The following is a 288,358-nucleotide window of genomic DNA, read 5'->3' as shown; positions in this document are numbered from 1 at the left end:
TAAGTGATATTTCTTTTTTTAGTCTCTCGGATTTCCTCAGAACCTGTGAGTGACCTTTAAAAATGCAATGTCAGGGCAAAGTGGGCCACTGAGATGCCAGACCTGCTTCCGGTGGACATGAGTGTGCTTGGCAGAGGGTCAGTCATATGCTCCGTTCTGGCCCATCATAAGTCTACACACAGCTTAGGGTACAGGTGCCTATACTCTTTTAGCCTATGGGTACAGGAATAGAGGGTTGTGAGGATGGTTAGGGAGGAGAGCAGGTGGCAGTGGGAAGGACAAATTGGGCAGTTTTAACCCTGTTGCCAGCTGGGCAGGTCCATGATTCCAGTTAAAGTAGGCTCTTTTAGGCATTTTCAGAGGTAAATTTATGTTAGGATTCTTTAGAGTTCATAAGGGTCAATTCAAGTAGTGAGTGGTTGTTGGGGTGAGAAACTCCACAGGTCTGACAGGGACTGTGTGCCTTGTACAGGGCCTAATTTATTCAGGAAAGTATGTAGTGGGGGCATGGTTTTGAATTCCAGAGAGTAACAGGAAGGTCTCTGCTGGCTGATCTGAGCCCTCCTGTCCAGGGAAGAGCAGACATCGCTCACCCTTCAGAAGGCCTCCGCCAGCCTACCTGGATCTTCCAACCAGGGACTCTCAGAGCCCCCCTGTGTCCCTAGGCCACCATTCTCAAGTAGAGCCAACCCCCAGCATAGGAGCCCGATTGAGTGGGTTCTAAAGTTTTCATACTGTCCAAGTCTCCCCAGCCTGAAATGGCATGGCATCTTCAACACCAATGGAACCCCTCGCACTTCCCCAGGCCTCCAGGAGAGGTCCAGGGGCAGGGAAAGGAAGGAGGGAGGGGACAGTTATTACCCCTCCATTCTATGCCTTGAGCTATACTAGGAGCACACTTAGTATTCAAGACTTCCCTATTGGTAGGTTCTGGTATGGCCATTCTACAAAAGGGAACTCAAGGATCAGAGAGGTTAAATAACTCACCTGGAGTCCTAGAGCCTGTTAGTGTCTCTGTGGACCTCTGTGCTTTTGGCCTGCCCTGCACGCCTTCCTCCTTCTTAAGTACAGCACCATCTTTCCCCAGTTCAAATGGGACCAACCATCCCCCAACCCTTCCACCTAGGAGTGTACATGTGCTCAGAACCGGCAGATCAGCAACCTCACCAAGACATTTGTTGTAACTCCTCAGAGTGAGGCCAGCAGATAAATGATCAGAGTGGAAACAGGGTAGGAAACAGATTTCCAGTGACATCTTTTGAGTGCCTGGATGTGGCTGTGCCTGAAAGGAAACAATTCTTGGGATTTTTCAGTTACATGAGCCAATGAAGCCCTTGCTTATACTATTTTCATTAACAATAGTAAAAAACCTGGAATTTGAACCCAGCATTTTCTGACCTCAAAGTCGCTGCTCTTTCCATGATGCAGAACAGCTTACCAAAAAAGCAGGGCTCACTGAGCCTGCGTCTCCCAAGGCCACACCCACAGTCCCAGTTGCACACTTCAGGGTGGAAAACAAGTCCAACGCAGCCACGAGGCTGAGGACACTTCTAGTACTGGGCCATTGCAAAAGTCACCCCTCTCAACAGACACACGCTCACACCCACATATTCCTCTGGGGAGTGGCGGCTGGAGAAAGCCTCCCTTGGTGTTTGGTTTCCAATTCTACTCTGGGATCTTGGGCTGTGTTGCAACCTACCTAAGCTGTGGTGGGCCAGGCCCCTTAGAGGTGCCCGCCGAGATCTGCCCAGTCATACACACATGCTGGGACCCTGAGGAGGGGTTGAGGGACACCAGCAATTGTCACAGTGTTCCTAGGAAAGCATTGCTAGGAGATTGTCTGGGTCTGCTTGGGCTGCCATAACAAGATGCCATTGACAGGATGGCTGAAGAGCAGAGATTTACTTTTTCACAGTTCTGGAGGCTGTAAAGTCCAAGATCAAGGTGCCAGCAAAGTAGGTTTCACTCTAAGGCCTCGTTTCTTGGCCTACAGGTGGCCGCCATCTCGCTGTGTGCTCGTGCGATCTCTTCTTGTGTGTGCACAGTCAGAGAGCGAGAGAAAAAGAAAGCATAAGAGAGGGAGAGAGCTCTCTGATGGTGCCTTTTTTATAAGAATACTAATCCTATTGGATCAGAGCCCCACCCTTATGAGTTCATTTAACCCTAATTATTTCCATAAAAGCCCTACCTCCAAATACAGTCACGTCGAGGTTAGGGCTTCAACATAGACATTTTGGGGGACACAAACATTTGGTCCATTAAGAGATGCAGTAGAGATGCTGTCGAAGGAGATACGGAGAAATACAGAACGGAATATTCAGGAGAACTTGCAGGGAGCTGCCTGCTCCCCTGGGCCCAGGCCCTGCCACCTTGAAATGATCAGGATGGATACCTTCTGGACCCGCGCTTCTTTGCTGTCTCATTACAGGACAAAACGTTGCATTTTCTCCTTTGTTTTGGCAGCAGTGTATGTCAGGCTTCCTGGTTTCAAGATAAATCCATATGTTTAGGTTGTGGTATTCCAACTGGGAAAACTAAATTAGTTAACTGAAAATGAAAAATAGGAAAATTAAACCAGCAAGTTCTCCAAACATATTGGGCCAATTTAAAACCCAGGTTAACACTGATTTATTGTTTTAATAAGATACCTGTGTAAGGAAAAATGACTGGTCTGCAACATAAATAAGTATGAGAATGTGTTTATTTGGTTGCAATACACAGGAGCAACAGGGCAAATGACTCCTTAAATTTTCTGCATTTTTTTCTTACTTTTAAAATCATTGGGCCTTAAAGTATTATTTTTACCTAAGACCAATGCCTACAGAATAATATAAAATATAATTAATATTTCTGAGTTCCCTCTTCACCAAAAATGACCTATGAAGCCAGAACTCAGACGAGGATCTGGGAAGGCACTGGCCCATAGCTCTCCAGCCAGGACAGTCCCATGGCGGAAAAAGAAGCCCTGCTCAGAAGAGACCAAGTGGAGCGACAGCTGGACCCGCCCCAAACCCTGGCACCAACCAAAGCCGGGGCCATCCTGCAGCACAAAGTTGTCACTCTAGGGCTGAGACTCCAGGAGGCAGTGACACCTCTTCCTCCACAATGAGGCGAGTCCGCCTCAAGTTCAGAGAGTTTGCCAGCTCCTCTGGCCTCTCTGGCTGCCCCAAATGCAGAATTATGGTTAAGTGCTTTGGGCTCTCTCACTGAACACTCTGGAAGAGGTGGTCCTGGGAAGCTGTGTGTACTTTCATCTGATGACAAGGCCAGAGGAAAAGGACCCAAAAGTCATAGCCAAGGTGCAGACATTGCATGTCCGACACACACCTTGAAAATCTCACGGTCATCCCTGACTCTGACAACACAGAGGCCAGAGACATAAGGGGCATTTGCAGGGCCTTGAAAGATGGACAGAGCCAAGCATCCAGGTCCCTGACCTCTCAGGGAATAACCTCTTCGGAAGTAACAGCTCTGTCAAGAAGCCCTGGGACATAATAACTGTCTTCCCAACATTCTGTTTTTGAGCTGAGTAATGGATACAAGGGTATCTCTTGTATATTTCCTAATCCTTTTTTTGGAATGTCTTAAATATTGTATAATATATTTTAAATGTAAAATTACATTAAGAAAAGCAGGCATTGAGGCAGAAAGTAGGACTACCTTTTGAAACTCACTGTGCTTGATGAATTTGAGGAGGAACTGGAGCGTTCCATGTTCATAAGAAGTCCAGATAGGATAATTGCCATCCAGGGCCTACAGTGTTTTCAATCTTTGCCCAGGGTAAAAGCACTAGAATCCATCAGCTATGGAGTCAAACCCTAAATTATTAGCAGTAGACTATTCTGTTCTTTGTTTAGACCCAATGGAATATAAAAGTGATAATTTTTGTCTTTTTGCATGCAAAGTGCATTTAATCCTTACAAAGCTCATTTTCATTCACATAGTTCTTGCACACAGCCCCAGAAAGGAGATGATGGCCTTTTGCCTTTTCACTATGCAGGATGAAATTTGGACACGTTACATGAGGAGGTTGGGAAGGAGCAAGAGGGCTGGAGTCAGAAACAAAGGCATTTTGCTCCAAAAAGCCTCACTCCCCACCAGAAAGGCTCTGTTCATTGCCCCACCATTTAGCAACCTGGTGTGTAATAGATGTTAGATAAAATTAATTGAGACAGACATTTATCATTATTGCTTTGTGTTTGATGGGTATTTATAACACTATACTATCAACAACACAGCGGAAGAAAAAAAGACTGCGGAGTAATGAGGGTTGGAAAGGTTTCATGAAAGGACATAATCGTGAGGAGCTTGCTCACATTAAGAAGTCCACGAAATTGATTTCCATGGAAAATGCGTTAGATGAAAACTCAAGGAAATCTTTCAGAATTACTGCAACTGTTATCTTCCGGGGGAATGTCTCTGCATATGTGCATATGTATGCATTTTTAATTGAACTACTTCTTACTTTTGATAATAAGGAAGCCTAAATGAAAAATTCAAAGCCAAAAGGCGTTGCTATATACAGTAAGCCTGTATTTCAAACAGGAAGTTAAATGTGGCTTCATTCATTGCTCCATTAAAAGTGATAACTTCAATGTGATTAGGTTGATTAATGAGTTACTAGTTAATTTAATAAATGGAGATAAAATGATTATTATATAAGAAGAGCTCAGGTGGGGGGTTAAAAAGAATACAATGGACCTGTTTGACGAAATACACAGTGTTAATGTCCACCTCGAGAACTGTATCCCCAACAGGTTTACAAGAAAACGTTCAAAATTGCACTGTGGTGGGAAGGAAGGGCACCAGCTCAGGAGTCAGGTAGACTTGGGTGGAATTTGGATCCACTCTTTACTAGATGTGTGACCTTGGGCACCACGCTCCTCAGCTGTAAGAGGAGAATAATAAGTGTCCACAGGTAGGGGTTGTGAGGAAAGTAAAACTGTGATCCAGGGGCTGGCACAGTGATTTCCCCTTCTACCTCGGGAGAAGATGCTTTTATCCAGAAATCTCCTTCTCCCAGGAGAAGGGAGTATAGGTTTGAATCTGCTATAGCAGCAGTGAGAGAAAACAAAGGAATGGAATTCTATCAAGAGTTTCTCTCCATGGCTCCAAAACCCTTTATGAGCCACTTTAGAGTTCTTGATCACAGACTTCAGCAGCCAGTATGCAGGGGCGTAGCTTTTCCAGTTGCTAACTGTTGAAATGTGTTCTTACTGGATGCTAAGTTGCCTCCGCATGGAGTCCCTGCACGACCACCCCAACCACCTTGGAACCCCTCGCCTTCCCTTGATCCAGCAACCAAAGGGTTAATGATGACTCATTAGGACAGAGGGTAAAAGGGGTGGGCTCCAGGACTTCCTTAAGTGCTCTGGCTAGTGGTCCATTCTGAAACTTTGGAATGCATCACCGCCCCGTGCCCTACTTGTTTCCAGATATCTTATCACTGGTTCTACCCAGTTGTCTCTTCACACCCCTCTTCTTTGGTCTCCAACTCATTTGCAGGAGAGCAGAGAACTTGGAAGCACTCCCCTGGGGAGGCTCCTCTTGTGGACTAGAGCTGGATGCCTGGCTGGAGTCTCGCCTGTGTGGACCGCTTCCCCTCCCAGTTCCAGCTGCTGTGGGATCACTTTTCCTCGTAAGATTTGTAATATAAACCAAAAGGGAGTAAGTGAAGCCCCAGCCGACAGGGTGGTTTTGTTTGTTTTGAAGAATTCTGAACCATGAAAGGAGGGGGTGTCAGCCATGTGGCTTCCTGTGGGTGGGCCTGCTCTGAACAGTGATCTTTGTCCCGAGGGCACATGCATTCTTGGAGCAAGTTGACAGAGCTGCTCCCAGACTCAGCCCACGCACACACAAAACTGGGCAAGTCTGGTCCCTGTTTCCTCCAGTGGTGCCCCCTCCTGGGAGCCACCCCCCCTCTAGGGTGTCGAGTCGTTGTCAAGAGGCCTGTGAATCCATATTCACAACAAGGCCTGTGTTTATTCACTCCATTAATATGAAAGAGCACGTGCTTGGCCACAGTCTGTCCTCACTGGCTGTTAAATGTTATTAGATACTGTTGTGATTAACAAAACACAAATTTATCCAAAAGCTTACTGAACTCAGACGCTTTGGGTCATATTCTTTAAAAATCAACTGATGCAAAAAGTGCAACTACTACCCTGTGGGAAGGCTGTAAAATCTGACATTTACAAAAGGTCCTCATCCTAGAAAAGTTGGACGGGACTGCGGTAGGTCATTACGGGGATGAGAAAAGGTACGTAATTTAATGACTAGCACATCAGTAAACAGAATAAGAACAGCAGCTCACCACTCCTCTGCATGGGAGGCACCATTCCAGCCAGTGGGGTGTTCCCAGATCTCCATAACTGCAAAATCCAGAGGAAAATTAGGGTAATTCCAGAGACTCAAACCTCAGGAAAGCATGCCCATGTCGAAATAGGACTTTTACAAGCAAGATCAGTGACGGCTGCTGAATACAAGTGTATCACCACCTCTGGGAGCATGGAGCCCTAGTGAGGCTGAAGGCCAATGCAATTAGATTTGGATCTTCTCTTCCCTCTCTCCTTAGCCCCTGCCCTCCTGTTCTTCCTTGCTCTGGCTGGTCTTCAGAAAAGTGTTGGCAGGTAACACCCGGCTGGGATGGCTGCCAGGTTTCTAGATGGGAGGGCTGAGCTGCAGCTGTGTTGGCAGAGAGAGGCCTGGAGGAGCAGGGTAAATGAATGAAGTCCTGATTCTCTGTGGTGAGCTCCAGGGCATTCCTAACACATGGGGCAGCTGCTGGCTGCGTCGCATCAGCTGGTACTCGTATAGTGCTGCAAATAGAAACACTGCAACAGGGACCGAAATGAAGAGAATCACCATGCTAGAGTAACGCAGGAAGGGGTAAACTGGTTTCAGACAAAACCCCGACACAAACGCTTTTTAAAACATCTCCTTTTCCTTATTATTTGCTAATGATGTTGTAATACATCTTCAGTCAAGCAGCACTATTTCGAGCAACCATCTCATAATCTTTCTCATCTAATCCCAAATTGGCAGTATTCTAGGGAGTGGCCAGTTTCCAAGGGCAATATGCCAAGTCTCCAAAGAATTAAATAAAATGGAGAATTGGCAAAGTGACGGCGACAAATGTATGCAGTCATTTCTGTGTCTCAGATCCAAAGAACGTTACTCTCCCCTCAAGAAATTGGATGAGTCGTAACTAAGCAATAGAGTAGTGGGGAATCCTCTGGAATAACCTCAGCCACTCTCTAAAACTTCCTCAGGAGTCACTTTCTGACTTATAAAATGAATGAAAATATTCAACAAAGAATATGCAAAATTGTTTATGCTTTAATACCATCTTGGTCGGTAGAATAATGCCCCCACCACCAAAATGCTCGTGTCCTACTCCCCAGACCCTGTGCACATGTTACCTTACACGGCAAAAGGGACTTTGCAGACATGATTAGACATGATTAAGGGTCTTGAGATGGGGAGATGATCCTGGATTATCAGGGTGGGCCCAATGTCATCACAAGGATGCTCATAAGTGAAAGAGGGAGAAAGGACAGTCAGCGTCAGTGACAAGATGTGAAAAAGATTTGACTAGCCGTTGCTGACTTGAAGATGGAAGGGGGTCACGAGCCAAGTAATGCAGGCAACCTCTAGAAGCTGGAAAAAGCAAGATGATAGATTGTTTCCTGGAGTCTCCAGAAGGTATGCAGCCCCACCGAGACTTCGACTTTACCCAGTGAGACTGAAAGATAATAAACGTGTATTGTTTTAACCCATTAAGCTTGTGGTCATTTGTTATAGCAGCAATAGAAAAACGAATATAATCACAATCAAATAATGTCAGACGGTGGCTAAAAAGTTCTGTATTTCATTTAGGATCAAAAAACTGTGAATTCCATTTAGAATAAACGGATGTGAAACGTTTCGACTTTCATAAGACGTTATTTTCTTAGTTCCTCTTCTCAACAGGGAGGTGAGTATCAAACCCTAATTACATTCTGTAGTTGGGTAAATAGGGAACAAGGGGTTTTCACAAAACCTAAGGCACAAAAAGTAGATGGCAGACAGAAATGGACCCTTAGCTCTCACCCGGGTCACTGCCATGAGAGCCTAACTCCTGGGCCTCACTGATTTGGGAAATAAACAAATATCTAGATAAAACTCTCTTATTTTTCTGTTCCTAGATGTGAAATGCATTAGAGAATTAACCTTCAGAAGTGGTTGGTACATCAGTCAAATGAATATCCCTAAGAACTTTAAGATCCAGAATTTTACCGGCAGAAAATAAAGGCATGAAACTTCTCTGAGGTGATAGCTTTCACAAGAGGAAAAGTGATAAAGACAACTTTTACCTGAATTGTTCAGGGTAAGCTACTATTTCCCAAGGTGCATTTCAATGGCCTTTTTGGGGCCAAGTGTGCATTTCATGTGATGTGATCTCTGATTTCAAAAGGTTCTGGGTGAGAAAAACATCCATAAGAATCACTGGACTCATGCATAAATAATCCAATCTGGTGGCTACTATTAAAGACAAGCCTGGGAAAGGTTGCATGGGAGCATGTGTTCCAAGTTCTATTCCTACTGAAATTTCTTTGCAAGTCAATTTTGGATCAATTGCAAGTAATCCCAGTTCCCATTGGTGCATTTTTGGGGAAATGAAAATAAGCTGGAACTGATGGGGTCAGGACCAGAGGGATGATGCAGCTATAGCACTGGCCTCTCAGGGAGAGGACCAGCCCCCAAAGGTAATGAGTTGGGAACATGGGAAGCTTGGGTCCCCCCCCAGGATGGTATTACTGTCCAAATAGTCTAACTCGCGGATGGTGTCTCTGGATGGAGAGAATATTTCTCCACACATGGACAATAGCAGTGCCTTCTAAGAAAGGATGGCATCCACGTGGACTGAAGCAGAACAGCCTCAAGCTGGGGTAGATGGGAGGTGGGTGTGTGTAAACACAGTACGCAGCTCTGCAGGGAGACAGGACGAAGCAGATGGTCATAGTGTTGAACTGGGGGACTGGGGTTCATGGCAGCTCCGAGCCAAGGAGAAAAAAAAATTTACAAAGCAGTACAAAAGCTCCTTGCTATGGAAAGTACACAGAAAAAGTTACTCAAGAAAACTGCAGCTCCTTGAGCAGCAACCACCAAGCTTAAGAACAGAATTCTAAGTCTCATGCATGATGGGTATGGGAGCCTAGATGATGTTCTCAGCTTGTTCAATGGGCTTAGGGACTGGCTCTGGTTGGACCTTCAGACCTGTCAGTCCCTGCAGCTGGTAGAGCTGGGGGCAGGGCGGGAGAGGAATTTCCAACAATGCTGGCTTCATCCGAGTGGATCATTACGGTTTTTTAGTAATAAGCAGCAAGAATTTGAATTTCACATCCCTTCTCCAATCTTAAAGCCGCTGAGTTTCTGTCACATGGACGTTTCACTTTGCAATTCAATTATGTGAGCCTGAAATTTAAAAATGGAAAAAGTTAAAACAAGTCCTCGCACATTTGATCCCCAGGTTTGGCTCTGTATTTGCTTAGCCCCAAAGAGGAGTCGGGCAGCTAAAGAGAGATGAATCTGAGGAGATGGGAGCAAGGAGGAGAGGAAACGAAGTGAAATCTTCTAACTGAATGAGAGTAAATGAGTCAAAGCACAGGAGTAAGAAAGGTCCAGCAGAGGGGGATGAACTATGGCTGTTCGGGGCTCTCTGAAGATGCCTAAGGAAAGCCCAGCACCGCAGAGGAGGCCAGTAGAGACGCAGACACGAGGCAATTAAATATCTCCGCTCTTCTGAGGCATCAGGCAGCCAAGCTCCCCACAAACAGCATGTGCTTCCACAGATGGGGAGGCAGGAGAGCACGCTGTGAGCAAAGCAATCAACTCTCGGTGTTATTAGGGTGGAGAGACGAGGTTTTGGTTCACATGAAAGGTCTTTTAGGTTTGAGACCTGATATATTCCTAAACACAGGGGTGACTAATTATACACTTTAATTTATGGAGGTGGAATGCACGGGAGCAGAAGGCTGCATGAGGATTTCCTCAGGAGTCCCATTACATGTGGGTTCGTGGAAGGAGGCCGGACGAACATTAACGCAGAGCCTGGACTTCATAGCCTATATGGCCAGTTAGCAATCTTCTTATTGACCTCTGGTTTCTTAAATTCTCTCTTCTGTTCCTTCTTACCACCCCTCAATACAGCCCTGACATGCCAGGGGTGGGGGGTAGGACAGGAGAACGGGGAGGGGGGTGCAGAGGAGGCTCGACGACGCCTTTGTCAGACTGCGAGGGGCCCTTGGGCCCACCCGGGCAAGTGCTGATCTTCAACTTCGAGGACTGACAGGGCCCGTGGCTCATGTAAAACTTGACCACCAAATTAGGTGACAGGCCAAATAATCACTCCTTTCTTTTTTGCAGGTTCCCTACTGGTTTACACTGGTCTGCCTGTCAGACCAAAAGTGGTCTGGGGCTTTGTAAATAAAAATGCCAGTGATGAAAACACATGTGGCAATTGTCTCAGGGGGGTCTGCAGGGAACGGAATGTGAGATGGAGTGCAAGTGATTTACTGGGGACTGCTGTCTGTGGAGGACTGAAGGAGGCAGGAGTGGGCAGTGGAATAAGTTCGGCTGTGATAGTCACCAAAAAAGCCTCAGCTCATCCCACCGGGAGCTTTGGGGCAGGATGGCCCTGCGGGGTTCCTGAATTGGGGTGAGCAGGACAGACCTTTAGACTTCTGCATTGCCATTGAATGGTTGTTGATTTAGAGTAAACCCCACATTCTGGAGCATGGAACCCCATCCTCCCTGGGTATTCTCTCCCCTAGCCAGCCCCTCTTCCTCAGACCTCCTTGTCCTCAACGTTCTCATCTTTCTCCTGCCAGGCCCTTGAATCAGCCAAGCATTGACCACTGTCCATGAGTCCATATCTATTCTAACTCAGAGCACTTCTCCTTCTGCCCAAAGTAGACAGGCAGGTGAATCATGCAAAGCTTTGCCCAGTGTGAGGATTTCCAGCTTGCACCTACATACTGAGCTGATCCATCCATGAGCCAAGCTTGACCTTTACTCTCCATTGTCAGGTGCTCGCGGAGCTGAGGGAGAGGCCCCAGTGTATCCGTGGGTGGCATGGGGTTCTGGGCCACCCGCTCATGTAGCTGACTTTTGCCCTTTGGCCCTGTTTGTGCCCATTTCCAGATGCACCACTTTCACCCTATTTATGACAGAAAGTGCAAGAGTTAACATAGTCCTGGGAAAAGACCATAAATGCATTTTCTGGTCTCTCCAAAGTGACTTTGAACTTGTTTCTGATCTTCCCTTCTGACTGTAATGAAAAAACCACATATCCATATTATTGGTCACCAACCATGAACCAAGGTCATGTTAATTCGTTGTAGCAAAGATGCCACATGTGGCACGACATCTGAAATTGGGGATACCATTTGGTTGAGTTTGCAGCAATTCACTATCTCATTCTTCAAGATCTATCTGGATTTTGTAGGGGCCAGACTGGTTAATTAGTGAGGATATGATGGGGACCGCCCCCTACCCGCTCCTTCCTTTAGGTCTTTAAGGGTAGTGCTAATCTTTGCCATTCCCTCTTGGTTGTGAAGTTGTTTCTTATTTACTATCTTGGTCAGTGGGGAAAAGGGGTCATTTCTGTTTGGGCTTCCTCACAATGATAGCTCTTACCCCACAGCTAAGGAGCTAACATGTGTGTTCTGCCAACTACCAATTATTTCTGTTCCAATTATACATTCCAGGTCTGGGGAAGAGACACATGGTGCATCTGCGCACCTAGTGGACACACTGAGATTTGAACCTGACCAGGACCTCATTTATTCCCCAGCCTCCCTGTCCCACCCTCTAACAGGAGACCTAGAAGACACCTCAGCTCCTTAGGTATAAGATCAGCTCAGACTGTGTGTCCGACAGGGTCTAAATGTTTGGGTATTCCCTCTTTCCCAGCGTATGAGTACCCAAGTTCTGGAGGCAGCATATTCCAAGGACTTTCTGGCCTTACACAGTGTATCCACTCCAGCAGGCCTGCTTCTCTGAGTCTTTTGGTCTCACCTTCTGCCATCTTCCATGGTAGTTCTGGCATTTCCACTTCATATTGTGAGAGCCATCAATCTCTCCAAGCTCTAAGAGCCATCCTAACAGTATGTTAGACTGTTTCCCTGGGCTCCTTGTCAGGGAGCTACCCTCCCTATCACTGGCAAGTGTTCTCATATCCATAGCCTCTCCCTTGTCCAACTTTATTTTCTGCCCCGTTGATTAAGCACACTCAAGATCCAGTCCTATGAGTAGTGTCCTGGTTCCTGTCAGTCCATGTTAGCCAGGTCCTGTAGCTCCTTCAGGGTATAGCCCTTTTCTCTTTTAGCAGACGTGGGACTTCCCCAGCCAAATTATAATGTGACTCAACCTTCATCATTTGTTTGTGGTCAGGAAGGGAGCTGTGAGTGGACTCTGAAAAGAAGGAGTGCGTTGTCTTGCAAAACACCATCTCTGCACCATCTCAGGTGGGCAAGAGCACTGGCCTTTAACAGGAAGGGCTGAGCCACATCTTTGGGCCCTGAGGGTTCAGAGAATCTGAGAATTCATGTTTTTCTAGTGCATCAACCCAGATATCCCTATCCCGTGTCTCAAGGGCCCACTCCTGGCTTCGGACAGTAGCCCGGTCAGGGCTGAGAACCCATCCTTCACTGGAGCTCAGCTACTTTCACAACTAAGCCCTTGGCCTGCTCCTCGGTTTTTCTGCCCTCCAACTGCAGATGAGTCTCTGCATGGAGGCCCCCTGGCTCTCCTGTTTAGCCTTTAATTTGTGATTTATCACTCTTAGTACCAACTGTCGCAGGTCTGGCTCCCAGGGAAGCAAAGTCTGAGACAGAGATATGCCCACGGAAAGCTTATTAGGAAATGGAAGTGCTCTCAGGATCAACTCTTGTAGGGGCAGTAAAGGAAGCAAATTGGGCAGAGGGAGAAAATGAACTGTGATGTGCTCACAACAAAGGCCTCCGCTGATCCCATGGGGAGATCCGGACCTGGGAAGGCCCTGCAGGGTGGTCCCAAATTGGGGTGAGGGGGCCAGGCCTTTATGCCCTGCCTCACACAGTCACCTAGTAAGGTCTGCCTCTGGGAAGGATGCATGACCCTGAGCAAGGTGGCTGACTCTCTTCAGCCCAGAGCAAGTTCCAGGAAAGAAGTTAGCTGAGAGCTGTCGCAGAGGCATGGGGTGTCTCGGGGAAGGTGAGGGAAGGAATGAGTCCCCCAGGGAGATTCGGACTGAGAAGCCTGACATCCACTACACCAACTTACCTACTAACATACACGGAGTTTCAGAAACCTTCACTACACAACAAGAAATTACTTTCAGATCCTTGGGTGAAATTTAATGGTGAAGTATGCCCTTGTAAGCCTCAATTTACACAGCATCTTAGGTTTTCTAGGGGTCTCAAGTTTCAAAACAAACCAAGATCATTTTTTCTTTATTCTTTTTGACATAGACAACAGAAGGGGATCATTTGGCATTTGATGGTTCTGGAACTGGTCCTACAACTTCAACCTCTTTGTCTACCCTCCCGTCTTTGCTGCTTGGAGCTAAAAGCCGCACCAACTCTCTAAGCAACTGAAAATGTTAACAGCCTCGTGGCATACATACACATGTTCTCTGGGCTATGCTGAGCCATGCTTTGTGGTCCTGAGCCGCCCAGAGCCATCACCATTTGCATTGGTTCTGCAGACAGCACACTGACTGCCCACGGTGAAAAGAAGCAGTGTAACAAGCGTGGCCCATTCCTTTGCAAGGAGAAGCAGTTGAATTCTGTGTGCCGAAGACAAATTGGCCATAAACTCTGCAAGCCACGGAGGTTATTTCAGTTACTAAATGATTAAAGTCTCTAATCCCCGGAGTGGTGATAAAGAACACTAGAAAAGGGGGTTGGGTTTTTGATGTCGGGGGAAGGTACAGAACATTCCTCTTGAGACCATGCCAGAGGAAGGCCACCCCATAAAAGAACCACAGATAAGTAAGACATCATTAATAAATCAATGACAGGAAAATGAAAACGTAAGCAGATGAATCAGCTAGTGGATCAGGTCATAGTTGAAAAACAGCACATCTGTTGCTACCGTCGGTGCATTAACAAATAAGTCTGCTGGATCCAACAGTCTTTCATCCTAATACTTGGAATAATGAAGCTTCGAGAGCGATTAAAGCATAAATCAATTTTCAAATGTATCTTGTACCTCCCCCAAACAACAGGAGGCATATTTTTCCTCGCTTTGAATTCTTTTTGGCAGGCAACGGGAAGTGCAGGGATGAAAAATGCTGCTTCCTTCTGGCTCCGCTGTGAGGTACAGGAACACGGCTGATTCGGTGTTCAGCCTCACGCTTTGACTCTCACCAGCTGAAGGCACTGAGCTGTGCTTAACCGACATGTTAAATCCACGAGAATGCATTTCGGCTCAAGCAACACCCACCAGTCTCCTCGTCCAGGACAGCTCGCTTCTAGCTCACTTTCCTCTTTTTGTAAATATTGATTTACATTTTATTTTGTTTTTGTTGAAGACTACAGCAAAATTAACAATTACGATGGTGAAGCATTTTTGTCTTTTGAAACACAATTTGTCCTTTATCTTTTGAAGCACAATTTGTCCTTTATAAACAATGAAAAAAGTTCTTTCTTCCTAACGGCAAAGTGGCCAAGTTTTGGACATTAAGTATGGACAAGAGAAATTAATTTGGCGAATTGTACATCCATGTCCAAAGGGGGAGAGATGTACTCTCAATATAGTAATCTTTGATTCAGAGATGTTAGGACAGTAAGGTGAGGTGGAGGGGATGGCTCACGCTGGGAAAGGGGGGGAAGGACCAGAAAAGACATAGGGCAACACAGTCAGGAAAGGAAATTAAATTTACACCCAAGATTTCTCTGAAAAGCAGAAAATCCTGCAAACTAGCTAATAAATGAGTTCTTACTGAATAAGACAAAGGAGGAGGGCATAGGAAGAAAGAATGACAAAGAAACGAAAGGTAAGAAATACGATGAATAGAAACGGGGGCCGGGTAGGGGGGAGAACACAAAAGGAAGGAGAGGAAAACTAGACCATGTTTCCCTTCAGTGCCTGACCCTCACTCCACATTACACGTCCACATCAGCCAGAGGACAACAGGATCCTGAAAAAGTAAACTCTCTTCTCATCTTATTCTCGCCCTGGAAACACAACAGCTCCTTTAGGTACTGTTTTGTTCATCTTGTCACAGAAAACAGACTGCTCTCAGGTCAGCAGATATGGTATTTTGAGTTCATTTAGAAGAGCCAGCAATACCCACATTGTCTAAGAAGCCTCCAAAATATTGCAGCAAAAGTTTAAACTTTTATACTGATTAATGGCTGACAAGGAAACACAAACATCACAGCTCACACAAACATTTCCAAATGTAAGCACTAAGTTACATAGAGACTGTATGGGTTTTTGATCATCATACGATCTGGCAGTTCAAACTTTTCGTATTAGGTATTATGTACATATGAGTAGCATTAAACCAGCTGGAAAATTCCACAACCATCTGGTAACTTCAAATGAGGATATTTGGAATGTTTAGGGACAAACGACATCCTATAAACAGAGTTTATTAAACTTTTGTGTGCCTACAAATACCTGGGGATCTTGTGAAAATGCAGGTTTTAGAAAACATTTCTGGAATGGTAAAGTAAGGACCTCCAAAAATAGACTCTTCCATAAAAGCAATGAAAATGCTGGTAAAAAGTGTCAAAGTCAACTCTTTCAGAGCTTGGAAATTAACCAAAGGCATGTGAAAATCTGAGGGGCATTCATTCAAGAAAAACAGCTGAATCTTGGTAAGAACAGGGAGCTTTGCAGTCTTTTAGCTTGCCTTTCCCCGTTCTCCTCTCTCCAATTCCCGGTGGCCTTGAGAATGAATAGCCTTACAACCACAGTAGCTGTGAAACCCAGCAGCCTAGCAGCTACTGGAGGAGGAGGAATGGATTTGGAGCTTCCTCTAAAGCCTCACCCTCAGAGAACTTTCGCTATTTGATCTTCCCGGCAGCTCCCTGGAAAACCACCATTCTCGGGGCTTGTCTTTATTTGACCTGACTCAGAGCTTGCTCAATGCAGATAACCCTATCCCCAGGGTATTTGTTGGAAAAAATCAGCAGCAATTGTTTAAAATCACAGCTGCCTTAGGCAGCAATACCGGTTGGGGCAAACAAGAAGCTGACCAAAAAATTCAAAAGAAGAAACTGGGGGATGGGATGTCCATAATGGGCTTGGAAAAGCTTCAACATATTCCTAGAGACCTAGAAGCCTATATATATATATATATATGTGCAGGGGTGTGTGCACACCTAAGAAAGACACAGAAAGGTCCTAATATCACCTCTGGCTGACCTTGAGGCTCTACATAAGCAGGAAGTAAAGGCTAAGGCAGAGCTGGAAACTGCCAAGCAGCAATGGTGTGCCCCAGGACACACGCTCAGCAAAGTTGACAGATGCATTGGTTCAGGACATTTCAGAAAATCTCTGTCCAATCATTTTTTGATCATTAAGCTAACTAGGCAGAGACATCATTAGCTGCACACAACAAAACATACAGACTTTACAGAATTAGTCCAGGAAAGGCACTAAACAAAAAACAGTAACAGCAAAAAGCAATAAATTGTGGAGTGGGTGGGGGGACAGGAATCTGATTTCCAGAGCTGCCACTTTACATTAATTAAGATGCCCAGTTTTTGACAAAAACTTACAAGGTGTGCAAAGAAGCAGGAAAAGATGGACCATACATAGAAAAATAGCAGTCATTGTGACTGTCCTTGTCCCTATGCATCACCGGGCTGGCCCCTAGATGAATTAAGTTCGCACATTCTGTCTTGGCAGCTGGGGGTTCACCAGTTCAGATCCCGGGTGCAGACATGGCACTGCTTGGCCAGCCATGCTGTGGCAGGTGTCCCACATATAAAACAGAGGAAGATGGGCCCAGATGTTAACTCAGGGCCAGTCTTCCTCAGGAAAAAGAGGAGGATTGGCAGCAGATGTTAGCTCAGGGCTAATCTTCCTCAAAAAAAAATTCATCTATAAACTTTTGCATGAACCTATGTTTTCATTTCTCTCAGGTATATACACATACCTAGGAATAGAGTTGCAGGGTCATAAAATAACTCTAGATTTAATCTTTTTAGGAACTGCCAAGATGTTTTCCAAAGTGTCTGCAACCATTTTATTTCATAGCAATGTTATTCATAACAGCCCCAAGCTAAAACAACTCAAGTGTCCATCAACTGATGAATGGATAAATTTTAAATGTGGTATATCCATACAATGGAATATTATTCATCCAAAAAAGGAATGAAGTACTCACTTATGCTGTAACATGGATAGACCTTGAAAATATTAAGCTAAATGAAAGAATCCAGTCACAAAAGACGACATATTGTAAGATTCCATTTATGTGAAATAGCCAAAATAGCCAAATCTATAGAGACAGAAGGTAAATTAGTGGTTGCCAGGGGCTGGGGTGGGGCTGGTTTGGAAGGAACTGGTGGTGACTGCTAATGGGTACAGCAATTCCTTTTCAGGTGATGAAAATATTCTAAAAGCGATTATTTTATTGGTTATACAACTTTGTGAATATACTAAATGCCTTTGAATTGTACGCTATAAATTGATAATTTGTACGGTATGTGAATTACATTTCAATACAACCGTTACTTTAAAAAAGAGAAAACTCCCTTAAAGGATGAAGGGAGAAATAGTGAGGATAGGAAATGTCTCCAACTTGGCTGTCATATTCGTGGTTCTGTTACTAAAAGGAAGGATATTTGTGAACACTCAGACTCTGCCCCGTATTCCATCACTACCACGTGGTGCTCTCTGACAGCCTTCGTGTGTGCAGAACAGGGCAGAAGCCCTCCAGGTCGTCCTTTGCAGGGCCCGGGGACTACGCTACTCTGTTAGCAGACGTGGCCTTGTCTCAGCAGGCCCTTCTCCCGATCTACTGCAACTCGCCCCCCACTGAGTTTGCCCGCTCTTCTGAGATAGAATTCTTTTTCTTCAAAATGGGAAGGACGTAGCCAAATCTAGTGTGACATCTCCTTTAACCTACATCCAACTGGCCCACGCCTACACCTACATGTCCTGGCCTACACAAGGTAGAGTCTGAATGGCTCTCTGGGCTTAATATTTGTTTGATAGAAAAATTACTCCAAGTTTCTGAGGGCTTCAGCCAGATGCCCGATGGATCACTCCATGGTGTCAAACTGTCCATTTCTTGCCATTCCTCACCCCACACCTTTAATGACCTGAAGGTGAGTTCTTTAGTATCCCATAGGTTTTGCGATGACCTCCAGCTTAATCAATATGTCAGGGGCCTTCACCCTCACATCATCCCTAGGGCCTGAGGGTTCTGCTTTCAGGAAGGCCTGAAATCACTTCTTTCCAATGATGAGTCCCTCTGTAATCCTTGTTACAGTTGTGAAAGGAAATTCAGTAGGTATCAAATAAACACGTGTTGATCTGTTGTTTCATCTTCACCACAGAACTGATAAAAATATAGTCTCAAAAAAAGCAAAATAGTGCTCACAGCCTGCAATACAGGATAGCTGAGTGGGTATCACCAGGATGCCTCAGCTTTCCCATTTTTTAAATGAAGATGGTATTTTTAAAGTGTCTGAGTATCTTCAGATAAATGCTAACACACTGGGAAAATGGATTCAGCATCTGAGAATCTGAAAGTGGCAGGAGTTGACAGAAAACCATCTCCTCCTTGGTAGCCCTCTCTACAACCCAGGGGAGAGGCTCTTCTTCAGCAAGCTCAAGGAAGAACAGAGAAGGGAAACTGAGAGAGGGACCAGTTCATGACTCAATGGACATCCTGTTCCTACTTACTTATTCTCTCTTCTTACTTGAGCAAAGTTGAAATTAACTTTCTTTGCTCATCAGGTTTTTACAAAGTATTAGCTAATGTGGTCAGTAATTGGGATACATTTGTTCATGTTAAAACTCACAATTTCAAGAAGCAGCTGAGTTCAAACTAAAATAAGTGTGATACATAAAGGTCTTTAGTGACTGTTAATCCATTCCACGATTAGACTCCCTGGAATATGGAAAAACCAGAATAATTCAATAAAATCACATTGTGGTATAAAGTCCATTGGCATTCCATATTCCAGCAGCTCATGCCTGGGTGAGCTTTTCTTTTCTCTGCTTCTTGAATTCTTTATTTTACTAATGACCTCGGTACTCAATAGAAGCTGTGAGCACATCGCAATGGCATTTATGAAGTATCAAGGGGGTCCACATTGGTCTCATATTTTCGCTTTCACTCCTGAGGCTAATGCTCAGGTTCGCCTTCAGGCTGGTTCTCTTCCCAGCACACTCTGGTGTTTTGGAAACAACACAGTCAGCGCCAGCGTCACAGGAGGACAACTTGTGCAGTCACACAGGGCCCTGTGCTTAGAAGGGCCCCACACTTGGCTTAATGTTCTGCTGTCATCATCTTGAAATTCCTAGTAATTTTTGCAAAAGGGACCACCTTTTCATTTTACACTTGGCCCTGCAAATTGTGTAGCTAGGACCCAACACAAGACTTGGGGTTTCAGATCTCGCCTTTGAACCTCAGCAGTTTTGTGACCTTGGACAAGTTTCTTAACGTCTCTCAATTTCATTTCCCTCAATTGTTAAATATAGAAAAAACAATATCTGTCTCACAGAATAGTTGGAAGAATTAAATGAGATAGAAAACAAGCCAGTGCCTGGGACAGTGCTCTAGGAAGCAACCCTTATTAATTGCTCACTCTGTGCCAGGCACTGTGCCAAGCGGTTTGCAAGGATGAGCTCACTTGTTCCTTACACCATGGCTGATAACCAGTCAGCACCCCCTGCCTGGTTCGCACTTACAGGTTTTTATAGCCCGTGTCTATCCCATTGGTGCAGCACCCATTCTGCCTGGTCAGCATCTGTGATCATAGCAGTTCTCATCAAGACTGCTCTCAATGCTCTGTGTGGTCAGTAGTGTTTTACAAATGAGGGAATTGAGGCGCAGACACATTGAGTAACTTGCCCAAGGCCACACATCTTTTAAGTGGACACTCCTTAACTATTAATGTCATAAACTCAGTAAAGGACAGAGACTCTAACAGAAATGAAGTCTTTTTAACTTGAAGTTTAATGTTCTTTCCTTCTGGCCCCAAGTTCCTCTAGCCTCAAGGAGTTAATAATCCAGTGAGGGTGATAAGGCACACATAAACCTGGCTATTGCACAAGGCCAAGCTCCTACTTGCCCAACCTCACCTACCAAACACATGCACTGGAAGCTGCTTGGAGCTGCCCCTCAGGTCTCCAGGCCTTTGAATAAGTTTTTCCTCATCCAAAGGCCCCTCCCTACTTCCCAGTTCTCGTCACTTCCTACTTAATTCCTCATTTTCCTTCTTTTCTTTCTTTCAACTGAAGCGCCTCATCCCTCAGGAAGCCCCCTCCTCTGAGCACTTTTAGCATCATGTGCATGGCTCCATCATAGCACTTCTCACATAAATTCTAATTGCTGGTTTTCTTGTCTGCCTTACTTTAGGCCTGAAAAATCTTTGATGAACAAAAATGACATATTATTCAACGGGGTGTCCCTAGCACCTGGGAAAATGTGTCTGACACGAACTGCTCTCTATGAAGTGATTGATGCAAAAATGATGCTCTTCTCCAAAGAACACTAAATGCTCTAGCTACTCAAAGGAGAGAGATGAACTCAACTGATGGGCAGAGCCTTCATGGAGGAGGCGGTCTGCAGGGTAGGTCTCGAAGGATGAGGAAGACTGAAACAAGTAGGATTGAGAATAAAGACAGAAAATCAGTTCAGACAAGGAAGCGCTTGAGCAAAAGTGAGAATATGGTAAGGTTTAGGACAAAGCCCATTTAGAGAACAGCAGGTAGACCATTTGGCTTGGAACTTAGGATTTTTATTGAGCAATAATCCCAAGTTCAAATGCTTCTTGAAACCAGGCATATAGCAAAATAAATAAAGCAAGCATGGCCCCGTGTAGCACAATAGGGCGGGGAATGGACTGTGGCAAACTGGAGAACTTGCCTTACTTAAAGTGAGGTAGCTGCTGCTCCATGAAAAATGGTCATATGTAGACTTTTCTATTTTCCCAGATAACATGGAAATCCAGATTGTGTCTATTTACATATGAAACACCTTAGGTTTTCTTTTCTTTTTTTTTTTTTTTTAAGATTTTATTTTTTCCTTCTTCTCCCCAAAGCCCCCTGGTACATAGTTGTATATTCTTCGTTGTGGGTCCTTCTAGTTGTGGCATGTGGGACACTGCCTCAGCGCGGTTTGATGAGCAGTGCCATGTCCGCGCCCAGGATTCGAACCCACCAAACACTGTGCCGCCTGCAGCGGAGCGCATGAACTTAACCACTCAGCCATGGGGCCAGCCCTGCTTAGGTTTTCTTTTTACTTTTTATTTAAAAATAATTTGACTTACAAAAAAGCTGAAGAAATAGTACAGAGTTCATGTGTACCCTACACTCAGCTTTCCCTAATATTAATGACTTATATACCCATAGTATAATAATAAAAGCTGTAAGAGTATTACTTAAACTGTAGTGCTTATTTAAATTTCACTGGTTTTTCTCTTAATGCCCTTTTTCTGTTCTAGGATCCAGTCCAGGATCCCACGTTGCTTTTAGAGGTTGTGTTTCTTTGGTCTGCTCTAATCTGTGAGAGTTCTTCAGTATCTCCTTGTCTTTTATGATCTGAACAGTTTGGATGCCCACTGGTCAGTTATTTTGTAGAGTATCTCTCAATTTGTGTTTGATGTTTTCTCATGGTTAAGTTGAGATTAAGCACTTTGGGCCAAAATACCACAGAAGTGATGCTGTGCCCTTCTCAGTGCATCATATCAGGGGTCCATGATGTCACTGTGTCTTATTACTGATGAGGTCCACTTTGATGGCTTGGTGAAAGTGTCTGCCATGTTCGTCCTCTGTAAAGTTACCATTTTTCCCTCTATAAATGATAAATATCTGAGGCAGATACTTTGAACCCACACAAATGTCCTGTTTCTTCTCAAACTTTTGTCCACTAATTTTAATATCCATCAGTGGATCTTGCCAACAACAATTACTACTGTGATGTTTGCCTAATGGTGATTTTGTATTTCCCTCATTCATTCTACTTTTATCAGTTAGAATTCTTGTGTAAGTAAAACTGTCCCTTTTCTTCAATTTACTTATTTACTGAATCATTATATTTCTTTTATTATGGACTAATGGATTTTTTATTTGGTTATAATGTGATACTATCATTACTATTTTATTGCTCAACTTGTCCCAGCTTTGGTCAGTGGGAGCTCCTTTGGGTTGGCTCCTATGTCCTTTCGACTTGCCCGATCCCTTTTTGAGCATTTCCTTATTTTCTGGTACCATAAGATGTTCCAGGCTCGTCTTGTATATTCCTTGTCCCAGCCCTGGAATCGATCACTTCTCCAAGGAGCCTTGGCTCTTTTTATTGGAGAATACACATCTTGGCTTTAAAAGTAGAAAATGAATTCAAACATCTAAAGAATATTGTGGAGGCATATTTGGTCCATAGTCCTTCATCTTGTGACATCTGATTCAGGAGATCAGTTAGTGACAAAGCAGCAGAGGTAGTTGGGGTCAGGGTAAGAAAGGTCTTGAAGAGCTTGGAATTCATGCAACCAGCAATGGGACCTGAAGCTCTACGGGCAGGTTTTGAGCAGAAGTGTAATACGCTTAAAGACATGTTTTGGGGAGATAAGCAGGAAGACTTAAAGAGGGAAGTTTCTAGAAGCAGGAAGTTGATTCAATGGAACATTTAGAAGTAAAGTACTAAAAGTCTAAATTAGGGACTGCTCTCTGCTGTTCCCTCATGCTGGAGGGCCTTTCTCCTGTTCTCCTCCAACCCAAATCCTCCTTACCTCTCAAGGCCTCCTTCTCCAGACAGTCTTTCCTGACTCCCTCCCAGAATCTGCCCCTCTTCCTCCCTGTGTCCCTGGCCCAGGGTGGCTGGTACCCCCGTCTACATGTATTTCGTTCTGCCCTGTATGCTGGTGCTCTGTTTGAATGCTTGTTTCACCCATTGATTACTATGTGCAGACAGGGGTGGCCTTCGTCACCTTTATCTATCTTTTATCATCTTTATCACCAGTGCCTAACACAGTTCCTCTCACACAGGAGAGATGCTCAGCTCAGAACTGAATTGATTATTGGAACCATTTCTACTTCACTTCCGGAGTCTGGATACATAAAAACAAAATTCAAGTATATGTAAATTTCTTTGAAGTCACACAACTTTTCAGTTGAAATTGTACTGCGTGACAAATTACACCAGCCTAATGTGTGAGGCAGCACAAGTGTTTGAGTGCACAACAGTAAGAGCATTAAACACACACATGGAATTCCTGAGCCCACAGAGTAAGTCTGTTCTTAAGATGAATACTAGTCAGTTCTACACTTAACGTTGAGGGAGTTTAATAACAAAAGGATTTTCCTTATGGTGAAGACAAGAGCTGTCTTGAAAAGACCATTTGGAAGGTCCTTCTTAGGACCACACCAAGCCTTTGAAAGCATAGTAGGCATCCTTCCTTTGTTGAGGGCAAGCATTCCTAAAGGCCTTGATAGAAATGAACTCTGTGGTAATCGTGTTTCCTCTTCAGGGTTATGTTGTTATAGAAATCGCTTTCCCCTCAAAGCATGATTAAAAGTTATCCTTCTAGTGCAGAAAACATTTAAAAATCAAATTTCACCCCAAGAAATTTAAAGAAGAGAATTGATAATAGTCAATAAAGCAATGACTCTACAGAAAATATGGCTCTGTGGTGTTTGTCACAGAGATGGCATGACGGCCTACAGCCTCTGCCAGCCTCCTTCCCAGGCTCTGCTGCATTTGCCAGCCTCACTTCTGGTAGCAGCTAGCTCTGTGACAGATGACGCCTTGAGTAGGAGGGAAAGAAGAGAAGGATAAAAAGAGGGAGAAATAGGGGAGGAGAGAAGGCCCCCAAGAGAGCAACTACTGGCTGTTTCCTCTTCCACCAGATGGCACCTGCTGGCCAGTACAGCATCAGGAAAGGAGGGACTCTGAAGGAAGGGCAGGTCTAAGAAATGCAGAGCAAGGAAAATGCCAAAAGAAGAAGAGTACAGAAGGAAAGCCTGTGAAGAAAGAAGACCTCAGCAATTGGGGACAAGGGGGAGAAGAGATGATGATTCAAGTGTGCATAACGAAGGATCTCACCCAACAGACTGGGGTGGGGATAACATTTTGTCACACTAACCAAAATTCCCTCATCCCGCTCCTTGTTGCAATGCCTTCCCCCTCTCCCCTGCCTCCTAAGTCAGCTGCATTCATTTGGATCAGGAGCCCCATTATTTTGGAGGAGTTCCATTCTTTGGCCCCAGAGAAGGGAAAGAACAAGAAAGTTGACTTCCTGCCTTCGAACTTTTAAGTATGTGTTCCAGCTTGTAGCAGAGACCACAGCTTTGAGAGAAGAGGCGTTTTCATTAACCAGAGCCAAGGTCCTGACACAGACAACAGGTTTTAAGAATATGACACTCAAAGACAGCGCAGGCAGCATGGTGCAGGAAGAAGACAGGGGGAAAGATGGTTCAAACTTTCACGGCCCTCGGACTCTCCTGCACATGCACGGGAGGAAGTTTGCCTTGCTCCTGGGGGTGTCAAACGGGTGACAGACTGGGGGTCACTGGATCTGAAGGGGCTTTCAGTTGGGATGAGGCGTACACAGCGTCTGTGAGCAGGATAATCTGAAGCCAGAGAGGGACGGAAGACACTGGGTTATGACCAGAGGCCACGTGGTACGATGTCTGAAGACCAGACGGTACAAGCTACATCTCAGGGAACAGCAAGCTGTACGGGAGGGCAGCCCCTCCTTCCCACTGCCAGAAGTCCCAGCCTCCCCCCAACTTAGAGTGTCAGTGGAGAAAGGTGGGCAGGGGACCCACGTACACTGTTTGTACAGTTATAGAAAAATAAAGTGAGTTATGTCTCAGCACACTTGATAACTTGGAATTTAAAAATCTTCTCTGCTATATAATTATGAAGCTAAATTAATGCTAACATGCCAAGCTTACACTGAAAGAGCTTAATTGTACGTCTAAGTTCATGCTTCTAAGAGCGTAAAAGGCAGTAGAGTCTATCGAGGGGCAGGAGAGCCTTCTCTTTTTACTCCTTTTGTTTTGTTTTTTGGCATATTCCAGAGGTGCTAACCAAGAAAGATGTAGGTCCCCCACCCCTCACTCCTGGCAATCTTATTTAAAGCAATTTGCTCCGATGTGTTGGGTCATGACTCAGTAGATAAGAACATTTTCTCTAGCCTCATGTAGATATTAGAAGTCCACAACATCTAAGGTCAAGTCTCAAATGGAAGGAACACAGAGGTGATGCAGTTATACTGACTTCAGAGCAGAAGGCTGTTTTCTGGAGGGAAATGATGCATAAAGCACAGAAACAATGAAAGACTTGACAGAAACTTTCCATGGCAATCGTGGCAATAAAGTCAACACAAAGCAACTAATTCACAGAGTTGGTGCAATGTTGAAAAGTATTAGGAAAAACAAGGGGTGTCTGCTGTCCTGACGAGGCGCCTGCCCGGACTCGGTGGACAAGGGGCATGGGTGGGGTGCCGGTGCACCCATCTCTGTATGTAGTACATACAAATCTTAGTTCACAAACCCAGTTGTGGACAAGGTCAATTTATTTTTCTATGAATGAAGTTTTTTAATACTTATAATGTACCCCCTTTCTTCCAAGCAGCAGAAACTTAATTTCCCGTTATTTCAGGGTCTGTGATTGCCTCTAAGTTTGAGGCTTACATAATGCCCATGAATGAAGGTTAGGGGTGTGGGGAACATCCCACCTGAGCTGGCATCACTCTTCACTAGCACAACTGCTTAGATTGCGTGCAGACACTTGCTGGTCACTGCCAAGTCATCCTCATACTAAACCAAATACCGTACCTTCGGGTCTGGCTCTGGGTCAGCTAACTCTCAGGACCCTCTTGGACACAGAGGATAATCCTGATGCTTCCATGCCATTCTGGGGCTACAGAAAACTTGGTGGGGTCATCCATAGCCATTGGCACTTCCATGGCGCCCTTGGGCACAAAAGAATCATTCCACTTCCCCCGCATCCCCCCACCCCCACCCCTTCCATTCACAGGTCTACTCTGAGGCTTTTCTAAACTCTTCCGCCAGGACAGAGCAGACAGCCAAACTTCCTTGGGGTCTTGCTTCCTTCCTAGAGTCAACCTGGGAAAGTAAACAGAGGTTTCCTCTGTGCTGCCATTCCCAAATCTGTCCGGAATGTCTGTTGTAGAACCTTCTCCTTGCTTCATCCCAGGAAGGGATCAGGGTGCACACATTTTTCATCAAGGACTCCTCACCATCGAAGCTCTCCTCTTTTCTCCTAGCTTCCTGTTTTCTTGGTTGATGGAAGGGGTTATGGGGCACGTTAACCTAGAGGACGGGTAGCAGTGAGGATTGGAGAAGTTCTTTGTTACTGCTCGTCACTTTTTCCCCCACATCTATGGTACACACTCCAGTTCTTTCTGTTCTCTTGAGGCCAAGATGTTAAAAACTAAAAAGCTAAGAACTGACTCCTTTTGTGTTATTTGCTTTCTGTGGAGTCATCCCTTCTTGGAGGCAGTGATGCTGACTAACTAACTCTTTGGGAGAAGGACAACAAGGTTAAAGGAGAGGCGGAAAACTATCAAGTTACATATTCCAGCCACATATGTACTACCCTGTTTCCCCAGCCCAGTCCTTGTTAAGATTAGTCACACCCATAATGCACCCTGGGAAGAAATGGAACGCGATGATGTGAGGGCTTAGCAGCTGGATAAACTGTGGGGTCGGCTCAGGTGATCTTCCCTGTGATCCTTGGGCTCATTCTCCAGTCTTACTCCAGTCAGCGTATTTCAGAGCCTGTGACTTTATCAATCAGAGGTCAGACCAAAATGAGTTCTGTCCTCTCTGTCTCTTCCCATTTTGCCTCCTCCTTTCCCTCTTGTTCTCCCTGCCTGTCCACTCTGCTCTGACTGTCCTCACTCCCCATGGTGAGTTCAAAGGACGTGATTCCAGGACCCTGGCAGGAGACCATTGTTTGCATCCTTGGTAAAATAGCTGTATGGCCCCCAGCGTCCTGTCCAGCTAGCGCCTCCTCTCACTTTCAATAGTGCTCAGATTTGAACGATGGATTACATGGTTGATCTAGTTATTAGGGACCAGCTTATTCTCAAAAATACTTGACCTCAGCTGAGAAGAATTGCTTAAATATGATGAGGGTTTAAACGCATATAAATATACTATTCAGGGTATGCCAAAAGAGTGAGGCTTCACCATAGAACTAATAATACACAGAGGGAGGCGGTCAAGGAGAAGTTGGGTTAAGTCTTGCTGGTGTCTACAGGGTTAAGTCGGAGCTGGGAAACCTCGGTTCTAGCACTTGCTGGGAGGGTCAGCTGTCAGCAGGCTTGGCCCTGGAGCCCTGCTCTGAGGCCCAGGGATCTAGCTGGATGCTTTGGGGAGTGCACTTGGGGAAGTGGCAAGAGAAGACAGAATGTTGGAGTGTCTCCCAAGTCTGGAGTCTTGACAAATGTCAGGTCATCCAGGGATGAAGCTGGAGCAGAAACAAAGAACTCAAGGGAGATGCTGGCTGGCCAGAAGGTGTGTCTTCCCAGTTGATAATGTGGAGAGATTTAAATCAGACTTTGCCTGAGCGTAAAGGGCCCTCTCCTCTGTGCTAGGTAAGCTTTGAGAAGTGGTCTTCCACAAAAGCAAGACCCTTTATATAGCCGAAATAATCCCTGGATTAAGAACCACTTTCTAATCATCATAAGTTGTCTTCATGAAAGAGGGAGAATAATAACAAAAACACATGCTCACTTCACCGGCGCATATGCTACAATCAGAACAAAACAGAAATATGAATAAAAACTGGATCTTTCATCCAACACTTGTGAACAATGATTGCAATCAACAGCCCTTAACAGAAAACCACGGATTTGAACCAAAATTACAGCAAACTGTGGAATCCTTACTATTGTAGCGGATGTCCCTTTCCAGGCATGTGTATCTTATCATAATCGGGAGATGGCAGTTGGGTAGGGTTCTGAGCCCTGGAGACTCTGAGCTTGGAATAACAAATGTAGAAAACCCACAAAGTGAATAATCAAGAATTTTCTATATATTAAGTTCATTATTTTCAGGTTAAGGGCTATACACAGAATATACAAAGGAAATAATATTAAAGCCACTGAAGAAATTTTCCTCATTATATTAAATATGAGACTCAATTAGCATATGGGGATATTTTGTCTTGTGACACCATTTCCTCTCTTGGCCCAGTGAAATGTCTTTTGAGAACAGATAAAAAGGACATGGTACACGTAGCCCGCTACCAACCGTCACTGTGGAAGTGACTGGTGTGGCTCTCTCAGGGGAGTCCAATTTGGATTAGCCAAGACCCAAACTGAGTCACAGTCAGATGGCCAACTAGAGCCCACATGTCACCAAAATAATCAGTGCTTCTAGAACCTGGTCAAAATACTCTTCTTCTTATAAGAATTAAAAAAAAAAAAACATAAACATAGTCCCACCTAGAAATGGAAAATGAAAGAAACTCTTGAGTTAGTAGTTCTTAAACTTTGAGCATAAAAATGTAGGTGAGCATAGGAATTACCAAGGTTCTTGTCAAAAATGTGCGTTCCTGGGCCCTGCTTGCCCAGGAACTCTGAGACTCTGAGTGAGTGGGTCTGCAGTGGGTCCCAGGAATCCGGGCCTGCTACAGGTGCTATACTGGCTGTGCAGATGGCAGCCAAATGCAAATTCCGATGGTTTGAGGCTGGAGGGGAGAGAGGGGCCTTTGAAACCTCTGGCCTTATGAGCCAACGCCGCCACGGCTCTGCCCTACCTGACACAGCTGGCATTGGTCAGGGCCCAGGCAACACTGTCTATCTGAGAGAATTCACTGATTCTGTAGCTGAATGGGCAGCAGCAGGCATATTGTCTACCCAGAGCTTTATCGGGGAAGAAAAAGAAAAGCTCATGACTTCAAGTGTGGGGTCTGCCCTCCAGAGTGGCACCATTCACCCCAGAAGTAAGAACTTACCCTCCCCTGACAAACATCAACAAACCCAGCGGAATCTGAGCCCTGCATCAGAGTTAGTCTTGCCTCCTTCCCTATTTCCTTCCCACAGGAGCCTAATTCATCGTCTAGTTTAAACCGGTGGCTTTTATAATTCAGAGCTGAGTGGAAGATCTCTCTGGATGAGCACAGAAAGTACTATTTTTGGATTCTGTTTATTTTATAAATTTGCACATAAAGAGAAACACAAATGATCTATTTTTTTCCTATTCTCTTCCTTCCAACAGAATTCACATTGAAGGTAGAGCAATATTATTTTTAAATTCACCAAGTAGTGGACACAACCAACAGGCAATGTGAAGTGGCGAAAATGCCCCACGAACACGTACGCAGGTCACATGGCACACGCACATCACACCACAGCCCTCAAACTACCCTGTTTCTTTAAAAATACACGGCTTTCCTCTCCCGTACGCGCTCTCATGCGCCTCCCTCCCAGCTTTGGCGTGGAGTCCGCTTTGTGCTTTGGTTGGGATTTTGAGGCTCTTACCGCAGTTGATGAGACCTCATCCTCCGAGATGCCGCTAACGCAGGCGCCCAGGTGATCAAAGTCCCTGCGAACAAGCTCGGGGCTGTGGGTTAGCGAGCCCCGCTCTGCACCTGGTCTTCGTGGGCTTCAGGAGAGGAGGTTCAGGCTTAGTTAGGACCATGGGACGTAGGAATCGGCTAAACAAAAATCAACTTGTCTGCCAAAGTGCCTCCGAATCACAAACGAGCGAGATCGAGTTGTCTTGGGATCTGAGTTATTCGGCTTTAAACTCGGCTAGCAGTACCATTAACTATTGATCTGTTCATTTATGATGGTTTAGAACGAGACTTTGATGGGTGCTACTACAGCCTTGAGCAGAAAGCCACTAAGTCTTTTATAAAACAACCTTATCCATGTATTATACATGTAATCTTTGGCAAGACTTCATTTGGGACATTTCTTAGTCGGGCCTGAATTCACCAACTATTCATAATGTTGAAAACCTTCCATTAAACCCAGACTATTTAAATGTCTAATTGTCTAGTCATTAGACATTGCCTTAATGCTGATGACTCAGTACTCTGCAACTCTCTAATGTTCTAATAAAAAGAGAGTGTGAATCATTTTCGTATGTTACATTTTCTGGGAGATGAATCAGAGACTCTTGCTCCAATGCTTATTTTCAAAGTTTATTTCAAAACCAGAGTAATTGAAAACATTTCTCTATATGGAAAATCTAATGAAAATGTTCTTACACTAGAGCAGAAACACGGGTGAGCCATGTGGAGCAGGGGACGGGGGAGGAGGGCAACCGTAGTGGCTTCAAACTGGGAAGTGAGGACCAAGCAGAGAGATGCTACACGTGCTCCTGTACAGCAGCTCCTTAGTGAGAGTTTGTTCTCTGTCAACCTTTCCTTCACTTTCATGAGTCTTATTTTTCTTTACCCACCAGACTTCCTGTCTGCTTGTTGAGAGACAGTCCTCCCCGAGGTCTAGTTTTCTGTAAACAAACAGCCCTGAAAGACTGACTTCCATCGTTACCATATTTTGGATAGAAGCCCATCTCATTGGGTTGAAGACAGTCCGCAAGTTGAAGGCGTATTTGTCTGGAAATGAGCAACAGGCCTCCTCGGACATCTGTAGGCTCAGTACCAACATGACCATAACTGTTCCCTTGATGCCACATGCTGCTCAGACAATGCAAATTATTAATAAACATATGAATAATAAACATGATCTCATCAGTAATTAAATAACAGCAAATTTAAACAAAATTAAGATGCTTCCTGTGTGTGTATGAATTAATTTGGGAAAGGTTTTTAATAATCATAATGCTGGTGTTCCAGTTAGAGTACTTTTAGGCTGTGGTAATGGAACAACCACATCGAACTTCCTAAATAGCATGTATAATATACTATTTCAGGTGAAAAGAAGTCCCAAGGAAGGGTGGCCCCCGGGTTGACTAGTTCAGGATTTCAACAGCATTGTCAAGCTCCCATTCCTCAGGGTTTCGTCCCTAGGCTGGAACGGCTTAAGACTCTACATGAACACATAACAAAGCCCAGTGAAAGAAGGGAGACACTTTTTCTTGTCTCTTTTTAAGAATGAAAAAAATATACCCAGTAAACCTCACATCTCATCTCATTAGTCAGGACTGGGTCATATGCCCACCTCTAAACCAATCTCTGATAAGAGAAATGAGATTACCAAGATTGCTCTAGACTAATACAGGTTTATTCCCAGAGGAAGCAGGGACATCTGAACAAACTAAGGCTCTATCAACAGAGAAAAAGGAAAATGATTGCTCTTGGGTAAACAACCCATGGTGTCTGCTCTGGCTGCCAAGGGTATAGAGAGATAGGCCACACACACGCTGGTAGGAGTTCTGGAAAGCAATTTGGCACTATATATCAAGGCACTTAAAAGTGTCCATACCCTTTGACAGAGTAATTCCACTTCTAGGAACAAAGCCCATGGAAAGTGTACTAAATGCAGATAAAGCTTTATGGTTAAAGATGTTCACTGTAGCACCCTTTATAATAATAAGAAAGAACCAACTTAAGGGTCCAAAAATAAACAGTTACATAATTACAGTACATCCTTTTGATGGACTACTCTGTAGCATTTTAAAATAATTTTACAAAGAATTTTGAAGAACATGGGAAGATGCCCATCTTGTAGTGTTAAATGAGAAAAGCAGGACGTCAAATTGTATATGTAATAGAACTCTGTCTACATAAAATATTAATGGCAACTATCTCCTCAACACCTACTGTGAGCTGGGAACCCATGCACTGTTTCTAAGCCCTACAACAACCCTGAAATGTAGATGTTCTTATGCTCGTTTTGGGAACGGGACACCAAGGCTCAGAGGCATTCGGTAGGTTTCTCAGAATCACTCAACTAGTAAAAGGCACAACAGGGATCTGAGTCTCAGTCTCTTTGGCTGTTTGCACCACAGCCTCCCAATTTAGGAGCAGTCCTCTTTCTTTCCCCTTTCTTCTGTTCCCCATACTCCGTTGTGGTTGGATAAGATACGCACGAGTTGGGGCCAGCCCCATGGCTGAGTGGTTAAAGTTCCGTGCACTCTGCTTTGCCGGCACAGGTTCATGGGTTCAGATCTCCCGTGTGTAACTGCTCCACTCGTCAACTATGCGGTGGAGGCATCCCACATGCAAAGTAGTGGAAGACTATTGCAGATGTTAGCTCAGGGCCAATCTTCCTCACACACACACACAAAAAGATAATCACGAGTTTAGATGCACGAATGAGCCATGCTTCAGAGGTGTAGATAAGCACACGAATATTAAGTGAAGTGGAACAAATAAGGACAATGGGAAATTGTGGGGAGCAGACAGACAGGAAAGTAGAAGAAAGAGGAAAGAGAGGTAGTTGGAGTGACTGTACCAAGAACCAGGAAGAGACTTCTCACCAGACCACCGAGAACTTCCTGATTTCCTCTTTAGCTGAAATGGTTCTCCAAGTGCCTTGTTCAGGACACAGGCCTTGCTGTCATGGATGGTCCGCACCAACTCACCAAGAGCTCTTTCAGGCACCAGGTGCCTCTCTAGATGAGAATCCCAATCTAACTCGTATGCTGATCACAAACCTCTCCCACTGACGCCGGCCAGATCAGGAGGGGACGGTGCACACTTGACCACGGGGGTAAAGGCAGCAACTGATGAAATTTGTGAAAGACAGTGGTGGGGAGCCGATACTCACCCCCACGCTGAGGGTATTCTCACAACTAATAAATGGAAATTATTGAGTTAAGGAGAAAAACAAGGAAAGACAATCCTCTGGACATCTGGTTCTGTTGTTTCTCACATCCGTGCTGTCTCTGCTAACCCATATCTGCCCTGGAACACTGTTAGACACATTGGCCAAAGACACAATCTGGCACGGCAGAATTGATCTAAATATAGACAAGCTTCATTTTTGTATTTATCTGATGACCCAGAGGACCCTCAATCAGGCCTCGGTGCTGTACTTTTGCTACCGTTTCCACACTGGTGTTGGAAGCCTTGCTGTCACAGTGCTGGGGCTATGTAATGATTAGCATCTCCAGGTCCCCTGGCTCCCTTGTTTGTTTGAGAAATGCAAGAATAAAACAACCATGCAAGAATAACGAGCGTCACATCTGATTTCAGAAAGCCCATTAAAATACCAAATCAGAAATATCTTCAATAAAAATCACTGGAGATAAGAATCATGCAGACTGGTTCTTTTGGAGGGAACAATGTATACTGTTGGGCTTTTTTTTTATGCTGAGGTTTTTAAAAGCCAATTTTCTCTTTCATTTAATATTCTCAGGTTGATTTACTATGTATGATATTTCACACCCAGCAAGGCATATAAAATGGGAAGAGAAGATATTCTTGTGTGGCTAACCATCCTTTTGGACATCTTTACATGACACGTCTGTGCAGATCCCCAGTCGGTCCTGGGCAGGTGGCAGGCCACCCTGATAACCCAAGGGCTTGGCTTGAGAGCACTTTGTCTCCAAAGTCCTCACAATTGTTCAACCCAGTCATCAGGAGGAGCAGCACAAACAGCCGGAGGGCTCCCTCACACAAGTACAAAGGGAAATCCTTTGGAGTTGAGGAAAGATTATTTCTGGGCTCCACTTTCTAGAGTTGTCCCTTATTCCTGCCCATGAGAGGAACTATATTAGGGCCAGTGAGGGTACTGGAGGACAGAGGCCTGGACTGGGGGCGTATTGAGCAAGGTGGTGACCAGAATACCTGGAAGCAGAGAGAGCACGAGAACCAGGGCAAATCACACTTGAGGAACTTGACAAAGGAGAGAAGGGGAGGCCAGCTCTGCCTTCAGATCCAAGGGGTGTGCTTAGGGCCAGGAACAGGAGGCAAGGCTAAAAGGTCAAGAATCAATGGATAATTGCGGTGGTGGAGCTGGAGACAGGGGAAAGGCAAGAATGAATCCAGGGGATTCAAGGCTGAGTCCTCCAAGCTCTGTCTTATCATATGCCACCTACAAGGAGTGTGAGGCAGTCTCACTGATTTAAGAGACCTGCATTCTGGGAGGAGACCTTTAAACCCACACACAAAGGGTCAAGTGTCAGGTACACAGCACAGATAATGTTCCAGAGAAGACAGAAATCGGGCACCCTCACCCAGAAGTTGTCATATTTATCCTTATACATTTAGTCTCCCTGATATAGCTCTGAAATAAAAATGTGTGGGTAAACGAGCTGTGGTAACAGAGACAGCAGTGAGGGGCACATTTAGGGCCTGAGTAGAATAAGTATTCTGTCAACGGTTGCCTAGGTAAACTGTCACCACCATTGACATTTTTGACATCTCTGCCTCAGACAGATGTGCTACTGTAAATGACTGCCGTCCCTGATGGGTGGTTGGCTGTGAGGTGAGTGGAATTACCGGCTGTGGAACTGAAAGCCAGGGCCGTTCCTCAGAAGTAGGGGCCAGAGGGAGCCCTCAATATTTCTATCCCTGTGGGAGCTGGTAAAAGTGAGCAGTGAGGGCTGCCTTGACAACAGGCAGGGTTAAGAGGCACGAACAGAGACAGGGAGCAAGGGGGAAAGGCTAGGAGGCAGGAGCAAGGCTTTATTACCAGGAAAATGGTCCTTGATGTCCCACCTCGCAGTCTGCCTGAAAGAAGCTTGCCATTGCTGTTCCAGCTTCACTCTCTCCACTCTTGCCCCTGACGAGAGTTCGTCTTTGCCAGACAAGTTCTTCTGGCATTTTTGATGCTGGATCAGAAATAGGAAAAGCCCAGAGAGGCAGAAGGAGGATTATGAAGATTTCTAGAAAGAGGTGTAGTAACTACACACAATAAAGAGATGGAAAAGAGGGGAAGAGGAGAGACAGTGGGAGTTTCATGGGTTCAGGGAAAGGAGGTGTTTCTGATCTTATTTCATCAGTGAGGTCTTGGGTAACTGAAAAGCTCCTGAGAGCCTGGTGTACTGCAGAATCAGGAAAATGAGCAAAGGGGGCCACTTAGGTCCTCTGTGTTTTCCTTGAAGAGATTCAAGTAACAATAAAATTCCCTCTTGGGTAGAGCTTCTTTAATTGTGCTTTGGCTCTGAGACTGGACCACATGGGTTGTAGCTTCAGTAGGGTGATGAAACCATCATGGTGGGACCTGGTCATGTTCCATCTGTTGGCAGATTGATTTTAGCCAAGCCACTTGAATCCCTGAGCCTTATCAGTTCTAGTTGTAAGCATCAGGGATGTGTATGTCTTCCTGGGACGGTGGTCGTCAAGGACAGGAGGACTGGATCTTACAGGCTCAGGAGTTCTGCCATCAAGGCCTTCACCCTCAGAATAGCACAAGGTGAACAATGAGTAAGACATCATTTAAGATGCTGCAAAAAACAGCACACAGGGTTAAAGTTCTCAAAATCAGAGGGATGAATCCCCACACCTCTCTCTGGAGGCAGCTGTGGGCACTTTCCTCATGCTTTGAAAATCCACGGCAGAAATATGAGACCCAAGAACACTGAAATTTCTAGAGTCCAGAATCAAACCTTCACAGGATGACCGATGTATATGGACTGTAGTGACATTTTTCCTGTGGGACACCACAGCTTCTTCCTGGTGTTCTGGAGTTATACAAGAAAACAAGAACAAATCGGGGGCAGTTGGCTTGTGCTGCTGTATGCACTTCCTACTGGAGATTCTTTCCCTCTCTGGGGGCTGGTTAGAGCCCACTCCACCAGGAAAGATAAGCCAGGCCCTGGATGGCTGTCACGGAGGAGTTTTCACTTACTGAAATACTTCTTATCAAAAGTAATTTTTTTTAAAAAAGCATGTACTACGTAGTTTCTCAGTTGTAAAATCTGGCCAGATAATCAGACACAATTACTGTCTTCATTTGCTCTGTGGAAAGACCTTGTTTCTAGCATGCAGAGAGCTTCACTGAGCTAACGGCACATCAGATACTGTGCCACCCTTGTCTGCCTCGCCTTGCAAACACGTCCCCTGAAAAAGGACAGCAATTCTATAACCACAATAAAACAGCAACTGGGGAGCAAAGCTCCGTGGCCAAGACTCCCCCAGCCAGATTGCATCGCTATTTTTATCCCAGATTGCATTGCTATTTTCATCCCGTGAGTTGAGCGTATTGATGGAATACAGAATTACTTTTGTGATTAAATGTGGCCAAAAACCTTGCAAGTGTTAATCTCTGGAAATCTGTTACAAATTGGGTGGCAAGCACCAGCTAACTGCTATTTTTTAAGTCTAAAAATAATTCTCGGTGCTCTTGTGTGTAAGTAATGCAGCAGGAAAAAAAAATAATAATTTAATCGGTCCGAGTCGTTTGGTTTATAGCAGTCAATTCCTCAATACTAAATATAATAGTGGGTACTGTTCTCTGAAAATTCCCAACAGGAGACAAGGTGAGGGGCTGAGGGCGGGCAGGGGCCCTGGCAATTCTCTGCATCTACAGCCTTAGTCATTCTGGCCCAGAGAGCAGGGCTCTAGAACCTAAAATGCTCCCACTCCACTTTTTTGAGAATTTATGTGATTGCAATGGGAGTAGAGTCAGACACGGGGAAAAATGTGATGGAGGACTCAGTGAGCAGGCAGCACTGTTGAACTAGTGGTGAATGTGTTGGCCATATAAAGTCAGTATTGGCCCCATTTCCTCTGCCTATATCCTTTTGGAAATCAGGTCCTTCTTGTTCTGTCATAGAAGGGAGTAGAGTTTCCAATTAGGGTCTATACACAGTGGCTAGTGCCAAACCAGCTGAGATATAGTTATCTTGGGCCCCAAGTGGGACAGCACAATCCTTGAACCATCCAAACGCAAGCCCTTCTGACACCTTTCGGAACACTCACCGCACGGCTCAGTCCCACAGTTACTTGTCATTCCCTGTCCCCTTCAAGGAGCCCAGCCACACTTTGGCAATTTCCTTTTTGCTTGGGTTAAGACCCCAAACCCTCTCATGCCCATCAATCTTCTTCTTCCTCCCTCTTTCAACCACATCCAGTGTGCCTGGTCCATATTCCTGGGTCTATTTCCCTTTCATACTCCAGTTCTGTGCCTGAGCTAGCCTCTGGGTTGCTCCTGAAAACCTGCCTAAACGTTCCCAACCTTCTCTTCCTAGAGCTGCACCCTATCTTCTCACTCCATCTTTCAACAAGGATCCTGCTTCAATCTGGATAGACTCTCTTGGGACCTATGGATGAGAACCCCCACTGCCTACAGCCTTCTGACGCCAGGTCGGATGTATGAGATCACACCTGCAGGAAAGCAGCATCTTTCCAGGACAGGACCGTGGTCAAAGCACAGGCTTTATAGCTATCCTGCCTTTCCTGTATTAAATGTACTGTGGGGCTTCCAGATAGCTGACAAGGGAGAGTTTTTCTTTGTAGAGTTCCAGCTAATAAATGCATAAGGAATAGTAGAATTAGAAAATGACGATTTTGGAACACCCATTGAAACAATGGGCAATTCTAGGCAATGATCAATGACTGCTCAAAGCCATAGGTAAAATTTTGATGGGGAATTTTATAAGGGATGGATCAAGTTGACAACACCTGATTTGACTGATCAATCTTAAAAGCATTAAAAAGCCAGGCAGACATTCTGAGCCTTCTGATGTTATTCAATGGGAAGTTTATAGCCACACCTATGAGATACCCTTAAAAAAGTGCATCTGAATTTAAGCTTTTAGATGTAAATAGTAGTTTACAAAATTATGGAGAGTAGAGGAATATGTTAAATGACATCATGTGGACTCAATCCTCAAAATCTATACTGTGAGATTCTACCGCACAGGGAATGACCCAGTTTCTTCTAAGAAAGGAGGGTTAACTGTTATAAATTTGAAAAGCCTTAGACTATATCAACCAAATGGAACATATGAGTGCAAGTGCTTTGCAAACGGCCAAGTTGGTAAATATTAGGCATTATTACTATGACTCTTGCCCTACATCTCAGCTCCAGATTCGTAAGTCTGGAAAATCCATTGTTAAAATAAACTTCAAAAACTATACACTTTATTTTCCAAAGCTTGTGTCTAGAAAATTTGAAGAACCTTAGGCATACGAGGAAAACACAGTTTCCTATTGGGCAAGGTGAAGCCATGATAAACAGACCTAGCCTGAATTACTAAGCAACGGCAAAACTGAAAGTCTAACCAGACTAAGATCTAAGCCTTCATACACTTTTCAAAAATGTTCTAGTCACAGAAAGATTTGGCATGACCATATATACACCCCCATATGTACTCACTTTAAACAGTACAACACCCTTACATGCTTATACATATATACACATATGTTGACAAAATTTATTAACACATGCTCATATATACACACACTTTATAGCCATGAATAGATAATAAACCATTTTATTTTTCTCTCTCCCAAGTAAAATCTTACATACTTCATTTGGATACACAAAGAGTCTCAAATAAATCAAGATTTTCTCTCTTCAATTGCCAATTTTGGTTTTTGTTTTTCTCAATGGTGAACTTTCTAAAATGTGTTTCAGTCTTCCCTGCACCTTAAAAAGAGAATTCCAAAGACTTCCTTAGTATCCTGGGGGCCGTCATTATGAACACGATTATACTAGGATGTAATATATGCCCTTGGAGTTTATTTCAGGAATTTGAGGTGCTGGCTGTTCTCCAATACATGAAATGACCTCAGCCCTCTGTGCTTTTTGAATTCTTATGTCTACATGTGATAGCATTTATTTCTACTCCTGTGTTCCAGCTCGCATCTGTGGTAGCTACCTGGCCATCCCTTCTAACTGCTGCTTCCAATCTGTTCTACAACCAGACAATCAAGCTCATTAATTTGTGGGCAAAGTAAGAGTAAAGAGACCCTGCTGAGCACCTGAGAGACTCTTTTGTAGGTAAAGTGTATGACCTAGAGTAACTGGACTTCATGAACACGTTGCCAAGGTCCTTTTTGTTGCCTATCAAGTTCTTAGCTATGTTTGACATAAGTGAAAAAGAAAAGGCTGCCAAAAACATGATAGTTCAGAAACACAAGATAAAAATGTATCCTTGGAATGTACTTGAGTCAGAGGCTTCCATTAACTCCTTTTACGGAAAAGCTGACTTATTCCCATGGAAAAGTGAATACTGCTTTTCTTAAATTCATGATGAACCTCTATAACACCACTACGCTGAGACCCCCAAACTCAGATTAAAAATTACACTTTTAAAGTAAAAATTGATTCAATATCTTCCTTAGATCTTATGTGAGTAAGTTCACTGTACATACCAGACCCCTGACAAATGAAAGTTTATAATGACTATATGGTCTCCTTCGCATACAAACACCTGGCAGTAATGTGAGCATTTAATACCTTGAATGATTTTCTGATTAAAGAGAATTTTCTCCCAATTGTAGGATGCTTATATATAGGTAGGGTAGGCCTGTGAAATTGATTTTTTTATGAAGTACCTGGTTGAAGAGTATTATTCTAGCCCACTCAGCTCTATGAATTGCACCCTCTCACTCTCTCTCGTCCACTGCATGAATCAACACAGTTTCCCAATATGATACCACATAAGCCCCCAATCCCACCTGCTTTCAATTAGATCTTGGGTGCCCTCTGTTCGTCCAGACTAATTGATAGTTTAAGTGCTTGGAAATAACAACCAGAATTCTTCAGGTCCTCTCTGTATATCTACTAGTGATTTTCTGACATCAAACTTTGATGCTTGTCCCAATTACGATGGCCTTCCCTGCTCCTTGTAATCTGAAGTGGAGCATCTGTGATTTTAGTGTGTGCACAGAGTGATGGATGTACAGCTTAAGAGCACCAGCTAGGTAATCCCCAGGCTTTTCTGAGCTCAGCAGCTCAAATGCACACAGAATCATGAGCGCAGTACTGTGGGAACAAAGCATTTCCATCTAAAATGAGATGTCAATGAGCACATCCTTACAGCACTCTCTCCTCTCTATAAGACTGGAGAAACCACAGGAAGAAGCTGAGCTGATTGGATGAGACCAAAATTCCTTTTAATTATGGTGAACAACCAGTTACTATTGATATTTGACTCAAACAAGTGTATAATAGCCACCATTCACAAGTTCTTTCTCTTAAAATGACACATATCTTTATAGCAACAAAGTGTTCCTGAACTGGGAAAATAAAAATTCTTAAAACACATCTTCTGCATCATTGGCTTGCCTCTGGGATATTCTGCTTTTACTCTCATTTTAATAAAGTATCAGTGGGGGTGGGTTATGGGAATACGAAAATTGCAAAAGTTTCCCGTTTTCAGGATCAGTAGTATTCTCATTATTTTAATTTCACAAAGACTGAAGGCTTGCACTTACCCGTCTGCATGTATCATACAGAGTTAACCGAATTGACTGTCTAAGTTCTGTGGAAAACTCCGAGCTGGCAGAGGGGTGTGAGGGAGTTGAGTTACCTCATTCAGAACAACTTAGTTAATGAGATCAAGGCAAACGTTTGACCTCAGAGGAACCCATGGCCATAGTCCTGACCCACTCATCCTGAAAGTTTATATTCTGTTGCTGAAAGTTTACATTGGTGGACTAGTCTTAGGACTACGCTTGAATATTAAGGACCGATAGTCTACATTAGTATGAGCCAATGTCAGATGGAGAATAAGAGACAATGAAGTGTAGTGGTCAAGTGCATACAGCTTAGGTCTGATACACCTAGGTTCAAATCCAGCTTCACCACTTAATGTTGGGTAAGCTTTGATGTGATATTTAACCTCTTTGAGACTCATTTCCTTTATCTATAAAGTGGAAGTGATAATAGTGTACATGAGTTTAAAGCAGAAAAAACATTCCCGGTATTCTAAGCAGAAATGGGTCTAATACAGGGAAATAATGCTTACAAAATTGTGGAATGAACTGGAGTAGTGGAAGTCTGAGGGGCCACCAATGGACCACAGACTTTAAGGGCATGCCACCATTGCTGAGTTCCAGAGCCCACGCAGCTGCTGTTGCTGCGGCCACCACTGCTTCTCGCCCCTACAAAGCTGGTGATCAGGCAGTTAAATGTGGAATTCTCTGTGGCAAGCACTCATATGCATCCAACCTTGCTTGCTAGCACCAACAATAGCAACCAAATAGTCACCATTTCACTTCTACTTCCAAATCTTGGGCCATTGCCTCTCACAGGGCAAACTTTCTTGCATACAGAACCCTGGCTTCAAAGAAATCTGGGAAATGTAGTTTTTAGATTTCCAAAACCAGCAATATAATAAGGTACATAGAAAGGGATGTGAATGATGCTAAATGGCAATAGACCATATCCAGCTCACGACACTTACCTCCTTCGGTTGTTGTAAGTATTATATGAGACAATATGGATTAAGTACTTAGCACAGGGCCTGGAACATAGAAAGCACTCAATATTCATATGATTGTTTATATTTATATGGTTGTTATGTTATTGAAATTGGGGAATCTGCTGAGCATTAAATGCCCCTACTACACAGACCTTCCCTAACAGCAGGATCTCTCGCTTCTTGGACAAATTTTCCAAGTCAATCCCTAGAGGTCCAAGGCCCTGTCTCAACACCATCTCATTCTCCCCTGGCCCCAACCCGCCCCTGGTTTTTCTCAGTCCCCAGTTTTACCCTGTCTTTACCCTCAACACACCATCACCTGGCAAATGTGTTCTTGTTCTTTACCGTAGGGTCCAAATTATTAGCAACCAACCCACCCAGTAAACAAACAAAAAGCGATCCTTGTTTCCCCAAGGCAGAGAGAGTTTAACCTTCAGACATTCCCAGGGTAAGGGAAATATTTGTCTAATGCAGGAAAGAAAAGAGAAAAAGAAAATGCTTACTTATCCACATTGCAGCCGGCTGAAAGGTCACCTCCTGCCAAGTAGTTATAGTCAAATCTCAACCGAGTAAATATTTCCAAGGGTTCTAAGTCAGAATTTTAACCATGTTTTCCATTCCTAAGATGGTAAAGCCCTGAGATCATCAAGAGTTCAGGTGATATCCCCCAATTCAAGATGGTAAATTGAGTATATACGATTTCCTTCTCTCGAGATTTGATTGAAATGGCAGCAAAATTTAACGGGGAAAAAAAAACCCAACTATGGTAGTAGTGAAAACAGTAAGAGTGTCATAAGCAGATCGGAGATTTTTTATGACTTTCCCAAAGAGAAAGTAAATGGATATTGTATCGATGGATAAACTGGAGGAGCAGAAAAGAAATCTGGAATATGTATGGAAGAAGGCTCCGCAGGGAGGAAAGCTGTCCTTTTGGCAGAGAAGGGAGCTGCTTTCTTTGGAGCAGGCTCCAAGTGGGGGCAACTGAGGCAGGGGATGTTCTTCCTACTTCTTGGCGTCTGCCCTCTGCCTTCTCCCCGCCTAGCTGAAGCAGACACATGCAGGAAGTAATAGTAAACAGAACAGGAGGTCTTCTTGGAAAGAGACCATGGCAAAAGGCAGAGTGGATCCTGAGGGAACTCCAGATCTCCAGAACAGAGGAAGAAAGAGTTGGCAGCTTTATCTAGAGGGAAATATACCAAAGAACTTCCCACACCTCCAACACTCGTGGCAATGGTGGAGGTGTTCTCTACCTGTGCTCCCCAAATGGAAACCATCTGTTGACATGACCTTTCTACTTTCATGAAACCTGTACTTCTCACTTGGGTGAGAAGCCAGAGAGCAAAGAGAGGATCCTGCCCAGGATCTGAACTGGTGAACCCCGGGCCGCCAAGGTGGAGCACGCGAACTTAACCACTACACCACCAGGCTGGCCCCGGGAATAATTATCTTTAAAAATAATACAAGAAAATTTCCTAGAGTGAAAGCTTTTTCAGAATTTTACACCATCAGAAACACTGCCAGCTTGGACTGACAGAGACAGAGAAGATGAAATGAAAGACGGTTGTCAGGCTCCCACATCGAAACATTTGGTGACTGGTGAATTTATTTTATAACACTATTATTTCTATAACCAGCTACATACGTTTTATATTTTTACTTTTAAACTTAAATTTAGATAAGACAATTTAGATGAACCTGATGGTATGACCTTTATTCCTGGGACCCTGAATGGCACCCACCTTCTCAGGGACCCTCAGACTCCTCCCCACTCTGAGCGCTGATAATGTCATGCAGTATACACACTGGGTACACACAGTGTGCACACTGGATAACTCCGGTGTGCACACCAATCACCAGTGCCTGCTCCACAGCTCATTTGTTTCCCATGTGGGAAGAAGGGCCCCCTTCACGTGCTTACCCATCCACCTCCATCCAGGTGAAACCAGTTCTTGCCTTCAACCTTGGATGGCCTGACTTGTAAATGATCTATTTTAAATCAAAACATAAAGGGTTACATTGGGAGATACTGAGATCCAGAATTGCAGTACTGACAAGCCCAAAGGACTCCGTGGTCAATATCACTTTACTCAGCATGGCACACTGGCTGAGGACATATATTCTGGGCGCATAGCCCTGATTTTAAATTCTTGCCTGCCATTTTCAAGCTATGAGATTTTGGGCAAGTCACATAGCCTCCCTGAGCCTCATTTTCCCCATCTGTAAAGTGGAGACTATTATTAGCATCTATTTCGTGAGCTTGTGAGGAGGTTTAAACGGAATGGTGTTGATATACGCATATAAAGTGTCTGGCATAGGTTCACTGAATGTTTGCTTTTAATATCAACCAAGTTATTTCTGTTGTTATTACAGTTGACGTACTGACTAATCAGATTTACTAATTGCCCAGGAGAGAGAACTGAATGCATAAGCTACTATGAGAAATAGTAGCTTAAGTCCAAAAATTGATCCCTTCAGTGGGGAAAGCACCTCAGGGCAGATGGTTTGGAAAGAGCACCTTGTCATTTGGATCACACCCAGCTCTCCTTTCCATAATCACAGTGACTTTGCATAGATCACAAGAAGGACATCCCAAATGAAAAGCAAGAAGGACCACCTCCAGCAAAGGCCAGAGGAGGTGGCTCCCTGCGCTGAAAGGCCCTCTGAGGGTTAGCCATCCTGGGGGCACAGCACGGCCCGGTGGCAGCTTCCCAGGCAGCTACTTTTGTCTTGTGTTTTGAGCATCTGACTCAAACTGGGTGAAAGAGCTCATTTTGTCACTTGGAAAGTTTTCAAAACACGGAAAGGATTTGGTCAAGAGGGAATTGTACCCACTCCAGCCAAATCTTTTTCAGTGGTCAAAAAAAAAAAAAGCCAGCAAAAACTTAATCACAAATCTGCTTCAGGCAATACATGGACCCATTCAGAGAAGCTGTCATTTGTTTCTCAGTTGCAGACAGCAGCTTCCTGGAACCAATAACAGCTGTCACCCTACAAAAGGACACCTTTACATTTTCAGGAAGAGTAGTGAAAATTTTAAGGCAAAGCAAATGACAAAATATTTGATTGCATTTAGCTGCCTTTTGGCTGTTTTAACCCCTGTACCATGCAAATGCCTTCCAGCCTTCCCTGACATCTTAGGGTTTACCCAAGTCATGCTTAGCAGCCAAGGCATAGGTCTTGTCATTCACATTTTACACATGGAGAGGCTGAGCCCCTGAAGCTGAAGTAAAATGCGCACAGTAAGGCTGGGCAGAGCTGGAAACTGTGTCACGATTGGCTTAAAACTATCCCAAGTCCCACAGGAGGGACAATGGCCATCAGGGCAATGGGAAAGAACACCAATTCTGTGTATGCCAACTTGGAGCAGGGCAAAGTGGTAAATGTGGCGACCTAGAAAAATGTGGAGCCTGATTGATGATTTCTTCCTCAGTGAAGAACTTGATCTGTGCCACTCACAGCATCATCTGTTTCCAATGTACGGATTTCGTTTTCTCAGCTGAGAATAAAGTATAAGAACCTGTGTTTATTGGTGGAGTTTACTCTCCATAACTCCTTTTCACATATTCATCATCTGAGTAATTTTTTCTACATGTTTTTGCCATACTATCTACTTCCTTCCTCATCCAAAGTTATCCTAACTGTTTTGCCACAGTACCTGAACCCATTCACTTACTCACTGATCTTATCCTGCGTCCCTGCTGTGGGGCACAGGGTTGGGCACCTGGGACACAACGCTGATGAGTCTCCGTTCCTGTCGTCAGAGGTTCAGGGTGTACGGGGCAACCAACACAGAAACAAGTGGGTAGATCTGTCAGGAACTACGCTGGGAGCCGTGGAGGTAGTCATCTCTGCTGGGTGAGGAAAGGCATCCCTCCCTCCAGGGCACCCTGAGTTGTCCCATTTTGACCTCTCCTCTCTGCCCTGCTCTCCCTGCCCAAGCCCCTTTTGGTGTTGATATTTCCCCTCATGTCTCCCTCACTGCCTTCAGATCAGACCTCCAACACCCCTTAAAGTTATTATCCCAGGCCACAGAGGACAGGTTTGTGCAGACAGCACAGACTTTTTCCAGATGTCTTGCTCATGAGCAGTTCTTTCGTAGAGTAAATCTAAGCTAATTCTTTAAAGCAAAGCGACGTTGAAGTCTTTTTTTCCCTGGAGCACATTCCAAAGATTATGATCTACGAAGAATACTAAAGTGAGACAGGATCCCTGGGCATCGCTTGTTACTAATTTTTATTTGATTTATAGAGTTGATAGGCAAGGCAACGTCCCCCTCATCTCTGGATTGAGGACATGCTGACAGCTCCATCCATCCACCCAGCGAGCTGTCAGAGCACCACACTTCTCAGAAGCTGTTAAACGGGGGGCCAGCTGGTTAACACCTCTAGGCGATGAGAAAGAAAGTTAACTTTACTGCCCACAGAAATGTATTTCAGCCACCCAGCAGAGAAATGGACATAGCGGTAAAGTCTTTAGTCAGTGGTATTAGAATTTAAAGACTAATTCCAAACATATGTCTGAATTTCTGCTTCCCGTATGATCCTGGAATCAATGCCTGCTTGATACACATTGATCAATAACCAGCCAGCAATGGTGAGCTCACTGAAACTGGGCTCCACCTTCATTAGCAAATTTAAGGACCATTTCCGTGTATAAACACAGGGCAGAGCAAACAGAGGAGAAATGGCTGTAGGCCGCAGTTAGACGGGTCTACTGAGGACATGGACTGCAGGGGACGCCTTCAACAATTAGGGCACAAAGCAAGGACAGCGGCCTTTACACAGTCACATGAATAGTGCGGTTCATGATCATTTTATGGTAGCTTGAAGAATTTTAAGCATATACGAAACATCAAAGGGACATATTTTCGATTTTAGGTTTAACATGATTTCTTTCTTTTCTTTCAACATGTTCAACACCTTTGAATAGTTTTAGATCCTTCTGCATCTCAGATCATCTCAGTTCCTCAAGGACAGAGAGAGTTTCCATAAGGACATGAGAGAGACTCAGAATGACCTCTTCTGGAGTCCAGTTCAAGGAGACAGCCTCCCTGAACAGCATCCCATGTTCACTCTCCAGTGGTCTTAGAGATCCTAGCCATGTTTGGGGCCCAGAGAGTAACTTCTAGAATGGGGCCAATGCAAGAGTAACACAAAAGGCCCCCAGCTGGCAGGCGGCACTATAGTCCTTGGCAATTTGAGCTTTGTAGGCACTCTCTTAATAATGGCCTTTTCCCACTGTTCTAACCAAAATGTCGTAATTCTCTTTGATTGTCTTCTCTGCCCTCATTTGCCTTTGCCGAGCATTCCATGCTGTGTCGTGGAACTCTGTGCTGCAGCGGGACACTCAAAAGAAGCTCTAAACCTTTGTGGCTGGCTGCCAGGTTAACGCATCCACCAGAGGGAGGCTGTCACGCCCAAGAACCACAGTGGGAGTGGCAGAGGAGAAAGTCGTTGTCTCCTTGAGGGTAGTCCAAACCAAAGGGTGATGCAGCTGAGGGTGGACTCTGAAGTACATGCCCTGCCCCCTCCCACGCAGGAAAGCTCCAGGCGTCCATACTGCATCTCCAAGTTCATCCCCTCCCCCACCTCCTCAAAAGGCTCCAGGTGGCCATGTTGCACCACAGTGGCAGTGGTGACGACAACAAAGTCCATCTGTGGTCAACCTGGTGGAGCTCAGAAAGAGAAGAAGGCAACTTTCCATCTCCCGCCTGTGCCTGGGCTAGCTTTGCATGGAGACGGAAGGAGCTCACAGAGGATGAGCACATTCTCCCTGAAGGCTGACATCCTCTCCTAAAGGGAATCTGTCCTGGAGTTGTGGTGGGGGCAGCAGGGGGAGGGGAGGGTTAGATTTTTACAATTCTCTCCTGGTTTCTCAAGAGGAAGGGTCCCAAAGAGGACCCCTTAACTGCTGAGAGGAGACTGGGCTGTTGGATTGATTCAGGTGGGAGGATGCAAATTGTTGGGGAGACGACACTTAAATTATTCTACACAATAAGAGGAAGGAAGAGACTAAGGAAAAACTGCTGGGGTTGGGGCTGGCCTGGTGGCGTAGTGGTTAAGTTTGCATGCTCTGCTTTGGCGGTCTGGCTTTTGCGGGTTCAGATCCGGGGTGTGGACCTATGCACCGCGCATCAAGCCAGACTGTGGTGGCATGCCACATACAAAATAGAGGAAGACTGGCACAGATACTAGCTCTGGGTCAATCTTCCTCACCAAAAAAAAAATAAAACTGGTGGGGAGCAGGGAGGACAGAGGAGAGAAGTAGACAACTAAGGTGGAGATGTTGATGAAGTTTTGCTGTACGGTGTGCAATGTAATCTCTTCTCCACCTTCCATGAAACAGTCTGTAAGTTCAGCATTATCAAATAACGCCTTTGCAGGTCTGTTAACGGGAGAGGAATGGAATATGAGAAGGAGCACAGTCCTTGAAGAAGTGCCTATGAGCAAGCAAGGACAGCCTGAAGGGCTAACCTGAGCTGGACAACATAATATAATTAGCAGAGGGTGAGGGACAGCACTCCACTTGGGTCTATTATTGCTACGACCAAGGTAATTTTAAGCGGACGGGGCCACTCTCCAGATGAGCTACAGAGAGAGACCACAAAGAAGCTGGAGACGTGGCATCTCCCAACCGCCGCTGTTCTCTGTGATTTGAGAACACAGGTCCCCCCCAGGCTGGAAGCAGGAATTTCATGGGTTTCAGTGGCAGTTTTTGTCTCGATAACAAGCTGTTTCAAGGCAACCGGCTATTTGCTATGATGGTGCCACAGTGGCTCTAGGTGTGACTTGGGACCAGATGTTTGCTTAGTTAGTTTTCTAAGTGTGGGCCCTGGACCATAGGCATCAAAATCACCTGGAACTTGATACAAATCCCAGTTTTCAGGCCCCACCCAGATCTACCGAGCCAGATACTTGGGCGGTAGGGTCCAGCGGTTTGGTTAAGTGAGGCCCCTAGGAGATCCCCACATCCCTGACATCTGAGGATAACTGGCTTATGTAACAGTTCTCAATGTTCAGTGGCACCTGAATCCCCTGTGGAGCTTGTCAAATACAGAGTCACAGAGCCCCTGGCACAGACACCAGTAATTTTACCTGTGTGGGCCTGGGGGGAGTTTGCCATCCTATGTTTAACAAGCCCTGAAGATGATTTGGGTGCCCATCCAAGTTTGAAGATGACTAGAACAACAGGTTAAGAAGAAACCGGGTCCCATAGCCTGAAATTACAAGCCAATGTCACTGGCAAATGAAACAACACACTGAAACAATTGAGGCCCTCCAGGATAGGTGAAGGAGCTTAACTAATGCTCTTTATTAACACAGGGTGTTCTGCAGCCCATAGCGGGAAGCTTCGGAGATGACACGCATGGAAGAATTCTTCATCCACAAGCCCAAAGCTCCAACAAGAGAACCCGAGTAGCTATGGAATGAATGGGGCCCCAGGGAGTAACCCAGAGACTCAGTCGTGGTTTTCAGGGCAGCAGCTGTGGTCCCAGTGTCCAACCCAGACAGGCCAGGGCACTGTCCTTCTCCAGGCTGGATCTGGAGTTGAGTTGCTCAAAGAGCTGTCCTCAGTGTCACCTCAGAGCTCATTACAAATGCAGGTTCTGATTCAGGCCCATCAGGCTGCTGAGTAAATTTGTAGTGTTGGGGACTAACAATCTAAATTTTTAATGAGTATTTTAGGTGTCTCTCATGCACATTCAAGTGTGAGAACCACTGATCACCAAGTCTACAAAAAGTGGTATAAAAAGGCTGGTTAGGGTTATTTACATCTTAGCGAACGGCAGGGAGAAGCAGTGAAGTTCCAGGACCACAAGCTGTGTGGCCTGGATGGAGAAGCAAAGAGAATCTTCATTTCACATTCCCACCTCGGGAGAGCAGAGGGTCCCTGGTTGTGGTGAGGTCATTCACGAATTGTTCGTTTCCATGTGTAGGCACACAACTAAGGTTTGCGATATGTGCTATATAGCATTCTAAGTATATTAAACTTAGTAAGTCTCTGTGGTCAGAGTGCTTGTCTGGCATTTAAAATATTCCCAAGAGTGCTGAAAGTAAGAGAATGACTAGCTAGCAGTATGCCATAAAATTTCCTGGGGAAATTGGTCTGATACAGCTATAAATATAAGATTTTACATAATATTTAATTTCTTCATTTCCTGTTCTTTTTGTTAATCCCATTTTCCTTGTGGCGCCCAGTTGAAAAATTCCTTAAGTAATTAAAAAGATGTGAGCAAGCGCATGTTTTGGAGACAGCAAGGAAGGGGCGCAGCAAGGGAAGCTGGAAAATCTGTGTTCCATTCTGCAGGGAGGAGAGTGGGAGAGAGAGCAAGCATGAGGAGTCAGGAGGGAGCACAGGGAGAGGATGGTGAGCCCAGAACCCTGGGCCCCCAGAAGCGGCTAATGGGGCAAACTCTCTGGGCATCCCATGTTTCCCCGATGGGGTCCTTCATACAGGTTGTGCTGGCCAATCCGCCATTTAAATTTCTGTCACCAGATCCACTAATCTAGCAGTAGTGTTGGATACACACACTTGTCAGTTCCCCAGGTTTTAGAAGTAACCAGTTACCTTACATATCCTTTCCCTAAATATTTGCACGTCTGCTTCCATAGTATAGACGTGTAATGTCTTTTTAAAAATGTACTCCCCCAAGAGCAGCTTCATTAGAAGTCAGCCGGCCTTCTGACTACCATTCCAGACTCTGATTATTACACCAAAATCCATTAAACACATAAAATCTCTTATTGGAGACTCCAATTAAACCTCAAGTCTCATAAAAGAGAATGGAGTGATTATAGGAAAGTGATCTAATACTGTGCAAAGTGTTAGGAATAATAATGCTGGGGATTTATGCAACGCCTTTGCCCAAGGAGCCAAAAGCATTTCCTAACCTTTGGCTACTGGAGTAGGTTTTGATGCCTATTTTGTTAATTATGTGACCTTGCGTATGTCCAAGTTTCTCTACTTGTAAAGTGAGAATAAGAATAACTGCCTCACGTAACCACTGGAGATAATGGCTGTAAACATTTTGTACAATGTCAGGGAACAGTCGTTGTTGCAGTAGGAGAAATGCAGGTATGGCTGTTCCTTCACCTTTAGCTTCTAGATTTTGTGGAGTATTCAGGGGAACCATTCAAGCCTAATAGAGTATTGGTCAGCATCCAAGGGTTCTCACACGTGGCTGTGCCTAAGAACGACCTGGGGGTCCTGTTAAAATGTAGACTCTTGGGACCTGCCTCCAGAGATTTTAATTCAATGATTTTGGATTGGGCTCAAGAAATTAATCCATCCAGCAATTATGTGTGCTGGACACTTTAACAAAAGACACTAGGGGAATGCAAGTGAGCAAACAGACAGAGATCCACTCATGGTACCATCTGCATTTGTAACTGGCCTCCAGGTGATGCCAAGATGGATAGCCACCCTCTCCCCAAGGCCAGACCTTGAGGACAGAGCAGCAGCACGTGTCAGCTAGCAACAAGCCTAGCCTCTGCCATGGCCATACTGATGGAAACTTCAACACATTTCCAAACTCTGATGATTCTTCTTCTCCACTGGGACCTACTCCTTGGCCATAACAGTCTAGATTCTTTTTATTCAGGAACAATGGGTTCATTTGGGGCCTTCCCAGCAAGTTAATTTGCTCCAAGTTCATTGCTTTTTCATTCCAGTATCACACATCATTTGAATTGATTTCTCAAGGGATCTCCACAGGATCAAGGCCTTTAAGGAGAAGCAGGAAACACAGCACTTGTTCCAGGGACTTTGGCAACAGGAGTAATCAAGAATATGTCTGGATTTGACCTCCAAGGATCGGAAGACAATTAATTTGTCTGGTTCTAATCTAACCTAAAGGTTTACATTGAATGGAAATTGGTCTTGAACTGGACTTACTCCAAGTCATTTCATTTTCCTTTTCCTTTCTACGTTCTAACATTCTGAAATGAGGAAAATGAGTTTTTGTTAATTACCCACACTTCCTATAGAATGAAGTCTCCGTTCTGGAATGCAGCTGATTAATTTCTTTAAGTCCTTTGATGCATCAATACTTAAGGTGTATTGAAATCTTAGTTGACTCAGACCAACAGAGCAAATGAAGTACAGATACACAATGGCATTGACCTTTTTCAAAAAAAAATATATCTTTTTTGTGCAATGTCTATATTTAAAAAGATGTGTTAATAAGCAGAGTCAAATTATAAAAAAATTCATTTCACTCCAGCAAATCTCAAGTGCCCAAAGCTGACGACAAATGATTCAGTTAGTAAACTAAAGGTAGAACAAAGCAACAAGGGCAAATAAGACTCTAAGTTACTGAAGAAAATGAAGAACTGAAAAAGACCTAAGAGATTTCGGGTTCACTGAAAAATGTATCTAGGGAAATTGCTTAAGTAACTCTTCATTTTGTCCATGTTTTACTTGTTATTTATGTCCTGCTTCCTTCCTCAAAGGATTTGAGGCTGCCCATTTATTCTCTGTATCTAGTGTGAGACAACATTTTAAAGGAAAAGCTCATCTCTTTATCCTCATCGCCTCCCTCCTAAGTTCTCCAACCACTTAGGAATTTCAAACAGGATAAGGAAAGCATATTATTTGTCTTATAATAAGTTTTTCAAGATCCAGTATAATCTCTGTCATTTTAATAGCTACTTTTATCAATCTCAGAGGTCTTCTCAGCTCCAAAGTCTCTCTATATCTGTCTATATGTTTGTAATTGATGGCACAGGTAAACACGTTGCTTTATTTCCATTTTTTAAAAGTAAGTACGAAATTTTAAAAAAGAGGTCTGCAACTTTGGAAACAATTTTCCTTTTCCAAGTCCTACATGCCCTCGTCCTCGTGCACACATATTTTACACACATGTCCATCTAGTGTGCAATTGTTTCACTCAATATCATACCGTAAACATTCTTCCACATTGTTACACGTTTTCACTTTAAAAGTTTAGAAGTTACCATTTTTAATGGCTACATAATAGTCCATAGAGTTAATGAGCCATTGTAACATAGGAAAAGGAAGGGCGATATTTGAGCAGATGGCCACGACACAGTGTGTGAAATGAGTGGCACCGCTGTCATTTCTCGTGTGCTGAGCACTTCGTAGTCCAGGGAGAGAGGTCTGCTACCTCAGAGCTTCTTACTGTGAGGGCTTATTTATAAGATGTGCATAAGACAAAGGCTGCCTTGGTCTCAATTTTGTTTTGAAATCCCTCTTTATTCATTTCATGTATTAATATCCTTCAGAGGACAACCAATTCTGCAAAAAGCAGAGAGAACAGCTGAAATGAAACAACTCAGCCCTGCCTCCTGCACAGTGGCTGGAGGGCCAGGGCTGGTGCCCCCTGACACCCCAACACACAGGCACATGCACCCACTTCGGTAGAGTCACGGTGTGCAATGAACACAGCAGATGAGGCGGTAGAGTGTAGTGACCATGAGCAAGTACTCTGGAAGCAGACTTTGCCCCTTGTTCTTGTATCTGAACCGTTCTCATCTGTAAAAGTGGGGCTGTAAGAGTAGCGCTCGCTCCATAGGGTTGTTCTAGGGATTATATAAAGGACAGGCCTCAGCACACGGGAAACACTATACAAGTGTTTATTATTATCTTTACTTTTCCCCTCAACTTGAAGGAGAGCAGAGCAGGTCAAAGTGCCAGGACACTAACTGGGCAGCTGCCCCGTCAATAATGGCAAAGGGCAAACCATCCAGTGTGATCCTGGCCCCTTTATTTGGAGGCGCTTGTTTTACAAGACTTTTAACCCATAGACAATACTCGAGACTCTGTGTGCATTTTAAGCCCAAAATTAAAGAACATCGCCTGAAGTTTAAGCCTTGTTTCAACTTCACGCACATAGCCTGACTGAACGCTGCTGCCATTTGGTTAGTACACGACTCTCTCATCATCGGTGCTAGTGACCATTTCTTCATCACCTAGCACATGCCAGGACTCTTGTTAGGCACTTCACGTAACTACATCTAGCCTTCACGTCAATCTTATGCAATAGAAATTATTATTCTTATTTTTATTATTGTTATTCCCACAATAAAGACATTGGAACTTGGGGCCAGAAAGATAAAGTGATTTGCCTAAAGCCAAGGGGACACGCAATTTGGAATTGAAATCCAGGACTGCATAACTCCCCTCTATTTTCTCACTGCACTCACTCCTGCCCATTGTGATATTTGTAAAAAGATGGCTTGAGTCTCGGAGGCTTGCACTGCTGATTAAGGAAGCTGGCCAATGCCCACAGCTGCTGTGTTGAACTGGTTAGTGCTTCCCACACATCCAAGGCTCAGTACCAGCCCTACCCTTTCCCCCCGCCCCCCACCCGCATTTCAGACTCAGCATCTGTGCTCCTGCCCCAGGCCTGCAACGGCTCTTCTACCCTGCTAATGAAAGACTTACGTGTAGTTGAGAGAGAGACAATCAGATAAACCCTGCTGGCTCTGGTCCCACCTGTCTGCCACCTCCCCATCTGTTCTCATGTCTGGTGACCTCCTGCCTCACCTTATCCCCATGGCCCACTCTTTACCTTCTTCCTGCTGAAAAGCAGGCTTTGGGGGCGCTAGGGAACATGATGGAGACCCTCATCTCTTTCTCCCTTCATCCCCAGCTGGCATTGGGCACAAGAATCCCTGATTACACTCGTGGAAGTGAGAGTGTGCACGCCAACCTTATGATAGAAGTTGGGAGAAGGTAAAATGAGAGCTGCGCAATGACTCACGCTGAGCTGCCTTCTGGAACTTCAGGCATTAGGGGCTCTCACTCAAGGCCCATCGTAAGATCGCAGGGCCAGTGTGAACTGCTGTTTTAGACTGAACTGTCTCTTCAAAATCCATCTGTTGAAGCCCTAACTCCCGGGACCTCAGAACGTGACCTTATTTGGAGACAGGGTTGTTGCAGATGTAACTAGTTAAGGTGAGGTCATACTGAGTGGCCCCTAATTCAATGGCTGGTATCCTGATAAAAAGGGGAAATATGGACACAGACATGCTCACAGACAGAATGCCCCGTAAAGATGAAGGCAGAGATCAGGGTGATGCTTCTACAAGTCAAGGACCACCAGAGATTGCCAGCAAACCCCTGGAAGCTAGGAGAGAGGCCAGGAACAGATTCCTCCTCACAGCCCTGAGAAGAAGCCAACCCTGCTGACACCATGACGGAGACCTGTCGCCTCCGGAACCGGGAGAGAGCAGACTCCAGTCGTGCAGGCCCCTGGCTGGTGGCGCTTGTTATGACAGCCCTAGGAAACTCCTAAGCTGGAGAGATGCCCAAAAAAGGCACCTGAAAGCTGTCTCGAGTCCGACCACGGGTCAGGCGGTGCAAACAGAGTAAGGTCATGGGAGCGCTTCCTGGATGGACCAAGGGGCCCGGTTCATAGAAGCCAGTCCCTCCCTGAGGTTCTTTGGAGACAGCTCTAGAGCAGAGACAGCTCGCCTCACCAAGAGCCCAATGCCACGGCTATCTCTGGGTCTGCCTGGAGAGACAGAAGCAATAGGATCTTAAGCCTAGTGTCACCTGCTCCGTAGGGACAGATTGTGACTTCCACAGGCCTCAGGCATTTTGGTCTTTGTGAGCTCCTTCCTGCATCAAAAAAAATTAAAAATATTTGACAACCTCATTGGTGTAAGACAAGTATAATCTCTGCTGGATCTATCATTATGTATTCATTACTATTATACTCAATTTTTCTTCATATTTTAAAAGAAATTAAAATTAAAACATTTTTGTGCACCCCGAAAAGTGCTGTGTGCCAGTTCCTGCCGCTCCTGTTCCCGTTGTGTAAACCCGCCCTGCCCCCTGGACACAAGGAAGTCAAAACACCCACCTCGCTGTGTAATATTGCCACCAAGAAACTGACGCTTGGAAAGACCTGTGAACATGCGTGTTGTATCTAAGCAATTTCTTATCCTGTAAAGTTATGCAAACATGGCACAGCTTGCCTTTCTTGTATCAAAAAGTCCACGGTTTGCCTTACACTTTTCCTTTACCTCAGGATGAACCAAAAAATAAATACTCCCGGATATAGACCAAGAGCCGCACTACATATTAGCTGCCACCATCTGCAAGAGCGGGACCATAAATCCACACTCCTGCATCGAGGCAGCCGTTGCGCGCTGTCAGAACCATACATAAAACATGCCTGATGCACTGTATTATCGGCCTTCCTGATTTACTGTATATACAGTCTCCAAGTTAAATACCAACTGAAGCACCTGAAAATATATTCTCCTGCAGCCCCTGTCTGAAAACCGCATTGCCCAAATAATGTCTGCTCGTTCATCATTTACTTCCCAATACCTGAGTGTCATTCTCGGAAACACATCCCTGCAGCAGTGCCCTGCGGACTCGTGAGCACAGAGGAGGGGAAGCAGAATCTCCAGATTTAAGGCCCCAGGCATTTAAAAAGGGAGCATGTTGCAAAAATGAGACTAAGCCATCCAAACAGTTGGTATCTGGCTCCCCTTTACTGGAGTTTTTACTGGCTTCCCTTAATGTAATATTTGAATCTATCTTCCTTTTATGCACGCCTCCTAGCAATAGGAGCAGTGATAACAAATTGAATAAATAAATCCACACTAAATGGTTCTCCCTAGAAATCATTAAGAAGTGTCTGTATTTATGCAGAATTCCAATTACTTTCCATGGAGGATCCAGGAGCATAGATTTCTAGTCAGTGAAAATCCACTGGAACACAAATATCAGAAAGCAATGCCCAGTTACAAGTTATGAATACAAGCCAAGGAGTGACATAGTGGAAGTATACTGGTTTTGCAGGCTGGTCTGGGTTTGAACATCAGTTTTTTAAGTAGACAGGTGACATCTTGGAGCACCCAATTCCTTACCTACAAAATGAAGATAATGCCAGCGGTGGACAATGTTGGCTGGGAATTCAATCTCCACCCCCTCCTTCCTAACAGGACCCTGACCTTGTTTTGGTAACTACCCACCCAGGACCAGCTTCATGGACGTGTGACCTGTGCAGTCACCCAGGGCCTCACACTCAGCAGGGCTCAGTGCTTGGTTAAATGCTCTGCCATCATCACCTTGAAACTCTTAATAATTTTATCTTTGAACTTGTGATCTGTAGGTAAAGTCTGATGGGGCAGTGGAGAGTGGAGCATGAATGTGGCAGAGGAGATGCAACATTATATGCCACCCATTCACAACTTCTGTGACCAAGTGTAAGTCCATCTTTCTTGCTAGTGATTAGTTCAAGATTAGCCATGCCGCTCAAATCTGACCTATGCGAAGCTTTCTAGGGGCTTCTGGAGAAGTTCTGTCTCCTGCTTCCGGAATTGACTCTCTCTATTCTATCTTTCTGCAAGAATAAAGATGAAGCCAACATACAGAGGAGGGCAGAGACAAGAGATTCATAGAAAAACAGGGCTAAAGTTTCTGGACTAAGCAACCCAATGTTGGCCTCCCAGTGGACTTCCAGAATGTGAACCAACCATTTCATTGTTGCTAAATCCAGCTTAAGATGGATTTTCTGTAATTTGATGCTGAAAACATACCAGTAAATATCTGTTGACTGAGTGGACAGATGTGAACAGCGTTGAAAAACCAGAAGTCATCCACGCCATTGAATTGGCCAAGGAAAACTTCATGCGTCTTAAAGGAGGGGAAGTGAAGAGCAAGGAAGAAGGCAGTCCTGGAAGGAAGGGGTACTATGATGTGTGCAAAGGCATGATGCAGACAAAACAAGGGGGCAGAGAGGGACACAGTCTGGAGATGCAATGGTTCCTGCAGGGAGAGTGGGTATCATGCAGTGGCTACTCTGGATTTCTGAGGGTCTGGGGTTTTCTCCAGATGGTGCAGTCAGTTGCAGGTAGCCCCTGTGCTAGGGCGTGGCTCAGAAACACCTGGGGTGATGAAGAGATCTGTGGCCCCACAGTCATGGTGAGATCTTAGGAGCTACTTTCTTATCATCTCATTCATGCAAATGCACTCTACCCAAGTATTAATAGCTCAGTTTCGGGGTCCAATCATCTGGGATTGAAACCTCACTAATGGTAGATCCTGGGCAAGTTACTTTATCATTCTGTGTAAAATGAAGGTAGAATGAAGATCTTAGCAGTATCTACCTATAAGGATCATGAGGTCATCCAGTGTTTGGCGTTTGGCAAGAGTTTCATGGACATTGGCTATTATTAATAGTCCCTTAATTGCCTTATGCGGTTCCTTGCAGGGGAGATTTCTTTCGGGGCTTCCAGTCCACCAGGGTCCTACCCCCTCCCTTCATCTTTAAATGTTTTGGGACTGCCATCTGCAATCTCAAACCCCTCTGTCACCTCCCTGGTGCCTTCTGCAGTGGCCTCCAAGCTGCTGCAGGATGAGCGGCTTTCTGGTCCCCAGACAAAGTATGCCCATTTCTGCCTCCCTGACATTTAGGCTGGAGGAGGATGCTGAAGAGGATCTTTGGATCAAACTCAACAACAACCAGCCAACCTCTCTGACTATACCCGAGAGTCAGGGGGATGCCCTGAGTGACTTGACTCCTGGCCTACTTAGAGTTTACAGAAGAAAAGAAAACTCACACAAGAAATACTTACGTGGCTAATTTCAGATGATTTATAAGAATTTCTCAGGCACATAAAGCATACTTTCACTGTATTGTGGAGCGATGTCCATTTTGGTGATCAGCTTGCTCAGGCCACATCTGGTGCTATCTTCACAGACCCCTGCACAGCTTGGCCATAGAAATCACATATGACCCCGTTAGGCACGGCATATTTTCTTTAGTTTATTCATTCAGCATACATTTATTCAATGCCTATTACATGCCAGGTACAATTTGGTGAACTGTCTTATCCAGTTATCTGCATTCTATATATTACGTATGCTATAACTGATGATGTTACACACATATTCTTTTGTATTTTTGAAAGGTTAGAATCAAACTTCCGAGGGAACATGCTGTTTAAATCACAAGCTACCCTTAAAAACTTTCCTTTGAAACTCCAACCAAGGTTTGGATACTTAGAAAGGCAATGGCTTTCTGGCCTCTGGATTAGTGTAATTTTTCTGAGGTGGATGTAGGAACGTAGTTCCACTCAGCACATCATTACCGCTAATATTTATGGCTTGCCTTCTAAAAGTAAACAAATCAGGAGAAACCAAAAAAATTCTAAGCCACCAAGCCCAAAGCTTTCCATGAATCTTTCTTATCATGACATGATAAAGACAAATAAAAATTCTTGGATATAGTTCAATACCAGAAGATGATTCTGCATCTGCAGAACATCTGACATATACAAAGCTTTAAAATTCTTTTTTAATGAATATGCAGAATAAACCACGCTCTGTGCCTAAGGACAAAATCATATATGTTATCAATTATGTTAAACACACAGCACATAGCCAACAAACACACGTAGAACCCAGCAGTGTTGTTGGTAAGACTATGGGGATGGGAGAGATTGCTTGCAGCTGTTATGCTAATTAAGGGAAAAAATGGCTCCAGTCACCATACTGTCTCTCAGTTGGGCTACCAGCCCTTTTGCTTTGCTCTAAATTGATATAGAGCTAGAGAGCTGATGCCTAGTCTCTGCCCCCAGTTGGTTCCCACATGGAGTAGATCTTGGAAAGGAATGTCTGGCAGGCTGAGTCACAGATTCTCATCTGGCAAATTCTCCATCACACTTAGGCTTGGGATGAAGCTGGCATAGGATTGCCTTCCCCAACAGAGATGTGGCTGAGGTTGGGGGTAAGGATCTGTGGACCTGGCTGGGCTGGAACCTGTAGAAGCAATCCATCAACAAGAGTGGATGGGGCTGAACAGAGAGGCAGAGCTGGGGCAGCATTTTGAGCTCCCTTTGCAGTTGTCTTGCTTTATCCATCAACATAATTTACATGCAGCACTAGCTCCATATAGGACACGACACAGCCACCAACATACTCAGCTTTGCTTGCAAGAACCTAGAATAGGGGACGTGGGGGTAAGTTTCTATTCGGTACCTTTCTGAGGGTCAAAATCAGAGACACGATAAATAAACACCCTCTGGTAACTGCTCAGACATATATCATACCACAGATTGAATATATTTGATTAAAAAATGGGCGTTTCTCACACATTCAGTCCTCACTTATGAGCAAGTGACATTTTGTCACTTTCTCTAAGGGCTATGTTCCCTAATGGTGGTGAAAATCATTCTGTTAACTGACAAGTCAAAGGCAAAGATGAACATAAGAACAGGAAAATTTAAAAAGGCATTATGTTTACTTCCATGATTAAACCATTATTCCACATGAAAAGTCTTTGATAAACAGTACATTGTTTTTAAAAGTCAGTGAAAATCCTATTACCCTCCTTGTTTTTCCGATGGCCTTTTCTGGAGGTACTAAGGAGCAATGAGATGCCAAGAAGGTAGTCAGACTTCAGGAGGAAAGATGCATGTTGCACCTGTTGTGAGATGGGCATAATTCTTTACCCACAGAGCGCCCCATTGTCCACAAACCTCCCTCCCCCCCCAGCACCAGAAGCCAAAAGGGCTACTTTTCCTTCCAGCCCTTGAGATGGGATGAATTGGCAGTCACCTTCTTGCATCCCTCCAGTCCCTGCCTCCACCACGGCCACCCCTAGGGATACAACAGTTTACTCTCAAGTGGTACAGTAGAGTGAGCTCCACCCCCCAGGAACAAAGAGGAGAACGACCACCGACAGCTAAGTGGTTTCTCTAAGAGGCAGCAGAGCTCAGGGGCAGAAAAGGGTCCAGTGGTGGGCCTGTCATATCAAGAGGAAGACCAAAGGCATGGCAATGGAAGAAACATTCTCTCTGAGATGAAATTAGGCTGCAGACTCTAAGAAAAGAAATCAATGCTTACCTGTTTACCCTAGCTACAGCTCCCTTAGGTAGGGGACTGGTCTGGGATTGGAGGTCCCCAATTCTTCAACATCTTGGGACCATCGCTATCTTCCTCCAGACTTAAAACACCCAAGAAGAGGAAAACACCAGCAAAGACTGGTTGAAATGCCAGGCATTATTCAAGTTGCAAGTCAGAGGAAGGGGTTGAACATCCTGCTCCTCTTTTGTGGAGGGGTAGAGCTTTCTGGGGGAAGGGGATAGGCTGCCTGGGGGGTGTCAGAGATGGAGGAGGTGCTAGAAGCCAGAGAGCAGAGAGGAATGGGGAACTCTACCCCAGCAAAACACAGATCATGGACATTGGTCCTGAGGTGGTTCTTCCCATTTGTGCCACAAAGGACAGCTCCATGAGTTGTCGTTGGTTGTTTCAACCTTTATTCCTCTAGACTCTAAGGCCCCTCTCAGAGCTGCCTGACCTTTCAGCAAACAGCTCCTTCCACTGTGGCATCCCCATCTCCAGTTATGTGCATTATCACTCCAAATCATTTTGGGATGGAGGCAGCGGCACACACAGATGCAGCAGCTCTGGAAGGCACTAGAAAAAAACTCCAGAAGCTAAAGACACGATGCAACTTCTTTACTGCTTCTTCAGTTTAGTGAAGCTTCTCCCAGCGGGGACTTGCACAACCCAAGCTCTATTCGCCTTAACCACCGAGTAACATTGCAGCCTAAGATGTTGTGAAATTCGTCCTCTTCCTAAATTTCTTTGAAACAAAAATCTTTTTAAAATTGTCCAAACTTAAAGGTGAAAGGGCATGTGGAACACGGGAATCATCAGCTCACAAGAGAGAAAATCAAGAGTAAGATGTAAAACTGTGGTGACAACACACGAGCACAGTATGGTGAGGAGGCCAAGATACTCAAGCCTTTTATACCAGAATCACCAGAACAATGCAAATGATGAGGATGAGAACTCACTGAATGCTTATCAAGTGCCAGGCACTGTTCTAAGTGTCTTTCACATAATATCTCATTTAACAAGCAAATGTGCAAACAGAATAGAAGAAGTTTATGCATTGTCCCTAATGTTTCCCTCAAAAGGGATATTAAAATGTAAATGATCTTCTTCTGTAGTATAGCTCATTATTTACCAATCATTGATAGCATCCGGAGACAACCAGCAAGCACAGGTGGCAAAGCCAACTCTACTAGATTTCCCTAATTATGAGCTTCCCATCACAGGTTCTCAGTACTGCACCCCGTTAGAGAAGTGGGTACCAGTCTTTCAGCAGTAAAGATTTGGGTTGAAATAATACTCAGTTGTTTGAGCAACATAAATTGAAGCAGCATATCTAAGTATAAAAGATAGTGAATGATCTTTTAATCAAAACTAATTTAACTACTTTTTTCTGTTTGTAATTCATTAATTTAAAAAATGTGTTATACAAAACATAGAAGTCATTAATTAAAACCTCTATAATCAAATTAGGCTCTATGGGGCTAGAACCTTTAAAAGACAATGTATAGGGGTTGCCATGGTAACTCATCAAGTTGTAATTCTTTACCTTCCTTGGCAAGAGCCTAGAAAGGAGAAGACAAGCAATTTGGGGAGATCCCAGCACTGGAAATCGAGTTCATCTGTGACTTAAGCCCTCTGTAATCTTGTGTGCCAGCTATTCACCATGTGAAGGAAAAACAGAGAGGAAAAAGGCACAAAAGATTTCATTTCCAAGCTCCCTAAAATTGCCATTTCCACTCTAGACTTGATTCTCAGCAGAGTAGGAAATGGGAAGAGAATGCAGGGAGATGACGCTGTCACGAAACGATAAGCTCGCAGGAGAAAGTGGAATCATTGCTTATGAATGGCAGGAAGCAGGTGCTTCCCCCAAGGGAAGGATTCTGTGTCATCCTTAGATTAGAACCCACCCTCAACTCAGCATTACAGGCCAGTTACCAACCTGGAACAATGCGGAAGCAACTGGAACCAAACTTGCAACCTGCAGACACGCTCTCCCTTGGCAGTACCTGTGCAGGACCAGGATCAGGATTTATCAAACGCCTGGAACTCACACCCTTCCAGGGCTGCTGACCTCGTATAACTGACCGTCAACTCTCATTTCCCCCCTCTCGTGAAGCCAGGCACAATTGATGGAAACTTTTTCATCTTTTTGTGTAATTCTTCACTTTCTCCCTCACATTATTCAAACTTCATCAAATCAGGGTTCTTTAAGACAGTGTTTCTCACTCTCACATCAGTCTCGATTCCTCTGTTTAAAATACTTGTATGAGAGGCCAGCCCAGTGGTGCAGCGGTTAAGTTCACATGTTCCACCTTGGTGGCCCGGGGTTCACCAGTTTGGATCCTGGGTGCAAACCTACACACTACTTTTCAAGCCATGCTGTGGCAGGCATCCCACATATAAAGTAGAGGAAGATGGGCATGGATGTTAGCTCACGGCCAGGCTTCCTCAGCAAAAAGAGGAGGATTGGCAGCAGATGTTAGCTCAGGACTAATCTTCCTCAAAAATAAAATAAAATAAAATAAAATACTTGTATGAAAAGTGATGGATTATAAAATCCATCTACTGAGCAGATAACTTGCCTAATGTGGTCAGGAAATGTGAACAACAACCATCATAATCTTGAGGATGTTATCAATGGCAGGGATCTAAATTACTTCGTTTTTAAAATTCCAAAATGTTAGCGACAATAGAATCAATTGCATGGCTGTTGTCAACAGTGCCACTCCCTTGTTGTATTATTTGCAGTAGAGGCAACTTCCCCCTTGCCTAGGAACACTGGCGGATGGGACTTCTATGCAGTCAATGACAGTGAGGTTAGAATTGTGACAAGAGTGGGGGCCAGAGAAGGATTCTTTTCTTAGAAGATGTTAAGTGTGGTGAATGTGTCTAGAATGCAGTTACAGGTAACATATTGGCAAATAAAGTAATTTCTTAATTCCCAAGACAATTCCAGTTTTTATTCATTTATTAGGAGCTGATTCATGAGAGGAATGCATTCAACTTCCTAACTTTGCACGGGGAGTTATTTATGAAACAACTAGTGGGGGCTGAGTAGAGACCTCAGTGCTAAGTTAACTGGCCACACTTGAACCAAGGGATTCAGACAGTCTACTTTTCAACACAAACCAACAGCTATGTGCTAACAAGCCACAATGGTAACAAAAGCTGTGCTATTGTATGAATGGCATTTGTCAGCTGCTACAACGAAGCAGCCAAGCATCTTTGCTTGTAATGGACCACTTTCCATCTTGGTTTCCAGAGTTACCTCCAGTCCCCTCTGACCGCTGAGTTTAATACAGATAGTGGTGATAGTTACACGACCTGTGAACGGACTAATGCCACAGAATTGCACACTTAAATACAGCTAAAATGGTAAACATCATGTCATATATATATTTTAACTCGATTAAAAAAGGTGATGATCAGGCTTTTTTTAAAAAAAAGAGTGATATATATATGATATATATGAGTGATGTATGAACATTTTAACTATATATATAAACTATGAATATATATATAACGTGTTGCACAGTGTGGTGGGAATCTCCTCAGCAGACAGGAATATGCTAAGTCACGGCAGACGCCTGTGGTGTTTGGCATCTGAACAGCCTTTCTAGTGTGGAGGAATCTACGATGGAAGCGGAAGGGTGGCAGGTGTTCCCTCACCTGCTCTCCGGCAGCCAGGAGTAGACTTAACTCGAACACATCCAGTTGAATGTTCGTACCCAGGACTCCAAATTTTGGGGGAGGGACCCAGAGATGCAGGTTCAGCCAGAGACGCCCTTCCATGGAGTTGAGTGACAGGGCAGCGCTGCCAGGGCTGCACCCAAAACCAAATGGGGACAGCTCTGTCGTGTCTTGTCTCCTCTAGTTCCCACCCATTTTCCTGGTTTCTCCAGCCTTCCTGATACTTCTGCAATAACATCCTTCTAGTAACCTCTTCTTCCACTTAAGTTACCCTGTGTTAACTTCTGTAGTTTCCAACACTAATAATAATACAAAAAGAAAAGTTTCCATTCTCCCGTATTGTCAAATAATACTGAAGACAAAGTCAAAATGAGAATTCAATTGTTTTTTAACCAAATGAGAATCTTTTTTTTTTAATTTAATTTTACTTCAGCTTTATTGAGGCATAATTGTCATATATTTAAAGTATACCTCATGGCAATTTAATATATATACATTGTGAAAGGATTCCCCATCTAGTTAATTAACACATCCATCACCTCACATATTTATCTTTTGCTGGTGAGAATATTTAAGTTCTATCCTCTTAGCAAATTCCAATTATACAATAGAGCATTATCAGCTATAGTCACCATGTTTAACATTAGATCCTCAGATCTTATTCATCTTATAGTTGACGGCTTGTACCCTTCTACCAGCCTCTCCCTATTTCCCTCACCCCCCAGCCCCTGACAACCACTTTTCTACTCTCTATTTCTACGAGTTTGACTTTTTCTTAGATTCCACACACAAGTGATACCATGCAGTATTTGCCTTTCTTTGTCTGGCTTATTTCATTTAGCATAATGTTCTCTGGGTCTATCCATGCTGCCACAAGTGGCAGAATTTCCTTCTTTCTCATGGCTGAATAATAGTCCGTTGTGTATACATATACACACACACACACACACTGCATCTTCTTTCTCTATGCCCCCCGTCGATGGACACAAGTGGTTTCCATATCTTGGCTTTTGTGAAGAATACTGCGATCAAAATGAGAGTCAGATCTCTCTTAGAAATCCTGTTTTCATTTTCAATTGGATAAATATCCAGAAATGAGATTGCTGGATCATATGGTAGTTTCATCCTTAATTTTTTGAGGCACTTCCATACTCTTTTTCATAGTGGCTCCACCAGTTTACATTCCCACCAACAGTGCACAATGGTTCCCTTTTCTCCACATCCTCGCCAACACTTGTTATTCCTTGTCTTTTTGAGGATGGATGTTCTAAAGGTGAGATGATAGCTCACTGTGGTTCTGATTTGCTTTTCCCTAATGATTAGTGATGTCGAACATCTTTTCATGTGCCTGTTGGCCATTTGGATGTCTTCTTTGCAAACATGTCTATTCAGTTCCTCTGTCCCCCTTTTAACTGGATTGTTAATTTTTTTTTGCTATTGAGTTGTATGAGTTCTTTATATATTTTGGATATTAACCCCCTTATCAGACATATGATTTGCAAATATTTTCTCCCATCCCATAGGTTGCCTTTTCATTTTGTTGATGGTTTCAAGTGAGAATTCTAACTGAATTTGTAGCTACAAATCTTCTTCTGTTATAAAACTACTCAGCGTTGCCAATAGTCAGTCAAGCAGGACTCAGATAATTAAGAAATAGTTTCCTTTTCTGTCACAAAACACAAGTTCCCTGGAAGATCAGAAGGACTTATTTAACGTGCTCTGGTTTTTGTTATGTCTTCTTCAAAGATTGCAATACGAACTCCCAAAGAAGAGGCTGTGTTTTTTTTCCTAAACACCTTAATAATGAGGGTGTGAGCAGAGGGACGTTCCTTCAGCCGAGCCGGGGCTTGTTCTTCGAGTGAGACAAATGAGCCTCTGAACGACCAGGACCTGGGCCCCAAAAGCCAAACCACAGATCCGAGTGCTAAGACATGGTCTCACTCACAACCCGAGCGCTCTGGGGTACTTCCTCTTCTATCACAGGATCTTTAATTCTCCCTTTAAGTTTATCAACCTTGACACACAAAAGAGTTCTGAGGAATCTGTGGAGACCAGAAGTGCAAAATCGCACGGCCTATGGAGCAGCGCGTCAGGCTACTGGTTGCCCAACGTGCTGTTTCTGCTGACTTGTCATTCTTCATCTCCTCTTCTTTGACCCTTGGTGATTTGCCCATATATTGGTCAGGTAAGGACTGTACATCAAAGCTTGTCCACGCCCTAATCCTTGAACAAAGTATACTTTAACAAAGCTACATAGTCTATGAGGAAGATTTCAACTGGCCTCCCAGAAGGCTGTATCAGAATTACTTAGGGTGTTTTTTTCTCCTAAACTATGGCCGCTCACTGGCCCCCTCCTCCCAACATGCACAGTCTCCCCTGTGGATAAGTACCCACTCCTTTTCGAGATGACCAGGGCAACGTGGGACAGAATTTCTTTGGGATAACCACTTCCCAGAACTGGGATTTGCATCCAGCATGCCTGCCTGCACGTCCACGTGGTTTCCAGTGTTCCACACAAGGTGGAAACCAGGAGGCGGGGCATCCTGGTTCTGCCACCTCAGGGCCAGGTGACCTCGCCACACCCCAGTTGGTGCCTGCGTTTGGGGTGTGGCAAGGATCGAGGAGCTAACAGGCTGGGGGCTTCCTGAGCAATGTGAAGCACTGTCCAAATGTGATTTGTTATGAGGAATAGTCTTATCTGACATGAGTGCTAAAGCTGGAATGGGACAGGCCCTGCAGGAGGAAGGAGTCCGAATGTTACCCAGCGACAAGAGAAGCATGCCTTGTTTCATTTCTTAAAAGTTTCTATTTCTTGCTTCTATTTTCTTTATGGAACAGAGAAAACAAATGGAAATTAAGAACATGAGTGACTTAGAGATAAGCTAGTTACTCTCTGAGAAGTTTGAAAACCTGTACAAGGTAGAAATCATCATAAGTTTGTGTAACGGAGGCGGCCATTTTCTCTCTAGAAGGGTTATGAGCACCAGGGTTTTATATTTGATTTCCTTGCTTTGTCTTCCCTCTGCCTGATTATTCTGCTGGAGAAACTATGTGGGTTATTAGAGAAAAAGAGGAAAAAAGACAACACCACTACAGAACAGGTGGGTACTAAGTCAAGCTCGTGATAATGGAGGGAAGATATACAGTGACGTCTGCCCAAGTGAAAAAGATTCTACTGACAAGCCAGGTATATTGGTAAGGACATGGCACTGTCTTTTGTTGAGATGTTACACTCTATTTTCAACAACAATTTTATGGGCTTTCCAGAAATTAAAATAGCAATACAAGTAATTACATTAATGCCTACACAGACGTATTGGTGTTGTTTGATATTCTTGTAATATTTTAGGTCCTTTGCATAATCGGATTAAGCAACATGAACACGTAACTCTAGAGCTAAAGGCCACTGTCATCCGGGAAAGACACCAGCATTAGCAAACAAATTAATCCCCGCGTAAACCAGGAGGAAAGGAGTTAAGGCTTTGATCCAAGACTTATTATTTTCAAAGCATCTCCCGGTTAAATTAAAGAGATATCTCCTGAAGCGAATCTCTGGAAACCAGGGTAGACATTGCACCCTCTTCACTGTCACAAAGTGTCCCACAGAAGGACACATGCTCTTGAAGTTGCTGACCTGCCAAGTGAGAAAAAGCACACTGTGCAAGCATGGGGAGAATTGGCACTCCATTTTGAAAGAGTTTGCCATTTTCCCCCTTCATGACCTTGGGTAAATGACTTCAGCACCTTTGAGCAGGGTGCTGCCTTTCCTACACTATAAAAATGGCTATTACGTCTATCGATCATACAGAGGTGCCACAAGAATTAATTTATTAGTTACTGTTTGTGTTACACTCTGCAGCTCTTAGATGGAAGGTGTTATAGAAATGCAAAGGAGCAATATATTATCTAAACATCTGCCTCCTCAAACAGCTCGCTAGGAAGTGTTCATTGCTTCAGCACAAATGATTTTTCCAAAAACGGATAATTTTTTTCCAGGTCTTTCTCGGCCTATACATCATTTTCCCCTCCTTTCAGTGCACAGAATCTCTGTGCAGAATACACGTGCATAGCTGTACTTTCCGTCTTGTCCCTGTGACGGTCACTGACGATGCTGCTCCCTCGTGTGCATGCACGGCAACAACTCACAGGTCTGCCCTTCCGTCGCCATGTCTGCCCTCTTCGTTCTTGACTCCAAAAAGCCATTAGAATTTGACTCTTCTCTTGATGCTTAATTTCATACACAAGTATGTTACATCTAACCCGAGGGCTTGGTGTTTGAAAATTTGGCTGTAAAACAAGAGAAATCACTCTAAATGTTCTTGAAAATAAAAGAAGAAAATGCCAAAAAAGGACTGGTGCAAGTTTGAACATGTTTTGATGAGATTAAAGTAACTGAAGAATTGTGAAAGATTATATTGGACATTATTCCTCCTAATATTAATACTGTCCACAATTTGTTAAAACACTGGCAAGTACCCTACAGCGAATGGGTATTTATTCCTACGGGAATTCCATAGTTCCAATATGTAGATGCTTGGATTTAGGTAACTTCTTTTCCAAACACGACTAGAGAAAAAAAATGAATAAAGAATTATAGCAACACGTCATTTTCAAAGGTTTTCCTCTTCCCATATTTTTACTTCCACTCCAATTTTGAGAGTATTTTTTTCTTTGCATATTATTCTTCAACCCTATTGTTTGTGGTTATGGCAGAGTCTTAAATGTATCTAGGATTTGTTTTAATCAGGTATGGTAAAATGACAGACACGGAGACACCTGCCTTTGAGAGAAGAGTTTATTACTTGTAATTCCCAAGGGGAAGGGACATGCAACACCATGCAGGGCCACAGGGGGAAGCACATGGGCCAGTCAGGAGGCAGGAGGGACAGGGAAAGCATGGCCCCAAGCCTCTACTGTAATTTCTGCAGAAAGAGTAGGAGGGGCAGCATAGGCAGGTTTGAGCAAGCTTAGGATTGGATGGTCCGAATGACGCTGGCAGGCTCTGGGCAGTCAGGGTGGTCTCTAAGGGTTGGCACCTGGCCCTGGGGTGATCTAAGGCAGAGGACATTGGCTTGGTGTGTGAGAGTGTGATAAAGGGGCAATTGAGGACGTAGGCTTGGGATTGGTTGGTTCACATACGAAAGGGGTACTCACAGGCAAGTTGTTTGCCATCTCTAAGAATCAACTGACTCTGGGAGGGCAGTCCTTCCCAGGTCCACAAGGTCCCCAAGATATCAGAACACCATAAAATGTAGAAAAATTTTAAAACATGATTAATACACGGAGATCTTCTCTTGATATCTTCCACGAAAATCTTTAAAATAAGCATTGGCTACACAATTCTCTCACTTTTTACTTAGTAATAAAATATATGCTTTATAAGGAAGACAAATTGTGAAAATAATCATGAAAATAGCTACCATAATAAGCACTTACTGTGCATAGCAAGTGGTGAAACACCACGTAGACCGTCTCATTTGAAGTGTTAAACTCAAAGAAGGACAAGAAGTTAACTTAAACTTTTTAGTGTTCGCTTTCTTAATTTGTTGTTTTCTAGTAAAGTATCTCGAGGTAAGGTTTGTGAGAGGCTGCTCCAGAGGGCTTTTAAAGAGGTAAATAAGCATTTCCTTCCTTCTTAACGGAGATGAGTCGGTCTCTCAACACTCATCTGTGGTGTCGTAAAGCTGCTTGCTTAAGTGCGTAACCTGCCATGTTTCGCCTTAATTGGCCATTTGAATTAATTCTAGCATTGTTTGGAAGCTCAGTGCTGACACACGGCTCTACTTGAAAGTCTCTCCATATCTAATGTCCTCAGTTTGTGGGTAGGGTTCTTAAACTGACACGACATGCAGTTCTCACCTGGCACCTGTCCCACGACTCCCCAGACCATACTCATGGCAGGTATTGTTTGAGCAAGGATGCAACCTCAGACCCTCCCTCAACACAATGCTTTAGGAATTCACACCCAACTCTTCTAGGTGGGCATGAAATATGAAGCATATTTAATATATCTGCCATCTCTATAAAAAAGAATGAAGATCCTGTCTCTATCCACAGTTACAACTAATTTTTAGAGTGTTGTAGATTGAAAGATAGTCAATACATTATTAGTTATTGATTAAAGAAAATTGGATATGTAATTTGAAGTTTATATGTTTATAATGGATCTTTGCCTTATGAAATGTGCAGTGTAGGCTTCTGCTAATTAACCCAGCCCATTTCCCAGGTAGCTTCAGATGGGCATCTATTCCTTCAGACTGCACATCAGCCCCCGAGGGCCGCTTTCCTCTGACATCAGGGCAACTCTTTGCCGTGGGGAATTGATTCCATGGGCGTGGTTCTGTTTGGCGTGGTTCTGTTTGGTGTGGTGAGGTTGGGTTGGAGCTGCTGCTTTACCCTCCTTGCCCAACTCAGCCTTCCCTACTCCTCACCCCAAGTTTTACAAGGAAGACTCTTGATCCTGGCTGGATAACACCATCCCTCCATCCGTAATGATTAGTTCTAGGCTGAGCCAATCACAGTTCTTCCTGGGACTCCTGTGCTTGAGCATCAGGGGAGAGAGTTTCTGCTGGACATGCTGGATGAGGAGGGAATAAATAAAGGGTTGGAGGTGGCCACATTCCCAGTGTGTGGAAGACAGCATGTGAGCACAGCCAAGAGATGGAGAGAGAAAGACAGAGACTTTGGATCCAACTAAAGCCAAATGTACCACTGAACTAGCTTCCTAGGTACAAGAGTCCATAAATTCATTTTTTGTCCCCTTCAGCTAGTTTAAATTGAACTTGCAACCAAAAGAGTTCTAGCTAACACAGAAGCATTTTCAAAATATCAAAGGGATAATTTTAATCTATAGTGCTACTTGGAAAGGTGCTTAATATTGAAGACAAACATGATTTATATAAAGAGAGAGCCTTTACTAGGCTTACTATGTGCTAGGCATTGTTCTAAGCACTTTCCATGTAGGGAATCACTTACTTCTCATAAGATCATTTGCGGTGGGTATTACCAGTATTATTAGATGCAGAAACTGGGTCCCCGAACAGTTAAGATACTTGTCCAAAGTCACAGAACCTCTAAGCGGTAGAGCTGGGATTTGAAGCAGGCAGACCGGCTCGAGGCTGTACTCTTAGCCATGAGGCTGACGCTGAGAACCTGGCTCTGTCCCCTGAGTGTGAATGTCTTTCCTAACTATGTCTAATAACAAAAGAGAACAAGGCATAGTATCCCTTTTCCTTTCTAGGCCTCATATACCTCCCTGACCCATAGGTGCCATTCTAACCTTCCCAAAGGTGAGCAAGGAAATTCCCCTTTATGTGAGCATCTAAGAATTACTGCCCTTTAGGCAGAAGAAACGTTACCCATAGCCTCAGTCCAAATTGGCACAGTGCTCCTCCCTGAAAATGCCCATCTTTCCATAAGTCTATTGAAAGATGTTCTTAAGCCAGTGATGAATTTCACCCCAAATACATAGGTGAACAGTGGGATATAATCTAGGATATATAGTCTAAGAAAGCCAAATGTTATGACCCAAGAAAGGGTATTTCTACTGCTCAGGGATTGGAATCACAAGCAGGAAAATCCGCTGTGCTTAACTGGGTGAAGTCCAGGGGGTGTCTTTCTTTTGCTAGCTAGGGAAGATGCTCCCGGAAGCTCAAGCTCTCGCTGTTCTCTGTCGCAGTCCCGGGAGAATTGTTGAAGCCCGCTTCTGCCACTTAGCTACTCAATTACCTGCTGAAATCCTGCAAGTGCCACAGCTGTTGCTATTTTAGCTCCTTGACTTTATGAGCACAAGTGCGTCTCCCTTGCATCTGCTTTGGCTCTTGCTTTTGAAATGAGCACTAGCACGGGGTGGGGGGCAGGGACGGGGATACACCCAAACAGCTCTGTGGGGCTGAGGGCAGCTAAGACAAGGAGCGAGTCTTTGCTTTGTGATTAGAATAGTGGCAACATTAAATGTGTATGTATCTCTTCTGAAGAATGTCAAGTATTTTTCAAAAGAAAATCCTGACTCATCAGGCAGAGGCACAAGGACACACACTGGAAACAGTGGCATGGTTTATAACATCTAGATGCTCCCCCGAGCCGGTGACAAGAGCTTTGCTTTTCAAATAGAGGGGTAATCTGTGGAGAGAATACAATGATCTTCTCTCTTAAAAGACCCTTTTAGCTCAGGGGATCTTCCCTTCAGATGATTGAGAGGTAACAGTGGAGACAGAGGGAAGCGGGGGAGAGGGATGTGGATATGGAGGGAGGTGGTACTGTTTCCATGAGCATTTATCCTCCATGGAAATCGACACGCACTTTGGTTTCCTCAAGGTCCTAGATCAAACTGAGTTTAGCCAAGGAGCAGGGCCGTCAGACGCCTTACACGTCCCCACTTGTACTTGGGCTCCGATTTGGTGAAAGCTATTCTCCACGTTCACCTAGGCTTTGCCTAGCCTGCTGTTGCCATGGCCTCAGAGGAAGGCCAGCTGCTGGCAAAGTTCACCCAGGATGTGAATACCTTCAGCTGAGTCAGATTTTGGGATCTTGATATTCCCCCACTGTTGGGTCCACTGGCTCTTCATGCACAAGTGCCCAGAGTTACCGACTAAAGCACCTCAGAGCAAAATTGAGCATCTCTCCCCGCCAGCACCACAAAGCCTGGACCATCTCTGTCTCCAGGCACTAGGGCTCCTTCAGAAGACAGGGGGAGAGGATGTATCTCCCCATCCAAATAAATTCTGGTCGACTCCCAATGAGTCTACAAGCCCCATTAACATGAAGTCGACTCAACAAAATCATTGCTGAGTGGCACGTTTAAAGTAGAACCATTAAATGCTATGACTTAATCTTTTTGTATGGAAATATCACTCAAAAGTAAAAGGAGAGAAAAGGTTAATTTTGGTAAGTGTTTGTCAAATCTTGAGGAGCATTGACTTTCTGATCAGAGAAGAAGTTTTTAGATTCCTGAAGTAGAAACTGGATAAACAAAAACTGCACGGTTGCACACAGTCCCTGCCCTGTGGTGTCACATACGGGCTTCAGACTTCTGCCCCTGTGTAGGGTGTCATGTAGCAGACTAATGCACCCACCGAGAATAACCAGCAAGGCCACATAAATTTTAAATTCTGTTAAAAGGTGTAAGAGCGCTGCTGATGCCCATGCATCACAATTAGACAGTCTATATTTCGAAGAGGGTACAATCACAGAGAAGTAAGCTGTTGACCTGCAGCTTCTTTTGCCCTGGGACATTTGCAGATTCTGGATGTTGAGTGAGAGTCTGAGAATCTGGTCTTTGGACAGAGGACAGTTCTTGACAGTCTTGTGGTGTTTGAAAGACAAAGTCCCAGTAGAGGGTAGCAGATCGCTGGCTGTGAGCATGAGCCCTCTGTGGGCATCCATTTGTCTGTTTCGTAGAAGGAATGGAGAATAGTGGTTAATCCTGTCAGAAGGGAAGTAGAGGTTGGATCAGAGAGTTTCTACAGAAAGGGTTACTGAGAATAAGGAACACTCACTAGCAAAGGGTAAGTATTCCAGAGTATTTAAATAGGTGACATTTTAACTACCAAACAAGTTAAACTCCCTTAGAAGTATTGATTACAACGTTATTGTAAAGAATGGAGAATATTGTAAAACATATCACCCATACATGTACAGATATAGTAATATATACATAGTCACATATTTAATTCCTTTTTAATTAATATATTTAATGTAAATGATATTTTTACCATGCTAAAAACAGTCTTTTTGAAGTTTAAAGTTTTCCTCTGCTGTCTTCATTCGCCAGTTTAGGAGGACAAGGAACAGTTTGATGGGCAGAATCTGATCCTGTTTGGATGATCAGAAGTGCACATGAGTAGATTGCAAATTGCATGTGCAGTATGCCGCAAGTTAGGCCACCACAGGCTGTTGGAGAATAGAGCTGATACTGTGAGTATGATGTAAACGGAACGCCATCAACGTTAGTTCTCCATAAACACAGTTTGTTTCTTTTTGTCTTTTAAATTCAGGCCTGTAACAAGAATGCAGCTCAGGTCTGTCCACTCAGTGCTGCCTACACGTAGCTGCTGTGCAAGATAGGAGACTGTAGATGTTTTTGCACATACTCAGTTACGTGATTTTTGTCAAACACGAAAATTTATAAGAATGGATGTCATTGTTAGATATTGTTAGTGATTTAACTTTGAAGACATTTTCTATTATTTCTCTTTCAAGCTTCTGGTTTGGATTAAAGAGTATCAAGATAGAAGGTGAGCTAAGTATCAGCTGTTTTTCTCCAACCAAACACAAAACAATTGATGATAAGGCTGATATAAAGTTATTTCCCCTAATCCTTGATTTTATATTTTTTCTCATTTGAGTAATTTTACCCACTTAAACTTACAAAATTTATATCACTAAAATATTGCTTCCATCTACTTACATACTGGGAATATGCATTTTATTTGACTTTTTGAAAAGTGTTGTACACATACATCCACAATTCGAAAACCATTTAGTCCAATTTCTTTTTTAAAAAAATTTTATTGTGATAAAAACAATTGACATGAGATCTCTCCTCTTAACAAATTTAAGTGCAGAATACATTTTCATTAACTGCAGATACGCTGCTGTGCAGTTCTCTGGAGCTATTCATCTTACTTAAGTGAAATGTCATGCCTGTTGATTAATAATTCTCCAACTCTCCCTCCCTCCCAGGCTCCTAGTAACTACCATTCCAGTCCTTGATGTTATGAATTTGACTATTTTACATACTTCATATAAGTGGAATCATGTAGTGCTTGTGATCTGTGTTGGACTTATTTCACTTAGCATAATGTCCTCAAAGTTCATCCATGTTGTCATATATTGCAGAATCGCCTTCTGTTTGAAGTTTGCATAATATACCATTGCATGTGTATACCATATTTTCCTTATCCATTCATCCATCAATGGACATTTGGGTTGTTGCCACATCTTAGCTCTTGTGACTAGTGCTACAATGAACATGGGGGTTCTAATATCTCTTCGAGATCCTGATTTCAATCCTTTTGGCTATAGATCCAGAAGTGGAATTGCTGGATCATATAGAAGTTCTATTTTGAATTTTTTGAGGAACTTTCATATGGTTTTCCACAGAGGCTACATCATTTTGCATTCCCATCAACAGTATGCAAGAGTTTAAAGTTCTCCACATCCTTCTCAACACTTGTCTTTGTTCTTTTGATAATAGCCATCCTGACAGGTGTGAGATGATATCTCATTATGGTTTTGATTTGCATTTCCCTGATGATTAGTGATGAAGAACATTTTTTCACATACCTGTTGGCCATTTGTATATCATCTTGCAGAAATTTCTATTCAAGTTCTCAGCCCATTTTTTTCCTTTTTAAAAATAATTTTACTGGGGACACATTGGTTTATAACACTGTGTAAATTTCAGGTGTGAATCATTATATCTCGGCTTCTGTATGGACTGCCTTGTATTCACCACCAAAAGTATAGTTTCCATCCGTCACTATATATATACCCCTTCACTCCTTTTGCCCTCTCCCTACCCACTTCCCCTCTGATAACCACCAATCTATTTTCCTTATGTGTTTCTCCTATCTTTGTTTGTTTATCTTCCACATATCAGTGAAATCATACAGTATTTGTCTTTCTCTGTCTGACTGATTTTGCTTAGCATCATACCCTCAAGGTCCATCCACATTGTCACAAATGGCATAATTTTGTCTTTTTTTTAATGGCTGAATGGTATTCCATTGTATATATATACCCACAACTTCTTTATCCTTTCATCTGTTGATGGGCACTTGGGTTACTTCCAAGTCTTGGCTATTGTGAATAATGCTGCAGTGAACATCGGGGTGCATATATCTTTTCAAATTAGTGTTTTCATGTCCTTTGGATAAATATCCAGAAGTGGAATAGCTGGATCATATGGTATTTTTAGTTTTAATTTTTTGAGAAATTTCCATAATGTTTTCCAGTGTGGGTGCACCAGTTTGCATTCCCACCAACAGTGTATGAGGATTTCCTTTTCACCACATCCTCTCCAACACTTGTTATTTCTTGTCTTTTTAATAATAGCCATTCTGAGGGGTGTGAAATGATATCTCATTATAGTTTTGACTTGCATTTCTCTAATAATTAGTGATGTTGAACATCTTTTCATGCGCCTGTTGCAGAATTGAATGTTCTCTATATTCTATTAAGCCCATCTGGTCTAGTGTTTCACTTAAGGCCACTGTTTCCTTGTGGACTTTCTGTCTGGATGATCTATCCCTTGCTGTAAGTGGGGTGTTAAAGTCTCTTACTATTATTGTGTTGCTGTCAATTTCTCCCTTTAGGTCTGTTAATAGTTGCTTTATATACTTTGGTGCTCCTGTGTTAGGTGCATATATATTAATAAGTATAATGTTTTCATGGTAGAATGTCCCTTTTATCATTATATAACATCCATCTTTGTCTCTTGATATCTTTTTTGGCTTGAAGTCTATTTTTTCTGATATAAGTATGACTATACCCACTTTCTTGTGCTTGCCATTTTCCTGGAGTATCATCTTCTACCCCTTCACTTTGAACCTATATTTGTCTTTAGAGATGAGATGGGTCTCCTGGAGGTTGCATATTGTTGGGTATTTTTTTAAATCCATTCAGCCACACTGCAGGGGTTTCTTTTTTTAGTTATCCCTTCCCAAAGTGGCATATTTATTTTAGTTAAAAATTGTAACTTTCTACAACCTATTAGTTGTGACTTTTAAAATTTGTTTTGTTTTGTTTTTTCATGTGTACATTGTAATATATTTCAAATTCTGTGTAGACTACATCATGTTCACCATCCAAAGACTAATTAAAATCCATCACCACACACATATGCCTAATCACCACTTTTGCCCTCCTCCCTCCCCACTTCCCTTCTGGTAACCACCAATCCAATCTCTGTTGCTATGTGTTTGTTTGTCATTGTTTTTATCTTCTATTTATGAGCAAGAGCCTGTGGCATTTGACTTTATCGCTCTGACTTATTTCCCTGAGCATAATACCCTCAAGGTCCATCCATGTTGTCACAGATGGCAAGATCTCATCCTTTTTTATGGCTGGGTAATACTCCATTGTGTATATACACCACATCTTTATCCATTCATCCCTTGATGGGCACCTAGGTTGCTTCCAAGTCTTGACTATTGTGAATAATGCTGTGATGAATGTAGGGGTGCATGTATCTTTATGGATTTGTGTTTTCAAGTTCTTTGGATAAATTCCCAGCAGTGGAAAAGCGAGATCATATGGTAGATCTATTCTTAATTTTCTGAGGAAATTCCAGACTGTTTTCCATAATGGCTGCACCAGTTTGCACTTCCACTAGCAGTGTATGAGGGTTCCCTTCTCTCCACATCCTCTCAACACTTGTTGTTTCCTCTCTTCTTAATTAGAGCCATTCTGACCAGACTGAGGTGATATCTCATTGTAGTTTTGATTTGCATTTCCCTAATAGTTAATGATGTTGAACATCTTTCTTTTTCTTAATTCTTCTCCCGAAAGACCCCCAGCACATAATTGTGAGTGCCTCTGGTTGTGCTATGCAGGACACTGCCCCAGCATGGCCTGATGAGGCCAGGATCTGAAGTGGTGAAACCCTGGGCTGCCAAAGCGGAGCATGCGAACTTAATCACTCAGCCATGGGGCCAGCCCCTGAACGTCTTTTCATATGCCTATTGGCCATCCATATATTTTCCTTGGAGAAATGTCTGTTCAGATCTTTTGCCCACTCTTTAATTGGGTTGTTGGTTTTTTTGCTGTCGAGATGTCTGAGTTCTTTGTATATTTTGGATATTAACCCCTTATCTGATACATGGTTTGCAAATATCTTCTCCCAATTGTTAGGTTGTCTTTTCATTTTGTTGATGGTTTCCTTTGCTGTGCAGAAGCTCTTTAGCTTGATGTAGTCCCATTTGTTTATTTTTTCTATTGTTTCCCTTGCCTGGTCAGACATGGCTTTTGAAAAAATGCTGCTAAGACTGATGTCAAAGAGCGTACTGTCTATATTTTCTTCTAGAAGTTTCATGGTTTCAGGTCTTACGTTCAAGTCTTTAATCCATTTTGAGTTGATTTTTGTACGTGGTGTAAGATAACGGTCTACTTTCATTCTTTGCACCTGGCTGTCCAGTTTTCCCAGCACCATTTATTGAAGAGACTCTCCATTCTCCATTGTATGTTCTTGGGTCCCTTGTCGAAAATTAGCTGTCCATATATGTGTGGGTTTATTTCTGAGCTCTTGATTCCGTTCCATTGATCTCTGTGTGTGTTTTTGTGCCAGTACCATGCTGTTTTGGTTACTATAGCTTTGTAGTATATTTTGAAATCAGGGAGTGTGATAGCTCCAGCTTTGTTATTTTTCCTCAAGATTCTTTTGGCTATTCGAGGCCTTTTGTTGTTCTATATAAATTTTAAGATTCTTTGTTCTATTACTATGAAAAATGTTGTTGGAACTTTGATAGGGGTTGCATTGAATCTATAGATTGCTTTAGGCAGTATGGACTTTTTAACAATGTTAATTCTTCCAACCCAAGAGCACAGAATATCTTTCCATTTCTTTATGTCTTCTTCAATTTCTTTCAACAATGTTTTATGGTTTTCAATATACAGATCTTTCACCTCTTTGGTTAAGTTTATTCCTAGGTATTTTATTCTTTTTGTTGCAATTGTAAATGGGATTGCATTCTTAATTTCTCTTTCTGCTATGTCATTGTTAGTGTATAGAATCACAACTGATTTTTGTATGTTGATTTTGCATCCTGAAACTTGATTGTATTCATTTATTATTTCTAAAAGTTTTTTAGTGGCTTCATTAGGGGTTTCTATATATAAAATCATGTTGTCTGCAAATAGTGTCAGTTTCACATCTTCTTTTCCAATTTGGATCCTTTTACTTCTTTTTCTTGCCTTATTGCTCTAGCTAGGACTTCCAATATTATGTTAAATAAGAATGGTGAAAGAAGGCATCCTCGGGCTGGCCCCGTGGCCGAGTGGTTAAGTTCGCGCACTCCGCTGCAGGCAGCCCAGTGTTTCGTTGGTTTGAATCCTGGGTGCGGACATGGCACTGCTCATCAGACCACGCTGAGGCAGCGTCCCACATGCCACAACTAGAAGAACCCACAACGAAGAATATACAACTATGTACCAGGGGGCTTTGGGGAGAAAAAGGAAATAATAAAATCTTTAAAAAAAAAAAAAAAAGAAGGCATCCTCGTCTGGTTTCTGTTCTTAGAGAGATTGAGAATGATATTAGCTGCGGGTTTGTCATATGCAGCCTTTATTATATTGAGGTGTTTTCCTTCTATACCCGTTTTATTTAGAATTTTTATCATAAATGGATACTGTATCTTGTCAAATGCTTTCTCTGCATCTATTGAGATGATCATGTGATTTTTTTCCTTTTTTATATTTATTTTTTCATTGCAGTAACATTGGGTTACAACATTATATAGCTTTCAGATGTACATTGTAATATATTTTGAATTCTGTGTACATTACATCATGTTCACCACCCAAAAACTTATTATAGTCCATCACCATACACGTGAGCCTACTCACAGAATTTGCCCTCCCCCCGCCCCCCCCACTTCCCCTATGGTAACCACCAATCCAATCTCTGTCTCTATGTGTTTGTTTGTTGTTGTTTTTATCTTCTACTTATGAGTGAGGTCATATGGTATTTGACTTTCACCCTCTGACTTATTTCACTTAGCATAATACTCTCAAGGTCCATCCATGTTGTCACAAATGGCCGGATTTCATCATTTCTTATGGCTGAGTAGTATTCCACTGTGTATATATACCACATCTTCTTTATCCATTCGTCCCTTAATGGGCACCTAGGTTGCTTCCAAGTCTTGGCTATTGTGAATAATGCTGCAATGAACATAGGGGTGCATGTATCTTTATGCATTTGTATTTTCAAGTTCTTTGGATAAATACCCAGCAGTAGAATAGCTGGATCATATGGTAGATCTATTCTTACTTTTCTGAGGCTACTCCATACTGTTTTCCATAGTGGCTGCACCAGTTTGCACTCCCACCAGCAGTGTGCCAGGGTTCCCTTCTCTCCACATCCTCTCCAACATTTGTTTCCTGTCTTGTCAATTATAGCCATTCTGACCAGAGTGAGGTGATATCTCATTGTAGTTTTGATTTTCATTTCCCTGATAGCTAATGATGTTGAACATCTTTTCATATGCCTGTTTGCCATCTGTATATCTTCTTTGGAGAAATGTCTGTTCAGATCTTTTGCCCATTTTTTAATTGGATTGATCATGTGATTTTTACTCTTCATTTTGTTAATGTGGTGTATCACGTTGATGGATTTGCAGATGTTGAACCATCCCTGCATCCCTGGAATAAATCCCACTTAATCATGCTGTATGATCTTTTTAACGTATTTTCGTATTTGATTTGCTAGTATTCTGTTGAGGATTTGTGCATTGATGTTCATCAGTGATATTGGCCTGTAATTTCTCTTTTTTGTGTTGCCCTGTCTGGTTTTGATATCAGGATAATTTTGGCTTCATAGACTTAGTTAGGAAGCTTCCCCTCCTCTTCAATTTTTTGGAAGAGTTTGAGAAGGCTAGGTATTAAGTCTTCTTTGAACGTTTGGTAGAATTCACCAAGGAAGCCATCTGGTCCTGGTATTTTATTTTTTGGGAGGTTTTTAATTACTGTTTTGATCTCGTTACTGGTGATTGGTTTATTCGAATTCTCTACTTCTTCTTGATTCAATTTTGGAAGGTTGTATGATTCTAAGAATTTATCCATTTCTTCTAGATTATCCAATTTAATGGCATATAGCTTTTCATAGTATTCTGTTATAATCTTTTGTATTTTTGAGGTGCCTGTTGTAATTTCTCCTCTTTCATTTCTGATTTTATTTATTTGAGACTTCTCTCTTTTTTTCTTGGTGAGTCTAGCTAAAGGTTTGTCAACTTTGTTCATCTTTTCAAAGAATCAGCTCTTGATTTCATTGATGTTTTTCTATTTTTTTTTTTTTTTTTTAGTCTCTATTTCAGTTATTTCTGCCCTGATTTTTTTTTATCATTTTTTTTCCCAGGAAGACTAGCGCTGAGCTAACTACTGCCAATCTTCCTCTTTTTGCTAAGGAATACTGGCCCTGTGCTAACATCCATGCCCATCTTCCTCTACTTTGTACGTGGGATGCCTACCACAGCATGGCTTTTGCCAAGCAGTGCCATCTCCGCACCAGGGATCCGAACCAGTGAACCCTGGGCCACTGAGAAGCAGAACATGCAAACTTAACCACTGCACCACTGGGTTGGCCCCTGCTCTGATTTTTTATTGTTTCCTTCCTTCTACTGATTTTGGGCTTTGTTTGTTCGTATTTTTCCAGTTCCTTTAGATGCACTGTTAGATTGTTTATTTGGGATTTTTCTTGTTTCTAGTCTGAACTGCTATAAACTTCCCTCTTAGAACTGCTTTTGCTGTATCCCAGAGATTTTGTCATGTTGTATTTTCATTTCCATTTGTCTCCAGGAATTTTTTGATTTCTCCTTTGATTTCTTCATTGACCCAATCGTTGTTCAGTAGCATTTTGTTTAATCTCCACATTTTTGTGGCTTTTCTGATTTTCCTCCTGTAGTTTATTTCTCATTTCATACCTTTGTGGTCAGAAAAGATGCTTGGTATTATTTCAATCTTCTTAAATTTATTGTGACTTATATTGTGGCCTAATATGTGATCAATCCTAGAGAATGTTCCATGTACGTTTGAAAAGAATGTGTATTCTGTGGGTTTTGGACAGAATGTTCTGTATATATCTACTAGGTTCATCTGGTCTAATGGGTCATTTAAGGTCAATGTGACCTCATTGATCTTCTACTTGGATGATCTATCCATTGGTGTAAGTGGAGTGTTAAAGTCCCCTACTATTATTGTGTTATTATTTTTCCTTTTATGTCTGTTAATAATTGCTTTATATATTTAGGTGCTCCTATATTAGGTGCATAGATGTTTACAAGTGTTATATCCTCTTGTTGGATTGTTCTCATGATCATTATGTAGTGTCCTTCTTTGTCTCATTTTTGTTTTAAAGTCTATTTTGTCTCATACAAGTATTACTACTCCAGCTTTCTTTTCTTTGCCATTTGCATGGAGTATAGTTTTCCATCCTTTCACTTTCAGTTTGTAAGTGTCTTTAGGTCTGAAGTGTGTCTCTTGTATGCAACATATATATGGGTCTTGTTTTTTAAATCTAATCAGTCACCCTATGCCTTATAATTGAAGCATTTAGTCCATTGGCATTTAAAGCAGGTATTGATAAATATGTATTTATTGACATTTTGTTACTTTATTTCTGAGTGTTTTAGTAGTTCTTCTCTGTTCCTTTCTTCTTCTTTTGCTCTCTTCCCTTGTGGTTTGATGGCTTTCTTTAGTAATATGTTTGATTTCTTTCCTCTTACTTATTTTTTAATTTATTATAGGTTTCTGGTTTGTGATTACCATGACGTTCATATGTAATATTCTACATAGTGAGTTGAATAGTCTCTTTAGCTTGACCTCTTTCTAAAAGCTCTACTCTTTTACCACCCTCCTCCCAAATTTTATGTTTTTGAACTCTCATTTTGTGTGTGTCTATCCATTAGCCTCTTATCATTGAAATAGGTAATTTTAGTACTTTTGTCTTTTAACCTTCATATTATCTTCATAAGTGGTTGAACTGCCACTTTTACTGTATTTTTGCCATTACCAGTGATTTTATTGCCTTCTTTTAATATATAATTTTCTTATCCCTATTTTTGGTCTTCTCTTTCCCACTTAAATAAGTCCCTTTAGCATTTCTTGTAGAACTGGTTTCTTGGGGATAAACTTCTTTAATTTTTGCTTGTCTGGGAAACTCTTTATCTCTGCTTCCAATCTGAATGATAACTTTGTTGGATAGAGTATTCTTGGCTGTAGGTTTTTTCTTTCAGCACTTTAAATAAGTCATACCACCCTCTTCTAGACTGTAAGGTGTCAGCTGAGAAGTCTGCTGATAGCCTTATGGGCTTTCCTTTGTGTGTCACTTTCCTTTTGTGTTGCCTTTTTCTTACAGCTTTTAGGATTCTCTCTTTATCTTTAAATTTGGACATTTTAATTATAATGTGTCTTGGTAATGGCCTCTTTGTGTTTATCTTGTTTGGTGCTCTCTGTGCTTCCTGTACTTGGATGTCTTGTTTCCTTCCTTAGGAAAGTTTTCAGCTTTTATTTCTTCAAATAGATTCTGTGCCCCTTTGTCTCTCTTATCCTTCTGGGACACCTATAATATGCATGTTAGTGTGCTTGATATTCTCCCAGAGTTCCCTTAGACTGTTCTCATTCTGTCTAGTTCTTTTTTCTATTATCTGTTCAGCTTGGGTGATTTCCTCTAGTCTTTCATTCAGTTCACTGATCTGTTATTCTGTATCTTCTACTCTGCTATTGAGTCCCTCTAGTGAAATTTTCATTTCCAGTATTGTATTCTTCACTTCTGATTGGTTCTTTTTTATATTTTCCAATTCTTTGTTGACGTCCTCACTGTGTTCATCCAATCTTCTCCCAATATCAGTGACCATCCTCATGAGTTTTTGTTTCAACTCTTTGTCAGGTAGATTGCTTATTTCTGGTTCATTTAGTTTTTTGCCTGGGGTTTTGTCCTGTCTCCTCGCTTGGAATGTATTCCTTTGCCTCCTTATTATGCCTCTTTCTCTGTGGTTATATCTATGTATTAGGTGAGTCAGCTGTGTCTCCTGATCTTGGAGAAGTGGCCTTATGTAAGAGGTGCCTTTTGAGGCCCAGCAGTGTGCTTCCCTCTTGCCACCAGTCCAAATGATCCAGGAGTGAACCCTGTGTGGGCTACTTGTGTCCTTCTGCTGTGGGAGGGTTGCTCTTACTGCAGGTACTCAGGGAGTCTAGGCTTTCCCTCCCTGGCTGCCTGTTTGTAAGTTGGGTTTGGGGAGCCTTAGCACCATTGGCTACAAGGTCTAACAGTGCACTCCTGTTGCAGTTTTCCTCTTAATTTGGTTGGTACCCAGTGTAGCTGGTTGCTAGGCTCAGGGGCTTACAGTTGCTGTAGGCCTTAGACCTGCAAGGCTGTTGTCAGCTCTCTTAGGATTGCAGCTGAGTGGGACTGGCCCCAGGCATGGGAGCACCCCATTGTTTCAGATTTTGGAAGGTGGGGCCAATCCGTTTGTGAAGCACAGTTCTTCTGCCACTGATAAACCCCACCCCCCACAGGCCCATACACACCATCAACACAGTTGGGGTCCATGCACACTTCCCAAACCCTGGAGCGTACCCAGTAGCCCCATTGCAGAGGTCCCTACCTGTCCACCAACACCCCCCACAATTTACCTGGTCCTCACACAGTCCTGCCCCACAGAGGTGGACACACTCATCTACTTGTAGAGGATCAAGGCACCCAGTCTATGCAGGCTGACAAGTAACCTGAGGGCTTGCTGTTGTGTAGGGCCAGTCCCTTACATGGGCTGCCTGCCCCGGCTGAGCTGGATTAAATAGTGCTCTAGTGGGTGTGACAGACCCCTGTGCTAACAGGCCAGGGGAAGAACTTCAATGGTATCTGCCAGTGTCTGTGTCAGCATGCCTGTACTAGGTCACAACAATGGCTGCCACCAATGTCTCAGTTTCTGGAGATGTGCCACCTCTCATCAAGATGAACCTAGAACCTACCAGGTGAATCTCTTTTCACCAAAGGACTGCATACCTTTCTTTCTGGTGAGTTTAGATTGCTCTCTGAGATGGGTGAATTTGTGTGTTGGCTCTTTAAGAGCTGCCTTTATTCTGCTTATGTCAATAGCACTTCTGGGGGGTATTCCCATTGCAGTTAATAGCCAGAGAAGCCAGATAGTATGAGATTCATCTCAGTTGTGCTGAGTCTGAAGGATGCTTATAGCAGTAACACGTCCCCAGTCAGGTCCCCACTTCTCCAGGGAGGGCTGTGTACCTTAGGACAGCTCCCGCCCAGCTGGCTGTGAAGCTCCCTGGCTTGGAAACATGGCTTTTTTTTTCTCTCCAGAAGGAATTTCTGCCTCTTTTGCCTCAGTCAGGACTGACTCTTGTTGTGGGGGTTCTTTTTATCCAGTTTTCAGTTCTCTCTCTGAGGTAATTTTTCCAAGGATAGTTCTAACCTGGTTGTGTTTGTGGGAGGAGATGAGGTCAGAGGCTGCCTGTGCCACCACCTTGCCCCACACCATGTCTTTTGATTGGTGAATTCAATCCCTTTTACAATTAGAGTGAATATTGATAAATAAGGGCTCAATACTGAGTTTTTATCTTGTGTTTTCTGGTTGTTCTATATTTTCATTGTTTCTTTTTCCTTGTATTTCTGTCTGCCATTTCAGTTTGGTTGTTTTCTGTGATGCTTTTCTCAGTTTCCTCTCTATTCATGATTTGTGACTGCTCTGATTTATTGTTTTGTGGTTACCATGAGGTGTGTATAAAAGATCTCATAGAGGAGATAGTCCTTTTTCTGCTGAGAACGTCTTATCTGCATTAGCCTCTTCCCCTTCTGTTTTTGTTATCACAAATTATCCTTTTTTGTGGTGTGAGTTTGTGATCAAATTGAAATGCCCATAGTTATTTTTGATGCTTTCTTTCCTTTTAGCTTTTGCATTACAAAGTGTTTACTAACCTATTCTGATACAGAGTTGCAATTTTCTTATTCTGTCTGTGTATTTTTCACTTTCTCACAGCTTTGTACGCCAATCCTTTTTGTTTCAGGTAGGAGCGTTCCTTTCAACATTTCTTATAAGGCAGGTCTAGTGATGATGAACTCTGTCAGTTTTTTTTGGTCTAGGAAAGCTTTTATTTCTCCTTCATATCTGAAGGATAACTTTGTTGGATAGAGTATTCTTGGCTGATAATTTTTGTCTTTCAATATTTTGAATATACCTGTCCACTCTCTCCTAGCCTGTAGAGATTCTGCTGAGAAATCTGCTGATAGCCTGATGGGGGTTCCTTTGTAAGTTATTGTCCTCTCTCTGGCTCCCCTCAATATTCTTTCTTTGTCATTAACTTCTGATGGTTTTAATATATGCTTTGTAGAAAGTCTTTTTGCATTGAGACAATTAGGAGTTCTATTAGCTTCACATACTTGTATATCCAGTTCCTTCCCAGGTTTTGGAAGTTCTCAGCTATTATTTCTTTGAATAAGTTCTCTGCTCCTTTCTCCCTCTCTTCTCCTTCTGGGATACCCATTATCATTTTGTTGCTTTTTCTAATTGCATCAGATATATCTCATAGAACTTCTTCATTTTTTAAAAAAACTCAGTTCTCTCCTCTTCCGCTTGAATCATTTGTGGATTCCTCTCTTCAAGCTGACAAATTCTCTCTTCCATATGTTCAGCTCTATTTTCAACGCTTTCTACTTTATTTTTCATCTCATTAACAGTGTTCTTCATGTCCAGAATTTATGGGGTTTTTTTTTTTAGAGTTTCATTCTCTTTGGTGTAGTACTCCTTCTGTTCATTAACTTTATTCCTGAGCTCATTGAACTGTCTTTCTGAGTATTCTTGTAGCACACCGAGTTTCTTTATGACAAGTATTTTGAATTCTCTGTCAGTTAAATTGTAATCTTCTGTGACTTAAGTTTCTGGAGAGCTGTCCTTTTCTTTCTGTTCTGCCATGTCACTGTAGTTCTTCATGTTTGATGAGTTGATCTTCTGCCTGTGTATCTGTGGTAGTAACTACCTTTCTTACTTGCATAAGGCTCTGGTTACTTTGGTTCTGAGCTGCTTCTGGTTGTATTTGAGAGCCTGCGTTTTCCCCCATACACTGCCTCTGCTAGAGGCATTTCCAGCGCCCTCCATGTGCTGCTTGTGCCTCTGAGGTTGCTGGTGCCTTGCTGCTCATGTTGTTGCTGCAGTCTCAGGTGTCACCACTGGGGTCTCCAGGCTAGGAACACATACGCTGCTTCTGAGGTCACCTGGTTCTCATGTTCCTCCACAGGCTATCCAGAGGCTCAAGCGTTGCTACCCTGTGCACTACCTGTTCTGCTGTTTCTAGGTTGTCTGGTGGTGCTGGAAGCACTGCTGCTGGGGGTGCTGGATTCCTGGGTGTTGCTGTTGCTGCCCGGGGCCCATGGTCTTTACGCCACTCCACTGCTAGTTGAGCCAGTGTTGAGGATGCCACAACTAGGGGCTAAATCATGGGTTTTTCTGTGATTCCCAAAGCCTCAGGTAACAGGATCCACCTGCCACTGCTGGGTGGGTGAGGTGGGGGAGGGGGCTAAGTCATGAATGAGTGTCACTGCTGCTTGTGCAGCCCCTGGTTACTGATGTGCACCAGCACACCCTGAAACCCCAGGTCAGGGCTCCCCTCCTCAGCCAGGAAAATCTGCATTTTGGATACTATTCTCACTGCTGGAAAGATCGGTGCCACTGCTGCTGCTGGGGGAGGCAGAGGATGCTGGGTCACTGGCTCCACTTTGTGTCCTGCATCCTCAGGACATGTGTGCCTAGCACCATTGCTGGGAGGCTGAAGGGGCTAACTCACCAGTGCCGTGTCTGCCCCTGCAGCCTCTGTTGAGTGGCTCATGCACCAGTGTGAGGATCTGCACTTTGGATCACTGCTGCTGGGGGAAGGGGAGAGGGCTGCTCTGCTTTCCACTGCCTCCTGGAGGTCTATCTGGTCCACCTACCTTTGGATGTATAGATGCATGGATCTCTTTGGTGTTCTGGTGTGCTGTGTAGGAAATCTTTCGTTGATCAATGGATGTCCTACTGGTTGTAAATTAGAGAGGAGAGACAAAGACAACGAACAACTCGCCCTGCCATGATGCTGATGTCACTCTCTCAGCCCATTTTTTAATTGGGTTATTATTTTTATTATTATTGAGTTGTATGAGTTCTTTATATATTTTGGAGCTTAACTCCTTATCAGATATATGGTTTGCAAATATTTTCTCTCATTCTATAGGTTGCCTTTTCACTCTGTTGATTATTTCCCTTGCCGTGCAGAAACTTTTTAGTTTGACATAGTCCCACTTGTTTATTTTTGCTTTTGTTGCCTGTGCTTTTAGTGTCATACCCATGAAATCATTACCAAGACCAACGTCATGAAGCTTTCCCCCTATGTTTTATTCTAGTTTTACAGTTTCAGGTTTCCTGTTTAAGTCTTTAATCCATTTTGAGTTGATTTTTGTGTATGGTGTATAAGATACAGGTCCAACCTCATTCTATTACTTGTGGATATACAATTTTCCCAACACCAAGTAGTTGAAGACACTATCTTTTCCCTATTGTGTGTGTGTGTGTGTGTATATATATATATATATATATATATATATATATATATATATATATATACATATATACTTTTTTTGCTGGGAAAGATTTGTCCTGAGCTACCATCCATTGCAAAGCTTCCTCTCTCTCTCTTTTTCCTCCCCAAAGCCCCTGTACATAGTTGTATATTCTAGTTGTAAGTCCTTCTAGTTCTCCTATTGTGTATTCTTGGCACCTTTGTTGAAAATAAGAGACCATGTATGTGTGGATTTATGTCTGGGTTCTTTATTCTGTTCCATTGTTTTATATGTCTTTTTATGCCAATAGTGTATTGTTTTGGTTACTTGTATCTTCAGAATATATCTTGAAATCAGGAAGTGTGATGCCTCCAGTTTTTTCTTACTTAGAATTGATTTGGCCATTTGTGGTCTTTTGTGGTTCTGTATGAATTGTAGGCATGCCTTTTCTATTTCTGTAAAAAATATCTTCAGATATTTTGATAGGGATTGCATTAAATCTGCAGATTGCTTTTTTTGGTAGTAAGAAATTTTAACATTGTCTTCCAATCCATTAATGTGAGATGTCTTTCCACTTGTTTGTGTCTTATTATTTCATCAATGTTTTTGGTTTCCAGTATATAAATCTTTCGCCTCCTTAGTTAAGTTTATTCCTAAGTATTTTATTCTTTTTAGCACTATTTTAAATGGGATTATTTTCCTAATTTCCTTTTCAGATGGTTCATTGTTAGTGCATAGAAACACAACTGATTTTTGTATGTTGATTTTGTATTCTGCAACTTTACTGAATTAATTTATTAGTTATAATAATTTTTTAAATGATGTCTTGGGGTTTTCTATGTGTAAGGTCATGCCATCTGCAAAAAGGGATAATTTTACTTCTTCCTTTCCAATTTGGATGACTTATTTCTTTTGCTTGTCTAATTGCTCTGGCTAAGACTTCCAGTACTATGTTAAATAGAAGTGGTGAGAGTGGGCATCCTTGCCTTGTTCCTGATTTTAGAGGAAAAGCTTTCAGTTTTCCACCATTGGGTATGTTAACTGTGTGCTTTTCACATACGGCCCTTATTATGTTGAGGTATTCCCCTTCCATTCCTAGTTTGTTGAGAGTTTTTATTGTGAATGGATGTTGAATTTGATCAAATGTTTTTTCTGCATCTATTGAGATGATCATGTGATTTTTATCCTTTATTCTTATGATTTGATATATCACTTAATTGATTTTCATATATTGAACCATCCTTGCATGCCAGGGATAAATCCCACTTGGTCGTGACATATGATCCTTTTAATGTGCTGTTGCATTCAGTTTGCTAGTATTTTGTTGAGGATTTTTGCAACTATATTCATCAGAGATATTGGCCTACAGTTTTCTTTTCTTGGCTTTGGTATAATAATGCTGACCTCATAAATGAACTTGGAAAGATTCTCTCCTTATCAATTTTTGGGAAAAGTGTGAGAAGGACTGGCATTATTTCTTTTTTAAACGTTTGGTAGAATTCATCAGTGAAGCTATCTGTTGATGGGCTTTTCTTTGTTGGGAAGTTTTTGATTACTGATTCATTCTCATAGTAGTGATGAGTCTGTTTAGGTTCTCTATTTCTTTATTACCTAGTTTCAGTAGATCCTATGTTTCTAGGAATTTGTCCCTTTCTTCTAGGTTACCCAGTTTGTTGGTGGATAATTGTTCATAGCAGTATCTTATGATCCTTTTTATTTCTGTCATCAGTTGTAATGTCTCTTCTCTCATCTCTGATTATTTAGAGTTTCTTTTTTTCTCAGTCTAGCTAAGGGTTTGTCAATTTTGTTTATCGTTTACAAAACCCAATTCCCAGTCTTTTTTTCTTTTTTAAATTTTCTATTTTGTTTATTTCTGCTCTTTGTTATTTCCTTCCTTCTCCTAACTTTGGGCTTGGTTTGTTCTTCTTTGTCTAGCTCCTTGAGGTATGTGATTAGGTTGTTTGAGATCTTTCTTCTTTTTTAATGTATGCACTTATGGCTATGAATTTCCCTCTTAGAATGTAAGTTTTGATATGTTATTGTTTTGTTTTCATTTGTCTCAAGGTATTTTCTAATTTACCCTTTGACTCAATGGTTATTCAAGAGTGTGCTGTTTAATTTCCACATTTTTGTGAAGTTTCGTTTCCTTTCTGCTATTATTTTCTAGTTTCCTTCCGTTGTGGTAGGAAAAGACACTTAGCATAATTTCAATCTCTTAAATTTTTTGAGACTTGTTTTGTGACCTGACATGTGATTGATTTACTTCAATTTCATCATCTCCCATGGAAAAAATAGGCAGAGAGATTAAGCAACTTGCCTGAGATCACACAATTAATTAGAGGTCACACAATTACCAGAAATTGACACCTAACTCAATGCTCTTCCCACTGTCCACATTGGCTTTGTGCTTTCTAATTTAATCCATGTTGATTCGGGCACAATTCATCATGAAACCTTCATTTTCTAAAGCAGATTTCATTCTATAGATTTAGGAATTTAAGCAGACAATCAAATACATTAAAAGCTCTAAGTACAATCAATTGGTCCAGGTAAATAAGGAGTTCTCGTCCAACGAAAATGTTGGTAGGCTGCAGGGACTTGAAATTTGGCTAGTTTGTTGAATTTCATTGCATAGATTGTAGTATTTTAAATGAGCTCTTACTCTCACTCTATATAAGAAACCAACAGGAGAACAAGTCAAGCATCCTTGCTTTCCATCAGCCACAGGAGGTGATAGTCCAGCTTGGTATCCACCCAAGCCGAGAGGTGCACTGTTCCAAGCAAATAACTTAATTCTAATCAACGGAATAGAACTTTGTGACTATCAAAAATAAATTAACTGCATTTAAAATTGAGAAACATCTACCAACTGAAAGGGTGGTGCGTAATTCAATTTTATTCTCAAATATAGTCACAAGTATATTTGCTGTGTATTTCTTTTCATAAAATAATATCATTACATGATCATCAGCATAAAACATATTAAAATGTTTTAAGTCATAGAGGCTGTGGTACAGAGCTGTGCATAAGCAACAATAGTATATTCCTTTAAAGATTAGGGTTTAGAACTATATGAATAGCAATGGTCAACACTGGGCTCAAGCTCATTTGTTTTATTTAAAATAAAAGTAATTTTGAGAATGTGTGCAATAGGTCCATAATGTTTAAAGCCTATCAATTATAGCACTCCCCAAGAATTTAAAATACATTATATGGGAAAAAAGGGAGTCTGTCATCAAATAAATTTGGGATGTACTAGATTATTTCCAAAGGTTTAAGGTTACATGGCTTTTTTTTCAGAATAGTTTCTGGGACTTAAGGTCTGAAGATGACATACTGGGAAATGTCCTGCAGGGGAACAATATAAACTCCTATCATTTAATAAGTGCTTATTATGCACCATCAAGGATATATATGTTACCTTCACATCTCTAAGGAGTAGAAGCACCATTTTCACTTCTATTTCATAGATGAGGAAATACTTGCCCATCCATTTAACCCAATGAATCTGAATAGCAGTATATTTCCAGACTGTATTCAGAAATCAACGTCTGGAATTAAAAACATTTCCCTTTCCAAGTTTTATTAGAAATACATCACTAGATGGTAGGAACCCAAAGCCTGTGAAACGTGCTGTGATGACACCCAGTTTGCTGATGCATGGCAAGTTTCCATCATGTTAAACAATTTTAAGAACTCAGTAAGCTCCTAGAGTTATGTATAACTCTCATCTTTAACCCTTAACTTGCACTGCAGAGGCATACAATCGATAGAATTGTTGAGTTGAAGAATTTCTCAAAGCATGGAATATGGATCACCTGCAGGGTCATCTAGATTGTCCACAGTGTAAATTCCTGGAGAGATCTAGAAAACCAGTGCATTATCGTCAGCCTCTGCAGATGTAGCTGAGGAATCTGCATTTTAAGCAAACACCTCAGGGCACTCTGATGTAAGCTCAAGTTCGAAGCTGGAATTAGGCCAGGAAGAGTCCATTATACCTCTTTTAACTAATAAGAGTAACCTTAACATTCTTCAACTCGAACCTGTTTAGAAGACAAAAGAAGGAACGTCCATTGGACACTCCAATGCACGTCTCATTACTGGTAGTGAGCGTTCAGGGGAATTCAACAGTTTGAGAGCAGTTTTCTTAGCTTTGGCAGCCATAACCACCACGGTGTCATTCTGCCAGCCTCAGACACATTTTGTGCCCTGGAAGAAAGAACTTCCTCTGCAACTGCTTACTGAGAAACCCACTAAAGACACACAAGTCATAATTTTTCCCTCTGTTCCCAAAGCCACATTTCAAAACTTATATAAAACAGTCTTTGTAATTAAATAACTAAGACCAGAATAAAATTGAAGTCACAATTAAAAATTCCTTTAAGTTTAGGAATATATACTTCCAAGTATTAACAGTGTTTATCTCTCGGTGATGGGTATAACTTTTATTCTTTATACTTGCCAGGTTTTAAATTTTTTACAATGGTCCTCTATTGGTTTTTATTTTGATTATAAAAGTTTTCATTTACAAAAGTCCTTTTTAAAGAGTGGATTTTGAGGCCTCAGAATAGCATTCTATTCTTCCACAGTATCAATTCTATTCTTTCAGAAATAGCGTTGTATTTCTACTTTTTCATCCTAATAACGCAAAAAAGGCAGTCAATTGAATATGAGGTTGTCTTCTAATCTTTTTAGCAGTCTTATGTGTATGTTTTCTTCCTCTAATGGCTACTGGAAGTATGATGGAAAGGAATAAGCCAAAAATGTTCTAAGACTGGAAAACATCTCAAGGTAGGCAAAAGTTAGAGGATCCTGGATATTTTCATCTGAAAGACTATGGCACTCCATTTCAATTCTAAGATGCAAATTTTTTCACAATCTAATATCTCTGAATTTAGTATGTATCTTTTTTAAAATAAGTTTTGAGACATAATTCACATACCATAAGTCACCCTTTTAAAGTGTACAATTCAGTGACTTTTCGTGCAACCATCATGACCATATGCCTTTAGAACATTTTCGTGCAATCACGAAAGTAATCATGTAGTAATCACTCCTTATATCCTCTCTCTGCTCGACGTCTAGCAACCACTAATCTACTTTCTGTCTCTGTGAATTTGCCTCTGACATACATGTGACCTACTGTGTCTGGCGTCTTTCACTTAGCATGTTTTCAAAGTTCATCCTTGTCGTAGTATGTATCAGTACTTCATTTTTATAGCTGAATAATATTCTATCGTATGGATATACCACATTTTGTTTACACATTCATCAGCTGATGGACTTTTGGGTTGTTTCTACTTTTTTGGCTACTGTGAGTGATGCTGCTATGAACATTCATGGATGAGTTTTTGTGTGAAAATGCTTTCAATTCTTTTGGGTACATACGTAGGAGTGGAAATGCTGGGTCACATGGTAACTGTCTATTTTACCTTTTGAGGAACTGTCAAACTGTTTGTTCCAAAGCAGCTGCCCCATTTACAATCCCACCAACAGTGTATAAGGTTTCCAATTTTTCAACACATTGTCAACACTTGTGATTGTCTTTGTTTTTGACTTTAGACATCCTAGTGGGTATAAAGTAATATCTTATGGCTTTAATTTGCATTCCTCTAATGGTTAATGATGTTGAGCATCTTTCTCTGTGCTTATTTGTACTTTTTCTTCGGAAAAATACGTATTCAAATCTTTTGACCATTTCTTAACTGGGTTGTCTATTGATGAGCTATAAGAGTTCTTCATATATTCTGGATACAAATCCCTCATCAGATACATGATCTCCAAATGTTTTCTCCCATTTTGTGGGTTTTTACTTTCTCGACAGTGTCCTTTGAAGCACAAAACATTTTAATTTTGATGAGTCGAATTTATCTTTTTCTTTTATTGTTTTTTGGTGTTATATTTAAGAAATCATTGACTAATTCAAGATCACAAACATTTACTATGTGTTTTTTCTAAGAGTCATATAGTTTTAGCTCTCCGATCCATTTTTTGCTAATTTTTGCACTTCATTGTTTTGCATGTGGGTATCTAGCTGTTTCCAGTTCCATGTGTTGAAAACACTATTCTTTCCCTATTAAACAGTCTTTGCATCTTTGTAGAATGGGATTTTTCTTATAATTGTAACTGGTTATGTTTTTCTATAATAACATGTCTTATAATTCATGGCATCTTAGATTCAATAAAGTATGGAACACTTAACTCCTGAAATAAAAGCCTATATAAATGTGAATTTCCATTTTTTGGAAATAAAAACTTGATTTCCCTCAACAATATTAAGAATCCTTGAATATCAGCATCATGAGAAAAAGAGCTGTCATAAATACATCTATTTTCTTATGATTCGTTTAAGGCTTGAAGGCTTACACACAATACTTACGTTGTTAAAAGTGAATGAAGATTGTCACAAAAGTAGCAATATGTCTATGATGATCACGAAGAACATCTATTAACTCTACAAGCCAGGTTAAATTCTCCAGTTACATTTGACAGTGATGTAATGTTACAAGAAGTAGTAACATAAACACCAATGGAATTTCTTTAACAAAACAATTAAGGAGATTTTCAGAATCCAGACTTAAATTTGTACTGTGCAGAATATAAAACAGTAATAGAGTCAACTGTTTGGGATGAACTAGGAAGTTGGAGAAATGCAAAAATCAAGTCTACTTTTCTATCGACGCCCTACTGAATGTCCCGATGAACACAGCACAACCACAGTCTGAAGACAAAGACTCACAAATATACTGAGATCTGTTTAATAGTTTTTGAAGATTCTTCCTGTAAAATGGCTTGTATTTCCACAGGTACAATAGTGAAGAAATAAACTTTTCAATGTGACATGAAATATAAAAAGAACAGTCTTACAAATATATCCATAAAATTTAACTGCTCATAACACCATACATGGTAAATAGGACCACCCGCTTTACTGCTAGACTATTTAACACAGAGAAGCAATCTGTCATCTCGGTTAGAAAGAAAACAACTTCCCTTTTCAGTTTACTTTTGTTTGTTTAGAAACAGTGAAGCAGAACTGGAAAAGTAGTGTCTGTCCCCATCTTCCTCTAGGGATCCTTCACGAGGGTGAAAACCAACTTGAGAGGAAGTCAGTCAGTTTTAGTAAAAAGAAACACTGAACCTTTCTCTTGTTTGACTGCTTCAATAATGCTTACATTCTTTGAACAGATCCTGGACTGTCTCACTGGCCTTTGCCCGGGTCACAAACGGTGACGGGGCCGTGCTCCGTGCCCAGCACTGAATGAGGAACTTCCCTCTCGCAGCCCAGGAAGGCTGAGAAACGATGGGGAGAGAAGATCAACAGCCACGGGAATGGAGCTGGATCTGCCTGAAAATCAAGGTTCTGGGGTTTGTCCACCAGAAATTCCACTGTTATCAGGCAGGACTGCGTGAGGATAACTAGTTTTTAGCCGGCTTTAACAATGGTGTGATCATACATCCTTTCACGTGAATCCAAAGAACAGAATGGCTTTAAAACACAAAAGAAGTTGATCAAAATCATAGAACGGCAGGTAACAGTTCTGTAACCTATGTTACACTTAAATTAAGGAGAAACCGTGCTCCTTTTAAACTCTCAAAAGTGCCCAAATAACAATACTGAGCTCCCAAATAACAGGAGTTTGAGTTTATGTAAGCAAAAATAAAGCAATGAAGCTTTATGCAGAGAGTTCTCCTCAACTTTCCTAATACAGAATATGTAATAACTTAAAATAATTTCCCTATTGATACTGGAAATAAATTCTACTACAATCACGTGTATGCCAGTTTCTGGCATATTTCTGCATCCGGATTCATTAGTCTCCTTAATGGAGCCCATCACTTTTCCAATGGCTTTCTCCTTTCTTTAAACCCTAACCCTGAAATTCTATAACCAGCTATATTATGTGGCTTCCCTGAGGCACAAAGGTACCAAACTCTATAATTAACTATCGAGGAATGATAAATATGCTCTCTATTTATATTAAAAGACTTTAATTGTTTTGGGCCACAGTTGGGGGAAAAAAAAAAAACCAGAAAGCCTAATACTTAGTCTGGAGTGTGAACTGCAGCCCTTTTTGCAAAAGGCGGAACCAAGTAAGGGAAATGTTAAGAGTTGGAGCACGCATGACCCGGCAGCACTATCATTAATAACAAAATAATTCCAGACTAGGAAAATATTCAGACTTGTATCCCATCTACTCTGAATCATTTTTTTTCTGTAGTAAACTGACATAAACAACTGAAAAAGTAATATCTATGGGAATACATCACTGGGGCCTTACTGCTGGAAACCTGTTCACAAAAGGCCTTTGGTGAGGCCTAGATCAGGGCGTGGTGGGCATTCTCATGTGCACACACCAGGGGGAGCGGGCCGCCCCCGTAACTGGATGGCAAGCAAGACATAAACACAGAAGGCGACCTTTAGAAGTGACCTTTTCTGAACTTATTACTCTATTTTGGTGAGCTAGAGTTCTTGGTTCTCACAAACTAAATTACTCTCAACTCTTAAAAACAAAAAATCTCATTAGCCAAAATTATAAGGGGATCTTACTACAGGTGGCCAAGGTAAGCATGGTTTCCTTTTTGCAAACTGGCCACCTCTCTGCGGCTCCCGAGGCAGTGTGGGAGGGCCCTCGCCTGGGAGTCAAAGGACAAGATGTGGCTCTGACAGAGGGCAGTTCACTCTTACCCCTTCCAAGAGCTTGGAATTTATTACCCAAATTCCAACTTCCACCAAGCTATCTGAGCTTACTAAAAATCAGAAATTTTTCCAGGTTGGAAGATAGCTTTATTTTGGGGCATATGTTGCATGCGGAATTACTAGATTTATGGATAGTTGTTGAAGTGGAAAATTATAGCAGAACATAAAATTTTTTTGATGGGTAAAATCCAGCCTTTCTGGATGCAAGACTATTTACAAGGTGCTTTTAGGGTATCAAGGCTCCTCAAACCACCTTAAATAGCCATATAGCAAGAAAAGGGACCATGCGCCTCCTTTCTCATTCTGTGGGGCCCAAAGAATCCCAACTGAAAAGACTCCCTCTATCAGTGAAGGCTGGTCACTGGAGACGCTGGCTAAATCACAAGGCGTTCAATATGTCACTCTAGGCAATTCCACTTTTCTCTTTCACTTTCTGTCTGCAGGCAGAATAAGCTATACAGAGTAGAGTAAGCTACTGATAAGAGGACTGCTGGTGGATTTTCACATCACTTAAAAATTACCAAAACGAAAACGCCTCATCCTAAACAACACTCTCCATTGAAAAGTAAAGCTATTTTAAAACTACGAGGCTGAACTTTTTATCTATTAAGTCAAATTAAGCAGCAGTAATCAAGAGTAATACATCTTACCACTTTAAGAAAAAGGACATTCAAAATGGGTTGGAACAATTGCAAAAAGGCAAAATATTTGCCAGTAGGCAAAACATGGATACACCAATTCAAGTATGGATACAGTATATTAAAATCATATAAATTATATATCTTTACAAAGGTTAAAAAAACGTAGCACAAACCTGCAATGGTCAGTTTAAGAGAATGTTAGTTTAAATAAACATGTGCTGCACGTGGCAGGGATCTACGTCCTCTCAGCCAGCTCTGGCAGCCTCCCGTCCTAAAGGATCTTGACGCTCTGGGAGCAGTGACACTGCTGGTACCAAGCAGAGAACGAGCATCCAAGAACCATTATTCAACATGAAATGAGACTAACAGAGAAGGATGGTGAAGCTCATATGAAATTCTGATTTAATTATTCCTCAGTAAACACTCATTTACTCTCTCGAAATCAGGAATTTCAAATTATCTCTGCAGATGTACCACTTGGCATTGTGTACATCTAAGGATCACATTAAAATTTAGTTTGATTTGCAAACATTTTCGAAACTTAACAGGGCTCCGTAAGCTGCGAGGGAAGGTGACAGATGGTGGAAAGGGAGTAACAAAAACGACTGTAACATTGTGATATGTTACTTTTAGGCTCACAGAATTTTGGCTTTCTTAAGGAAGAAAAAAAAAAACTTAAGGAACCCCAACAAGTGGTTTTAAAAAGTAAAATCTTATTTTTAATCACTCAAATCTTAAACAATTCAGTAAGCAAATAAACTTGATATTATGTACCTAGGCCATGTTTGCTGCTGCAACAATCACCCTCAGTGAATTTTTAAAAGCTGCTATCTTTTAATCAACCACACAGTTCTGGCTATGCAAGGTGAGCATCAGGGACAGACCATAGCACACAGAAATAACAAAGGCAGACTAAAAAGCTATGGAAAATTCTCTGTTTGAAATGCCAAGGTATTTAATGAATATGTGTATAAAGCACCGAAGCTAAAAAAAAGAAAACATGACAACACAAGAATATTATCTCCCCAAAAAGAAAAAATCAAAAATAAGCCCAGATTTCAAAACCACCACCTGTACCTAAGGTCTCCATCCACCAACAACACGTTGTGGAGCCGCCCTCGGAACTGGTCAGATTCCAGCCTGGCTCAAGCACCTCCAGACACTGCACGTCTTCCTGCCGACACCCACACCACCACACCACGCAGCGCGGAAGCTGCGCATTAAGAGCCAACAAGTGTTGAATAAATTTCATCTACGTTTGTAAAATATGATTTCAAGTCCTGTCCAAGTCTACAAAGGAAAACACTTGTTTAAAACCCAAGGTTAAAATAAGAGCATGGCATCTTAAATCCGATTATTATAAAGACAGTATGGTTTAATCAAGCAGACTGCAATGACAATGCTGCTGTTTTGTGCATGCAACACACCACTGGCATCTGTCAAATTCCTGGCATGTTTCATCATGTGTCCCCTCTTTTTTCCCAGCCTCAGGTTCCCTTCCCCTTAATAAACAGCATTATAAAAAGGTAAAATCTAGAGTTAGTGGCAAAATTTTCACAGTAACTTGTTAATAAAGTCAGAAATGGCTGTCAAGGGCATCAGTCAACTGGACCTTGGAAAATTAATTTGATGCAGTTCTGTTCCCCAACCAGCTGCGTGGCACAGAAAGGGCAGGCAGCGTGAAAGGCGTGAGTTCCATGAGGCAGCGGAATCTGAGACCAGTATTTTGCAGACTTCTCTGAGCACACGTGTCCACAAGGGGTGAAAGCGTGAGTTGGTGGTCCTGCGTCTACATAAAACCCAGCCTCGCAGCCGAGCCAGAGAGGGACGTAGGGGCCCACAGTCCTGCACATGGGACACTCCCTCTCGTTGGCCTCCGTGTCGCTCCGGTGGCCCCAGTTGTGGTACCCGTGCACGTGGCCGCAGCTGAGGTATGCCCAGGGCTGCTTCTCCTCCACCACGTCCTTCCTGTTGATGCTGGGGAAGGCCAGGGTGTTGAGCCCCACGGGGCACTGCGGCCGCGCGGCGTTGATCTCCTGCCGCAGCGCTTCTATGTGTTTCTGAGTTGGAGCGTGAAAGAGGCCATCTGCCGTTCTCCAGAGAAGAGTGGCCCCACACAGGTCGATGAGGGAGCCGTCCTGCAGGACATTGGTTTCACTTTCCACCTACGACAAGTTTGACAGACATCCCTTTTAACAGCAAAATTCATCAAATCACTCTAACATTCTTTCCTCTCAGAACAAACAAAAATCATCTTTGCAGAAAACACAGGGTGGCGGTTTATTTACTAAAAACAGGACTTGGGGGAACATCCTCCCTGAGCCTCGGTTTCCTCATTTGAACATGGGATATAACACATACACACAGGCCATGTGCACAAGCCCTAATGAACAACATACTGAGGTTTACAGGGTCAATTGATGGAGTGGTTATTCTAACGAACACAATCTCCTTGCACGTTTGTTTCCTCCTAAGTCAATAACACAATTACTCTTTGATCTCACACGGGACAGGAGAGGCGTACCAGTCCATCCAGTGAAGGTTCATACTCTTTCTGACCAGAGCCCGTCCAGCAGACCCTGTAGGGCCCTGCAGTAATTACTACAGTGGTCCAAACAACTCCTGGGGACCCTGACTGTCAGGCAATCTACCTTTTACCCTGCATTCCTAAGGTCTAGGCATAGCGCTCACTCTGAGCCTTCAGATTAAGGATGGCTGTGCTATGACCAAGTACTGACAGACCCATCAACAGCTGATGAGAAGCAGCTGGACATGGTCAGTAGGGATCTGACCGCTGCCTCCATGTGCAGCATGTGCTTTGAGCCCCAGGGGCACAAAGACCAATGAAACCTCCTCCCCACCCGAGGAGCCTCGTTCTTCAGAGTGGGAGGCAGACACGCTAGAAGCAGCAGCCAGCGACAGTCATCAAGTGCTGTGCGAGGCCACGTCACCCCCGCAGCCAGGAGCACGGACTCTGGAGCTGACTGCTGGGTTTGAATCTTGGCTCTGTCACGTACTAGCTCTGTGACCTTGCGCAGTTACCTAAGCTCCCTGTGCCTCAGGGTCCCCATCCATAAAACGCAGACAAGCAGATCGTGAGGGTTAAATAAGTTAATACAAAGAAAGTTCTTAGAACAACGGCTGGCAGGCAGTAAGAACTATGGAAGCGTTTGTTACTGTTACTCTGGTGATAAGAGAAGGTCAGAAACGGTTTTCAAAAGGGTTTTTCTTAAACAGAGATTTGAAAAAGATGCTGTCAGGAGTCAGTGAATGGGAGATAAGGCACAGCACAAAGAGCCATGAAAAGGCCAAACGGCATGTGCACTGAGGGAACAAGGTGTGTGACAAGGAGATGTGAACACAGCTGGATGGAGCGCAGGGCGTGCTGGGGCGGATGCCACACCCAGATGGGAGAGGGCAGCTGGCCTCGTGTGCCCCAAGGGAGTCAATGGGGACTTCCAGGCAACTATGAAAGACCAGATCTGCCTTTCCAAAGGTCACTTCCAGAAGAGAGGAGAATGGACTGGACGGGTACAAGACTACAGGTGGGGAGACAGTGGGAGTTCCCTCTCCAGGCAAAGAGGGCAGGAGCACCTGCACAAAGGGAATGTCAGCGCCACAGAGGAGGCATGGGTATTAACCGTTGAGGAATGAGACGCAACAGCCCTTAGCGCCAGCTTTGGGAAGGAAGACCTTTACACACCTGCCTTACTGTCCAGACACAATGGAGCTGTCCCCAGACGGGGAATCTAGGAGAGACGCAGACTTTGGGGAAAACATGTTTGGGTGTGACTAGTCTGAGGGTCAGCCTGCAGTGGGGATGCATGAGGGCCATGTGGGACTGCAGCGCGGGAGACAGGTGGCTTGCGGAAGGCCACTGGATTTATCAGCACCTGGGTGAAGCGAATGATACTGCCCTGCCAGGCTCCTTCAAGGACAAAGCCAGGGCATCCCACCAAGGCTGGGCAGAGGAAAAGAACCACATAAAGGGGAGAGACGTACAGGAAGAATAGAAGTTTTGTCATTCTCTGACCCAAAGGCACTGCTGGCTGTTCACCGCCCTCAGGACGAAGCCCAAACTCCTTCACAAGCTCAAGTGTCATTCGCCGGGCACCTGTTGAGTCCCGCGGTGCAGCTCCTGCCTTTTCTAGGGTGACCGAGGCTGCCCTGCACCGAGGGGCTCGCGGCCGAGTCTGAGGTGCACTCAGGCGGACGCCCACGGGCATGCGTAAGAGCCCCCTCACCCGAATTCTCCATCACAGCCCAGCCTGCCCCAAGGCCGCCCCTCGGCCTGGCCAACTTCCACTCGCCACCTAGGTCTCACTGGATGTCACTTTGCCCTGAAGTTCTCCTCTGATGAAAAAGGCAGCCCCTCTCTCACAAGAAAGTACCAAATATTAGTAGCTGGAAAAAGTTCAAGACCCAACTAAATGATAAACCTTAATACTGAACAGGCAGAACCCGGCGGCCAAGGCTCCCCGCCGCTCGCGCCCCCGTCTCCTCCCCTCTCCCTGGCATCTGGAGGCTCCCTGCCCGTTGACCGCAGGGCAAGCTCAGAGGAGCTCGCGCACAGCACGTGACCGTGTCTAAGACAATAATTCTGACGTGGCAAGAAACTGGGGTTTGGTAGTGGCCTCGCTGTCAACACCCCTTCTTTCTTCTTGCACGGAAGTTCTTGGTAAACAACAAGATCTCATCACAAATTCTGAGTCTATGGTCTTTTATTTTTTACATGTTCTTGACCCCCATGTCTAAGATAGGTGTTCCTCCAAGGGACTCCTGTACCTTCTGGTACTTTCTCTATGACTGTGCTCATCACACAATATCCTAATGGTTTGCTGCCTCCGTCTCTGACCTTCTCCAGATGACAGTTTGAGGGCAGAACGCTGGGCATCTGTTCACTGCTGGAGCCCCAGCTCCCAGCCCCCAGCCCCGGCTTAGTCATAAGAACTAACCAACTATGGTCAGTTACTGTGGACAGCACGGCTCCAATCCTTACTTAGTTCCCACAACAATCCTACAAAACATGCACTAGCATTATTCCAATATAACAGATGTGAAGCCAGGCACGGAGAGGGCAAGTCATTGATTCAAAACACAGAGCTACTAAGTAGTGGAACCAGGCCTTGGGCCTCTGGCCTGACTTCAGAACCATTAATATCCAGTGCTGCTCAAACAGCAGCCCGGTTCCCTTCTCACCTGCTATTCTTGTGTGCTCCCTCTATCTGTGTAGTGTTTCTCCAGAGTACAGTGTGTGGGAGGCAGCCCCGTGAAGATACAGTTGTGCAGAGGCAAGGCTTTGGATTATATTTTTTAAACTCTACCGAAAAGAAAAAGGCAAGGAGAAGGTACCAGGAATGGACAGTGTTGTGTAAGTAGGAGACAGCTGAAACAGAATGGCCCCTACATGTCACACAGCTGAGCTCAGTGCAGAGAATTAAAACCCCCAACCACCACTTATACACAGGTGACTTCACCATCCTGATCTGTGAGCGGGAACACTGTCAACACTGACTCACAGGGCTGCTCCAGTGTCGCCCGAGAGCAAAGTACCGTAAAGCGCTTGCCAGAGCCCGCACGCAGTAACACTAGGGCTACTTTTATAATTTGACCTAAAATTAAGTAAGCAAATCAACTTAACTGAACGTACTTAATTTTACACAAAGCCACGATAGTTTAATAAAATACCTCAAATATAATTTGATAAAATACTCAAGAGTCTACTAGAGCAATATCATAAGTGTTACTATATGTTGTCATCAACTAGGTCAATGAGTAGGACACAAAGTCCATTCACCTATTTATTTACTCAGGGGGTTAAGCTGATGAAAAGATGTTTCTCCCACATTTACTTAATTGTGTTGATCAAGTACAAAGTGTTTCCTCATTTGCTGTAATGACGAGAAACCACAGTGATTTGTTGTTAAAAACACATTAGTATATTGATCCACGTTAAATGCTGAGTATGGTATTAATACAAGACCTCACACTGAGAACAGTGGCATCTACCCCTGTCATAAGAAACAAAGATTCTGGACTTCTGGAAGATCACTTTCTTCTCCATATTTTTATATTAAACTGCAAATGAAGTCTTCTGCCAGAGACTGTTCCCCAAATCTAATCTCCAGATACACACAATTTCTATCAAATGCTACTAGCAACATGCACAGGACCAGAGAGTCATACATGGAAACAGAAACGCAGACAATCAGTAGGTTTTCATCTTGGACAGAGACAGACTATTCTTCAGGTTAACAAGAGGGCATGCAGGGAGGGTCAGTCCCTTGTTCTCCACAGCATCATCTCCCACAAGCCCAAGATCAGACTGATAGAAACCTGGGGACCGTCATTATTGGGCAGGTCAGTCATACAATATCAAACAGTACAGCACAGCTTGTTGGCGATCTAAGGGGCGCTGACAGGGATAACTTCAAATTAGTCTAGATTTAATACAACCCATTGATACAAGCTATTTTTGGAATTGCTTCTTTTCAGGAGCACTGCAATTTTCTCTGGCATACACAGCTGCCTGAGCTTGTCACTACACAGTCACCAGAGGGGGGAGAAAATCATCCCATGGGTTGCCCTCCTGCACAAACGAGCCCTTGGTGGCTTCCAGCCTATGCTTTATCATTATCCAGGGAGGCAAAGGCCCTGGTGTGAACCATCCCGGGTGAGAGCCAGGTGTGACTCCCACAAGAGGGTACTGAGTGGCAGACAGGAGTCCAGACTCTCAATCCGGGGACCTGAGTTCCAATCCCATCTGCTGCCACCTTCTAACTCTGCGACACTGGGCAATATTTGCCTTCTCTACGCCTCCCCTTCCTCATCCATAAAGAGGGGACCATTCCACATCCCTGACAGGCTGCTGTGCAGATTAAATGAGCTGACATCTCTGAAATGTCAATGCACGGCCTGCAGCCACCGACCATTTACTGGTTTCTTACTGTTGCTGTTATAATGATTAATAACCAGTTCGGCCAACCTGGTCAGTTTTGTATAGAATTATCCAATGATCAAAAATGAAAAGTTATTTGGAAAAACTGCTTTCACATTTTCTTCCCTATTTAAAATCTCTTGAAAAGTGTTTAAACAAAGTTTATAGAAATTGCTTGGCCTTTCTTAGAAGATGCTTCTCATTTTTACTCAGCCATGATGCTCCAAAACTGGGCTTTATCGTAAAACGCAGAAGCCGTACCTACAGCTGGATAATGGTGTAAAATAGAAATAAAAATAAGTCCCTAAAAACAAACATCCAATAAAGAACAGCTAACCAGGTTAGTAAAACAGTCTCCCATCTTCCTCCATCTTAGAAACCTCTGCCTATCATCTTTCTCTCTGCAAGATGCTAGATCACAGCCTCTCTTCCCTATATTTTTTCTGCGGGGTTTCGAAGGAAACATTTGTCCTCTCTTGTTCTAGCTTCTGTCTAACAACAATTAATTAAAAGTACTGGAGAGGAAAGTTTACTAAGAACCTTTTGGCACTGGGCCACACAGCTATGGCAGGATCAGAAACCCAAAGCTTCCCATTTAAGGTATTAAAATTATTCTCCACAGAAGAGAGGGTTAAAAAACCAGCTGCTTTGGGGCTTTTGAGATAAGTAGTAATATTTATAGGAAAATATTAACATGCCAAATCAATGCACTATGTGAATTATTTCAAATAAAAAGCTGCAAATATAATTTTGGTGAATTATATAGGGAATTATGTATTAATTTCTTACTACGAACTCAGGGGAAACAAAGCTAACTTAATTATCTTTTAGTTCCAGGAAGTCTAGTAAATAATTCTGCAATTCATGATTTTCACTAATTAGTCTTGGATCACTCAGGATTTTTCCAAATTAGTAAAGTTTTATACTGAAAATAAGTTTATTCTTCTTAAAGTGAACTTAAGCAGAATTTTGTAGAGAAGTATATAATAAATTATGTATGCTCTTAAGGTAGTAAAGGAGCAAAAGACCATTTTCTTCCACTCTAGGAAGAGTCTGACCATTAAAGGACACGAGGCCACGTCCCGCTTACTTTCAGGGGCGGGTGGAATTCCCACTCTTCTGGGTCAGGGTACATAGCGCCGTACCTGTGGAAGGTTCTGAATTTCAGGGCAGGAGAAGGACAGTCCTGGAGTTAGGGTTTTGTAGTTTGGTACATTTTCCAGAGTGAAGCCCACTCACCAGCTTTCCCCTTTGCTGGGCCGACCTGGTTTCTCGCAAGGTGTACACGTCTCCGCAAACGGAGATCTCGCGCCAGACCCCGGGCTGGGACTCCTCGGTGAAGCCCCCTCGCGGATGCATCACCAGCACACCGTTGGTAGTGAGCCCATCCATGTGGCCGTCGGGGTTTTTCCATTTTGCTGCTTTTTCCTGGAGAGGATACCACAGAACGGAAAAAGCATGCTCAGATTACGTTCAAAATGAACGGATTCTAGGATCTCTTCAAAGTATTGACGAGGGGCAGAGGAGAGGAAAGTGATGAATTTTCATTTTCTGTTTCAAGCTAATAATCAGAAGGATAAAATATGCAATTAGTCCAACACTGTGAAAGAAATGCTAAAATGGATGAATGACTGATCACTGGATACACGATATCTATCTCGGGAGCTTAAATGCCCGGGGGCCTCTCCCTCAGGGAGTCTTTTCAACCCTCCCCCCACAACTCCAGGAATCTGGCATGTATTCTTCAGTTCTGTTTGTGCAGTGCTGTCATCCGACTATCTAAAAATGCTTTATATGAACTCATTACAGGGAAGCATACAAACAGGAAAAAAACAAGAATTTTTATTAAACACACAAAATTTCCAAAAACGTTCAGCCAACAAGCTGTGGCCCCTCTTTTTTCATACAAATCAGTGTTTCTGTCCTCAAAAGCGGAAGCTCGCCGCAGGACAGACATTCTTGCACCCCTGCGCCACAGTGATTTCTCTCTTCTTTCTTGGGGACAGAGCCAGATGTTTTCATGTGACTCAGGGGTAAATCCTGGTTTACACTCAGACCCTTGGCCAGTGACTGGTTAGTGGGGGCACATGACTGAGCGCTGGCCAAGGAGACAGGGTTGAGTCTTCTGGGCGGCGTTCTGGACTGCAGAGAGCAAGGCAGAATGGGGCCTGGCTGCCTCCTTTAGCCAGCAGCTGCGCGCCACGGGGACACGGGGCCATGCAGGAGCCGTCTCTGACCCACGGGAAGACCTCGCCGGGGATGCTGACATGCAGAGGCAGAGGGCAAGACAGAGGGAACCTGGTTCCCTGGATGTCACAGAACCCCTGAATCAACCATGGCTGCAGCTGGCCCTCCTTGGTGCTTCTTATACCATGAGAGAATACATTTTTATTATTTTTTAGGACACTTTGAGTGTTTTTTTCCTGCAAAAATATCATGACTCAAAAAGCAACTATATTAAAACCGAATATTCACTAAAACTTTTGGGTTTCATTTACCTGGAAACCCTACAAAGGCAGAGCCTTTTACTCTGTTCTGTTCTCTGTGATATGCCATCTGTAACACCCAACACCAAATACAGCGAACACCCAATAAAAATGTCTTGAATGAACGAATGAATAAGTAACACCTTCCTTTGAACCCTAATTTATCTAGATTTGACCATTCATTTTTTCCTCTGAAATAAAGCCCCTTAAATTTACCATAAATACATTATGTACAATGTGAATATAAATACTTCAAAAAAGTAATTACTGTACATATTATAATCAATGTAGCAAATATAACAAATAACGACTTTTTAGATTTTTGATAACAGCTTTTCCAACTGGCCATCTGAAAAGTCAAATCTCAAAATCTAACTAGAGGCATTGTGTGAAGCAAATTTTTTGGCCACAATTAAACATGACATATGAGAACAATGGATGTTTTTCTTGAAACAATGTTCTTATTAATAGTACTTACTCCAAGAAATATGTTTTTGGAGGAGTCGAATCCGGCTGCAAATATGCGCGCTGTGTAGGGCTCGCTCCTGTCACAGACAATCCTGCAGGCAAACCTGGAGATGGTGCTCTGCGTGACCTGCGCCTCGTCGTTGTTCTGACTGCCCGAGATCGTGTCCGTCACCACGAAGTCAATAGGGCTTTCTGTTGATCTGCCCACCTAAATAAGCCAAATACACTCATGAGTCACTTGAAAAACACCATGCCACCATATTCTGTTCACTCAGGATTTCTTCAACGTTTATTATCTCTGCTCTGAAGGTCAGAATTTAACGAAAAAATGTTCAGTTCTGCCCCTTTTCTAACTCAGGGAGATATCACAGTAACCAACCATCAGATTTTAAATGCTCAGAGAAAAGCTCAGTTTTCTACACTCGAGGAAAACAGATCTTACCCCCCAAACAGACTTCATCTCTTGGACCACGTACAAAGATTACTTTCACAGCAAATCTTTTTCTTTTTTTTGGTAGTTCCAGGTGGAAAAAAGCAAGATTTTAAAGGAAGCCAACAGACAAAGGAGCTCTCGCCCCCACTCCTGCCAGCTCCAGGGACAGTCTCCCCGAGTAGCGACTCCACCAGGGGTTCAGAGCGCAGAGGAGAGGAGCCCCGGCCGACGGGGCGTCCCCCAGCGCACAGCAGAGGGCTGCGGGGCCGCGGCAAAGGGTGCGACGGAGTCAACGAAAGGTTCAACTGTGGATTTTAAAAAACTCTCTTGGAAAACTTTAAAAAGTTGCCAAGCCTATTATATTGGCTTACTTTTTTTGGTAAGTTTAAATGCTGCCAGAAAGAATATATTTCATTAGGAAGATCTTAGAGTTCTAACAAAGCTTTTCATATTCAATAAATGCAAATAAGACAAGGACTGTTCTGTCCTGTGAACTGGGAGGAGTGAAGTATTTGTTTACAAATAAGGAGCTCCTCAAGACAGAACAGTAAAACGTTTATGTAGTGATGTTTTATGAATCTCTAACTAGAAAACAATGATAAACATTATATATGCCAAAGAGACTTCTTACACTAAAATCATTTACATGCGAACTAATCATTTCTCACTAAATTCGGTATTAATGTTCTCTCCTAATAATAGTGACTTTGATTCTGAAGCTGCCAATGGGAGGAACACACAGAGGCCCCAGATGTGTAGATATAAGGCCCCCAAGAGTCAATTTCCCAGTACCTTTAACCTGATCTCAAAATTTTATCTAAAACACAAGCAATGTAATACATTTTTTTTATCCAAGTGAATAAAAGTGAGAAAAAATATATATCTGTCCATCTTGTATCATTTAGCTCTGCTTGCTTCCTGGAACAATATTATTAAATTTCTTTTGTAAATCTCACATTCTCATGCATAGACTCTCCATGAAACCAACAGACAGCAGACATCTATTTTCTCTTGTTTTTTACACCCTTAATTTCTTGTACTAATGAAATGCGCCTGGAACAAACTCAACTGCTGGGTTCACTGAAGCTCATCAACTTGAATAGTTGCATATTGCCTGAATGAATGCATTTCAGGTTTAGAAAACACGTAACCTTAAAAATGCAACACAAAATCTAAATTAGAGGTATTATAAAATCATATCATACAATTCATCTTTCTAAAGTTGCAGAATCTTCCCTCTGCTAGATTTATTTAAAAGCTGGCACATAATTCAGAAGCTCTACTGATTTAGACTGCTCTAATTTTTTTTTTAATCTTTTTTTTTAAGACTGACTCTCTTAGCTACTTTCAAGTATATAATATAGTATTATTAACTACAATCACCATGGTGTACATCCCCGGAACTTAGTCATCTTACAGCTGGAAGTTTGTACCCTCAGACCAACATCTCCCCATTTCCCCCAGCCCCAACAACCCAACCACCTTTCTCTTCTCTTTCTATGACTTTGACTTTTTTTCAGATTCCACATAGAAGTGATATCATACAATATTTGTCTTTCTCTCTGACTTATTTCACTTTAAAAGGCTTTAAAAAAAAAGATTAGAAAAGTAACAAATACTCACTGAAAAATATTTCACAAATATAGCAAGGTTTGAAGGAGAAAATAAAGGCTACTCCACAGTCAGGAACAAACCCGTCCTGAAGCTGTATTCCCATGAAGCCAACAAGTGAAATGTAAAAGTTCTAAAATTTCCTGGTCACCCACACAAAACCCTGTGTGCTCACAATGACACAGTCTCCATCCTAATTTCTGTCAACCGCCATCGAAGAGGCAGAGACTTCAAGCTCCGTTCTAAGCTCAAAGCTAAAACCATGCTCTGGCAGAATGTCACCTAACTGCTCCCTGTCTGGAGAGATTACTCTCTTCTAGAAGGGCCGCATTCTGAGTTCACCCCAATATATTAAATTAACGTCTTGATGAATTAACTGAAATTGACTGTAAAGCATGACATTTTATTCCAACTGGAACATACTGCCTGGATCAATTATTTCAAGCCATAATACTTATCTGACTGGTCATAGAAGATTTGTTTATCAATTCACTTCCATTTAAATCTAACCTGTTGAGGGCCAATATAATTTCATACTTTAGGACACAAACCTCATGTTGCTTTTGCCAGGAAAAATTCTAGCCACTTTCCTACTGAAAACTTACCCAAAGTGGAAAACTTGGAGCCTGTTCTTTCTTTCAACTATTAGATCAATTCTACATGATTTTAAGGGCAGTCATACAGATATGCCAAGATGTTTCTGAATTTCATCTGATATTCATAAAGAAGCCACAGGGAGAATTTTACTCCCTACTACGGTCACCCATAGACACAGCATCATCTGGCACTTTAAATTTTGTATATATGAGAAAAGTTGGGGTTTGTCTGGCTGTCAGTAGAAGTCAGTACAGGTAAGATGGTACTGAAGCACCTGGAAGGGCCTCCCTTATCTTTCCTGGGCCGATCCTACCCGCGTGCCTGCATCTGTAACTCACTCTTTGGCTTCCCCCATCCAAGCATGTCTGACCGCTGCTCCTACCCCGGCCCAGTCTCTCCAGTCTTCACTCCTTCCCAAGGATTCTGCTCCCACCACTGCTCCTCTCTCCCTGAATCATTGATTTCTCTTTTAAGACCAGGTCATGCCACCAGCTCCCAAACACATTCTTGAGCTTCTCAAACTCTGCGACTGTGGTAAAGGACCAGTTTTTTGTTTGCTTGTTTTTTAAATTTCAGCTTGTCACCTTTTAAAAAATACAATAAAAATGAGTATTATAAAAGCAATCGTCTGGGCCCAGCCTGGTGGCATAGTGGTTAAGTTTGAGCAGTCCGCTTTGGTGGCCCGGGGTTCGCCAGTTCGGGTCCCAGGCGTGCACCTACACACCACTCATCAAGCCATGCTGTGGTGGAATCCCACATACAAAACAGGGGAAGACTGGTACAGATGATAGCTCAGGGACAATCTTCCTCAAGCAAAAAGAGGAAGACTGGCAACAGATGTTAGCTCAGGGCCATCTTCCTGACCAAAAAAACCCCCCAAAACCAAAAAAAACCCCAAATAAACAAACGATCATCTGCTTGGATGTTGCAGGAGTGCCAAACTGCCATAAAAGCTTTCCAACCGCCTCCTCTTAATTCCCACTCTTCTCGTTCTGTACTGTGAACAGACACTCCACTGCTCAGCTGAGCACTGAGAGCAGCACTGTTCTAGACTAGTCCCTCATCTTGAAAAACATTTTCCATTGCCTGCAAGCAGTCCTCAAGCTACAGGCCTGCTTCTCTGACTCACTTTAGGGAATTCTTCTTGAAAAGCCTGTCACTAGTTACTGCCACCATCTCCTTATGCATCCCGAGCCTCCCCCCTCCACCCACTCCAGCTGAGCTGCTCTCCCATGCTCTACTGGAGCCACACTGGTGGAGGTTTCCAGGCTTACAGTCAGCCAGCACGTCCTGGTGCCTCTGTATCCGGTATAAAATGACGGAACCCTTCCAGGTGAGTTGGTAAATACTCCCTTTTCCTTCTCTTTCCGTTCTCTCCCTAGGTAATCTCATCAAGTCCCATTTATTAGCCAAAAGCCCTGATCTCTCCCCAAGCTTCAGACTGGTACACCCAATCTCCACTTGATGTCTAATAAGCATCTCTAATGTAACACAATCCACACAGAACCTGGATCCCCCTTCAACTCCCAGACTGGCATCTAATTTGCTCAAGCAAAAAATCAATGATCAAGAATTATCTTTGATTCTTTACTTCTTTCCACACTCACCTCGAACCTCACATAAGTCCTTCAACTCTACCTCCAAATCCATCTTCAGACCCCCACTTTCCCCGCCTTGGTTCCAGTCCATCAGCTCTTACTGGGATTGCATTATCACTGTAGTCTCCAAACTGGTGTCTCTGATTTCACAGTTACTACCTGGATTCTTCTCCAGGTAGTAACAGAAATAGAAATCAGATTACACCTCTGCCCTGCTTAACATCCTCCAACAGCTTCCCAAACACGTGCGAAAAACCCAAATCTTTACTTGGCTTACAGGCCCTGCCTCTCTCAGCCTCTGCCTCCTCTCCAGGCTCATCTCACTTCACTCCCCTCTTCCTGCTTCTGCTCCAGCCTGGGACCTTGCACTCACTGCTTCCTCTGCCTGGAATGCCGGCTCCTTCGAGGCCTGTCTGCCTCCTCTGGAATGCAGGCTCCATGAGACGGGAGCCAGGCTGTCCATCCTCAGTAACTAGTTGAGCATCTGACACAAGGTAGGTGCTCAAGAAATGAAACTGATGAATAGAGGATTAGGACAGTGAGCTTGAACCCCGTGAGACACACAAACATGTACACTGTTTTAAGGAATAACTAGTGGGAAAAAATGTAGATATTCCTTAACATTTTTCTCTTAACTAAATAGATGTTAATTAAATGTTACCATCTAAAATGACTATGAACCAACTTTATTAAAAACCAAACAAAACCCCAAAACAGAAAGCACTGCAGCGCCCAAGCTTGAAGACTGTGAAACTGAGAAATCAGAGGAAAAAAGACCCCTGAGCACTGGTTTCGGGACCTGGCCAGCTTCCTACCCCCATGATCGGAATGCATTTGACATCACGCTTCACTTTAGGGACCTTGTAACACATTTCATCACTTCCTTTGGTTCCTTTCCTAAACTATTTTATCTTTCTATTTTACTTTCGCAAGAGCTACACTCCTGTCTCTTTCCTTTCTTTACCCCATTCTAGAAGATACTTACAAAAATCTTATTCTGAAAACATTAACTCAGACTTTCTCACACTTAATCCATCCCTTAAATTCAGATCTAGTTTTGATTTTTTTTCCTCAGATGATAAAATTCCCAAGTTCTGAGCCTGCGGGAGCACGCAGCATGAGGCCCTTTTTTTGGTTCTTTCTGATGTTCTGCTTTTACATGCTCAATTAACCTAGAAATAATTGTAGTGAGTAACGGCTAAAATGAATAGCCCTCAAAACCAAGGTCTATGCTTGAGAAATAGGAACATGGCAGCACTTTCTACGCAGTGGTAGGTTTTTGACATCGAAACTTGTTAAAATGAGGAAAAAATTACAACAAGCTTGATTTCTCAGGGCCTCTAACAGTTGCTTAATACTACTCTGTTAGAGTGATCTGAAATTAATCCTCCAATGTGTCCAGTTAGTCTGCAAATGGAATCGGATTATTTTAGTAAAAATGATAAACGTGTTATGTTTTCTTAATAAATCTATAAATTCTTGCTGCACTATCACATTTTATTTAGAGGCTGAGTTGGCAGCATGCAGAGCATGGGGAATTTAGGAGACCTAAATCTTAGATCTGCCACAAATGCCTTCTCTGACCTTAGTTTAAAGCTACTTTGCCTTTCAAAGACCCAGATTTCTGAACTATGAAATTAAGAGGTTAATATAGTATAAATCAGGATTTCTCAGAGTGTGGTCTATGAACTTCTGAGGGTCCCTGAGGCCTTTTCCAGGGCCCAGGTCCATGAAGCCAAAGTCACTTCCACAATAACAGGAAGCTGCCATGTGCCTTCTCCACTCTGTGGCATTCGCTCCAATGGTGCTAAAGCAATGACATGCTTCAGCAGGAGTCCAGGCAGGGGCACCAAGCGTACCAATGGCCGCTGTGTTCTTCACTGCCTTGCACCTGTAGCTAAAAAAACGCCAATTTCACTTAAGTATGCTGTTGATGAATCAACAAAAAGTCATTTATTTTACTAAATCTTGAGTCTTTTAATATTCTATGTGATGAAATGGGAAGTATGCATAAACCCCTTAGAAGTGCCTAACAGTATAAAGGTTCCTCAAAAAATTAATAATAAACCTACCACATGATCCAGCAATCCTATTTCTGGGTATTTAAACAAAAGAACTGAAATCAGGATTTTGAAGAGCTATCTGCCTGTCCCCCCATGTTCATCACAGCATTATTCACAGTAGCCAAGACATGCAGACTACCTAAATGGCCATCAAGGGATGAATGGAAAAAGAAAATGTGGCCTCTACATACAGTGGAACATTATTAAGCTCTAAAAAGGAAGGAAATCCTGCAACATGCGAGAAGGTGGATGAACCTAGAGGACATTATGCTAAGTGAGATAAGCCAGTCATGGACAAATACTGCATGGTCCCAGTTATCCGAGGCATCTAAAATAGTCAAACTCACAGAAACAGAGCAGAACGCTGGCTGCAGGGCTGAGGGCATGAGGAATCGTTCAACCAGTATCAAGTTTCAGTTATGCAAGATGAACAAAGCCTAGAGATCTGCTGTACAACACTGTGCCTACAGTTATAATTCTGTATCGTGCACTTAACCTGTCAAGAGAGTGGATCTCATGTTGTGTTCCCATCACAGACACACATAAAATAACAGGTAGCTGAAAAAATCCAGCTAAATCTTGAACTCAGTCAACATTTGCAGAGATGAGAAGGAAGAAAGTGAACAATCTGAGTAGAATGTGACCGTACGGTAGTGAAGAGTACACTATGTCACAATCTGTGACTAAAGAACACCACGTGAAATTACATGGGTCATCACAGTAACTCATTGGTTTTATGTGGCAAAAAATGCACCGCTGACAACTGTAAGATATTCTTGATTCACTTTTTTAATATGGAGAATTCTCTCTTTCAATGTAAAACAGTAGTAAAAAATCTTATAAATTGAAGGTATATAATTTTGGAAAGTATTAAAAAAAGAAATTATCATGAAGTCCCATAAAAATATTGACAACGAGGGGCTGGCCCCATGGCCTATTGGTTAAGTTAGGCATGCTCTGCTTTGGTGGCCTGCGTTAGCAGGTTTGGATCCCAGGCGTGGTGACTCACATATAAAACAGAGGAAAACGGGCACAGATGTTAGTTCAGGGCAAATCTTCCTGAAGCGAAAAAAAAAAATGACAACAAAGTATATGCTCACATTTATTTAAAAGAGATTTTCTTTGGCAGAATGAGAAGAAAAGACATTTAGAAGACTAATGAAATGTCATGGAGAGCACAATCACTGTTAATATTTTGTCTAAATGTGATGAATCTTACTTTTGAGTTCAAACTGGCACTTAACTATGTCTATGTGTATGACTATGACTCTTATCTAGAGTTGTTTAGTTTTCTAAAAGTAGTTAACACTCACATGATTCAAAAATCATGAAGCGTGAAACACCTCCCTGTACACCACCTGCTCAGTCCCTTCCTCACGAAGGCACCTGCTTTATTCATGTCTTATTTATCCTTTTGCAGATTTTTAATGCATATAAGCATGACTTAAATCATTTAGTAATACTAATTTAATAATAATATACTGTTTGTTTAAAATATTTAATAACATTAATTTATTAAAAATTAACATTAAGTAATCTTAATTGAATATAATACTATCAATGGCTCAATATATTTAATAATATTAATATTTAATTCATTAAATATGTTTGGAGCTCTCTCCGTGTCTGTACACAGAGCTTTTTCCTGTTATTTCACAGTCTTGGCCACCTTCACTGTACGGCTGTACTCGAATTTACTGAACTGGTCCCCCCACCAAAGGACATTTAGGTTGTTTGCAATCTTTTGCCATTAAGCAATGCTTCAAGCAATAACTTGGTACAAACATCATTTTACATGTATGTAGGTATCTCTGTGGTAAATCTCTGAAGGGAGAAGAGCTGAGTCAAAGAAGGTAAGCATTTCGTATTTTTCATACTTATTTCCAAATCACTGCCCCACAGAGGTCATACCAATTCATGGGATGTAGGGCAGTGTCTGCTTCCCCCACATCTCTGACAAAACCTTTTGGATTTCTGCCCATGTGCTAAGTGAAAAAGGTATCTCTGGGGGATTTCAATTCATATTTCTCTTTTTATAAGCAAAGTTCACCCTAATTTCTTACTTTTAAGAGCCATTTCTATCCTCTATTTGATGTCAGTTTCTATGATACCTTTTTGACATTTGTTTCAGCATCGTTTATTTAATACTTTAACTCTCCACAAAGAAATGCAAAGACTCATCACTCCCAATTCATTTGCTTTTTTCCTTTATTAGCCTTAATTTTACATTGTTTTTAAATACCAAATCTTGGCTATATTATTCTCTTCTTTATAAATTAGTTGATATTTCCCCCTTTATTACTTCCTTCCTTCTGCTTTCTTTTGACATATTTCTGGACTTTCTATGGTACACCACTAAAACTATTTCTGAATCTGTCTGTACTTTCTTAATTACTGTCATTTGTTAAAAGAATTTTTTGAGCTAAATGCTTATTTCCCTTACTTCCTTCCTCCTTTTCTTCCTTTAAATAATGAAAGCACTTAAGGCTTTACATTTTCTTCTGAGTACGACATTGGTCACATCTCATGAGTTTTGCTATATAATGTTCCCATAGTTATTTTTTTAAAAGCCTATAATTTTAGTTTTAATGTCCTCTTTGACTCAAGTGTTATTTAGGAAAATTTTAAACATGTTGGTTTTTAAAAGTGGCTGGCTTTAAGAATTTTTATTCTTGTTACTGAAGTCTGTTTTTATTGCACTGGGATCTGAGAATGCAGGCTTTATAATTTCTTTTTGCAATTTTAGAATTAAGTTTTTTCTTAGTCTTTCAAAAACAAAGTAGAAATAATTTTTATATGACTCCACCTCTTTCCCCTTGGACATCAACAAGCACTACTGTGCTAGAAGTTCTGATTACACGTCAAAATACAGAATTGCAGGAAATATGTGCTAAAATTTCTATTGAAGAAGAAAGACATTACCTGAAACATATCCGTGTCTTTGTCATGTGTGTACTCGACCACCACAGTTTGATTCCTTGACAGGGTGTACGATATACTGTGCTGACCTTTGCAGCTGATAGCCTAATAATAAAATAAAAATACATAAAAATTGATTAAAACTTCATTTCAACAACTTAACCACAATTCTGTTTGCAGTTAAGAGACATCACGCTACAAGCAAAACCCAATGCAAGCCAGTATTTTCCTAATGATCAGAGCCTGTCCCTGTGCTGCACTCTGCATTACAGCAGAGCCAACAGTCACAATGCTGGTTTAACCAAATATCCTACCTTCATATGAACAATATTTTATTTAAGTCAAATCAAAGTTAATTTCCTAGTCTGCACGACTTGATTTAATCAGACTCCTAGAAAATAATACACTTTCTCCATGTCACCTTAACTCAGTGATAGAATTTTTAGACTGATTTATTTAAAATTTTAAAATTTATTTCACACTACAACAGTACCTCAACATTTTGCTATCATATTTTTTCTAAGTGATAGAGATGATAATCATAGTAGAAGAATCATTGAAAAAAACCACTGATGCTCTAAAAGGATTTCTATATAATATGTACTGTCCTAACCAAGGATGATGATACCTAAACTCTGTTTACATGTCATTTATATCTTGTATAACGAGTTGCTTAACCCAGATATTTACTGAATTAATAAATAAAGTAGCTAAGTTAGTTTTGTTTTCTATTTTTAGACTAGACTAAAGCTAATAATCTTTCCCAAAGAATCTAGAAACCAGTAATACGATATTGTTCTTATTTTCTCCACGACTCTGTATTGGAACACATCTTAAGTTGTGGTCACATAGTTTTAAATTTTCAAATTAACAAAGAAGTTTACCTAAATTACTCTACATTATTTCAATTACATTTTATCCATTCTACTTTAATGTAACATCTTAATTTCCACTCTTTTATATTAAGAATAATAAATAAAACTAATAACAAGCCTATCTATTTATTGAATAATGGCACTGTATGAAGACCAAGAAAGCCTTTGGAAGTAGCTGGACGTATACAGCATGCTAATGAAAATGTACTCTGAACATTTATATTTGACTAATATAATTGCTTAGAGCAATAAATAGTACAACATTCCAAATCAACTTTGAAGTTCGCCTGGTTAATCTCATGGTTATTTAATAATCTGCCCTGAGGAACTTCATGATCGGACTGATGCTTTGCTGGACGTGCTTCATTGAGACAACACAAGCATTAGAAATAATAATTTAGATATTTAATATGATTAGGAATCTAAAAAACACTTCTTAGATTACTCAGCTCCATTAACAAATATAATCTTAAATGTTCATTGGTCTGAGTCAGATAAATTCAATGGTATTGAATGTGGCATTTTTTGAAAGACAAATTAATAAAGAACTATTTTCAATTTAAGATAAATGGATGTTTATCTTCACATGTAAGTGAAAAAACCCACTTTAAGAAAAATAATGTTATTAAACTCAAACTTACAAAACTAAGAATCAGGGAGTGATTATTTATAAAATAATTTATTTTAGGATTCCTTAGAAAGTGTCTATTGCATTTAAAAAGCATTCGATTTACAAATACATCCACTCAAACAAAACTTTCCTGGCATATGCATATTACATAAAATAAGAATGTCTGTAGTTTGGCAATTATCTGCAAAATTAGGAGCTAACAACTGTCATAATAGAACACCTTTGAAAAAGTCATACATTTTTGTACAATGACACCTTCTTAAATACAGTATTCCTCAAATTTCCGGCAAAGTTGTCTTAAATAGGAGAGTTACCTGAACCCCTGGAGACAGAAGGGAAAGTGGCTCTAAAGTGAGCTATCTCATGCTTAAAACCTCTTACCTTGAAATTATTATAAATTTTGTATTCTATTCCATAACACAGTGGCTAGTTTTAACCTTTGAACATTTCCAAATTTGCTGGGAAGTCGATGCCCCAGGAAGACTTGCTGTGTTTACCCCATGACCCCACACAGCCCTGGAGGCCTCAGACACTTCCCTGCCACTCTGGGAGGCACCGGAAATAGTCATTTTATGGGTCCTCAGCCATTACTCAACCCAATTCTTCTAAGGTGTTTAATTTAAAACTGTTCTTCTGACTCAAACTGTTAAAAGTCTACGCAACACATGAAAAAGGCCATTGGTGATGGGGAAAGTGGTGCCAAGCTGGGAACTGCCTGCAGGAAAGGGGAGCACAGACGCAGGCCGACCCCTGCCTGCCCACCCTCAACAGGGAAGAAAGGCCTTGAATGCCTGATCCAGGACACCATGGATGTCGAGACAAAAGTAAATTTACAATTTCAAACCTCCGCCAGTTTTTTATGTGCCTAAACGTGGATGGCCAGGGTTGGGAAAGGTGAATGCTTTTTGGGTGAAGAAAACACTTTTTCTGAGACTTTCTGATTAAGGAAGTCCTAGCTGAGGGCCATGTCTTGGATACCTCTGGATTTGAAGAGGAGGAAGTGGGGAAAGAGTTCTTTGGGGAGAAATGAGTCCCAGAAGGCGGTGAGCGCTCTGCGCCAGCAGGCAATGCACTCCTCTGCAGCAGGCTCACTGAGGAAGGACAGTCAGCATTCCTGTGACAGCTACTCTAAGTCGCTTCCGGTTCCAGCTACTTTAAGTAGCTTCCGGTTCTGGCGGTGGTCTCTCTCTCTCTTAATGCTAAGCCAGGAGAGGAGGGCTGCCTGTCAAGAGCCCTGAGTGCTGGCGCCTGGGCCCAGCAGGCTGCGCCCACAGGGAGAAGCTGGCCCCAGAAGCCTGAAATTTAAGCCAGGCCTGTGATTTGGAGCATTAAAAGGTGGCAGTCAAAACCAGGACAGCCCAGGCCACTGTTGGGATCCTAGAAATAAGGGGAGAGGTGCCTACCTCCCTTGCTTACAGGAATTACATGCTCTTGTCTGCACATCAACGTCTAGAGTGGGGCCAGGTTTAGGTGGCTGGGGGAAGTAAAAAGAGAGCTTAAGCTTAAAATCAGTTTTTGCTATCTTTCTGGCAAGTATACAAGGCATTAAGCTCTATTTTTTTTTGGTTAGAAGTATCGGTTTTTCAACATTACTTTTTAACATTTAAAATATGACTTTTCAGGAATACAGCTTCTAGTAAATTACAGATTCACTAACTTGAGTCAACCATTTCAGGTATTTCGGAAATAAAAATTTCCCCAAGGCACCGAGTTGTTCTGAAATCTCTCTCTGAAATATGGGAAAAGAAAGTAGGAAAGGCCTTCTCTTGGCACTCACGGTAATTTAGTTCAAACAGTCACTGTAATGTACTGTGATTTCACTACAGTAACTCCCCAACTGTGGAAACAAAGCCTTTACAATTGGAAGGAGAAGCAGCCAACCAGTTCCTGGTAGACACTACTGATTTCTCATCCGGTCAGGAAGGCAGGCTTTGGACTCCCTCCCACAACACTGTGCCAGCCTGAAAGGCATGCCTGGCCTTACCCTTCCACCCTCTGCACCGAGGGTGTGGAAGGCACTCAGTGACTGTCCGGTCAAGATACATGATGAGGCTGAGAGCTGCTCTCCTCGGCTCTTCCCCTCCTCGCCTCTACCGTTCACCAGCAGAGGTATTAATAGTGACACTCTCAGCTCAAATTTATTACGTGTGAATTTTATCGGGCTAAAAATATCACAATGAGACAATTACAGATTAGACCATTACAACAACAGATCCTGAGAATAAAGGATTCCGACTTTATTCAGCTTAAGAAGCTAAGCACTACTCTGCAATTCCAGAGGCCCAAACCAGGCCCTTCCTGAGCCAAGACAGTTTCTTCTCAGCAGAGGATCTGTATTTTGTTATTTTTACTCGACTTGTGTCACGGGCTCGGCTCAGCTCAGCCACCCTATGCTATTCAGGGGTGTCTGTCCAGGTTCAATTTAAACTAAACATCAGGGAGTTCTCAGAGCCTCCTGACTCTCAAATGAACGTGATTCTTAACGTCTATAGAATCGTCTTCCTCTTATAAATGCGCACGGCGCACACATAAAGGTGCTCCTAAAGATACATAATAGCTAATGATACCAGAAAAGCAATCTGGAAACATGCATAAGGGGATGGATACATATCTTCATAGCAGCCAAAGAGCTTTCACTCAAATTTTAAAAGTATAAGGGAAATAATCAAATCTTTTATTTGTTAAGAAGCAGTGGGGTTAGCTCTCAATTCAAAAGTAAAAGGGAAAAAGCTCACTGAGAAACTAACTGGTTTCTAGAAAATATTAATTTACTATAGTCATGATTTAGCCCATTTAATTCAAGCTCTATAAGGCTGCTAAGTGGGCCTTTATCAACTGTGTAGGGACAGAGAATGGAATTCACCACGGTGACAGAGGTCGTTGGTTACCCACCCGATGCCCTTCTCCCTGCTAGCTGAGCTGGCCTTCCGTGAAGCAGCCTGAAAATGCCGGTCCTGGATCTCCCAGTCTCCCGGCGCTGCGCACGGAAGTCTGACACAATCCTGACCAGGGGCGCTCAGGAGAAATCTGGTGTGGAGCTCCCGGGATGAGAGCCGTCAAGAGAGACTCTTTCCTTTCTCCGTCAATAAAATGTTAATGTGATGTTTGGAGCTGAGGTGGCCATCTTGCAACATGAGAGCAGGGTCAGAAAACTCCGAGAAGCGGACCAAGCCCTGACATCTTTGTGTTGAACCAAATCTGAAACTATCTGTCTCCAGACTTCTGTGAGAAAAACGGGAGTTTTAGGCTGCTTTTGGTTGGATATTTTGTTACCTATAGTCTAAAGCACCATTATATTGTTTGGCCCAAACATTTTTCTCCTCTTGAGTTCCAATCACTTAAACTTAAAAGCTTCATGTCATCTTTGAGCCCTCTCGTGCCACTACTGTTCTACGTGATGTGTCACATGAGACATCACGGTGCCGTGCGTGTTCACTCACCTGCGCCCAGGGCACAGGACCGGTGGAGGCAGTGCAGTGCCTTCACACGGAGCAGGGGCTGGGTTTCTAATGCAAGTTTCATGTGCGCCTGAGTGCGTGTCCAGAGGCTATCTGTGGTTAGAGCAAATGTATATTTTTACTGTGATAATCTCCTGTTGTTGGATGACTGAGACGTGAAGAAAATTTTATATTAGTATTTATAGATTAATATTTGAAAGGAATCTGTAAAGCATTTTCAGAGGAGACAAAAGCCACCAAGCATATGACAGGGACAAACTTAGGTCCTTATACATTTAGAGTAGGAATAGAAGGAATACTAGGAAGACAGGAGAAGAAAATAATTAGTTATGTTAGAAGCTATAAAGCTAAACTTTGGGAAACCACATGCATTAAGTATACCAGTGGGGCCTGCCTTACTAAACCAGTGTCAGCCTCATTTAAGAGAATGCAATATTTGTGTGTATGTGTACAAGAATCTGAGTTTCAAATGAAACGAAGTTCTTTTTCTTCAAATCCAAACCTAATTTTTCCACTACAAATGTCCCCGATACTCTACACAGAGAGCCAGTGACCTCTTTGTCTTTTGGATTCTACCAAGAAACATAATGTGAACTTGTGTTCTCAACAGCTTTCTAAATGATGTCCACAACTTGGCACTAATTTAAAAAATTTTGTTATTTATTTTTTTAATTGACATCATATTGGCTTATAACATCATGTAAATTTCAGGTGTACATTAGTATATATCAACTTCTATACAGACTGTATGGTGTTCACTACCAGTAGTCTATACTTTATCTGTTACCATACATATGCACACTTTACCTCTTTTGCCGCCCCCCTACTGCTTCCTCTTGGTAACCACTAATCTGTTCTCCTTATCCACGTGTTTCTTTATCTTCCACATATGAGTGAAATCATAAGGTGTTTGTCTTTCTCTGTCTGGCTTATTTCACTTAGCATAATACCATCAGGGTCCATCCATGCTGTTGAAAACAGCATGATTTTGTCTATTTTTAGTGGCTGAGTAGCATTCCATTGTGTGCGTGTATATATATATACACATACAATTTATATATATAAAAACATAAATATACCACATCCTCTTTATCCACTCATCCATTGATGGGCACTTGGGTTGCTTCCATGTCTTGGTTATTGCGAATAATGCTGTAATGAATACAGGGATGCATAAATCTCTTTGAATTGTTGATTTCATGTTCTTTGGATAAATACCCAGTAGTGGAATAGTTGGATCATATGGTATCTCTAGTTTTAATTTTTTGAGAAATCTCCATACTGTTTTCCACAGAGGCTGCACCAGTTTACATTCCCACCAGCAGTGCATAACAGTTCCCTCTCCTCTACAACGTCTCCAACATCTGTTATTTCTTGTCTTGTTAATTATAGCCATTCTCACGGGTGTCAGGTGATATCTCATTGTAGTTTTGATTTGCATTTCCCGAATAATTAGTGTTTGTCAAACATGTCTTCATGTGCCTATTGGTCATCCGTATATCTTCCTTGGAAAAATGTCTCTTCAAATCATCTCTGCCCATTTTTTGATTGGGTTGTTTGTCTTTTGTTGTTGAGTTGTATGAGTTCTTTACATATTTTGGAAACTAACCCTTGTTAGATATATGACTTGCAAATATCTTCTCCCAGTTGGTGGGTTGTCTTTCATTTTGTTCATGGTTACTTTGCCTCGTAGAAGCTTTCAGTCTGATGTAGTTCCATTTGTTTATTTCTTCTTTTGTTTCCCTTGCTGGGGTAGACATTGAAACAATAACTCAAAACCTCCCAAAAAACAAAAGAGGACGAGATGGCTTCTCTGGTGAAATCTACCAAACATTTCAAGAAGATTTAATACCTATCCTTCTTAAACTATTCTGAAATATTGAAGAAGATGGGACACTTCCTAACTCACTCTATGAGGCCAACATTACCTTGATACCAAAACCAGACAAGGACAAATTGTCTGGTTACTTGTGAAGTAAAACTATCACAAAAAAAGAAAATTACAGGCCAATAACTGATGAACACAGATGCAAAAATCTTCAACAAAATATTAGCAAATTGACTAGAACAATACATTAAAAAGATAGTACAATTCCAGGGATGCAGTGATGGTTCAACATCCGCAAATTAATCAATGTGATACATCACATTAACAAAATGAGGAATGAGAATCACATGATCATTTCAATAGACACAGAGAAAGTATCTGACAAGAGCTAACATCTATTTATGATAAAAACTCTCAATAAAACGTGTATAGAAGGAAAGTACCTCAATATAATAAAGGCCATATATGACAAACCCACAGCCAACGTCATATTTAATGGTGAAAAACTGAAAGCCATTCCTCTGAGAACAGGAACAAGAAAAGGATGCCCACTCTCGCCACACAACATAGTACTGCAAGTTCTGGCCAGAGGAATTAGGCAAGAAAAAGAAATAGAAGGGATCCAAATAGGCAGTGAAGAAGTGAAACTCTCACTATTTGTGGATGACATGAGTCTATATATAGAAAACCCTAAAGACTCTATCAGAAAGTTATTAGAAATAATCATTAACTACAGCAAAGTTGCAGGGTACAAAATCAACATACGAAAATCAGTTGTATTTCTATATAATAATAATGAGCTAGCAGAAAGAGAAGTCAAGAATACAATAATAATTACAATAGCAAGAAAAAGATTAAAATATCTAGCAATAAATTTAACCAAGGAGGTAAAAGACCTATACACTGAAAACTATACAACATTATTGAAAGAAATTTTTAAAAACATAAAAAAATGGAAAGATATTCTGTGCTCAGGGATTACAAGAATAAACATAGCTAAAATGTCCATATTACCTAGAGCAATCTACAGATTCAATGCAATCCCAATCAGCATCCTGATGACATTCTTCATGGAAACAGAACAGAAAGTCCTAAAATCTATATGGAACAACAAAAGAGCCTGAATAACCAAAGCAACTCTGAGGAAAAAGAACAAACCTGGAGGTAATACAAGGTATTACAAAGGCTATAGTAATCAATTCTGCATGTTTTAGGCAAGTTTATTTTCAGCCACTTTAACTGTTAATTCTAATTTGTAAGTTAATACTTCAGCCCATCACACAATTTAAATATATAGCTATGAAAATTATTGCAGAAAGGATCTGATAAAATGAAAAAATAAATACACTGACCTCTCACAGCCATTCTGGTTACTAAATACAAGCCTTCCATGACAGGCTGCACTGCTATGGAAACATTTTAATTGGCATGTAAAAAAATAATGGAATCTGTTTTGGGGTAGGACTGAATGAGGCCAATGAATCAAACCTTTTCTGTTCAAAAACAACTTCTGATGTTTATGCTCATGGTAGAAACATGCACATTTACGAGCAAATGAATGAGTCTGCTGTGAGCTGTGCAGCAGCTTGGAAATAACTGCTGAGTGATTGTATCATCTGGAGCACAGTGTACACTGTGACGCTGGGGCAGTGTGTGGGGTTGGGGAGTGGTACTAGAGGGTATCAGCACATACGGGCATGTGATAGCCGCCCCAGGAGGCCACTGGCATTGCATCTCCTCACTGCGATATCCACTGATAATCCAGCTCACGCCTGAGCATCGGGCAAAAGGACACATGCATGGCAGATGGTTGTCTCAATGTGACTACCTGGTCTGTCCTGCTGAGCTCCAAATTTACATGTACTCTAGGAAAGGAGAAAAAGACCATGCACGGACACTGCAGAGATCAACTTGGCTGGTGAATTCTGATGCTGAGAAAACCACACGCTGGACTCCAGGTCTGAATCCTAGCTCAGTCACACCAACTGTAACCAAACCACATAAGTTCTCTGAGTCTTCAGTTATTCCCTTTACAATTCACCCAGAGAGAGTCAACATCAGCAGCACTGTTTTCACTGTATTCAAAGCAAGGAATAATGTAGAGCACGGCAGTGTCCCTCTTCAGATGCAGACTGGTACTCAGAGCGCTGCCTCACGACCCAAAGGGGTTTAGCATCAGTTCCTCGTAGTCTATAACATACGCTTTGGAATTACTGTTCTGTTTAGCTTTAAATATAGGGTAGATATTGACTGTATTAATTAGAGATAATCCCAGTATGACAAACATGTTTTTCCAGAACTAATGACTTTTATGTCAGGCTGACAAGTATAATTAGGCAATAAATCCTCAATCAGTCTGGTTCAAATTGCTACAGGGAAGATGAGGTCTCTGCCATCCTTGTCAATTTATGTGTAAAATATGTATGAGCATTATTTCTAAAGACAGGAGGTGGCTAGAGGAATCCATAATTTATTTTGCATGAACATACTCTTTAAAATATCCTATCTTTTCAAGGAGCCGTATTTCAGGCAAGCTCCTGAACCATGGCTGCGATTAGAAAGTCACAAAATGCTAACTTGGATTTCATCAAAATCAACAGTGTTTCACACAATAAATAAATCAAAATGATAAGCCTATTTGTGAGAGGCGATGAGGCGATGGCTTTGAACTTGGCATCGGGCCACTGCCACGCCCGTCTGGGATCAGCTCACTGAGCTATTCTTCGATAAACCTCGGCAGAGAACCTACTGTAAGCATAGTGCTGGCCAGGGCTGAGGCAGACGCAGCCAATCAATCCAGCAAGCACAGCTGCCAGAGAGGGTCAGGAGGTCTGAGCAGAACCTGTTTCTAATTTGGAGTGACTCCTAATTACACTGAAGCTGGATTTGGTTGGTGGTGCCAGTCATAAGAGACGACCTGACTCAGACATGGTTTGGAAAACTGTGACACACCAAGGGCTGTAGCTGGAGAAGTGGGCAAGAGCACGTGCACGTGCCTTGTGGAGCTCTGTCCCCAGCAATTCTACCACTTGCAACGGATGAAAAGCCCCTTGAGGGCAGGAGCTCCAGTCTTTCTAAATTAGCCTTCAATTCAGGCAGTATATTCGTGGTTAATAGTAGAGATCAGGCCTAATTCCCATTCCACCAACGAATGCCTATGGGACTCTGGGCAAGTTACATAAGCACGCTGTGCCTCAGTGTTGTCATCTCATGAGTGCTGGTCCTGTGTCCAGGAAGGTCATTGCTGTCTACGGGCAAAGATACTTCAGCTACTTCTACACGCACCCAGTGTAGCCCAAACGGCTGAACAAGTGAGGGTTCAGATGCAAGTTTGTATAGATTATTTCATTGTGCTTTTAAAGCTTATTAAGCTTACTTAAAGTGCAATCTCCTCTTTTAGTTACTCTATTTGTCTCATTTCTTTTGGAAAATATAGGTGAAGTTCAGTTTTCCCACACAGAAATGCTGTGAGTGGGAGACACGTCTATACGTATAAACATGTTCACACTGTCAGTCACATTCTGTACACTAGACACCATAAATGATGGCCCATCTACCTCTAATGGTGACTCTAAAAGCGCACACTTTAATGCAGACCCTGGAGCCACCCCCCACACTGACTCTGCGTGGCAGCTCCCACAAGGCAGGAGACGAGGAGGAAGGGGGACGGTGCTGAAAGGACGGGCACTCTCAGGCCCGCACAGCAGACGTCAGAAGCACCGGCTAGCCCAGGGCCTGACCCTGCAGCAAGGACCACCCCGTGGTCACCTGGAGAAGGGTGGGGGCCACACTCGGCTGGGAAGGGGTGGAGAAATGGACCTCCAACAAGTGCTTCTTCAAAACAGCAGTACACTTACTTGTGAACATTTTATGGTTCTAGACAAGAGCAGGAAGTGGCATGGGAAGAAATGAAGACGACAATATATTTGTGAAATGCCAAATACTCCAGTGAAAATTAAAACAACGATGAGATCTCTCTTTGTTGTACACCTTAAGACTAAGAAAGAGAGAAAGAGAAACCCACCTGCGGTCTCACATAAGAACAGGAGTTCTTACTGTGTGGGGAGATGTTTAATTAGTCAAGGGACAGTGCTTCAAGGATGCGTGTGAATCTGTCTGCTGCAACATCAATGTTTATTTACCTAAACAGTCCAGTATTTGTACACATATGAGCTACTTGTCACAGAAAACAAAGCCACCTGAAAGAATGAACCCTAATAAATATGAAGTGTAAATAAAAATGGAGCATCTTGAAAAATGACTAAGTTGAAAAAGTAAAATTCATTGTTCAATAATTCTATTTGCATACTTCTTTTTCAATAACACATTTGCTAGGTAAAACAAGGTATATCTTGTTTGTAAAGAGCACTGGATAAAAAATACATAGGTATCCACTATACACTATATGTTATAGCGAGTCCATAGTAAAATGCAAGCCCTGATTTGTTGTCACAACCAGGCAAACTTCCAGATGCTAAAAAGTGAATCTGACATAAATCAATTTTATACTAAGATAACCAAAGACCTACCATATAATTATTTTAATATGCAGGCCAGTTTATCAGCCATCAAAGTGATCCCTTGAGTACTGAAGAAGACTGAAATTTTACCCTTGCTCAAAAAAACAAAATACAAAACCTTATTGATTATTTATAGTGATAAAAGCAAAAGCCCCCACTTAAAAGATGCAAAAAATATGGGAGGCTGTTTTCAACTTTTTCCCTCATTTTACTTGGATTTCTATTATTAAGATTTGGCCTTGATTTAAAATTTGTCCATCTGCTGAAGAATCTCATTTTCTTTATGGAATAAAATCAGTTTAATAAGGCCACATCATAGTTATAAAGAAACACAAAAATATTTACTCTCAAAAGACAAGATTTATCTTGGTAGTTGGTATTTTTAAGATGTTGAGTCTGCTGGAACCACGCAAGTTCCAATCCTAATACACAACATTTTGAATAAGACAATGGCTGTCTTTCCCTGGAAGTACAAGGAAACGCACATGGACCCAACCCGTGTGCCTGCCACCAGACGAGCCGTTCGTCACTGCTTTTTTGGAAGCTTGGATATATATTTGAATGTTACTCAAGCCTCATTCAACTGCACTTCTTAAGAGGGCCCTTATTATCTGTGTGTCCTTGGCCATATTCTGATCTATTTCTTAACTGTAACTACCTTCAAAAGTTTTTAGAAAAACTTGATGATATTTGTAAAGGACCCAGAGTACAGTGCCCAACACATAATAATTACTATTCAGCTATTTTTATTACTAAAACATTCATAATCTCTATCAGATAATTTAATACTTAATTTAGTATGGTCCTCCAGGTTCCTGACTGATCTGTAAGGCAAAGTATATTTTGAATTAGGTATTATGTGTACAAAGTACCAGATGTTCCCAGTGAGCAGTGTGCCCTTCCAGTTCAGGTCCTCTTAACAGAGAGGGCCACTATTAACAGTTTTGCATGTATCGTTTCAGGGAGAAACTTTGTCTGTACCAGCACTGCACATATGTAAGAAATGATGGCACCCTGTACAGAGTTCTGTACCCTGTCTCCCTCACTTCACAGGAGAACTCGTGTAACAGTCTGTATCACCTGGCTATAAGTGCTGTCTTGTTCTTTTCGATGTTTGCATGTAGCCTGATTTATCTAATAAATCTCTTTTTAAATTTACTGAATATAAAAATTAAATTTTTGTTTCTATTTTATAAGCAATGTTGCAATGAATATCCATGTGTTCATTATGCATGCAAGGGGAAATATCTATAGGATAAATTTCTAGAAATAAAATTGCTGAATCAAATGGTATGTGTACTTTTAACACTGAAAGTTATTGTCAAACTACTTTTCACAGAAGTTATATCAATTTAAATTCTCAACAGATATATGTATATGAGAGCGAGTTTCCCCTATCCTTACCAACATGGAGTTATTAAGTGTTATGGTCTGTCCCACCTGATATGTGAAAAATGATGTCACTGTGCTTTTAATTAGCATTTCTACTATCATAGCTGAAGCTGAATATGTTTTAAAATGCTTAAAAGATGTCTCTTTTTCTTTCTATGAACTATTTATATCCTTTACCCATTACTCTTTTGGGTTATTGGTCTTTTTCTTAATGATGTGTAGGTACTCTTTATATATTAAAGAGATTACCCATTATCTGTGATATGAGTTGCATATTCCCCCACTCATCTGGATTTTAACTTTATTTAAGCCAGGGCTTTTTTCGTCCTGGAGACTTTTTTAGAAGTTTATACAGTGAAACATTAGTATTTTTTTTATGGTTTTCAGATTTTACCTCATAGTTAGCAAGGCTTTCCTCCCTCCCTAATAAAGCTAAGAATTTTCCATTCTTCTCTGGCACGTTTACGATTTTACTTTTTGTGTTTAAAAACATTATGGAACATTTATCTGAACAGTCACGAGTGCTTGTAATAAAAGATATAGTTTGTTTTCACAAATGTGGTAAAAGAGGAAAGCAGTGGCACAGATTTTAAAAACCATTTCCCACTGTAAGAATACATTCTATGTATGGGGAAGAATTATCTTTATCATTCCATACCCAACCTCAGCTATTATTAATTTAGTTTACGCACTCTGAAAATTAAGGGCTGAAAGACAAGAAGAGGGGTAAGGAACATCTCAGAGAAAATAGTCTGATGTGAACAATCTGTAGATAATCCATTTACAGATAATAAAAAATCAATGAGAAAGTAAAACGGTTTGATACTGAGTACACTGGCGTTTAGATCCGCTTTGGTTACTAAGTCAGTCAGATGGTTACTATTGATTAAATGCTCTGTCCATGCAGGAGATAACATAGTGCTTACTCCTGGGGTGATGCTGTGGAACAAAACTGAGAACTGCAGCTAAAAACGACCAGGGTCAATGGTGTGTGATCACTCTCGCTCCCTAGCTAAAGGAGGACAAAGGGAAGGACGCATGTGGTCAGGACTCGGCCTGAGGATTGCTGCTTCAAACAAACCAGCCCTGCCTCTAATATTTTGGGGGAAGAAAATATAAATAAATTCGACAAATAAAATACATACATTGCTATCTAGTGGATGAAGCCTGTGCTGAATGGTAAACCCTAAAGATGCCACCTATCAAACCAATCTCTCAAGAATAAAAGTACGTGACCAGAGGAGACGAGGCTCATTTATGGTACCCGGAAAGCCAACATGTTTCAGTCACATATTTATGTGTTAAAATTCATTAGATTAGTAATCTACCTATATAAAATCGTCTTCTTGGATATAACTCTAAAAATAAGAAACTCAAAACATCTATAAAATAAGATATACATCTGCACCTTAATAACCAAATTAGCAATGATTTCTGCATATATAGAGCTTTTTCAAGGTAGAGCATTTTCAAATATACTATTTTACTTAACCGTTTGGTGCACACAACAACCATGCTGTGGATAGAATTATCCCCATTTTGTAAAATAAGGAAAGTGACTTGGAGAGGGTAAGTGATGTCCCTAGTGAATGGGCGAGTCTACACGGCATTTCATACTCTCTTCATTATACTTCATTGCCTTTTTACAAAAGAATTTCCAAGTTTCAGGGAGGGTATTCACATAAACTTTCACAATCATTTATAATGTATGAGATCACAGTTTTGGGAATCACCTGGAAAACAATGTAGTTCAGTCGCCTATCATTTCCTCTTTACATCATTGAAAGGAAGAACCGTAAGAGAAGTGAGCAGAGAGCCAGGCAAGTATGGTATCAGGGAAGCGAAATGTGTAAGAATGAGTCACAAGTCATCAAAACTGTCAGCTGGGGCAGAGTGATTAAGCAGGAGAAATCAGGAGGCCAATGAATTGAAGTCATTTGTGCAATCACAGTACACACTTTAAAGTATTAACATAAGTTGAAATTGAGGTATATTATTCAGAAGTTTCGAGAATCTCCTTGACAGAATAACCATCCTTGCCAATACTACCCAGTCCAAAAAACTGCCAAACTTGAATAACCTTGAAAGTTTTCCCTGTAGCCAGAACATTCATGGAAAAATAAAATTCCAATGCTTGTACAAGAGACCGTCAAATATCTAAAGACAGCTGGTTTGCACCTCACCTCCAGTATTTCCTTCTCTTAGTGAAACATCTCTCATTTCTTCCAATTTTTGTCAAAACAGTTGGCTTCAAATTCCTTTACTCTCTAGGGTATCCTAGTCTGAACACAGATCTGTCCGTCTACATTCATTCTGAAGTCTCCGTAACAGAACCGTGCAATCTACATATGGGCAGATAAGAACAAGCAAACCATTCTGCTTGTGTCACTTCAGTGTAAGACTGTGTTGGCTTCTTGAGGCACCCATCATACTGCTGACTCACACAAGGATTATCATCAAACCCTCAAACTTAGCTTGTGAAAATCTGTTTTGCATACTTTAAAAATCAGATCTAGGGGCCGGCCCCATGGCCAAGTGGTTAAGTTCGCACTCTGCTTCCGTGGCCTGGGGTTTCACCAGTTCGAATCCTGGGCATGGACACGGCGCCACTCGTCAGGCCATGCTGAGGAGGCGTCCCACATGCCACAACTAGAAGGACTCACAACTAAAAATGCACAATTATGTACCGGGGGGCTTTGGGGAGAAAAACTAAAAAAATCTTAAAAAAAAAATCAGATCTATTCAAGTATAATTTACATTTAATAAAGTCCAACAATTTTAAGTGCACAACTCAACAAATGAATATAGGCATGTAACCATCTCATCAATCAACCTAAATGATCCCCTCATGACTTTGTGCAGCCAATCTCCCTCTCCTCTTTCCCAGCAACCACTCATCTGCTTTCTGTCACTATAGTTATGTCTTTTCTAAAACATCATATAAATGAAAACAATGTGTAGTCTTTTGTATTTGGCTTCTTTAAATTACCAAAATCTTCTGGGATTTATCTGTGTTGTTGTGTGTATAGGCAAGTTGTTCCTTCTTTATTAGTGGTATTCCATTGGATAATTATATTGTCTGAGAACAAAAAGTTTTACTTCTTCCACTGCACGCCCTCCACCTCCCGCCAAATCACATGCATTTTATTTCTTTTCCTTGCTATCCTATACTGCCAGGACCTCCATCATAATGTTAAATAGAACGAGTGAAAGCAAACATTCCCTCCTTGTTCTCAGTCTAAGGGAGAAGAGGAATCTTTCACCACTAAGTATGGTTACCTGTAAGTTTTTCACAGACACCCCTTATCAAGTTGGGAAGTTTCTTCTACTCCCAGTTTCCTGAGATTTCATCATGAATGAGTGTTTAATTTACCAAATGCTTTTTGTGTATCTATTGAGATGATCATATGGTTTTCCTTCTAGTCAGTAGGTATGATGAATTACATTGACTGATTTTTCAATGATGACCCAACCTTGCATTCCCAGGATAAACAATGCAAAAATTTTACAATTTCCTCCCTCTGGCGCTTGATGTTACTGTCAGACATTTTGTCTCCATATATGTTACAAACCCCACATATTATTAATTTTGCATTAACCAGTTAATTTTCTTTTAGAGATCAAGAATAAGAAAGAAATGCCTTTTATATTTGCTCTCATTTCTACCACGTCTGGAGTACTTTGCATAAATCTGAACTTCCATCTAGCATCTTTTCTCTTCTGCCTGAAAAACTTCAACATTTCTTGTTGTGCTGGTTTGCTGGGATATCTGTTTTCAGCTTTGTTTGAAAGAGGTCTTTATTTTCCTTTCATTTTTGAAAGACACTTATGCTAGGCAGAGAATTCCAGGTTGATAGTCTCCCTTTTTCCCCCCTCCTTCTGTCCCTCCCTTTCAGTTCGTTAAAGATGTTCATCCACTGTCTGGCTTGCAGCAATTCTGTTTTTTTCATTTGTATCTTTGTTCCTCTGTACATATTGCCTCTTTTCTGTGGATGGATCAAGATTTTCTTTTTATTATTGCTTTTCAGCAATTTGTGATGTGTCTTACTGTGATATTCCTTCTGTTTCTTCTCTTTGGGGTTCATTGAGAGTCTTAGATTTATCATTTTCATCAAATTTGGAAGAAATATGGCCATTTCTTCTCTTTTCTCCCTACTCCCATTTTTCTAAGATACCAATTAAACATATTTGAGACCACTTGATATTTTTCCACAATTTGTGGTGGCTCTCTTCATTTTTTTCCGTTGTTTTCCTCTCTCTGCCTTAAACTGGATACTGTCTATTGCCTGTCTTCAAGTTCACTCATCTTTTCTTCTTTAGTTTCTAATCTGCTGTTACCTCAACCAGTGTATTTTTTCACTTCGGACATTTCACTTTTCACCTTTGGAAGTTTCATCTGGGTCTTTTTTGTACTTTAATTTCTCTCCTCAACATGTTTATGTTTTCCTCTACACTCTTGATCAAAGGGATATATTTGTAGCAGTTGTTTTAACCCTCTTGTCTATTAATTCCATCTGCAATTTCTTGGTTTCTTTCTATGTGATTGATTTTTCTCCCCCTCAGTATAGGTCATATTTTACTGCTTTTTGCATTTTTGGTAATTTTTTACTGGATGCTGGACACTGTTAATGTTGTGGTTTGGGGGGCTGGATTTTGTGGAGGGTTTTGGACTTGTTCTGGCAGGCAGTCAAGTTATTTCAGATCGGTTTTCTCTCTCAAGGCTTGCTTTTAAGCTTTGTCAGAACAAGTCTGGAGCAGACTTTGATTTGGGGACACTTTAGCCTCATTACTCAGGTGATACTCTTCTGCAGACTTTACCCTATTTCCCTTGTATTACGAGGTCTTTCCACTCTGCAGGTGGGAACATGAACTAACTCCCAGCCCTTTGTGAGCTACAGAAATAGTAGCTTTCCAGCAGTTCTTTTCCTACCCTGGAGTTTTACCCCACATGTGAGCAAAGCAGTCCTTAGCCAAGGGCTTGAGAGGCAGCCCCCGCAGTTATTAGAGCTCTTTCTCCCTCTTAAGCCCTCTTATCTCTGGTACTCTCCTTCACAAATTCTAGCTGTCTCAACTGTAATCTCTAGCTCTTCAACTCAGTGAGATCACAGAGCTGTTTGGTTCCTCATCCTTATGCTTGGGCCTGGAAACTGCCCTTAGGCCGTAAGATGGGGGGGGGGGTGAAGAGAGAGCACTCAGTCAGTGTCGGCCAAATGAATAAATTATTGAACTAGAGTACCCTATCTTCTCAAGCATGCTAGATGCCTGAGACATCACTACCCTGGTGTGATTCTCAAATAAAGTTAATTAAAAGTTCTCAAAGTTCTACCTCACAATCCATTTACGCCTCACCATGAAAAAACTAAGAGAATTATGGTGCTCAATGGTTGGGGTCTCAAGCTATCATGTCAATCTAGACAGGAATACAAGATGAATATAAATTCAACCAAAATATCACATATGAGGCTACTCCTGAGGTAGCAACCTCCAGAGCTTGAACAACTTGATCTGATATGCTATGATAGCTTTAAACAAGTAACACTAAAAATTTTACATCTAATGGTCCCTATCATTAATGCTTAGAGGTCTCTTTCCAAGAGTTGTAGTTGTCAAAAACTTGGGCTTTGCCTAACAACTGCAAAGACAGCAGGGGAAGGTGGAACTAAAGCAGGACGTGGAGTCAAACAGGTGGTCATAACTGCAAGGCCACTACATACCAGCTCTGAGAGCACAGACATGTCACTCGACCTCCCTGCACCACAACTTCTGGGCTGACATTACCCACCTCACAAAACTGCTGAAAGTGTTAAACAGAGTGCCCAGTGGAAACTACTGCTCCTTGACCCTGTCACTTAACTTCCATATGTTACAATGTTCTCAACTGCAAAGCAACAATAACTACCTACTTACCGTAATTACATAGTTTTTCCTGGGATAAAGCAAAATTAGAAAATAAACAATTTTTAATCAAAGCGCTACACAAATTTTATGCCACTATCTTCCTAGGAGGGTACTTCCATTTGTGAATGAAAAGAGGTACACTAAGGTTAAAGAAGTACAGACGTCAACTCCTGTTTACGAAGAGCACCTGTGTCGGCGACCGTCACAGGTCGCTGCACCTGACCCCCCACTGTGAGGACTGTGGGCAGCCGAGCGCTGGCTACCGATGCTTCGCACTGAATCCTTTTCTGGGAAAGGTCTCTCGGAGCATCTAGTTCAGAAACGCTGGGAGATGATGTTCTTCCCCAAGAGCAGCCTGCATTCCGTAACTAGCGAAAAGAGGACAAGACTCAGGCTCAAAGTGGAGCAACTGCAGGGTCCCATGCTTCAGAGCCCCCAGGAGATCAGGCCGAACCTAGACTTCAGCTAAAAGCACGTTTTTCTCAGCTTCTTCCTTGCTTGTCTTCTGCTCCCTTCACTTCCTTACTCTTTTCTTCTGACAGCAATTTCTCAATAAACCACTTACACAGGCTTTGCTTCTAAAGAACCTAATGTAAGAAATCACCAATAACTCCTGGTATTGGCTTACCTGGGTAAAGTCTGACAACCATCAGCAAATGGAAATGTACTGGGACCTACCAGTACCTCAGGTCAGCACTCCACAAGTCCAGCCAACGCTGGTGGTTACTGGAAACAAGCCAGAAGCCAAATGTGGGGCAGAGCACACGGTATTACAGGTGGGAGAGGACACACCCCTGCTTAGAGCATCTTCAGGAAGGAAAACAGGATTTTCCAAAACCTGCAGGTGAAGGAGACTTTGTCCCTTGGAGAATACCAGACAACACTTACCTGACTCCCTGTGCGAAACACCTCTCGAATCTAGTCTGTTCACAGAAGCCAAACAAATCTCCCAGAAATGCTTTCCCTGCCTCAAAAGCATTTAAATGACATCAAGATTCCCATATCTACAGGGCCGAGAACAACTGTTGACCCTGGCAGGCACGCCACGACCCTTGGGTGAATGAGCCAACGCACACATTCTAACGGGACAGGGCAGGACAGGACACACTCCCAGCTGGTGCTTCCAGACTCCACCCTCTCTGCACTGCCACAGAACTGAACACAGAGGCCGCACATGCTGCTCCGAATGATAGTAAGTCTCTGGCCTGTGTGTACATATTGCCTCCTCCAGGGAACATAAGACCCTTACTTCCTTACACGACATACCTGGAGCCCCTACTGTGTGCCTAGCACATGCTCAGGACCGAGGTTATAAAGACTAAGTTAGGCACAGTTCTTGTCCCCAAGTTACTCACACAGGTCCTTGTACCTAGGAGACTGCTCCAGAAGGATTTGTTGAATTACACAGACTGTGTCTTGGAAGAGCGGGATGACGATTCTGGGAGGAAGTGGTCTTTGAGAGGGATGCTGAGGTAGGATGATTCAGATAGAATGAGGGAAAAGTTGTCTTGGGGAAGCGGAAGGCATTCACAGTGATGGAGATCAGACTTGTGAATAATAACCACTGAGCGCTGTGATGAGGGCTGACAGACAAATGTATAAAAAAATAAAATAAAAAATAAATAAATAAATAAAAAATGTATAAAAGTAAGTAAATGACGCCAAACAAAGAGAATTAACTGCCTGGGGGACTTGGGCTTACTTTCCTTTCCTCCCACCTCCACAGGTGCCCAGAATGGAGTAAATGCTCAGTACTGTTTGGAATTCAGTAGATGTTAATTCCTGAAGCTTAGAATTCTCCTATGTGAATTTCTGGAAGGTAAAAGATACCCATATGAATCTTTCAAAACCCATAAACATTTCTGAGCATCAAATACTCCATCCGCCATGGCCCAGTCACAGAACTTCTCCAGGAATGAACTGATGAAAGCATCAGACCCTCCTGGGACAGGCCCGACACAAGCATAAACACAGATGTCAAGGCAACAATCGGGAGAGAAGACTATGCATTTTACTTTTGAATTGGCAATTAACCACACTTACGAGGTATTCGCTCAGAGGGAAAGCCTCTTACACAGCGGTGTGGTGAGCACAGACAACCAGTGCACGACCGTCCCTCCCGCGGGCACTGAAACTTCTGTGAGTTTCAAACAACTAAGCTTTGGAATAATAATGAGCAGCAACAACCCCCTCAGGTCTCCACTCTGTTCCTGGCCCAGTGAGAGTCATTCTCGCTCCTCTCATCCTCTAACTGGCCTCCCGCTGTCACAGATGCAAGCCCAAAGTCCTGAGCCTGGCACTCGAGACCCTCTGGGATGGGGCCTCACATGGCCCCTTTCGGCCCAGTCTCCCAACACGTGCCAGCCACCTGCCTTCCTGCACCTTTCAAAGCCTCCTGGCTCTTCCACGCCTCTCCGCCTCGGCCACCGCTTGGCCCAGATGCCGCTCTCCACAGCCACCCCTTAACAAGACGGTATGCCCTGGTGAGAGGCCACCTCTTGTGTGAAGGTGCCAGTACTCTCCTGACAATCAGAATCAATCACCCCTTTTTCTGGGCAGTTATTTTATTTCTCTGTGTCTCAACTCCTTGGACTGAAAATGGGAACGATGATCTGTATTCTGTCACTTCAGAGTTCTTGAAAGCTTCAAATTAGATGATACTATGTGGTTCTAGTCTCTAAAATCTTAAAAAGTTGAAGAATGAATAAAAATGTGCACAAAACAATGTTCTCATTGTTTACTATAGTCAGTGAAGCCATATATTTAGTTGGCTCATACGACATGTTCACTGCATACTAACAGCCTAGTAGACACTGAAAATTATTTTTGTACTCTATTTCACATTCATGCAACCACTTTTAACTGTTAAATCAACCCAATATTCTGAAAATATATTTTAACTGATTCTATTAAATTTGCTTTTGCTAAAAAATTGCCAGATGGAGCATCAACACCGATGCCAGTTATGTGTCAGTTAGCCTAAGAGAACCAAAATAGCACTCATACTGTGTGTATGTGTGTGTGGGTGTGTGCGCGTGCGCACATGCACGCGCAATAAAACTGAGGGCACTTTTAGACGTTTTTCAGACATTTCCAAAACTACAGACATCTGTTGTTTATATTTTAAGTTTCCCCAAATATAGAGAAAAGTATTATCCTTCCAGACTGGGTAGCAAAGACTACTCACTTTCTTAACAAGATTCCATAAAGGCATCTGACAAGGTCTGTCATGAATCTCCATATATACAATGGAGAAACACAATTAGAAAATACTTCATACCTGGGTGAACGATTATGCCTAAAAGATCAGTTTCAACCTAACAGGAGCCCTCTGGTGGCAACTACAGAATTCTCTCCTAAACTCTGCTGAATTCAACCTTTTTTAATCCATGATTTTCAAGATATCAAGAAGAGTAGGTTGATCACAATAAAAAAATGAAGTAAAACCAAGGACAGTAAACCCACTGGATGACAGGGTCAAAATCAATCCAACGACAATACATTATAAACACAGACAACTCTACCAAGATAAAATATTTTTAAGAGATAAATGTCAACTTCTGTGTGTAGGTTCAGACAATCAAGTCTCATAAATAAAGATATGTCCGTGTACAGCCTGTTTCCTACAGCATGAAGACAACCTAAATATCTATCGGCAAGGAATACTTAAATAAATTAACTGAATACGGTATACTTCAGCTATAAAAAGAAAAAGAAACTACAGTAGACAATTAGAATGATATGGAAGAATGTCTATGATAAATTTTGGGTGACAAAAGCAGACTGAGGGTATTATATACAGACTGTCTCCATTCTTGTTGTTTTGTTTTTAAAGAATTCCACGTGTGTGTGTGTGTGTGCGTATTCTTTCTTTTTTTTTTTTAATTTGGAACATCTAGACCATTGCTTTTAATTCATTATAATTACTTACACATAATAATTGTGTTTTATTTACCTTCTTACTCTTTGTTTTCTATTCGTCCTACCTGTAATACATTCCTGTTTTAAGTAACTTTAAAGCTTTATTTTGGATTAAGCAGTTTATTATTCTATGATTTCTTTTTATTCTGGACATTTTCTTCTGACCTATTTTTCAGCATATTGATTCTCTCTCATCTGTCTCTAAACTGCTGTTAAACTTATCTGTGGAGTTCTGTTTGTTTTGTGAAAAAAAAGAAAGAAAAACTTCTATTAGCCTGATGTGGGGAAGACCTTTCTATTTTTTCCCTCAGTCTTACTGAGATATAATTGACATATAACATTGTGTAATTTCAAAGTGTACAACATGTTTATTTGATACATATATATATTGTGAAATAATTACCACTACAAGGTTAGTTAATATATCCATCACTTGACAAAACTACCCTATTTTTTATACCAAGAACATTTAAGATCTACTCTCTTAGCAACTTTCAAGTGTATAATATACTATTGTTAACTATAGTCACCAGGTATATATTAGATCCCAAGAACTTATTCATCTTCTAACTGGAAGTTTGTACCCTTTGACCAATATCTCCCTATTCCCACCCCCCCCCATTCCCACCCCGCTCCGCCCCCCCCCCACCCCCGCCCCAGAAAACACCATTCTGTTTCTATGAGCTTGGCTTTTTTTTAGATTGCACATGTAAGTGATATTATACAGTATTTGTCTTTCTCTGCCTTATTTCACTTTGCATAACACCCTCAAGGTCCATCCATGTTGTTTCCTATTGCAGAATTTCCCTTTTTTATGGCTCAATAATACTCCCTTGCAGATATATACCATATATTCTTTATCCATTTATCTGTCTATGGACATTTAGGTTGTTTCCATGTCTTGGCTGTTGTGAATACGCTGCACTGAACACAGGGGTGCAGATATCTCTTAAGACTGCAATTTCATTTTCTTTGGATATATACCTAGAAGTTGGATTGCTGGATCATATCACTGTTCTATTTTTAATCTTTTGTGGAACCTGCATACTGTTTTCCATTGTGGCTATGCCAATTTACACTCCCATCAACAGTGCATATGGGTTCCCTTTTCTTCACATCCTCACCAATACTAGTTATCTCTTGCCTTTATAAGAATAGCCATTCTAATAGGTGTGAGGTGGTATCTCACTGTGGTTTTGACTTGCATTTCCCTGATGATTAGTGATGCTACGCATCTTTTCATGTATCTGTTGGCTATTTGTATGTCTTCTCCAGAAAAATGTCCACTCAGATTCTTTGCCTATTTTTAATTGGATTATTAGGTTTTGTGCTGTTTGGTTGTATGAGTTCCTCACATATTTTGGAGATTAACCCCTCATCTCATATATGGTTTGCAAATGCTTCCCACCATTCTGCAGGTTGCCTCTTCACTTTGTTGACTGTTTCTTTTGCCATGAAGCAGTTTGACATAGTCTCATCTGTTTGCTTTTGTTGCTGTGCTTTTGGCATCATATCCAAAAAACTGTTGCCAAGACCAGTGTCAAGGAGCTCTTCTACTATGTTTTCTTTTAGGAGTTTGATGGTTTCAGGTCTCATATTTAAGTCTTTAATCCACTTCGAGTTAATTTTTATGAGTGGTGTATGATGGGGTCCAATTATTCTTTGCACATGGGTGTCCAGTATTCCCAACAGAACTTATTGAAAACACTGTTCTTTCTCTGTTAACTCTTCTCTTCTCGGCCCCCTTGTCAAATATTAGTTGATTGTATATATGTTTATTTTCATATATGTTAAGAGCAACTAACATTTGAGCACTTACAATGTTCCAGACACTATTCCATATGTCCTTTAAATATGTTTACTCATTTAGTCCTTACAATAAAACAGGTACATATTCACATCTCCATTTCATTTAGGTACAGAAGCTAAGTGATGGAGCAGCAACGTAAAAGGCAACCACATTTCACACACCAGGAAAGTTACTGGGGTGGGGAAAGGTTTTCTTCGTATACTTCTGGACAGTTTAAAGGTTTTCAGAAAGCATATAATACTTCTTTAATTTAAAAAAGGAAACATGGCTGAGGTAGTGTGAGAAAGGTTGTTCAATATGAGTTCATGCTGCAATGAAATAAAAATGGGGAAGGGGAGACACAGCTCTGTTCCTTCCTGGGTAAGTTACCTTGGGCAATTTACTCAACATCTGAGTCTTAGTTTCCTTATCAGTGTGCTGTCAATAAGCAAGCCTACTTGCAAAGTTATCTGGGCTAAATAACACAAGACTGTGCCAAGCCCACACTTCCTGGCACACAGTTCCTGCCTCAGTAAACACTACTTATTACATAACAAAAAAATCATCCTAATCAATGCAGGTAGACCACAATTGTGCTGAAGAGCACTTGAATGCAGAGACACAGAGGGCTAGAACGGAGGAGGAGATGGGAAACAGACAGGAAGAAGGGCTGAAAAAACTGGAGCCATCTGCCCTAGAAGTGATGTCTTGTGGAGGATTAATAGCCAACTTTAAATAATTCAAGGACTATTAATTTAAAAGAAAAATTTGATTTTTTTCTGATTGGCTTTGACAGACAGAACCAAAACTAATATACAAAAGTTACAAGAAAGAGGAATTGGATTCAGGTACAAATATATAAACCTTCTAAGAGTTACAGATGTTGAAAATGGAACTGAGCTGCCCAGCACTGGACCTGCCATGCTTCCCAAGTCATGGCAAGCTTCACGTCCTCTGCTTGCCCCAGAAGGAAAGTTCCCAGAAAGAACGTGCCAGGTGTGCTGCAGAGATTCGTGCCTATTGAGGACGGACGGACTGGACACTCCTAAAGTTTCCTGTTACTTTAAGATTTACAGAATCTATGACATTCAAAGGAGCTAATCAGTTCAAAAAGTCTGTAAGTTTAGTAAGCACCCATAAGTGAAACTGTCTAGCTATTCCCATTTTTATAGATGAAGAAACAGTTCCCCAAGGAAGAAAATTTGCCTGTATAGATCAAATAATACAGATCGAACACCAGACCACAATAATAACTCTCCAACCTCTAAGGCAGTATATCTCAAATTTTCCCAGCTATGAGTTCACTCAATGGGCATATGGTACACATGCAGACAACTAATTGTAATAAAAAATTTTTATATGCTCATCATAATTTTTGAGTATCAATAAAACACAATATTTTAAAATTAATAGTAAGTATTCCACATCAGCACATTCTTACAACTGGGTTCAGTGATGTATTTAACGTGAGCAACAGCCTGGATCCAAATCTAAGCCGATTAATATATTTCAGTCTAAATAAATTAGGAAACCATAACTGACTGTGTTCTACAGACAGCTGGGCATGGCTGCAATGTCGTGTTCCAGCAGGTAGTACAGATATTTGCATTAATGATGCATCCAGGTATTATGGAGAAACTTCTCATTAAAGCTTTCTCCTGGCATCTATTACAACCTAAGTCATCCTCAGAAGCTGGGAGATGGACTGTTTGAACTTGGGAAGAAGCGGTGAATGGATTCTGCATTCATTTTGTGTGCACTTGCCTCAGATTTTTACATATGCCAGACACATCACTGCTCTTTTGATAAAAATCAGCACATACTTGGAAAGAGTCAAATTCTTGGTGACTAACTTGTTAGCATCATCATCCAGTTTTTTAAAAATTCTCAGTATCTTATATCTGCCATTGACCAGGAAGAGATAGATTAAATTAGAAAAGATAAAAATACTTACACGATATACCACCTGACTAAGCCAAGTGATATCAGAGAAATGGTTTTTACTCACAATAGGACCATGAACAAATACTTTATTTCATATCTTGGTTCAAAAGGATCTCCTCGACAGCCAGCAAAATTCAACGTAGAAAAGCTGAGATATTTACTTGCGGAATATTCCTCATACAGCCCACTGGAAAATACACATTCAGTGATGGAGCTTTCTTTCATCACTCTCTTGGTAGAAACAGTGGAGCGCGGATAAGCATTTGCAGAGTGACAACTTCCCGCTCTATCATTAGGAATGTCAAGGGACCTTCCAATCAACATCAGAGGTCACAAAATGAGCAACTAAAAAACCCTCTCTTTCTAAAGCAAAGGTTTTCAACAAAAAGTCACTCTACACTTCTCGCTGATATGTGTTATCAGACATGTGCGAAGGGCTGAGTCATACTCTGCATATCAGTGATTTCAACAACCTATAAAGTAAGACATTCATTCACACCCATGAGTGCCCTCTTGCAGGGGACACCGCTGAGATTACCTGACGTATTACTGTAGCGTTTGATGACAGGACTTTGCCAAAACCTTGTTCCTCCTTCCCTTTGAGGATGTTTGCCACCAGCTTCAAGGGTGACGACGCAAACTTCTCAGCCCATCTGCTCTTACTACCACAAGTGTAATTCTGAGTTGATGCCTCTAAGGTTTTGTTCTATTCTGGGCCCTTAGCCACAAAATTCATCCACTTCACCCTGGAAAACATTGTTTTGTACTTGATCTGGGAAGACTCAACTGGTTTACTAGAAAGGCCAATGTACATTGCCTAAAAATGACTCGAAAGTATTAAGGGTTTCATATCACCGTGTGACAAAGTTTCACAACAGAGAGCGTGCTGGAGACATGGACAAACGAATCACCTCCAAGTAAAACCCAATTTTCAGAGTCACTGTGGTACTTTCTATCTACAATTTTTCTTTCTCTGTTACTTGAGTGAAATTGTCAACCTGACAGATTTACTTGTCCCTGGACATTAAGATTCACATAATTACACTGGGTATCTTTTCACTTTATGTTTATAATGTTATTTTGAGCTGTAGTATTTTATTCCTATTTTTGTCACTCCTTATACTTCAGTGAATCTCTTCTGAATTACTGATCCATCTTTGTGAACTGGATAATGAAAACAACACAATAGTAATAGCAAAAAATGAAAAGATTAACAAAATAGAAAATAACGAAATAATGTACACTGCGTGATTACTATGTGCCATGTACTAGTTGAAAGATCTCACATTTATTAACCGGTTTACTCTTCACAATCACCATAGGAAGGAGGTAACATTATTATCCTTGTTTTATAGATGGGAAAGTGAGGTGTGACTTCACCTGCTCAAGGCCACAAAGAGCCACGATTTAGGACCAGGCAGTCCAGCTGAAGAGCCTGTATTCTTCGCACACTATGTTCCCCATCAAACAGGAGAAAGCATACTTGCAGAGACCAGGGCCTATGGGTAAAATGAACGCGCTCAAGCAGTCCCTGTAATCCAAGGGTAGTCCTCAGAAGGGTGTGTTAGCTAGGAAGTGCTGGATAGCTCCTTCAGGGACCTCACTGCAATAAGCCATCCCACTCCCTCCGAGACGGCATCGGGTCCACTTAGAGAACTCAGTAGCCACGGGGTTGAAGACCACACTCCTGAATGACGGCTTTCCATCCTGTGCCTTAAGTCACAAGAGTGGAAATTACACAGACTTCCTTGGCAGGTTGGTTCAGTGTTACATGACCTACCAAGTTATTCTTTCTTGATTTTTCAGTTACATGTTAGTTTTGACTTCCTATTTTGCAAGGCAAGCCTTTAGCTTTCTCAGGCAGACTCTCCTGCCCCGTGTTGCTAATATAAAATAATTTTTATTAAACTGCTATTCACTGTTTTCATGGTTATGACTATGTATGTAACGCTCACAACTGAGTCTGTAGTATACCACGAGTATACTGCCTTTCTTAATAACTCTGTCTTTCCTGGAATTAATTATATCTTTGTTTATGTCCCCTTAGTTTTCTACTTTCCTATCACTAATTCATTGGCAAACCTCCTGGCGTGACAATAAAACTCCCCTCTACAGAAACCCTCAGATAACCTGTCCGTGGTTCCTCCTGACTTCCACAGCGCTTACACAGAGCCATTCCCTGCAGAGGCCTCTGTCATGCCTCTCTCTCGGTTGGCTGACCACTAGGAGCGCTGCACAGCCACATGCCCTCTCACCAGCCTGGGAACACCCTTTGCTTTCTTCCCGTGTTGGAGCTCTTGTTTTCTGGATGACATGTCTGCCTCTTAACTTTCCTCCCTCATTTTTGTGGACCACATCCTCGGCAGGTAAATTTTTTAGTCCCTGTATATCTAAAAATGTCTTAGCGCTACTCTCACACTTGATGGTTTAGTTTGGATATAGCACCATAGGCTAGAACTCGTTTCCCCTCATCAATAGCATATCGCTTTATTATTGAGACGTTCAATGCTATGTGAGTTCTGATCTTTTAAATATAACCTGATTTTCTCATCTTTGGAAATTTTTACTATCTTCCCTTTATCCTTGGTGTTCTGAAATTTCATAATGAAGCGCCTTGGTGTGAGTTTTTTTTTATTTTTAATGTAATTCCAACAGAACATAAATTCCATGATGGCAAAGCTGCTTGTCTGCCTCCCCACCCCTGTACGTCTAGTGCATTTCACAGCAGCCATCACAGAGCAGGTGCTCATAAATCCAGGCGGAAGGAAAGGACAAGGCCTGCCCGTACTTGCTGGCCCTTTAACCTGGAGGCGCACACACCTTCCTGAGCTCCTTCTTTGTAACTTTCTCCCTGTCTACTTTTTCTGGAACTCACATTAGCTGGGTATTGAATTCTTGGATTGACTCCCCATTTTTTTTTTCCTCATTGTTCTACCTACTGGGAGATTTCTTTCACTTTTATCTTCCTCATCACTGAAAGCTGCTTTAACATTTGGTTAACAAATTTTAGTTTTTAGTTCATTCTTTCTTGCAGGCCTAACTCTGAGTAATCAAGAATTTCACTTGTTCCACTAAAGGGGACAGAATTACAAAATTTTGGTATTTGTAAGGTCTTTTTCTCTAGATCTGATCAGTTTCCACAGAGAAGAATCCTCAAATCTTCTGGCTGATGCTATTGGTCCAGCTTCCAGGAGCCAAGTGTGAGAAGACAGTTGAAGATCTCACTATTCAGCAAATCAGGGTTCACTTGATCCCCTATTTTCAATGATGTACCATCTTCCTGCTCTTGGCAAAGACTCCCAAAAGACAACATGGGCCTGCCTGCCAGGCTAGGGTCCCTACCCAAGTGCACCCTGACAATGGGCCGTGGGCACCGCCAAAGTGGACCCTGACAACGGGCCATGGGCACTGCCCAAGTGCATCCTGACAACGGGCCAGGGTCCCTGCCCAAGTGCACCCTGACAAAGGGCCGTGGTCCCTGCCCAAGTGCACCCTGACAACGGGCCGTGGTCCCTGCCCAAGTGCATCCTGACAACGGGCCGTGGTCCCTGCCCAAGTGCATCCTGACAACGGGCCGTGTTCCCTGGCCAAGTGCATCCTGACAATGGGCTGTGGTCCCTTCCCAAGCACACGCTGACAACTGGCTGTGGTCCCTGCCCAAGCACACCCTAACAAAGGGCCGTGGTCCCTGCCCAAGTGCACCCTAACAAAGGGCCGTGGTCCCTGCCCAAGTGCATCCTGACAACGGGCCATGGTCCCTGCCCAAGCGCACCCTGACAAAGGGCTGTGGGCACTGCCCAAGTGCACCCTAATAAAGGGCTGTGGTCCCTGCCCAAGTGCATCCTGACAACAGGCCATGGGCACCACCCAAGCGCACCCTGACAACAGGCCATGGGCACCGCCCAAGTGCACCCTGGCAACAGGCGGTGGGCACCGCCCAAACACACCCTGGCAATGGGCTGTGGGCACCGCCCAAGTGCACCATGACAACAGGCAGAGGTCAAAGTATTCATTTAATTTAGTAGTGACTCTGAAAAACTCCTCATTGGTTTCTGCTTTCCTGTTGTTTTTAAGAAATATGTATTGAGTCAAAACTGTAGGTGACACAGTAGAATATAAAGAAGAAATAATAATAAGAAGAATGTCTTATTATTCTTAGTGACTCATTTTACAGAGAAGGAAACTACGTCTAATTAGGGGGAGGGATCAAATCCAAGTAGCCGGACTTTAGAACTTGGTCCTACTCACAACTATAGTGCCTCAGAGATGCAGATCCACCCCAGTCCAGCCATTCCACCTCAGCTCTAGACCCTCCCTTTCCTGACTATCAAACTCTCTTTGTCCACTCATCTCCTCTTCTGGGCTTCTCCCCTTCTTCTTTACCGCCTTCTTGGGCAAATGTGCTTAGGACTCACGTGTCTTAAAAATCTCTTGATCCTCATATCTCCCCTGACCTGTCATTCTGTACTGTCTAACACAGCCAAATATCTTGAAAGAGTAGCTTTCCTGCACCGTCTCCACTGCTTTACCCGTCTCACTCCTCAGTTCTCTAAAACATGGCATTCATCCCCATAATGCCAATGAAACTGTTCTTTCCAACACTGCTACCAAGTTTGCTTACACTCTCAGCATCACCCTTGTCTCTTCCCTCTCCTTATCTCCCCACATCTGGTCATTGACTGAGCTGGTCAACTCTACCTCCTACACACCTCTGGAGTCCACCCACTTCTCTCCACCTGCACTGCCCGGCCCCATAATCTTACCACTGGATTACTCTAACAGGTCTCCCAACCTCAAGTCTTGCCCTCCACATTGCACCTAGAATGACTTTCGTAAAATATAAATCTGATCATGTCACATTTCTGCTTAAACTACTTCCGTGGCATCCCATTGCCCTTGAAATAACTTCTCAAATCCTTAATATAGCTTATAAGGCCTTCACAATCTGGCCCAAATGTCTTAACGAATGAGGAATTGGAACTTCAAAGGGGTCAAGAGACTTGTTGTCATTGCTGGTTCACCAGCAGTGGGAGCAGAGTTTAAACCCAGGTCCTCATCTCCAAATCCCACCTCTTTCTGCCATGGATGAATTATTTCCCTTGCTGTCTATTCTACATGATCCACCCTTCTTGTCATTTCTATTAAGAAAGAGGACCAAGAGGTGATTATAGATAAGAAATGTGGACTTAGGGAATGTGCTAAAGGTCATCCTATCACTCAGTGGTCTAGCTATGACTCAACCTGAGCTCTGTGCTCTAACGGCTTTTCCAGAGGCCTTCCCAAATCACAGGTGCTGAGGAGGGATGGTTTCTCTCCACAGGTACACAGCGGGGGCGGGGGACATCTATGGAGCGCTGAACTCAGAATTAGAAGATCTGGGCTCTAGTCTGGATCCTCTACTTACTGTGTAAACTTACTCAAGTCCTTTCACTCGGCTGAGTCTTGGTTTCTTCATTTGTTAAATGGAGATACAATACAGTCGTGTGCGTGTGTGTACATACACACACATATATGATACACAAAATACTCTGCTTGCCTCTCACAGGTCTTGTGGAAATCAAATGAGAAGAAAAATAGGAACGTACTCCACAAATATGTTCTTATTAGTACTAATAAAGGCAGGTTCAAAAGTGAAAGTCTGGAGTCTGCTGAACCAGAGAGCATGACAGCATTGCCGTCTCCTCCCCCACTCATTGTCATGCTCGTCTGACAGGCGGGACCACCAAACTCAAGCGACTTACACGGAGTCAGACAGCCCGGCTTTCTCCTGGAGAGCCCATCAAGAGTTTCAAAAGCAGAGAGTCTAAAATAGTCTCTTCCTAAGGATTATTTCCCTATTCTCAATTTCAAAGAAAGAACACGTAAATATTCTTTATCCTTCTAGACTACCTAAAACTGATAAAGGCAACTCTTTTGCTGTTTTGAAACTAGACAGATCACAGCAGACAATAAATATCATTTATGGCTTAATAACTAATTTTCAATTATTTTAATTCTTTTATTAAGATGAATTTATACTTTAAAATAGTCTCCCTAGGTCACTGAAAAATACTAGCATAAAAAATCCTCTCCAAAAAATATGTGGTAAGATTGAGAGTTAATTCACGCTTCCAATCAAAATCAATGAAAGAACAATTTTCGCCATTAACAATAAAGCACGCCTAACTTACTGCTTGAGTTGTCAATCACTTGGAGGAAGTCTTCAGCTCCTTCCTAACTTGTTACTCTTCTAACCTATTTTATCTCTCGGAAAAGATTTTTTTTCTAGTTCGCTAAACAAATCCTTTCATGTGAACCTTAAAATAACTAACCCACAAATCCTCCCAGTTAACATCTTTGTCAAGTATGCTCAGAGGTCCTGAAACGGCCACTCACGTGGCTTTTAAACACAGACTTTATGTCCCCATACAATGAGTTTCATGAATCATCTTAGTCACTGATTAATTAGATGTCGAATTCATTGTCTGAAATTTAGAACAAATCCTGTCATAAATGTAATCACAATGAGTCTACACAAATCTAGAGAGCCCCAGGCAAAAGTCAGGAAATCGTAACAGGAAAAATTACTTAAGAGCATAGAGCGACCAAGGTTTTATGTTGAGAAGAGCAAAATCACTGTAGAGAGAGATTCAGAACACTGGACACCTTTACCTGTTACTACCACTGTTGGAACAGCCTTCTACAAATATTTCTGACAAGAATGTAAATGATAACGAATAGATTTGTTTGATGGATTATGTACCAGAAGGCTAAAATCAGCAGAACATCTAATTAATGCAGTCAATAAAAAACGGCAATTGACATCAAATGTTCGATGAAATGAGATTACAAGAACTTTAATCTCTTCCCTTAAATTACAGACAGCAAACGAAACTCCTCTGTAAAATATCTTTTGAGTCACTATAGCTGCAAGAGACATATTAATTCAATAGTTCGTTATTATTAATTATAGCTGAAAAACTATCAACTTCTGCTGACGGTTGGCAATGCATCAAGTCACGTGCTAGGTTTTTAAACCAAGAGCTTAGGAGCTTTTGAGATTTTAGATTATTTTCTATTCAAGTAAATTATTCTTAAGCAAAGATAAACGGAAGCATAACAGGGGTTTAATATGCCCATCCCAAAAGGAACCAGATACCAGCACATCCTTTACCTTTTTAAGAAGCATATTATCCATAATTTCAGGATGAACAAGATCTGTCTTAAAACAGTTCACATGACAAAGATCAAGGTGTGGACAGGCGGGGCGGGGAGGAAGTACTGCTCATCAGCTCTGTGAATCGTAATGAGCCAGGTAACAGAGGTCCAGGCAGTCCAGACACGGACACGGTCGGCCGTATTTAGAGTATCTGATGCAGCTATGAATACGCAATGTCTGCGGAGCTGACAAACTCGATACCAAACAGAGGGAAACCATCAGCAATCCTGATGTTGTGGGGATGGATATCGCACACCATGACAGCTAGAAAAGGGAGATTTACCTTGTGTTGCTTCAAGGAGCAGAATATTAAATCTGGGAGAAATTAAAGGGAATTAGAATTTAGTTCTGTGTAAGAAACCAGGATCTAAAAATCAGAGCTGTCTGACTAGAAGGGGATCTGAACAAGTGTGAGCACTGAATATTAACGTGGGGTCTGGATGCCTCTCTGACGTGACTTCCGTAAAAGGGACACCAGCCCTGGGGTGGCAAGTAGACAGGCTGAGCGGAGAGAGGCCCAAAGCAATCTTAAGAAACCACCGAGGACTTTGTTCCCGGGAGTCTGTCCAAGTAGGTACTCTGACTGATCCTCACATTAAGAACGAAAAATGTTGGCTAAAACATTAAAAATAGATAACTAGATATGACCCGGCTGGTTAGTAAGGAATGTTAGACATCAAAGATTAAGTGAAGGCAGGACTTGCAAGAGGTGAACAAGGGGCTAAAAGTGGTTTCTGCCTCGGGGGCATCCGCTGGACCAGGTGGACTTCCAATTGTGCTTCACAGTCTCACAGTGGCGCTAGAGGCAGGAGAAAGACAAAACAAAACAACCCATCTAGGGCCTGCCATAGTGGAGCTCCTCATAGGACATTCCAAAGGACTGCCCCCTCGGCGTCGGAGAGAGTTAGAATCGAACGACACCTCAGGACTATATAGACAACTGCCTCTCTCAAACCTTGGGGCTGAGTGAAAGGGGGAGATCCCTGCACCTCCAAGAATTCAGAACCCCAAGCCGGCTCTCATATAAGTTTGTGGCCAGAAATAACTTCAGGTTCAAGAACCCTTTAGTTGAGAGTTGAGTTTCCAGTGGTGTTGGGGGTCAGGAGCGCCTCCAGTCACCTGGAAGAACCTACCGTCAACTACGGTATCAGAGAGTTCCCCAAATTCTAAGAAATGTGAACTCACAGTGGGAACTAACAAAAATACACACAAAAGCAAAAGCCAGGGGTCGGCTCCGTGGCCGAGTGGTTAAGTTCGTGCGCTCCGCTGCGGTGGCCCAGGGTTCGGATCCTGGGCACGGACATGGCACCGCTCGTCAGGCCACATTGAGGCGGCGTCCCATATCCCACAACTAGAAGGACATGCAACTAAGATATACAACTACGTACCAGGGGGGTTTGGGAAATAAAGCAGGAAAAAAAAAAAAGACTGGCAACAGTTGTTAGCCCAGGTGCCAATCTTTAAAAAAAAAAATTTAAAAAAAGGCAAAAGCCAGCAAAAACAACATAGAATCAGAACTACAAAAACTTTAGCTAAGGCATTTATTCAAAAACAGAATTGAGATGGAAGCTATGTACAAACATGCATCTCACACACACAATACTCAAAGCTAAGACTCTGGATATGCTGAAATCTCATTCATTCATCAAAAGCCTCTTACTATTAGAGCTGCTGCAAAAGTTAATACATTAAGTGTAATTAAGAGGTGAGAATAAAAGTCTCTTCTTGGTATTCACTAGACTACAGCTTATCTCTGTATGAAGAACTGTAGCTCAAACAATGCCATGTAAGTCCTTGTACATAAATGCCTACGCATGTGTTTGAAGTCAACATCAAGTATGCTTACTTTGAAGCACACTAGCATAGTTGTCAAATTTATAAGCTCTAAAAATTTAATTCAATCAACTTCACAAAAGAGTTGACTAAAAATAATCACAACAAACACAGAATCTGTTAAAGTGACACATGAACTCTGCAGCAGATACCGCCACTTGAACCTGTAATGCTCTACTGTAAACTCATTTCTCATTTTCACTGAAAAAGCAATAGAGGAAAAGGGGAAAATGGTCCTACTGGTATGGGTTCCAAGTTAGAGAGTCTTCAGTTAATTGAATGTGGGACTAAAGTCATAATTAAACACTGGGAAATTTCACTACAAAATGGAGACGTTCACCAAGGCTTACAGTAATAAACTAGCATCTATATTCTGTTTCTCTGACTCTCCATTATCCAATGCTCTTTCCTTAGCTTCGTACTTTAGTGCTAATGTGCATTTATCTAACACACATCAGCAAAATCATCCAAGGACAGCATCATTCTCATTCCACTGGTATCAATGACCTCATAAAAAAGATACCTGATGCTCCTAGAAATTCAGGACCCTGGGATTGCTTCATAGCTTTCCTTCTCTAGAACGGCTTGTCATGGTCCAAATACTACTAATACTACTATTAGTCTCAAAGTTGAGGTGATGAACCAGAGAGATGAACAAAAGCAGGTTTATTAGACTCTCTGTTTGATGCAATCCACACGGGAACAAATGTTCAACCAGAGCTTCAAACCTTTCAAACGTAAATCAAGTTTAAAAGGTTATCTAGCTATATAGCTCCTAACGTAACCTCTTCCCAATATTCCACTAAATATCTAGAAAGACACAGAGAAAGGGGTGTGTGTGTGGGGGGGTGGGGGGGGGGGTGAAATCTAACTAGCACCAAAACAGAAGCAAAAGCAAAATCCAAGGACTAAGAGTTAAACCACTGAATTTGACTCCTTGTAATCATAAAGCTAATGAAATTTTGTAAAAGAAAAGCACAATGGAGACCTAACCCTACCACCCAGACACAGAGCACGCCTTTGCGCCTGAAAGTACGCAGAACCGCCTCTCCCTTCACTGTCCTCCCCATGGTTTACAACCAGGTAAGGATGAGCCAACAAGAAAACTGGGCAGACAGCTCTTTTCTTCAGGGGAGATGCTTATGTATTAGAAATGCCATAAGGAAACAAAAACATTCGTCGTCCATCCTTTAATAAAACTGCAGGACTTACATGTGCCGTGAATACGACGCAGCATGAACAAGGACTGCTCACATCACTACAGCCAGAGCTGCCAGGCTTGTACTGTGTGACCCCAGCGGGCCAGGCTCTGCACACAGGTGACCACAGCAGGGCTGGCAGCCTGAGTTGAGGACAGTTAGTCTACAGGCTTGCCAGTGGCTCCAACCTGGCTCTAAAAAGTCACGGCACCCTTGGGGCTGGCCCGGTGGTGCAGTGGTTAAGTGTGCACGTTCTGCTTTGGCGGCCCGGGGTTCGCCAGTTCGGATCACAGGTATGGACATGGCACCACTTGGCAAGCCATGCTGTGGTAGGCATCCCACATATAAAGCAGAGGAAGATGGGCATGGATGTTAGCTCAGGGCCAGCGTTCCTCAGCAGAAAGGGGAGGATTGGCAGCAGATTTTAGCTCAGGGCTCATCTTCCTCAAAATAAAACTAAATAAAGACATGCCACCCTTAGCTGATGAAAAGCTAGGATGAAAGATGAAAAACTTAAGAAGATGAAAGTTGGCAAGGTCAACTGGGGTTTCAGAAGCCTAGGTGGGCCATATCCAGGCTGAGTGGAGAACCTACAAAAGCAGAGACAGAGAGAGAAAGGAGACCTGAGAAGAGTCAAAAGAGAAGCAGCAAGAACTAGAGAGGCCCAGCTGCACCTGAATTCTCCCTCCTAAGACCTCAGGGATATCTTTACAACAACTGCTTGTGCCCTGCCAACCTCACCTGACCAGCTCCAGTGAGTGTCTCCTGGCATCAAAAGAATCCTAACCACAACACAGCAACCATCCCAGGAATCTCGATCCAGAGCCATCACAAAGGCCAGGATCATCATCAACTGACATACTGATGATACACAGAGTATTCTATTCAAGGGAGGAGAGAGAAGCTCAGAATAAACTGTAAAGGACCCACTAATATTCCATTCAATGGATGCAGGAAATTATCAACTGCTGGGAAACAAAAGTAAATATTCATGTTCTCTTTCAGCAAAGACAGGACAGTTTATTTTGGGAAAAGGCCCCTTAGAACACATGATTGTATAAAAAATCTAAAAGCAGTTTAGTAAGTCTTGCCACTTACCACAGCTCCACTGAGGAGAGACGACCACGTAATAAACTGATAAATCACATTAAGTTTCTCAGTCTCCCTTAAGAAGAATATGTACTTTTAAAGATTTCTGCAAAAGTCCACAAATACTTGAGGGATACACTCTGACAACTATATTTACCATAACAGTATTTTTTCTTAAGTCTTGATATTACTACTTCTGGAGCAGGTAACATGTCATTCACGACATTAGCTTTCTTTCAGCAAGTGAGAGAAAAGGAATATTAACTACCAAACTTTGAGGTGGAGATTATCATTTTTTTTATTAAGATTATGATAGTTAACAACCTTGTGAAGTTACAGTTGTACATTATTATTAGTCATGTTGTAGGTACACCACTTCACCCTTAGTGCCCTCCCCCCACTCCCCCTTTCCCCTGATAACCACCGATCAGTTCTCTTTGTCTATATGTTAACTACCACCTATGAGTAGAGTCATACAAAGTTCGTCTTTCTCTGTTTGGCTTATTTCACTCAACATAATACCCTCAAGGTCTATCCATGTTGTTGTGAATGGGACGACTTTGTCCTTTTTTATGGCTGAGTAGCATTCCATTGTACATATATATATACACCATATCTTCTTTATCCAATCATCAGTTGCTGGGCACTTAGATTGGTTCCATGACCTGGCTATTGTGAATAATGCTGCGATGAACATAGGGGTGCATGGGACTTTTGGAATTGCTGATTTCAGGTTCTTAGGATAGATACCCAGTAGTGGGATGGCTGGGTCATAAGGTATTTCTATTTTTAACTTTTTGAGAAATCTCCATACTGTTTTCCATAGTGGCTGCACCAGTTTGCATTCCCACCAACAGTGTATGAGGGCTCCTTTCTCTCCACAACTTCTCCAACATTTGTCACTCTTGGTTTTGGATATTTTTGCCATTCTAACGGGTGTAAGGTGCTATCTTAGTGTAGTTTTGAGTTGCATTTCCCTGATGATTAGTGATGATGAGCATCTTTTCATGTGTCTATTGGCCATCCGTATATCTTCTTTGGAGAAATGTCTGTTCATGTCCCCTGCCCATTTTGTGATTGGGTTGTTTGATTTTTTTGTTGTTGAGCTGTGTGAGTTCTTTCTATATAATGGAGATTAACCCTTTGTCGGATAAATAACTTGTAAATATTTTTTCCCAATTAATGGGCTGTTTTTTTGTTTCAATCCTGTTTCCCCTTGCCTTGAAGAAGCTCTTTAGTCTGATGAAGTCCCATTTGTTTATTCTTTCTATTGTTTCCCTCGTCTGACGGGTTACAGTGTCTGAAAAGATTCTTTTGAAGCTGATGTCAAAGAGTGTACCGCCTATATTCTCTTCTAGAAGACTTATTGTTTCAGGCCTAATCTTTAGGTCTTTGATCCATTTTGAGTTTACATTAGTGAATGGTGAAAAAGAATGGTCAATTTTCATTCTTTTACATGTGGCTGTCCAGTTTTCCAAGCACCATTTGTTGAAGAGACTTTCTTTTCTCCATTGTAGGCCCTCAGCTCCTTTGTCGAAGATAAGCTGTCCACAGATGTGTGGTTTTATTTCTAGGCTTTCAATTCTGTTCCAGTGATCTGTGCACCTGTTTTTGTACCAGTACCATGCTGTTTTGATTACTGTAGCTTTGTAGTATGTTTTGAAGTCAGGGATTGTGATGCCTCCAGCTTTGTTCTTCTTTCTCAGGATTGCTTGAGCAATTCAGGGTCTTTTGTTGCCCCATTTGAATTTTAGGATTCTTTGTTCAATTTCTGTAAAGAATGTCATTAGGATTCTGATTGGGATAGCATTGAATCTGTAGATTGCTTTAGGTAGTATGGATATTTTAACTTTGTTTATTCTTCCAATCCATGTGCATGGAATGCCTTTCCATCTCTTTATGTTGTCATCGATTTCTTTCAAGAAAATCTTGTAGTTTTCGTTGTACAGATCTTTCACTTCCTTGGTTAAATGTATCCCAAGGTGTTTTATTCGTTTTGTTGCGATCGTGAATGGGATTGAGTTCTTGAGATCATTTTCTGTTAGTTCATTGTTAGCGTACAGCAATGCTATTGATTTATGTATGTTGATTTTATACCCTGCCACTTTGCTGTAGCTGTTGATTGTTTCTAATAGTTTTCCTATGGATTCTTTGGGGTTTTCTATATATAAGATCATGTTGTCCGCAAACAGCAAGAGTTTTACTTCTTCGTTGCCTATTTGGATTCCTTTTATTTCTTTTTCCTGCAGAATTATTCTGGCCAACACCTCCAGTACTATGTTGAATAAGAGTGGTGAAAGTGGGCACCCTTGTCTTCTTCCTGTTCTCAGAGGGATGGGTTTCAGTTTTTGTCTGTTGAGTATGATGGTGGCTGTGGGTTTGCCATATATGGCCTTTATTATGTTGAGGTACTTTCCTTCCATACTTCTAAAAATATATTTTATTGAGGGTTTTTTATCATAAACGGATGTTGGATCTTGTCAAATGCTTTCTCTGCATCTATTGAGATGATCATGTGGTTTTTGTTTCTCATTTTGTTAATGTAGTGTATCACACTGATTGACTTTCGGATGTTGAACCATTCCTGTGTCCCTGGTATCAATCCCACTTGATCATGGTGTATAATCTTTTTGATGTATTGCTGTATTTGGTTTGCCAAAATTTTGTTGAGGATTTTTGCATCTATGTTCATCAGTGATATTGGCCTGTAGTTTTCCTTCTTTGTGTTGTCCTTGTCAGGTTTGGGGATCAGGGTTATGCTGGCTTCATAGAATGTGCTAGGGAGTGCTCCATCTTCCTGAATTTTCTGGAATAGTTTGAGAAGGATAGGTATTAAATCTTCTTTGAATGTTTGGTAGAATTCTCCAGAGAAGCCGTCTGGTCCTGGATTTTTATTTTTGGGGAGGTTTTTGATTACTGTTTCTATTTCTTTACCTGTGATTGGTCTATTCAGATTCTCTATTTCTTCCTGATTCAGTTTGGGGAGGTTGTATGAGTCTAGGAATTTATCCATTTCTTCTAGGTTTTTCAATTTGTTGGCATATAGTTTTTGTAGTATTCTCTTATGATCCTTTGTATTTCTTTGGTATCTGTTGTGATTTCTCCTCTCTCATTTCTAATTTTATTTATTTGAAACGTCTCTCTTTTTTTCTTAGTGAGTCTGGTTAAGGGGTTATCGATTTTGTTAATTTTTTCAAAGAAACAACTCTTTGTTTCATTGATCCTTTCTACTGTCTTTTTTGTTTCAATATCATTTATTTCTGCTCTAATTTTTATCATTTCCCTCCTTCTACTGACTTTGGGCTTTGTTTGTTCTTTTTCTAATTGTTAGGTGTCATTTGAGGTTGTTCATGTAAGATTTTTCTTGCTTATTGAGCTGAGCCTGTATTGCAATGAATTTCCCTTTTAGGACTGCCTTTGCTACGTCCCAAATAAGTTGGTATGGTGTGTTTTCATTTTCATTTGTCTCCAGATAATATGTGATTTCTTCTTTAATTTCTTCAATAATCCATTGTTTGTTCAGTAGCATGTTGTTTAGTCTCCACATTTTTGCCTCTTTCCCAGCTTTATTCTTGTAGTTGATTTCTAGTTTCATAGCATTATGATCCGAAAAGATGCTCGATATTATTTCAACCCTCTTGAACTTATTGATGCTTGCTTCGTTTCCCAAGATATGGTCTATCCTTGAGAATGCTCCATGTGCACTTGCAGAAGAATGTGTAACCTGCTGTTTCTGGATGAAGTGTTCTATATATATCTATTAAGTCCATCTGGTCTAATTTTTCATTTAATTCTATAATTTCCTTGTTGATTTTCTGTCTGGATGATCTATCCATAGGTGTTAAAGGGGTGTTGAGGTCCCCTACTATTATTGTATTGTTGATGTCTCCTTTTAGTTTTGTTAATAGTTTCTTTACAAATTTTGGTGCTCCTATGTTGGGTGCGTATATAAGTGTTATGTCAACTTGGTGGAGTGTCCCTTTTATCATTACATACTGCCGCTCTTTGTCTTTCTTTATCTGTTTTGCTTTGAAGTCTACTTTGATATAAGTATGGCAACACCTGCTTTCTTTTGTTCATTATTAGCTTGGAGTATCGTCTTCCAACCCTTCACTCTGAGTCTGTGTTTGTCTTTGGGGCTGAGGTGTGTTTCCTGGAGGCAGCATATTGTTGGGTCTTGTTCTTTAATCCATCCTGCCACTCTGTGTCTTTTGATTGGAGAGTTCAATCCATTTACATTTAGAGTGATTATTGAAACATGGGGGCCTACTGCTGCCATTTTATCACTTGTTTTCCTGTTCTTTTGCATTTCCTTTGTTTCTCGTCCCATGATTTTTGGATTCCTAATTCAAGTAGGTAAATTTATGTATTGGCTTTCTTCTTATTTGTAGTTTGTGTCTTTATTCTTGTTATTTGTTTAGCGATTACCAGGTGGTTTGTATAACACATCTCATAGATGAGATAGTCCTTTTCCTGATAGCCTCTTATTTCCTTAAATTAAAATGTTCCATCCTTTTCTCTTCCCCTTCTAGGTTGTCATTGTCAGATTTTTTTTCCTCTTCTTTTTTGTGTTGTGAGTTAGTGGTTAAAATGACTAGGTTATATTTATTCTTGGTGTTTCCGTTCCATTTATCTTTAATGTTTTATTTAACTTTTGCTAACCTGTTCTGATGGAGAGCTACTACTTTCTGTTATTGTCCTTCTGCTTATCTCCTTTGTTCTGGATTTTGTAACACCTTTCCTTTTTTTGATTTTTCAGGTATGAGGTTATTCCTGAGCATTTCTTGAAGAGGAGGTCTTGTGGCAATGAACTCCCTTAACTTTTCTTTATCTGGGAAAGTTTTTATTTCTCCATCGTATTTGAAGGATATTTTTGCTGGGTAGAGTATTCTTGGCTGCAAGTTTTTGTCCTACAGAGTTTTAAATATATCATTCCACTCTCTTCTAGCTTGTTAACTATCTGCTGAGAAATCTGCTGACAGCCTTACGGGGGATCCTTTGTAGGTTATTTTCTTCCGCCTTGCTGCCCTTAATATTTTCCCTTTGTTGTTGACTTTCGCAAGCTTCACTACTATACGCCTTGGGGTTGGTCTTTTTACATTGATAAAGTTTGGAGATCTATTGGCTTCTGTCACATGAAGTTCCATCTCTCTCCCCAGGTTTGGAAAGTTGTCAGCCATTATTTCTTTGAACAGGTTTTCTGCCCCCTTCTCCTTCTCTTCTTCCCCTGGGATACCTATAATCCTTGATAGGATTATATCTCAATAGGAGTTGCATCTCCTAATTGAGTCGGATAATTCTCAGAGAGTTTCTTCATTTCTTTTTAGTCTTAGTTCTCTCTCCTCCTCTATCTGCAGCATTTCTATATTCCTATCCTCCAAATTGCTAATTCTGTCTTCTATATTATTGACCCTACTGTTCAGAGAGTCCAGATTTTTCTTAATCTCCTCCATTGTGTTCTTCATCTCCAACATTTCTGATTGGTTCTTCTTTATAGTATCAAGCTCTTTTGTGACATAGTTCCTTAACTCATTGAGTTGGCTATCTGTACTCTCTTTTAACTCGTTGAGTTTTTAACGATGGCTATTTTGAATTCATTGTCATTTAGGTTACAGATTTCAGTGTCTTCAGGATTGTCTTCTGGGCACTTGTCATTTTCCTTCTGTTCTGAAGATTTAATATATTTTTTCATACTGCTTGATGGCGTGGATTTGTGCCACCTCATAGAAATAGAATTTGGTTACTGATTCCCCTTGCTTCTACTGGTGGGAGGGGGAAGCAGTTGTGTAATCTGCACTGACCAGGATCCCTGTCAGCTGTTCCTGACTGAGCCTGAGGCCATCCTCGTGATTGCAGTGGCCCTGTGGGGTCTCTCGTCAGCTGTGGGGACAATCGCAAGGGGTCCTCAGGCTGCTGGTGCCTACTGTCACAGACCGCCTAGACACACTCCCTCCTCAGGGTCTGCAATTGTGTTATAGGTTTTCACAGTGGCTGGGAGCAGGTTCACCTAGACTCGCAGCTCTGCTGCCATCAGGTCCCAGAAGATCTCACTTGTCTACTATGGGCCGCAGCAGAGCTATGGGTATCTACTGCAGTCTGTGGTTAGCTCACACAGCTGTGCTACTTCTGCCCTAGGGCCTTCCAGCCTTGTGACTGCCGGGCAGGGCCTCTCCACTAATGCTGCACAGAGGCTTTCCCTGCGGCTGCTGTGGGACTGTGGATTTGCCCCCTGGACCAGTGAGCAGTCAAGCTTGGGCTGCAAATTGTCACCGCCCATTCACATGGTCCCTCTGGGTCTTCCATGCCCCCTTGGGGTCGCAGCAGGGCTTTGTTAGATCCAGTCAACGGGCTGCTCAGCCAGCGGAGCCCCTTTTTGCCTCAGGGCCTCCCAGTGGTCTGATTGCTGGGAAGGGCCTCTCGGCTAAGGCCAAGTAGAGGCTTTCCCTGTGGCTGCTGTGGGACCGTGGATTTTCCCACTGGGCTAAGGAGCAATCCCAGGGGCATTAGGGCTGTAGTCACCTGTTTCCACAGTCACGCTGCTGATGCATGTGCACGCCCGCCCTTGGTGCCGTGGTGATGCTATGGGCGTGTCAGCCAGTAGAAAGTCACTTGCAGGTACTAGGCTGTCTCGGGGTCGGAGGGTTTTCACCTATCTCCACCTCCTCCTGGGGGGAAGTCTGTCCACCTTCCGATGTATAGCAGTGCAGGTCTCTCAGGTGTTCTAAAGTGCTGTGTGGATATCCTTTTTTGACCGATGAATGTCCAATTAGTTGTAGTTCGAAGTGGGACAAAGAAAACTGCTCACTCCGCCACGTTGCTGACATCACTCCATAAATAGAGCTGTTTTAACTGAAATAAATGAATAAATGTGCCTGGCACATAGTCACACGGAGAGCTCCAGCTAAGTATTAGATGTTACTACTCTTACCTTTTAAAATGCCCTTTGATGCTGGCTTTATCTAGCACCTCAAATACTCTTAATAGTGATGTGACAGAAATCTACCTTAGACAAATTAGGAGAAAACAGTATTTGCTGCTTCTGATCCATATCCGACAAAATAACTGCTGGAATTTGAAAAAAATCTATCACAGTGGCAAAGTCTATTTAATTAAGCTACACACACGCAGGCCAGTGAAAAGGACATCTTGTTATGAAGATTAAATCAGACGACACAGATAAAAGCTTCTAGCATAATACGATGGGAGCTCAGTAAACTTTTTTAAAAAGTTAAGGAGGCAGAAAAACTCAAAAGCAGTCCAAAACCAAAAAAGGATTGCAGCCTAGGGCCACTTTGCCTAGAGGACATACACACAGCACACAGTCGCTGTGGCCGCAGACGGCAGCTGCTTGCTCTGTGTTGTGTCTGTGGAGGGATGATGCAGGAAGCCAACCTCTGCTGAGTTCCTCCCTTGGAGGCCGCAGTTACCAAGACATGCATGTTAAGCTCATCACAATTCTATTGGCTGAACATGGTTACCCCTCTTTTGTAAAAAAGGAAACAAGAATGATTGGTCTCAAGGGAGGACAGAGCCACTTAAAAGAAGGTTAAAAAAACGTGAATACTGACACCATCACCTATTTATAAAACTCATCTATATAGAATCATTCATCCACAGACGGTTTTGGATGGCGGAAGCTTCCTTCAATTTTCCTTTGCTCATCTACACAAATGAAAAACGTGGAAGAATTCTTAAAAACAGTATCCCTGGCACCCCTGGGTGTGTGTTTCAGTCTTGACCCTCCAGTCATTAAAGGTCTTGTTATCTTGGCAGTCAGAGGCATTTCAGAGAAGATGCTTTGTCCCAATTTGGGATCTAGCAAATCCAAGTCTTCTGTAATTTGTTTTTTTTTGTTTTTAAAAGATTGGCACCTGAGCTAACAACTGTTGCCAACCTTCTTTTTTTTTTCCTACTTTTTCTCCCCAAATCCCCCCAGTACATAGTTGCATATTTCAATTGTGGATCCTTCTAGCTGTGGCATGTGGGATGAGGTCTCAGCATGGCCTGACGAGCAGCGCCATGTCCGCGCCCAGGATCCGAACCAGCAAAACCCTGAGCCGCTGAAGCAGAGTACGCGAACTTAACCACTCGGCCACGGGGCCGGCCCCTGTAATTTGTTTTATAAAATGAAATGATTATTCCTGAGCACTGTGGGTAGGTGGATACTGGGGCATTGAAAAGATGTGTGCTATCCCCAGGTTTTTGCTTCAACAGTTAGCAGGCAAACCCTTAGCATCTGTTGCCAACACCACAGGTTCAGGGTAGGCTGAAGAGGAGAAGCCGCTGCTCCTGCACATTCTCCGCGTGATCTTCTCCAGCCAGTTCACCTTAACCTGGTCACCTGAGCTGCTCCTTTCAACACCTCAGAGACTGAGCGCCGGGCCCTGGGCCCAGATTCTCCCTGGGTAGACCCTCCCTCTCCCTCTCAGTTACTTCAATTAAGTGTTCTGCATGGGGTTTGTTCTTTTTAGGATCGGATATTAGAAGTCTTAGGTGTAGTCTATGAAATGCAACTTCAGCTTCCTAGAAAGCATGGCCATTGTGAGAGTGGGCTTTGTGTGGGGTCTGTTTCTGCTGTCCATGCCACAGCCTCACATAGGGCCTAACTATCCATCTGATTCATAAACTACATTATGTATGCCTCATCTCCTTCACAGTGCTGCTATCAGGACACAATCACGTGTTTCTGAAAACTCTGCACAAATGTACTATCTGTATAACTTGAACTATGAATCTGTACATATGTTCCAGAAACCCTTATAGGATCCTGGGTTTTATCCCCAAGGTTGGCACCATTTGGTGACATTTCATCCTTCCTATTCACCATTTTCATGCACACATCCTTTAGCTCCTCTTCCTCTTGGTGGTGGCTCTCTCTCTACCAATTGTTTACGTAGAGACCTGGATTTTCAAGCCATGCTCCTACCTTGTCCTCTTCAATCACTTGGCACATTTCTCCTTCCCTCCCTCCTTTTTCCTTTGCACTGTCATACTCTTAAACATTTCAAACCAAAAGAGCTAAAACACTGATTGGTTCATTGCACGGGTGGCAAAATTAGCATGCAGTACTGGAATCACTTTATACAGAATTGTCCTCTTATATAAACTGTTATATAAATGCCAAAACACAGGAAGGGTACTGCTTCGGTTTCTGGGTGTTTTTTCCAGGGTGAAAATTTAGACTTTTTTCAGAAGAAAACTACAGATACACGCTGTGTCTTATAACTATGTTGCTTCCAAACTATCATTTTGTTTTATTTTTCCCCCAAATACTAGCCTCCAGCCAGATTGTCATCTGTGTTAAACAGTGAACTACTCCTCTGCCCGTGTGCCTTTGCACAAATGAAATTAATCTGCTTTTAAAGCTGCAGAGAGTTAAACCATTATTCCCATGGCATGGGCTGCTGCGGTCCCGTGGCGCTGGTGACCATACTCTGTCACAGGGAGTTGGCAGCTGGGACATGTCTGTGGTGTGCTCTTGGCCAGTGCCGTATGAAGAGAGGAGCAAGGAACAAGCTACAGCTACATGGCTGCAGCCTGCAGATAAGAGACATGTTTGAGGAAAGAGGAAAGTTCTCAGTGTCTGCTGTCAGCTGCTGTTCACCTGGACTGCCTGTGACAGAATTCCCACGGCAGGCATTAACAGAGCAATAAAAACTGTTAGCAGAACACTTACGTTATCTGTTCTGCGGTGTTTTTTCAACTTGAGCTTCTTTAAGGAGACTGTATTCATTAAAGACACAACAAGGGACTCTTTCTGTAAGGATGTCAGCTGCCTCCAATCCATGGTGAAATGGGGCAAGGTGTAAGCATGTAGAAATAAACAAATGAATCTAACTGAATAAAACGAATGTATGTCATGTCACTTTTTAGTTTACCAACCTAAGTGTGATTTCCCTCATCTAATTTTCTTTAAATTGGCTGCAGAAATGAAAATGGAATAATCAGTCAGTTAAGAATTGTCTATAAACAGCAAATGAGTCCTGGGAGTGGGGCTAAGGGGTCTCTTATGAGCACCTGGCAGCTCAGAGAACGTTGAGTCGTCTTTCTTGCTGACCCTGACTGTTCCAGTCTGTTCCAGCTTGACGGAGAGGCTCTGCAGAAGGTGAGATATGACCGTAAGAGCTGAGTGCTAAGGGGTAAAACAAATCATCCTGTAGTTACTGGAGAGGAAAGGATGGCAAAATAGAGACCTGAAGGGTAAAAACAACTAGAATGCTAAGAGATGGAAAGAGTTTTTACTTTTAGGCAAGTCAACATTAATGAAAAAAAAATCTACGAAGAATTAAGAGACAAGGATACCCAAAACAGCTTGTATTTGAAGATACCTTCTCTGTTTACAATTAGAAAAGAAGGTAAAAGTCCAGACAAAAGCAGCACAAGAACGGCCCCCGCTGCTTTAAACCGTGCACACGTCACATGATCACCACACCACACTATCACCTTTGAAAACTAAACTCTCATCACATTTAATTTTGACCAAATTTTCTGTCTGTAGACAGAAAATTTGGTCAAAATTAAGAACCATAGTGCATGCTACAGACACACCAGTTTCAGATCAACAGCTTTTTGTAGCTTAGTCTGTAATCTTCTTGGCAAATCAAATCCTCTGCCCCTCACCCACCCTCCCCATATATACACACGCTGTCTTGGATCTGATTTTCTAAACATATTGCCCACGAAGACAAAGCAGAATGAAAATCTCCATCTCTTGGAAAAAGCAAAGGAAAGCTTCTGAGAGGTCGAAGAGTACGCAGCAATAAATTAGCCTTAAAATTTTGCACAAAACATTAACTTCTATACAACAGAAGGTTTCTACACAGTACTCAAATATGTCCAAATTAGCAACAATTAAAGAAGTAACAACGTTGGTTTCAACACCAATCATTTTTATCATCACAAGATCCACCTGGAATAACTTCTCTGCTCTACAGCCAGGAAGGTATAAATAAGAAGAAAATGAAATTCTTGGCTTGCATTTTAAACATTAGACTAATTTTGCCTGATTAACATCAGAACAGGAAAAAAAAATCTAAGTACAAAAGCAGCCAGCTATTAAAAAAAAAAAAAGACTACACTCTATGAAAGGAGATTTCCCAGAAAACAATGAAAGCGCAGGGCCCCGGAAACTGCCACAGGCAGGGGCACATCCAGTCCGTTCATTTATTAGACCACTGGGGGTGGAGTCAGACAAAACAGGGCTCAAATCCCAGCTCTGTCCCTTCTTAGCTGTGTGCTATGCAGCAGGTTTCTTCTCTACACTCACTTTTTTCATCTATGAAACAGGGATGGCTACAATACCAACTGATACGGCGGCTGGGAGGACTTATACGAGATACCATGCAAAACGTGCTCAGCAAAGTGCTTGCCTGACCAACGGCCCTTAATAAGCAGTGGTCTTTATTAGCCGGCTGCGCATGAGCTGAGCACGCAGCGTTTGCTCAAGGAGATGCGCAACGGCGATGGGAACCACTGGTCAAGGGCAGGCACAGGGAGCGGCACACCTACCAAGGAAAAACCGCACCATGGACCCAACAAGAAAGAACAAAGAGATGCCTGAGGCAACATTAAAATCTCCAGGTTAGACAATGATAAAATAAATAAATAGCCTTTTTCTATTACACGTGTTTTTGTTTCTTGTTTTTCTGGTAATGAAATATGTGGCTACCTTTCAGTGTGGAGCAGAATAAAAGGGTATCAAAGGTTTTGTTTAATACCAATTCACAAATGGCACATGTGAAAGGCTTCCTGAGGCCACGAGGGAGGGGAAAGAACAACCCCTGCCTCGAACGTCACTGAGAAAGTGGCAGCCGGTGGACCCCGGCGAGGCAGCCCAGGGAGCCTCCCCGGACCATCACACCCAGCACTCAGCCTTCTGTGAGGTCCCTGGGGTGGAAGGGCTGGCCAGGCTGAGACCCGCTTGCCACACTTACAAGCTGTGTGCATCTGGGCAAACCCTTCACCCTCTCAAGCCCTCCGGTTCCTCCTCTGTTAATATTCCTGCCTCAGAGGACTATTACGACCATCAAGGGAGACTCGTGTGAAACTATAAAGCAGCAAAAGAACGTGGGGAATTCTATTATTAGAAACAACAACCTATCTGGAAACACTCTTCTTAATGTATTTAACACACTATTACGCCAACAGCAAATGCTTAAAAAACACTTCTAGAACTCAACTGAGATGCTGACAAACGAGTGAATAACTTAGGACATGTTTGGAAATGATTAAATTCTTAAATTATTATATAGGTAAGCAAAACTATTCACAGCGATATTGTAACTGCATGATAATCAGCCTGAGAAGAAGAACTGTCAACAGCTCATGGCAAAGAGCCAACTGTCCTCTGGGTAAGAAAATGCCTAAAGAAACTGAATTAGCTTTTTCAGGAGCCAGAAAATTGAGCCCTGATGATATGAATCCCGATAGCAATGGAGCTCTAAGCACGGCCCCTGCCTGCAGAGTTTTGTTCCTTTCTTCCATTTGAATTAAATTAAAAGGAATGCAACTACAACTGGTTATTTATAACTGCCTAGCAGTGTTCACTGAAAAACTACCATCAACTGTATGAAAACTCAGACATGCAACTAAGAGAATTATCCATTTGAAAAAAAATGATACAAATTACGTGAAATATCTGCCTCGAGGAGCTACTATGTTTTTGCAGAATGTTGAGTATGAATATGTGTATATTACAAAATAACAGTCCTGCTTGAACATCCAACTCACACTCTGCTGAACAAGTAGTTTAATATCCTGTTATAATAAACTTGGAAATGAATCTAGAGAACAAGACTGAGCACAGGGTAACTCCAGAACTGGCTGATAAGGCAGAAAATAAAACAAAACAGAAAGGAACCTTAACAAATAACACCAAAACCAAACAGGTGCAACGAGAGTGACTCCAAGACCCTCAACAGCCTCCCCCACCCCAGTCAAGAACCCACACTGGTACATGTAATCCGAACCAAACAAAATATGATTTCATGAGTACACAAAAAGCAGAAGCATCAGCGACTGTATAAGCTTTTGTTTTTATTTTTCCACGATGCTGATTAAACAGCAAAGCAAAACTAAAGTGCTAGCTTGAAAGCTTAGAGATGACATCTTTGCAAGATACAAGCCAGATTAAACAAGTTCCTGAGTAGCAATGACATTTCCCATATAAAAACAAAATTATAACATTAGCACACATGTGACATACACTCCACAGCATCATAACAACGTGAAACGTGACATGCACTCACAGCATCATAACAATGTGAAACGTGACATACACTCCACAGCATCGTAACGATGTGAAACGTGACATACACTCCACAGCATCGTAACGATGTGAAATGTGACATACACTCCACAGCATCGTAACGATGTGAAATGTGACATACATTCCACAGCATCATAACAATGTGAAACGTGACATACACTCCACAGCATCGTGACGATGTGAAATGTGACTATGAAATAAAACTGCACGACTTCTATAAATCACTGCAGGGCCACTACCCTGCAGTCACACTGTGCATGTTTTAAGCCATTGATGGAAGCTCACAAACATGGGGTACCTAAACTCCACACCACCGGTGACAGTGACAAGACCTGACAGGTGTAATTAAACAACCGTGAGTCCAATTAAGAATTTTATTTACAAAACTGGGCTACATTTCAAGACTTTGATTCTTAAGACCCAGTTAATTTTGAAAATAAAACGCTCCCTAACTCACGTGTTCTGGTACCAAATGTGGACTTAAATTAAAATATTATTACAGTTTAACACCCACAGAATTTTCAAGGACAGATGTAAGTTATTTTATTTCTGATCAATTCTTTTAGTCTTGGTTCATAAACTAATGATTTTTTAAAAAGCTATAAATAAGTCTTAAATCTAGAAAACAAGTACTGTTTCCTTCTACCCGCCTACTTGAGGAAGCCCAAAATCGTGTGAGAAGAACACCCAAGTATACCCACTAACAATGCAGTCAGCAGCGATCCCTCAGCAGCTCTGTGGGCTGTTTTGCTCCAGCAACAGTGCAAGAGGGCCTATGTCCTCAAATGCCCTCTCCCGGAACCCCTTGTGCTCCAGGAACAGGGTTTAGCTTGCAAGACACATTAAAGGATACTACTACAGAACTCTTTCCTAGTGAGTAAATATACCTTTGAGGAGAAGAAAGAGAACAAATTCAACTGTTGAGCCTTAAAATAAATGCAACTGATAAAGATCTATTTTGATATCATCTATATTACCAAGTGAGACCATTACACACAATCACAATCGGGCAGTTCAGCAATGAGATGTGCTGGCATCTTGAAGCTAAGCAAAAAGCAGATGTTAATTACTGACACCTCCTCTTCTCAAACCACTGACCAACTGTGTGTGTCACTATTAACTCCAAAATGGTCAAAATATAGGTTTAAGTGAAATAGTTACTAAAATTCCCAGCATCTCTAAATTTTAAAAAAATCAGGAAAAAAGATGTTCAAGTAGAGAACTAACTCCATGCAGTCACTGGTAGCGCTGCCCTGCACTGTTCATCTCCTTGGCACTTCTCCCCAGGCTGCGAAGCCTGAGGGTGAGACCTGGCTTAACCTCCCCATCCTGGCATTCCGCCCAGCTGCCTGGCACACCACAGGTGGGAGCACAAGCCTGAAAGGACACCCTCAGTGTGGCATTCAGCACGTTCTCAACAAGACTTCCCTTTCAAGTGAACTTTTCTCCCATTAATCAAACACAGTACTTCAAAATGCTGTTTTTGTGTCCCTCAACGTCTGAATATCTTAAGGATGCAAAATACAAAGTATTCTACTAGAAAAAGCTGGATATCTGTCTTCTGAACTCCATCCCCCTCCAAAGCTGCCCGATGCATAACCGCAGCTGACTCCAAGTTCAGGTCCCTCTAGGACACATGGGTCTGAACCCTCTTCCTACTAAGAGAACAAACTGAGAAGCCACTTGATAAAATTCACCCCACTGGATACACTGAGGAGGAGGACTGGGAAGAGGAAGAGAGACTAAAAATAAGGATATTCTAAAAAGAAATGACTATGGGCATGTTATTCCCCAAACCCAATCAATCCAACTGGTGAATGCCATCAACATCCAGAAACGACTCAGAGAAAAAGGAGCATAATTTCCTATCCCAAAGTCATCCTGGCACCTGTCAAAGTCACAGCACAGGGCTCAATGCCTTCTAAGCACCCTGCACCCCTTCCCCGAACCGTGAGCTCCATGCCCCACAGCGGAGACTCCCATCTCTGCTGGCTTCCCTAGTCCCTGAGCTAAGGTGAGAAAGCAAGACAAGTTTTCTAGCTCTGTATCCCAACCAATTTAAGAACATACTTCCCTGTGGGTCCCAACTTGGGATCTATGAGTTTTACTGAATTACATCATAATGACATTAGGACAAGCCCTGTAAAGGAGTCCCTAAAAATTACCCATGCATGAGGCATGTATTTGTCATTTGGAAAACTGATATAACTAAATCAATAAACCTAAGCTTTTTTCTGGCATCTTCCTACCCATTATCAGTAATGCTCACCCCGAACCCTGCCGTTGCTACCTCAATCCCCAGTCTACCGCGGGCTTATTAACTTCACCTCCAAACGCAGCTTGCCCCCTCCACTCTAAAACCACCACCACAGTTCTTCCCTTCATCATCAAACTGCCAAACCTCTTAGGGACAATAGTTGACCTGTGCTTCAATCCCAGCTCTTTTTCCAATTACTCTCTGTAAGCTGGCCTTTGCCTATCCTTCTGGGAACAGCCCTAAACTGCCCTGTGGGCTTGCCCGCAGCCCCGCGCTAACCTGACCCTGCTCCCGCTGCCCGTGACGTGTGCTGCTGGCTGAACCTGTAGGAAGCTAATCCCTTTCTGGATCTCCTTCGGCCTCTACTGTACAAACCTTTGCCTGGGCCCAAAAGGTAAGATGCAAAACACAAATAAAAGAAATTCATAATGATGGAAACTGTAACTTCATCCATGCATGTTGGAGGAGAAAAGATATCACTACCTAAGCCGTTTCTCTATTCCTGAGGAAGTGAAAACGATGTCTGCCAAGGCCACAGTTCATGTTCTTCACAATCTGATACTCCAGGCAGTCTGCCCACATAGTCACCTTCTAGTTTCAGGGATAATTCTGAAGATGGACTAGAGTCAATAAGAAGAGTGAAGAGCAGTGACTGGCAAACTGCAGGTCTGGGGAGAGGCCCTGCCATCCACTTCCGAGCCGGGCTCCCAGAAAGGGTGCACACAGCATGCACAGACCAAGAACCTCCTGCCTCTGTCTCCCAAACCCTGTCTTTCACCCCCAGCACCACTGGCCATTGGCCTCTACTTGATTTCTTAGCCATGCTCTCCTGCAGGGCAGGCATGTGCTCAGCCCCAGGGAACGTGTCCAGACTGGCCACTGGAACGTGCGTTCCTGTCCTGTTCCAGGCTCCAGAACACCTGCAGGTAAGACTAAGAGTTATGGTGTCTCATTGCTCTCCACAACAGCTGCAGATGTTTACTGCATGAGCTGGGCAGTGGAGCTGCCACCTGTGGGCCTATGACAACACTTCAAAGTCAGAATCTTCTTCCAAAAGCAGATCAACAAGGCAGCTTCAAGGAGCTCCAGTTGTCCTCAGAAAGCCTGTCATGTGCCACCCCTTCTTCATCCATCATATTGTCCAACTCCCCTGTGGGAGCTCAGCTAAACCTGTATAGGGTCAGGGTCTCAGGCACAGAGCCTCTCCCAGCAGGCCAGGGACCAGGGACCCAGTCTGCCAGGGAAGAGAGGAGGGGATGCCCAAGACAAACAGTGCCTGGTCAGCTATTCGACCTTGGGTCTTTGATTTCAATGTTCCACAGAATGAAACTGCTACTCCTGGGAAACACCAGCACGCATGCATTTGTACGGATTCTGAGGTTTGGTAGTATGGATTGTTCCTCTCAAAAAAAGGAAGTGACTCAGCTAGATCTACAGTAAAAAATAAATTAAAGAGCCCTTTTTTTTGTTTTGCTTTTTGGTGACGAAGATTGTCCCTGAGCTAACATCTATGCCAATCTTTCTCTATTTTGTATGTGGGATGCCACCACAGCATGGCTTGATAAGCAGTATGTACATCCGAGCCCAGGATCCAAACCTGTGAGACCTGGGCCACCGAAGTAGAGGGTACGAACAACCACTAGGCCACCAGGCCAACCCCTAAAGAGCCTTTTTAACAGTATCCGCATCCCACCTCCAACTTGGCATTCAGCCATTTGGCAATCTTACCAGCTGGAAATAACAAATACAAAAATAACACATTTCTTTAATACTTTTATAACAGAATTTCTCTACAACTTTGATGTAAGTCAAATGCCTATCTTACTTATATTCACCATCTATCCACCCAAAATAAATTTACTTCTCACTAGATGCCAAGAACTACGATTAGAGTTGAAGATCTAGACATCAATAGAATATGTTCTGTACTCTAAGAAGGTTGGAAAACTTATCAGAAAATATGTACAATACAAAACACAAGATGCTCTATAAGAGATGCACACTAACCCGGCCTGTGGATGGCACAGAGAAGAGGTGACAACTTGAGGGTAGGCTTCACAGGTAACAGGACACAACAATGCTGTAACATCTCAACTCAGAGGTCTACCTACCAACCAAAAAAACCCAATCACCTCATGACCCCATGATGACCTTCCCAGCGCCCAGAGCCAGCCAGCCAGCCAGCAACTAGGCAATTGGTGGCACTCACAGTAACCAAATGGACTTGCTTCAGGGTTGGGAGCTGCGTTCTCCATTTGCACGAAGGAGCAAAGTACTCAGCAGAGGTGATGGAGCACATGCCCAAAAACCTGAGATTTTTGTCTTCCCTTATTGTGGCTTCCCAGTTGGTTTGGGTTGCAGAATGAAGAATCATAGGTAGGCTAGAAAAGTTTCTGAACGGCTCAAAAGTCTTGCATACACAATATGCTCAGGAAGTGTGAGCTGCGCCCAAACACTCCTGGTAGTTACTTAAGACCAAGGAACTGAGCAATACTTACCAACAAAAGCATCAATAGATTATTCAAATTATTACTAATTATCTAGAGAGAAAACGGTTCATTTTTCACTTACCTGGAGGGAAAACTCTGAAGATGTTCTGCCATAAGTAAGACAGAAATAGCTGAGTCCTAGCCCCGCTACTTACTGACCACGGGGCTCCAGATTAAAGACTTTAACCCCAGGCACTGCCTGCCTGCACTCCAAATCCTGCCAATATTGGGGCAACATCAACACATTCGGTGGCCAGCTGATACCTCAGCCTTTCAATTCTTTGACCTCATTAATTGCAAAGACTTTCACTCTATTCACCTACTTGCAAGGCCATTCCCTGAGCTTCATCACCCCTTTATGTCTGGAAATCTTAAATTTGAACCAATCTAATCACAAACTCCTGTTTCAACTCTTTCACTTGGTAATTCTACAGCATTTGTTTTTGCAATTCATCAAGCCCTTCCTATTGGTCTCTAGCTTTTTTTTTTTTTTACTTTAACTTAAGAAATACATGTATATAGTCTAAAAAATTCAATCATTCTACAAGGCTTAAAATGAGACACAGAAGCCCCTGCCCTGCCCCTTCTTCAAAACTGATTTCCCCATCCCAGAGAAAATCACTTTCAACCCCTGTGGCTGTTTCTTCTCAACTTCTCCTGTAATTCTAAACAGCACACTTTCCACTTTCAGATTTTATCCACTGATGGATCTCTTTCCCTCTTCTTCCTCCTCTGCACCCCTCCCCTCATCAACACACACATACTTTTCATTCTTCCAATATAGTTCCACTACCATTTTTGGTTAAATATTCACTGTTGGCATTATTCTGACTATGTTAACATTGTTCCAAGCTGAGCCCTGTAGTGAACTACAGTTAAATTTCTTTTCTTGTTCAACTTGTTTTCCCTGGAGCTTTATCTTTTGATTTGTTGATTTTGTTTGTCTCTATCATTAATTAATCCCCAGACTCTCCCACAGAAGTATAAATCTCTCACAAGGCAATCATATGCATAATCCATTGGTCCCAGTTTTTTTCTGGGATATTCCCTCTCATAAACCTTCAGCCTCCTGCTCCAATCTGCATAGAATGTTCTCTGGGTCTGCTCTACAGGTGCCATCCTGGGATCCCCTGTGTCACTGCTTTTCCGTTCTTGTCCATTGGATGTCACCTGGATCCCATGCATTCCTCTTCATTTGCTCCTTCCTTTAGACAAAGCACATCCTCTCATAACTTAACAAGAAAGGGCGCAGACCAGTTAAATTTTTACATCCTCTCATATCTGAAGATATCCCATATCTAACTGATAGTTTTACAGGAAACAGAACTTTAGGTTGAGAATCATTTTCATTCACAGTTTTGAAGACACTGCTTCACTGTGTTCCTGATGCGAAGAGCACTATCTTTCTAAGTCCTGGGCTCGCATATGTGATGATTTTTCTCTCTGGAAGCTGGTAGGATTCTTTCTTTCTCTCCGGTATTCTGACATCCACAACGATGCGCCACGATGCGGCTCTTTCCTTCCCTTGCTGTGTTGGGCACGTGGTGTGACAGTTCAATCTGGAGACTCATTTCATCAGTTTCAGGACACTGTACCCCATTGTATTCCATTATTCCTTCGATAACGCCTTTGCTTCCAGTTTGCTTTCTCTAAGATTCATACTAACTGAACCTTAGACTTCCTAGACTGATCCTCTAACTTCTTTGTTTTCCTTAATTTCCATCACTTTCACTTTTCTGTTCTACATTCTCGGAGGTATTTTTATTTTCCAAACCTTTGATTTGTTTTCATCTGGCTATTAGATTCTTCCTCAACATTTTATTTTGAAAAAATTTCAAAACTACATAAAAAAGTTAAAAAAAACCAGTACAATGTTTAAAGCAATGTTTTAAAAAACACTACAACGAATATCTATATACGAATACCCTTCACATAGATTTACCAATTGTGAACATTTTACCACACCTGCCCTCTCTTTTTACATATACTTTTTTTTTTCTTTTGCCAAACTTTTGGAATGTGCCATTTCACCCCTACCTACTTTAGAATGCTTTTAAGAACAGGGACTTGCACCCTATATAACCACAATACTATTATCACACTCTTCTGTGATACGACACCCAAAATCGACAACAGGTCATGTCTTAAAGGTTAGCTGCAATGTGGAATCTGAAATCACACCAATGAGCTTTTCTTACTCTGTTACCTTCAAATCCATTAGTCTAACTTATACTTTGAATAGCTTTTTAACCAAGTGTGAGTAACACATGTACCATGAGTTACATGCAACATCATGCATCGGTCATTGAGAAATACCGGTTTACTGAGTAACGGGTCTTCCAAATATTGACATATTTCATTATATATACATCGAAAAAAATCACATTTATTAACATCACGACTAAGCTCATCAGCAAAGTCTTAAGTATCGGGAACTAGCAAGACTTGATGACAGATACAAGTTTTCCAAAATCTTAATTTTTGCTTGAAAGCTTGAATTTTAACATAGGCAACAAAAGCTCTTGCGAGTTTTCCTTTAGAAAATGGGTGCCAAATACCCAAGTCTGAATAACCATGCTTATATGCCATTCTTTCAAGTAAAAATGCTTTTTCGTTAAAGTGGCCAGTTCAGCTTGCAAAGCAAAGATGTCCAGGGTGCTCTTCCCAGAGGTGACTGTGCTGTGGTGTGTGACAAATGTCCTTTATATGTCCTTCCCATTTCATCACACGTCAGAAAAAGACTTGTGTACTCAAGGGTCAAGATTTAATCAAAATCATGCTTACTGCTTCAAGAAGTGAAACTGCCTTTTTTGACCTGCAGGTGCTATGTGACGATGAAGGAAAAATAACCACAGTTCGGAGCCGCTGCCTTGATTCATGCTATGGTGCCAGCAGTTTCACCCACTGTTTTTGCACCATAAGTGCAAACGTCAACACGGAGGGAAAAGGCAAATGCGCTAGAATCCCAACAGCCTCCCTCACCCAAGCCCTCCAGTCAAACAGCAACAGCCCTGATTCCTGGAGCTGATCCTGCTGTGCCCCTCTCAACAGTCACTTCCTCCCTCCTCTCCAGCCCCCCCCTCATTTACTTTTCAAGTCTTGGATGTCACCTCCTCTGGCAAGCCCTCTCCACCTCCCTGAACTGGGCTCAGGTTGCAGAGCTCACACTTCCGCAGCACCGTGAGCTGCTGCGGTAAGGGAGCTCTACTTATGGCTCCTGAGCATCTCTTCCCCACTGGCGCCTGTCCAGCTCCCGCTCCGGGGAGGCACTCAGGAATGACTTTCATTGCTCACCAGACTGACTCCTAAACTGTTAAAGCTCTCTCCATAAAGCTAGTTGATGCAACTTGACAACACAGCACTTTGAATGTAGGCACCAATGCCATGCCTGACATCCAAGAAGTGTCTTGCTTTTATTGTCTCTATGTCCAAAAAAGATGAAAGTTTTATGTTTGCCTGGTGAGTCCCAGTCCTGAATTCCTAACCATCTCCAATGCGCCTGTCATCTGGATAAGGGTTCAGACTCCACCCAGAGACAAGGCATGATCACCATCTGCCCAGGACGGCTGAAGGCACGAGGGTTCACTCCTGGTTGGGGCCACTGCTCCACACTAGTGGACCTGACCATGCATGCGCCCTCTACCCTCTGGCCAGACAAGAAGGGCCTCTGTTGTCTTCAAGCCGCCCCCCTCCAGCACTGGCTGGCGCGGAAGCCCTGCAGTGACGGCACTAGAGCCCTTATCAGCCCTGCTGCTAGCAGTTGCAACACCCCTGTCCCCACTGAGTCTAGGTGACACTGAAGCACAATCCTGCTTTATCCATACTGGGTAACACTGTGTTCCTGTGAAAATACAATCTGCTGAAGGAAAAGGAACCTGCTATAAAATCAGGTCTTGTTCCCAAGGCCTCACAGCAATGTCATGTCCTAGTGGGGCGTCTGATCTTCTTGCAGGATCTCCTATTAAACTGTCAGTTCCTGGAGGGTAGTGGACATAATAGCCCCAGTACTTATCATAGTACCTGGAATACAGTAGGTACTAAAAAAATATCTACTGAGGCAAGTAAATGGCATAATGCCTATCAGTGAGTGGGACACAGTCAGGGGCCAACAGTGGAAGCTGCTCTGACTTTAACATGATGACAATGACAACGCTATTAGGATTTACACAGAGACTGTACAGTAGGTTTTTGCTCTCTGGCCTCGTTGGCAATGTACAAAGAACATTATGCATTAGAATCTAGCAATCTGAGCATTTGTCTAAGGGCAATGAAGAGACGATGCAGTTCAGGAATCTCAAAACCCTATGTTCCCTCTGCTCCTGGGTGGTATTCTTTGTTATTAATTTCCACCATCTTCCCAGGATTTCACTGAAGACTCACAATTCCAGAGCCACGTAATCCCTGAAAACTAAGGGCCCTTATTTGAAAACTCGTGGAGCACATTTTGATTAGGCACAGCCAACAAGCTCTCAGGCACAGCAAGCCACTCTTGCAAAACATGCAGCAAACCCCTCTGAGGACAGTACCAACAAGCTTAATAAAAGGAGTGGCACTGATCTTGGAATTTCAGAAAACACTTGACAGAGTTCCACATCAAAGATTAACAGCCAATGTATGAGAGCCAAACACTGAGGGGGAAATTGGTATTAGACTGATAAAACACTAAACAGCAGGGAACAAAGAAAATGTTCAAGGAGCATGGAACACTGCACGGACTGGTGATAAATTCCAGGATTTTTGTCATTTTAAAACATCTGAAAGCAAACCACTCTGTGTATTCTAGGAATGCAGAGCCATTAGAAACACAAAGTGGTCTTTAATGGAATACTGGACTAGAGACACCACATCCAGCCTAGCACAGGGCAGAGCTCTGACATGACAACTAACTGGAGCATCTGCGATGTGCAGCACAGGGATGCTAAACTGGAAGGAAGCTCTTCAAAGGTTTACAAAGTACAATCCACTTGGTGAACAAGAACGTTTTAAGATGAGGACAAACAGAAGAGATTTTTCCAAATTCTGGTAACAAGTCACAACTATTCCGTTTCATCAAGTAAAGGGAAGTAATTTGAGGCACTGACTGTAATCAGAAGACCAAAAGTTCCTGAAGTTACTGTTTCATTCTAATTAGGTCACCTTCCTACTGCAAATACCCTAGTAAATGAGGTGTGTCACTTCACTACTCAACCTTTGCAAAAGACAGCAAACTCCTGAACAGCTGGTACGCTTCCTAGTGGGGAACCATTTGCTCACAAGCTACCTGCTATTGTTATCTGTAGTCTTTTCATGCATCAAAATAATGGTTACTGATTAGTCCACAGGAAAAAAAATCCAATTCTCTAATTACCCCCTTAAACACCAACGAGGCTTACAATAGCCTTTTATTTCAACAGCATTTAATTAACTGCTCCCCTCCCTCTCTCAACTGCTTCCTAACCCCAAGACTCAGCACCCAGCCCTGGGAGTGTTCCCAGACACAGGTGCCCTTCAACAGTCATCAGGGGTCCTCGCAGCACCTCCTCCAAATGGTGCAATGCTCCACAAGAGCATGTGCCACATCCTCAGCTCCACAGGAATACTATTTGAAGACAGAAAATTTTATTTACTTTCAAAACCACTGAATGGTTTTACTTTTAAACATTCATTTTAATTTTCCATTGAGTCGTTACCTTTATCCACGCCTCCAAGTATACCTCCTTCCTCCTGTTACAGTGGGAGAGGATTTTATGCTTGCTCAGGCTGCTCCTCCTGCCTTCTCTAGGATCTTGCCCAATTATTCCCCCGCTGGGTTTTCAATCTCCTCTTCTCCAGAGGCTCATGACTTTTAGCATGTTCAAAACACCTGCACATTAAAAAAATACGAATAATCCCTTCCTTGACTCCATTCCCTCACCAATATCACACTTTCACCTGTTCACAGGCAAACGGCATGAATTTCCCAGGCTTGCTCTCTGTTGTCACCTCCCCACCACTTCACAGTCCATTTGGTCTAGTCTGTACAACCACCATTCCCAGCTCTCCATGTTCCAGTGATAAAGTATCCATTAGGGTCCCCCATGACCCTCACACAAGTACACCTGTGGGGCTTTTTCAGTACTCTCTTTGTAGCCTCAGAGCCTGCTGCCGTCTCCTGGTCTTGAAGCACCCCAGCCCCAAACTGCTGTCTCCCAACCTCTGGATGCCTCCCCTTCTCTACCAGGCCCTTCAAAATACACCCAGTCTTCTCTTCTTATCAGTCTAAAAGCTCTCCTGAGGGGTGCATATTCTCTTTCTCTAAATACTATCTTTGCACCAACTCCCCAATCTTGCCCAAACCTCACTTCTGAGCTCCAGACCCATGTATCTTACAGCCTTCTGAATGTCAGTTCCTGTAAGTCTCACAGATGACTCAAATTCAGCATATCCAAACTGAAATCATCTTCTCCTATCCTCTTCTCCCCCAAAACAGAAAGACCCTGACCTTTCTCCAGGATTCACACCATCCATCCATGTCCCCAAGTCAGAAGCTCAGGAGTCAACCTAACCTTCTCGCTTTCTCTCATGCACCACATCCAGCCTATCTGAGGGCTGATCCAAGCATCCAATTAATCTACTCTGTGCATATCGCTCCAATCTGTCCACTTCTATTTCCACAGTCACTCAACCTAGAACATCACATCCTCTTGCCTGGCTTGCTGCAACAGCTCCTAACTGCCCTCCAGCTACTCACCAATCTTTGAATCTCCGATCATTTGTACGACACCTAAGCAATCACCAGTGTGACTGTGTTAAAATGGAAGTCTGATTCCATTGGTCCCCTCGGAAGTCCTCTAATGCCTGCCCGATAGTCAGGGCTGACAAGTTCTTTCGAGAGCTCAGTTCTGCTTACAGCTCCAACCTCTCTATCTAACCCCTCCCAGAGGCTGGAATCGCCCTCATCCTCCCTGGCCACAAAGTCTTCACACGAGCTCTTTCTTCTTCCTCTACCCTTCTATCCAGATCCCCATTTAACATAGTTAACTCCTAATCTTTCTTCAGAAGACTCAGCTGAAAAGTCACTTTCTACAGAAGCTGATTCTCTCTACTCTTCAGAGGAGGGTGGGAGCTCCTTTTATATAGACCATAATCTCTTTCAGAAACAACACCCATAATTACTCATATGATCTTACACCAGACTGCAAGGTCGCCTAGGATGAAGTACAGGTTCCCTTCGCAGGTGCCCAACAGATCTTGTTAAATAAACTATAAAGAAAGTAAGTGGGCTCCTAACCATCATGTTTTAACTGTTTCACTGCATTTTAAATCATTTCTTTGTCCTTCATCGTACAACTCTGAGAAACAAACATTAATGTTCTTATAATAAATCAAATAATTCCCAGAAAAAAGTCTCTACACACAGAGGGCATTCTCATATATACATACATGACTCACACACGTTATACATCATACATATATACATACACCGTATAAATATATGTCTATTTTATACACACACACATATCAAAACATTAAAGATCAGAGACCTGAAACCCACCCAGCAGCCCTGTTTTCTCTCAATTAGAAAAAGCATTCTCATCCTTCCCTCGATCTTCAGCCTGAAGCCAGGGTCTCCTTTAGCCCCATCTCATTATGCAGAAAACCAGATTATTTACTCACTGGAATGATCCACAACTCTAGAAAGCCACAACACAAGTACTGAAACACACATCAAAAACTGATACCAAAGGTTTCAATTTAACAACAGGACTCCCTCAATAACAAATGGATGTAAGAAATGAAATTTAAACCATACTTTTAGCTTAGTGATAACGTCGCAACAAAAACTGGACTAAGTCTGATACAGTATAATCATCAAATCATTAACCAACAAATGTCACTCATTAAAGTAAAAAGTTTAAAAAATTAAATAGCACATTTGAAGCTGACTTCATACACCATTCACTTACTTATTCATTCAACACTTTGCTGAGCATCTCCTGTGCACCAGGTATTGCCATCAGGATTCAGCATTAAAAGATGAGCAAAACATACACAGTTCCCGTCCTCAAGTTTTGTCATGTACAGAAATTGGGTCTTCCATTAAACACTGTCTTCCAAATCTTACTAACACTGTGTATTGTAAGACACATCACAACTCAATGTACCACTAAAATACAAATAAACAAAAAGAAATGCTGCTAATTAAACTATAATACCAAGATGTCAAATTTTGTAAAATCATACTCTTAATTTCAGAGCTTTTAAAATGTGAAGAAATATTTTGTAGAATCAATGAAATCTGGTCTTCTAATCTCAAACTCTTCTACATTTTTAAAAGCAAGGTATGCTTTGATTTCCTTCATAAATGTGTTTCACCCCAAAATTAGAGAAAGTTTTAATCTCAGAATGGACTTTTAGGGGAAAAGCCATATGACTCAACTTAACAAAAGGCTAGGCCAATTCTCCACCCCAACTGTTCATTTTGAAATATTCAAACCCACAGAAAGTTTAGAGTCATAATTATATTCTTCATCTTGATTCATAATTGTTAATATTTTTGCCACATTTGCTTGCTCTCCTCTCTCTATATATACAGTGTGCGTGTAGGTTTTGTGTGGAAAGATAGAGATATGTGTGTGCAAACATACTTTTTTCCAGGTGAACTATTTCAGAGTAAGTTGCAGACAGTATGTTACTTCATTCCTAGATATTTTAGCAATTTCCTACACATTCATAATACCATTACCACACCCAAGAAGTTAACCTTCATACAATAATTTTCTACCTTATTCCATAGTCAAACTTCCAAAAGCATTTAAAAATTGGACTTTAACAGCATTTTAAAAAAACCCAGGATCCAAGAAATGCTCACACACTGCATTTGGTTGTCCCATCTCTTTAAACTCCTTTAACAAAGAACAGCTTCCCCACCTTTTTGTTTTTTTAATTTTTTGCTCTTCCATGACATAGATTTTTGAAGACTCGCAGGCCAGATGACTTGTAAAATGTCCCATGATCTGGATTTGTCTGGCTGTTTTTTAATGTTCAGATTCAGGCTGAAGATGTTGTCAAGAGTATGTCTCAGATGATATATTGTGTACTTCTCACTGCATTGCGTCAGGGTACACATCCCCCAGAAGACACGCCGTGTCCCTACTCGAGTAATCACCCTGCGGTTAAGCCCACACTGCAGGGGCCCACCCCTTCCCCACGGCCAGGCTCCAACCAGCGTCACAGGAGAACAGACATCATGGATCATCAGACATTTAGCAAAGCCTCCAAGGAGAGAGGCAGAGACAGAGCGAGGAGACCAGGGGCGGTGAGCAGACTGGAGCGCGACCAGTTCTGAGCGAAGCGAACACGTGGAGGTTCCAGGAGGACAGTCTCCACTAACAAAAACAGAACTGACAGGTACCTGGTGAGTCGGAGGACGCGAAGGGGAGATTTACACTTCTACGACAGACAGGAGGTATAAGGCCATTCTAGAGAAACGAAAACTAAGCAAAAAGAAAAAGAACCCAATTACCAACTAAAAGACTATTTTTACATTTCGGGAAAAATTTCCTAATTTTTTGCTAAAGGATGATACTCTACTTTTCCTTTCCATTTTTACAATCATCCCCATTGTCATTCAGTGACAATGAGAGACTATTTCTTTATAAAAATACCTTGCATGGTCCCAGTTGGATAATTTTAAGTTGGGTAAGAGTGTGGGCTTTGGAGAGCTGGCATTGTCAACTAGCCGTGTGACACTGGCAGGTTACCTCACATGTCTCTGTGCCTCAGTTTCTTCATTTGTAAAATGGGTTGTGTTCATCTATTCTCACTGAGTTGAGAGAATGAGTTAACACACGTCAAGCGCTTAGAACAATACTCAGGACCGTAGTAAACGTTCAACATGTTTTGACAATCATAGTGAATATTACTAGTATTGTAAGGTTAAGAAACCTGTTTGAACTTCAAAATGACTCAGCAGTAAGAATTCAGCTTTCGTAGTAAAAGAGTATGTATTGACTGACCACAGGTTCATGGGATTATTGTAAATAATTAGCTAGCCAAATTCCTGGCTAAATGTTCCTAACTGCATCTTGGTCAATGACAAATGCAACTGAGCCATGCACTGAAACAGCCAAGAGCCAGTGAGCAGCTCACAAAGCCCTCCACTTCACAGTACTCTGCCGTTTAAACAGATGAGCGCCAATGGGAACTGAGGTTTCAGGGGCAGTCTGACAACACAATGCAACCAAATTATACAGGGAGAAGTATTCTTTCCCTTAAAAAACAACATCTGTATGATAGGCCCTTAAAATAAATGTTGGTTGAATGCATGCAAAATTTGCTGTACACAGGAACATGAACTTAAAAACAGAGTGCCACAGCTACCCTTTTCAAATAACTGGGTACATTCTTGTCCAAGACTCCAGGAGGAAAGACGCTCTTACATTAAGTAGAAGGCACCTTGCAAGCCTACTTAAGAAAAATGAAAACACCTGTCACAGGTTGCAGCGTATCTTTCTCTGTATTTTCCACCTTTCTCCTAAGTAACACTCTCATGGAAAAACCACCAGCAAATCTAGAATCATCCTTTGATAGAATAACGCAGTGTGAAGAACTGCATGGAAACAGGACTACCGAGAGTTTCGATTCACAGCGTCGCCACTGGGGCTCAGACAGAGCGAATGGGGCCTTTGAAGTCCCGAGGAGGGAGCGAGCCCCAGCCCTCCAGACTCACAGGCCAGGGCTCCGCCTCGGGTTCACATTTAAAGACTGGAGCTTAACATTATTTTATTTAGTGTTCTATGCCTAGATCAGACATAGTTTAATATTAAAGATGACTATGTGTACCTTTTTGATGTAAAAAAGGCGGCCTGTGAAATCCAAACATACTTGGTGAAATCCTTAGACGGTTTCATTTAATAACAATCACTAAAGGCCTCTGGACCAGACCAAATCTGTGAGCCAGACAATTAGAATGTTTGAAATGCAAATAGAAGATGATTAACAAAAATGCCAAAAGTTCTTCTGCTAAAGCCCACTATGAAATTAAAAACTAGTCAAACAGCACCTTTAACGAGAAGAGAACTGAGTCAGGGACTCAGTTACTCTTTTTAAGAATCATCTTTGCCTTAACCGTAGGCTGTTCACTTACAATCACCAGCATTCCAAAAATATACAATCCTATATTTCAACACACAGGAAATGTGTTTTTGGTTGAATGGTGGTCTTATTGATTATTTCACCACCTTTTAAAGATTTCTTTCCTTCTTAGTCATCACTTCTGGTTCCGGGTTATACCCTACGTGGTAACAGTACCGTGTGGTTGTGAGGAAAGGCTGGAGCCTCCACACTACTCCTCACCAGCTGTGTGACCTTGGGGAGGTTACTTAGTCACTCTGTACCTCAGATGCCTAATTTGAGAAATGGAGATGACGAAAGTCCTACCTCGTTGAGAGAGAGAATAAGGAAATATATGAAAAGCTCTTAGCATAATATCTGGCAGACAGTAAGCACTAATATTTGAGCTCTCATTATTATTATGTGGCATGGTCATTGTCCTCAAGTAACAATAACAACAACTATTGGGAAAATCAATTATGAACTAGATTACAAAGAATATAAACATTTATATTGAGGCCTTGAATTCTGGCTTTGAATCATCACTCCCTGTTTCACACGAACTCTTCGTTTGTCACTTAAACTGCTGACTGCCAGGAAACCTAAGCCCTGATGCAGACTGTCATCTACCAGGTGAACACACCAGGTGTGGCCACACAGGGAAGGCAGATTTCTATACTGAAGGTACGCCCAGGTACACTCAATCAACATCAAGTCTGCAAAGCCTTCTCGAGCGCCAGCTGTGTATACGGGACGACCACAAACGGACCCTGCAGCAGAGCAGGAGCGAATCCCTGGGTCCCAGTAAGCTGAGTGAGATTACAGACAAACACTGGAGAAACAGCTGAGAGACTGGTTTGTCATGTAGGTTCACATGTTAATTTACCAAAACAGCTTTCATCTGTCTATGCAAGCAGTAGGGCTTGGGTTTAATCAGAATAAATGTGTCAAACTGGCCATTCATTGTAATTGTTTTTAAGGGGGTTTTCACTCATACTTGCCCAGTTCTAAGTCTTGATTCGTTGCTAACCACACTCTGAGAAGTCAACAGGAAGAGCCATGAAGCACTGAGTGGATTTAATTAGTGTTTTATTTTAAGTAAAACCTTTCATTTTAATATTCCTGATAATAAAGAGTGGTTTTTAATTCAGTTCAGGAATCTACCACCTGTGATGAGCTGGACCCTTTCCTGCTCACAGCTCGAAGCTCTTTAACTGGATTCCGCCTCAGCAGCAACAAATGAAGATGAGAAATGGCCCAGACTGAACCGTCTCTGGTATAAACACAAAAATGGAACAGAGGAAATGACTTCTATTAGAGCCCAAACAGAACAAAGATACTCAATTTCCAAACATGGAAACGTGGAGACATTCAGGACAGTCACCAAAGATGACTCAGAAACATCACGTGATTAGCCTCATGAGAAAGGCCTTAAGCAGCAAAATTTTTGGCTCATAGATGATGGCAATAAAATTGTTTTTGTTTATAGAATTACTGTAAAAGAAGAGAAGAGAAAGATATGAGCTAAAATTAATGAAAATTAAGAACTAAGTAACAGAAAAAATAAGTGAAATCAAAATCTGGCTCTCTGAAAATGGAGTAAAATAAAAGATAGCATCTAATCAAAAAGAAAGAAAAAAACCAAAAAAATACAATACTGGGAACAGAAAAGGGGATACAATTATAAATATAAATGATTAAAAGAAATATGTGTGTACTATGTATAACTTTGTCAGTAAATCCAGAGCAAAGGGAAGATATTCAAACAATATACAAAATTACTAACCCTGACCAACGGACTCGGTAGAAAACCAAAACCAAGAACTATCTGCATGGATACATAAAAATCAATAGCACTTCATTTTATGAACAACAAAGAACTGTAAAACATAACTTTAAAAATAGATAAATCTTGGGGCCAGCCCCATGGCCGAGTGGTTAAGTTCACATGCTCCACTTTGGCAAGCCCATGGTTTCACCGGTTCGCATCCTGGGTGTGGACATGGTACCACTCATCAGGCCATGCTGAGGCAGCGTCCCACATGCCACAACTAGAAGGACCTACAGCTAAAAATATACAACTATATAGTGGGGGGCTTTGGGGAGAAAAAGGAAAAAATAAAATCTTTAAAAAAAAAAAAACATAAATCTTCTGACAGAATCATAACCATAAGTTACCTAGGACTAAATTTTTAAGAGAGACAAAACATCTCTATGGAGATAAACTTTATTAAAAATCATAAAAAGTGACCCAAATAAACAAAAATCATGTTAATGGATGGGAAGATTCAATACTGTACAACTTTTACCCCAAATTAATCTATAAATTACATGCAATTCCCATCAAAACTCTAACATGTCTTTTGATGGGACCTAGCAATTTGATCCTAGAATTCATATGGAAGAGAAAAGGACTAAGAATAGTCCAGACACTACTGATGAACAAGGTGAGCGGGCCTTACCTTACCAAACATTAGGATTTATCATAAAGGTGTAGTAATTAAAATAGTGTGGTGTTGGTACAAGGATAAATAGACCAATGGACGAGAACAAAGAGCTATCAATGTGGGTCCACGTGTTGATGTAGGAATTTAGTATATTACTGAGAAAGTTAATCGGGAAAGTGCAGAGAAAATTGGTTACAGACATAGAAAAACAAAACTGGATCTTTACTTCGCTTATTTCCTACACAAAATAAATTCCACATGGCTTAAAGTTCTAATTATGAAAAGCAAAACTTTAAAATTTACTAAAAGGCAATATCAGAAACAATGTCTATGACATTAGATTAAAGAAAGATTATTTAAATAAGAGACATAAAAGAACAAGCCACAAAAAAGGGAGGCAGAGAGACAGATTTATTTATATCTATTTTATCTATAAAATTTAAAACCTTGAAACTTTTGACTTCCAGCATGATAGAGTGAGGTCAACAAAACCCTCTCCCTAAATCAACTATCAAATCTGACAACATTCAGTATTTGTAAGAATGTGGAGAAACAGAAATCCAGATATTGCTGGTAGTGACGTGAAACGCTGTGAACATCCTGGAGGACAATTTGGCAATAGTTAAAGGCATCGAGGATGAACACATTATGTCTTACCAAGCAAATCCATTCTAAGTGGTAGGTCTGGAGAAACCACCATGTGCCCGAAGGATGCTGCTCTGCCCCAGAGTAAAACAGTGTGTGCCCGCAGAGCAAGAAGCAAAGAGATCTGGGGAACAGAACAGAGAGCCAGAGCTCCAAGGATTCTCTAGAAATTTAACATATGGGAACAGTGGCGAGTCAAGTCAGCGAAGAAAGGAGGGACTGTTTGATAAAGGGTTGGGGCACAACTGCTTCCCCTGAAGATAACACAGTGGGACCCCTCACCTCACACCACACAGATAACCTCTCATCCCTACAGATTACATGCCCAAATCCCTTCACCACAGTTCCTAGATGTCTCTAATTATCCATCAGTATCCTCTTCATCAAACTGAAATTCTATCCATCACTTGAACCACTCCTGTAAAAACCCTTCCCTCTCCATCCTGCTTGTCAGACTCTAACCAAATTGCCTTCTTTGTCCACAGCCGCAGCCAAGCAGCAAAATATTTATACTGGAAACACAGACAGACTAGTGTCCCTTTAAATCAGTCTCGCCCCTCAAGTGGCTCTCAACAGTATCCTAATCCTTCTGTGTCTCGAGTCAATCTTCTTCCCCACTCTGCCCCCAATCTCTTTCTTCAAACTTCCTCCTCCTACTCCATTCCCTTGTGCGGTAGTGAGAGCAAAAATCCAACAGATGGGAACTCCTCATCCTCAGCCGCAAATATGCATAGCTACCTGCAGCTGGGCCCTGTTCCCTCGCTGCCTATCTTGTGACTGCCAATGATGCAGGCAGTTATATGTGCTCTGAGACACATCTCTGTTTCCTTTTCCCAAGGACCTGATCCTTACACTCTCTCTCCTCATCATCAACCTTCCACTTTACTGGATCACCTCCCTCAGCATACGAACACGCCCTCCTATTACCCATCAGTAAAAGGTAAAAAAGACACCTCGAACTAACCCTCCTTCAGTTTTGCTGTTCCCTGTCACTGCGAATCTTTGCAAGAGCTGCCACAGCGGGGCTCTTCACTTCTCCATCTCCCGTTCACTCAGTCCACTCCCTTCTCCACTTTGCTCCTATACTCTGTCAACTTTGCTTCAGCCAGTGTAACCACCAATCTGCAAGTTGTCAAATCTAATAGTTGCTTCTTTTTAATCTCCACCTGCTTGGACCACTCAGCAGCATCTGACGTTGTCAGCTACTTCCTCCTGCTCTCGAGATGCTCCTCTCTGGTATTCCAGGATGCCAAGCTCTCTAGGTTCTCCTCCTAGTTTTCTGGTCACTCTTTTTGGCAGTCTTTTTCTAAAGGTTGGGTTCTTCAGTGCTCAGCCCTAAATCTTCTCTCCCTCTCTATACTGACGAATTCCAAAATTCTATCTCCAACTTGTGTCCTCAACCCTTCCACTCATACCGCATTGGCACCTTGAACTAAACAGGTCCCAAAGCAAACTCTGAACTTCTCCCTACACTGGCCCTTCTTTGCTGCCTTCACTTCACTGAAGTGCCATCCATTCAATTACAATTTATTCCTCTTAGTAAGTCCTGTTGTTTCTACCTTGAAAATATGTTCACTTCCCTGTATTTCCACTGCCACCACCTCTGTTGTATTAGTCAGGGTTCTCCAAACAAACAGAACCAATGGGATGTGTAAACATAAATATACAGAAAGAGTTGGGTTTTTTGTTTGGTTTTGTTTTTTGTTTTTGAGGAACTGGCTCACATGATAATGGAGACTGGCAAGTCCAAAATCTGCAGGGTGGACCAGCAGCCTGGAGACCAGGGAAGAGGCAAAGCTGCAGTTCGAGTCTAAAGACTGCCTGCTGGAGAATTCTCTGTCGCTAAGGGAGGTCAGACTTTTGTTCTATTCAGGCCTTCAATTGATTAGACGAGGCCCATCAGCATTATGGAGGGCAATCTGTCACTCAGAGTCTGCTGATTTAAATGTTAATCTCATCCAATTACACTCTCAAAGAAACATCCAGAATAATATCTGACCACATATCCAGGCCCCATAGCCCAGCCAAGCTGATACGTAAAGTTAACCATCAGATTCATCTAAGCTACCTCATCTCTGGTCTAACCTACTGCTGTAGCCTCCTGGTACTGCAGAAGCTTCTCCCTGCTCCCATTCTTACCCTCCACATCAAAGCCAGAAAACTCTCTTCATTCATAAATCTCTCCCTAACCCTACCAACAGCTTCCTACTGCACTGAGAGTAAAACCAAGGCCCCTTTCCAAGACTAGAAAGGTCTGTTACTTCTGGACCCCATCTTATCCCCGGCTCTAATTCTCGCTAACCTGCCCTCAAGTCTGCCTCAGGGTGACGAATATGCTGCACTTTCCCCCTCTCTCTTTGCAAGGCTAAATGCTATGTATCCCTCTGTAACTCAGCATAACTTAAGTTTGTGTCCCTGGTCGGCACAGTATTCTCCATCACTGTTTCTTTGACAGCACTGAGCACAGATGAAAATTATATATTTAGTGTTTGGTTACTTATTTATTGCCTGCCTCTGCCACTGTAATCTCCATTAGGGCAGGAAGCATATCTGTTTTACTTACCCCAATGCAGGGCTCAGTGCCTGGCATGTGGGAGATGCTCAATCAATATTTAAAAACAACAAAAAAGTTCAAATGGAAGAAAAATCTAAACGTAAAGCATAAAGTCATAAAAGAATTCAAAAAGATAGGAGGAGATATATAAATCTCGAGATATATGAGTATTTCTTAAACCAAACAGGAAACTTACAAACCATAGGTGAAAAAATTCCAGATATGATTACCTCAAGGTTAAAAAACCTCAAATGCGTGACTAGACACCTTGAACAAAGTTAAAGGAGAGAAAATATATGCAATATATGTAACAGAGGTCTTACAAATTAAAAAGATCAAACAATACAATTAGAAATAGACAATGAATTTAAACATTAGATATTTAATAAATGCCAAGAAATTAACAGGAATTCCAATTTTAGCCCATCAGATTAGAAAAAATTAACTGACAATGTTAAAAACAAAAATGAAAAACATTTTTGAAGATTGAAAATAATAATTTAAAAGTAGTTCCACTGGTCCCTTGTCAAACAGGCAAAGGTGGACAATCACAGTGCAGCGGGCAGCCTGCTTCAGTGAGAGACAGGAGTGCGGGAAAGTGAAGATGTTTTCCTGACAGCCACATCTGCAATGAATCCACAGTTCGTTTGAAGCAGAAGATTATACATTTTCCAAGGCAAAGATTACCAGCCCAGTGACAGTGACATAATTATGGTCTCATCACCAGACAGCAAGATATCAAGGACTAAAATTTTTCTATGGTTCAAATTTCTCAGTAAACATAGACTCAGAAGCACTTTCTTCAGAAATGAATGCCAAACACATTAGTTTCAGGATTTACAATTTGCACCAAAAGAAACAAAATGCTTTGGAAGGAGACAGTTATTTTAAGGAGAGAAATTACTCCTAAGGAATCTCTTTCTTCTCTCTAGCTTTTAAATTCACTTGGTATTAATTCTATTTATAGAATATAACCTCTACAATCCTGGAAACTGTACTTAAACCACAGTTAACATTTTAAGGATTCTTGTGTTCTATTCTACTCTTCTATTCAAATAAGTAAATGCCTAATTCTATCAAAAGTTGCCCCCCCACGCCTAGCCCCCAGTAATCATAAATTGATATTTTGGAGTCAAATAAAAGATATATTCTGCCAACTGGGAACATACTTGTGGAAATGGTGCTCTGCCGGCAGGAGCGTCACTGGCATTCTGTCTGACGACTGCATGTGCAAACCGCAGCTTGTGTCAGTCCTCAGCCTCTAAGAATGGTGTCCAAAACTGTCAGCTGGACAGATTAGGCTTTTTGACATCTGATTCACATTTTTCTCCAGCTTTATTGACATATGATTGACATATAACATTGTCTAAATTTAAGGTGTACAACATCTTGATTCAATACTTACATATTGCAAAATGATTACCATCATATAATTAGCCAACACTTCCATGTCACCATGTCACCTCTTATGTCACCATCATGTGACATAATAACCACTTTCTTTTTTGTGGTGAGACTATTTAAGATCTACTCTCTTAGCAACTTTCTATAACCACCATGCTATATACGAGATTCCCAGAACTACTTCATGTTCTAACTGGAACTTTGCAGGCTTTGACAAACATCTCCCCATTCCCCCCGACTCTCCAGCCCTGGTAACCACCATTCTAATCTCTGTTTCTATGAGTTTGGCTTTTTTAGATTCCACATATAAGTGAGATCTTACAGCATTTGTCTTTCTCTGACTTATTTCACTCGGCATAATGCCCTCAAGGTCCATCCATGTTGTTGCAAACAGCAGGATTCCCGTCTTTCTTATGGGTGAATAATATTCCACTGTATAAACACACCACATCTTTAACCATTCGTCCACTGATGGACACTTAGGTTGCTCCCCTACCCTGCCTACTGTGAATGATGCTGCAGTGAATGTGGGATGGCAGATACCTCTTAGAGACTCTTTGGCTATATACCAGAAGTGGGATTGCTGGATCATAATGTAGTTCTATTTTTAATTTTTTGAGGATCCTCCTTACTATTTTCCATAATGGCTATACCAGTTTACATTCCCACAAACAGTGCACGAGGGTTCCCTTTTCTCCACATCCTTGCCAACACTTGTTACCTCTTGTCTTTATGATAATATGTATTCTAACAGGTGTGAGGTGGTATCTCCCTGTGGCTTTGATTTGCACTACCCTGATGATTAGTGATACTGAGCACCTTTTCATGTATCTGTTGGCCATTTGTATGTCTTCTTTGGAAAAATGCCCAGACCTTCTGTTCATTTTTTAATCAGATTGTTTGGTTTTCTGCTACTGAATTGTATGAGATCTTTATATATTTTGGACATTAGCCCCTTATCAGATATATGGTTTGCGAATATTTTCTCCCATTCTGTAGGTTGCCTTTTCATTTTGTTGATGGTTTCTCTGCTGTGCAAAAGATTTTTAGTTTGATGTAGTCCCACTTGTGTTTTGCTTTTGTTGCCTTTGGTTTTGGTGTCAAACCCAAAAAACCATTGCCAAGACCAATGTCAAGGGGCTTTCTGCCTATCATTTCTTCTAGGAGTGTTAGGGTTTCAAATCTTAAATCCATTTTGAGTTGATTTTTGTGTACAGTATAAGATAGGGGACCATCTGAGGGGCAGTCCAAGATGGTGAACCTGGACTCACCTGAACTCACCTCCTCCCATGGACATACCAAATCTACAGCTAGATACTGAACAATTCCCTCAGAAGAAACCCTGAAAACTAGCTGAACTACTCCTCTGAAATAAAGGATAAAAGGACCACATCGAGGAAGGTAGGAGAGGCAGAGAGACAGTCTCACCAAAAACTCCACCTGGGCCACGGTGACACACCATAGGGAAGGGTACCCCACGTCCAAGCTTCTCTCTGAGGAACAAAAGGTTTGTGCCCCACATCAGGCACCCCAACCCTTAGGCCCTGCACTGCAGAGATGAGCCCCCAAAACATCCAGCTTAGAAAACCAACCAGGTTTATATCCAAAGGACACAAAGGGCTGGAGGGAACTGAGAATCTCCCCTTAAAGGGCTCAAGGGCGGTCTCACAAACCCTGGGACCCAGCGCAAAAGCAGCAGTTTGAAAAGTGCCTAGCCTGTAGGTGAAGGATAGTCATTTGCGAATCTTAAACCACCTGCAAGAGGTGCAGATAGCTGGGCGCTGGTGCACTCCATTTCTGTGCACTCTCCCTCTGCCCTGCTAGCTCAGGAGTGCGGGTGTGGCACCATCACCCACCCGCCCGCCCGCCCCCCCCCCCCCCCCCCCCGCTAAGGCCAGCTGAGGACCGCGGTCCAGGAGCACTATCCCGCGGCCTTGCTGAAGCTGGAGGCAGGCAGCCGCAGCGCCCTCTGCTCCCTGGCTGCAGCAGACAAGCATGCAGGTTATGTGGTTATGGCATTCTCCCCCTCCCTTGCCCTGGCCCCAACACTCTCCAGCTGCCCCGCACAATCCACACAGGGAATGCCCTATGATCCAGCCTGGCCCTGGTGGCCAAGAGCGCTTCTGTTCTTGGGTTCTACGGACTGTAATAATCAGAAACACAGTTCTTGGCAGGCTGCCACCCCCAGGAGACTGCACAGACAGCAGCAAACACACCCCCAGTCTGCCTGTGAAAAACGCCTATTTACTTAGCCTGGAGCTTCAGCCTGAGGGACAGGCTTCAGGTCTGCCATGCATTTAGAGGCCGCAGAGGCACTCAGAGAACATACACAGGGAGACACAACCCTTGCGCACTCCCTTGGCCTCGCTACAGCTCCAGGATACCTCCCAGAACGGAGCTTATTATACACTCGTCTGGAACCCTGATTGTTGCAACTGTCGCCCAGGGGACACGTCCAGATCTCCAGCAGGGTTTACGACTGCAGCCCCACAGGACTGTACATATTTGCATACTTGTAAAAGCTGCTGCCTGAGGGTCTGGCTTCTGGTCAACCTGAAACTAGGTGCCCAGTGAGATCTTCCCCTTGGAGCCCTGACAGGTCTTGGCACACTCCCAACAACGGGAAGGTTCATCAAGAACAAATAAGGCTGCTCAGACAACCACAGAGGTTCAAGAGAGAACCAAGAGCGAGGGCAAAGTTGAACGATAAGGTTCATCTCATACACAAGGCCATTTCTTCAAGACTGGGAGAGGTGGCTGCTTTGCCTAACACATAGAAAAAACAAAGAGAGTCAAACAAAACGAGGAAACAAAGGAATATGTTCCAAATGAAAGAACGAGACAAAAATCTCAGAAAAAGACTTCAATGAAATAGACAAGCAACCTACGTGATAAAGAATTCAAAGTACTGGTCATAAAGATGCTCACTGAACTCGGGAGAAGAATGAATGACCACAGTGAGAATGCAATAACTGAACTGAAAAATACACCAGAGGGATTCAACTGCAGCCTAGATGAAGCACAAGAACTACGTGGCCCTGTTTCACGCTTTGGCGTGTGGCTGTCCAGTTTTCCCAATACCATTTATTGAAGAGACTACCCTTTCTCCACTGCATATTCTTGGCTCCCTTGTTATAAATTAACTGACCATATACGTATGGGTTTATTTCTGGGCTCTCTATTCTGTTCCACTGTTTTCTGTGTCTGCTTTTATGCCAATACTATACTGTTTTGATTACCATAGCTTTGTAATATAGTTTGAAATCAGAAAGCATGATGCATCCAGCTTTGTTCTTCTTTCTCATGACTGCTTTGGCTATCTAAAGTCTTCTGTGGTTCCATACAAATTCTAGGATTGCTTTTTCTATTTCTGTGAAAAATGCCATTGGAATTTTGACAGAGACTGCACTGAATCTATGCTAGGCTTTGGGTCTGAGTTACAGTTGAACAACCAAATGGGGAAGTTTCTTCTGCTGAGTGGTCTGCAGTATTTTAATACAGAAGGTGGTGGCATTTAGAGGAAAGGTGTCCCGCATGTTACATTAGTGCCAATTCTCATAAGTGAAAATAGCTCCACTGCCTCTAAGCCTTTAGCTAAATTGCTAAAAGGTCTTTCACACAATAATTCTGTTTTATGGCCACTAAAATGCCCAACTAGCTTCAGAACTGCCTTAATGAACAGATGCTGTTGAAACCTGCTTCCACCTCAAAGCAGCTGTGAGGCGAAAACGGATGGCGCCATGGTGCACCGAAGACACAAGGGGGCGGCACCTCCCATGAGTGCCCCACGCAGGAAGGGAAGGACAGCTCCGTACAGTGTCTCCACCCCCAGGATCCTCACTAGAAAACGAGGCGATGTGCAATGGTAAGAAGCAAACATAAAGACACAACATTATAAGTCAATAGCACGAAGAGTGAGCCCCAAGATTTTTAGAAATATGGTGTTTTTTTTTTTTTTTAATGGGGAGGTCCCTTTTACAGGGACAGTTACAAGGTTACCAGGAATCTCAAAAAGGAACTAATGTTCATTTTCTAGACTATTTATTTCTGGCTTGCATGCATCTTTCCATCTGCATGGATGCCTGAGAACATTTTTACCGAAAGCTGTAGAAATAGCTGTAGGTGTCAAGGAAAAACATTACATTAACGAGCATCCAGTTTATAGCTTTAGATTTAATTCTCATCAGCAGAAATGAACTCTCCCGCATTCTTCAGGGCCATCCCTGCATACAGTGAGTGCAGAGACTTCTGAATGTCACACAGCTGGCCCTTGGATTCTAATCCCAGGACCAACTCTCCGTCCTTATTTTCACATACGTAAAAGACAAGATCTTAAATGTGTTCATCCCATACAATTCCCACTGACTGAGCTCTAAATGAGAGAAAGCAGCTCTGGTGGAGAAAAGGTTGCTGGAAAGGTATGGGGTCGCTCTGGGAAAGACTTCATTCTGTTCTGTTCTCTGGGCCTGGGGCCTTATCTTGTGTATGACGGAGAAGGAGTCCAGGTGCCAAGTGGGTGAAGTGATGCAGTGAGCAGAACAGCAGGATGCAGGAGACAGCTGCATGCTACCTTAAAGGCATCTGAGCACTTATGTGGCATCCAACAGGCATGAAGCGACTATGGCCTGGAGTGAAGGGAAAACTATTTGGGCTTCATCCATCCTCCATTCAAGAACTACCACAAATGCTGACAGAAGGGACCGCCAATGGAGATGGGGAGGAGGGGAGTAAGGGGTCGGGTAGACGCAGATTCTGCAGGATCTGGGGGTCACGATGCGGGGTGGTGCCCAGATATCAGGGGAAAGCAGAAGTTAAGCATGATACCAAGGTTCTCATGTAGACTAGGAGTAGGTGGTGATGGTACTACAAGCAAAGACAGAAAGTTCAGCAGAGAGTCGGAAGGCGGGAAGCATCTGCTTAGGACCAGAGCAGAGGTACTGTCCTGGCAGGGAGAGAGGCAGAGACACCGGAAAACGCTCACAGTCGGTGCTCCACATTCCACACAATAAAAATATCTTACACTCAGTTGTGTTATTGTAAATGTTTTTTTTTACCACAAAAGACTCCACAAAGTTCAGAAACTGTTATTTTTTTTTATTTTTTCAATTTATTTTTTTATTGTGGTTATAATAGTTTGTAACATTGTGAAATTTCAGTTGTACATTATTACTTGTCAGACACCATATAAGCGTGCCCTTTCACCCCTTGTGCCCACCCCCCATGCCCCTGGTAACCGCTAAACTGTTCTCTTTGTCCGTAAGTTTGTTCATGTTCCACAAGTAAGTGAAATCATGCAGTGTTTGTCCTTCTCTGTCTGGCTTATTTCGCTCAACATAATACCCTCAAGGTCCATGCATGTGGTTGCAAATGGGACGATTTTGCCTTTTTTTATGGCTGAGTAGTATTCCACTGTATATATATACCACATCTTCTTTATCCATTCATCAGTTGATGGGCACTTTGGTTGCTTCCACATTTTTGGCTATTGTGAATAATACTGCAATGGACATAGGGGTGCATAAATCTCTTTGTATTGTTGATTTCAAGTTCTTTGGATAAATACCCAATAGTGGGATGGCAGGATATTATGGTATTTCTATTTTTAATTTTTTGAGAAATCTCCATACTATTTTCCATAGTGGCTGCGCCAGTTTACATTCTCACCAGCAGTGAATGAGGGTCCCCTTTTCTCCACAACCTCTCCAACATTTGTTATCTTTTGTCTTCGTTATTATAGCCGTTCTAATGGACGTAAGGTGATATCTAACTGTCGTTTTATTTGCACTTCCCTGATGATCAGAGATGTTGAGCACCTTTTCATGTGCCTATTTGTCATCTATATTCCACCTCTGGAAAAATGTCCATTCATATCCTCTGCCTATTTTTTTATTGGGTTGTTTTTTGTAGTTCAGTTCTATGAGTTCTTCATATATTCTGGAGATTAACCCCTTGTCAGATATATGATTTGCAAATATTTTCTCCCAGTTGGTGAGTTGTTTTTCCTTTTTGATACTGGTTTCTTTTGCCTTCCAGAAGCTCTTTAGTCTGATGAAGTCCCACTTGTTTACCTTTTCTTTTGTTTTCCTTGCCTGAGTAGACAATGTATTCAAAAAGATCCTTCTAAGGCTGATGCCAAAGAATATACTGCCTATTTTTTCTTTCGGAAGTTTTATGGTTTCGGGTCTTACCTTCAAGTCTTTGGTCCATTTTGAGTCTATTTTTGTGTGTGGAAAAAGATAGTGGTCTACTTTCATTCTTTTGCATGTGGCTGTCCAGTTTCCCCAGTACCATTTATTGAAGAGGCTTTCATTTCTCCATTCTATGTTTTCGGCTCCTTTGTTGAAGATCAGCTGTCTGTAGATGTGTGGTTTTATTTCTGGGCTTTCAATTCTGTTCCATTGCCCTGTGCACCTGTTTTTGTACCATTACCATGCTGTTTTGATTACTATGGCTTTGCAATATATTTTGAAGTCCAGGACCACGATGCCAACAGCTTTGTTCTTTTTTCTCAGGATTGCTTTGGCTATTCAGGGTGTTTTGTTGCCCCATATGAATTTTAAGATTCTCTGTTCTATTTCTGTGAAGAATGTTATTGGGATTCTGATTGGGATTGCATTCAATCTCTAGATAGTTTAGGTAGTACGAACATTTTAACTAAGTTTATTCTTCCAATCCACATGCATGGAATATCTTTCCATTTCTTTATGTCATTATCGATTTCTTTCAGTAATCTCTTATAGTTTTCCTTGTATAGGTCTTTTACTTCCTTGGTTAAATTTATTCCTAGATGTTTTATTCTTTTTGTTGTGATTGTAAATGGGATTGTATTCTTGAGTTCTCATTCTGTTAGTTTGTTACTGGAGTATACACTGATTTTTAAGTTGATTTTTGTATCCTACAACTTTGCTGTAGTTGTTGATTATTTCTAATAATTTTCCAATGGATTCTTTAGAGTTTTCTATATATAAAATCATCTAATCTGCAAACAGCAAGAGAGTCACTTCTTCATTGCCTATTTGGGTTCCTTTTATTCCTTTCTCTTGCCTAATTTCTCTGGCTAAAACCTCTAGTACTATGTTGAATAAGAGTGGTGATAGTGGGTACACTTGTCTTGTTCCTGTTCTCAGAGGGATGGTATTCAGTTTTTCCCCTTTGAGTATGACGTTGGCTGTGGGTTTGTCATATGTGGCCTTTATTATGTTTAGGTACTTTCCTTCTATAACCATTTTATTGAGAGTTTTTCCCATGAATGGATGTTGGATCTTGTCAAATGCTTTCTCTGCATCTATTGAGATTATGATATAACTTTTGTTCCTCATTTTGTTAATGTGGTGTATCATGTTGATAGATTTGTAGATGTTGAACTATCCCCGTGTCCCTGGTATGAATCCCACTTGATCATGGTGTACGATCTTTTTAATATATTGCTGTTATTTGATCTGCCAGTATTCTGTTGAGGATTTTTGCATCTATGTTCATCAGTGATATTGCCTATAACGCCTTTGTTTTGTCCTTGTCTGGCTTTGGTATCATGGTGATGTTGGCTTTGTGGAATGTATTACGAATTTTTCCATCTTACTCAACTTTTTGGAATAGTTTGAGAAGGATAGGTAATAAATCTTCTTTGAATGTTTGGTAGAATTGTCCAGAGAAGCCCTCTGGTCCTGGACTTTTATTTTTTGGGGAGGTTTCTTATTACTGTTTCAATCTCTTTACTTGTGATTGGTCTATTCAGGTTCTCTGTTTCTTCTTGATTCAGTTTTGGGAGGTTGTAAGAGTCTAAGAATTTATCCATTTCTTCAACATTGTCCAGTTTGTTGGCATATTATATAGTTTTTCATAGTATTCTCCTACAAGCTTTTATATTTCTGTGGTATCTGTTATAATTTCTCCTCTCTCATTTCTAAGTTTATTTATTTGATCCTTCTTTTTTTCTTACTGAGTCTGGCTAAGGGTTTGTCAATTTTGTTTATCCTGGCAAAGAACCAGCTCCTTGTTTCATTGATCCTTTCTACAGTCTTTTTTGTTTCAATTTCATTTAATTCTGCTCTAATTTTTATTACTTCCCTCCTTCTGCTGAGTTTGGGTTCTGTTTGTTCTTTTTTTCTAATTCTCTTGGATGTAGTTTAAGATTGCTTATTTGAGCTTTTTCTTGTTTGTTAACATAGGCCTGTATTGCTATAAATTTCCTTGTTAGCACCGCTTTTGCTGCCTCCCATATGAGTTGGTATGGTGTGTTCTCATTCTCATTTGTCTCCAGACATTTTTTGATTTCTCCCTTTATTTCTTCAATGATCCATTGGTTGTTCAGTAGCATGTTGTTTAGTCTCCACATTTTCATTCCTTTCCCAGCTTTTTTCTTGTAGTTGATTTCTAGTTTCATAGCATTATGGTCAGAGAAGATAGTAGATATGATTTCAATTTTCATAAATTTATTGAGGTTTACCTTGTTTCCCAATAGATGGTCTATCCTTGAGAATGTTCCATGTGCGCTTGAGAAGAATGTATTTTCTGCTGTTTTTTAATGGCATGTTCTACATATCCATCTAGTCTAGTTTTTCATTTAATTCCACTATTTCCTTGTTGACTTTGTCTGGATGATCTACCCATTGACCTAAGTGGGGTATTGAGGTCCCCTACTATTATCATGTTATTGTTAATATCTCCTTTTAGGTTTGTTAATAGTTACTTAATCTACTTTGGTGCTCCTGTGTTATGTGCATATATGTTTATAAGTGTTACGTCTTGTTGGTAGAGTGTCCCTTTTAACATTATATACTGTCCATCTTTGTTTCTCATTACCTATTTGATCTTGAAGTCTACTTTGTCTGATATAAGTATGGCAACACCTGCTTTCTTTTGTTCATTATTAGCTTGGAGTATTGTCTTCCACCCCTTTACTCTGAGCCTGTGATTGTCTTTGGAGCTGAGATGTGTTTCCTGGAGGCAGCATATTGTTGGGTCTTGTTTTTTAATCCATCCTGCCACTCTGCATCTTTTGATTGGAGAACTCAGTCCATTTACATTTAAAGTGATTATTGATATATGAGGGCTTAATACTGCCATCTTATCGCTCGTTTCCCGGTTCTTCTGCATTTCCTTTGTTTCTCATCCCATGTACTTCAGACTACCAATGTGGTTAGGTAGTTTTTTATGGTGATTTTTCTTCATTTTCTTCTTTGTTTATCATATATGTCTCTGTTCCAATTGTTTGTCTAGTGGTTACCATTAGGTTTGTATAAAAAATCTCATAGATGAGATAGTCCATTTTCTGATAGACTCTTATTTCCTTAGACGATGCTGATTCCATCCTTTTCCTCTTCCTCTTCTATTTATGTCATATCTTATTCCATCTTGTGTTGTGAGTTTGTGGTTAAAATGATGAGACTTTTGTTACTTTGGGGTTTTCCTTCTCTTTATCTTTAATGTTAAAGTGAAGTGTTTACCAACCTGATCTGACAAAGAGCTGCCATTTTCTGATTACTGCCTACCTATTCATCTCCTTGCTCAGGGCTTTGTAGCCCTCTTCCTATTTTTTTTTTTTTTCAAGTATGAGGGCATTCTTGAGGATTTCTTGTAGGGTGGGGTCTTGTGGCAATGAACCTCCAGCTTTTGTTTATCTGTGAAAGTTTTTATTTCTCCGCTATATCTGAAGGATAATTTTGCTGGATAGAGTATTCTTGGCTGAAAGTTTCTGTCTTTCAGGATTTTGAATATATCATTCCACTCTCTCCTAGCCTGTAAGGTTTCTGCTGAGAAATCTGCTGAAAGCCTGATAGGGGTTCCTTTGTAGGTTATTTTCTTCTGCCTTGCTGCCCTTAGTATTTTTTCTTTGTCATTGACTTTTGCCAGCTTTACCACTATATGCCTTGCTGCAAGGGAACTACTGGCTTCGTTCACTTGTATTTCTGGCTCTTTCTCCAGGTTTGGGAAGTTCTCCGCTATTATTTCTTTGAACAAGCTTTCTGCTCCATTCTCCTTCTCTTCCCCCTCTTGAACACCTATAATCCTTATGTTGCACTTCCTAACTGAGTCAGATACTCCTCTGAGAGTTTCTTCATTTCTTTTTAGTCTTAGTTCTCTCTTCTCCTCCATCTGAAGTATTGCTACATTACTATCTTCTAAACTGCTAATTCAGTCCTCCATATTGTCAGCTCTGCTGTTCACTGAGTCCAGATTTTTGTTTATGTCACCCATTGTGTTCTTCATCTCCCACAATTCTGACTGGTTCTTCTTTACAGTTTCAATCTCTTCTGTGAATAAGCTCCTGAATTTGTTGATTTGTCTCTCTGTGTTTTCCTGTAACTTGAGTTTTTTTATGATAGCTATTTTTAATTCTTTGTCATGCAGGTTATGAATTTCTGTCTCTTCAGGGTTGGTTTCTGGGTACTTGTTACTCTCCTTCTAGTCTGGAGATTTAATATACTTTTTCATACTGCTTTATGGCATGTATTTTTGCCTCCACATAGTTATTATCTGGTTGCAGTGTCCACCTGCCTTCACTGGGTAGGGATAAGGCACTGTGTATTCTGGGCCCTGCATGACCCAGAGCTCCCCCATTCTAGCCACTGACTTCTTTTCTGTGTGACGCTCTAACCAATGTTTGATCTGGGGTGCCAGGCAGGGAGAGGGGTGCTTTCTTCCACCTGAGCTTCCCCAAGTCTCTGCTTTTCTCTCTGTGTAGAGTTCTGGGCGATCGCAGGGTGGGAGTGCTGGGTGGGGGAAGGATGCCTTCTTACACCTGCACACCTTTCCCACCCCGACCTCCCTCTCCTCACTGCACTCTGGGTGAGCAAGGAGCTGGAGCGCCGGACAGGGTAAGCGGTGCCTTCTCATACCTGCACATCTTTCCCAGCCCCTTCCTCCCTCTCCGCAGTGCACTCTGGGTGATCATGGAGACCTGCGTGCCGTTCCCAGACACCGCCTCTCTCTCTGAGGGGCGCTCTGAACAATCACAGAGACTTGCACGCCTTTCCCAGACACTGCCTCTCTCTCTGAGGGGCACTCTGAGCAATCACAGAGACCTGCACACCTTTCCCAGATGTTGCCTCTCTCTCTGCCTGGGGCTCTGGGCGATCAGAGGGCTGGAGTGCCGGGCAGGAGGAGGGGCACACTCTGATCTGGTTCTACTTTAGAAGGGGGAGTTCGGGGAAGAGCTCACTCCGCCATAATGCTGATGTCACTTCCTACCAACAATGACTATTTTAATAAAAAAGGACAAGGTGGTAAAAGACTTTCATCAAATCCTCAAACCAAATTAAGAATTCAACAACAACAAAACTACAGAATTAAGAGCCTTAGGCTCAAGGCAACCAAGCAATCCTAAAAATAGCCTGTGACCCCAGGCCTCAGTTTTGTACTGGAAAAAGTGACCAGATGGAACTAGAATCTTCCTAATGTAATAGTATAGAAAAATGGTGTCCTAACTGGGGGCAAATTATACACTCCTTTACTTGATAAAAAAGGAAGCTGACTTACATTCTAAAATCTCAAATTAACTTAAAATATTTTTCTAGACTGAAAATTCCTATTCTGTATCAAAAGTGTTTTAAGAGGCAGAAACTCAATAAAATGTTAAAAGAATACGTGTCATTAACATAATTGGGATTAACTCATATGGATTTTTTTTAACCTATAAACTGAGTGCAATCCAGCTGCACACATCAGCAGAAGAGACACTTTGCTGACGTAAATTATTTCCAGCCTCTTCTGCTATGTACGACTACATGCCTGTCTGCAACTGCTTCACCTCCGCCCTTTCCAGTCTCAGATTTTAGAGAAATTGTTTCTCCTCCACAAAATCTCTGCTACTGCTTCTCCTTCTCCCCCTACTTAAACCCAAGCCACACCTGACACCCTTGCCAACGCTGCTGTTTTATTCTATGAAATTAGCAACCCCTGCCACAATCAAGGCTTTGGCAAATGTATCTGTCCCTGTCAGAGTAGATAATGGGAGAAATTTAAGAAAAAGGGAGCTTCAACTGACTAGGGTAGTAGAGAAAATCAGCATTCCTTCCAGGCCATACTCCCATCCAGAAGTCTCTCGCCATTCTCTGTCCTGGGCTGGGGACAGAAGGTCTTAAATGTGCCTCCAACCCAGCAAAGAGAGAGGCTCCGAGACTGCGACCAGAGCTGAGAGCAGCCCTTCCTAATGCAGGGCAAAGACAGATTAACCCCATATCCAAAGTCCACTTGTAAAGCATGCCCCCTCTATCTCCACAAAGCCTGACTTCAAGCAATGGTTTCTGCTAAGCAGCTCCCAATCACTAGAGGAAAGGGAACTTGTCAGAAGAGTCTGAGATCAATTCATGCTGCCTGCCAGAGCAGGCAGCAATGCGGCTTTTAAACATGAAAATTAACATCACTAGTCCTTAGGGAAATGCAAATTAAAACCACAATGAGATATCCTTTCAAATCTGTTAGAATGGCTATCATCAAAATTACAAGAGATAACAAATGCTGGTGAGGATGTGGAGAAAGGGAACCCTTGTGCACTGCTGGTGGGGATGTAAATTGGTATAGCCACTGTGACAGAACAGAGGTTCCTCAAAAAATTAAAAATAGAACTACCATATGATCCAGCAATTCTACTTCTGGGAATACAGCCAAAGGAAATGAAAACACTAACTTGAAAAGATATCTGCACTCCCATGTTCAGAGCAGCATCATTTACAACAGCGAAGACATGGAAACAACCTAAACGTTCACTGATAAATGAATGGATAAAGAAGATGTGGTATATACACACAGTGGAATATCATTCGGCCATAAAAACAAGGAAATTCTTCCATTTGCAACAACATGGATAGACCTTGAAGGCATTATGTTAAGTGAAGTCAGACAGAGAAACATAAATACTGTATGATCTCACTTACATGTGGAATCTAAAAAATAAAAAACAAAAAACAACCTCATAGAAAGATAGATCAAACTTGTGGTCACCAGAGGAGGAGGGTCAGGGAACTGGAGGAAGGTGGCCAAAAGGTACAAACTTCCAGTTACAAGATAAATAAGTACGAGGGGTGTAACACACAGCGTGACGACCATAGCCAACGCTGCTGTAGGATATATAGGAAAGCTATTAAGAGAGTTCACCCTAAAAGTTGTTATCACAAGGAAAAAATTTTTTTTCTTTTATCTTCTTTCTTTTCTTTTTATTGTATCTATATGAGAAGATGGATGTTAGCTGAACCTACCATGGTGACCATTTCACAATATATGTAAATCAAACTATCATGTTGTACGCCTTAAGTTTATACAGTGATAGGTCAGTTATTTCTCAGTAAAACTAGAAAAAATAAACAACAAATGAAGATTAATTTGCTGAAAAACTCTCTCAATGATGATTTCCCCTTCGGTCTCCATTCTGTGACATGGTGAAAAAAGAAGCAGCAACAGAAGGAAGGAGAGATGTAATATGATACTGAATATTCTTACAAGCAGTAATAATATGTAAGTGTAATATGTAAGCATGTAAGATGCAGTAGGCATGGAATATGATACCCAATATTCTTGCAAGCAGTAATAATCATCATGGGTAACATTCATTGAGAATTTACAACGTGCCAGGCACCATTCTAAAAGTTAAAAACTTTACATGCATTAACTCACTTCTTCCAACCTATGAGTTGAATAATACTATTTTCCATCATTTGAGAGATAAGAAAACTGAGGGACAGAGTGATTGTCACTTGGCCGAAGAGCTGGGAGTGCTTGGGATCCTGCACTCTGAACCGGATTCCACACTGCCTGGAGCTGACGAGTCTAAATCAGTGGTCCTCGACTAGGGTCATCCTGCCCCACCCCCAGAGGACATTCAACTTTGTGTGAAGAGAGTTTTGGTTGTCATAACTGGGGACGGGGGTACTAATGGATGCTGCTAAACATCCTACAGCGTACAGCACTGCCTCCAACAAAGAATGACCTGGCCAAACTGTCAGCAGTGCCAAGGCTGAGAATCCCTGATCTAAGATAATCTTGCTACACATCTTAACAACCTTCCCTTCCCTCATCACTGTTCAGTGACTCAGTGCAGGGAATAATGAAGAACAAGAAACATACAACATAGAAACACACTCGTGTAATAAAAGACCAAGTGAAAGAAATTCAGTAAATTGGCACTAAAAGCTTTATTCAATTTTTCAAAAACAAACAAAAATACCTTCCCATTAAATAAAAGTGTTATATTCCAAAGAAAACAAAACAAAGGTAGCAACCAGAGTCAAAACTTTTTTACAAAATTGATTTTGTATCATACCTCAAGTAGAAAAGTCCTCAAAATTAGTTTGGGTTGCCAAATTTTGAAGATTCTAGTGGGGTGGTGACGGCACTAGAGGAATTCATGTTGTCTCACCTAACCCCACAGGCACAGAAGGGGGACAAGGACCAAAAGCAGCTCCTCATGGGTACTAGCAACACCCCTCAAATAAGGGCCCTTCTTCCAGGGGCTGCAGACAACCTGAGCCTAATGTTACCACTGAACTTCTGCGGCCTTCTCCTTCCCGGCACGCCCACCCCAGTCAACACTCCAACAGCAGAGCTAAGGCCTCCGTTGCTGGAAGCCCACTACCCCGCCTCCACCCACCCCCACCTCACGTGCCTCACTGCTACCAGCCTGCCACACTTTATTTTCCCACTTGAGGATTCCATTCAGGTATCAGCTAAACATTAATTTTCACAAATAAGAAGAAAACATTTCAACAATTTGACTATTGACAATGCTAAAAATACGTATATTCTGAGAAAAGCTTTCATCTGTCTCAGGGCAAAAGTCATTAAACTCCTTTGGGCTTTCATGAAATCATGTAAATTAACTGAGAAGCAACCAATTCTGAAAATGCCAGCCGACTGTTGTTCACACCATCAGTCACTGAGTGCTCTCCTCAGGGGCCCTGCCAGCAGACACAGGGTCTACCCTCGAGGGGCTGACAGTCTGCAGGGAACAGAGACTCGCTGGGACAAGCCTAATGCAAGGGAGAGGGTGTGACACCAGAACACAGAGATCTCACAGGGAGGGGGCATCTGGGGACAGTCACTCAACTTCCAGAATAAAGTTTTGAGGATGCTATTTTTTTGGTGTGTAATTAAGGAATTAAATATGAAGGATGTGCTTACATTTTTAAATACTCAACTCCAACTACACAGCCAATGAGAATGAACCTCCATGGCACTTGAAAAGGGAATCATTCTAAAGTCTTTTCAATTCCCTGATTATGTTTACGTAGGTGGTTCAGTTTATGCTGAGCAAAAACTGCCACACTGGAGGAGCAGAGAGCGGCTTTCAAAAGACCATATGATTCCACCCCATCTTTCTAACTTCCCTGCTGGGTACCGAGGGAGCGGTGACGACTTCCTGAGCGCCTCACGGGCCGGGAGGCATGTGTCCTGTCCACTGTCTGACCCTCACAGCACTCTTGAGCCGGCCGGGACCCAGAGGGGCTCTGTGGCTTGTCCTATCACAGGGCCGACAGACAGCAGCCACGATCCAGTCAGGCTCGTCCATCCGACCTCGAGTTTGAGTTCTTCCTGCCTCTTTGTCAGGCCGCAGCCCTGTTTCACATACGTGAAAACTGAGGGAAATTTGGTATGCAGGTTGTAACAGCTGTAACACAGGTATAAGGTTTTCAGGACAAGAAAATACACCATAAAATTCAAAGTTTAGTATAAAATTAGAGTTCTTCCCCCAAAGACTCAATTCTGTAAAATCATTACTGTTTAGCAGGCTAACCAGTTTTCTAAGTGAGGATACACCTTTTACTTGTTGCACAAGTCGCTGGGTTTTAAGTTGCTGCAAGCTATAAATGTGAATGTTGGCAGCTATTACCGACTTCCACTTACTTTGATTTCAGATCCTAAAGAAAAACGGCTAACTTTTAAAAGTACCTTTGATAATTTACAAAACCCTAACTGAGGTTTCGCTGTGATTAAAACTTTAAAGCGTATCAGATGATAGAACGAATATTCACACAACAGAACACTACAAAGCAATGAACTATTATTATATCCAACGTGGAGTATTTCACTCACAAATATAGTGCTAAATGAAAGAAATCAAAAATGAAAGTGTGCATACTAGAGATCCAATTTACATAAAGAACAAAAACAGAGACAATTCATGTATGGTGGTTACCTGGTTACTGCCGGCGGGGGCCAGTAACTGGGAGGGTGAGCAAGGGGGCCTTTGGGCTACTGGCAATGCCATTTCTCGATCTGTGTTTAAATGGGTGTGTTCACTTCAGGAAAATCCATCAAACTCTACACTTACGATTTGTGTACATTAAAGAAAGTCGTCTTAAAATAAAAAATGTTAAGTAAAATCTGTTTACCAGAATTCCCATTCTTTCGCATTTTAAAGGAACCAAACTTAACAACATAAGTTCAACTAAGCTCATAAAACAGATGTTATGGTATTTACAAGTTTAAAAAATGGTGTTCTTGGATTTATGATACTAGGTTGCAGAGTAAAATAAGAAAAATGATTTTTTTAAATGCCAAGGGGAAAAATCACCAATATTCATATTAACAATTTCAAGCAGGCACTACTAAACAAAACTTTTTTAAAGTTTTTCATCTAACTATTCATGTAAAACAAAGGTTTAACTCTACGTTGTAAATATAAAACTACTCCTTTGTTCAAAAAGCAAAGAATGAAACTAACCTTGGCAGTCTGAGGAATGCGCAAGGAACTAAAACTGATTCAGGCCAGATGCATTTTCACAAGAATGCATTATCAAAATGTTCTAATTGGGAAGTACTTTTCCACTGAGGAAATACACTGATTTTCAAAGTCAGCGGGTTCAATAATTCAGAAACTATTCATTATTAAACTGTCACTGCTATGATCTAAAGGAAATGATACATTTAAATTGTAAAGTTTACAGAGGAAACGTATATTTGAATCAAGCTGCAGTTTTCATTTTTAATCTCTCAGTGCATTTTAAAGAAAAGTCTTTTATGTAATCCAACTGCCAATAATTAAGTATGGATGCTAGGTTTCATCATATCCTGAGCCTCTTTATAACTTCTTAGATAATTAATAATTTCCAGAGAAACTAATCACTAACAATATTAGCTAACATTAACCAATCACTAGCACGCAGTAGGCATACGACATGTTCCAAGCGTTTCCCTTCATAAGTCACTACCTGGAGGCAGATGGTACTTCTATTCACAAATATTTGATGGTCCTCCCTACAAAGGGATTATGCATCCCCAACCTTTGAACTCAGCCACGAGACTTGCTTTAGCCACTGAAATGCAAACACGTCACTTCCAAGTAGAAGGTTTAAGAGTTGTACTCTCCCTCTTATCTCCCTCCATGATCTCTGAAATACAGGTCAAGATGCACCATCCATCTGCGTCCCTGAATTTCCATGATGAACACAACCTCCATGCCAATCCACGATGGACATGAAATGTGACTAATGAATATGCTGTGCTATTGTAAACCCACTGAGATTGGGGAGTTGTTTGTTACTGCAGGATAACCTGGCCCATACTGACTGACACAAATCGCTGTTTCATAAAGTGGGAAGTGAGCCAGAGAAAAGTATTTTGCCCAAGAGTCTATAGCTAGTAAATGGGGGAAATTAAGAACTCAGGAAGTCTAAACTCCAAAGCCCATACTTTCATTCAATTGTCATTTTCATAATTTAGAAGACAATTATTTTTTCTTAAAACTCTCAATAACAAATAAGTGACTCCTGAGATCACAAAGAAAAAAAAGCAGACATGTACATAAGACGTGCCTGTGGGTTTGCAGATTACCAACACAGTAGTTATTGACCCATTAGGACCACCGCTGTCCCAGCACATGAACAAGGCAGGTCACTCCATCCGGTTACTCATTTGACAAACCGTGCTGGGCAGGGGGAATGCAGACATGAAAGGCAGCCCCTGCTTTTGAGGAGCTTGCAGCCCAGCATGACAAGACAGCAGGCCAACAACTAATGCAGCATCAGCACCGCTGGGGAGACATGTAGACATGCTCTGAACTTCAGGAGTTCACAAAAGGACTTCTCGCTGAGGCTGGAAGTGAGGAGTCTCGGGCGGAGTTTCCAGGGGAAATGACATGCGGGCTGTGTTTCAGAGGATGGAGGGAGGACAGGGTAGTATACGAGGCTGGAACACATGCTAAGAAATGAGAACACCTAAGGTGTGGAGGCGAGCGAAAACAGGGCCACCTGAGGAACTTGCGCTTGAATGTCAGGCCGGACCGCAGAGAAGAGAGGGATGGTCCTGCAGGGCTCCCCTGGCGGCAGAAGCAGGATGCTGAGCTATCCACCTGAGAGCTCCTGCGCCCAGGCCCCCCTCAGCTCCATTAACTCTAACTTTAGTAAGACAACACCAAAGGTTCCTGAGGCCACTCACTCGTGCCTCACCTGTGACATGAGCGTGATCAATAAAGAGCTTGTAAGTAGGTATCCTTGTGGCTCACTCAGCAGCACGGGACTTCACAGAGGCTGAAGTACTTTCTCACGAAAGATAAGGTCAATCACGCACTTTAATGTGAAAGGCAAAGGTGTAAGAAAACAGGCCAGAGCAATTCAAGTCAGTCAATGGTAAGCCTATGACTCTCCCTGATGGCTATGACTTCTTCTCAGCCGCACAGAAGTTACCCTGATGTACCTTTCTCTACTTGCTGTCATAACTACCAGTGCACACAAACCAGCTGTTTAATTTCAAGCCTCCATCACTCTTCCTCTTGTAGAAAAGGTTCTCTCCACAGTACCTGATTTCAGACTGGAGAGCTTATCCTAACAGTGCTAATAATCTTTAGGTTGACAAAGCAATTTCCATTTTTACTAATAAATATCATATTCGTTTATTTTATCATTACAGCAACCCGAGTTTGGAAAGAGATGGACTTTTCCAGGTCACACTCCTGGGAGGTGGGCGAATCAGGAGCAGAATCTAGCCTGGTTCCTGTCCCTTAGAGCACTTTCCACCTGCTCCCCGCAGCAACGGACCGATCTTCCCGGGTCCTGGGTGCCACACCTGGCTTTGTGCCCTGAGACTACTCACTGGCTTCTCCGAACTTCTTCAACTCCCTCACGTGAAAATGAGGAGTCCATCTGAACAAAGTTCCTTCCAACTTTCATGTTTCATGTTTTGAAAAAGATAAGTTGCAGCAAAAGATTCTCTTCCTCCACGAAAACACAGGACAGATCTAAGAGTCAGAGTCATTATTCTCCCACACTGACATGTTAAAAGCAACTCTTTAATAAAATTGTGGTTTAAGGACAACACAAATTAATTATGATTTTTCCAACTAATACACAAAGTCAATAGTATAATTATTATATGCTGACAATGCAGATAATTACACTGATAATTAAGTTACTGAGTGCTAGAGTCAAGGTTTCCTGCTCCAACACTCTAGATCCAAAAGAATTAAAAGAAGAAAAGAAACAAAAACCTCTTTCCTTGCCTCCCAGTTCTTTGATGGCTTCCCATCCTTCGGTTTCCCCTAACACAAGGTCGAGAGTGCTCAGTAATACAAGGCACTTTGTATTTAATTTCCCATAAAATAGTATATATAAGTTTTCTTGCTGCTGTAAAAAGCTACCATAAAACTTAGCAGCTATAAACAACAGAAATTTAGGTTCTCATGTATCTGTTGATCCTTAGGCTTGGCTGGTTCTCTGCCCAAGTCTCACAAGGTCGAAATCAATGGACTGCAGAGCTGTGTTCCTTTATGAGGCTCTAGAGAAGAATCTGTCTCCAGGGACATTCAGGCTGCTGGCAGAATAGAGTTCCATGCGACAATAGGACGGAGGTTCCTATTTCCTTGTAGCTGTCTGCCAGACTTGTGCTCAGCTTCCACAGGCTGCTCACATTCCTTGGCTCATAGTCCCCTTCTTCCATCTTCAGAGACAGGACTGCAGGTTGAGTCCTGCTCAGGCTTCAAACTCTCCTGCCCCCTCTTCCCTCACATCTCTGAGTCTTCTACCTCCCTCTTCTGCTTTTATAGACCCTCGTGATTACATTGGGCCCACCCCAACAGTCCAAGGGAATCTCCCTAGTTTAAGTTCCATGACCTTAATACAATCTGCAAGTCCCTTCTTCTAGGTGAGGTAACATACTCATAGGTCCCAGAGATTAAGGTGTGGGCATCTCCGGGGGTCCATTATTCTGCCAATCACATCGTAAATACAGAAAAGAAGACATAAATGTCTCTTTTGCTAGAAAACAATGAATAATTCTGCCCACACCACAAGGCAGAGATTTAGATTAACTATCAGTGAATAGAAAAGATGGTGGCAGTGACCTTGTGATTATTCCGTACAGAAAAAACCCATTTGCTGTTAGTGCTTGAAACAATGAAAGTATATATGCTAGAAAAAGAGTAAGAGAAACTAAAAATAGTTAGTGTCAGGGGCTGGCCCCGTGGCTGAGTGGTTAAGTTCGCGCGCTCTGCTGCAGGCGGCCCAGTGTTTCGTTGGTTCGAATCCTGGGCGCGGACATGACACTGCTCATCAAACCACGCTGAGGCGGCGTCCCACATACCACAACTAGAAGGACCCACAACCAAGAATATACAACTATGTACCAGGGGGGCTTTGGGGAGAAAAAGGAAAAAATTAAAAAAAAAAAAATCTTAAAAAAAAAAAAATAGTGTCAAACTATGTTAATTGCAGAAACTAAGAAAGACGCGATACTCTGAATCAATTCTTCAACTTTCTGGAATAATTCAGAGTAGGCACTGTGAATCACACTTCAAATGCTAATTTTAAAAATACTATAAAATATCTTAAAACCTACCTTACAGACTCTCACACACATCTGAACAGAGAAATGGTATAAGGAATTAGGCTGTTTCAGATCTTCAACCAGTACAAGTCAAGCTGCTGAGCTTAACCGTGGCCACAAAAATCTCAACGTTTCATTTAGGTGATTTAAAAGAAAACGTACTTAAACAGGAAAGCCTACTGTTGCTAACCTTGTGAACAGAAGTCAAAGCTAAACCGAAAAATAAGACAGGAAAAGAACAGCTCACAAATTACTAAACTTACACTATTTCCAATGGCAAAACTATCAAAAACTTTAGAAGATCATAAAAGTATTGATTTATAAAACTTACAGAAATGTAGTAAATAATCAATTCTTGATGCTAAAACTCACACTATATAAAACATAAAATGAGATAATCAACTAATCACATATATATTTATAAAAATTATTCATATTAAGAGTGATAATATTTAACAATTTATATACTTAATTCTGGTAAGAATTAAGTATATAAATCAAAAATTTTAAAACATTTCCATTTATTCTCTAAATAATATGAACTACAGATAGTATAAAACTGTATCCAAGTGATGCAAGTTAGAGCATCAATCATTCATCAAATCATGCTAGTAATCTCAAAGTCATGTGTTAACTGTTAGAAATTACTGATGTGATCCTTTATTTGATGTATCTGTCACAAGCTAAGCAATGTCTGAGCTATGATTTAATATAACAAACCAAACTCTTTCACTTACTTCCCCCACTGAATGGAAAAGAACTGGTGAATTCAGTCTTGATATACAGAGATTTTCCCGTAACATAATATTGTTCACGGTAAATCTTTATCTTCTGCTGAACTAACATCAATTAAATTCAGTTTTCTTCCAACCCTAATAACATTGAGATTTTTATATTCACTATTTCCATTACCACCTATGCCATGAAAATCACTTATGGGACTGTCATATTCAATTGTCTAGCTTAATTTTGTAAAATTTTGCTCACCTTCAATCTATGGTGCTTTGAAAACATCAACTGGCCTAATTCCAAGAGTCAATAAATTAAAAGGGTGTTATTAAAAGTTAATCGATTCTTCAGATTTGTCATCAAATAAGTGTATTTTCACATAACGTTGCTGAATAATTTAACAGTTTTTCTCTTGCAACATTTTGCTTTATTTCAAATTTGTTTGTTTCTCTAATATTCTCTGCTTCTCTAGCACAGTTTCCTGCATTTGGTTTTATATGTTCTATCACCTATTATTTGTCAAATAAATCTATCCATTTTAATAATTGAAAATTTTCTTTCTCCTAAAACCAAAAAAGAATAGTTAGAATAGCATGTAATAACGTCAAATCACTAAAAAATTTAATTGTCCAAATGCTACCTCACAATTTGTATTAAAGTGAATATCCAAGTTTTTATATGATTTCCAAATGGAGTTTGCATCAATAATACCACACACTGCCCATCCTTCATTACTTCAATTCCAAGTTCTCAGATATGTTATTTAACTCTCCGGTATTTATTTGATATAAGTATAAAAATATCAGGAAAAAATATTAAGTGCTTTACTTGGTTTTTCTCTTTTATGACATCATCCAGAGATAACTAAATACAAAAAGACAGCATCAAATGAAAATATCCAAAAGTTTTTCTAGAATTTCAGCTGAGACTTTTTTTCCCTAGCACTATACTTGCACCATCTGCACAAAATACATAAGGTTTTCATGTCAATATTTTTCACTGAAACCATTTTTCTTCTGTGTGACAATAAAGTTTAATATATTTCAGATGTTGTTCCTTCCAGCTCCACAAAATCAACAAAACCCATCACCTATCTTCAAAGACTTGAATATTGCATTTTAAGCAAATTCTTAAACCACTGCTATGTGACATGGCTGGAGCTTTGTCAATAATGACTGAAATTTTCCTCCCCTGATTTCTAAGTTTTCCAAAAGGCTGTCTTCTCATCTCAATAGATATGTTTTGCAACAATCAGGACCATAACTCTAAACTGCCATGATACACAATATAAAAACTATTTTTCGAAGTCTTAATAAACACTTTAAGTCAGAAAATTATTTTAAACTATACAATATATTGTGTTAGTATTTCATAAATATCTTTCCTTTTGCTTTAGTAATACTCTTTGATAAATGTTTCTGGAAGTAATTATTTCAGTTTTTTTGAAAAGTGATTTATGTTTATACTTTTTCCAGCTTTACTGAGATACATTTGACATATCACACCGTGTAAATTTAAGGAGTACAATATGATGATTTGATACACTTAGAATTGCAAAGTGATTACCACCATAGTCTTAGCTGACACTTTCATCACATCACAATTATCATTTCTTCATTGTAGTGAGAACATTTAAAATCTACTCTCTTAGCAACTTTCAATTATATAAAACAATATTATTAACTATAATCACCATGCTGTACATTAGATCCCCAGAACTTATTCAAATTATAACTGGAGGATTATACACTTTGACCAACGTCTCCCCATTTCCCCCATCACTTGGCCCTTGGTAACTATCCATTCCAGTCTGTGTTTCTATGAGTTCAGCTTTTTAGATTCTACACATAAGTGATATACAATATTTATCTTTTTCTATCTGACTTATTTCACTTAGCATAATGCCCTCAAGGTCCATCCACGTTGTCTTAAATGGTAGGATGTCCTTCTTTCTCATGGCTGAACAATGTTCTATTGTATGTACATAAACACCACATCTTTATTCATTCAACCACTGACTGACATTTAGGTTGTTCCCATTGTGAACAATGGGGCAATGAACATGTGGGTGCAGATATCTCTTCCAGACCATGTTTTCATTTCCTTTGGATATATATCCCGAAATGGGATTGCTGGATCATATGTTAGTTCTATTTTTAATTTCTGAAGAACCTGCATATTGTTCCCATAGCGGCTGCATCAACTTACATTCCTACCAACAGTGCACAAGGTTCCCTTTTCTCCACATCCTCATCCACACTTATCTCTGGTCTTTATGATAACACCCATTCTAACAGGCGTGAGGTGGTCTCTCATTGTGGTTTTGATTTGCATTTTCCTGATGATTAGTGATGCTGAACACCTTATGTACCTGTTAGCCATTTGGATATCTCCTTTGGAAAAACATCTATTTCAGATGCTTTGCCCATTTTTTAATCAGATTGTTTTTTGCTATTGAGTTGTATGAGTTCTTTATATATTTCGGATATGAAACCCCTTATCAGATATATGATGTGCAACTATTTCTCCCATTCTGTACGTTGCCTTTTCATTTTGTTGATAGTTTTCTTTGCTGTGCAGAAGGCTTTTAGTTTCATGTAGTCCCACTTATTTATTTTTGCTTTTTATGACTTTGCTTTTGGTGTGAAATCCAAGAAATTATTGCCATGACCGATGTGAAGGAACTTATGCCCTATGTTTTATCCTAGGAATTTTGCAGTTTCAAGTCTTACATTCAAATCTTTAATGCATTTTGAGTTGGTTTCTGTGTATGGCATAAGATAGGGGTTCAGTTTCATTCATTTGCAGGTAGCTGTCCAGTTTTTCTAACACCATTTATTGAAGAGACTATTTTTCCCCCATTGAGTATTCTTGGCTTCTTTATAATTGACCATATGTGTATGGGTTTATTTCTGGGTTCTCTGATCTGTTCCATTAATCCATGTGTCTGTTTTTATGTGAATACTATACCGTTTCGATTACTATAGCTTTGTAATATAGTTTGAAATCAAGAAGCATGATGCCTCTAGCTTTGTTGTTTTTTCTTAAGATTGCTTTGGATATTGCAGGGAGGGGGGTGTCTTGTGTAGTTCCACACGAATTTTAGGATTGTTTGTTATATTTGCACGAAAAATGCTATGGAATTTTGATAGGGATTGCATCGAATTTGTAGATTGTTTGGGTAGTACAGACATTTTAACAGTATTAATTCTTCCAATCCATGAGCACAGAATATCTTTTAATTTATTTGTGTCTTCTTCAACTTCTCTCAACAATGTCTTACAGTTTTCAGTGTATAGGTCTTTCACCTCCTTGGTTAAATTTATTCCTAGGTATTTTATTCTTTTGGATGTAATTGTAAATGGGATTGATTTCTTAATTTCTCTTTCTGATAGTTTGTTACCGACTTTGTATCCTGCAACTTTACTGAATTCATTTATTAGTTCTAACAACTTTTTGATGGACTCTTTATGGTTTTCTATATACAATATCACGCCATATGCAAACAGAGACAGTTTTACTTCTTTCTTTCCAATCTGAATGCCTTTTATTTCCTTTTCTTGCCTAACTGCTCTGACTAGGACTTCCACTCCTACAGTAAAGAAAAGTGGCCAGAGTCTTGTTCCTGAGCTTAGAGGAAAGCTTTCAGTTTTTCACAGCTGATTCACTGTTGATTATGATGTTAGCTGTGGGCTCTTCATATATGGCCTTTATTATGTTGAGGTACATTCCCTCTGTCCCAATTTGTTGAGAGTTTTTATCATAAATGGATGCTGAATTGTGCCAAATGCTTTTTCTCCATCTATTGAGACACTCTTATGATTTTTATTGTTAATGTGGTACAAATTGATTGATTTGCAGATGGTGAACCATCCTGTATGCCAGGAATTAATCCCACTTGGTCATGGTGTATGATCCTTTTAATGTACTGTTGAATTTGGTTTGTTAACATTTTGTTGAGCATTTTTGCATCTATGTTCATCAGGGAGAATCTCATGTAATTTTCTTTTCTTGTAGTGTCCTTCACTGGTTTTGGTATCAGGGTAATGCTGGGCTCATAAAATAAGCTGGAAGTGCTCCTGCCTCTTCACTTTTTTGGAAGAATTTGAGAAGGATTAGTATTAATTCTTCTTTAAGTGTTTGGTAGAATTCACCAGTGAAGTCACCTGGTCCTGCACTTTTGTTTGTTAGGAGGTTTTTGATGATTAATTTACTCTCTTTACTAGTAAGTGGTCTGTTCAGATTTTCTATTTCTTCATGATTCAGTCTTGGTAGCTTGTATGTTTCTAGGAATTTATCCATTTCTTATAGGCTGACCAATTTGCTGGCATATAATTGTTCATAGTAGTTTCTTATGATGCACTGGATTTCTGTGGTATCTGTTGTACCGTCTCCTCTTTCATTTCTTTTTTTTTTTTTTTTTTTTTGAGGAAGATCAGCCCTGAGCTAACATCTGCTGCCAATCCTCCTCTTTTTGCTGACAAAGACTGGCCCTGAGCTAACATCTGTGCCCATCTTCCTCTACTTTATATGTGGGATGCCTACCACAACATGGCTTACCAAGAGATGCCATGTCCGCACCTGGGATACGAAGTGGCAAACCCCAGGCCACCGAAGCAGACGTGTGCACTTAACCGCTGTGCCACTGGGCTGGCCCCTCCTCTTTCATTTCTAATTTTGAGTTCTCTCTCTTTTTTTCCCAGTGCATGCAGCAAAAATCTGTTTATTTTATTTATCTTTTCAAAAAACCAGCTGTTTCATTGATTTTTTTTCTTGTCTTTTTGTCTCTATTGCGTTTATTTCTGCTCTGATCTTTGTTGTTTTCTTCCTTCTACTAATTTTGGGCTTAAGTTTGTTCTTCATTTTCTAGTTCCTTGAGGTGCAAACTTAGGTTGTTCATGTTCACGTTTTTTATTAAAATAATCAAGTTGTGTTTCATTCTAGAAATACATGTTGTTTTAGGTTTGTATATTCTGGGCTGTAGTTTATTACTAATATTTCATTTTTTTAATTCTCTGACAGATTCAGAATATTCAAGTTTATGATATCTAAAAGGACAAAACTTATCCAAACTTTGTTGCCTCTTCATTTATAACAATAAAATTAATTCTTGAAGTAATAAATATCAAAACACCAGATACTACTAACCCAAGAATTATAGTAGAACAACATGAAAGAAACCAAAGTAAAAACTATTCAAAACTCAACTGTTTAAAAGCTGCAGCAATTACACAGTCTGAGGATAATGATAAACAGATGATTCTCTGAAAGCACAGAGGCTGCAGCTTCATAATGAATGTGCAGTGGAGATATGCAACCCATCGCTACCAAGAACCACGCTGGACAAACAGGCAGACACTCAGTGCTTTAAAAGTAGACCCCACTACAGCCTACAAAATTAGCTTGAACTAATGAGTTTACACTGAAATCTATATTAGTTTTACCACTTCTCACAGTTACAATTACATTATTAATTGACCAATAAGGAAGAGTTTCAATATCTCATCAACCGGTAGAACCAACAGCAAGTCCTGGTTCTAACAATCAGATGAAATAGTCCCAATTTTTCTCTAAAGTGTCACTCTAAGACCACTGATATTTTCCATTCTGAAATATGCCAACTGGGACAAAGTAATCTTCAGTTACTGTTTAAAAGTAAAAATACCCAAAAAAGGAGATTTCAATGAAGCACAATCTAAGAAGGAAAAATCATGATGAGTTTTCCACAGAAATGTTGCTAAAGTTAAACCATGTGACCAGCAAAATATCCACCTATCAGGCACCATCACCACCACCATACTATTCACTGGTTAAGTAATAGTAAAATAGTTGCGCTACATAGTTAAAAAGTAAATGAACAAACATAAATCAACTTAAATTCTCAGTCATATTATGCCACTCCCTCTGCTTAACACCCTTCAGTGTTTGTCCTTAGAAAAAAATCCAAATTCTCCAACCAGGACCACAGGAGCTCCCGAACTCTGCTCTCCTGGCTAATTCCTCTTTACCTTTCAGCTCGCAGCTCACGAGCCACTGCCCCAGAGATCCTTCTCTGTCTACCCAATCTAAACTCTGCAGCCCCTTTTCCCACAGCACCTTATTCTTTTCCTTCACTGTGCTTTTCACAATGCGCAGTTACATATGTACTCACATGATTACTTATCGATTACTTAACCAGTCACTAGATGATTAGCTCCATGCAGACATCTTTTGTTTGCTGCAGTATATCTAATACCTAGCATGATGCCTGGCCATAAAAAAGCGCTGGATAAATACTTGTTGAATAAACGAATGGGTGAATAAATTGCTAACTGCCCTATGTCTAGGTACCAGAACTGCCAAAAGTACAAGAGGACTTTAGATTTTGTTTAAACATTATATAACAGGAGAAATACCTTTGAGTATTACTATTCCAAGAGCAAATATGTACCCAAATAAAGATTACACAACAGCAGCACATACTTGCAATCCTCATCTGACTTAGCTTGGACACTGGCATGCATGGCAGACCCAGGGGTCCCATTTCCCAGCTGCCACTACCATCAGCAAAGGGGTACTCCTTGGTCTGCCCCCAGACTGTGGGGCAGAGGGAAGAAATAACACAGTCGAAAGGCCAAGCACTCAAATTCTAACAATGGTAACCACACCCACCCAGCTAGGTCTCGTTTTTACGACTCCAATCAAAGATAACCCTTTCATTACCAATACTGCAGAATCAGAAATTTCAGAGCAGACAAACCACTGCTGAGTCAGGTCAAACAACTTTTGCCAAGAACCACCACATACTCTGGTATTCTGATGGGAAATGGGGTGAGCAAGAAGGAAGACAAGAAAAACAATCCAGCAGGGCCTGGAAAGGGCCCAAAGCCAGGGATCACAAAGAAGGGTGTCAAAAGGTACCAGAAAAAGAGAATCTGGGGTGAAGTCAACACACAACTGGAAAAGCCACGTGGGCTAAAAACCACAGCAAATAGGGACAGGCTAATGGGCTCGATGTCTAGATGAGATAAGTATGTACATGCATACACAAGTAGAAAGAACTGGAGAGTAGGGTCACTTTGAAGTGACAGTGGGCTATTATCAGTGGGAAAAGTGGAACAGAAGTGAGTCTCCAAAATTGAAAGTGTTACAGCACTGAGAACCATGGACACCAACGTATGGTTTAACGGGTTGGGAGAGAGAGAGACTGGGCTATATACTGAGTCACTGAAATACGCAGAAGGGAGAACTGTAGGTGAGCGAGGTCAAGAGACGCAGGGGAAGAGGCAGCTTAAATTAATGTAGGGTTAAAAAGAAGAGACTGAAAAGGAAACGGAACGAAACAATTTCTTGTTCTATGAACTGGAAGAAATGGGAAAAACAGCGTATCAGTAAAAAACCAGGATTCAGTCAAGGTGATGCAGTAGGAGGAAAATTTGAAGAAAAGGTTAAACATATGAGACTGTCTAAGGGGCCAACAGAGCAGCTGAAGCAGGAATGGCAGGGCAAGGCAGACCAGGGATGGGAGTTTGAGAGAGAAAAGAAGGAGTGAGGCATTTGTGACTAAGGTGCTGGGTTCAGGTAGGCGGAATACTACGTACAAGGCCGTCAGTGTACAGGTACCAAGATGAGGAAGATGCCTAAGGGAAAGGCAACGGGGTAGTTGATCAGCTCATAATAAATATGCCTGGTCTACTCATCTCCCTCGGTCATGGTTGACTGACCCAGGCTAGGTCTGTCTGATTCTCTTTCCTGAAAATTTAAAATCCTATAGAAGGTAGTTGGAGCCAAGTCACTTTACAACACCCTTAAAAAAATTTCCATGTTAACGCCTTTTGATACTCCAGTTCTCCTCTCTCACAAAACCTGGTTACTCAACTTCTCCTAATTCCGAGAGCTGTTCCTACCCAAACCTTTAACAGTTTCTCCATTTTTGCTTTTTTTTTTTTTTTAGTGGAGAAGATTGGCCCTGAGCTAACATCTGTTGCCAAGCTTCCTCTTTTTGCTTGAGGCAGATCGTCACTGAGCCAACATCTGTGTGAACCCTCCTCTACTGTGTATATGTGACGCTGCCAGAGCATGGCTTGATGAGGGGTGTGTAGGTGTGTGCCCAGGATCTGAACCCATGAACCCCAGGCCGCTGAAGCAGAGCATGGGAACCCAGCCACTACACCACCAGGCTGAGCCCCATTTTGGTTTCTTTTAAAGACAGAATCATTTCTGTTGCTTATAACCAAAGTATCTTACCTCATTCCACATGGCTCCTGCCCACAGCCAACTCATTCATTTTATCAATGAGGAAACTGAGGCCCTGAGGCTGTATTTTTCCCAGGTTGTAAGACCAAAGCCCAATCTTCCCTACTACTAGTACAGCGGGTGATATTTTTAAACAGATTTAGACAGACAACTACCAAAAGATTTACAATCTAAATAACTTCAGGTAAAATCTAGGTATAAAGGTAAAACATAAAAAGCTAAAAGCGGAGCCGACGGAGGTGGGTGATAAATAAGGAAGAGTCACTGATCTTCCAATAGTAGCTACTGGAAGATATATTTCATATTCTAGTTATATTTCATATTCTATCATAACGTAAAGCCTGAGTAGTCACAGATTTCTATAAAAAATTTTTAAATAGCTGAAGCCATTGTATTAACATAAAATCTAAGATAAAAAAAGGTAAATGTAAAAAGGTGCAGAGCCAGAGGCAGGAAACATAAATGCCAGCACAGAGACAAAATTACAAAGACCACGTCTATAACATCAGAATATTTCTGTCACTCATCAGAAGCTGAAAAACATTTGCCTTGGTCTCCTTCTCCACCAGCTACTTTTGGGCTATGAAATGCTTCTCACACTTCCTTGACCTTCCAAGATTCTGCCGCTATTCCACTTCCTCCTCCTCTCAGAATCTTTGTGAGGCGGACTTCCTCTGTTTTCCCCACAAAGTGTCCTTCCCTTCCTAAAACTTTCACTTTATTTCCCTTTCTCTAGCCAAAAACTTGGCCGCTAGATGTTAATCTTTCCTGTTTCCTTAGTGTTTGATATTTTCTGATCTAACCATTCTCTCACCAAAACAAGACAATCTTAACTGGTACATTCTAGCAAACGTTTTTCATGGCACTACTTCAGAAACAACACAGGAGCTTTTTTAATAAAAACATTAACAAAGGTGATCTGTTTCTAAGACTACATATAAATACCATATGGCTTTAATGAACCTATTCATTTCCCTTTGAACCACAGCTTTTCAGTAAAAATGGGAATCAAGTCTCTTATTTATTCCAGATGGTCCGAACCCATTATGATAAATAAACATGCACAGACAGCGCCCCACATGAAATACTTCAGGTAAATACAATTATTTTATAGAAAAGGAAACTATGTTACACATTAAAGAACTTATTTAATTAAAAGAAAAACTGTCATAAATCTAATAGGTAGAATATATCAACCAGAATGGAAACTCAGGTCTTCCCCTCACATATCAGAAAACGAAAGAAGTAATCATAAAAATTAACATTGTATGCACTTCAAACGAGAGGAAATATGAATAGCAGACTTCTTACAGCACTTAGCTCTGTTCACTTCCAATCTTTCTAATAATGACACAAATTCAATTCCGTGTACATGTAGATTATGTGAAAACACCTACTACTCAATTAATAGAAGGAAAATAACAAACCCTAATGAAGTTTACAGCAAGATTTAATATAAAAACTATCCTTAGGATAAAGAAAATCATTTCTCTTTCAACCACAACTATTCTAAATTGACATATGCTGGTTCCACTACATCCGTCACAGGTAGGGGGAGGAGACGGTTTGCCCACCTCACCCCCAGGGGACATTTGGAAACGTGAAACGTCTGGAGACATTTTCAGTTGGCAGTTGAGGGGGGTGCTACTCCTATGTAGCGGGTCAAAGCCTGGAATGCTCTAAACATATTACGATGCATAGGACAGCTCTTCACAGCAAAGAATTATCTGACCACAAATGGCTGAGAAACTGTCCTACAGAGAAATAAGACTGAAAGGACAAGGAATAACAACGAACAGCCACGAGTCAGCACCTGCCAAGCCCCTCCCAACTCGCAGGAGCCGCCTACCTTGGAGGCCTGCGGCGTGGAAATCACGTGGACCGTGCTGGGTTTGACTCCATTAGCCTTCGGCCGCTTATAGAGAGCGAATCTGCTTTTCCTCCGGCCTCTGTCTCCATTAGGTAAAGCACCGTTGTACCTATACATGGAGATGAAAGAGTTCATTTATTTGCAGATTTTAAAAGTTTTAAGAGTAAAAGTGAGATGAATAAGAGAAGAGACAGGAATGGTCATAAAGAATTGCCCACTAAATAGACACCCCACAAAAGGAACAGGCTGCAGAGCAGACTTCTGCTGTAATGACATTCCAATCACTCCCAGAAACGTAATTTAAGGGCGATCTAGAATGTAATTACAGGCTGCCTATTCCATAAAGTCAGACCACTCCAATCTTTTAGAAAGAGACAGAGTATAAATAAGCAAATGAGAATTCGGCAGGGGTTGTCTTAGTGCTGGCTCAATTCACCCGGCGTCATTCTAATGGACCCCAGAGAAACACTTGAGAAATATTTTTAAATGAACTAGTTAGAAAACAGTATGCTCATCAAACCTCATCTCTCATTCTCAAATCACGTTAGTGTAAAATCTTTATTTGTAAGAAGACCAAATTAAGTTACTTGCATTCTTGAAAGTTCTGAATTCTCTACATTCATTCCCATTTCTATTTGAACCCTACACTGTCAGGTTAGCAAAAAATAACTTGCAAAAATTAAACATAAAATATGACTGTACAAGAAGATTTCTCATGAAAAGGCCCAAAACTGAAAAAGATGAGTTTTAGTCCACAAACTGTCAAATAACTTAAAAACTCACCTAGAAACACAGAACGTCCTTAAGTGGATTTCCTACATGAATGCCTTAAGCTAATATGAGTGTTTAAAAGAAACACAGGATCACAGGTAGCGCTTCTGTTTTCAACTGCACGTTCTAACTCTGGATGCTCTGCCCGCTGTCTCACATTGCCACACTGACGTGACTATGCTCCTCCTCCCCCATGGCAGAAGTTCTTTCCAAGAAGAGAACCCAGGAAGGGGAAGGAATCACTTAAGTCACTCGGAGTCAGGGGCAGCACACCAGGGGGCCCGCCTCTCTCCTAAAATCTTGCCTTTGCCACTTGTCCAGTCACGCCCAGAAGAGCACGGTAGCCAGAATGGCAAGGGGACCTGAGCCCAGCGAGGACATCAAAAGTCAGAATAAAAGGGCTTTCTGAGCTTGTTTTACAATTCGGTAGATACAACATGACAGTGGATTTGAATTATCTCCAGAAGTTATTCCTGCTGTGTTTTTAACCTCAGCTACATAAAAATGTCTCTAGAATACAGAGATAATTTCTTTCAAGTCTATTCCTCTCCTTTTTCTGAGGCAAGATCAGAAGAACATACATTATTTTCTTAAACGTATTTGTGATCGTACTATAATGAAGGTATCCATGAGTAAACAATCACTACAAACTCACTTTGTTTTAATATATTTCCATATCACTTAAATCAAGATGAACATTCTGCATTAAGAGAAACATATGTGCCTCAATTAAAGCCAGGACTTTAAACAATTCAGAGGAACATTTTTACCACTGTGGCCTGGAGGCAACTGGTACAAGATCCAGCAAGGCTTCCTCCCCCACGTTTCCCTGCTCTCTGCTGCACCTTTCTCTCAACCGTACACTGCTGGTCAACAGGCTCTACCCTCGTAAGAGTGTGGCAGAGGCTTTTTAGGGATCTGCCCACAACAACCCTCCCTTCTCAGGAATCCATCCCCTAACTCCCTTCAGTGAGCCCCAGAACCATATTCAAATGAAATGGCCAGGCCAGCGTCCCCACCACCACCCTGGAGCTGAATGGCCAGAGGTGGACATCTGGCCAAGATGGCCAATGACATTCTCATCCCGGAAAACAGGAAACTGGGACTGAGAGACAACCAGCCAGTCTCTGCGGATGGCTGGAGCTGTAAAATGTAAGCGCAGGGGCTATGGGGATGTCACAGTCTGTTATGTGACAGAGCAGCAGAGGAGTGAGGAATGAAGCAGGTGAACAGAGACAAGCAACAAGAAGCCATGGGAAGAGGATCCTTAAGGGCTTCTGTTGGCCCAGAGGTACTCTGACCCCTGTTCATGAAATCTGTTTTAGTTTCAGCTAAGTCAGGTTAGTTTCTGCTGCTTAACCCCAAAGTCATACCTAACATAAAGGGAAAAACACAAAAACCAGGAATGTGAGCCTTAACATATGAAGAAACATTTTAATTTAAATTGCCTGAGCAAAGATGCACAGATATTGCATGTTAAGCAAATAATATGCCAGTAGACTTACAGACTGCCTACTTACTTAGTAAATCGAGATGATGATCATTGGAAATTCTACCAGAAATAATTAAGGGAACAGTGGAAAAACCAGTGCCATGATGAGACACGGTTCTAATGCGGTTAAGCTACATGGTCATTCATTCAACATTTATAATGCCAAGCACTAGAGCTACACTGATGATGATCAGCGTCCCTGTCTTCGGCGCTCTCTTAAAAGTAGGGAAAAGCACAAAGACAAGTGTGATAAAACACTACGCAACAAGACGCACTAGTCCCACAAAGCATACGCAAAGAGGCATTAGAGAAGGCTTCACGGAGGAGGCACTGCTTGAACTGTCTTGAAATCTGAACAATACTAAATGGGGAATATAGGGCAACAGTATGCACAAAGGCCAGGAGGAACGTGGCAGTTCAGTATGTGAGAGCATAAAGTTCAGGAGAAGCAGTGGGCAGGAAGGGTAAAAGGCAGGAGGGGCCAGAGAACAACAGCCTGGAACTCCACGGGAAGGGGTGAGGCTTTTTCCTCTAAGGAGAATCAGGAGCTGGTAAGATTTAAGCAAAGGACTAACGCGACTGGCTATCAAGTAATCGCAGGGGCAGCACAGCGCAGGATGGACCCACAGGGTAGAGTCAGGATGATCAGAAGGGAGAACTACCCTAACCACAGGCGGAATGTAGCAGGTTGGATGGTGGCCTCCCAAAAGATATGTCCATGTCTCAGAACCTCTGAATGTGACCTTATTTGGAAAAAGGGTCTTTGCAAATGTAGTTAGGGATCTGGAGATGAGATCATCCTGCATCCCTGGGGGGCCCTAAACCCAATGACAAGTGTCTTCATAATAAAAGACACACAGGGAGAGAGAGGAGACAACCATGTGAAGATGGAGGCCGAGACAGGAAGCAGACAATCACAGCTGAGGAATGCCTGGAGCCACCAGAAGCAGGAACGGACAAGGAAGCTTCCTCCCCTGGGGCCGCCGGAGCCCAGCTGACACCGTGATTCCAGAGCGGAGGGCTCCAGAACTGTGCGAGAATAAATTCTGCTGTTTTAATCCACCAACCACGTTTGCAGCAATTTGTTACGATAGCTACAGAAAACTATAACAGCCTAAACCAAAGCAGCAATGGCAGAAATGAGTTGGAGGGTTAAGACAAAAGATTTAGAGAGTTGTTTTCAATGCCAGGTGAACATTAAAATTACCAAGGAAGCTTTATAAAAATATGCATGCCTAAGTCTCAAGAGAGTCTGGTTCAGCAGTTCTGGGACAGCGCTCCAGGTGTGCATGTTTTAAAAGTTCCACAGGTGCAGGTGATGCTTGCTTGTAGCCACAGTTGAGAACCTTGATTTTAAAGGAAAAAAAGCAATAGTACTTGGTGACCTGTCTGGCTGCACAGAGTGAGGGACAGAGAAAGGGAATGTCACATAGGCTTCTGGCCTAGGCCAAGGTGATGGCACTATTAGAAAGAGGAACAGGAATTACAGGGGGAGACATGGAGGAGGTGAGGAAAGTTATGGACTTGAGTGCCTTCACCATACAGGTATAACGCTTACAATCATGCGAGTAAATGAGACTGCTCAAGAAAAAGATGCAGAATAACAAAGGAAAGAAGGACAGACCCTGGGAAATATAATCATTCAATGAAATAACCCTTCTTAGTTGCAACTAAGCCAGCAGAAGGTTATATCACCAAAGACAAGAGAAGAGAGAATTTCAACAGTGTTAAGAAGCCATTAGCAGAACAAGAATGCACAACCATGATTTGGAAAAGAGTGGGTCATTGGTGACCTCACCCATCTTCAAAACAAACAAGCAAAGCAAAAACAAGCAAACCCCTCCAACCCTGAGCCTCACTCTGAGCCTCCACTTCCATTCCCATCTTCTCACAGCCAAGAATCTTGAAAGAGTACTCCATACCCACTGTCCCACCTCCAACACCTGCCAACTCACCACTCCACTATCATTTGATCTTTGCCTCCGAATCTAAAAGTACATTTGGTCACATGTCATGCACCCACCACCCCAACCAACCTTTCCTCCTTAAAGTCTTCCCAATGGCTCTCCTATCAAGCACCACAGTGTGGTAGATTAAAGATGGCCACAAATTCCCATTACTTCTCCTACCGAGAAGTGAATCTAATTCTCCTCTCCCTAAACCTGGGCTAGCCTTAGTGACCTGCTTCGACGTAGAAGAAGTGACATTCTGAGACTTCCAAAGCCAGGTGTAAAAAGACTTGCAGCTTCCACCTGGGTCTCCTGGGAGCCTTGAGCTGCCATGTAAGAAACCTGGGACCCACCATGAGGGGAGGCCACAGAGAGGTGGTCCAGTTGGCAGTCCCAGCTGAGCCCAGCCTTCCAACCACCCACTAAGGCACCAGCTGTGTGGGTGAAGCTGTCTTGGACCCTCCAGATCAGCCCATCATTCAGCTGACAAGTAACCGCAGTTGATATCAAGTGGAACAGAAGCACAGTGTCTGGCTGAGCACTGCCCAAATTCCTGGCCCACAGAATCATGCAATAAATAAGATGGTTGCTGTTTTAAGCCATGAAGTTTTGGGGTAGTTGCTTACATAGTAAGAGATGCCTGGAACAAGCCCCAATCCTTCAGCACAGTCTCCCTCTCCCTGCCTCACGGCCTCTCCTTCGTCCCCTGATCTAATTCAAGTTAAGCACTGTCACCTCCTCTTTAACAGTGTTGCCGAATATCCCCCTTCCCCTGCCATCTAACCCTTCCTCTCGCTGGGGAATGTGAAGTCCATCTGGAGCACCTGATGCAGGGCACGGGGCACACACTTAGGCACTGAAACCCTCTGGGCCAACTACGTGACCGGACAGAAGGACCGTCTTTGGGACAGTGGAGTAGAGACCAGGCATAAAGATGAGATTCTGCTTACAAGGGCAAAAAGCTCTCATTCCACAATAAAAGGTCAGCCTGTTCCCTGGTCTGGCAAGCTTTTCAGCTAGTGACTCAGTAGAAATAAGATTTCCAAAAGCTGCTGACACACCTGTTCCAGCTGCTGAACAGGGGTATTTTGATTCAAACCCACAAGTTGCCTTTCAAGCTTCACATTAAAAAAAAAATTTGGAAGACTTAAAAACATCCACTTATTTAGTAAATATGTGATGAAAATTTTATTTTTCATATATGCAAAACAAATAGTTGGTCTTAATAGTAAAGGTATTTGGAAGCTTCAATGGACAATACAAAACCTATGTAAGAAAGCTCACAAGACAATAAAAGGGTTTTTCTTGGTTTAAAATTCAGAGTTCACATATTAATATTTTTTTAGTAACATCTGCTGTGCACTTACTATGGGCCAAGAAAGCCTATGAGGGACGTGTTATTACTCCAGTGGACAGATAAAGCCTGGCATGGCTGAAACACACACTTGCATGGCTAGGAAAGGGCAGGCAGGACCCAAATTCACTCCTGGTTTTGTCTGACTCCAAATGGCATACTCTTTCCAGTGGACCACCCTGACAATCTTTAAATTCAAGGCATTTCTTGGCATACAACACAGATACCTTCTTGAGAAGATGTCTGCCACCTAAAAATGCACTTGTCAAAAAGAATTTTCTATAGGAAACAACAGCAAGGGAGGGGGTGCCAGGGGCTCCCAGTCCCATTCTGGAGGCATCACATTTGATCTTAACTAGCCTGAACTCCCAGAGCAGCATCTACATGGATGGAAGCGAGAATGTGGGCTATAGAAGCAGTGGTGGCATCAGCATCAAATGATCACATTCCAGAGGCAGCCTGGCTTCTCACCAGAAACTGAAAGTTCTGCCCTCCCTTGAAAGCGACATCTCTGTAACATGTACAGATAAATCACAAGCAACTACTGCAACCAAAGGAGACTTTACAGTGCAGATGCCCAGGACAGTGACACCAGAGACAAGAGACATGAAGGCAGGGCACAGCGTCAGATACACCCCTGCACCACGGCACGTGTCTCAACACAACACACACTAACTCACCATGACAGTGAACGCACTATTGCAATGTGTGCAAGAACACACACATCACCAACAAGTGCCTGACAATGGCTCTCTCCCACTGCAGTCCCAACTCCTCATTATTTAGCCTACCATATGGACCTGGACTTGCCCTGCCCGAATGATCTTTATATATAAAGCCCAGGGACACAACAATGTTTATTTCTCTGGGCTGCATCTTGTAGGTCTCATAAAATAGACAGGAGACTTTGATTTCTGGCCAGAGCACTAATTATGGCAACACCATCCAGTCTATCCCCTTTGGAGACAACCTGCTGCAGCTTTTCAAACATCAATTCATTCAGAAAATCTTCCTGGGCTTGGCCTTAAAATAAAATTCTCAATTTCCCATTTCTGGTTGGAAATGGTCTCTGCTCCAAATAGCTACTTCGGATCTACAGAATATGAAAATATATGTATCCATTCAAGAACGCATCAAGTGAAGTACACAGGGTGAGTCAGGCCCCAGGGCTGGGTGCTAAGGGCTAAGGCTGGAAAAAGACATCTTGTCTCGACAGACTCAGGTGGAGAAGACAGACAAGGTAAGAAAACTACAACACACTGATAAATTCTAATGAAAGTGAGTTAGAAAACACAATGGAAAAAATAAATCAGAAGAGTAAGTTTTGAATTAGGACAAGGCAACATCTTGGCATGCCCTACACGTGTGACTTGAGTCATGGAACCTTAATAACAGTCTTCTATACCAGACCTGTGTGACAACACAAGCCACTCTTCCATTTATCTTACACCATTTGGATTGGATGCTCTGAGAAGTTCCCTATTTCTTTGCATACCCCCCTCACCTCTACATAGTACCTTGAAACTGAGGAGGGGCTCAATAAAACCGTCACCACATTAGTGTGAGAATAATACAGTGGTGTAGGGATCAAGCCAGCCCAGGTGGTCGAGCAGTTAAGGTTTGGCGCTCTGATCGCCATGGCCCAGGTTAGGGAACCATACCACCCATCGCTCAGTTGCCGTACTGTGGCAGCTGTGTGTTGCTGTGATGCTGACAGCTATGCCACCAGTATTTCAAATACCAGCAGGGTCACCCATGGTGGACAGGTTTCAGCGGAGCTTCCAGACCCAGACAGACCAGGAAGAAGGAGCTGCCGCCCACTTCTGAAAAATGTGCCCTATGAACAGCAGCAGAGCATTGTCTGATAGAGCACCAGAAGGTCAGAGGATGGCAAAGAAAGACCAGGCAGGGTCCACTCTGCTGTCCATAGGGTCGCTAGTAGTCAGAATCGACTTGACGGCACTAACAATAAAGTAGGGCTCAAGAGGCAGGACTTCTAGCTCCAACTCTTTTCCTGGCTGTGAACTTACCTAAGATGGGCCTGCTTCCTCAGCTACGAAGACAGCAACACAAAATTACAAATTCAGTTTTATAAAGAGATTCCCAAACCTCTTTCAAACATTTCAATTCAATATGGACACAGAAGGTATTTCATCCCACTAAATACAGCACCCTGTTTAAGAAGGGTGAAGGCTGTGGCTGTCACTTAACGACTGGCTTTCACGTGCTGCTGCAGTTCCAAACTCCAAAGTCTTTACGGCAGCTGAGACGTGGCCATTATACTTTCAGGCTGCCTCCTCTTACCTTGAGATTTTCTAGCTTCCCCACACCAAAATATTCCCCAAGGCGAAATGTGAGAAAGTTTGTATATGAGGAACACAGCACCACCCCACACGCAGTAGGTTTCCAGCCCTTCTTGCACTCCGTCCAGCCCCCTGCAGAAAAAGGCAGGCAAGAGGAGACCTATCCCGGCTCTGCGTGCAACCCCATGCCTGACTTTGCACAAGCCCCCAAACTTTCCAGAACCTCACCTTCCTTCCCCATTAAGTAGGAAGGCAAGACAATCTCCAGGGTGGATTCTGGTGCAGATTGGTGTTGGGAGGTGAGGGCAAAGCTCTCCCTCTCAGGAGAGGCCCTGACGTCAGCCTCGCCCACGCTGACTCTGGGCTATCCCTCTGTTCTTGCCCGCACTCACTCAACTCCTACTGACTCTGGAGGGTCACACTTCCCAACCGGCTTCTTCCTCCAAGCAGCCATAGCGGGAAAAAGCACAAAGCAAATCCAGTCTACCTAAAAACTTTAGGAAAAGAATATCTTATTATCTAATATTTAGCCATTTGCTTTCTCTTCCCTTTTTCCTTTCAAATTGGTAATGTCACCGAATCACACAAGAAAAAGTTTTTACTGTACCGAGTATTTGATTTTTGAGCTTTGCTAGGGGGCAAACAGCAGAGCATCTTTCACTGAATACTTGAAGGTATGCCAAGTGTCGGGAAGAAGGAAGCTACTAACGTTATTCTCAAAACATTTACGATGACTTCTTCTATTCTGCTGTTGGCTCCAACAGTGCAAAATATCTCTGATTAAATACATATTAATATTACACTAGCGCTTTATGTCAAAAAATCTGTTTTTTGCTCTACGAGTAAAAATTATTTTTGAAATATTACCCTGGAGTAATTTTTTATTCCTAAAAGAAGAGAAACTATCACACAAACAGAAAAAAAATCAGTGTAGCAAGAAATGCATTTGATACAGTACAAGATTTGTACAATGAAGAACAAGCAGGTAGATTTATCATTGTATTTTATTCTTGAATTAGTACGCCCTTATACTCTACACTTACATATTTCACCAATTAATAATTTTGAAAAAACACATTAAATCCTACATATTCCTTTTTCATCACTTTAACATTTGCTCATTTTAACCTCTTAATCACCTAAATTAAGATGGCAGGTGCATAAATTGTATGCAGTAGACTGAAATAGTGGTCCTCGTTCTGCATGCTGCCTTGAAGACACGTCCTCCTGCCATGACTATAGCTGCAGTTAACTTCCCTGCCCTCGACCTTGGGTTGGGCCATGTGACTTGCTTTGGCCAATGGGATGTTAACTGCAAGAAGGGGATTGAAATGCGCCCAGCAGCTGGGATTAACTTCTGGCACCTCTGCCATGGCCACAGGAAGAATATGTCCCAGTCAGCCTGCCAAGGAGGATGAGAGACACTTGAAGGAGATCCAAACCACATCAATGCAGCGTGAAGCAAAGCCACCTCAACCAACCCACAAACCCATGAGAATAAATGGTGGTTGTTTGAAGTCACTGAGTCTCGGGACTCAGCATTTGTTACACAGCATTATATGGCAAAAATCAATACCCTAAATTTCAAAAGCAAATTAACTGAAGTAGCTTCCTCAGCATCTATAGACTTTACGCTAAAGACACATAAAATATCAAATATACACCCATCAGAAGTTTACATATAAAGAATATGCTTTCACTCTGAAGGAAGAAGTCTAAAATTAGAGAATTCCAAATGTGCCCCTTAAACTGGCTATAAGAAAACGAGATTTTTTTAAAAAGATGCATACTTCTTAACCAAAGAGGGATATGAAAAATGGAAATATACATCTTATTATTTTCTTTTCAATAAATCATTATATCAATTAAAATCTGTGGTCCTTCAAATAAGCTACATAATGTGTGTATACAAAAGTCTTAATCTCTAAAAATCTAATTGACATAAAAGAATTAGGACAAAATTACTAATTATTTAGCAAAGCACTGATTCTTTTAAATCTGTTTATACACAACTTCTACTACAGTAAGAGGCATCTAAAAAGTGAGCATTTCAAAGGCTGCCTGAAAAGGAAGCATCTTACACCAGCATTGGGCTCATCCTCTCACATGGGCTAAGGCATGGGCGTTTCAAATAAAGAATTTGATGGTACAAAGAAATCTGATTACTGGTCCAAAGTGTGAGTAAGCCAGAAATCAAAACTAGCATTGGAATCTCTTCCGCATCATAACTTATCATAATTATTTCTAACTACTAAAACAATTACTTTCAATCTCTTTTCCTTTTTTAAAATTTCGTGGCATGCCTCTTCCTATTCCTAAAAAGAAGCACACTAATGTATGCTTTACTTCACTACTGTTTGTTTACTTTAAACTTTTAGAGTACGCATAGTAAATTTTTAGAAATTCCTAGAAATAAGGACATGCCAGAGCAAGCAAATCCAATTTTTGAACATTACTGGGCAATGCCCTGACAAATTACTTACTAAAGAGATATATAATTGATATTGTATGCAATAATTAAGTTCTCAAGACAATTTTTTATAGAGTATATTAGCTTCATTCAATTACCCATGACAGAATTTGGTGGGGAAGAGTGATTTCATACCAAATATAAACACTTTTCAATGAGCTAGAAAGCATAAAGCCATTCATAGCTTTCCATCATGCATTTTGATGCTACATGGATTCATCCCTTTCATATAACTTTTCTAAAGAAGACTTTTCTGTTGCTAGAATACCTACATAATATAACTAATGGCTGAAACACAAGGATAGAAAATATTAGGAATAAAAATGTGGAAGCACTCTCTAAAATCTCATTTCACAACAGCAAAGTAGTAGGTGAATCAGGTCAATTACACAAAAGGCCTCTCTGTAGTGAATGATTTTTCTAACAACCAACTCTTCAGTGCTATTATTATTACTATTAGTGCATATTATTTCGAAGTTAATTTTGGTTTGGGGCATTAACCCACCACCTGCAAAAGGAAAAAACAAAGAAACAATCTTCATATTCACCATGAAAATATATTATCAACTACCACAAATAATACATTGTTTTTAATGGATACCAGGAGTCAGTCAACAGCCACGTACATAATCTGAATACGGGGAGTATCTTATCAAGAATTCAAGAATCAGGACGTTAGAAGTTTTCCCTCAAACTCTCTCAATTTACAAATTCTTGAAATATAAGGAGATTCGTAAGAAATTTCTAGCCATATTCAGAGAGGCACAGTTTGAGAGCTACAAATGACCTTAGATATATACTGATTCATTGTTTAGATCTGCATTGTCCAATATGGTAACCACGAGCCACATGCAGCTATTTAAATTTTAATTAAAATTAAATAAAATTAAAAATTCAGTTCTTTACACCAGCCACGTGTGAAGTGTCCAGCAGCCACATGTGGCCAGTGGCTACCACACTGGATGGCAGAGCTACAGAAGCCGTCCATGGTCACGAAGGTCCAACTGGATGCTACTGCCACATATGTTCAAGCAAGTCAAAGCCAGAGGCATCTTTGAGGTTACCCAGTCAACGGATAGTAGGATCCTGAATCCTAGTTCAATTCTGTCCTCAGGATTTCTAGAATTTGACAGTTTATGGACATTTTATTTCTAAAAGAGTTTCTCAGAACAATGCTAGAGTCTAGAAGACATTCTCAAATTCCATCTCTATGCCTGAAGATGTTTTTCTATCTGGTAATTAAGAAAATATCCTAATTCCTTTTCAGGGAAAGGAAACATTCTGGCCTCAAAAAATACATTTTGCTTGAGACCGAAGCATTTTCTCTAGGGACACATTCTGGAATTTGCAATGTAAGTTCGGGCAAAGTGTGATGCACTTACAATAATTCACTTTATAAACAACTTCTAAATTCACAATAATACAGATACTAAAAAGGCATTTGATAAAATTCTTTATCCATTCCAGATTGATGGTTTTAACAGCCAAGAATAAAAGAATATTTCCTTCCTATAATTTTTAAAGGTAAGATAGTAAAAGCATTTGTTATTAAAAATCTGGAACAAACAAGGATGTGAATTTTATTACAGCCGAAGTCTGTTCTGCAGTCAGCTCCTTTTCTGAGGTGTTTAGCAGGCAATTTCTTATTACCATTTCCACTGGACACTGTTCTAAAAGTCCTAGTCTAACCCAAAAAAGTAAATTAGAAACAAGGGGCTTTAACTGTAGGAAAAGAAAATACAAAACTAGTGTTATTGCTATAATAATTAAAACAATGTATTACTTGAGAACAAAAACCAGAACCAACAGAACAGAAGAGATACTCCTGCAACAGACCTTTGACTATATAAGAAAGTAACAAGATGAAGAAAGGACTACCAGTCAATAGGAAAGAAACTGGACCTTTCAATCAACTGTGTACAGAAACGAAGCACCTACACTTTGAAAGAAAAAAAATGGTTTAGAGCCACATCTTACAATCCACCACAAAAGAAATCCTAAAATACTCAAAAGACAAATGTGAACAATAATCATAAAACAAAAAAAGAAAACAAAGTTGATTATTTATCATAGGTCCCTGAATCAGTAATAATGTCCAAAAGATAAATGCAATGGAAAAAATTATGAAGACAAAGATCGGTACACATAAATATGTAAACATCTGAAACTTCTGCTATCAAAAATTATAAAATCACATATCCAACAAAACTAGAAAAAGCATTGGGAATAACATGAGAAAAGCTTAATATCTTTAATAGGTAAATGTTTTTACAAGTAAAGGAAAAAACACAGATATCCCCATAGATATATAACAGAAAAACTGGCAAAGAATATGAACAGAAAATTCAGAGAAAAAATAACAATGGCTAATGAACTTTTTAAATGTTCAATCTCATTGGTAGAAAAAAAAAATGCAAATTAAGGCAAGATTTCATTATTTGCCAATAAAATTACCAAGCTGTTGAAATGACACAGCACCCTAATACATCTCTGGTGAGAAGGTTAACTGGTACAATCTCTCTGTAAGATAATTTAGCAATATCTATCAACGCACTTCTAAACGTACTCATGTTTTTTGAGCTAGTAATTCTAATTTGAGGGATCTATCCTCAGCACATAATTTTGAAATGCAAGTCAAACTGTATACACAAAGATGTTAATTATGTCATTTTTTTAACTTATTTTTTTAAGATTGCACCTGAGCTAACAACTGTTGCCAATCTTTTTTTTTCCCCTGCCTTTTCTCCCCAAATCCCCCCAGTACATAGTTGTATACTCTAGCTGAGAGTGTCTCTCGTTGTGCTATGTGGGACGCCACCTCAGCATGGCCTGATGAGCTGTGCCATGTCCGCACCCAGGATCCGAACTGGCGAAACCCTGGGCCGCGGAAGCAGAGTGCTCAAACTTAACCACTTGGCCTTGGGGCCGGCCCCAATGTCATTATTTTTAATGGCAAAAAACTGCAAGTAACCTTAATGTTCAATAGTAACAGATTAAGGAGATCATGTAATTCCACATGATGAAAATATATTTACCACAAATTCTTAATAGTAACAAAAAAAGATTATGAAAACCATAAAATACAAAATGTATATATGTTGTCATCTCTAACGTGTTCAAAAATATTTAACATTCATAGGAAAAATTGAAATAAATACACCAAAATACTAAGTGATTATTGCTAGACAGTACAACATGATTTAATACTTACTTATATTTTTCTATACTTCTAAATGCCTATGTTGAGTATGTTTTTTTAAATCAGAATTAAATATTTTTAAAGGCATATATTTTATTAAATAAGGTGGCTTCATTATTTTAACCTTTAATGGTATAGCATTGATCAATTTACATCTGAAACAAGACCCAGAAATAAAGTCAGGCCTGAGGATGGCAAGAGGACTGACTGACACTCGACAGGCCACGACGCGCTGGACCGACGCGGCTGCGCTCATAGACGCCGCCTACGTGTGGATTCGCTCCGCTTTGCCATAGTGGGGAGAAGCTGCTACTCTACAGAACACTGCGCGCCTATCATTCTGGTGCTTTTCAAACGTTAAAAATCCTTCAGTTTTCCACTTCTACTACAGATACTCTTGACACACATACACTTATTTTATGTAGCATCTTAGTCAAACTTTTAACTTGTAAGTTATATTAGTGTAGAAAAATGTCAGTACGTTATACTGTCTAGCAATAATCACTTAGTCTTGGTCTATTTATTTCAATTTTTCCTGTGAATTTAAATATTTTGAACACATTAGAGATGATACTATATGTACATTTTATATTTTCTGGTTCTCATAACCCTTTTTCATTACTAAAAATGGTTTCTAGGGCTTAAAGACATGCACTTTTGAAAATCTTAAATCTGAAAAATCTGTTACTGGATTAATTCCTAAAGGAAGAGAATTCCCAGCACACTAAGGAGGCCATGTCAAGCTTTCGGTCCTCTCACATGTGCCCATCTTCCTGATACTCTCTCTCCAGATGAACAGGGTACCATCTATATTCACACCTTGACTGATGACAAGTAAGAGCAGGAATTGTAGGCAACACGTACAATTAGCAGCCTGATACGTATTAAACTTTGAGTAGATCAGAATTCTGCATGCCGCCAAAACCACTATATACAGAACTCTGTTTTCCAGAATAGTTACAGCAGCACTACTCAAAACAAACAGCTCTTAACATGCTAATATGACCTATAAATCTCCAAGCGGAACATACAGCATGCAGTATCTTCCAAATCTATTTGACCTAATATCGTACTGTCACGGCACATGCATAACCGTTTCCTGGGACAGTGCTCTAAGCAGCAAAGTTTGGTAACTGCCAAGGTAGGTCTGTGTACATACCATGCGGCCAACTGCCACTACAAACATACAGGGTAACCTCTTGAAGAAAAAGCAAGAGTTAGAAGTAACTGGACTGCATACCGCCTTTCCCATTAATACACAGTCTTTCTAATTGACATCAACTGGAAAGGGATTTCAACACATGACACTTCACTTTGCAGCCATCCTCTGACCAAGAGATCCACTATGAGGAAGAATGAATGCTATAATTATAAACTAATGTAGTTATAAATAGAATGTTTCCTTTAATTTACTTCCTTGGTATATTAATGACAAGGGACAGCGAAGCGAAAAACTGAGATCAAAACCATAAACACAGCTCACAACCCTTTCTCATCCTGACCCAAGGGAGGCCTAAACAAGACCCGTGTAAGACAGGAGCCTAGAAGTTCCTGGAACCTACAGGCATTATAAGAAAGCTGTGGCCACCCAGAAACTCCAGGTAATGAGGCAGGCCAGGGAGCCCCCATCTCTGGTTTTTCTCCCACAGAAGAGAGTGTTCATTGTCCCCCAATACTCGTTCCCCCTTCTCCCTTTCAGTGAAATACACATCACAATCATTGACATGTATATAATGCTTCCTTTGTGCCAGGCACTGTCCTGAATGCTTTCATGTATTAACTTAAAGTAACCCTCACCATAACTCTGCGAGGTAGGTACTCGTATTACCCATTTTAAAGACAAGAAAATTGGCACACAGAGATTAAGCAACTTCCTCAACACCTCATAGCCATTCAGTGGCAGAGCTGGGGCCCTGACCAGTCCGTCTGAGGGAGGCCCCCTCAGTTTCCCTTGCAGCTAGGTGTGTCATGTGAGTATCTGGGACAATGAATAGGGCCACAAATGATGTACACAACTTCTCGCTTTTCTCCTTCAAGTTGCAACCACTTTCCCTGACCCTGTCTTCCCTGAGGGCTGAACACAGATGGGATACAGGACGGCCTGGACTTTGTGAGAGCAACTGCCTGAGAGTCACAACGTAAAAAACCTGGGCTCCTGAATGACCCTGTGGACTACAGCAACCGTGGACTGCTCAACACTGGGCTGTTCACGAGAAGACAAACGCCTAGTCACGCACCACGTAATGACGCTTCTGTCAGCAACAAACCACATGTGTGACGGTGGTCCTGTAAGACTGATGCCACAGAGCCCAGGTGTGCAGCAGGCTACACCCTCTAGGTCTGTGCGAGCGCGCTCTGTGATGTTCTCACAACGACGAGACCCCCTAACGACGCAGTTCTCAGACTGTATCCCTGTCGTTAAGCAGCACAGGACTGTATTAAATTTCAGATATATTCTTTACGTGTATTTCAGAGTATCCTTAAGAGGAACGTAATCTCCTTTTGTTTTAGCCAAAAACTTGCTTTGTTTTCTTAAATAAACTCCATTAGTAATTCGTTTCTTAATCACTTGGTTCTCAGCTTTGGTCCAGATAATGACTATGATTTAATAAATGCTTATTGACACTGTCCTAAGCACTTTACATGCATTAACTCTTTTAATCTTAACAAACCTATGTGTGGGGAGGTCTGTTAATATTTTCATCCAATAGATGAGAAACCGAGGCACTGGTTAAGTAACCTGTCCTCCATCATAGAGTTAAGGGGTGGCAGAGCTGGGGTGAAAACCCAAACACCCTCATTAAGTCCAGGCTGAATGGGTACGCTCAATCGGTGAGGTATCATTAAGTTCACGCAACATGTTTAGCAGGTGCAGTCGCCCAAGAAAGGCACAACACTTACAATACAGAGTGTGGTTCTAAAACAGGTCCGTGTAAGGTACTAAGGAGCACCAAGGATGGAGCACCAGGGGTCAGTTCAGTATGAAGTCAAGACAGACCAGGGTCAAAGAAAGTTCACAGAGGAGACAACTGGACAGCAATGCATTGGATCAGAAGTAAAAATTCACCAGGTAAATGGGGGAAGGGGGCAGGGAGAAACAGAAAGGATTCTATATGTAAAAGCTGTGTGTCAGTAAACCCTACAACTGCTCCCAGAGAGCCTCACAGGGTTCTGTGGATGGGTGTGGCAGACAACACTGCCGGAAACGGGTCGGCAGCACCCAATTTATCCTCAATCTCATTTTTCGCCTTTTCTTTCTAAGCTCCAGCTGTAACCATGACAAAGGTTCTTGAACCTCTCATTTCCTTAAGTTCTTAACATCCAAAAGGCATAATCATTTAATATTTAATGTCCTTCGACTTCAGTCTTCTTCTCTGTAAAGGTCTATCAGATTCCTCAGGATCTAGAGTTGAAAGAACCTTGGGCATCATCCGTTCCAGCGTCTCCAGTGCTGCCAAGAGTCCACTCTGCCATGCCCGAGGCAGAGGGCCAACCTGCCGTTCACTACCGAAACATGGCCACATGGGAGGCCAGCTCATGGTGGGACCCATGTCTCTGTTAAAAGTCTTCCTTATGTTAGATTAAATTTGGCTTCTTTATCGTGCTTACCCAGTGTTCATATCAAGTCTTTTCAAGCTACACAAATGAGTCTGCCTCCTTTTCTACCTGACAGCCTTTCAAATATTTAGAATCACAGAAATAAAAGGTTGTAAGATATTTTCCAAGTACAGTCATGTGTGGCTTAAGGACAGGGATTCATTCTGAGAAATGCATCGTCAGGCGATTTCACCATCGTGCAAACGTTTATATAGAGTGCACTTACACAAACCCAGACGGTACAGCCTGCTACACACCTGGGCTATACAGTACTAACCTTATGGGACCACCGTCGTGTATGTGGTTTGTCACTGACCGAAACATCATTATGTGGCACATGACCGTAATATAAACACCTCAGAATGTAAACAGATATTTAAACATTCTTACTTAAAGTATGTACCCCCAAAATTCATTAATAAACAAATACTCCACTCAGTATTGTGTCAGATATAGGCGAACCTGAAAAAATTAAAAGTGACTACTGAATGTGTTTAAAAACGGTTAAAACAAACCTCAACATAGGAGTAATAGATAATGGAATGAGTTATGAGATTATATTGGATTAATCAACATACATGGCATTCATTAAAATCTATCTTCATTCTTCACCTCTGCTTAAAGGAACTTCTTTACTTTGGCTATAGGTAGGGAAATGGCTTCCTTCAAGTTGGCCTGCTGGCAGCTAACACTGGATCCTAACGTCAACCACCAGACACCCTCGACAGTCACACAGCGCTTTCTGCCAGGGATATAATCCCTGTACTATTTCCTCCTCCAACTGCTTTCCATTTGAAGAGATCAAAGCACTTCACCTTATTTATCCTTACACCTGCCTTGAGAAGGAAGGTAGCAAGTATAATTATAGAGGTCTAAGTTACTAAAGTTTCCTGTTAACAATATTGGTGATGTGTATCCCACGGATTTCTAAACAAGCCATCAATCTTGTCCACAATGTAGCTACAGCCAGCACAGAGGGCGACAGGCAAGCAGGACCTGGGAAGTCTCCCACCACCACCAAAAAAGAAAGAAGCCAGGAAAAATGTACATTCTGTACACAAGAGGAAAGACATTAAATGTACTTTAAAATGTCCTTTAAAAATAATAAAAGTAAAACAAAATACTTGCATTATCCCCTGAAAGATACTTGAGCTCTTAAACCAAGAACAAAAATATAAAGTACACAATATTTTAGAGACCTTAAAAAAAAAAATAGAGAGAGGTCTTAAGATTTTATTCACAGATGCTACAAAGGTATGAAAAGTGATATAATCTGGAGATGAACTGAGGCAATACACTCCTGAAGGTCAGGTAAAAATTAACCTAGCAGAACAACAAAAAGATTCTTCACATTGTGATGTAGTTTAAAAAAGAAAAAAGGTTAAAAAAAGCTCAAACTGAACAGTGATTGGACACAATAAAAGAAAGACTTACGGAGGGTGGAGGGGGGCGCAGTGGCAGCCTGGTGGCGCCGTGGTTAAGTTCACATGCTCCCACATGCTCCCCTTTGGCAGCCTGGAGTGCGCTGCTTGGGATCCCGGGTGTGGACACAGCACCACTCATCCAGCCGTGCTGTCGCAGGCGTCCCACGTACAAGACAGAGGAAGTCTGGCAACAGCTCTTAGCTCAGGGCCAGGCTTCCTCACCAAAAACAAAAAAGAAAAGAAAAAGGAAAAGAAAGACTTATTGGATAGATGAAGGGTTGGTAAACTACGGCCTGCAGGGAAAATCTAGTTCCTTGCCAAAAAAAAAAAAATAATAATTAATTAAATTTTTAAAATAAAAGAAACAAGGAGGCTTTACTAAAACAAAAAATGAGAATGAGAACCGTCATTCACCAGTGCAGAGAAATCTCTCCTGATGGTAAACCAGCAGTTCTCAGAGTGTGGTCCAGGAACCCTTGGGGTCCCCAAGGCCTGTTCAGGGGACCCATGAGGCCACAGGACTTAACAGCAATCCTGAGACGTGCGTGCTTTTCCATGCTTGCCCCTGGGTGGCCCCACGGTGGGACGTGGCAGCAGACTGACACAGCAGCCAGAGAACCAGACCTGTTGAGGCTGGCAAAACTGCCAGACCCCCTTCACTAATTTCTTTTTTTGTGGGGGAAAACACTGATATTTTAAGATAAAAATATGCCATTTATGTTAACATGTAATGGGTTTATAGTTGTTAGTTTTCAATAAATTAATATTTTTAAGTTTCTTTAAAAAAAAAAAAGTAGAGAGTGGGCTCCGATCTCTAAGGAAACAGGAACTATTGAAGCCTAATGGAAGAACAGTTGGTGATGGGATATTTTCTTACTCTCTCCCCTCACAGCATTGTGCTCACGACTCCATGCTCCTTCAGGCAGGATCATTTTATAGAGCATAAGTCCCCATGTGACTACACTTGGTAAGTTGTAGAAACAAGAAAGGACAAAAGGCAGAACTGCAACGTGCAGAATACCCAACCAGAATACAGCAGAACTAAGCACGAAAGAAAGCAAAGCAGGAAGAAGCACACTGTACACAAAGCCCTCACTTTCCAACAATCACGGCTATGTGGTTTAAAGCTTACCTAAGAGGTTCGTACATTTTGGCATCTAACTTCACAATTCTTGTTTCAATTTTATTACAACGCTGGTTTAAATGTTTTATTAACCTTCACAGAAAGATCCATATATACTAAGTATGAAAAAAAAAAGACAAACTCTAGTAAGGATTTGGGTAAAATATCTGTCAACATTTTCTGAGCATGAGGACTTCTGATTACTGAAATGAGTAATACACGGAGATGGTCTCTCTTAACGAAACTCTTACAATCAGCGGGCGGGGCTGGGTCTAAACCTCTCGAAGGATGCGCAGCGACGCCACACACCTTCTGCGATGCTCACAGACGGCTCTCACTGCCCACGGTGTCTGCCACTCCCACCCACCCTCCGCCCTGACTCCTTGGCTCTCTCATCTGAGAATCCTTACTGAGTGCACACTTGGTGCCACGCACTGTGCTGGATGCCAGGGCCACAAACACGTAAGAAAAGGAGTAAACGGTCCAGCGGGGGGGCAGCACAGCAGACACACCGTCACGGTCCTCCTGGACAAAGTCAAACAAAGACATTCACAGAAGCGCTGTGAGGCACAGGAAGAGAGGGGCGGGGAGGGACAGGTGTCTGGGAAGGCTTCAGGTAGCCTGGGCACCTACACTAAGTCTTGGAAGGATGAACTTAGGTGTTCAGAGTGGACGAGGGTGGGAAGGACAGGCTCTCCCAGCAAAGAGAGCAGGATGTGCAAAGGCTGGAAGCTCCAGAGGCAGGACATCTAAGCAGCCAGGAGTAGTTCCAAGAGGCTGCAGGCTGTCCGTGGGGTCTGGAGCTAGACAAGGCGGGGGGTGCCTGCACTGTGAAGGCCTTTACACCCAGAAAGTTCACGCTTTATCCTAGAGTCACACACACACATTTTTACATAAATCCTAACAGGGTCACATAAATTGCTCTTCATTGCTAACATCTCTCCATAGCTGAGTGAAGGATGGACTGGAAGGAGAAAAGACGAAAAGGAATTAGAAGGCCACAGACATGGCGGGGATAGGAAAGAGGAGCCAAATGAGAAGTAAGGAAGAAAAGTTTTATAAACCTGGTGACCCATCCGACGCAGGAGGTGAGGGAAGGATCTAGGCTGACCCCCAGCTTCGGGTCCAGTAGCTTGTGATGCCAGTCACGACACAGAGGGAATCGAGGGGAAGGAGGCCGACTGCACGGGGCAGAGGGAGCCTGACCTTGGTGCTGAACTTCATACTGTGACCAAAAGGTATGAAGCAATCCGTACTTCCCATCTAATGCTATGAAAACACTAACCCTCAACCTGCCTGTCCCCGGGCTGTTTACACACCGAACATTCAGTCTTGCACGAAATCCCATTCCAAGACAACCTGTCACACTGATAATGCTGTGGTCAAAATATTCCCCGGGTAATGACATAACAATACTCTAGTATTCCCTTCAACACACACCCAAATCACGCACTGAGATATATCCACTCATCCGCCTACACATTTCTGGCTTCTCCCTCACTTTCTAAAAGCTGGGCCAGAGAGTTCCATCACAAGGCCAACAGTTATGGGGGTATTGCTTTAGCCCAGCGGGAGATCACTATGGGGGGTATTTTTCCAGATTTCAGTGTCTGACAAATAGTTCACATAAAACCAGGGCTCATAAGAGAAAATAATATTAACATTAAACAGAAAGAAAGCAATACCCTCAGAATGCCATCCCACACAATTTGGTGCTGGTGTAGGAATTCAGAACATTAGTGGGAGACAAAGAAGCAACCCATCGCACCACAGCGACTCTCACATCTTCTCCTTCCCTCTGCCCCACACACTGTGCTGCCGCACATCGTAACTGGAAGTGACAATGTTATGCCCTTGCCAATGAGACAATATACTCAGCAGGATGGTACAGCATCTTTGGAAAACAGTTTGGCAGTTTCTTAAAAAGTTAAACATACACTTATCATAAGACCCTGTAATTTCACTACTAAGTATCTACCAAAGAAAAACTAAAACATATGTCCACACAAAGACACCCAAGCAAGTGTCCACAACGGCATTATTCATAACAAAAAACGGAAACAATCCAAGTGTCCATCAACTGGTGAGTGGATAAACAAAACATGGTACATCCACACAATGAAACATCATTTGATCATAAAAAAGAATGAAGTAATGATACATGCTACAACATGGATAAAGCTCAAAAACATTGTTAAATGAAATAAGCCAGACACAAAAGATTACGCACTGTATGATCCTATTTATATGAAATTTCTAGAAAAGGCAAAATTATAGGGACAGAAAGCAGACCAGTAGTTACCCAGAGCTGGGGGTGGGAGCAGGAATTCACTACAAAATGGCATGAGGGGACACTGTGGGGTGATGAAAGCGTTCTACAACTGGATTGTGGTGATGAATTTATAAATGAATATACAAATTTACCGAACCATTGAACTTGACACTGAAACAGGTAAATGGAACGGTATATCAATTATATCTCAATAAAGCTGTAAAAGAAGAACAGACTACTCATCAACAGAAAAACGAAGACTTTAATCTCACAGCGTTACAACACAAGCAAAATTTCTCTCTCACCACGTAAACACTGGAATTCCACAATAAGGACTGTGTTAGAATGCTACCACCAACTTCAAAAGTTCTCCTCTGTAGTATATTCCAACAGTACAAAACCAGCCAAGCCTCCAGGCCCCCATGACCTCTGCATGCTCTTGGTTCTCTAACTCCTCCTCCTTCAAATTTCACCCTAAATGCTAACACCCTCTCCTACCATCCCAGTGCACCTTGCACATGCCTCCAGTACAGCACTGAGTCATCATATGGTAACTGTATGTTTGCACATCTCTCTCCTTACCGAACCAGTGTTTCTCCAACGGGGAGTCACAGACATTCTTGGGGGTCCGTAATACATCAAGAAGCGTATTTGGTGTCTTCTTTTTCAGCATCCCAGTTTGCTCTGCACTTAGAATGAGAATGAGGCAAACTATTACCACTTTAATTGTCTGGCACTAACAAGAAACCAACAGAGGCAGACCTACTATGCAGATGATGTATTCGGGTCAACAGAAGGCCAAATGAAATCACACTGCATGCTACAAGAACAAACACTTCAGCAGTGGAATTCCAAAAGGGAACTGCTGGTGGGAAGACTGAGTCAGCCCACGGCAGGAGAAGCAAGCCAAACTCAAAAACCTTGGCCCCTATGAAGCAATGCAATATTTTGTATAGGAAATGGTGCTTTGCTTTTAGCAAAACAGTATCATCTACACATTAAATTAATCGAGCTAATCTGGATTTCAGTGACTTTGTAGTAGTATATTTCATTGAAAACTGGCTTTGGTTTATAGTGGTAAAAGAGATATAAGCATAAGGCGTTTATTCCTGGTTAAGTGGTTGTACATATCTAAGTAACATTCGTTATTACAAAAGTGATATAAGTCAATACTAAAATGCCACACGATTTTTTTTCCTTTCAAACAGAACCACGTATCACTGAAGTTAGAGAAGCAGTGCACTGGAACACACATGCTTTACTAGCAGTCCACATCTTCCCCCTCTGGAGTCCAAATGCACGGCATAGGAGAAACACTTGTAAGATAGGGTTACATAAGTGACAGTTTGCATTGTTCTACTACTCCAAAAACAACAAAAACGAGAACTGCTACTGTCTGTAATGCCCTCAACTAACCTGTCTTCAAGTTTTAAACTATGGGAAGCTAGCCTCTTCTCAAAGACAGAAAAACTGCCTAGCAGAACTTATAGAAGGAGTGGGGGAAAAGGAAGGCAAGGCCGGCATGCTGTGAAAGGAAGAGATTTCTGTCTTCTGGGGAACTATTTCAATATTAACCCAAAGTAAAGAGAACATCTATAAAATATTTCCTTGGAATCCAGGATTTAACCCAGAGCCCATCTTCTGGTCTCTTTCTACCTGCTTCCAAGCTGGGTCCTCCACTTCATTCTTTTCTCTCAATGGAAACCCTGACAAAAGGGAAGCTGGTAATAAAGAAATATCAGGATGGATGGCCTTATTCATTCTGTTCATTCAACAACTGTACCAGGCTCGGTACCAAGTCCTGGGGATACAGGGAAAGACTGAACAGGGGCCAGCGAAGAGGACAATGAACAAGATTATAAATAACAGGGAGAACTGGAGATTCTGACAAGTGCTCCTCTACAGTCACCCTTATGTGTATAAATTTTACATAGAAAACAGAGCGTTCAAAAACCAAAGTGGGATACCACATCTGTTTCTCACAGTGGTATGGGTTAGCAATTCTGTAACAGCTTCAGGCACATACAGGTGTGATGGTCAGTTTCATGTGTCAATTTGGCTAGACTACAGTCCCCAGTTATTTAATCAAGCATAATCTAGGTGTTACTGTGAAGGTATGTTGTAGATGTGTCTGAAGTCCATAATCAGGTGACTTTAAGGAAGGAAGATGATCCTAGATAATTTGGGTGGGCCTGATTCAATCAGTTGAAAGGCATTAAGAGCAGAACTGAGGCTTCCCTGAGGGAGAAGAAATTCTGCCTATGGGTGGCAGCTTCACTCTCCCACCCGCCCCACCCAAGAGTGCCAGCCTGCCCTTCCTGACGACCTGTCCTCCGGATGTCAGACTTGCCTAGCCAGTCCCCACAATCACATGAGACAATTCCTTTCAGTAAACCTCCTAATATATATCTCCTGGTCGTTCTGTTTCTCTAGTTGAACCACCAATGATACAAGATTGAACAAATAACTAAATATACTGTAGATGAGAACTAGGTTTCTCATTGTCTAAGAAAGAAGTTATAAATAAGGAAAGAGGGTCGGCTAGAATGAACCATGCACTGTTGGACTGGAACCAGAGGTATCAGTACAAGCTGATGGTTTTTAATATATATATTTATACAGATAGATATAGAAACAGAGACACATATGCAAGCGTACGTTAGTACATATACATGTTTTTCCTAGCTGTGTCCACTGAGCGGGCTAGAAGCAATGATACCCCAGCAGCAATAGCTCACTTAACACCCAGATATTGGTTTATAAATATCAATATGCAAGAAAAGGAACCAAGTCTCTGTGAAAAAGTGTTTGATTCCAGGGTTGGGGCAGAAAAAACACAGATGAGCCTGAAACACCTTGTGGTGTTAGAAAACAAGAAGTGATGGACAAGGGATAGGCCATGTCGCAAGGACACAGGAACCAACCTGAAGGAGCTCCTAATGGCCAAAGCCAGAACAATATGAGCAAAAGAATAAACAGCAATACTTTTGGATTATGACCCTTAAAATAAAATATCCATAACTTCATTTTTATATGAACAATAAATACATAAATGGAGAAGGGAGAGCTCTTCCTTACAGAAGAATTTCACTGAATAAATGTCAAAGAAATGAAGGAAATACAAAAGTCACCACTATGCAAACATCACAGTAATAACTGCTGCAGGCAAGAGCCACCGCTGGATGCTAAAATCGATGGGGTAAAGTTTAAGGAGAAACATAAAAATTAGTCTCAAAGTGTCTTCCCCAAGATATTTATCAATTACAAAGGAAAAAATAGTAACTTTACAGAGGAGAAATTAGGCAGACATCACCTTAGCCAAGTGATCAAGACAGACATTTCATCTTCATGTTCTCCTGACATGCTCCACTGAGAAGAGCATGTTACATCTATGGACTGCTCGACAAAACTGCGTAGAGAACATATTAGACCAATCCAAACTGAGAGACAACCTACGAATTAACTGACCAGTACTCATCAAAAGAGTCACCATCGTGAAAGACTGAGGAACAGTCAGAGACTGGAGGTCTAAGGAGACACGATGACTCATACAACGTGAGATCCTGGACTGGATCCTAGAACAGAAAGAAGACATTAGGGAAAGTCTGGTAGAATGCACAGGTCTGTGGTTAGGTACCAGCAGTGTACCAGTGTTGATTTCCTGGTTTTGATCACTGTTCTGTGGTTATGAAAGCTGATCACATTAGAGGAAGCAGGGTGAAGGGGATACATGAACTCTCTGTACTAGCTGTACAATTTTTATGTAAGATTAAAATAATCCAAAATAAAAACCAAAAAAAAAAAGGAGCTGCAGTTCAAAAAAAGAGATCTAAATCTGGCCCTATATTTTTAAAAAGTTTTAAATATAGTGCAGTAGTCTGGATCTTTCTAATTTAAAATAAGAAGCCTGTGTACTCCTATTTTTACTAAAAATAAATATTATAAGTATCAATCTTCAGAGTTTTTTAAAAACTGTGCCATTATAACCTCATCCTCTTCATTTAAAATTAAATGGAACTATACTCATCTGGAAAAAGGAAATCAAACTAAGAATTCTGTAAAGGATACATGTATATATCATTATGTGTAGATGAGCGTGCAAAGAGAAAGGCCTGAAACACTCATCCGTTCATTCACTGCTTGGTAAACTTCTCCTAAGCCCTGCAATATTCCAAGCACTTGCCAGCTCTGGGGAGACTAAGATGACCTGGGCCTCACACTTCGCAGAGCTCACATTGTAGGGTGAGAGACAGACAAAACCCAAGTAAACATAAAATAAATGCAGGGGCTGGCCCCATGGCTGAGTGTTAAGTTTGCACGCTCTGCTTGGGCAGCCCAAGGTTTCGCCAGTTCAGATCCTGGGCACAGACATGGCGCCACTCATCAGGCCATGCTGAGGCAGCATCCCACATAGCACAACCAGAGGGACCTACAACTAGAATATACAACTATGTACTGGGGAGCTTTGGGGAGAAGAAGAAGGAAAAAATAAGATTGGCAATAGCTGTTAGCTCAGGTGTCAATCTTTAAAAAAAAATAAATGCAAACTAGGATATGGTCTATGAAGGACACAGGATGCTGACACAGAGCTAAGGGGTCGAGGAGAGGAGAACACATAAGCAGACACGAGAGCGCCAGACCTTGGAAGCCACTAAACAGCACAGGCAGGCACGTGCCACGATGCGACTCACACTGGCCCTCCAACTGCTGTGTGGGTACACCCAGCAGAGGAGCAGGAGGGGACACAGGGACGGTCAGGGGACACTGCACGGGTGACAGCTCTTCCCTCTGCGTGGTGGGACCATGAGTGCCTTACTTCCCCCTTCATACACTTCTGTATTTTCCACATCTTCGACAATGTACATGTTAAAGCTTCCTTAACAAAAGGCAATTACTTGCAAAAAGAAATTGGGAAGTACCTCAATTTGCCACTGCTGTATCTGTAGATTTCGAGTAACCTTGAGATTTCCTATTGTAATCCTTTCTTCTAGGAACAGAGTTCGGGGAAATGACAGAACAGAAAAGGATTTCATTTTCATATTTGGGAAGAAATGGAACTGTCATCTCCTGATCACAGGTCCACCTTTCACTCGTCCACTGTACCCTGTCAGATTTTCTTGCATCATAAATTTTCCCTGTCTTGTAGCTGCACCAAAATTCCAAACTGGAAACACTACTGAGTCCTTGGCTATCAAGTTAAAAACTAAAAATAATTTCAAGCCTTGAAAAGTCTCTTTTCCTGTTGTCATTCCAAAAGGAGAGGTTGACCACCACCCTCTTGAAGAGGATTAGCAATCTTTCTGAGGGCTGTGCTGCCTGTGCACATAACCCTTTAACGTAACAGTCTTTACTTAGAAACTTTCAAAAGTAACTCCTTTTCAAAGAAGGAGTCATCTTCAAGATTTGCTTAAACTTAATGTACTTTTCTTTTAGACCTCACTATAACGGTCAAAATAGGATACACTATTGTTGTACTTACTGCTGCTTTTACTGCTTTCGAAAATTAGATTAATTTGCACCTAACGAGAATATATTCAAATGGGATTCATTTGACCAAGCAACCACTGGTACTCTCTTAAATCATTTTAAATGGTTATCTGAAATTGGAGGAAGGAGTTTGTCTGTTTGTGTTCTGAGGGTAGAGAGTTGTTATCAACTATTCTTTATAAGCCCTAAAGACATTAATGGGACAGATGCATCAGTTCTGTACAATTACAAATTTTTCAGATAAAAATACACTCAACGGAGATACCCTGTTCTGAATACCCACGTCTGAGGCAGGATGCACAACTCAGCCATAAACACGCAGGCTGCATCTTCATTTCATTCAGATGCATGATAAGATGTTAACAAGGGAGGAAGCAGAGAAGGGGAGAGGAGGACAGGCCCATTTTCAGGCAACTAACCATTCATTTCTAATGAAAGCCAATTTAAGCAGCAATGAAATGCCCTAGCAACAAGCCTCAAACACTGAAATCCCAGCTCTCCCATTTAATGACAACGTTGGTTTGCACCACCCTTTCCAAAGAAAGGGGCCTGATTTTACCAACTAGAAAGCTGGCTAAAGGGGAGGGGTGTGCGACAGGATGATGTCAGGACTTTCCCTGGCCCTGGTGTTTCTGTTCTTCATCTGTGCTAGTGGAATCTCACTGGTTGCCAGAATTAAATTTTTAGAAAATTAATTACAAAAACAAAAAATTGCAACACGGAATGACAGTAGCAAAGGCAAGCTGAAACACAACAGGGAGCACACAGAGAAAAAGGCCCTCAGGCACCTGAGGCAAAGTAAACCTAAGATTTAAAAAATAAACCAAAACAGAAACGTACCCAAAGGAGAGAAAAAAAGGAAAGGGAAACAATGGCAAAAGAATGAACAGATAGGGGAAAAGGAGTCAGGTTCAATAAGAAATAAACTTTAATAGCACTACACAAAAAAGCCACAGGATACTCTGCTTAGAAAATAAGCAAGTGAATACAAAACACACATCAATTTTCAATATAGTTTAATCATTAGTCTAAGACAAATCTTGAAGGTACCAGATACAAAGAAAAGCCACTATTTTTCAGTCCCACTCTGTCCAGCAGCCCCACGTCTCTCTCCTACCACCCCACCCTCCCTGGCCCATCTGTCTCCCTTCCCTGCCGCCCTCCCGCCCTCCTCCCCAGCACCAACCAAGGAAAATGACTGGGTATGAAATGCCCTGCCGTTTAGGGTGTCCCAGAAGCCAGGCATGCAGTTAGATAATTAAGGATGCTGTGGCTTATCCAGTGGGCTCCCCTCCACCCAGCTGTCCCTGTGACTGTGTCGCCAACATTCTGAAAATGCCTCCAGCTCCCTGCTGGCCGGACCAGCTTGAATCGCTTGTAACCCCCATTCTTTCCCACCGCCTCCCCGACATGTTCATCAACTTAGTCAGCAGGAGAAGTGAAAGCCAGGCTGGGAAAAGGCACCTGAGAAAACACATACATCAACAACACAGGAGAAATAATTGTTTCAACATGAACTAAGTATATCCGTAATTATGCTATGGAGACTTCAAACCAGCTGAATGAACGAACAACAGACTTACCAGACTTCACTAGACTGACAGTATACTGAGAACAATTTGCTCACTGTGTAACTTGTAGTTATGCCACAAATCAATTACAGTCAGAAATAAAATAAATGCTATTATTAACTTGGTGGATCAAATCTTTAAAATTTTAGTATGCCATCATTATTCACGTCTCTCTAACAATAAGACCTGCCTTTCTTCTTAAATGTGACAAATCATTTTACAAAGTTTCAGAGCTTTACAAATTCAAATTTGGCAAATACCCTACTATATATTCCTGTTAAGCAGCTGCCATTTCATAGTCTTTTCCTGTACAGATATTATAGAAAACAATTCATGAATATTTTTCAGTCTTTGAAAGACAGAAAGAATCACAGAACCACTTGCCCTCTGATTTGATTAAAAAGTCGTAGGGGATTCCAAAGACAGGAAATGCTCAAATCCTGCAAAACGCCTTTGCAAATTCCACAGTAGGACTAAAACTCCAAATGTAAGTGCTTTGTGTCAAAATCTACGTAAAAACACACTTTCTTTTGGGACTCGACACTTTTCGCTAACTACATGTATGATCTTCAAAGAACACTCCCGAAGGTACTTTTACCTCCTCATGAAAAATGACTGCTCTAAAGAAAAATAGCCAGGTCTTGGAGAAGGCAATTTCCTGAGCATTGTAACGCTCCGAGAGCACATAAGAGGTGCAGACTGCCGTAGGGAGCTGGCACAGTGAGGGCGGGGGGCCCAGGCCTGGCCACTCAGCACCCTGACACTGGAGAGCCAGAGGGCAGCCTGCGCCAGCCGACGTCTGCAGCAAAGGCGGCAGCCACAAGGCTGCCTGCGGGAAACCCATCCCCTGGAGCCTCTTGGAAAATGTACAGGTGAAGCAGTGCTGGAGGCCACTAACGGCAGCCGGAAGCAGAGCAGCTGGCTGTCCCCACTTCAGACTGAAACGTTTGGAATCAAGCAACACTTCTGTGAGAATGATCCAAACATCACTCTTACAGGTTTCCCAACTGTCTGCAAAGATGAACCCATGTTTACCTCCCTAAATACAGAACACTAGCAACTTACACTCAGAACAGCTTAAAATCTTAAATCCAAACCATTAGCCTCAAACTGGATCACACAATCTTGCTTTTTAAACAAGTGATGATAAAGTTAGAGCTCACACACGAATACGAGTAGTCATTCTTCACACACTAACAATATTGCTAAGCAGCCTCAAAGAGGAAGCACGCACAAAGCCACCTTTTCTACACACGTGCCTGGCGGAAGACTCAACCCTGAGACACTCTGGAGTGACCAGGAACCGGGGTCAGGTTCCCTGGAGGGAACGTGGAAAGAGTCCACTGTCCTGCCCAAGGATAGGGACCCAACGGCCCACTAAGCTCTAGCAGCTCAGGTTTTCATTTTTTCCTCCACTTTAATCCAGATATTCAAGCAATTTACTTGTTACGTGGCCCAAAAAGCTCTTCTTTCTCTTATTACCCACTCCAATGGCTGAAAAGAAATTTCTCAAATTTCACATGAGAAAATCATCTCATTGTGCAAATCGGACAGTCTCTCCCAAGGAAAGAGAAGTTACTGTGGGATTCTTATGTGAATGAGAAGCCATAAACCACTTTTGGAAGAGGTTACAGACCCCACCTTAAGACACTTCCCTGTAAACTTGATGCCCTCGCCCCTAGTGCAGTTAGTAAATGAAAACGAGTTTCTACTGGGTCTGGGTGGGTGAAAATCACCTTGTGATGCTAACACCCAGTCACACTTTCCAGCTGATGTAGGACTAGACAGCAGGCGGCATGACACCATCACATCTATCCAGAAGGCAAGGAAGCGTGAAGCGACTTTCAAGGGGAGCTGGAACACAGACTAATTCCACACTGGCAGGTACACATGAGACTCCTAGAGGAAGATGCCAAAGGCAAACCGCCAAGGCCTCCCTGGAAAGGAATGATCTCAGAGCACAGACTACACGAAGAGGAGGAGGAGGAGGAGAAGGAGGGAGAGGCGGAGAAGAGAAGAGAAGAAGAAAGACACACATTCAACCTCAGAGTGGGACCACTGGCAGGCGTCCCATATAAATTCCATGCTTTACACATCAACTAAAAACACTTGGCACTCAATAAATTACATCAGAGGATGTAACAATTACCAAGATCAGGGGGCTAAAGGAGTCAATCATTATTTTTATTCTTAGTTAAACAAAAGGCATTCCTCTTACTGAACAACCCTGCAGAATGATCTATCAAATACGACATCTCTAGCTTTGCTTTCTGGTCCCAATTCTCCTCAGCTGAATCTCTGATTTGATCTCATTTTCAACAGCCCAATGCATTAAGAGAAACCAACAGTTTAAAAGGTTAAAAATATAACCTGGTAGTTAGCAGTGATGCTTCTAAATTACACACTCCACAGAAACAAATATGTTTATTTACGCCACACTATCTAAATCCAGAGCCTCTGGGCATGGCCAAAGACACTGTGGACCTCAACACTCCACCACACCCCTGGGGAGACACTAAGAACCCCCCAACGCAGAACCTGAGGGACCAACAGAGCCTTCGAAACAGCAAGACTTTCCCTACAGTCGCCCTTGCAGAGAGCCAAGTTACCTTTAACATGACTTTTACTTTTAAAATTTTATTTACAGGAACAAAACATTTGAAAAGGATTTCCAAGGATTCCCTTGGGTTCCAGTTTTCTCCCTTTTAAGTCCATAGTGTTATTCAATGATTATTAATGTTGAGAAGCATCAAGAAGGCAAGCCTAACCCATCAAAGAAAGACTCAGCAGATTCCACACATTGTATTTGGAAAAACAGAATCATCAACTGTAATTTACACAAAAAAAACTCTCCACAGAGATTTCTGCTTAATCATCGGTTAATCTAAAACTTCGATGGTCCATAAGTATGTCACTCCCAAAGCACTGTGTTTAACCAAGATCTTCACTGTATAAAGCTGAGGTTGGTAACTACTTGGCTAAATTTCTCAGTGAGCAGAAAATGCAGCCTATTGTTAGTTTTTTGGGGGGGTTTTACCCAGTTACTTCTGGTCCAGAAGAGACAACAGTTCCAGCTTTTGAAAGATATTCTATCAGCAAATAAAGGCTGTTTTCAATTTAATAATGGTCACCATGTGTAGCTAATACATTTACAACAGCAAGTCCAAAATGTCAGCTCTTGGAGAAATCTCACTTTAGACAGATTTTCAGCAATAAATTGACTTATCAACCACCAAGGTTCCACTAAAATTTCTGGGCTTACATCCCCGAACATTATTTCTCAAATTGAGAAAATATCTGCAATTTCTGGATTATTTTTTATTGAGAGCAGGTGCCCATAACACACCAGAAAAAGAATCTACAAGGCAAAAATAATCAGCCAAATACTCACCATAAGACAGTCTCTTATTATAATCCAATCAAAACTAAGTGAACAAATTCATTAAGCCACTTTACAAAACTACAATTCATAAATCATACAACTATAGCTTACTCCCAAAGACCTGTGCACACGCTGAGAAGCAGACCATTTCCTTCCTACTTGTTGGCAAGTCGTGAGGCGGCACATGTGCTCACAGAACCAGATTTGTGTATGTCTGACACTTAGAATACAGTTTGGGGTTGCAGAGACGCCACAAAAACCAAGAATCTTAATTCAGTATCATTTATACCACCACACTGCTCTCCAATGTGAACATAATTTTTTTAGTAGCACATTTCCCTTTTTATTTATTATAAATCACACGAATAACCTGCATTTTAGACATTATCTATTATAATCCCTATAAAAACTGGAGTGGTAATGGAGAAAGGAGACAAATATTCATTGGAGAATTCTACAAACTGAATTCTCAGTTTGAGAATTCAGGGGGTGAAGCAGAAGAAAAGAAAACCAGAGAAGAAAGATGCTATCCCCCTGCTATACACAACACCCTCCAGCAAAAGGAACAGAGTTTAACCACAAGACCTCTGGTTCCTCATGATAATGATTTTCAAAAGAAAGAAAAGGAATAAAAAGTAAACTCAAATTGGCTTCCAGAGTACCCCTGTTGTCTTGCTTCAAATATATAACAAGCTGTACTCAAGATGCTATGATGGAGGAAAAAAGTCAACCCACAGCAAGTATGTTTGTAGGGACATGAAAAAGAACACATGGAAATTGGCTGAACAGCAAACATGATACACACATTATAAGTATAAAGCTCTCTAGAAATCAAAGGAAGGATTCCGGAGAGAAGACGACCCAGAGAGAAAACGCTCGCACACCCAGCCGGCATATGAACACAAAAGCCAGCTGTGATAAACACTGGGGAAAAATCATGGAAAGAAAACTTATCTGTGACTTCAGAGTGGAAAGACAAGAAGCCAGAGCAAGTAATTCTGAGTAAAAACAAAGATTTATCTCTGTCAAAATGTTTGCATTTGTTGACTTTTCTAGGGAGAGTTTTAACACGACCTGCTAAGATCATTTACAGCTAGGATTACCAGCAGCCTCGGACACAGCCCTGCGCTCACTCACTGGAACCCTTTCTCTTTCCTAGTTGAAAAGCAAAATTTTAAATTCAAAACCATCCCATATCAGGGCCAAAGAGTCCACTGTCAACGAGGGTCCATCATGTTTATGCTGAAGAACTTTGCAACTCACCTTGGAATAGGCAGACAGGAGAATATTTTTAGGAAGCTAATTAAAAATATATAAATAAACTAAACACCTATTTAAAAGTAAATAATCTATTCTTAAAAACCAGAGTAGGGGGGCCAGCCCCATGGCCAAGTGCACACTCCATTTTGGGGGCCCAGGGTTTTGCTGGTTCGGAACCTGGGCACTGACCTGGCACCACTCATCAGGCCATGCTGAGACGGGGTCCCACATGCTACAACTAGAAGGACCCACAACTAGAATAGACAACTATGTACTGGGGGGCTTCGGGGAGAAAGAAAAGACAAAAGAAGAAGATTGGCAACAGATGTTAGCTCAGGTGCCGATCTTTAAAAAAAACTAGAGTAGGGAGGAAAGAAAAGTGGGCAAGGGCCATACACACTAGAATGCTCATATTTCCAGGGCAGCATTTTTCCATCCACATCCTTGACCATCCACCAAGTGCCAGGTACTACTCAAGGTGCTGGGACAGAGTGTAAGCGAGTGAGACCCAGGCCCTGGCCAAGAGGGCTCCTTAAGGAGTAGATATTTACAAAGCACAGAGAGCTCGCTAGAAATAACTGCTCTTGGCCGGAGAGAAAAGGAGGAGTCAGGACAGGCACCACGCTGAACAGGACACCTGAGCTCCGTCCTAGGAGGTAAGCAGGAAGTAGCAGGCAGAGGGAAGTGCATCTGCAGAAGCACAGATGAAAAATAGAGGACAAGCAAGTTCTACGGACATGTACCAGGGGCCAGGAACGTAGGCCCCAAGGCCAAGGAAGTGAGTTATCTGGGGCTTGACTGTTTCAGGTGTAGAATTCAGCATCCTTTTCTCTAAGTACCTAAAAAACTTATTTCCAGAAGCCATGCCCTTAGCACACATACTAATCTTTCAGAGATCTCCTCAAGATCTCAAACAGTGGATATAATATTTCTATATTTCTCCTCCTCTCATATATCCTGTTAGAACAGAGAGAGACCTTAGAAACCACATGGCAATTCCTGATGCTGCAAATGCCCCTCAAAAGAAAAAAAAGAAAAAGCAGAATTTGTATTAGATAACCTATTAACATATCTGCCCTGATCAAGAAAAAATACATTTGGCTTACTTTAAACGTTTTTCTAGCATTAATCAAATTCTCTTAAAGTGAAAGTTAGCTAGCTACTACTTTAAAAAGCAGCACATATGCTATGTATGAAATGAAGTATACAAAATACTTTTGTATATGGACAATAACAAAGTGAATGCACAAAACATGAAAATAATATTAGCATCATGAGTGATGTTTCTTCCTTCTTCCAAAATTTTCATTAATATTCTTTATACATCATCTTTTTAGCATATAGCTTTTAAATTAACTCCATATTACCTGAATATAAATGGTCTGCTTTAAAAAAATCTCCATTTACAAATTTATCAGTAGAGGAAAGCTAAATAATTAGTGTTAATGATTAGTGCTAGCATCTAAAAGTTACAAGAATCTATGACACATAACTTGAAATGGTTTAACTCTAGGAGAAACTGGGGTGAAATAATTACACAAGCCAAATCGAAGAGTTTGTGATTTATGGTAACTAATATTGTGAGTACTCAAGTGGATAAAAAACCCAATTAGATCAGAGAAAGAGTCATTTCAACCAGCTTAAAGGGCCAGGGAGAGCCCTCCTCCTGAGGGCGTGGAGCTCTATTGTCTGAATTTGATCCGAAGGAAGTAACAAGAAAAACAGGGGCAGGCATCCCCGACCCTTTCCGTGGGCCTGAAGGAAAGGAACATAAAGGGAAGTGTAGGCAGGCAAAGCCATCACACGGGGAGGAGGGGCCGGCCCCCCACAGGGCTGTCGCCTACACCATTGTCTACCCCATCCCAGCTAGTCTGGCGGGGAAATCACCAGCATTTCTATTGTTATAATCACAACTTCAGAACCTAATGACAAACACTAATAGTAACACCCTTCAGATCGTTACCAAAAGTTATTACTGAGGATGTTATAAGATTTATAGGCTTTGAGAAGTAGAATATACATAAACTTTAGAATCTGACACCTGGTTCAAACTCCTGAACTTCAAAATCCTTTACTAACTGCAGGCTCACAGGAGTCACTCAATCCACTGGCATCTCCACTTCCCCATTTTTCCAATGGGGATGACATCATGTCCTCTGACGCCTGCTGAAATAGAGCACCTGGTACGTGGCAGGGGCTTCGGTCCCCTTGAGAGCCTCTCACACCATGCGAGGGATCCCAAGCTCTTCCTGCAGTCAGTAAACTGGACAGGAGCCGGGAAACCCAGTGAGGGGAGAGCCCCTCTAATGGGACACCATCACTGCCTACACAGGGGAAGCACTCCACACAGCTGCTCCTGAAGAACTAGGTGGTTCCCTCCCGGCGGGGCCCCTTGGAGCTAAAGAAGCCTGCAGGCTTGCCACCACAACTAAACTGGACGCGCACAATGGAGGAGCAGTTTTATTTCCCATACCACACAGAGTCTGTACGCTTAATTATCTAGGACAGGATTTCCCAACTAATAAATCCAAAACATGAGCTCTGACAGGCACGGAGGGGAGAGGAAGGCACGCAAATTATTAAGGTGCGGATGATCTGTGTCTTTTCTCTCCCATCTAAGGAAAAAGTGAGTTGTGTTATTTTTTAATATTTGAAACAGTAGCATATGGGCAGACAACCACTATAGGACAATAATTCAATTGAAGGACATTCTAGCATGCATGAACACTCAGAGTTCACCCTTGTGTAGTTTATTACATTATCAGAACCTGTGGATTGAATTACTTCCCTGCCAAGCCTCTGCTCTCCCCCACATAACATCTAATACTGCTTATCAAGATGCTGTCTGTGTCCTTTGGCCTTTGACCATCTGACATCTGAGGGTGCCTGTTTGTTAAGAGCGTTTTTTCAGAAACTCTGGGTTGTGTGCCCCTCACCACGCATATAACCGAGAAGGCCTAACTCCCCTCAAGGGAGTGTTGAAGCTGTACAGCACAAAGCTCCGCCAGCGTCCAGAAGGTCTAAGTCAACAGCTTCATCAAAGCCTTGACGGTGGCGTCTGGTCTAAGTTAACATTTAGAGTAAGCAACTAAGGCCCCTTTCCTGGACTGCTGCTGCCTCTGCTCTTCGCATCAGCTAGCCGAGTGCAGCTACAGCACACGCTGCTCTAAGTGCTGTTAGTGAGGAGCTGGAGAGACACTGTGAAGGTCTTTCCCTTAATCGATACCCACAGGAAGAACAAGAGACAGGAAAGGAAAAGTCAACGTGCAGCGACATTAGCATCCAGGCAAAGACAGACCTTCCCGTGAGAAGAAAAGCAGCTGAAGCCCCTTTCCCAAGCTATAAACAAATCCCCACCAACAACAGAACAGAAAAAGGATTTCAGGGGTGCATGCTGCCACCAACGGGACTGGAGAGCTCTTCTCCAGGAAGGAAGACTAACTCAATGAATCGGCTTCAAAACTAGAGAAATGAGCTTTGGATTATTCTGGATTACAAAAGAGGTCTTCCCCGAAGCGTTAATTTAACTGTAGCATATTCAGGGAAATAAGAAGATGGAGACAGAAGGCAGATTCATGTTTTCATTCCGTAGAGACCACATATTTGATTTTCTTGAAAATACACTAGCAACACAATACATAAGTGGGCTAAGCATATATGTAGGCAATTTCACAAAAAAAGTTTACGTAAATTGCAAACATTAAAAAAAAGTGACCTTGGGAGGACCCTCCGCCCCGGAGCCGCCAGCCGGAGCCGCAGCCGCAGCCGCAGCGCCCCTGCCGCCTGTCCCCCCTCCCCCGCCGCCGCCAGAGCCGCCTCGCGCACTCTGGGGTATGGCCGTCAATGTGTACTCCACATCTGTGACCAGTGAGAATCTGAGTCGCCATGATATGCTTGCTTGGGTCAATGACTCCCTGCACCTCAACTATACCAAGATAGAACAGCTCTGTTCAGGGGCAGCCTACTGCCAGTTCATGGACATGCTCTTCCCTGGCTGTGTGCACTTGAGGAAGGTAAAGTTCCAGGCCAAGCTAGAGCACGAATATATCCACAACTTCAAGGTGCTGCAAGCAGCTTTCAAGAAGATGGGTGTTGACAAAATAATTCCTGTAGAGAAATTAGTGAAAGGAAAATTCCAAGATAATTTTGAGTTTATTCAGTGGTTTAAGAAATTCTTTGACGCAAACTATGATGGAAAGGATTACAACCCTCTGCTGGCGCGGCAGGGCCAGGACATAGCGCCACCTCCTAACCCAGGTGATCAGATCTTCAACAAATCCAAGAAACTCATTGGCACAGCAGTTCCACAGAGGACGTCCCCCACAGGCCCCAAAAATATGCAGACCTCTGGCCGACTGAGCAATGTGGCCCCACCCTGCATCCTCCGGAAGAATCCTCCATCAGCCTGAAATGGCGGCCATGAGACTGATGCCCAAATTCTTGAACTCAACCAGCAGCTATTGGATTTGAAGCTGACAGTGGATGGACTAGAGAAGGAACGTGACTTCTACTTCAGCAAACTTCGAGACATTGAGCTCATCTGCCAGGAACACGAAAGTGAGAACAGCCCTGTCATCTCGGGCATCATTGGCATTCTCTATGCCACTGAGGAAGGATTTGCACCCCCTGAGGACGATGAGATTGAGGAACACCAACAAGAAGACCAGGACGAGTACTGAGGGCGGCTCCAGCCCTGGCTGACTGCACGGCTTCCGTGCGTCCCCACCCCGCTCCCACCCCCACATTATAATCCTTTCCTTACAGCCTGTCGGCCGGGTGCTTTGTGTCAGTGCCGCAGCACTGGGGAGCCTGGCGAGCAGGGCTTGGAGGGATAGGGCAGGTGAGCAGGCAGAGGCCCCGTCCTCCTGTGGCACTGGCCCAGTGGGCAGGACCCCTGCCCACTCCCCACCCCTATTTATTTCCGTTGTCTCTATGCTGTGTCGGCCAACACTTCCCAGGGTGCTGCTGCCACCCACCCCAGCCAGCCGCCTGCTCCCCTGACAGCCAGCAGCTGTATATTTGACAAAGTCATTGGTATATTTTTACTTACTGGATTTTCCTTGCACTTTACCTGTTCTTTTCCGAGGGCTGACAGCACGGCTCCGGGGCAGTGTGCCTGGCTTGGCTTCCCCTCCCTGTTGCCTGGGGCCGTGGCAGGACTCACAGATTCTTATTTATTTTGTCTTTTGACTTCCCAGTAGTTGAGGGGAAAGCTGATGTCAGGAGAGGGAGAAGGGGACTGAGGAGGGGGTGCCTTAGGCCCCGGTGGTCAGGGAGAGGGAGGGGAGCATGTGAGGGATGAAAATGACCTCCTGGCACCAGGCTCACCCACCCTCGGCCCCTTACCCCCAGCACCGAAGCCAGCACTGCCCCGAGACCCCCAGCCACTCCCTCTGCAGCTTGGTTCATACCACACAGACTCCGCCTGGACACTCCAGTATCCTCAAAAAAAAAAAAAAAATTGACCTTGGGGCTGGCCCCGTGGCTGAGTGGTTGGGTTCCCGCGCTCCGCTGCAGGCGGCCCAGTGTTTCGTTAGTTCGAATCCTGGGCGCAGACATGGCACTGCTCCTCAAGCCACGCTGAGGCAGCGTCCCACATGCCACAACTAGAAGAACCCACAACGAAGAATACACAACTATGTACCGGGGGGCTTTGGGGAGAAAAAGGAAAAAATAAAATCTTTTAAAAAAAAAATTAACCTTACTGGTAATTTCACTAAGTGAGTGAAGTTTTGCGTCACTGTGTTTAATGAGAATCTCCAGCATGGAAAGGGTTTGACTGAAAAATAAATAAATAAGGTGCAAAACTGCACACACAGAGTAGAGGCAAGATTTACAAACAAGGGTGCTGGTGTCAGAAAGGCCTGGGTTCAGTTCAGAACTCTGTCACATAACAGGTGCTCCAGCGATGCTGGACAAGTTTCTCAACCACCAAGCATGGCTCGCATGCCTCATTTATGAAACGATGAGTGCTGGGACCCAGCCCCCTTGCTCAGAACTTAAGAGGTCATGCATGAGCGGCACTTTGCACAGGACCTAAGAGTAAGCACTTAATACGAGATACCGAGACATCCACCATCAATCACCACCCCTGCACTGGCTTTCTATGCACCTCCTCGAAAGAGAGAAAGAACCCAGCTGCTAAGTAGCAACAGCCTAGCTGGAATTTCCTCATCCTTGCAGGGGAAAAAAAAAAAGCTCAGATCCTGATGATCCCTCTTTAATGGTGATTTTAAACTGTAGGCTTCTGACCAGGAGCTCCACCACAACTGAAAAGGAGCCAGCCAGGGGCCGGTCCCGTGGCCGAGTGGTTAAGTTCGCCCGCTCCGCTTAGGCGACCCAGGGTTTTGCCGGTTCGGATCTTGGGCGCGGACGTGGCACCGCTCATCAGGCCACGCTGAGGTGGCATCCCACATGCCACAACTAGAAGGACCCACAACCAAAAATACACAACTATGTGCAGGGGGGCTTTGGAGAGAAAAAGGAAAAATAAAATCTTTAAAAAAAGAAAAGAAAAGTGAACCAGGCGCCCTGAAGACCAGGTAGAGGCTGACGGGAGCAGCGAGCGAGCAGGGCGCGCAAACAGGCAGCGATGAGGGCCCGCGCCCACTGCAGACGCCGCGAGAACGCCAACGCCAATGCCCAAGGACCCAGACACCAGCAGGGCGGCTCTCGTACAGGCAATGCCAGTCCCACCTGTCCCCACACTTCTGCTGCTGACACAGCTCAGCCGGCGACAGCCAAGACCCTAGGCTGCAACAAGGCCCTGGAGGAAGAGCACCCAGCACCCCCGACAGCGATTCCCGGAGGGTGCGCGCACTCGGCCGCCTCGGGGGCGCGGCAGGGCCGGGGCCGGGGCCGCGGGGCCTCTGGCGCTCAGGGCCAGCACGGCTCTGGAGGACAGCGGGCGCAGGGCGTCAAGGTTCTCTGATCCCCGACTGCTCAAAAGCATCCGTTAGTTCCAGCACAAATTTCCAGAACACACTACTGAGTGAACGAGTGATGGCTCCAGCCCACCACCGCCGTCTCCCAGGAGAGGGCTGGGCCCGCCTGAGCCGCTGTCCCTCGACAGCGGAAGAGACAAAGGTGGGGGAAACGAAGCACAAAAGAGAAAATGCTTGGAGAGTTCAAATAAGACGGGTCCTGGGCCTCCGTTACCTCACCCACTCTAACAGCGGGAACTGCTCGCCGCCTCCACGCGGAGTAACTCCTCAAAACGCCCTCCCGGGGCCCCACCCCAGGGGCCTAACTCTTGCAAGGGCCCAGGCCGCCCTCCCTCGGGGCCTCTCACCACACCGGCCCTCCAGCGCCGCCATCTCCACACTCAGGGTGTCTCTCGGCTCCTCAACCTGTCACCGCGCCTCCACACGCACTGCTCTCTCCCCACAACCCTCAGCCAATGCCCACCCACCCTCTGCATCTCAGCTTGAGCGGAACCCTTCCCTCTGCACAAAAGCAGGCGTTGTCCCCTGCAGTACATCCCATAAAGCGCTGGACTTCTGGCAGCACCCTGCCAGGCTTAATCTGTTGAAAGTCCGTCTTTCCTGACAGGCTCTGAGCTCCGTGAAGGCAGGGCCTGCTCTGGGGTTACCCACTGTAGCCCCAGCATGAGACGTGCTGGACCAGCTGAGAAGACTCCAACTTCACCTCCTTCTCCAAGCACTTCAGCCTCCAGCCAAATCCCTCAAGATGCCCCAAACCCCATCCCTTTACCACTACTGCTCTATAAAAATCCAGGTCACCCCTAAAAACTGCTCACAGGCCACCTCCTCCAGGATAGCTTTCCCCACCTCCCAGCAGCACACATCCCTCTGACCTTCACCTGGTGGAAAGAATCCAGCTTCAGAGCAATCCAGACCTACCTCTAAATCACTCTGCCACCGACAAGGTGAGTGACCTGAACTGGATGGAGCCTCATTTCCCAAATAATAAAATCTAACTCCTGGGACTGATGAAGTAAAACACCCAACAGACTCTGGCACACAGTGCACCTACAACGACGGCTCCCTCCATCCACCCTCCTCTGCGCCAGGTGTGGTCTGTTGCTAAGTTCTCTGTCTTACCCTGAGAGGGTACACCCCTTGAGGGCACTGCCTTATGTGCTTCCCCAATGTGAAATCATCCTCATCAAGACAGTAACAATAGCAGCATCTCACACTTAATGAGTGTATTAATGCTTACTGAGTGTGTATAGATAGTACTTAATTTCTAGTATGTACAGTGGACCCCATTTTTAATTAAACATATCCATCCAGAATAAACATGAAATAAAATATATCTATCTCTACATTTGGTACCCCAAAGTCTTTTTGTAGTTTTAAGTTTTAAAAACTACAGAATTATAAAAACCTACAAACTTAAAAAATACTTCATTTGGAAGTTTATTTACATTTCTAGGTTGGTTTTTGTTTTTTAGGAAGAGTGGCCCTGAGCTAACATCTGTTGCCAATCTTCCTCTTTTTGCTTGAGGAAGATTGTTGCTGAGCTAACATCTGTGCCAGGCCTCCTCTCTTTTATGTGGGACATCACCACAGCATGGCTTGACAAGCAGTGCGAGGTCCACGCCCAGGATCTGAACCAGCAAACCCTGGGCCGCCAAAGTAGAGTGCACAAACTTAGCCACTATGCCACGGGGCCAGCCCCTATTTAAATTTATTTTACACTTAGTTTATAAATTTTGAATGCAGAGTTTTTCGTTTTGCTTAAAGACTGGCACCTGAGCTAACAACTGCTGCCAATCTTTTTTATTTTTTCCTGCTTTTTCTCCCCAAATCCCCCCAGTACATAGTTGTATACCTTTTTAGTTGTGGGTCCTAGTTGTGGCATGTGGGACGCCGCCTCAGCATGGCCTGATGAGCAGTGCCATGTCTGCGCCCAGGATCCGAACTGGGAAAACCCTGGGCCGCCGAAGCAGAGCGCGTGAACCTAACCACTCGGCCACAGGGATAGCCCCAAAGCAGAGTTTTAATTTTAATGTTTCAGTCCCTCTGATTAAAAATGGCAAATACTAAAATTCCCCAAACAGAATTTGAGGAAGCTTAAGAAGTTACATTCACTTCAGCTACTAAAGGAATCTTCTCTCTCTCTTTTCATAGCAATGCAGTCAATCTGGAGGCAGTAACTGATGGATGCTACGCCTGTAGGTCCTTCTCCCCACCTGAGTACAGGGCAGGGAGCTGGCAGCTCGGCTGCTGTCACGCCTTCTCTCTCTCTGTGGAGGGCACACTGGCCCCCATATTCTCCAGGCCGGAGGCACGTTCTGCCTGTGCTTGCTTCCTACCCAGCACGTAACTGGTCTCCATGGTATGAATGAGACCCGTGAAGTGTTTCAGGAACTGTACCCCCTTCTTACTGCTGACAGTCACAGACAGGTACAACCGACATAAACGAGCTTCCCAGCCTGTCATTTCACCACCCGAGTGCAGTGTTAAAACATCCTTCTGGCCCATTCACGGCCCTGGACCTGCAGGAAGCTAGTATAGATTACCTCCCCTACTCGAATCTGATAGTTCTATTACTGCCTGTCAGGTGGCCTTTAAAAGCCTGAAAATCTGGGTCACGCTTTAGCCATCCTGGGTTAAAGCAGCTTATGTTTGAGTCTACAGAAGCACGGTTCTCAGCTAAGCTAGAGCATTCTTCAACTGCTATGCTCTCAAAGAATTTCAGGAGATGACACTGGTTACGGAGATTAACGAATGCAGAGACTTGTAGATGACTCAGACATGATAAAGTTACTCCACAAATGCTCTTGTTAGCTAAGATGTTCAGATCATCCAGTACTTAATGTTTAGAGTAACATCTAAAAGGCTAAAATTGTGCTTATTAAAACAATAACCTGGAGGAAACAAAAAACAACTCAACAAAAACTTGGTGAATTATTTCATATGTCTGTCAGATGCGATAACTGAGCCACATGCAAATGTAGCACTGTGGCATCTGGGCTCTCTACTGCTGTGTACAAACACCCCAAACACACTGGCTTAGAACCACAGCCGGCACTCACAATCCTCTAATGGGGCAGGGCCTGGTGCAAGGGGCTCATCCCTGCTCCGTCCGTGTGGTGGGGCCCGGGCCACATGATGGGCCTGCGGATCCAGGATGGCTGGCTTCACTCACCGGTCGCCGGCCTCAGTCGTGTGGCAGGAGGGGCTGGCGCTGGCCGGACCTCCTCTCCTGTGGCAATCCTGCATCCACCAGAGCCACGCTCTGCAGCAAGGTAGTCAGACTTCTTCATACGGCAGCTGCCTTCTAAGAGGGTCTGGACTTCTATCATAAAGTCCTAACCCCCAGAACACCTCCAAATGTGACTATTTTTGAAGAGGGTCTTTAAAGAGGTAATTAAGGTTAAATTAGGTCATTTGAGTGAGCCCTAATCCAATATGACTGGGGTCCTTATAAGAAAAGGAAGGCCACCAGGGATGGGCACACACAGAGAAAATGCCACGTGACGACACAGTAAAAGACAGCCATCTGCAAGCCAAGCAGAGAACTTCGGGAGAAACCAAAACCGCCGACACCCAATCTTGAACTTCTAGCCTCCAGAACTGTGAGAGAATAAATTTGCGTTGTTTAAACCACGCAGCCTGTGGTATTTTTGTTATGGCTGCCCCAGCAAACTAATACAGAGGGAAAATGGAAACTACCACACCCCTTAAGGCAACACCCAAAAGCCACAAAGTTCGCTTCCATAAAGTGGCCACGGACTGGTCAAAGCAAATCACAAGACTAGCCCAGACTCCAGAGGAGCGGATTCACCTTCTGATGGGAGGTGCAGCGCGCACATGCAGGGGATTGTTGTCAGCCACATTTAAAGACAACAGGAGAAGGAGATGGGATGAAGTCAAAACCCTGAGTTCTCTTAACTGATCTCCAACTGGCTGCAAGACCAACTGAGAAAGTTGGGTAATGTCCACACCAACAACATGGCCTTTAGACACAGTTCTTTCACTGGACGGCTCACGAGGCCAAACAACTGACTGCTTATGAAGGGAAAATTGTTCAAGTATGTGAAAAGCTATGTTGAGAAGCATCAACTGCTGACACAGTACAGTTATCTGAACTGTAACTCTCCTGCAGGCCTTACCCATGGCCAGAGAGCGAAAACGCAGATCCCATTCTGAATGCCATCCAAGAGCGTGTAACAACAAAGCACCCGAACTGTAATGCAATCCCATGTACTACAGCGAGGACCCGGTCTGCAGAATTTTCTGGGATCTGGCATGAAGCATACTCCTTTGTATCTACAATCCTTGTACAGAAAGGGCCTTTCCTCAAGGTAACCAATCAATCAAGTGCTCCAGAAAACCCTAACTGCTCACCCACCACTAGTTCAGATTAGAATCGGAGCGTTCCATAACTGTGTAGCAGCAAGCGCGAGAAGGCCAGGGACGGACGGACAGAGAGGAGGAGGGGCCTCGGAGGCGCCTGGTAATGTGGTAAACAGCCCTTTTATACCAACAGCCTAGAAGCCAAACATGCCACTGCCTGCTGTGGTTGGATTCTGTTAAACCAGCACTAATTAGAATGGAAGGACAAAGCTTAAAATAATGATTCTTATCCTAAAAACAGATTCTGCATGAGCAGAAAAGCAGGGAATAAACAGAGCAAAGTGTTTGAGAGTGAGAAGCATTATCTGGATGGCTGGAAATAAAACCTCAGTTGAGAACGACTTGCAGTAGTCTTAAACCCACTATTGAAAACACCCCTGATGCATATTTATTAGGTTTGTCATCCAAGAGGCTTCTATGGCATAGTATTTCCAGCCATCATTAACAGGCACTAATGACCACAGCCTTTCAACGCCACTGTGGCGCACTGCAATGCAGCTCAGAGCAGCTGGTGGAATCAGAACAGATGGCCTGCTTCCCTTCAAGGCAAAACTTTCTGCAGGTGACAAAATGCCTGTTAGGTGACTGTCAAAAAGAAAAACAAACAAAACTCGAAACTGGAGTATGTGACATCAGTAAAGTACATGTTTAGAATGGCAGGGAGCCTTTACCTTGGGCCCTTCAGGTTGGGAGGATCGTTGACAAAACTGCAGCTTGCTACACAATCTGCATGTGCCTCCCAAATCAAAAAACATTACTGAGCCCCTGAGACACCTCTGTGAGACACAGAAAGCCATTCCTTCAAGACACTCAGTGAGCACCTGCTATGTACCTGAAAAGGTGTGCCTGGCACTCCAAGGGAGGTGGAAGCCAGGGTCCTTGCCCTAAGGGGCAAACTTGGAAGGAAGACCAGACAGTTTCAACGAACTCTAGTGGAACGCAATTACCACTCTGGGCACGTGGCAGGCAGCACAGCAGACTGAACCATGTTTGTGCCAAGGGATGTTAAATATATGTCCCTACATTTGTTTACACTTCTATTTTCCCTTTGGTAAATTGCGTATATACTTTGCCTCCTTAACTAACAGAATACTCAGAATACTTTGGCTGTAACAGCAGAACCCACTCAGGGTGGTTAAACAGAAAAAAGTCAATAAAAATTGAAAAAGGTGGGGGCTCTCAAAGGACACAGGATTATTTTCTCTGAAAAGCTCTTCCTGAATATTCTGTCTACAAGGGCTCCCACTAGCTTCTCCCTAGCACTTTACCCTGCTAGGCCCGCACCCTTGCCCACCCAATCACTCTCTTCCCCCTTTCCTGCTTTATTTTCCTCATAGAAAATTTAATTTCAGAGAGTGCTATCTCCTGTGTGCTGGCTCATTTGACACTGCTCATCTCTCTCACTGAAGGTCAGCTCCAGGTGGGCAGGGTGCCTGTCTGTCTCATTTGCTATGCATGTAGCACAGTGCCCAGAGCAGTGCTAGTCCTCAGTCCATATTTTTAAATCAAGGAATGAACAGCCAGTCACATAGAACTCTGGGCAGAGTATGCAACTAGGTCCCATGAGGGACAAGAACCAGAATCTGGGACCAAGACAGCTAGCTGCTCACTGGCTCGCATGCCGTTGCTTCTCGCCTCCTGTCTCATGGGCTCCAGCCTCAGCTTCTCCCTCTACCCCCTGCTGCATCCCTCTTCGCAGAAGTGCTTTCTCCACACTTATTTCAGGACTGAAAACTCTGCTAGTCTCCCATGCCCTTAGGATAAAATCTAAAATCCTTCCAATAATTATAAGCCCTTCATCACCTGCCCTCCATCCTCATTTCTAACATTACTTCATTTAACCACTCTTTTCTAGCCATATCAGGCTTCTTTCCATTCCTCAAAGGAGCATGCACACTCACCTCTGGGTCTCAGAATACTGTGTATCCTCTTGCTGGAGCATTCTTTCCCTCTCGCTGCCACCTGGCCATCCTATTCTCATCCCGACACAGGGTTAGGTGACCCTGCTAAGGTGTCCCCATCATAGCTTATCTCTGTAAATTGCTTCCTATCTCCCCAACCGACTGTAGGCTCTGAAGTGGCAGAGACCACACATGTCTTGTTCGCCACTGCATCCCTTAGTGCGCGTGCAGCATCCAACATGTAGTAGGTGCTTAAATATTTGTAGAATAAACAAACTAACTGTATATCAGGAATGGCTGTTCGCTGAGGAGATGGGGCAAGAACAGGGGAGCAACTCACAAGGGCAGGGAACATATCTGCCTCATCGAGCTGTATCCCTCGGGCCTGGAAGAGCAGACTCCCAAAAAATATTGCTGAATGAATCAATTCCTATCTTGCCTGATGTAACTCCACCCCTTTCTCTCCCACTCAAGAAAATGTATCAGAATGCAAGTGGGTAAAAAATGACATTATTAAAGGGCCATCTCAGAATCATTTGAAAGAGCCACACTTTATTACTTGTCATCAGTTACTGGCAACGTACCTCAAACCTGATCATCACACGTGATATGGTTGAGACAGTGGTTGAGAATAGCTGATTGAGACAAAACTAAGAAATATGAAGCATTTTCTGCTCTCATTATTTTATTTTCCAGAAGATGAATATGACAATAAGCTCAGTAAAAACTAGTAACTGAATCATTTTTATCCTGACTTTTCTTTTTATAAAATAGATTCTGTACACCCCAGGAGAAACCTTTAATTAAATCAAAAGATGTGAAAAATTCCTTTTCAGTTATTTTTCTCCCATACCAATAGGAGAAAATGCTGTTGTCTCTATTCAAAAGTCAAACCACAGCCCCACAAACTTACTTCAGGGGCCACTGCTGATCTCCGCACAGCAGACAGAAAACTGCTGCCCCAGGGTGACGATATTGGTCTCCCTCACACACAGCAACAGGTATGTTTTTGGTTTTTTGGTCTTTTGTGTGCACATGGTTTATCTTGTGGATAAAGTATGCTTGGTAAAGTTGCTGGGACCTGAATCAACCTGGTTTTGTTTTTGTTTATATAAAGCATCCCCAAATATTGATCACATGATGAAATACAACCAAAAGTGAAAAGTCCGAATGAAGGTCTCAGTCTTGGTATGTTAAAGAGAGAAACAAATTTGAGAGAGCCAGACGAGTAAAGCACCCAGCCAGCCACAAACTCCAAGCAAGGCTAAAGTTAGTAAAGGAAAATATAGCAACCCAAAGCCATAAACCTCACGACCCTTAGCAGCCCACAGAATCAGACACTCTGTCCACACAAACAGATCACCCCACACACTGAGTGACAGGAAAGATTTTATTAAAAAAAAAGTTCAAAGACCTTTTAGTCTATAAAGGATACTAGTGTTTGATGTCTTTGGGCCCAAATTAGAGAGGGGGCTTAGAAAAGGAAAGTATTAGGGTGTCTTTGAAGTTTCTTATTCCTACCAAGGGGAGGGCAAGGGCAAGGTGCCAAGGTTAAGACAGAAACAGCACACAGAAACTGGGAGTTGCTCGTTTAAAAAATAAAGACCATAAACTCTTCAGGCAACAGTCCCCCTTGTCTTACTGAGACAATGCTGCACCACCCAAGGAGGAAGGCAGCTAGCCCTGACCTTTAGCCTTTTGTAGACCTTGGTCAGTTTCCACTAAAATACTTCATGTTTCAGCCATACCTATATACCTTCGTTTGTAGAGGTTCTTAACCCTTTTCTGTGCCAAGGATCCCTCTGGTGGTCTGATAAAGTCTACTGAGCCCTTCTCAGAAAAGGTTTTTAATGCATAAAACACAAACAATTACAGGTGAAATCAATTATATTTAGTTATCAAGATACTTACAAATTGTGATACAATAAGACATGTGCTCCTGTATTAATGTATCAAATAAATAAAGCAGCAGGTCTATTTGTTACCCATACTCAAAACTGAGTGAAATGCTAAATTTCAGTTTGAGTACAGCGAAAATAAAGATGTGTTTGTTTTTCCTATCCAAGCTCAAGGCCTCCCTGGGTTCCATCTGTGGACCCTAGGCTAAAAACCCTTGGCTGAGAGAGCCAATAAAAGTACATTTTGTGAAGCATCAAATGCGCCTTGCAAAACGTGTACTCCATTCCACTGTGAGATGAGGGGAACTAAGAGTAAGCAATATTTTTCCAAAAACCATGACGGGCCATTGGTCAGCAAGAGACCTGCAAGCTTCATACTGAATCCAGAAGAGGACTCAGCTCCCCTTACGCAAGTGACAAAAACACTGAAGCTCTAAGGAGCAACAGCTTGCTGGGCTCCGCCCTGACCTGTGCAAACAGTGATGGGCAGGGGAGGGATCCGGCTCAACTATGAGCCTGAATAGCTCTCCCTCCTCCCTGGAGCCTCAGCTTCTTCATCAATCAAATACAAGAGCTGACCGCGTACCGCGGCGTCTTAGGTTCCTTCCAGTTCTAAAATTCTACCATCAGATTCTCTCTTCCTAACACTGGCTATTTCAGCCTCCTTAGCTTAATTTCAAAACTGTCTTTCTTAAACTTGGAACAGAAAGTTTTACCAAATTTGAATGCCCTCATGTACAACCTAACACCAATGAGTCAAATATATGTATACAATTACAACTTTTTTTAAACAGCCCAGTTTTGCACATAACTACTGCATAAAAAGCAATCACAGCATGGGTCTTTTCTGCTTTTAAAACACAGTTCCCATTCAAATTCTAGCACCATCACCTCAAGAATATACAAAACCAACCCACGTGGGGCTACCTAGAACATGTTAACTATACATTTTCTACATTTCAGCCAATGAACACTACGACAGGGTACAGACCAGGAAGGCCCTTGACAACCACCTAATCCAATCGTATTTTATTATCGCTAAAGAAACAGACAGGGTGAGGGACTAAGTCAAAATCACAAAGCCAGTCTGCAAGATAGCAGGAATTCAATGCAGTCTCCTGACTCTACCTTCAGGCTGTCCCTGCCACCACTGAACTGCCTCTCAAATCCTCACACACTTCCCCAACTCTAACATTTTAGCCAGGCTCACAATAAATAGCAAAAAGACCTAACAGTTAGACTAGTCATTTTTGCTGTCTTCAATTATGCGATGGGCACAGCAAAGAGTTGTGTCGTGGCACATTCACTGCTTGGAATCATGAAATCATTCAGTTCCACTGATCTGTCAAGAAAGTGATAACCCATTAAAATCCTAACTACCTGGCAATTCCCTTAATGTCGTGTAACACGTGAAAAGACACAGCATTTGTACGTGGATGTATACATATACCGCTCCACATAGATATACACATACAGACATATATACATACACACACACACATATACCTATATAGCTCCTCAGTCTACCCTACAGGATTTCTCAGTAGCATTTTACTATAAAATTTAGAAGAGAACAAACAGGACAATCGCATAAAAGTTAAAAAAAAAAAAGTATTGTGGGGCCAGTCCAGTGACATAGTGGTTAAGTGTGCAGGCTGCACTTCGGCAGCTGGGGTTCGCAGGTTCAGATCTAGGGCGTGGACATACACACCGCTCACCAAGCCACACTATGGTGGCAAATCACATACACAATAGAGGAAGAGTGGCACAGATGTTAGCTCAGGGCCAATCTTCCTCACACACACACAAATCGTATTTTTTAAGCAAAAGTTTCTATCAATATCGATATTAAGCATTTTTAGGTCATAAGATGAATTTTATTAACAAGAAAATCTACTAGAAATTCTCTAGGTACCAATATTTATGTCCTAAATGATCAGACATGCAAAGTTGACATTACTTTCTGACTCTCGTTGCTTTAAGAGAAAAGGCACTGACTCTAGTCCTCAGGGTGGGATATGAATTAATAAGGGTCTCTTTAAAGTCTACCTACCTTCTCACTCTTTCCGCCTTCTCCAATGTGTTAAAATTACTAGAGAGTCAGAAACCTACTCTCCAAGAAAAGGAAAGACGACAATTCTTCTCAAGCATTCAAAAACCAGGCCAGCATCTTCTCAGCAGTCTGGTCTCAACGCACATTCCCCTCCTCAGAGAGAGGGTCCCTGACCACCTGGCTGAGAAAGCAACACCTGCCTGGAGCAGGCGTTCCCTACGTTAACCCACTTCTGCCGAGAACCTGGCAACACCTGAACTTGTCATTCATTATTCACTTGTTTACATGTTTCCTTCTCTTTGTGCCTGCCGCTCCACACTAAGACGAACGCCCCCTGTTCACAGCTGGATCCTCAATGCCTAAACAGGGCCGGCACACAGTAGGTGCACAAAGAGCTGCAACACGTCTGGCCCAAAGTACTAATTTAAGCGCCAGCTACGTGCCCTCTGTCTCCTGGAAAAGATTAGCAACGCACAGAGCACGTGCAATTGGCAATGCACTCACACAGCCTGCTTGAGAGGAAGCCTGTGATCCCAGGACAGCCCAGGGGAGAAATCCTCCTCGGGGCTTTGGAATGCCCTGCACTGCCAGCGCCGAACACAAAGCCTCTCCAGGCCCACTCACACACTGCTTCTCCCAGACGTCTCAACAATGATTTCCTCAAAAGGAAATCACGAAATAAAGTTCTGGCACAAGTTAATCTTTCGTGTCAGGTTCACAATGTTAAACATACTCCGAAGCCAGCCACACAAACAAAACCAAACTCCACAAAATTAGGTTGGGCTAGGTTACATAAGATGAGCTAACTCTGGCTTTTTTCCTGTCCTTCCTCCCTCCTTCCAGTGAACCCTGACATCTGTCTTCGAAGTAATCTGTAATTAAGACACAAGTGAGAAGAACGCCTATCTGCAAACTGCTTCAACAGAGAGACTTACAACAACACTCCACGTAATACTACAGCCACCGAGCGAGGAGGGCTAGACCGGGCTCTGCTACGTCTAGAAGCTTCTTTTAAAAACTCTTCTCTTCAAAATTATTTCCAAGTCGGCACTGACTGCAAGGTGTTCAGTTATCAAACACATTTTCCAGAGTTCTCTGAGTTCGTCCACACCCGAGACTCCTCGTAAGTGTGCTAAGCCTGCCCCTCAGCACCACCGACGAGGTTCTGAACACAGGTCTGTCAACAGAGGAGGACAAAAGCGCGGTTCCCAGGAGCGACACGTCCGGAGGAAAAAGCCGTGCCCTCCCCGCAGCCCAGCCCCAGGCCGCCGCGTCCCGGCCCCGCGCGCCGCGCCCTCCCTGCCCGCTCCCCGGCGCTCACGCGCGGAGCCTCCCGGGCTCATCGCGGGCAAACAATAGAAATGCCACCAGCAAACTCAGGAAGTCGCTGAAGTCTCTAATCGCCGCCGTTTAACGATTGTGCATAATTGCTATCTTCAAAATGCGGTTTCACAGGCGGAGGGGGAGCCGCGGCGGGAGAGCTCCCGCCGCCCGCAGGACGTCGACGAGGCCGCGGCCCGCGCCCCGGAGCCCGCCGGCGTCCTGCCCCTCCGGGCCGCTCCCGGGGAAAGCCGGGCCGGCCGGGCCGCCGGGTCACAGACAGGTCACCGCCCCGGGCTGCGGCCGCCCCGAAACCGTGCGCCGAGCGCCGCCCGCCGTGCAGTCACCACCGTCGCCGCGGCCGGGCCCAGGCGCGAGGGTCCCGCGGGCCCCCGCTCGCCGCGTGGGGTCTCCTCCGACCAGGGCGCCTGCGTGCGACGGCGGCGCCTCGGCCCGGGGCGCGCGGGGAAGTCGCGCGCTCTCCCCGCGCTACGGCCGAGGACTCGGTCCCCGAGCGCGCTGCGCCCGCGAGGCGCGGGGTCGCCCAGTCCGCGCCGCCACTTCCCCCGCGCGGAGAGCGCAGCCGGGCGCCCGCCGCAGCCCCGCGCCGACGGCGGGCATCCCGCCTCCGCGCCCGCCGCCCCGGCCCTGCGAGCAGCCCTGCGCCGCGAGCGCCCCGGCGGTCCCCAAGGAGCGCCCGAGCCACCCCACTGGCCCCGCGCAGGGATGCGGGCGCTCGCCGCCCCCCCACCCGGCCGAGCTCCCGCGCTCGGGAACCGACCCGCGGACTCACCCCAGGACCACCAGCTCTCCGTATTTCACAGGCTCCTTATTGGGGGCGCAGTGCTCCTCCTGGCCGGGGGAAAACATGGAGCCCCGCTCGGCCGCCGCCGCCTCCGCCGCGATCCCCGCCGAGTCCGCGCCGCCGCTACAATCCCATCCCGAGAAGGGGGTGAGCGCGCCGGGGAACGGCACGGCGGCGAAGGGGGCGCGGGGCGGCCAGTCCCGCGGCTGCTCCGTCGTGGCTGCGCGGCTGCCCCGCCGGGCTCCCCGGAGCTCCGCGTGCCGCGGCCGCCCCGAGCCGGACTCGGCAACAAATGCGACCGGGCAGCAGGGGGACCTGCCCGCGCCGAGCGCCGCCGCCGGAGCCCCGCGGGAGGGGGGAGCGAGCGAGCGCGCGAGGGCGGGGCGGACAGCGCGGGGGAGGGGCGGGCGGGCCGGCGGAGCCGCTGGGGGCGGGCGGGCAGGTGGGAGCCGCCCCGCCCCCGCCCCCGCCCCCGCCCCGGCGCGTGGGGCCGCCCGCGCGCTCGCCCCCCTCGGGCCCCGCGGCGGACCCGCCGCTGTTATGTAAACAGAGAGTAAAAGGGAAAGGAAGTTCTTAAAGGAGCAGCTCTATTTTTTTTTTTCTCGCTTCCTTCCCCAAACTCACGGCGCGGGGCCCTGGGCGCTGGCCGGTGAGAGCTCCCGCCGCCGAAGGCTGCACAGGGTCCCGGAAGCGCCGCGTCAAGGTCCCAAGCCTAGCCTCCTAGTCTTCCCCGGTTTGGTAGATGTAAATAAAGAACTTCCTCTCGGGGTCTGAGAGCACTTGCTTTCCCGGTATCGCTGTGTCGCGGCAAACATCTGGAGGTGTCGCCCACACGCACCTGGGTGCCTCCTCTTCCAAAACCGAGTCCTGCAAAGCTTGAAGGCGTCTGGAATTGCGGAGGGCTTTGCTGATTCGTGCTGGGTTCGAAGGCGTGTGGAAGGCGCTTGCAGCGCCCCGCCATTGCACAGGACGCAGCTACCCGGTTGTCGTCAGCAGAGCTCTACATGGTTTGAAAGAGAAGCTGCTTCTTTTTAAGTCCACACTGTATCCACTTGTCCCATACCTTCTCTCAATCCCCTGAGGAATTTGAGAGGAAATTACCTGGATGAACTTTATAGTGAATGTAAATATTCCTTTATTACCAGAATGTGTTCAATGCACTATGTTTGTTTTTCTAAATAGTTACTACTACGGCTTTAAAGTACGTAATTTACTGCCTGCTGTTTTTCATCACGCAGGATTTTATTGTTTTACCATTTATTAAGCACTCGTAACATGCTAGAAACTCTGTGTATTGTTGCCAGTCGCTGCCTCTCAAGGCTGTTAAATATTTAAAGAAATAAATACTGCAAAAGCTACCCTACGTAGGAACAGTGACTGGTTGGCTATGACCCTAAAGAAAGGGCTAGGAAGAGAATAATTGCTTCTGTAACCGTCCACTCCGCGGTTCAACACCGTTTGTCTAACATGCTCTGACAGGTGGTTACTGTCAACGTGATGCTTCAGGAAATTTTAGTTAAGTTAGTAACTGATTTTTTTTTTAATTGAGGCTTTAAAAATCAATTACTTCAACGTAGCTAAAGCTACGCCATTGGTAAGCCAAACACACAGAAAAATTTTAAACAGTTAACTTATCTAAGCTAAATATAGAAATTCTGTGCTTCAACTGAATATGGCTGTTCTGCATATTTTCATATTCTCTGTATTTTGTATATATATATTCTGTTATAGCTTTAACCAACAGTCCTTCACTAAATGGTTAAATGCTTTCTCATCACTAGTGTCTTGGTGTGAATTTCTGTCTGAATTTCTGCTTGACTAAGGTTGTCTTCATCCCGCTACTCTATGCTCCTACTTACTGTCTAGATGTGTGACTAGCAAAGATCTATCAGAAGCATGGCGCAGTCACACAGTCGCCTGTTATTAGAGTCCCTGGCTCTGTCCTTCTAACTTCTCCGGGCTTGTTCTGTTGCTGCTACTGCTCTCTAGGCTACAATTACCTCCTCCCTCCTTCTCTCTTGGCATGCTGTGCTTTTGTGTATTGCTTTACACTGTTGTGGCTCCATTTCCTCCTTGCTGTGCTCTGCATCTGCTCTTAGGAAGATGGAAACAAATATTTATTAACCTCCTACTAAGTTCCAAACACTAGGCTGAGAGTTACCCCTAGGATGTCCCAATCTTTGAAGGCTCTCCCTTCTAACTGTCTGCCCATGGTGCCCCTGACTTCCAGAGGGGCATCTCTCTCTTTCTACTCTCTCAGCATGTCTTTAAACATGTTTATAGTGTTTAATCAGGTCTGTCTTTATCAGAGTTACTTACAGGAAGTGTTGCTTTGAATGAGTCTTTGTATCAAGGGAGGCTTTTTATCCTACGTAGCTCAGGGCTAGCAGACCACTTTTGTGAATCATTCTGAGAGTCCTGAATGCCTCAGGAATGCATACAGGGGCCAGGAATGGAAATCCAAATGAGCAAGTGGGCTGAGTGAGGACTGTGACAACTTGGTGAGTCTGTGCTACCTAAAAGGGGCCTCTGCCACTCATCTGCAGCGAATTGTTGCCATGTGATGATACCAGCTCATTGTTGCTAAATTTAACTTTTTTTAAAAAGCGCAAATCCTAGTTTTTATGCCAAACCTCCCAATTTTTAACTGTCAGTAACTCATTCGAGTTTGTTGTTTTGTTTGTTTTTAACACAGAGTGGGCCCACAAACCATGTCTATTTTCTAGATTAGGCCCAAGATCCCCAAATTTACTTTCTCTGATTTCAAGGAAACGTGAGTAAAGGTAAAAGAATACTTCTCAAGTGGGATCAAATGGCAGAGCTGGGAGGGAACACAGTGGTGGGGCATAAACTTGATTTTCTCAGAGTGGGTGGCTTATATCCCTACAGAAGCCAGCCTGCACCTTTCTCTGCCCCCATCCCTTATTAGAGTTTTCTGCTCCCAGCTTAAGCCAATTAGAACATTACCCCCACTATTCCCAGCTAATATTAGGAATCTGATTGTAGCAGGAATTTCTCTCTTCATGAATGTAATTGTTTTAGTTAGCAGCTCTAGGCTGGTGGGACGATCTGGCTGTGCCATCTGCCAACCCGCTGAAAGCCAGGGTGTGTTTGGCTGACCCGGCTGCCAGGGCACACCCTCTCCTCCCCTCTCTGCTTGCCATTCCATCTACATCTCCCCTAATCTACTCTCCTGAAGAGGACGACCCACCCACAGCATCCCAAAGGGACTTGATGCTATTTCTTGGACAAACAGAAGCCATATGTTTACTACACAAATAAATAATGTGAGGCTTTCTCTTGATTTCTCCTGCTGTTATGTCTACCTCTTTTAAGTTAGAATTAAAAGATTTAGTGAAATGTTTATCTTAACCATCCTTAAATAAAATCAGTCAAATACCTTCTAGTATTTCTAGAATGAATACTCTAATTTTTGGTCACTCTACGTTCTACGTTGCCTGTTTGTGTTTGCAAAGACTAAAGAGTAAGAAAACACTTTCAGAAATATATGTTTGGACAAACTGATCATTATTTTTCATGAAACCTTAGATCACATTTCATTTTTAAATTATACCTTTTACCTTTTCCTGATTGGGAGGATAACATGAGCTCTTTATCAGAAGTTGGAAAACGTGAAAAAAGGAATTTTTTTAAAATCTTACTTTAAATCCTCCATAGTCTCATTACCCGGAAACAACTCTACATAACAGTTTTGTGTATTTCCTTCATCTTTTTCATTTTTAATTTTTTTGACATAGTGATGATAATACAATATATAGTCACCCTTTACCCAGTTTGTTATCCTGCCTTTTTTTCACTTAATATTATATCGTGAGCATAATCTTGTCACTGAAACTTCATCAACATTTTTGTTGTTTCATCATAAGTATTGACATCTACTAACCATTCCTTTCTTATGGAACATTAGGAAGATTCTAATTTGGGGTCTTATAAATAATAAACATATTTACGTTTGTTATTACTGCAAGAGAACAGATTCCTACAAGTAAAATTATTACATCAAAGGGCATAAACATTTTTAAGACCCTTTGATGCATATTTCCAAAGAGTTTTTCAAAATGATGTGCCTGCCCATTTATACCATAACCAGCAGGAAGTGAGAGAGCCTGCCTCAGGGAACTCTCACCAGCATTTTTAAATCTTTACTAATGTGATAGGTGATTCTTTTTTATTTGCATTTCTTTGCTCTTGTGCAGTACGCTCACTTTTTTTTTATTGTAGTAAAAAACACATAACATGAGATCTACCCTCAGCAAACTTTTGAGAGGCCAGTCCAATATTGTTAGCTTAAGAACAATGTTGTACAGCCGATCTCTAGAACTTTCTCATCTTACATGACTAACATTTTATACCCAGTAAACAGCAACTCCCCATTTCTGCCTCCCCTCAGCCCCTAGCAACCATCATTGTACTTTCTCCTTTCAAGAGTTTGACTACTTTAGATACCTCATATAAGTGGAATCTTGCAGTATTTGTCCTCCCGTGACTGGCTAAGTTTTTAGTAACTTGTCTTCAGGATTCATCCATGTTGCAGCATATGACAGAATCTCTTTTTCTTTATGGCTGAATAACGTTCTATCATATGTATATACCACAGTTTTTTATCCATTCTTCCATCAATGGACACTTAGGTTATTTTCACCTCTTGGCTTTTGTGAACAATGCTGCAATGAACACAGGAGTACAAATATCTCTTCGAGATCCTGATTTCAATTCTTTTGAATAAATCACCAGAAGTGGGATTTTTGAATTATGTGGTAATTCTATTTTTAATTTTTTGAGGAAACTACCTTCTGTTTCCCATATGGCAGCACCATTTTACCTTCCTACCAATAGGGCACACGAGTGCCAGTTTCCCTACATCCTTGCCAACATTTGCTATTTTCTGGGTTTTTGATCATGAACATCCTCACAGGTGTAAGATGGTACCTCATTGTGTTTTTGATCTGCATTTCCCTGATGATTAGTGATGCTGAATATCTTTTCATGTACATGTTGTATGGACATGTCTTCTTTGGGAAATGTCTATTCCATTCCTCTGCCTAATTTTTAATTGGGTTATTTGAGGGTTTTTGCTGTCGAGTGGCATGAGTTCCTTAGAAGTTTTGGATATTTACTCCTTATCAGATATATGGTTTGCAAATATTTTCCCATTCTGTAGGTCACCTTTTCGCTCTGTTGATTGTTTCCTTTGCTGTGCAGAGCTTTTTAGTTTGATGTAGTTCCATATGTCTATTTTTGCTTTTGTTGCTTGTGCTTTTGGTGTCATATCCAAGAAATCATTCCAGGACCAATGTTCTAAAGCTATTCTGTTTTGTTTTCTTCTAGGACTAACAGTTTCAGGTCTTATGTTTAAGTCTTTAATCCATTTTGAGTTGATCTTTGTGTATAGTGTAAGATAAAGGTCCAATTTCATTTTTTTGCGTGAAGATATTCAGTTTTCTCAGCATCATTTATTGAAGAGGCTATCCTTTCCGCATTGTGTATTCTTGGTGTTCTTGTCAAAGATCAGTTGACAGTTTACGTGTGGGTTTGTTTCTGGGCTCTCTGTTCTGTTCCGTTGGTTTGTATGTCTATCTCTATGCCAGTACCATACTGTTTTCATTATTATAGATTTGTAGTATAGGTCAAAATCAGGAAGTGTGAGACCTCCAGTTTTGTTCTTCTTTCTCAAGATTGTTTGGGCTATTTGGGGTCCTTCGTGGTTCCCTATGAATTTTAAGGTTGTTTTTCTATTTCTGTAAAAAATGTCATTGGGATTTTGGTAGAGGTTGCATTGAATCTCTAAATTGCTTCGGAGAGTGCGGACGTTTTAACAATGTTAAGTCTTCCAATCCGTGCAAACAGGCTGGCTATCCGTTTGTTTGGGTCTTTGATTTCTTTCAGCAATGTTTTGTAGTTTTCAGTGTATGTGTCTTTCACCTCCTCAGTTAAGTTTATTCCTAAATATTTTATTCTTTTGGGGACTATTGTAAATGGTATTATTTTCTTAATCTCCTTTTTGGATAGTTCAATGTTAGCCTATAGAAATGCAACTGATTTTTGTAATCCTGCAACTTTACTGAATTTGTTTATTAGTTCTAACAGATTTTTTGTGTAATCTTTAGGGTTTTCTACGTGTAAGATCATGTCGTCTGTGAACAGAGATCATTTTACTTCTTCTTTTCCAATTTGGATGCCTTTTATTTCTTTTTCTTACCTAATTGCTCTGACAAGAACTTCCTGTTCTATGTGGAATACAAGTGGTAAGAGTGGGCACCTGTGCCTTACTCCTGATCTTAGAGGAAAAGCTTTCAGCTTTTCACCATTGAGCATGCTGTCAGCTGTGGGCTTTTCATATATGGCTTTTATTATGTTGAGATAATTTCCTTTTATTCCTAGTTTGTTGAGTGTTTTTTGTCAAGAAAGGATGTTGGATTTTGTCAAGTGGTCTTTCTGTGTCTATTGAGATCATCGTGAGATGTTGATCCTTCATTCTGTTAGTAAGGTGTGTTATGTTGCTTGGTTTTCATATATTGAACCATCCTTGCATCCCAGGGATAAATCCCACTTGGTCATGGGGTATGCTTCTTTTAATGTGCTGTTGGATTTGCTTTGCTAGTATTTTGTTGAGGATTTTTTCATCTATATTCATCAGGGATATTGGCCTGTGGTTTTCTTTTCTTGTAATGTCTTTTCTGGCTTAGGTATCAGGATAATACTGGCCTCATAAATTGAGTTTGGAAATGTATCCTCTCTTCAGCTTTTTGGAAGAGTTTGAGAAGGATTGATATTCCTCTTTAAGTGTTTAGTAAAATTCATAGTGAAGCTATCTGGTCCTGGAATTTTATTTTTGGGAGGTTTTGGATTACTGATTCTGTTTCCTTACTAGTTACAGATCTGTTCAGATTTTCTATTTCTTCATGATTCACTCTTGCTAGGTTATGTGTTTCTAGGAAATTATCTATGTCTTTTAAGTCGTCCAATTTGTTGGCATGCAATTATTCATAGTACTGCTTTCATTTCTGATTTCTTTATTTGAGTTTTTCTCTTTTTTCTTAGTTAGTCTAGCTGAAGTCTTGTCAATTTTGTTCCTCTTTTCAAAACACCAACACTCAGTTTTGTTGACTTTTTCTAGTCTTTTTCTGTTTTCCATTTTGTTTATTTATGCTCTCATCTTTATTTCTTTCCTTCTGCTAGCTTTGGGCTTAATTTGTTCTTCTTTTTCTATTTCCTAGAGATGTACAGTTAGGTTATTTATTTGAGAGTATACTTCTTTTTTTCTTTCTTCTTCTTCTTCTTCTTCTTCTTTTTTTTTTTTTTTTTTTTTTTTTGCTGAGGAAGATTTGCCCTGAGCTAACATCTGTGCCAGTCTTCCTCTATTTTGTATGTGGGTCGCTGCTACAGCATGGCCATGGACCAGTGGTGTAGGTCCACACCTGGGAACTGAACCCAGGCCACCAAAGCAAAGCGCACCAACCTTAACCACTAGGCCACAGAGTCAGCCCCCTACATCTTTTTCAATGTAGGCATTTATCACTATAAAGTTCCCTCTTAGTACTGCTTTTGCTGCATCCCATAAGTTTTGGTATATTTTATTTTCATTTTCATTTGTCTCAAGATATATTCTAATTCCCCTTTTGACTTCTTCTTTGACCTATTGATTGTTCAAGAGTGTTGTTTAATTTCCACGTATTTGTGAATCTTCCCATTTTTCTCACGATTGATTTTTAGTTTCATTCAGTTGTGGTCAGAAAAGATCCTTGGTGTGATTTCAACCTTCTTATATTTGTGAAGACTTGTTTTGTGACCTGACATTGATCTATCCTGAAGAATGTTATGTGTGTGCTTGAGGAGAACGTGTATTCTGCTGCTGCTTGTGGATGTATTTGCTTTTTTAACAGCCACGTGGTTGGGTAATATTGAGCTCGAGGTCAATAAAATCTTAGACTTCTGTCAGGTGAACTGCTTTTAAGCAGGATCCACCTTACTAGGACCTGTACAATTGAATTTTTGAATTTAAGTGAAATATTAAATATTTATTTCTTCTATATTTCCACTTTGTTAAGTTTAGACAATCCAATGAGTTCTTTTTTTCTCATTCTTTTAAAGAGGCTTTAATTATTTCTGTAGGTTACCATACAGATGATAAGTAATCCAAATCATACAAAAGACTGAAAATTGTCTGAATCCCTCTTTCACCTCACAGTTCTCTTCCCTAATGGAAACCAGTGTTATCAATTTCTTGTATATCTTTCATTGCTATTCTCTGTGTATGTGTATGTTTGTGTAAGTCATCTTTAAGAAAATACAGAGAAATGGCAGCACACTATGTATACTATTCTATACCTAGTTTTTTTTCACTTAGCAAGGAGACCAGGAAAGATGACTGCGTGATAAGACAGAGTCATCTGTGTGAGATCTGAGAGATCGACGATATTCCATCCAGAAGGAACAGCAAGTGCAAATGCCCTAAGATAGGGATGAGCTTGGCACATATTAGGAAGAGAAAGAATTCCATGTTGCTGGTGCTTACTGAATGAGCAGGAAAGGCATGTAAAATAAAGTTGGAGAGGTAGGTAGGAGCCAGATCATACAGGACATCAAGGTGATGAGGTGAACGTTTGATTGCTTCTCTTTAATACTGGAAGTCACTAGAGAGTTGAGTATGTTTGTTAAAACAATAAAAAAGAAAATCATCTAACAATTTCACCTAGATATCATGAGACTATAAAATGCTTTGCTGAAATCAAGATACACATTTTAGAAGCTACATGATAAATGATTTTTGAATAAAAGAATTCATTTTGATGTTCTTAGCCCAAGGCCAGAGTGTCTGCAAGCAACGAAGGAAACTTGTGACAAGGAGATGGTCCTGGAAGAGAGCCTCCTGACTCTCCTTCACCACTGAGACAAGGCCTCAGGGAAAGAGGGTTCAGTGAGGTGGGAGAAAGGTATCCAAGAAGAGTGGGGAAAGGGCTAGCTTAGGAGACAGAGACCTCAGTTCTACGTCACTTAATCTCTTTATGCCTGCCTCAGTTATCTCATCTGTGAAATAGGAATAATAATTTCCTGCCTATATATCTCACAAGGTTTTTGAGAAAATCAAATGCAATAACGCAGATGACAGTAATTTGTGTAGTGCAAAGTATTAAAACACATAGTATAGTGTTGTCATTTTTTGAACAAAACTACAGGGAAAATATTGTGGGAGGGAGGATGTGGAAATATTAAATAATAATGAATCAGTAACTATGTGTTGGAAGCTTCTTGTACTTGTTTTGTGCAACTCTGTACTAAGAAGTCAATTTGATAAATATTTAAGACCAATTGTGTTAGGGCACAGTTACAGTTACAGCTGGTAGCAAGATCCAAGTAGGACAACAGGAAGCCAGGAGTCCCAGGGGCTCACTTTGGAGGTAAAATCCTGATCCTGGAGTGAGGGACAGAGAGGGAGGGTGTGGGACTCTGGCTGGCAGAGTCTGCACGATCTGTAGCCTTCCTGGTAGTTGTGAAATGTTCCAGTTGTAGCAACCAAGGTCTTGGAATCTAAATAAGAAATGAACCCAAATGAGAATGCTTTCCAAACTGTAAGGTGCTCCACAATAGCACGGTTAGGAGGGAGTGCTAAAACCTCAGCTGATGTCAGGAAGCCAGATCTAAACTTCTGATCCAATGTTTCGAGCATCTCCAACTTGCTTTCGGATGTCCATTTGACCTCACATTACACTGGGCGTGCTCATTTTACTCTTACCTTTTCATAATATTTTAAATTCAGCCATTACAACTGCACATGTGAAGCCACTGGGTGTGTTTAGCAGCAAAATCAACACGAAGCAGAGCGACTTAATCTCCATGACGCATGCCAGTTCACTTGAAAAATCCAAGGGCACACTGATACCCACAGCTTGGCACAGACGGAGCTGACTCCCACCGTCAACAAAGTAGGAACAAGCATAGATAACAGGTAGAAGTTATAACTACTCCCCTAAGCTAAATAATAAGACAAAATGACATTTTCATTCCTTTTACAAGAACTTAAACCAAGGTTGCAGCTTAATCACAATAATGGGGGAATTAAACACTTTAAGACCCACAAAATCAAAACTGTTAATTCAGTAAATATCCACCTGCCTGGTGAGTTTAAGTTCCTCTTAACTGTTCTCCTTGCGTGGTCACTGGTCAGTTACACATGGGGTCTTTCCTCTCTTGTGCTCAGTCCTTACGTTGTGATTGGCTAAAGTCAGTAAACCAGAAAGATCTGAAGTTGACCAAAAACAGCCCACAAATACTCAATAGGGAAGTGAAGAATCTTAACTAGAACCAAATTTATTTCTTCTATGAAATTATGAATATTTTATTAAATTTTAAGTATTTTACTAACTATGTCCTCTTCTGTGTCCAGACCAACAGATGCCGAAAGCAAATAAAAACATTTAAGTCAAGTTTCTCACCCTCTCCCCCCTGCTGTAGGCATTTTAAAATTCACAATCTTTCTAGCATTTGTCACAGGCTCGCCGTATGTTTGGTACTATACATCATATTCAATGGAGAAGTTTCTTGCACTCTAACATCTTTTTAAAAATAAAATCATATGGATGTTAGGTTGAAATGTCTATAGCTCTAAGAAAATTTTTTTCATTCACAATTAGAGATTTTATTAAGCAACTTTTGAGGATAATGATTGTACTAGCTATCTAATACCACAAAACAAAACACCCCAAAACCTAGTAGCTTAAATCAAAAACTAAAAACCACCCTCGGTCCCATCAGCTAGGGTTAAGGGTCAGGATCATGAAGTTGAAACATAGCTGCCATGGGAGCAAGTTTTGGAGAAGACAGGCTGTGGGCTGGGAAAACACCCCCAAATTGTCTACTACAACTATAATTGCACTGGAGAGAAAACAGGAAGATTTGAGTGCAAACAAAATGGTCAAGTATAGAAGGAGTTATATTTAGTACCATGTGTGGGATAAACACGAGTAAGAAGAGCACAGCAAAAAGGACGCGTGAACTGACGCCGGCAAGGAACGGTACAAGGGGCCAACGAGATAAAAGGAGTGAAAGAAGTTCACCCCAGGTGAGACCACTGGAAGGTTTGAAATAAAACATGAATAGTTTAAACTCAAAAGAGAGAAGTCCGGTTGAAGATTCTGAGAAAGGAGGTGATGAGGTCAACATGACAGGAGAGAAATTGACATTCAGTCGCTTGAAATAAGTGAATGGGCAGTGAGTGTCTACCCTGTGCCAGATCCTGTGCTCAGCTGGGGCTTGTGTTAATGGTGTGGTTCCAGAGCATCTGAAGGGTATCCACCTCCAGGAGGGCTGCTAAGGGATTCTACTCCTGCATGTCACTGCATAGAGAATGATAGCAACGTCAGAATAGCTCAGTGACCAAAAGAGGGCAAATTAGAGAGGGACATCACCTTTAGTCTAAAATTTCACTTTTTGTTCTTTAGTTTTCTCCACATGTAGTTGAAGATCAAGTATGGGTAACATTATACTGCCTTCACAGTGGCATGAGAAGTGCGGTTTGGTTTTAGTTTAGAGTGTTAAAAAAGAACTAGTGTGAAACAGGAGCTTTGTGGCTGATCATCAGACGGCCTTCACTAAGTCTCTCTCTCTCTATGCCTTATTCTCAAAGTGTGGTAGATAATAATCATACTGATTCAATGTTTATTATGTGGCAGGCACTGTTGTCCAGGCTGTGTACAAATTAACACATGCAATCTTCACAATAACCAAATGAGGTGGGTACTATGATCATAGTCCCCCTAATATAGATAAAGAAATTGAGGTACAGAGAATTTAAGAGTCTTAGCCAAGCTTATCCAGGTAGTAAGCAGTAGAACTGGGCTTTAGACTCAAAATATCTGGTTCCAGAATCAATACAATATGCTATGGTACCCCTTAATTACTTTTTATATTTTTAAAATTTTAATTTATACCCATTAGCAATGTTGGCTGAGTGTCCTTTTATATGTCTGTTATTGTCAGCAGTTTTTGTCATACATACGCTTCTAACATGTAGGCCCATTTAGCTAAGTGGATGTACCCCCTGTCCCAGAATGACAAGAAGCACAGGGCCAAAGACACCTATTCGCAATATACTGTGTGGGGGAATCATCACCTGTCCTGGTCGACCTTCCAGTAAGAACTTGAAGCTCGTGGGGCCATTTGAGGACCCAACAGTTTTTCTGCGCACTCAAGAGAGCTGTTTCTCTCGTAGTGGAGGCCGGAGACTAGAGGCTCATTCCCTGCTTGCTGCTCTGCTGCCTCAGCACTACGCGCGCGCGCGCGCACACACACACACACACACACACACACTTCACTCCGAGTGGGTGAGCCATTCGGTTCCCTCATTGTTACAGAGGGACTGGCACATCCAGCTTCCCCCTAATTAGCTCCACCCCAGCTACCAGAGTGGCCACTATGCTCAGGGTGACTAGAAGCTTACTTCAACTTCAGCGCCCTCTGACTTTTCAGGTGCCTTCCTGACACCTAGGACAGGAGTTCCTGGCTTTGCCGAGGAACCACCTTGCTTGTAGAGGGACTGGAAAGGCGTCCCAATCATCCTTTGATCTGCTCTTGATAGACCTGGATGGAATGGTCCAGTCACCTTTGAGCAGCACAAGTTTGTCATCCCTCTGTTGGTGGGTGTGTCTTCTGTAGCTGAGTCCTTAGCTAGCTGCTAAGTTTGCCTGCCTCAGCATGGGTGAGGGAGAGGTCCACTCTGCTCTGGGAAAGCAGGCCAACATGCAAATCCTTTGCATGGCTGCTAACCCCAAATTTTCTCAAATTTCATTATGGAAAGGATCAACGTCAGTATCATGAGTATCAAATTATCAAGTTTCATCATCTAATGCAAGTTGGCAGCCCTTGGCCTTTTTACATGAACCCAGGATAAGATGGTGTTGAAATTAGGCCTTTTTGCTTACAGGAAACGGAGAGCCACTCATGATTCTTTAAGAAAAAGGAGGTTTGTCTGTAAGTCTCCGCGTGGACTGAAAATGGAGCTGGGGCAGCTGTAGGGGCCGGGGGGCCGTCCGTCTCTCCGAAAGCGTCTGATTTCTAATGTCTGCTGCTTTTCTCTTTCTCTCTCCGGGCAGGTGTCCTCTGCTGACTCGTGTTTTCTTCCATCTTTGACTTTTGCAGAGCACATTGGAAATCATCTCTTTATGTTATAACGATTCAGCTTCTGCTCCTAATAATACTTCCTGAATTCCTTCTTTTGGCGTTTTTTAGTTCACATTCCTGAGAGAAGACGTATGGTTGGCTCAACACGCTTTTTGAACATCAGCTCACAGGTTGCAGGTCAGCCTTAGCCTGGGTGGTCTCTCCTGATCAGTCGGCTGTGGTGAAGAGGAAGAGTCAGATGGCAGAAACATGGCCGCCAATGGCTCTTTCTCTCTCTCTTTCAAGTAGAGATTGTCTTACTAAAAGCTACTATGG

At 42.3% G+C, this 288,358-nt stretch overlaps 2 protein-coding genes across 2 annotated transcripts; one reads left to right on the top strand and one right to left on the bottom strand.

The window, feature by feature from the left end:
- Positions 1 to 94,940: 94,940 nt before the first annotated feature.
- PELI2 (pellino E3 ubiquitin protein ligase family member 2) lies at positions 94,941 to 275,294 on the bottom strand. The gene is made up of 6 exons (XM_070594246.1): positions 274,895 to 275,294; positions 221,928 to 222,057; positions 116,656 to 116,757; positions 107,442 to 107,639; positions 105,717 to 105,905; positions 94,941 to 99,705 (listed from the first exon to the last, which is right to left on the bottom strand). Exons 1-6 carry the CDS (start codon positions 274,969 to 274,971, stop codon positions 99,139 to 99,141), a joined length of 1,263 nt encoding a protein of 420 aa, XP_070450347.1. The 5' UTR covers positions 274,972 to 275,294; the 3' UTR covers positions 94,941 to 99,138.
- LOC139079411 (microtubule-associated protein RP/EB family member 3-like) lies at positions 259,369 to 260,343 on the top strand. Its single transcript, XM_070594247.1, is given in 2 exon segments — positions 259,369 to 259,859; positions 259,905 to 260,343. Coding segments are annotated over 2 exon segments (801 nt in total). The 5' UTR covers positions 259,369 to 259,435; the 3' UTR covers positions 260,282 to 260,343.
- Positions 275,295 to 288,358: the final 13,064 nt, after the last annotated feature.

This window comes from Equus przewalskii, chromosome 25 (assembly GCF_037783145.1).
Source record: "Equus przewalskii isolate Varuska chromosome 25, EquPr2, whole genome shotgun sequence".
In the NCBI taxonomy this organism is placed as follows: Eukaryota; Metazoa; Chordata; class Mammalia; order Perissodactyla; family Equidae; genus Equus; species Equus przewalskii.
The sequence above is the reverse complement of the archived record's forward strand: the minus strand, read 5'-3'. Positions and strand labels throughout refer to the sequence as shown.

Bases quoted from the DNA above. Each gene is read 5' to 3' on its own strand.
- PELI2 (XM_070594246.1), bottom strand. From the start codon at position 274,971: ATGTTTTCCCCCGGCCAGGAGGAGCACTGCGCCCCCAATAAGGAGCCT. The intron at 116,758-221,927 runs GTAGGCGGCTCC...TTTTATTATTAG, and splicing joins CCACGCCGCAGGCCTCCAAG to GCTATCAGCTGCAAAGGTCA. The intron at 99,706-105,716 runs GTGAGTGGGCTT...AACTTGTCGTAG, and splicing joins CCCAGCAAAGGGGAAAGCTG to GTGGAAAGTGAAACCAATGT.